This window comes from Oncorhynchus mykiss, chromosome 9, assembly GCF_013265735.2.
Source record: "Oncorhynchus mykiss isolate Arlee chromosome 9, USDA_OmykA_1.1, whole genome shotgun sequence".
In the NCBI taxonomy this organism is placed as follows: domain Eukaryota; kingdom Metazoa; phylum Chordata; class Actinopteri; order Salmoniformes; family Salmonidae; genus Oncorhynchus; species Oncorhynchus mykiss.
This window is the reverse complement of record NC_048573.1, coordinates 35,140,695-35,381,145: the sequence shown is the minus strand read 5'-3', so window position 1 is coordinate 35,381,145 and position 240,451 is coordinate 35,140,695. Positions and strand designations below refer to the sequence as shown.

Here is a 240,451-nt window from a genome sequence, read left to right as displayed (position 1 = left end):
TAGAACACAGCAAACATAGCTGAGGGCAATAGAGCAAAATGTCCACTCGATGACAGCAAAGGGACCTATCACAACCCTACAGGAAAGGTGAGAAATCCATATCTTCATTTAAACCAGGCATTTTTTTATATTATGTTGCTTTACAACCTCAAATTAAAATACATTTTTGGGGGGTTTGAATCATTTTATTTACACAACATGCCTACCACTTTCAAGATGCAAAATATTTTTTATTGTGAAATAAGACAAAAAAAACGGATAACTTGAACGTGCATAATTATTCACCCCCCCCCCCCCCCCCCCCCCAAGTCAATACTTTGTAGAGCCACCTTTGGCATCAATTACAGCTGCAAGTATCTTGGGCTATGTCTCTTTAATCTTGGCACATCTAGCCACTGGGATTTTTGCCCATTCTTCAAGGCAAAACTGCTCCAGCTCCTTCAAGTTGGATGGGTTCCGCTGGTGTACAGCAATCTTTAAGTCATACCACAGATTCTCAATTGGATTGAGGTCTGGGCTTTGACTAGGCCATTCCAAGACATTTAAATGTTTCCCCTTAAACCATTCGAGTGTTGCTTTAGCAGTATGCTCAGGGTCATTGTCCTGCTGGAAGGTGAACCTCTGTCCCAGTCTCAAATCTCTGGAAGACTGAAACAGGTTTCCCTCAAGAATTGCCCTGTATTTAGCGCCATCCATCATTCCTTCAATTCTGTCCAGTTTCCCAGTCCCTGCCGATGGAAAACATCCCCAAAGCATGATGCTGCCACCACCATGCTGGTGTTCTCGGGGTGATGAGAGGTATTGGGTTTGCGCCAGACATGTTGTTTCCCATATTGTTTTGCCAAAAAGCTTAATTTTAGTCTCATCTGACCAGAGTACCTTCTTCCATATGTTTGGTGAGTCTCCCATATGCCTTTTGGTGAACACCAAACGTGTTTGCTTATTTTTTTCTCTAAGCAATGGCTTTTTTTCTGGCCACTCTTCCGTAAAGCCCAGCTCTGTGGAGTGTACGGCTTAAAGTGGTCATATGGACAGATACTCCAATCTCTGCTGTGGAGCTTTGCACCTCCTTCAGGTCTCCTTCTGGTCTCTTTGTTTCCTCTCTGATTAATTGCCTGGTCTGTGAGTTTTGGTGGGCGGCCCTCTCTTGGCAGGTTTGTTGTTGGTGCCATATTCTTTCAATTTTTTCATAATGGATTTAATGATGCTCCGTGGGATGTTCAAAGTTTCTGATATTTTTTTATAACCCAACCCTGATCTGTACGTCTCCACAACTTTGTCCATGACCTGTTTGGAGAGCTCCTTGGTCTTCATAGTGCCGGTGCTTGGTGGTGCCCCTTGCTTAGTGGTGTTGCAGACTCTGGGGCCTTTCAGAACAGGTGTATGTATACTGAGATCATGTGACAGATCGTGTGACATTTAAATAAAGTCCACCTGTGTGCAAATCAAATAATTTTATTTGTCACATACACATGGTTAGCAGATGTTAATGCGAGTGTAGCGAAATGCTTGTAATAACCACCAAGTAATCTAACCTAACAATTCCACAACTACTACCTTATACACACAAGTGTAAAGGGATAAAGAATATGTACATAAAGATATATGAATGAGTGATGGTACAGAACGGCATAGGCAAGATGCAGTAGATGGGTACATATGAGATGAGTAATGTAGGGTATGTAAACAAAGTGGCATAGTTTAAAGTGGCTAGTGATACATGTATTACATAAAGATGCAGTAGATGATATAGAGTACAGTATATACAGTGGGGCAAAAAAATATTTAGTCAGCCACCAATTGTGCAAGTTCTCCAACTTAAAAAGATGAGAGAGGCCTGTCATTTACATCATAGGTACACTTCAACTATGACAGACAAAATGAGGAAGAAAATCCAGAAAATCACATTGTAGGATTTTTTATGAATTTATTTGCAAATTATGGTGGAAAATAAGTATTTGGTCACCTACAAACAAGCAAGATTACTGGCTCTCTTCTTTAAGAGGCTCCTCTGTCCTCCACTCGTTACCTGTATTAATGGCACCTGTTTGAACTTGTTATCAGTATAAAAGACACCCGTCCACAACCTCAAACAGTCACACTCCAAACTCCACTATGGCCAAGACCAAAGAGCTGTCAAAGGACACCAGAAACAAAATTGTAGACCTGCACCAGGCTGGGAAGACTGAATCTGCAATAGGTAAGCAGCTTGGTTTGAAGAAATCAACTGTGGGAGCAATTATTAGGAAATGGAAGACATACAAGACCACTGATAATCTCCCTCGATCTGGGGCTCCACGCAAGATCTCACTGCGTGGGGTCAAATTGATCACAAGAACGGTGCGCAAAAATCCCAGAACCACACGGGGGGACCTAGTGAATGACCTGCAGAGAGCTGGGACCAAAGTAACAAAGCTTACCATCAGTAACACACTACGCCGCTAGGGACTCAAATCCTGCAGTGCCAGACGTGTCCCCCTGCTTAAGCCAGTACATGTCCAGGCCCGTCTGAAGTTTGCTAGAGAGCATTTGAATGATCCAGAAGAAGATTGGGAGAATGTCATATGGTCAGATGAAACCAAAATATAACTTTTTGGTAAAAACTCAACTCGTCGTGTTTGAGGACAAAGAATGCTGAGTTGCATCCAAAGAACACCATACCTACTGTGAAGCATGGGGGTGGAAATATCATGCTTTGGGGCTGTTTTTCTGCAAAGGGACCAGGACGACTGATCCGTGTAAAGGAAAGAATGAATGGGGCCATGTATCGTGAGATTTTGAGTGAAAACCTCCTTCCATCAGCAAGGGGATTGAAGATGAAACGTGGCTGGGTCTTTCAGCAAGACAATGATCCCAAACACACCGCCCGGGTAACGAAGGAGTGGCTTCGTAAGAAGCATTTCAAGGTCCTGGAGTGGCCTAGCCAGTCTCCAAATCTCAACCCCATCGAAAATCTTTGGAGGGAGTTGAAAGTCCATGTTGCCCAGCAACAGCCCCAAAACATCACTGCTCTAGAGGAGATCTGCATGGAGGAATGGCCCAAAATACCAGCAACAGTGTGTGAAAACCTTGTGAAGACTTACAGAAAACGTTTGACCTCTGTCATTGCCAACAAATGGTAATAAACAAAGTATTGAGATAAACTTTTGTTATTGACCAAATACTTATTTTCCACCATCATTTGCAAATAAATTCATTAAAAATCCTACAATGTGAATTTCTGGATTTTTTTCCCTCATTTTGTCTGTCACAGTTGAAGTGTACCTATGATGAAAATGACAGGCCTCTCTCATCTTTTTAAGTTGGAGAACTTGCACAATTGGTGGCTGACTAAATACTTTTTTGCCCCACTGTACATATACATATAAGATGAGTAATGTAGGGTATGTAAACATTATATTAAGTGGCATTGTTTAAAGTGGCTAGTGATACATTTTTTACATCAATTTCCATTATTAAAGTGGCTGGAGTTGAGTCAGTGTGTTGGCAGCAGCCACTTAATGTTAGTGGTGGCTGTTTAACAGTCTGATGGCCTTGAGATAGAAGCTGTTTTTCAGTCTCGGTCCCTGCTTTGATGCACCTGTACTGACCTCGCCTTCTGGATGATAGCGGGGTGAACAGGCAGTGGCTCGGGTAGTTGTTGTCCTTGATGATCTTTATGGCCTTCCTGTGACATCGGGTGGTGTAGGTGTCCTGGAGGGCAGGTAGTTTGCCCCTGGTGATGCGTTATGCAGACCTACTACCCTCTGGAGAGCCTTACGGTTGTGGGCGGAGCAGTTGCCGTACCAGGCGGTGATACAGCCCGACAGGATGCTCTCGATTGTGCATCTGTAGAAGTTTGTGAGTGCTTTTGGTGACAAGCCGCATTTCTTCAGCCTCCTGAGGTTGAAGAGGCGCTGCTGCGCCTTCTTCACAATGCTGTCTGTGTGGGTGGACCAATTCAGTTTGTCCGTGATGTGTACGCCGAGGAACTTAAAACTTACTACCCTTTCCACTACTGTCCCGTCGATGTGGATAGGTGGGTGCTCTCTCTCTGCTGTTTCCTTAAGTCCACAATCATCTCCTTTGTTTGTTGACGTTGAGTGTGAGGTTATTTTCCTGACACCACACTCCTTGGGCCCTCACCTCCTCCCTGTAGGCCGTCTCGTCATTGTTGGTAATCAAGCCTCCCACTGTAGTGTCTCAGAACGCACCCTTGTGGGGCCCCAGTGTTGAGGATCAGCAGGGTGGAGATGTTGTTACCTACCCTCACCACCTGGAGGCGACCCGTCAGGAAGTCCAGTACCCAGTTGCACAGGGCGGTGGTCGAGACCCAGGGTCTCGAGCTTGATGACAAGTTTGGAGGGTACTATGGTGTTAAATGCTGATCTGTAGTCGATGAACAGCATTCTCACATAGGTATTCCTCTTGTCCAGATGGGTTAGGGCAGTGGGCAGTGTGCAGTGTGGTTGCGATTGTGTCGTCTGTGGACCTATTGGGGCGGTAAGCAAACTGGAGTGGATCTAGGGTGTCAGGTAGGGTGGAGGTGATATGGTCCTTGACTAGTCTCTCAAAGCACTTCATGATGACGGAAGTGAGTGCTACGGGGCGGTAGTCGTTTAGCTCAGTTACCTTAGCTTTCTTGGGAACAGGCACAATGGTGGCCCTCTTGAAGCATGTGGGAACAGCAGACTGGGATAAGGATTGATTGAGTATGTCCGTAAACACACCAGCCAGCTGGTCTGCGCATGCTCTGAGGACGTGGCTGTGGATACCGCCTGGGCCTGCAGCCTTGCGAGGGTTAACACGTTTCAATGTTTTACTCATGTTGACTGCAGTGAAGGAGAGTCCGCAGGTTATGTTAGCGGGCCGTGTCAGTGGCACTGTATTGTCCTCAAAGCGAGCAAAAAAGTTATTTAGTCTGTCTGGGAGCAAGACATCCTGGTCCGTGACGGGGCTGGTTTTCTTTTTGTAATCCGTGATTGACTGTAGACCCTGCCACATACCTCTTGTGTCTGAGCCGTTGAATTGCAACTCTACTTTGTCTCTATACTGACGCTTTTCTTGTTTGATTGCCATGCGGAGGGAATAGCTACACTGTTTTTATTCGGTCATGTTTCCGGTCAGTTTCGAGTGAATGCTGCCATCAATCCGCGGTTTCTAGTTTGGGAATGTTTTAATCGTTGCTGTGGGTATAACATCTCCGATGCACTTTCTAATGAACTCGCTCACCGAATCAGCATATTCGTCAATCTAACTAATTATGTGACTTCTGAAGGTAATTGGTTGCACCAGATCTTATTTAGGGACTTCATAGCAAAGGGGGTGAATACATATGCACTCACCGCTTTTCCTTTTAATTTTGTAATTTTTTTATAACAAGTTATTTTAACAAGTCCGTGGCTCGTGTTTCTTGGCCCAAGCAAATCTATTATTCTTATAGGTGTTCTTTTAGTAGTGTTTTTTTTTGCAGCAATGTGACAATGAAGGTCTGATACACAGTCTCCTCTGAACAGTAAATGTTGAGATGTGTCTGTTGCTTGAACTCTGTGATGTGATTTGCATTTATTTTATTTGCAATTTCTGAGGCTGATAACTCTAATAAACCTATTCTCTGCAGCAGAGGTAACTGGGTCTTCCTTTCCTCATGAGAGCCAGTTTCATTTTAGAGCTTGATGGTTTTTGCGACTACTTGAATAAACTTTCAAAGTTCCTGAAATTGTACACATTTACACAAGAAATTCCACAAATTAACTTTTAACACGGCACACCTGTTTATTGAAATGCATTTCAGGTGACTACCACATAAAGCTGGTTTGGAAAAAAAGCCAATGGGGGTGAATAATTTTGCAAAGCACTGTAGTGGCATGTAATTTGTAAATCCCAAAACTTTCCCTTTGGTTTAGCTGTTTAAGACGGTTCACTTTGGATGATTCCCTAATTATTTTTTATGATTATTTTAATGTTCTCTGCTTCAGTGCTGTATTTTGTAACAAAGTACACTCTCTCTGATGTATCACGAGGCACTCTCCTTCACAACAAGTTCTCTTTGTCAAGTCATTGGGCCCTTATATCTGCATCTTTCAGGACCTGAGTGCTGTAGCCCCGATTCAAGAAGCAATTCTCCAATTCAGCAGATTTGACACTGTAGTCTATTTCCTGATCGCAAATTCTGCGGACTCTTTGGAATTGGCCTTCATTTAACCAGGTAGGCCAGTTGAGAACAAGTTCTCATTGACAACTGCGACCTGGCCAAACAACACAGTTACGCATGGGATAAACAAACGTACAGTCAATAACACAATAGAAAAGTCTACATACAGTGTGTGCAAATGTAGTAAGATGTTGGAGGTAAGGCAATAAATAGGCCATAGTGGCGAAATAATTACAATTTAGCAATTAAACACTGGAGTGATAGGTGTCCAGAAGATGAATGTGCAAGTAGAGATACTGGGGTGCAAAGGAGCAAAAAAAGTATTTGTTCCAGTCATTGGCAGCAGAGAACTGGAAGGAAAGGCGGCCAAATGAGGACTTGGCTTTGGGGGTGACCCAGTGAAATATACCTGCTGGAGCACATGCTACGTGTGGTTGCTGCTATGGTGACCAGTGAGCTGAGATAAGGCAGGGCTTTACCTAGCAAAGACTTAAAGATGACCCGGAGCCAGCGGGTTTAGAGACGAATATGATGCGAGGGACAGCCAACGAGAGCATACAGGTCGCAGTGGTGTGTAGTATATGGGGCTTTGGTGACAAAACGGATGGCACTGTGATAGACTACATTCAATTTGCTGAGTAGAGTGTTGGAGGCTATTTTGTAAATTTACATCTCTGAAGTCGAGGATCGGTAGGATAGTTAGTTTTACGAGGGAATGTTTGGCAGCATCAGTGAAGGATGCTTTGTTGCGAAATAGGAAGCCAATTCTAGATTTAATTTAGGATTGGAGATGCTTAATGTGAGTCTGCAAACAACTTTTGACATTTTTACTGATGTCAAGGTCCGAAAAATGAATGTTATCCCTGCTGTACTCCATAGTTAGTTTGATATTAGGGTTAATACTGTTAAGGTATTGGTGGAAGGAAATACGTTTATCTTCTGAGCCGGACCAAAACAGGCAAACAACATCAATATAGCGTCCCCACCATATAATCCGGTCAAAGAAATGGTTATTAGAAGGATCCAAAATTAAGTCATTTTCCCATATACCCAAGTACAAACCAGCGTAGGAAGGGCTGTAAAGCAAACTCCCATGGCACACCCTTTGACCTGTTAAAAATACGGTCCTAAAAAATAAAGATGTTATGATTAAGAGTCCATTTGGTCAGTGAGACAATAAATTCTGTAGGAGGCATCTCAGTTTCAGGTCGGTTACTCAAGAAATGGTGCATAGCTGCCAAACCCTGTTCATGCTCAATGGTGTATAGAGACTCTCCACATCCATGGTGACTAAAAAGGAAGCTGTAGCTATATTGTTCAATTCCTTAATTTTGTTCAACACATCTGTAGTATCTTGAAGATAGGCTGGGAGTGATGTCAGAAAAGGCTTAATAAAGTAATCAATGTACTTAGAGATGGGTTCTGTCAGACTTCATTACCACTAATGACTGGTCTGTCTGGGGGGTTTTCAAGATTCTTGTGGACTTTTGGAAGAAGGTAAAAAAAAGCCATACGCGGACTGCCATTTAAAATAACTTTGAACTCCTTGTCTGAAATGTAGCCATTCTCCTTAGCTTCTGTGAGGATCCCTTTTGATTCAGTTTTTAGGTCCTCTGTAGGGTTGAAGGTAAGAGATTGGTAGAATTTGACGGTGGTAGGCTTCTGTCACATATTTGTCCTTACTCCACACTACTGTCTGCTTTTTTAACCACAATCCATCCATTTTTGAACAATGATTGAACTGCATCCCTTTCTGTCTTAAATTACGTTGTTTGGTTAGAGTCAATTTTACCGCTAAAACATCAAAATTCCACATCAAAATTCACCTTCTTGGCAAATGTATTTAGTGTGGCATTCTGGACGATGGGACAACTGAGCCCAATGTTAAGTGCCCTCTCTGCTTAGCAGCATACTCTGCTCAGTTTGGCACCCGCGCAAGTGGGAGATCTCCGTGTGCTTCAGTTTACCAGATATTTTTTTCTCAGTTAACTTGAAGATCACTCCACGACCCACATGCTGCAGTGCTGTTGTTCAGCAGCAGATGATGCGCTGTCAGCCACTGCCTTGTCATTCCCACTCGCCTTCACTCACCACTGTCATCAAATGGACTCAAGCTAGCCACAAGTTCTGGCTGGGCTCAATCGTCATGAAACGCAAACACAGCGATGAGTTTCTCTCTCTTGGTTTCACACAAATTTGAGAAGTAACGAGGAGCGCCCACAAAACAAATAATTTCTCATTTGGGTCACAGGCTGAAAAAGTTTAAGAACCCCATGCTCTAGATAATAATGGCATTTGTAGTTCTTTATGATAGACACATTATCAGCTAATTAGCGTTTCACTTTTTGGGGGGTAAATACAAGTGAACAGATTGATAAAAGTCACCTTGTCCTACCTGGAGAGATTTACACAGTTATCAAAACAACACACCAGGGTAAATCTAAGCCCTTATTTGAAGTGTTTCTAAAATCCCCTATGGGAAAAATGTATGATGGAAAAACGGTTGGAACCATTTCCCGTGTGACCGCTAGGTTTTATGGGTATTATGACAAAGATTAGCCGTCGAGCCAGCTCTATGATCCACTCTAATCAAACAAGTAGTTGAGAAGTCTAAATGTTATCTCAGCACGCCATCTTGTGGCAATAATCGGACAGTGTTTGTTGTAAAAGTCGCAGGTTTGGCAGGAACGCAAATCACAGGTGACAACTCCGAGTAGCACAATATGGCTAAACAAGCCTTCTTTATCCGCGTTTATTGGTTTTGCAAATTGTTTTTTAAGGAAACCTGGTGATAGGACAGATTCATTTGCACACAGTTTACGTTGAACGAAGTGTCCGATTAACTCCACCAACGGTTCATCGGGTTACCAGAAATTGACTTTACCATGTAGTTGAGTTTAGTCAGCTAATATTACCCACTCATTGGTGTGCTGTCTCTGGAAAGCTTACCTACACAGCCTTTTAAAACGAGAAGTTGAATGTCCACAAGGGACCACTAGGCTACACCTTCTGCATTGCTCGCGTAGAAATCGAAACCAAAATGAAGCCGTCTCGAAAGAAATGCTGTGAGGTGACAATTAAACGAATGTCATAGAGCAACACAAGACGACACTTAAACATCAAACGTGCGCTGCTGGAGACAACACAATTAAACTGGCTCCTCTAAACAAAATAAATGGATCAACGGCAGCAGGAATCTTCACAGGGCAAGGTAAATAAACTCGCTATTATTATGTCCTAATCATTCAAAGCCTCCTCTGGTTTGTCTCATTGAAGGAAACATCTGTCAAACGGTCAGTTCGTTTGTTATGTTATTAACCAAGTGTTTTACACAGGAAGTGAAGTGCACCCTAATTCTGTAATCCCTACCCAAAACTACATTTCATGATTGTTTCATTGTGAAGGAATTATAGTCCAGCCAATGCAATATCCTGTTCACAACTGAAACAAACATGCATTGTTTTGGGGGATCGGCTAAATTATTGTTGCAAGAATATTATTCAAGAATTGTGGTCATTCTAGCACAAGTAAACATTGCACATTTGGTTTGTACTGGCAGTCGCATCCCAGAAACAAATCAGCTAAAAACACTAGAGTAAAGTTCAACACCCCCCCATATTATTGATATGATTGTTACTTTCACTTTCAAGAGCTCCACCATGCCACACAAAGAACGCAGTGAAGAGTCACGTGACAAGAGGCCCAGCGACGTACCTATCAAACATAACACTGAGGTATATAATCCATACACCAATCAGTCATTCAATCAATTTAACTGTAGTTGTGTTTGAGTGATTGTGTGTAACGGACGCCTTAGCATGGTCCCAGACAGTCCCAGATCTGTATGTGCTTTTGCCAACTCTTCTGTCATATTCATTTTATTGTGTTTACTGCATAAAGATCTGGAAAAAAGGCTAGAGCATTGTGAAAATAGTTTCTCATCAGGAACAGTAATTAGCTTACTATGTGACATTTTCAGGAGGAGAAACAACCTTTCAGAAGAATGAGAAGTCCACCTAGACCCAGAATAACTGGTTCATTTAGACCAAGATTTGGAGGAAGATTCTACAGACCACGGTAAGATTAGAGGGCATTTCAGAGCAACCTTGGAAATGTTCAAGGGTTTGCTCTTGATAATTTCAACATTTCCTTATCTTCACCCACTTTCGTCCAATTCAGATTAGGTTGTAGAAATATTCACTCACTCACTCATCCATATACACTCCTTTTCAAAAGTTTGGGGTCACTTAGAAATGTCTTTGTTTTACATGAAAACATGCATCAAATGAGTTGCAAAATGAATAGGAAATATAGTCAAGATGATAAGGTTATAAATAATGATTTTTAATTTAAATAATAATTTTGTCCTTCAAACTTTGCTTTTGTCAAAGAATCCTCCATTTGCATTAATTACAGCCTTGCAGACCTTTGGCATTCTAGTTGTCAAGTTGTTGAGGTAATCTGAACAGATTTCACCCAATGCTTCCTGAAGCGCCACCCACAAATTGGATTGGCTTGATGGGCACTTCTTACGTACCATTCGGTCAAGCTCTCTCTCACAACAGCTCAATAGGGTTGAGATCCGGTGACTGTGCTGGCCACTCCATTATAGACAGAATACCAGCTGACTGCTGCATAGTTTGGGGTGGCAGGTTTGGGACAGCAGGTAGCCTAGTGGTTAGAGTGTTGGGCCAGTAACCGAAAGGTTGCTAGATCAAATCCCCGAGCTGACAAGGTAAAAGTTAACCCACTGTTCCTAGGCCGTCATTGTAAATAATAATTTGTTCTTAGCTGACTTGCCTAGTTAAATGAAGGTTAAATAAAAAATAATAATGATAGTTTGGAGCTGTGCTTTGGGTCATTGGAGGAAATTTGCTCCAATTAAGCGCCGTTGCAAAATGGAGATATAGCCTTCCTTCTTCAAGATCCCTTTTACCCTGTACAAATCTCCCACTTTACCACCACCAAAGCACCCCCAGACCTACACATTGCCTCCACCATGATTGACAGATGGCGTCAAGCACTCCTCCAGCATCTTTTCATTTTTTCTGCGTCTCACGAATGTTCTTTGTGATCCTTCATTTCTCAGAACAAGAATAGACTGACGAGTTTCAGAAGAAAGGTCTTTGTTTCTGGCCATTTTGAGCCTGTAATCACCCACAAATGCTGATGCTCCAGATACTCAACTAGTCTAAAGAAGGCCAGTTTTATTGCTTCTTTAATCAGAACAACAGTTTTCAGCTGTGCTAGCATAATTGCGAAAGGGTTTTCTAATGATCAATTAGCCTTTTCAAATGATAAACTTGAATTAGCTAACACAATGTGCCATTGGAACACAGGAGTGATGATTGCTGATAATGGGCCTCTGTACGTCTATGTAGATATTCCATTAAAAATCAGCCGTCTCCAGCTACAATAGTCATTTACAACATTAACAATTTCTACACTGTATTTCTGATCAATTTGATGTTATTTTAATGGACAAAATGTTTTGCTTTTCTTTCAAAAACAAGGACATTTCTAAGTGACCCCAAACTTTTGAACGGTAGTGTAAATATTTTTTCTACTGTTTTCCTTCCTGTATAGATTCATAAGGGACGATCATTCATTCCGGAAGCCCCGCTTCAGTTTTGGGTTCCAAAGGTACCACCCTTTCACCCCTCGCCCACGGTTCAACTGGAGGGACCAGTCCGGCCCACCACCGTGCCCTAACAACCAGTACAACGACCAGAGGAACATGGACAGGAGCGGTCCCGCCAGGGCCTCTACTCCTAAAGAACACAGCAGTAGGTTTATACTCATGTAGCAGTTTAGGGAGGGTTAGACCAAATGACTCGGTGGTTACAGGGTAAGAGCTCTACCATCTGTGCCATGAACCAAATATCTTAGCAGTTTAAAAGTACAGGCAATACATACTTAGATATATATCACTTTCCTCCTGTGAACACTAGAGAGCAGTGTGAGCAAGCAGTGGCCATGTTGACTCGGAATAATATTTGCATTCTGACATATAGGCTACGTTTGGAATGTGTTTTGCTCATCAGCATTCCCGGTGGTTGATATTCACCAAGCAACAACATAACAATGTTACATAATGCTGGCTGCACACGGCATTGGTAGATATTCATCAAATTATAGGTGCTATCTTTGCGTTTTGAATCAGTGGATAACTAATTGGTCTCTAGACTCTACCCACACACTCACACATACCATTTTGTTTGTGTTTCTATAATATTTGTCTTACTTTTGAACTCTGCATTGTCGCGAATGGGCACGTACTGTAAGTAAAGCCTTTCACAGTAAAGTCTACACCTGTTGTATTCGGAGCATGTGACCAATAACATTTGATTTGGTCACTATTAACCATTTGTATTTAGCCACTGTATATTCCTACATGTTTCTGATCATCAGATTTCTCCTCATCACGTTATTATCATGAAGAGTTTTGTAAGACCACAGTCGATGTGCTTGCAAGTCAACAATTAGCACTTATGGTTTAGCCCCATTCTCTATCACGTTTGAAAGTGTTTTCTTGAATAACTTTGCATTGCCTGAAGAATACCTTTGTCTTGTTACCTGCAATAGAAACCATACATGTCATCTTTACTCTCTTTGGTGTTGATAACATGAGCTGTATTGCTATTCTCAACCACAGTGGTGTTTCCTTCTCCTATTTAATTCAGCTGCTAAGTCTCTGCACAGACTGCAGTGCTGTGGAAGTGTGTGAGAGAGAGATTGTGTGAGGAACAGGTTGCTCTATGTGCCTGAGAGATATGCTATTATGGTGACTCATCTCTATAGTGTGTTACAGAAAGAGAGAGAAAATGAGAGCGAGAAAGCAAAAAAAAATGAGGAGAAAGAGGGAGTGAAGTACCGGGCAGACAGCCAGCTGTATATACTGAGCCCTAACAAAGCTATCGCCTCATATAGGCACACTGCAGTCAAACGTTGCTAGGCAGCTTTCTCAAATCACACCCATTGGATTGTGCTTAAAGAAACATTCATTTTAGCCCCTGCCTGTTGACAATAAACCTCCCGCTGCCCGCAGAGAGATGGCGATGGGGAAGCTTAGGCCTGAATTGTACCTGCAACTAGAGACACCAATGCGATGATAGTTGAGGAGGACACTGGGTAGATTGAGGAGTCCCAGCATCAATCAGAGATAGTTAATTTAGAGATACCACCTGTGCCAATCAAAGATTTTCGAGTTTATCACAGATGTCAGCTGCTGTAGTTTAGCTCTAACTTATCCCCCATCTGTTCCCGAGCTGGTAGAGTGTGTTGAATTGTTGTGAAGAAGTGGTTTGTCTGTGTTATGTTGCAGGTGCTCTCAGGTCTTCTGCAGGCCCCAGCAGAGAGAAGGAGAAGCAGCCTGTGTCGTTCATAGTAAGTCCACATTCCACCACTCCTCTCTGCCTCTTCTGGGATGGGGGGAGTCTGCGCTATACACAGTAGTGCACACATATTGTATCTGCTGTCCTAGTCCCGTAGTGTATGATGGTGGCCGAAAAAGTCTAATCATTCCCTTCATCTTCCAAAAAGTACAACATGCAGGCCTCTTTCATCATAAAAAACTTTTAGCCACTAATGTAGCTTCACACAAATGATCCCTCCCTGCTTGACTGCTGCTTCAATTTCTCAGAAGTGAGATGCGCCACACTGGGAGGTACGCATTGCAACACATTTCCTCATGTTAAATAGAAACCTGAGTGCATCTCTTTTCCCATGATGTTCGCGATCAAAAATATTTAGTACACACACAGTCTTTTCACAATCCTTCAAATCACAGAATGAAAAGAATCCTCAAACATTTCAGCAATCTTGGCTAGACTGCTCGGGAAGATTATTAACGTGTGTGTGTATGCATGTGTGTGTGTGTCCTCCACGCCCTTTGGTGTGATAGGAATTGGAAGGACAGAGAAAGCACAGACGCAGCATAAAGAATGAGAAAGTTGGAGTAATTGTGTGGTCTGACATGGAGAGGAGCACAAGGTTGTCGTCTTCAGTTTAAACATGCTCATTATTCAAATAGCCTGGCTGCCTGCTAACCTTAATGAGAGAGAGAGAGATGCACTTTTAGGGAACTCAACAACAGTCAGATGGGCTCTGAAAGGCAAACACAGGCAGACTAGCCACGTGCTGCCAGAGTACTGACGGTGTGTTAAGGTCTTAAGGAATGCTTATAACTGTCTCTCACCCCTGTGTTTCTGTAGGTGTCTCAAGAGAAGGAGAGATCCCACAGCAAAGAAAGAGAGAGGGGTAGAGAGCTCCCCTCCACCATAAGCAGGGCCACAGCACGAAACAGAGCCATCCAACAGAAGAGGAGAGAAATCGAGCAGGTATAGCACCATTCACAGTACAGTGAAACAGATCGAGAAAGAGAGGGGATGTACCACACTGCAGCAGCACCAAAAACAGAGCTTGAGAGGGTTAGAGAGGTAACATAGAGGAGAGAGAGATAAAGAGGGGGTTGGATTATGAGCGGGTTGGATGAGGATGGAGAGAAAGAGAGAGGGGGTTGTGGAGAAAGGCTTGGGAGATTTGATCACTGCGGTGCCAAAACTAATTGAGAAATGGCCAGCTGAAGCTGCCTCGAATTTATCATAATTTGTTTCTTCCTTTTAGCAGCTGAATCAGTTGAATAGGTAATCAGTCATGATCAGAGCCAATACATGGTGATGTTGTACATCCCTGGGTTGTTTACCTCCAATCACTCTTAAGCGCCTATCAGAGTCCAAAATGTGTACGCGTGCACACAGCAATGTTCTAGAATATTGGACCGTTGGCTTTCATACTTTTTGAATTATCTGTGCGGCTCAAGCAATTTCTCCAACCGTCAACACATTGAAATGGATAGAGGACGCGTACACGGAGCCACGTTGGATGGGAATTGTGAGGAGGTGTGCATTCGGGCTGTGCGGATTATGTTCTCAGAGCAGCTATGTCACAATGGGACCCCGGTCTATCACCTCTCTGCCTCTGTGGACTCTGAATTACGCCGAAGATGGAGCTCCTGTTATTGTCAGGTTGTTTGTCCAGGTTTTTTCATCATAAATCAGTCATCACATGGGCGTAGTTCGGTTGTCTTTCAATAGGTTTTTAAACACGCGCTGTGATTGATACGTCACAGTTAATGTGACAGAACATCACATGAAGCGTTGTCAGTGGGAGGTGTGTTGGGTGTTGTCTCTCCATCCACTCGACTGATGAGAAGTTCACTCTCGCTCTTCACATCTCCATGGTAACTGGAGAAGGTAGGCTCTGTGAGAGAGCAGTCTGGCAACAGGTAGCTGATATACTCGTCCTCCAAAGACACACACACAATAAATAGAACATTTTTGTTGTGGGGGATTAATTGCTTTGCTAAAGGGCAGAATGACAGATTTTTCCCGTTGTCGGTTCGGGGATTCGAACTAGCCACCTTTCGGTTACTGGCCCAACGCTCTAACCGCTAGGCTACGCATTCATGCACGCAGGCACCAACCAACCCTAATTGTAACACTAACCTTAAAATAGCCTTTGTCCTCATGAGATGTGGGAAATGTCCCCAAAAGGATCGAAGAACCAACCAACATACACCTTTGCATGGTGTGAACAGCTCTCTGTGCGTGAGTGCTGCTACCTTGGACTATTAATCCACTCCGTGGTAATGGCACACACATGACGGGACCTCTTGCCCCAAGCATCTCTCCCAGAACTCTCTCTCCCTCTTTCCCACTTTTACTTTCTAACCGCTCTCTTTCACCTTCTTTCTTTCACCCTCTCTTCACATCCGCTCTATCTCTAGTGATTATTCTCTCTTCACCCCCCCTCTCTTTCTCTATCTCTCCCTCACTCCTATTTCCCCCTCTCCAGTCTCTTTTTTTGCCTGCTCCTCTCCTGTGTCTGAATACTTCTGGTAATACTGTGAGCTGAGTTTCTTTAGACCATCTGTGCTAAGCTCCTCACTGGAACAGGAGCCACAAAACAACCTCTCACGTGCCATGAAAATATGTTTATATGTGTGTGTGTGTGTGTGTGTGTGTGTGTGTGTGTTTTATGTCACGCTGGTGTACAGTTAGGACTGTGCCATCGTTTGGTTGGGTTTAGAAGATATAGTTTAGATTAGAAGATGATGTGGTTTAGTAGATAGATTTAGTGTGTACAGTATGCGTTTTAGGACTGTGATGCACAGTTAAGTGTGGTGGTGAAAATGCTGACTGTCTGTTTTTTTTATGCAGGTGTACCGCCAGGACTGTGACACGTTTGGCGTGGTGGTGAAGATGCTGATAGCCAAGGACCCGTCTCTGGAGCGGCCCATCCAGCCATCTCTGAAGGAGAACCTCGGGGAGATCGGCCTGCGCTGTGTAGAGGCCATGCAACAGTTCATAGAGGAGTATGACACCAGGGAACCATCACCACAGTGACACACACTCCCCTTTGTCTTAACCTGTGTAAGTGGTGTGCTTGTATACCAAAACATACACACACAGTCATATCTCACAAAGCTCAGAAATGAAACTCAATATTGTATACGTGCTGATTGGATATGTGACATTACCGATGTTGAATAACACGAGTCTATGTCATGACTCATGAGCTGGCCTGTCCTAGTGTCCTTGGTCAGTCAGGCCAAAGTCACTCCTGGTGCTCAGCCTTCTGGAAGCTCTGTCTTGACCTGTGATCGTGACTGCTACTGAAACTCAATCATTTATGATGTGTTATCAACTTTCAATATTGCTCTTGACAATGTGATCGAAGATATAGCTATTGCCCTTGTGTTTCCTACTGAAGTATAGCTAATGAATTCTAAGCCCTGTGACATATATATAAAAAAATAAAAATACATTACATGATAATTGTACATAAATGAGCTATGTTGATATACAAGGATGATTATATCTAATACAGAGGAAGAATCTATTTACACACAACGTTTGAATGTTTTCACTCTAATAAAATAAATCTGCTCTTAAAAATGATATGGGTGTTTGATTCAGTGTTGTATTGTATAGTGCTATTCCCTAGACCCCCTGATCTGCAAATCACCCCGATCTACCAGTAACTGCAAATTCTCTGTACCTCAGTTGGTAGAACATGGCACATGCAATGCCAGGATACTGGGTTTGAATCCCGGTACCACCCGTATGCAAAATGTATGCATGCATGATTTAGCTTGCTAAATTTCATCAAATTATATTTACAGTATTAAAACAACCTGATCTACATATTTTCTCATTACTACCCAATAAAGGTGGTCAATGTGTGCAGCAGTCAGCTCAGGGCCATCGTATTGAACATGTAAATTCAGCAAAAAAAGAGACGTCCCTTTTTCAGGACCCTGTCTTTCAAAGATAAATTGTAAAAATCCAAATAACTTTACAGATCGTCATTGTAAAGTGTTTAAACACTGTTTCCCATGCTTGTTCAATAAACCATAAACAATTAATGAACATGCACCTGTAGAACGGTCGTTAAGGCACTAACAGCTTACAGACGGTAGGTAACTAAGGTCACAGTTATGAAAACTTAGGACACTAAAAGAGGCCTTTCTACTGACTGAAAAACACCAAAAGAAAGATGCCCAGGGTCCCTCATCTGCGTGAATGTGCCCTAGGCATGAGGAGGCATGAGGACTGCAGATGTGGCCAGGGCAATAAATTGCAATGTCCGTACTGTGAGACGCCTAAGACAATGCTACAGGGAGACAGGACAGACAGCTGATAATCCTCGCAGTGGCAGACTATGTGTAACAACACCTGCACAGGATCGGTACATCTGAACATCACACCTGCAGGACAGGTACAGGATGGCAACAACAACTGCCCGAGTTACACCAGGAACGCACAATCCCTCCATCAGTGCTCAGACTGTCCGCAATAGGCTGAGAGAGGCTGGACTGAGGGCTTGTAGACCTGTTGTAAGGCAGGACATCACCGGAAACAACTTCGCCTATGGGCACAAACCCACCGTCGCTGGATCAGGCAGGACTGTCAAAAAGTGCACTTCACTGACGAGTCGCGCCAGGGGTGATGGTCGGATTTGCGTTTATCGTCGAAGGAATGAGCATTACACAGAGGACTGTACTCGGGATCGATTTGGAGGTGGAGGGTCCATCATGGTCTGGGGCGGTGTGTCACAGCATCATCGGAGTGAGCTTGTTATCATTGCAGGCAATCGCAACGCTGTGCGTTACAGGGAAGCCTCCGTCTTGTGGTACCCTTCCTGCAGGCTCATCCTGACATGATAATGCCACCAGCCATACTGCTCGTTCTGTGCGGGATTTCCTGCAAGACAGGAATGTCAGTGTTCTACCATGGCCAGCGAAGAGCCCTGATCTCAATCCCATTGAGCACGTCTGGGATCTGTTGGATCGGAGGGTGAAGGCTAGGGCCATTCTCCCCAGAAATGTCCGGGAACTTGCAGGTGCCTTGGTGGAAGAGTGCGGTAACATCTCACAGCAAGAACTGGCAAATCTGGTGCATTCCATGAGGAGGAGATGCACTGCAGTACTTAATGCAACTGGTGGCCACACCAGAGGCTGACTGTTAATTTAGATTTTGATCCCCCCTTTCTGTTAGTCACGTCTGTGGAACTTGTTCAGTTTATGTCTCAGTTGTTGAATCTTATGTTCATACAAATATTTACACGTTAAGTTTGCTGAAAATAAACATAGTTGACAGTGAGAGGACGTTTCTTTTTTTGCTGCGTTTAGATTGATGTATGATCACTAAGCAACCAGCCAGTAAGGCAGTCTAATAACAGCAGACTGGTAATGAACAGATCGTATTTCCACACCAGTATTTGGAGCGGTGTCCGGAGGAACGGACTGTCAGTCAACCAAAACAACACGGGATTCCAGCTAGAACCAACCACAGAAACCTGGAACAAGCAGCATTACAGCATTCATATACACTTATAAACGTTTATAATGGCCTATTAAACATGGTTATTGTTATCGTGTCACCAAAAGATGTGACATTTCCATTGCTCATTGAAATCCACTTTAATTCCAATATGACACAACATCAACAAATAAACATGCAAGCCTTTTCTATCTCTACATCATGTTATACAAATAATGGTTCTGTAGTTACAAAATATATATAAATATTTAGGACCATTATGTACAGAACATTTACATTACTACATCCAAAACTTAAATAACATTTATTTTACTGTTATATACATTTAACAGGTATTATTATTGTTATTATTTGTTTTATCTAGTAGTAATATTATAACGTTGAAAAACAAAGCATGTTGCGGGAGAAAACAGGACTATACAGGACGTTACTGTGCCTGAATGGCCAAGGTGCGTAGGCTAGAGCTGTCCTTGGTAAGCGTGGAGAGCAGGGCAGTGTAGTTAGGTTCAACGGCTATTTATACAGGATGATAACACAATCTGCTAGCCAACTGTACTGTAGATCCAGCAGCTCTTGGTTTCCACTGAGGTAAACGACAACACTGTATGGCATCTACTAGCACACATCGTCCACAATCACACTTCCAGCTGACTGGTTTTGGAGGGCTGTGGTGTTTGCCAGACAGTTTTTGGTTCTCCTTAGTAAGTGATGGACTGATTATAAGTCATTGGTTGGTTAATGCTATGAGAGGGTCCACTCAGGTGGTTTTCCAAGGTCCAGTAGGTACATAAAATATGTGAGCACTTCAGCCATTAGTGCTCTTGGAGTTGTGTACCAATACTTATTTGAAACTGAGTCATTTAGGAGCATTCATTCAACTTTACAGACATGGTGAATTTATCCCTTGTCGGTTTCAAGATAGAAAAAATAATGCTAAAGAGTTGCTAAACTCCAGCATGAATTGCAATTATTTGCTGTATTATCTGTATGCCTTGTTGACGTACTGAACATTATGCATGCATAAATCCAATTTCTAGACATTGTTAAACTGGTTTTAAATAACAGCTGGTAAATTCACTACAGCAGTAAAATGTTATGAATAAGTCCCATATTTCTGTTATGTATCTGTGGAAGGCACACACACACACACACACACACACACACACACACACACACACACACACACACACACACACACACACACACACACACACACACACACACACACACACACACACACACACACACACACACACACACACACACACACACACACACACACACACACACACTCTGTTTATCAATCAAATGCCGTAACCTTTCTTGGGCTATATAATAATAAACGGTTAACAATACAAATGTGATGTTTTTGCCAATTGTTAGTCACCTGACTTCATTGCAGGCTTCTTGTCCTGATTAGCTCATACTGTGTAGGTGTATAGCCCCCCCCCCCCCCCCCCCCCCCCCCCCCCCCCGCATAGAGCTAGTTGTGTAACTCACACACATCAAATATATATAGGCCTCTCTTTGACACACACACGATCACTCTTTCATATACTCTCTCTCCCCCCTTTCTCTCTCCCCCTCCCACTCCCTCTCCTTCCTTCCTTTCTCACTTTCTTTTTCTCTGTCACCCTCCCACTCCCTCTCTCTCCATTCTCACCATCCCTAACTCTCTCTATGAGATGATGCAGTTCTTGCTCTTCCTCCTCTGGCGCATGTGGAGCTGTCCGTGCAGCTGCCCTTGGTTTCCTCCATGTAGGGGTCCATGTATGGGTCCATGGTGGCCCCCCATCCCTCCCATCCCTGTAGGGCTGTATCTGTGGCGCAGCTCCTCATTGTGGAGGTAGCGTAGCTGGACAGGTCTGGGGATGGGCTCCCCCAGGAAGTAACCCTCGTCTTCTTCAGACTCAGAGGATGAGGAGCAGCTGGAGCACCAGGGGTCCGCCCCCTCCCCGTATCCCTCCCCACCCAAGTGTGGTCCCCCAAGGCCCAGCGACTGCATCCCCCCACCCCCCGCTGCATTGTGCAGGGTGAGGTCTGAGGTGGTGCGGGGGCAGGGTCTGTAAGGCTGCTGTCTGTACCCGCCTATGCCCTCCACCACAAACAGGTCCCGGGCGGTACGGCCGGCGGGGAAACGGTCATAGTCCTCCTGAACACGACGGTGCGGGGGTTCCATCATATGACTTCCCCGGTCGGCCGTCAGGTGGAGGGCATTGTCAGAGCGTGAGCGCCGAGAACGCCGGTAGTGGCGACCGCTGCTGCGGTGGTTGCCGTTTCCATCATTACCATTGCCACGGTGTTTGCGTCGCCGTGATTGTGTTGGTTGTTGTTGCTGTATGGGCTCTGGCCCATTCGGCCGACGACGAGGGATCCTCTCACTCATGGGGGTCATGCGGAGGTTACCACTACTCCCTATTAGGCCCACGCGACCTGTACCCTTAAAGGCCAGGGGCTGGGGGGAATCCCAGTACCCCAGGGGGTACCCCACCTGCACAGGAGCATTCAGGTACCCGTAGGGCCGAGAGGTCAGGGACTCAGAGCTGCGGAACTGGACAGAGGAACCCAGTGTGCCAATGTTACTCTTCTCAGACACATTCATCCCAGAGTCCTTACTAAGGTCTGGCATGGAGTATCGGGACAGGTGCTCTTGACGCTTACTTACCCCATCCAGTGAGTTACCTGGGAAAGATACACACACAGGTTATTCATGTATATAGATACTGAAGGTATTAAATAATCATTCATGATCCCTATTATCATATTATCAAATATTTGTACTATTTTCACTGAGGGAATTATAAACTCAATAGCTGACAGTGGCTCAAAAGGGCTGGGTTTTGATGAATAAATAAATGATAGGTGTGACGAGTCCTTGACCCCTCACTGGTCAATACTGCATGCCGTTGTCTCAAGTTCTGTTGCTTATTGATGGTCTTTGCGTCATCATCAACTCCAATTCGGCTGTGGTCACCGAATATTATTTTCCTAGTCCATTGTGGATTGATACAGTTTATTAAATAGCATCGGCTACAGTAACGAGTAACATCAATATTAAAACAATCAAAAAAATATCAGTGTTTGCTCAATAAGTTTTGAGTGTTGACAGTCAACGTTGTTGTAATTGGCTTCAGTATAGTATAGGCCTTTACTCGTCGCACTTATCCTCAAATTATAAATACTAGGCTCCTGTAAATTGTATTGTATGTGTGAGGCACGTTATCAATAAGCAAGATATAACCTAGGCCTGCTGTTATAGGACTGAATCATTTGCATATGTTTGGAGGAGCCGCACATATGTTGGATAACCGGACAAGAGGCGGGGGTGGATACAAGCCAAAGGGAGTAGCCTATACACTGCAGGTAGGCCTATGTGAATAATGCCTCACAAGTAGACCATTTAGAAACAGGCTACATGATGAATGCATGGAAATACAAATACATTTAGCAGATGCTCTTATCCAGAGCAACTTACAGGAGGAGCATTAAGGTCTAAGTGCCTTGCTCAAGGGCACATCAACAGTTTTTTCACCAAGTCATCTCAGGAATTCAACCAGCGACCGTTTGGTTACTGGCCCAATGCTCTTAACCGCTAGGCTACCTGCCACCCTAGGCCAGGATAAGAAAGACACTAGACTCATTGCTGTTGAACCAGCTTTCAGTATACTGTAGTAGGGTAAGGGTGGCCTATTAGGCAGCATTTCCCAAACTAGGGGTCGCCTGATAAGAAAATGAGGTAGCGGGAGATTTTCCAAAATCCTGGTTATACATATACAGTACCAGTCAAAAGTTTGTACGCCTACTCATTCAAGGGTTTTTCTTTATTTTGTTACATATACAGTACCAGTCAAAAGTTTGTTCACCTACTCATTCAAGGTTTTTTCTTTCTTTCTTTCTTTTTCTACATTGTAGAATAATAGTGAAGACATCACAAATATGAAATAACACATATGGAATCATGTAGTAACCCAACAAGTGTTAAACAAATCTAAATATATTTTATATTTGAGATTCTTCAAAGTAGCCACCCTTTTGCCTTGATGACAGCTTTGCACACTCTTGGCACACTCTCACATCAACACCTTTGTCAGATTACACTGTACACTCTAAGAATTGATTCTATAGCTAGCAATCAAGAGGGCGACACAAAATGGGGCTCCATCTATCACAGGATGGCGGGCAGGCCTCTGCACTCTAGTTATGAATGTCTCCCTCTGCAATATGGACGCATTGTATTGTACACCCACTGTGCTATAATGAATACACTGAGAGCAACTGGCAGGCAAAAGAGCTGAGCGCCAAACTTGGAGATATGTAGCAGGTAACTCCAATTGTAAACTACATTGCGCATGCCTGTTTGTAAAACTGCAGTGCATTTGGAAAGTGTTCAGACCCTTTGACTTTTTCTACATTTTGTTACATTACAGCCTTATTCTAAAATGGATTTCCCCTCATCAATCTACACTCAATACCCCATGATGAAAAAGCACAACAGGCTTTTATAACATTTTGCAAAAAAGAAAATCACATCACAAGTATTCAGACCCTTTACTCAGTACTTTCTTGAAGTATCTTTGGCAGCGATTACATTCTTGAGTCTTCTTGGGTATGATGCTACAAGAGTGGCACACCTGTATTTCGGGATTTTCTCCCATTCTTCTCTGCAGATCCTCCCAATCTCTGTCAGGTTGGATGGGGAGTGTCGCTGCACAGCTATTTTCAGGTCTCTCGATTGAGTTCAAGTCCAGGCTCTGGCGGGGCCACTCAAGGACATTCAGAGACTTGTCCCGAAGCTACTCCTACGTTGTCTTGACTGTTTGTTTAGGGTGGATGTCCTGTTGGAAGGTGAACCTTCTCACCAGTCTGGGGTCCTGATCGCTCTGGAGCATGTTTTCGTCAGGGATCTCTCTGTACTTTGCTCCGTTCATCTTTCACTCGATCCTGACTAGTCTCCCAGTCCCTGCTGCTGAAAAATATCCCCACAGCATTATGCTGCCACCACCATGCTTCACCGTAGGGCCAGAGAATCTTGTTTCTCATGGTCAGAGAGTCTTTAGGTGCCTTTTGGCAAACTCCAAGCATGCTGTCATGTGCCTTTTACTGAAGAGTGGCTTCTGTCTGGCCACTCTACCATAAAAGCTTGATCGGTGAAGTGCTGCAGAGATGGATGTCCTTCTGGAAGGTTCTCCCATCTCCATAGAGGAAGTCTGAAGCTCTGTCAGAGTGACCATTGAGTTTTTGGTCACCTCCCTGACCAAGGCCCTTCTCCCCCGATTACTCAGTTTGGCTGGGCGGCCAGCGCTAAGAACAGTCTTGGTGATTCTAAACTTTTTCCATCTAAGAATGATGGAGGCCATGGTGTTCTTGGGGACCTTTGATGATGCAGAAATGTTTTGATACTCTACCCCCGATTTGTGCCTCGGCACAATCCTGTCTTAGAGCTCTACGGCCAATTCCTTCGACCTCATAGCTTGGTTTTTGCTCTAACATTCAATGTCAACAGTGGGACCTTATATAGGCAGGTATGTGCCTTTCCAAATCATGTCCAATCAATTGAATTTAATCAAGTTGTAGAAACATCTCAAGGATGATCAATGGAAACCGGATGAACCAGAGCTCAATTTCGAGTCATATAGCAAAGGGTCTGAATACTTATGTAAATAAGGTCGCCTGTTAAGGTCTTCCACTGCTCAAAAAAATTAAGGGAACACTAAAATAACACATCCTAGATCTGAATGGATGAAATATTCTTATTAAATACTTTTTTCTTTACATAGTTGAATGTGCTGCCAACAAAATCACACAAAAATGATCAATGGAAATCAAATTTATCAACCCATGGAGGTCTGGATTTGGAGTCACACTCAAAATTAAAGTGAAAACCACACTACAGGCTATGGATTCCTGAGGGATCATCTCCCAAACCTGGACTAAAGCATCTCCTGGACAGTCTGTGGTGCAACGTGGTGTTGGTGGATGGAGCGAGACATGATGTCCCAGATGTGCTCAATTGGATTCAGGTCTGGGGAACGGGCGGGCCAGTCCATAGCATCAATGCCTTCCTCTTGCAGGAAGTGCTGACACACTCCAGCCACATGAGGTCTAGCATTGTCTTGCATTAGGAGGAACCCAGGGCCAACCGCACCAGCATATGGTCTCACAAGGGGTCTGAGGATCTCATCTCGGTACCTAATGGCAGTCAGGCTACCTCTGGCGAGCAGATGGAGAGCTGTGCGAGTCCCTAAAGAAATGCCACCCCACACCATGACTGACCCACCGCCAAACCGGTCATACTGTAGGATGTTGCAGGCAGCAGAACGTTCTCCACGGCGTCTCCAGACTCTGTCACGTCTGTCACGTGCTCAGTGTGAACCTGCTTTCATCTGTGAAGAGCACAGGGCGCCAGTGACGAATTTGCCAATCTTGGTGTTCTCTGGCAAATGCCAAACGTCCTGCACGGTGTTGGGCTGTAAGCACAACCCCCACCTGTGGACGTCGGGCCCTCATACCACCCTCATGGAGTCTGTTTCTGACCATTTGAGCAGACACGTGCACATTTGTGGCCTGCTGGAGGTAATTTTGCAGGGCTCTGGCAGTGCTCCTCCTTGCACAAAGGCGGAGGTAGTGGTCCTGCTGCTGGGTTGTTGCCCTCCTACGGCCTCCTCCACGTCTCCTGATGTACTGGCCTGTCTCCTGGTAGCGCCTCCATGCTCTGGACACTACGCTGACAGACACAGAAAACCTGCTTGCCACAGCTCACATTGAAGTGCCATCCTGGATGAGCTGCACTACCTGAGACACTTGTGTGGGTTGTTGACTCCGTCTCATGCTACCACTAGAGTGAAAGCACCGACAGCATTTAAAAGTGACCGAAACATCAGCCAGGAAGCATAGGAACTGAGAAGTGGTCTGTGGTCTCCACCTGCAGAACCACTCCTTTATTGGGGGTGTCTTGCTAATTGCCTATAATTTCCACCTGTTGTCTATTCCATTTGCACAACAGCATGTGAAATGTATTGTCAATCAGTGTTGCTTCCTAAGTGGACAGTTTGATTTCACAGAAGTGTGATTGACTTGGAGTTACATTGTGTTGTTTAAGTGTTCCCTTTATTTTTTTGAGCAGTGTATATATACGGTGCCTTGCGAAAGTATTCGGCCCCCTTGAACTTTGCGACCTTTTGCCACATTTCAGGCTTCAAACATAAAGATATAAAACTGTATTTTTTGTGAAGAATCAACAACAAGTGGGACACAATCATGAAGTGGAACGACACTTATTGGATATTTCAAACTTTTTTAACAAATCAAAAACTGAAAAATTGGGCGTGCAAAATTATTCAGCCCCTTTACTTTCAGTGCAGCAAACTCTCTCCAGAAGTTCAGTGAGGATCTCTGAATGATCCAATGTTGACCTAAATGACTAATGATGATAAATACAATCCACCTGTGTGTAACCAAGTCTCCGTATAAATGCACCTGCACTGTGATAGTTTCAGAGGTCCGTTAAAAGCGCAGAGAGCATCATGAAGAACAAGGAACACACCAGGCAGGTCCGAGATACTGTTGTGAAGAAGTTTAAAGCCGGATTTGGATACAAAAATATTTCCCAAGCTTTAAACATCCCAAGGAGCACTGTGCAAGCGATAATATTGAATTGGAAGGAGTATCAGACCACTGCAAATCTACCAAGACCTGGCCGTCCCTCTAAACTTTCAGCTCATACAAGGAGGAGACTGATCAGAGATGCAGCCAAGAGGCCCATGATCACTCTGGATGAACTGCAGAGATCTACAGCTGAGGTGGGAGACTCTGTCCATAGGACAACAACAATATATATAAAAAAATATTTAAAAAAATAAAAAGAGTTCTTAACAGGGCGTGTTTTTTTTTACCCTCGCAGTCGTACACTGCACAAATCTGGCCTTTATGGAAGAGTGGCAAGAAGAAAGCCATTTCTTAAAGATATCCATAAAAAGTGTCGTTTAAAGTTTGCCACAAGCCACCTGGGAGACACACCAAACATGTGGAAGAAGGTGCTCTGGTCAGATGAAACCAAAATTGAACTTTTTGGCAACAATGCAAAACGTTATGTTTGGCGTAAAAGCAACACACCATCCCCACTGTCAAACATGGTGGTGGCAGCATCATGGTTTGGGCCTGCTTTTCTTCAGCAGGGACAGGGAAGATGGTTAAAATTGATGGGAAGATGGATGGAGCCAAATACAGGACCATTCTGGAAGAAAACCTGATGGAGTCTGCAAAAGACCTGAGACTGGGACGGAGATTTGTCTTCCAACAAGACAATGATCCAAAACATAAAGCAAAATCTACAATGAAATGGTTCAAAAATAAACATATCCAGGTGTTAGAATGGTCAAGTCAAAGTCCAGACCTGAATCCAATCGAGAATCTGTGGAAAGAACTGAAAACTGCTGTTCACAAATGCTCTCCATCCAACCTCACTGAGCTCGAGCTGTTTTGCAAGGAGGAATGGGAAAAAATGTCAGTCTCTCGATGTGCAAAACTGATAGAGACATACCCCAAGCGACTTACATCTGTAATCGCAGCAAAAGGTGGCGCTACAAAGTATTAACTTAAGGTGGCTGAATAATTTTGCACGCCCAATTTTTCAGTTTTTGATTTGTTAAAAAAGTTTGAAATATCCAATAAATGTCGTTCCACTTCATGATTGTGTCCCACTTGTTGTTGATTCTTCACAAAAAAATACAGTTTTATATCTTTATGTTTGAAGCCTGAAATGTGGCAAAAGGTTGCAAAGTTCAAGGGGGCCGAATACTTTCGCAAGGCACTGTATAACCACCGGCATCCAGAATAAAGAATGGGTACAAAACCCGTCGCGCCCAGAACAACAATGTGCACAAGCATTTACAACAAACAATACCACACAAAGACATGGGGGGAACAGAGGGTTAAATACACAACATGTAATGATGGAATGAAAACCAGGTGTGTGGGAAAACAAGAAAAAACAAATGGAAAATGAATCGGTGATGGCTAGGAGACTGGTGACGTTGACCGCCGAACACCGCCCGGACAAGGAGAGGAACCGACTTCGGTAGAAGTCGTGACAGACGAACTGTTGTCATTCACACTGAATATGTCTCCTTTCCTATGTAATAGACATATTTGGGCAAATGCAAAAACATTATACAGATGAGTGACCATATCAGCAAAATCCGTTTGACTGTGACCCTGGCTCATTTGACATGCCCTTAAGTGAAATCAATCAGCTGATCGCACTGTCATGTGCCTGAATTCTGCAGACAATGTATTCACGGGTCACTATGGAGGAGATTTGGTTCCTGACTCAAAGGGAATACTGTGCTGTTTCCCTCCGAGCATTGCATGTAAAGGCCGTTGTTGGTGGAAAAAGAGGAGGACCAATGCGCAGCGTAGTAAGTGTCCATAATGGTAATTTATTATCATGAACACAAAATAACGAGAACGAAACGAAACAGTCCTGAACGGTGAATACAAAAACACTGAACAGAAAAGAATCACCCAACACTCAAAGGTGGAACCAGGCTACCTAAGTATGGTTCTCAATCAGGGACAACGATTGACAGCTGCCTCTGATTGAGAACCATACCAGGCCAAACACAGAAATCCCAAATTATAGAAAAAATAACATAGACTGCCCACCCCAACTCATGCCCTGACCATACTAAAACAAAGACAAATCAAAGGAACTAAGGTCAGAACGTGACAGTACCCCCCCCCCCCCCCCCAAAGGTGCGGACTCCGCCCGCAAAACCTGAACTTAAAGGGGAGGGTCCCCCTCTAGTCTTTGTCCCCCTCTCAACCCGCCTCCGTGGCCTCTTTAGAGCGGCAAACCTCGCCGCCGACCTCGGACTGGGGACCCTAGCCACGGGTCCCGGATGGACGGGAGATTCCGGCAGCACTGGACAGGCGGGAGGCTCCGGCAGCTCCGGAGTGAAGGGCGTTTCCGGCAGCGCCGGAGAGACGGGCGATTCCGGCAGTTCCGGAGTGAAGGGCGATTCCGGCAGCACCGGAGTAACGGACGGCTCTGGCAGCTCCTGACTGACGGGAGTCTCTGGCAGCTCAGGACAGATGGGAGTACCTGTAGGGAAGAGGTGGAGAGACAGCCTGGTGCGGTGGGCTGCCACCGGAGGCCTGGTGTGTGGGGGAGGCACTGGATAGACCAGACCGTGGAGGCGCACTGGAGGTCTCGAGCACCGAGCCTGTACAATCCTACCTGAGTGGATGCTCCCCGTAGACAGGCCAGTGCGGTGAGGTGGAATAGACCACACTGGGCTGTGCTGGCGAACCGGGGACACCATGCGTAAGGCTGGTGCCATGTACACTGGCCCGAGGAGACGCACTGGAGACCAAATTCGCTGAGCCGGCTTCATGGCACCTGGCTCGATGCCCACTCTAGCCCGGCCGATACGAGGCGCTGCTATGTAGCGCACCGGGCTATGCCTGCACACTGGGGACACCGTGCGCCTCACGGCATAATACGGTGCCTGCCCGGTCCACCTCTCTCCACGGTAAGCACGGGGAGTTGGCTCAGGTCTCCTACCTGACTTAGCCACACTCCCCGTGTGCCCCCCCAAGACATTTTTGGGGCTGCCTCTCGTCCCAGCCGCCTCCTCATACCACCGCCTCTCGGCTTTCGCTGTCTCCAGCTCTGCCTTGGGGCGACGATATTCTCCCGGCTGTACCCAGGGTCCCTTACCATCTAAGATCTCCTCCCAAGTCCAGGAGTCTTGAACCCGCTGCTCCTGGGTACCACGCTGCTTGGTCCGGTTGTGGTGGGTGATTCTGTAACGGCCATTGTTGGTGGAAGAAGAGGAGGACCAATGCGCAGCGTGGTAAGTGTCCATATTGATAATTTATTATCATGAACACAAAATAACGAGAACGAAACGAAACAGTCCTGAACGGTGAATACAAAAAACACTGAACAGAAAATTATCACTCACCACTCAAAGGTGAAACCAGGCTACCTAAGTATGGTTCTCAATTAGGGACAACGATTGACAGCTGCCTCTGATTGAGAACCATACCAGGCCAAACACAGAAATCCCAAATTATAGAAAAAAGAACATAGACTGCACACCCCAACTCACGTCCTGACCATACTAAAACAAAGACAAAACAAAGGAACTAAGGTCAGAACGTGACATTGCAACTCATGGTACGCTGATTCAGTACTCTCGTCTGCATTAAAAACAAATATCGATCCAGGTAGGATGTGACAGGAGAGATGAGGTGTGCACTGTCAACCACGCCCCCTGACTTTGAGAAGCTCCGACGGGACATGCATTAAGCACACCCATCTCATTAGTGCTGGTGAGATAAGATAAATTATGTCAGACTAATTTGCAATTGACTGTCATAGCCCCACATTTAAAGTACATGACGGTGAGTTCAGAAATACTGTTAGAAGGTTTTGCAATTGACTGCGTAGCCCCAATTAAAAAAAGTAAACATAGGCTGTTAATTACATCATTTGTTTCACATGGTTCGGGTCACGAGAATTTTTAGATATCAAAATGGGGCCATGGGACAAAAACGTTTGGGAACCCCTGCAATAAGGGCTTGTTTTTTAATCTAAAAAAACAGAAAACAAGCTATTGTTACAGGATATTCACTTAAATGTTTTTAAATACGAGTGTCACCGGATCATTCTATCTCTCGTTCAATGATGGGCATGGAGGGGTTTTTACATACATGCAAATAATAACAGTAGCTGGATAAAATAATGTACAATAGCCCACATATATAAAAAATAGATGCCCCCGAACTTGATCTTTTAAGAAAGCTTTGGTAATTAAGATTTATTTCAAAGCAGTCACATGAGCCAAACCTTTTACCGGGAACATTCCCAGAACATTAGCTAAGATTCCCAATACGCGCAGTTGTTAGGGGCGCTGTACTGCAGCGCCAGCTGTGCCATGGGTTCGCGCCCAGGCTCTGTCGTAACCGGCCGCGACCGGGAGGTCCGTGTGGCGAAGCACAATTGGCCTAGCGTCGTCCGGGTTAGGGAGGGATTGGTCGGTAGGGATCTCCTTGTCTCATCGCGCACCAGCGTCTCCTGTGGCGGGCCGGGCGCAGTGCGCGCTAGCCAAGGTTGCCAGCCTCCGACACATTGGTGCGGCTGGCTTCCGGGTTGGATGCGCGCTGTGTTAAGAAGCAGTACGGCTGGTTGGGTTGTGTATCGGAGGACGCATGACATTCAACTTTCGTCTCACCCGAGCCCGTACGGGAGTTGTAGCAATGAGACAAGATAGTAGCTACTACAACAATTGGATACCACGAAATTGGGGAGAAAAAGGGAGTAAAATTCAAAAAAAAAAAAAAAAAAAGATTCCCAATACGTTCTAGTTCTAGTTTAATCTAACATTAGGATGATAACATCCTAAAAACATTTTTTTTAAGGAAATATCATTGGTATGTTCTCCTAACATTCACTAAAATGTTGTGCACAACATCTGTAACAACCCCCACAGAACATTCCCCAAACATTCTCAGTAGGTTTCCAGGTAATGTAATAACACTGTCACACCCTGACCATAGTTTGCTTTGTATGTTTCTATGTTTTGTTTGGTCAGGGTGTGATCTGAGTGGGCATTCTATGTTGTGTGTCTAGTTTGTCTGTTTCTGTGTTTGGCCTGATATGGTTCTCAATCAGAGGCAGGTGTTAGTCATTGTCTCTGATTGAGAACCATATTTAGGTAGCCTGTTTGGTGTTGGGTTTTGTGGGTGATTGTCTCCTGTGTCAGTGTTTGTGCCACACGGGACTGTTTCGGGTTTACACGTTTGTTGTTTTTGTAGTTTATTCATGTATAGTTTTCTTATTAAAAACAAACATGAATTTCAACAACGCTGCATTTTGGTCCTCCTCTCCTTCGACGGAAGAATCCCGTAACAGAATCACTCACCACAACAGGACCAAGCGGCGTGGTGACAGGCAGCGGCAGCAGGAGCAGCGAAGTCTGGACTATACGACTTGGGAAGAAATAGACAGGTGGGCGGTCGACCCAGGGAGAGTGCCGGAGCCCGCCTGGGATTCGCTGGAGCAGTGCGAGGAGGGTTATAGGAGAATGGAGTTGGAGAGACGAGCACGGCGACGCGGACGGAAGCCCGAGAGTCAGCCCCAAAAATGTCTTGGGGGGGTGGCACATAGGGAGTATGGCGAAGCCAGGTAGGAGACCTGCACCAACTTCCTGTGCTTACCGGGGGGCTAGAGAGACCGGGCAGGCACCGTGTTATGCTTTGGAGTGCACGGTGTCCCCAATGCGGGTGCATAGCCCGGTGCGGTGCATTCCAGCTCTGCGTATCGGCTGGGCTAGAGTGGACATTGAGCCAAGTGCCAAGAAGCCGGCTCTACGCATCTGGTCTCCAGCACGTTTCCTTGGGCCGGCTTACATGGCACCAGCCTTGCGCATGGTGTCCCCGGTTCGCCTGCATAGCCCAGTGCGGGCTATTCCACCTCGCCGCACTGGCAGGGCGACCGGGAGCATTCAACCAGGTAAGGTTGGGAAGGCTCGGTGCTCAAGAGCTCCAGTGCGCCTGCATGGTCCGGTCTATCCGGTACCACCTCCACGCACCAGCCCTCCGGTGGCAGCCCCCCGCACCAGGCTGTCTCTCCGTCTCATCCCTACAGCTGCTCCCGCCTGTCCAGTGCTGCCGGAGTCTCCCGCCTGTCCGGCGCTGCCGGAGTCTCCCGCCTGTCCGGCGCTGCCGGAGTCTCCCGCCTGTCCGGCGCTGCCGGAGTCTCCCGCCTGTCCGGCGCTGCCGGAGTCTCCCGCCTGTCCGGCGCTGCCGGAGTCTCCCGCCTGTCCGGCGCTGCCGGAGTCTGAGGCGCCAGAGCCCCTCAGCCCAGAGCTGCCAGAGCCCCTCAGCCCAGAGCTGCCAGAGCCCCTCAGCCCAGAGCTGCCAGAGCCCCTCAGCCCAGAGCTGCCAGAGCTTCCACCCCTCTGTCCCGAGCTGCCCCTCTGTCCTGAAGCTGCCCCTCTGTCCCGAGCTACCCCTCTGTCCCGAGCTGCCCCTCTGTCCAGTGGGGTCATTTAGAAGGGTCGCCGTGGTTAGGAGGCCACGGAAGCGGACAATGTGGCAGACTAAGACTATGGTGAAGTGGGGGCTACGTCCAGCACCAGAGCCGCCACCGAGGACAGATGCCCACCCAGACCCTCCCCAATAGGTTCAGGTTTTGCAGCCGGAGTCCGCACCTTGGGGGGGGGGGGGTACTGTCACACCCTGACCATAGAAACATACAAAGCAAACTATGTTTTGTTTGTTCAGGGTGTGATCTGAGTGGGCATTCTATGTTGTGTGTCTAGTTTGTCTGTTTCTGTGTTTGGCCTGATATGGTTCTCAATCAGAGGCAGGTGTTAGTCATTGTCTCTGATTGGGAACCATATTTAGGTAGCCTGTTTGGTGTTGGGTTTTGTGGGTGATTGCCTCCTGTGTCAGTGTTTGTGCCACACGGGACTGTTTCGGGTTTACACGTTTGTTGTTTTTGTAGTTTATTCATGTATAGTTTTCTTATTAAAAACAAACATGAATTTCAACAACGCTGCATTTTGGTCCTCCTCTCCTTCGACGGAAGAATCCCGTAACAAACACAATGTACCTGTAATGTTTTCCCAGCAAACCAGAATTGGTTCTGTGAAAGTTTCCAGAACATTTGATAGGTCGTGGCAAATGTTTTCATGACACACAAACTGTCCAGCCGTACTGATGATTATAGAATGTTTGCATAAAGCATTCGCCAGATGTTGCAAGAATGTTCCTAGAACACATTTAATTTGTAATTTTTTTACCTATATTTTCTCCCCAATATAGTGGTATCCAATTGTTAGTTACAGTCTCGTCTCATCCTTGCAACTCCCGTATGGAATCGTGAGAGGGGAAGGTCAAGAGCCGTGTGTTCTTCGAAACACAACCCACCCAAGCCGCCCTGCTTCTTCACACAATGTCCACTTAACCCAGAAGCCAGCCGCATCAATGTGTCGGAGGAAACACTGTACACCTGGCGACCGTGTCTGCGATGCAGTGCCTTAGACCACTGCGCCACTCGGGAGGCCCAATTTGTTCTTTAAACATTGCCAGAATGTTTCATTAGATCGTGGGGACCAGCGTTACCTGAAATGTGCACTTTGGCACAAGTTTTTAAGGATACACCCCAAATATTGCCAACCCTCCCACCTCAGCGCAAGCTAGGTCATTTACCAATCCTGATGCTAGGGTTTGAAAACAGAAGAGCGCCGGCTTTAACAGGTCAAAATTGCAAAACAAGCATACATTTGACAATTGTGCTGGCTTAACACCCGCCGAAAATAAAGCCCCTTGTCTACAATGTAGCTTCTAAACTCAGTTGAGAGGGTACAGTACCTGTAGCATTGGACAGGGCCAGAGACTCCATAGATCCTCGGGGGGTCTGTTCCAGAGGGGTGAGGGGCTCTGTGAAGCTCATACCATTGCTCATTGCTTTCCTGGTCCTGGTCAGGGGGGGCCTGCTGTCCCTCTGGAAGCCATGCATGCTGATGTTCCTCTTGTTCGAGAAGCCCTGGCCTTGGCTGGACACCTCGTTGAAGCTCATCTGGGTCCTCAGCTTGGGTGGGCGGAACTCGTCTTGGCTGTGGTGGATCCAGTTGTCCTGGAAGGATTGACCCCTCAGTGCCGCCATGGGCGTTCGCTTCGTGTTGCCCTGCACTTTAGCTCTGGACTCAGGCCTTTTTCCTGGGTTGACAGGGCTCTGGGCTGGGGGCAGGGGGTTGTGGGAGCTGGGGCTGTAGCCTTTCCTGGGGTTACACAGGCCCAGGAGCAGGGAATTGGGGGTTGGAGAGGCATCCTGCTGGGAGCCCTCGTTGGCTGTCTCATAGGCTGGGGGGTAAGGTTCATCCCGGCTCATCCACACTTGGTTGAGACTAGGGGTGCGGCTGGGGGCGTGACTGGGTGTGCGGCTGGGTGTTCGACTGGGTGTCTGGCTAGAGCCAAGGCTCAGATGGTCCATCTGGATAGACAGGGGGTCCACCTCAACAGATAGACGATCAGTCATGGGCGCTGGCTGGCGACGCTCCTGCTCTGCATTTCGGCGCTCCGGTTTTAGAATCTTGATGCTGTGGTGAGACTCACGGGAGCGGGCACTCTGGAAGGCCGAGTCAGATGAGTCTGACTCGTCTGGGTCCTGATTGATGGAATTTATAGAATTTATAACATATAATTGAAATACATATATAATGCACATACTATACAATGGTCAACTGAACATTCAGTCAAGTGGTGGTTGTTCACCTGTCCGGCGCTGCAGGAGCGTGAGCAGTAGATCTGTCCCTGTTTGGGCAGGAAGGGGCGCCCCAGGAGGGAACGCTTACAGCGGGCACAGCAGAAACACTCCTCTGTGGCGTGCCAATGCTGCCCGTCATATGTCATCTGGCCCTGGTCAATGCCTGGGGAAAGGATTAGATCCTGTCATTATGTAACAGTGTTGCTTCCATCCCTCTCCTTGCCCCTACCTGGGCTTGAACCAGGGACCCTCTGCACACGTCAACAACTGCGACCCACAAATCATCGTTACCTTTCGCTCCACAAAAGCCGCAGCCCTTGCAGAGCAAGGGATACAACTACTTCAAGGTCTCAGAGCGAGTGACTTCACCGATTGAAATGTTGCTAGTGTGCACCCCGCTAGCTAGCTAGCCATTTCACACCGGTTACAATTAGAATTTGAAATAATACTACTACTTACTACTAATAAGGTGTCAGTGTTGGGATATCACATACTGAGTCTAATAAACCCATTATCTACAGTGAGACTGTATCACTCCTCAGTAAGCCAACAGCTAATCTGTAAAATATGAGCCTGCAAAATATTTTAATGATATTTACTGGATGAAGAAATTAAGTACAGTACAAACTGATATTGTGATTTTACCCAAAACTGGGATTATGCGGTCTATATAATAATTTAAAAATACATTTATAGAAAGCCCTTCTCCTAAAACAAAATTTCACATGGTCCATCTGGACACAACATGGCATCCTCTGGATCTGAATGGCTCATAGCTTCCCCCTGTCTAACTGGATTCTGGGCAGCAGATAATAACCACCTTCATTTCCCTAGCCAGTCATGTCTTAGCACAGCTGAATGATGCACATGGCTCTGAGTGTTCTGTTCTGCTATCGAGTGACAGCTGCTTTCCAAATGACTTCTACTGTAAATTGGTATGTAATGTTTTCTATTATATGCTTTAGTCATGAATGCTTGAAGCTATGGATTTCTATCTCAGATTTTATGACTATTCTCTCTTAACGACTACAGGGTCCTTGAATGACGCCATTGTGTTTTGTCACACAAAAAAACATGTCAATAATGAAATGAGTTGTGACATGGAGAGATGGCGGTAATGACACAGAGAAAGACAAAGTGAGTTTTATAGTGTGTGGGAACAACACAGTCAAAGAGAGAGGCTGGAAGACAGGGGGTAAGATACATGTAAAGAGACACAGAGACAAAGAAAGGGTGAAAAACAGAGCAAGGGAAGAAATGCTATAAAGAAAAACGGGGATTGATATAAAGTTACCAAGAGAGAATAAGTGGGATGGCAGGAGATGAACAGCAATGGAGAGAGTGGCAGAGACAGAGGGAAAGACAGAAAAACAGGAAAAGGATGCAGGTGCGTTTTGAAGAAAATAATATTTGCATGATTTATCTATTTCCATGTCTAAACGTACAATCTGATAATAATCAATAGAAAGAAAGAGAAGAGTGCAGTAAGCATGTATAAATTGTGTTTAGGAAACATCTAGAACCATGTACCTATGTGTTCACCGCAGGCGTCACAGTACTCTGCATACAGGGACTCGAAGCAGTGGCAGCAGTGTGGACGTCCATCCTTCATGATGTAGCGCTGGCCGCCCAGCGGAGCCTCACACTCATAGCAGCAGAAGTGCTTCATGTGCCAGTGCCTGCCCTCTGCCTCTGTGCACTCATCAGCAAAAATAATCTAAAAAAGAGAGTGAGAGAGAGTGACAGGCAGACAGAGAGAGAGCAAAGATAATCATCAGCAAAATCATCTAAAGCTATTAGAGAGACACCAAGCTCATCAGTAAAGACAATGAAATATAATATGCAGGAGAGACAGAGAACAGCCTGTCAAACCATAGAACCCCAGAGGGGGAGAGAGATAGACACCAAGCGGTGACAGATTCTGGGCTTGCACGCATCTTAGCATTAGTAGAAATAAGACTCAGTCAAACTGAGCAAAACTTCTGCAGAGCTGGATAACTGATGTGGAAGGATGGATGAGATCCCTCAACACTCTTTACCCTGTAAAACCCAATCTCACCCTTCTGCGCTCCAGCTCCAGCTCCTTCCAACTTCCCACCACCTTAAACCCCATCTCAACCTTCTGAGCTTCAGCTAACCCAGCCAACCCTCCCACCACCCCAGCCCTCTAAGCCCAGCCGGGCTCACCTCATCGCAGGCACAGCAGCGGGGTTTGAGCATCTCTGAATGGTGCCGGCCGCAGTAGATCTTCCCTTCCTGGTGAAAGTAGATGAGGTCCACCAGGAGCTCCTCACACATGCTGCACACAAAGCAGTGAGGGTGCCACACCAGGCCGTGGCCTGCCCGTGACGCAAACACCACAATGTCCCCTCCATTTATCTGGCCCCCACACTGAGAGAGAGGGAGCGAGAAAGGGAGGGGAGGCAGGGGAGACAGGGAGAGGGAGTGAGAGATAAATAGATGAAAAGAGAGAGAAAGAGAGAGTCAAAGAAAGGAATTGACCAAGGGGGAGGGGGAGCAAGACGCCAGTTACATGATATAAATAATCCAATCTTTTTAAATGTGCATGACCTAATCACAAAAGGGCTTCTATGGCTAATCCTTTTGATTAGACATCAAACAGAATACCAAGGCAAGCTGATTATTTTCAAATATTTGATTTGCTGTGGCAAAGATTTTATCCCATTTGCACTGTCCCCTAGTGCAGTGGTTCCCAAACGTTTTATAGCCCTGTACCCCTTCAAACATTCATCCTCCAGCTGCGTACCCCCTCTAGCACCAGGGTCAGTACACTTTCAAATGTTGTTTTTTGCCATCTTAAGTCTGCCAAATAAATTCATTAAAAATTCTACAATGTGATTTTCTGGATTTTTTTTTCTCATTTTGTCTGTCATAGTTGAAGTGTACCTATGATGAAAATTACAGGCCTCTCATCTTTTTAAGTGGGAGAAATTGCACAATTACTTTTTTGCCCCACTGTACATGCAAACCTTATTTGTTCATCAAAAATTGTGAATAACTAACCACAGGTTTCTGAGAACGGTATGTTAGAAAGGATGCATATACAGTTGAAGTCGGAAGTTTACATACATCTTAGCCAGATACATTTGAATTCTTCACAATTCCTGACATTTAATCCTAGTAAATATTCCCTGTCTTAGGTCAATTAGGATCACCACTTTATTTTAAGAATGTGAAATGTCAGAATAACAGTAGAGAATGATTTATTTCACCTTTTATTTATTTCATCACATTCACAGTGGGTCAGAAGTTTACATACACTCAATTAGTATTTGGTAGCATTGCCTTAAAATTGTGTAACTTGGGTCAAACGTTTCAGGATGAACCAAATTTGCGGAGGTCTATAATTTTTTTCTGAGGTCTTGGCTGATTTTTGGGGATTTTCCCATGATGTCAAGCAAAGAGGCAATGAGTTTGAAGGCAGGCCTTGAAATACATCCACAGGTACACCTCCAATTTACAAAAATTATGTCAATTAGCCTATCAGAAGATTCTAAAGCCATGACATAATTGTCTGGAATTTTCCAAGCTGTTTAAAGGCACAGTCAACAGTATGTAAACTTCTGACTCACTGGAATTGTGATTTGCAAGAGTTTCTTTGCAACTCTGCCTAGTAGGCCAGCATCCAGGAGTCGCCTCTTCACTATTGACATTGAGACTGGTGTTTTGCAGATACTATTTAATGAAGCTGCCAGTTGAGGACTTGTGAGTCGTCTGTTTTGCAAACTAGACACTCTAATGTACTTGTCCTCTTGCTCAGTTGTGCACCGGGGTCTCCCACTCCTCTTTCTATTCACTCCTCTTTCTACACTGTATTTCTGATCAATATGATGTTATTTTGATGCACAAAAAAATGTGCCTTTCTTTAAAAAACAAGGACATTTCTAAGTGATCCCAAACTTTTGAACGGTAGTGTAAGTGAACCCCAAATCAATGTATTTCTCATCATATTTGTGCCTCTTCGATGGTCAAATGTCTCTGTCTGTTGTTCTGTGCTTTCCCGGGTATGGGGGCAGCAGTTCTTCGGCTGCATCAGAGTCACAACCGTCAGTGTCTATGCTAGCTGGGCTAACAACAAATGTAGAATTACTGATGCTAGCATTGGGTGTATTCGTGGAAGCAGAACAACTTTTATGATTGATCCATTTTCCAGCAAGCGGAATGAGCAGCAGCTGTGAGAGAGTAACGGTTAATGTGATTGGATGTTAATTATCTGAGTAAGCTACCTGTACTTGACATTGTGATGCTATTTCGCTGAACAGTAGATTATTTAATTTTATTTTTGGCAGTGAAACGAGGCTACTCAAGCGTGAAGAAAACCTCTCCCAAATGTATAGCCCCGTTGGCAAATATAAATGGACTGTTTGAAAATGTAAAGAATTCTTATTGTTATATACATTTTTTAATTGTTATTTTATATGTGAATCACATTTTTATTTGGCGTACCCCCGACAGCATTGCGCGTACCCCCGTACCCCAGTGTGGGAATACCTGACCTAGTGGAACCCCCTATGTGTCTGCTCTTTGTGCTGTAGGATTTCTGTGATGATTGTTTTGTGTCAGCAGTGTGTACCTGTTCACAGATGGCCCCACTGACGGACAGTGGGAAAGGGCGGACATTGCCTCGGCCCAGGTTGTCCCTTTTCCTCTGGTTACTGAAGAGCTTGAGCTCCCTCTTCTCCTCGTCGTCCAGCGCGTTACAGTAACGGACCTGACAACCAGATCAACATACTCCATCATCATCATAATCAAACACATCATCCATACCTGCGTGAATGTGTCAATAGTCACTAGACACAGAGTATCAGGTAAACTAGTGTGTCACCTCGTTGTCGTGCGGGGGCAGCTGGTGAATCAGCTGTTTGATGCGGTGCTTCTCTCCTGGGCTGTTCACATACGGCACCCTGTCCTCAGGTAGAGAACTGTAGTACTGATGCACCTGACAGGGACACAAACCATAGATGAGTGATTTGATTTGAGTGGCTAGTGTGGTCCTCCCTTCCTGAAGTAAGACATGTGCATCCCTGTCATTATCTCTGTCGCCGACCCCAACCGGCCCCATGAGAACAAGGTTGGATGGAAGAGAAAAACAGAATTGGTTTCTAATGGTCAAATGTCTGTCAATTGAAAGCATACCTTGAGTTTTAAAGAGCCCTCCCAGATTAACCTGAAAGCTGCTGTTTCTAATGAATTGATGATGGGCTTCATATTCTGCTGTGTTGGTTATTGGTCTGTCTTCCATCAGCCTTATTCTTGAGAACAATGGCTGGAACCATGAGTGTCTGGGACAAAGGATCCTGTGGCACTGCTGCAGATGCAGCCATGGAGAGCAATGCTCTCTTTCAATAGCTGACTGATCAAATCAAATGCGCCGAATACAACAAGTGTAGACTTTACCGTGAAATGCTTACTTGCAAAGCCCTTAACCAACAGTGCAGTTCAAGAACAGTTAAGAAAACATAATTTTTTAAAATGAAAAGTAACACAATAACATAACAATAGCGATGCTTGTGGGTACCGGTACCGAGTCAGTGTGCGGGGGTAGGTACAGGTTAGAGATAGCTGGTTGACAGAATGCCAAGCGTGTGCAAAGCTGTCATCAAGCCAAAGGGTGGCTACAGTGAAGAATCTAAATTCTAAAATATATTTTGATTTGTTTATTAATAGTTTTGGGGTTTTTACATGATTCCATATGTGTTATTTCATAGTTTTGATGTCTTCACTATTATTCTACAATGTAGAAAATAAAGAAAAATAATTAAAAACCATTTGACTGAGTAGGTGTGTCCAAACCTTTGGCTGGGACTGTATCTATGGTATCTATGACTTTACTGTAGGCGACAATCAAAGTAATTTCAGGCATTCAGTTAAACTTGTTGAGCTAAAGTCACTTGATGAAATGGAGGGGAAACACTTCAGGTAATTATTCTCCAAGAACAGAATGATCTGATCGTATTATTATAATGATTTGCAACATAATCCTTGACACATACAGAGCAGATTTAAACTAAAATCATCTTGTGGCTCACACCTCCCACAAGAAAAACATGCACAGTTTGCCATAGAATTCTTCAGTACTTACTATAGAATTATGTAGTAAACTGTATTATACTTAAGCAATAAGGCACAAGGGAGTGTGGTATATGGACAACATACCACAGCTAAGGGCGGTTCTTAGGCACTTCGCATCGCCGTGATATATTGGCCATATACCACAAACCTCCGTGGTGCCTTATTGCTAGTATAAACTGATTACCAATGTATTTAGAGCAGTAAAAATAAATGTTTTGTCATACCCGTGGTATACCATGGCTGTTAGCCAATCGAACTTCCCAATTTATAATGTAGAATGCTATACTCCACACTGTAGTATCCCTCGATCATGTGTAGTACTTACTATATCATTTTGTAGTATATTGTAAAATACTATACTACACACTGTAGTGTCCATCGATCATGTAGTTCTTAATATAGAACTGTGTAGTATACCGTAGAATACTTCCCCATATCCCAATTTGTGCCTACCATGAGTGAGAAACCTACATGCCAAGTATAGACCATATGTTATGTTCCCTACAGGTAATAGAGGGGCCCTCGATATGGATTGACAAGATAGTGGAAAGTGAAGTTTTGTTTGAAACTGCTAGCGAATTGGGTGAAGATAATTGCACAGAGTGAGAATGAGTAGGGTACAGAGGCGAGGAAGAAGGTTAATAAGAGATGTAGTTGTTGTGGTGGAAGCTTGCAAACCCCCTAGACTCGTTTTTAATAGGAGTGAGGGTATTGGACCAATGCTACCTGGGAAATCCATTTAACGTCTCAAGGAAAATCTGGAATGTGTTGGAGGAAAGTGTTGAGAGTCACAAGAAGTGGTTTTATTTAGATTTTTTTTTGTTTCTGCTTAGCAGAGGAAGCGTGTCTTAAGTCTCATAAAGATATCAGAGTAGAGTGTTTCCTGTATGGATTTTCAAAGCAAGGCGCCTATCAAGGGGGTCATTTCTGGGGTGGCGCGTGAGAAAAGGCAGAGGATACTGTAACTGAAGACATACTGTAGATGGAGTGCTTGGTGCCCGTTGACTGATCTGAGGGGTGGATGGAGAAAAAAACTACTGTTCTTTGATGAAGAGTCTCTCCCTTCTCATATAAAGATGGGATTCATGAGATATCCTCTAAGAGCTTTTGTGCACAAGCCCCTTCAGTGTCATAAATGCAGAAGATTTGGTCATCTGTCAAGTGTGTGCAGATTGGAAGAGTATAGTATGCCAGATTAAGTGAAATGCTGCAATTCTGGTGGCGAACATGCCCCCTAAATTCCTGGAGTACCCTGTTAGGCTGAAGGAGATCGAGGTGGCAAGAGTAAGGGGTGTCCAGCTTGTTCCCTATCTGGAGGCGTTAAGAAGACTGGAAGGAACGAGTGGCAAGCAAGAAACAAAGGTTCTAGAGCCACCACCACAAATGAAGGTTTCTCATAAAATGTTACATGTTAAAAAGGTGGACATTTGACTATTTATTACATTGGTCATAAACTGAACAGCACAAGCGAAGAAGAGAAAATTGAAATCATTGTGAATGCAGCTGATATTTCACTGCCGAGGCCTTGCAAGAAATCCTGTTGGTGAATGTTCTTGCATCACAGGCCCTTGAGCCTGTGTAGGGATGTATTTTGAATGGACTGTGATTGAAGAAGTGGGATTGGTTTTGTTTGTTGACGTGTCTATTTTTGATATTTGGTATGATGTCATTTTCCCCCTTTCCCACAATGTTTTTTTAAATTATATTTTTAGATTCCATTAAAAATAATGCACCATTAACGTTGGATGCAAACCGCCGTTAAACCCTATCGAAGAAGTAGAGCAGAAGCTCTGAACTATTCGTTCAGACGTCAGTCCTACCTACTTACAGGTTATGGAAATTGTGCTCTTAGTAATTATCCAGTTTCCTCAATGTGAAAGAACCAACTTCTATGTCAAACATAATAAAACAAAAACAGTATAGTAAATACAACAGTATAATACAGTGTCATGACATTGGCCTGTGGGTAAGGTTTATGACCCCCCCCATAAATACCTTTCTCCCTTCCTTTTCTCTTGACTCTACAGAGGGACTCTTGAATAGCCTTTGTTAAACAGGGATTCTGGGAGCATCAGAAGGTGAGGGGAAATGAACCATATTTTGGTAATCCAACCAGTTGAACACATGCGTTGGTACTTAATGAATATGATGTCAGTTCGGTTGTCATCTGAGACATTCTCATCAATGATAGGATGACATAAATGGTACAGTGGAAAGTCTACACATTATAGTTATCAGATTCACATGGAATTGTTGTGCAATTTTAATATGAAATTAATTTGGGAGGGGATGAAATTTGATTTTAGCTTCCAAAATGTGAGAATTGGGTTTTCATGAGTGAATTAGGCCCGACTCAGTGGCCCGCTCATGTGAAGAGACATTGGTTATAAACAATGAAACACGCCCTCCTCTCCCTTCCTATATAAAGCCTTTTCGACAATATAACTTTCTGTTCCGGGTACATTAGGATGACGATCCGATGTCAGAAGGGTTCAGATAATAACTACAGAACAATGCCAACCTCAGCGTGAGCTTTGGTTGCGAATGGCATGAACTTTGAACTCTTATTCACTACAGAAGTGATACATTCTACATTCTAGCCGTTGAGTTAGCAACAGCAGCTTTAAATGTGGGCTAGGAGAGGACAGACCGAGTATCCCGTCTACCACACAACAACGACACTACAACATTTCCCGTTCACCACCAGAGTCACTCTTCAAAGGACAAAGGACTGTTGGGCAACACGGCCTTCCATCTACCACCAACCTAACGAAGCGCAGCTCAGAGTAAATATTTATTGCATTTACCTTTTTCAAATGGGCGGTAATTTAGACTGCATAAGATTCTGTATTTACGATAGAGTAGCTGCCTACGGCCCGATACGGCTTCTCCCTTTGCTCTTCAGTCTTCCCCCTCTTTCACTCAAACCCAGCCCTCTTTTCTTTGTGTAACCAGCTGGTCCGTCTGCTAGGGACGTTTCCTTTATGACATAATTTGTAATCAATGTATGATTAATTCTGTGTATATGTAATTCTGTGTGATTAGTTAGGTATTTAGTAAATAAATAATTAAACCCAATTTTGTATTGCTGATTCAACTTGTTAGCCAGGGTTCGTGAAGATAACCAAGAATTTACAACTTTCAGATGAGACTGAAATAAGGTGACGATTGATATTGACTGCTATTGATGTAAAATATTACTAGGTCTTTAAGAGTTTATTCGGAGGATAACTGCTCCATAAATATTATTTCGTGGTGCCCCGACTTTCTAGTTAATTACATTTACATGATTAGCTCAATCAGGTAATATTAATTACAGAGAAAGGATTGTATAGAGTAGCATGTCATATCACTTAAGTGCAGACACGACAGCAGTCATGTCTGCGAAACCACTACCGTAAATACAACAGTTTAATACACTAATGTCCCCCAAAACACTGCAGTAAATACTACAGTATACTACAGTCATGTCCATAAAAACACTGTAAATACTACAGTAGTAGTAAACTGGAATCCATACATCCTGAGGCTGCATTCATTGTAGCTGGGGATTTTAACAAGGCTAATCTGAAAACAAGACTCCCTAAATTGTATCAACATATCGATTGCGCAACCAGGGCTGGAAAAACCTTGGATCATTGTTATTCTAACTTCCGCAACGCATATAAGGCCCTGCACCCCACTCCTTTCGGAAAAGCTGACCACGACTCCAATTTGCTGATCCCTGCCTACAGACAGAAACTAAAACAAGAAGCTCCCACGCTGAGGTCTGTCCAACGCTGGTCCGACCAAGCTGATTCCACACTCCAAGACTGCTTCCATCACGTGGACTGGGATATGTTTCGTATTGCGTCAGATAACAACATTGACGAATACGCTGATTCGGTGTGCGAGTTCATTAGAACGTGCGTTGAAGATGTCGTTCCCATAGCAACGATTACAACATTCCCTAACCAGAAACCGTGGATTGATGGCAGCATTCGCGTGAAACTGAAAGCGCGAACCACTGCTTTTAATCAAGGCAAGGTGACTGGTAACATGACCGAATAGAAACAGTGCAGCTATTCCCTCCGCAAGGCTATCAAACAAGCTAAGCGTCAGTATAGAGACAAAGTAGAATCTCAATTCAACGGCTCAGACACAAGAGGTATGTGGCAGGGTCTACAGTCAATCACGGACTACAAGAAGAAAACCAGCCCAGTCATGGACCAGGATGTCTTGCTCACAGGCAGACTAAATAACTTTTTTGCCCGCTTTGAGGACAATACAGTGCCACTGACACGGCCTGCAACGAAAACATGCGGACTCTCCTTCACTGCAGCCGAGGTGAGTAAAACATTTAAACGTGTTAACCCTCGCAAGGCTGCAGGCCCAGACGGCATCCCCAGCCGCGCCCTCAGAGCATGCGCAGACCAGCTGGCCGGTGTGTTTACGGACATATTCAATCAATCCCTATACCAGTCTGCTGTTCCCACATGCTTCAAGAGGGCCACCATTGTTCCTGTTCCCAAGAAAGCTAAAGTGCTTTGAGAGACTAGTCAAGGACCATATCACCTCCACCCTACCTGACACCCTAGACCCACTCCAATTTGCTTACCGCCCAAATAGGTCCACAGACGATGCAATCTCAACCACACTGCACACTGCCCTAACCCATCTGGACAAGAGGAATACCTATGTGAGAATGCTGTTCATCGACTACAGCTCGGCATTCAACACCATAGTACCTTCCAAGCTCGTCATCAAGTTCGAGACCCTGGGTCTCGACCCCGCCCTGTGCAACTGGGTACTGGACTTCCTGACGGGCCGCCCCCAGGTGGTGAGGGTAGGCAACAACATCTCCACCCCGCTGATCCTCAACACTGGGGCCCCACAAGGGTGCGTTCTGAGCCCTCTCCTGTACTCCCTGTTCACCCACGACTGCGTGGCCACGCACGCCTCCAACTCAATCATCAAGTTTGCGGACGACACAACAGTGGTAGGCTTGATTACCAACAACGACGAGACGGCCTACAGGGAGGAGGTGAGGGCCCTCGGAGTGTGGTGTCAGGAAAATAACCTCACACTCAACGTCAACAAAACTAAGGAGATGATTGTGGACTTCAGGGAACACCCCCCTATCCACATCGATGGAACAGTAGTGGAGAGGGTAGTAAATTTTAAGTTCCTCGGCATACACATCACAGACAAACTGAATTGGTCCACTCACACAGACAGCATCGTGAAGAAGGCGCAGCAGCTCCTCTTCAACCTCAGGAGGCTGAAGAAATTTGGCTTGTCACCAAAAGCACTCACAAACTTCTACAGATGCACAATCGAGAGCATCCTGGCGGGCTGTATCACCGCCTGGTACGGCAACTGCTCCGCCCACAACCGTAAGGCTCTCCAGAGGGTAGTGAGGTCTGCACAATGCATCACCGGGGGCAAACTACCTGCCCTCCAGGACACCTACACCACCCGATGTTACAGGAAGGCCATAAAGATCATCAAGGACAACAACCACCCGAGCCACTGCCTGTTCATAGTATATAAATATAGCAATACTAGAGTATTTATACCATAGAATACTATAGTGTTTTTCATGTGGGCTAGCATTGCACCAAAACACTAAGAATCTCCAATCCTGTAGAAAACAGTCACTTAGGCAACAGTAGACGCCAAACTAAGTTGTCTTGATTTCATTCATCTCCTGTCGGTTCAGAGAAAGGCCACAGCTTCCATCAGCATCCTGTCAAGATGGCTGACTAGAGAAAATAACTATCATCAGCAATACCTGTCATCTATTAACAGAGCCCCGGGAGCGAGCGAGGGAGAGAATGAGCAAGGGCGGGAGGTACAGCACTTTACTGTGGAGACAGGAGTTTTAACTTCAGCCTGATCGACCTGAGAACAAACACGGAACTAATTTCTCCATCATAAGGACAGCTCCCGTCCATGGAAAGTACAGTGCCTTGCAAAAGTATTCGGCCCCCTTGAACTTTGCGACCTTTTGCCACATTTCAGGCTTCAAACATAAAGATAAAAAACTGTATTTTTTTGTGAAGAATCAACAACAAGTGGGACACAATCATGAAGTGGAACGACATTTATTGGATAATTCAAACTTTTTCAACAAATCAAAAACTGAAAAATTGGGCGTGCAAAATTATTCAGCCGCTTTACTTTCAGTGCAGCAAACTCTCTCCAGAAGTTAAGTGAGGATCTTTGAATGATCCAATGTTGACCTAAATGACTAATGATGATAAGTACAATCCACCTGTGTGTAATCAAGTCTCCGTATAAATGCACCTGCACTGTGATAGTCTCAGAGGTCCGTTAAAAGCGCAGAGAGCATCATGAAGAACAAGGAACACACCAGGCAGGTCCGAGATACTGTTGTGAAGAGGTTTAAAGCCAGATTTGGATACAAAAATATTTCCCAAGCTTTAAACATCCCAAAGACCACTGCAAATCTACCAAGACCTGGCCGTCCCTCTAAACTTTCAGCTCATACAAGGAGAAGACTGATCAGAGATGCAGCCAAGAGGCCCATGATCACTCTGGATGAACTGCAGAGATCTACAGCTGAGGTGGGAGACTCTGTCCATAGGACAACAATCAGTCGTATATTGCACAAATCTGGCCTTTATGGAAGAGTGGCAAGAAGAAAGCCATTTCTTAAAGATATCCATAAAAAGTGTTGTTTAAAGTTTGCCACAAGCCACCTGGGAGACACACCAAACATGTGGAAGAAGGTGCTCTGGTCAGATTAAACCAAAACTGAACTTTTTGGCAACAATGCAAAACGTTATGTTTGGCGTAAAAGCAACACAGCTCATCACCCTGAACACACCATCCCCACTGTCAAACATGGTGTTGGCAGCATCATGGTTTGGGCCTGCTTATCTTCAGCAGGGACAGGGGAGATGGTTAAAATTGATGGAAAGATGGATGGAGCCAAATACAGGACCATTCTGGAAGAAAACCTGATGGAGTCTGCAAAAGACCTGAGACTGGGACGGAGATTTGTCTTCCAACAAGACAATGATCCAAAACATAAAGCAAAATCTACAATGGAATGGTTCAAAAATAAACATATCCAGGTGTTAGAATGGCCAAGTCAAAGCCCAGACCTGAATCCAATCGAGAATCTGTGGAAAGAACTGAAAACTGCTGTGGAAAGAACTGCTGAAAATGCTCTCCATCCAACCTCACTAAGCTCGAGCTGTTTTGCAAGGAGGAATGGGAAAAAATGTCAGTCTCTCGATGTGCAAAACTGATAGAGTATTAACTTCCAAGTATTAACTTAAGGTGGCTGAATAATTTTGCACGCCCAATTTTTCAGTTTTTGATTTGTTACAAAAGTTTGAAATATCCAATAAATGTCGTTCCACTTCATGATTGTGCCCCACTTGATGTCGATTCTTCACAAAAAAATACAGGTTTATATCTTTATGTTTGAAGCCTGAAATGTGTCAAAAGGTCGCAAAGTTCAAGGGGGCCGAATACTTTCGCAAGGCACTGTACAAGGAATGTTTATGTCTGTGCTATTTTCTCTCTGTGCTTGAAGTTTATGCTTTAGTTTGTTCCAATTTTGTTCCTGATCGAATAAAAACATTGCAATCCAACAAACAGCATAAACAGCATATTTGATTTAACCATTACATAGCCAGGGATCCATGCTGAGACCATGGTATCTTTTGCATATGAGCCCTGCATGAACACATCAATAATCAACAATTACACTTTACATAGCTACAGTATATACTGTACAGATCAATTACACAATACATGGAAAGCAAACACAAAACATGAAAAACAAAACACATTCTTCAGCCCTCTAACATCCACCTGAATTGCCCTAGAGCAGGGGTCTCCAACCGTTCCTAGAATGAGAGCTACTTAATAACCTCTTGCTCCTACCTGAGATGCAGATGTCTCATGTAGACACCTGGAAATGCAAATGCGCTACGCTAAATGCTAAATGTACTCGTTAAAACTCAAACGTTCATTAAAACACACATGCAGGGTATTGAATTAAAGCTACACTCGTTGTGAATCTAGCCAACAAGTCAGATTTTTAAAATGCTTTTCGGCGAAAGCATGAGAAGCTATTATCTGATAGCATGCAACACCCCAATATACCTGAAGGGGACGTAAACAAAATAATTAGCGTAGCCGGCGCTACACAAAACACAGAAATAAAATATAAAACATTCATTAGCTTTGATGATATTCTTTGTTGGCACTCCTATATGTTCCATAAACATCACAATTGGGTCTTTTTCCCGATTAAATCCGTCCATGTATGCCCAAAATATCCATTTGTATAGCCTGTCTGGTTCAGGAAAAAAGCTCCCTTCCAACAACACGCAACGTAATTTTTAAAAATTATATAAGTTGCCTATATTCTTTGACAAAACACTTCAACCTACTTTTGTAACCCAACTTTAGGTATTTGTAAACGTTAATAAGCGATCAAATTGATCACTGGGCGATCTGTATTCAATAGCAGCTACTCAAGAAAATGATGTCCTTTGTCTCTCTTCCAAAATCGATTGCTGTATGCTGGACGGAATGAAGGATCTACTTGTCATTACACAAAGGATTTTTGTCAATGAAAATGACATTTTTGGCGACATCGTGTGGAAGTTGTAGGAACTGCAAGCTCCCTGCTATATATTTTTGCTTGCAATAAACAATTCAGAGACTGGCGGATTAATACTTTTCTGTGGTTTTTGTGACCAGGTTTTTCTTGGGATTTCGCTTGCTGTTCACATTCTGGTTTAGTCACAGACGTTATTTAACCAGTTTTAGAAACTTCAGAGTGTTTTCTATCCACACATACATTTCTATGCATATACTATATTCCTGGCATGAGTAGCAGGACGCTGAAATGTTGCGCGATTTTTAACAGAATGTTCGAAAAAGGAGGGGGTAGACTGAAGAGGAAAATTACGAGCTAGTAATTGTTTTCTAACTTTCAAATAGGTACTTCCTTCTCTTCTCATCTCCACCCCGGGTCTTTAGTTTACAAGAGAAAGTAGTGTCGTGACGTTGTATTAGTTAATGTGACGACTGTTGCTCATCGAATGATTAAGCAGTGGTTCTTAACCTTGTTGGAGGTACTGAACCCCACCAGTTTCATATGCGCATTCACCGAACCCTTCTTAATTGGAAAAATAAAATGATTTTTTCAAATTCAAAACAGGTATATATTTGACTGGTGCACAAAATGAAGCGTGCATCAACATCACTGTGTTCAAAGAACAAAATCATCAAAATCTAAGTGCGTGGCAATTGCTTGCTTCAGTTCCGCGGGTACAGAAATGTCTCCGATTCCAGAAACATCTTCGATCTTACTTACACAGTCGTCCAGCAGGGGAAAGGTTGCGAAGTTATTGTTCTCTGTTCGTCGTTTCCATGACGGTAGCCTTTTTTGAAAAGCCTTCAGGTTTTCCTCCACTTCGATGATGTTGACTCCACCGCCCTGCATCTTTTGATTGAGATGATTGAGAGCTGCGAAGATATCAGCCATGTACGCTAAAATGAGAATGAACTCAGAATTTTTGAAGCAATCTGCATGGCAATGTTGGTGCTCTTGCAAAAACAGGGCTAATTCCACATGCACGGCAAAAACATGATTCAGCACCTGTCCCCGGGATAACCACCGAACGTTAGAATGGTACAGAAGTACCTCGAATTCAGAGCCCATTTCTTTACACAGCTCACTGAAGATGCAATGCCGCAGAGTACTAGTTCGCACATAGTTCACGCATTCCACTACAATTTTTAATACTTCTGCCAGTTTTGGAGGCAAGGTTTTTGTTGCCAACGCATGCCTGTGCAGAATACAATGCGTAACAATGATGTGTGGTGCATCGGCTTTCACTAGCGCACCAAAACCAGACTTTCTTCCCAGCATGACTGGAGCTCCGTCCGAACAAACTGCAGAAACCATATCCCACGAAAGATTGTTGTCTTTGAAGAAGTCATCCACAAGTTTCTTCACATCGGCTGCCTTAGTTGTTGTTGTAAGAGGCTTACAAAATAAAAAATCATCCTTTATCACATCGTCTTTCACATAGCGCACAAATACAGCAAGCTGGCTTAGATTGGAAACGTCTGTGGTCTCGTCCAGTTGAAGGCTGAATTTTGCCGGGCTTGAAATCAGATCTGCAACTACTTGAGCCAAGATGTCGTTGCTCATGTCCTCTATTCTGTCGCTGATGGTGTCATTTGAAAGAGGAATTTGGGATAACTTAACTTCAGCCTCTTTTCCCAGCATGATATTCGCCATCTTCAACACAGCTGTGTGTTTCACCAATTGTGTGTGGTTTGCCCTGCTTTGCGATCAGGTAAGCAACTTCGTACGATGCTGTGAGGATCGGTTTGTTGATGTGTACAAAGCCGAGAACAGGCAGAGTAGCCTTTTCATCGAATTTGGCTCTCTTCACCTTGAATTCAGCGAGCGTTGTGTTCTTGTATTTTCCATCTCCATGCAGCTTAAGGAAGTTTTCTCTTAGTTTTGCCAGTGCTAGACTAGAATTGCTCAACTTGGCATTGCAAATCATGCAGTTAGGACGCTAACTCCCATCACGTTCCGTTATACATGTGAATCCATATTGTACATATTCGTCCGACCACTTTCTTTTTTTGCTCGACATAGTAAGTATGAAGGGATTAAAATATTAAGAAAGAAATCACAAGACGTACCATCACGACAGTCACAAGTCGAGCGATGTAGCGTGATCACATGCAGCCAATGATGGCCAAGCGGAGCGTGTCATCACGAATCATATGAATTGGATGAGTGTCTTAACCTCCGCCGAACCCCTGAGACTGACTCACCGAACCCCTGGGGTTCGATCGAACCCGGGTTAAGAACCACTGGATTAAAGGTTTCTAATTCCGTGATTAACTGAACCAAGCAATTATTAAGTCATTAACTTGGGGCACCATGGGAAAATTAGTTTTATTGAGTTTATATTTCCCAAATTAACTCAAAGAATATCAGAATATCGATTTTTACAACCGACATTAATTAACCAGTTACCTCTACAGTCTTGTTCTGAACGTCTCATAATCCTGGAATCTGCACGGACCCGGGTTTCACCAATGAGTTCGTACCACACCAATCTTAGTTGAGTATTTATTTACTAGAAAGCTAAAATGATGATAAAAGATATACATACACAAAAACACATTCTAGGCTATTGATTAGAACTTAATATAATGGGCCAACACACTATGGCGCATGTTACCCAAAATGGGGATTTAAAAGAGAGAGAAAAAGAGAAAGTACACGAGAGAAATATACATTTGGGTGAATTTGTCAGCTACGCTTATTCTAACCCTTGCCCCAAACTGCCGCTCTTATGGTTCAGAATATAATGATGTAATTACGTGGGGAAGGTCTCAGTGGATTCTCCGCGTGGACCGTTCAGGCTGCTCAATGACTCTTTGGTTGTCCTCACGATGTCAGTGTCCTTTTGGCTTAGGAGTCTGTTCCCTCGCCCTTGCTCTGGAAGGGCTCTTCTGAGGACAAAAGAGCCACTCTAAAATGTGCAGTTTTGTCACACAACACAATACCACAGATTGGCATGCTGACTGCAGGAATGTCCACCAGAGATGTTGCCAGAGAATTTGGTACCATGTCCAACTAGCCTCAAAACCACGCCAGCCCAGGACCTCCACATCCAGCTTCTTTACCTTTGGGATTGTCTGAGACCAGCCACCTGGAAAGCTGATGAATGTGGGTTTTCACAACCCAATATTTTTTGCACAAACTGTCAGAAACCATCTCAGGGAAGCTCCTCTGCATGGTCGTCATCCTCACCAGGGTCTTGACCTGACTGCAGTTTGGCGTCCTAAACGACTTTAGTGGGCAAATGCTCACCTTCGATGGCAACTGGCATACTGGAGAAGTGTGCTCTACATGGATGAATCCTGGTTTCAACCTTACCTGGCAGATGGCAGACAGTGTGGCAGTATGGCGTTGTATGGGCAAGCGGCTTACTAATGTCAACATTGTGAACAGAGTTACCCATGGTGGCGGTGGGGTTATGGTATGGGCAGGCATAAGCTTCGGACAACAAACACAACTGCATTTTGAATGCACAGAGATACCTTGACGATATCCCGAGGCCCATTGTCGTGGAATATATCTGCCGCCATCACCTCATGTTTCAGTATGACATTGCACGGGCCCATGACGCAAGGATCTGTACACAATTCCTGCAAGCTGTAAATGTCCCAGTTCGTCTATGGGCTGCATTCTCACCCATTGAGCATGTTTGGGATGCTGTGGATCGACGTGTACTACTGCATGTTCCAGTTCCCGTCAACATCCAGCAACTTCGCACAGCTATTGAAGTGGAATGGGACAATATTCCATAGGCCACAATCAACAGTCTGATCAACTCTATGTGAAGGGGATGTGTCGCGCTGCATGAAGCACATGGTGGTCACAGCAGATACTGACTGATTTTCCTACCTTTTTTTTAAGGTATCTGTGAACAATAGATGCATTTCTGTATTCCCAGTCATGTGAAATTCATAGATTAGAGCCTAATGAACTTACTTTAATAGACTGATTTCCTATGAACGGTAAATCAGTAAAATATTTGAAATTGTTGCATAAAGCATTTATATTTTTGTTCAGTAGATACAAATTATATACTTACTCATGGTAAACTTGTCACGACTTCTACCGAAGTCGATGCCTCTCCTTTTTCAGGCGATATTCGGCGGTCGACTTCACCGGTCTTCTAGCCATCGCTGATCCATTTTTCATTTTCCATTTGTGTTGTCTTGTTTTCCCACACACCTAGTTTCATTTCCCTCACTATGTGTTGTGTATTTAGCCCTCTGTTTCCCCCATGTCTTTGTGCGTGAATGTTTGTTTTAAGTGCTTGTGCACATGTTGTCTGGAGCACGACGGGGTTTGTACCTATGTGTTGTTATTTTTGATGCCGTTGGTTTTGCCATTAAACTGCTCCGGCTATTATCTAGTTCTGCTCTCCTGCGTCTGACTTCGCTGCCACCAGTTACGCACCCCTTACAGCAAATGGGTCTTCCAAATGGACAATGTCGTGGAAATTTCCTCTATTTACCAAATCATGAGAGCAAACCACACACAAGTCAGAGTTAGTTATCACAAAATCCATCTTTAATTATATGAGCTCTATCATTACCCTGTGACTCTCAGATCAATTCAGTGTCTATCAATGAATTCTCTGAGTCCCTTACACATTTCAACTGAGATCCTTTATAGCAAAGACACACACATAGCCAGACAGCATAGGCATAATTTATCGTTCAGCTTTGTCTCCTAAACTATGTTATTTTCTCAAACTCAGAACCATAAACCAATCCTCCATATCAACAGGCATATATCAAATCCATCCTATCTTGACAAGATCACAGAGACACACTGACTGGCACACAGACATTGTGGAGCCAAGAGATACACGCCCTCTCTCCGGCCCCAGCAACTTAGTCTTGACATAGAACAGATACTGCAACCCCGCCACAGTATTATACAAAAATAACATTCTGATGAGAAGTAACTTACAAACATATGATGAATATAAAACATCGTACCTATGTTACCAACTAATTCTGATTATTCCCCAACAACAATGACCCCAAGCATACTTCCAAAGTTTTGGCAAAATGGCGTAAGGACAACAAAGTCAAGGTATTGGGGTGGCCATCATAAAGCCCTGACCTCAATCCTATAGAAAATGTGTGGGCAGAACTGAAAAAGCGTGTGTGAGCAAAAACTCCATTCAACCTAGTCATAGACTGATCTCTCTTTTACCGCAAGGCAAGCAGTACTGGAGCGCCAAGTATAGGTCCAAAAGGCTTCTTAACAGCTTCTACCCCCAAGCCATAGACTGCTGAACAGCTAATCTAATGGCTACCTGGGCTATTTGCATTGCCCCCCCCACCCCCATGTTTACGCTGTTGCTACTCTGTTTATTATTCATGCATTATTCTACCTATACTTTACTTAAATTTTTTTTTTACTTCAGTTTATTTTAGTAAATACTTTCTAAACACTTTTTTCTTAGAACTGCATTGTTGGTTTTAAGGGCTTGTAAGTAAACATTTCACTGTAAGGTACCTGTTGTATTCAGGGGTGACAAATACAAATTGATTTGATTACAACAGTGATTGTTGATTTCTGTTAATTAATCCCATAATGTTGCCAACTGGTGATTTCATTCATTCATTCATCAAGCATGTCACACATATTATCTAGATACTGACTGTTAGCACTTGGTGGCCTATAGCGACACTCCAAAAGAAAAGGCTTTACATTTCTCAACTAACAATGTGCCAAGTGAACCTGCAACCACAACACTTCAATAACACTTGACATAAGATCTTCTCTAAGCATTACAGGGATATGGCTCTGAATATTCACAGCAGCACCTCCCCCATAAGCACTTCGGTCTCTTCTATAGATGTTATATCCTTGTACTGCTACTGCTGTATCATCAAATTAATTATCTAAGTGAGTCTCATAAAGGGTAGTATATGAATGTTATCTGATGTTAGCAAGTTATTAATTTCATGAACCTTATTTCTAAGGCTACATACAGTATATTACTATGGGCTATTTTCAGACCTTTCCTTGGGTAGCTTATCAGAGATAGAGATAATATGGAAAAGTAAGAGAAAAATATATATATTCAGCAGTCCATTAATCAATTGGTGTATGTGTGTGTGTGCTGCGGGGTTGAAGCTATGAACCCATAGGTTTGGCTCTCATCCCTTCCAGGCTTCTGGGAGGGATCTAGACAGCCACAATCCCAGACAATCCGCGGTCCCAGCCACAATGAATAACCGCGTTGTGGGCTGCAGTCAGGGGCTGCTAGCATGATAGGTATCTAGCTAGCCTATCATTCTTCGCCAAATAGCTTTCCAATACACTTTCAAAACAACAAACTTTCCAAACAACAAACCAAGCTCTCCCTGGTTCCACGTTCAATGGGAAGGGATTTGAGACAATTACAATAAAGGCAGATTGAAGCTCTGACAGAGCCTGGTCAGCTGTGGGGGCAATAGCATACACCACGGTGTCATCTGCAAACAGATGAAAGTTTGAATTATTACAGATACAGTAAACCAATATTGTTTGAAATTTTGCTGGATAGAATCCCCGAGCTGACAAGGTAAACATCTGTTTTTCTGCCCATTAGCAAGGCAGTTAACCCACTGTTCCCGGGGCGCTGAAGACGTTGATGTCGATTAAGGCAGCCCACCGCACCTCTCTGATTCAGAGGGGTTGAATGTGGAAGACACATTTCAGTTGAAGGCATTCAGTTGTACAACTGACTAGGTAGCCCCCTTTCCCCTTTCATGTAAATAGTGAAAAGAACCGTACCAAGAACCGATCCCTGTGAAACACCCTTTGTTAGGTGTTCTGTCCTTAATTTACTTTTCAAACCATCTACATGTTGCCGGGTTCTGTAACGTTCTGACCTTAGTTCTTTTATTATGTCTTTGTATTAGTATGGTCAGGGCGTGAGTTGGGTGGGTTGTCTATGTTCCGTTTGCGTTTGGCCTGGTATGGTTCTCAATCAGAGGCAGGTGTCGTTAGTTGTCTCTGATTGAGAATCATACTTAGGTAGCCTTTTCCCACTTGTGTTTCGTGGGTGTTTATTTTCTGTGTCTGTGTGTTCCACACGGAACTGTTTCGGTTAGTTATTTCACGTGTCGTTTATTGTTTTGTTTCAGTGTTTGTTTGGTTTAATAAAGAGCATGAACACATTCCATGCTGCGCATTGGTCCTCCGATCCTTACTACTTCTCCTCGTCAGAGGAGAGGAGGAAGAGGAAGAAGACAGCCGTTACAGAATCACCCACCAACCAAGGAGCAGGTAGCGTGGTAACGGGCAGCGGCCGAAATCGCAAGACTCCTGGACATGGGAGGAGATTTTGGACGGCAAGGGACCCTGGGCACAGGCTGGGGAATATCGCCGCCCCAAGGCAGAGCTGGAGGCAGCGAAAGGCGAGAGGCGGTGGTATGAGGAAGCAGCATGGCAGCGCGGCTGGAAGCCCGAGAGGCAGCCCCAAAAATGTCTTGGGGGGGAGTACACGGGGAGTGTGGCTAAGTCAGGTAGGAGACCTGAGCCAACTCCCCGTGCTTACCGTGTAGAGAAGTGGACCGTGCGTCTCCTCGGGCCGGGGTACATGGCACCAGCCTTACGCATGGTGTCCCCGGTTCGCCAGCACAGCCCAGTGCGGGCCATTCCACCTCGCCAGAGTCTCCAGTCTGTCCTGAGCAGCCAGAGTCTCCCGTCTCTTCTGAGCTGCCAGAGTCTCCCGTCTGTCCTGAGCTGCCAGAGTCTTCCTTCCGTCCTGAGCTGACAGAGTCTCCCATCTGTCCAGAGCTGCCAGAATCGCCCATTTGTCCTGAGCTGCCAGAGCCGTCAGTCAACCAGGAGCTGCCAGAGCCGTCAGTCAGCCAGGAGCTGCCAGAGCCGTCAGTCAACCAGGAGCTGCCAGAGCCGTCAGTCAGCCAGGAGCTGCCAGATCCGTCAGTCAGCCAGGAGCTGCCAGAGCCGTCAGTCAGCCAGGAGCTGCCAGAGCCGTCAGTCAGCCAGGAGCTGCCAGAGCCGTCCGTCAGCCAGGAACTGCCAGAATCGCCCTTCACTCCGGAGCTGCCGGAGTCTCCCGCCTGTCCGGTGCTGCCCGAATCTCTCGTCCGTCCGGTGCTGCCGGAATCTCCCATCCATTGGGGACCCGTGGTTTGGGTCCCCAGTCCGAGGTCGGCGGCGAGGGTCGCCGCGTTAAAGAAGTCACAGAGGCGAGTAAAGAGGCGGAGAAGGACTATGGTGGAGTGGGGTCCACGTCCCGCGCCAGAGCCGCCACCGCGGACAGACACCCACCCAGACCCTCCCCTACAGGTTTAGGTTTTGCGGCTGGAGTCCGCACCTTTGGGGGGGGGGGGGGGGGGGTACTGTCACGTTCTGACCTTAGTTCTTTTATTATGTCTTTGTTTTAGTATGGTCAAGGCGTGAGTTGGGTGGGTTGTCTATGTTCCGTTTTCTATGTTGTGTTTGCGTTGTTTGTTGGTATGGTTCTCAATCAGAGGCAGGTGTCGTTAGTTGTCTCTGATTGAGAATCACACTTAGGTAGCCTTTTCCCACTTGTGTTTTGTGGGTGTTTATTTTCTGTGGTTGTGTGTTCCACATGGAACTGTTTCGGTTTGTTATTTCACGTGTCGTTTATTGTTTTGTTTCAGTGTTCGCTTGGTTTAATAAAGAGCATGAACACGTACCATGCTGCGCATTGGTCCTCCGATCCTTACTACTCCTCCTCGTCAGAGGAGACAGAGACAGCCGTTACAGGTTCAGACCAATTGATGAAAGCATCTAAATAAGTAATGAGGTATCTACTGTGTTGAATGCTTTAGACAGGTCCAAAAAATACATGTTATAGTTAAAAATTATCTAAGCGGACTATTTTCAATCAAATCAAATCAAATCAAATGTTATTTGTCACACTGCACAAAAACAACAGGTTACAGTGAAATGCTTACTTACAAGCACTTAACCAACAATGCGGTTTTAATTAAAAAACTTAAAATAAAACATATAAAAGTAACAAAGAATTATAGACCACTGAAATCTTTTTTTGACAGTTAAGAACAAATTCTTATTTACAATGAAGGCCTTATCGGGGAACAATGGGTTAACTGCCTTGTTCAGGAGCAGATCAACATATTTTTACCTTGTTAGCTTGTGGGTTTCGATCCAACAACCTTTCGGTTACTGGCCAAATGCTCAAACCACTAGGCTACCTGCCGCCCACAAAACACAAAATACAACCATAATTTCATTACTTTCATATTTCATATTTCATGTTCTTCAGACAATGCATTCCACAGATTATCCTCCAGCCCATCTTCAGTTTGGTCATTTTCTGTCTTTTTCTCCTCTATCCTTCTCTCCTCAAACCACTGGTGGCACTCAGCGCATGATCGAGGGGATTGAAAATGAATTAATCATCAGTTCTGCTGCTCGTTTACCAATCAATGAATCCAGCTACAAATAATTGGACTGTTGTGACAAATACAGTTCAATTTGTTTCAGCCAGGGTTCAGAAAACTGTGGTAGGACACAGGAGACTTGAAGAGGCATGTGCATGGCTAGATTAGTGGGTAGTTGGGATAAAGATGTAACAGAAAGTCAGAATTCGGTTGTGTACCTGTTCAGGGCTGAGACTGAGGGGTATAGTCAGCAGTGTAAGAGAATGGGAAAAAAGACAGGGGTACAAAAGACAGGGTAACAGAGAGGTGGGTAGTGTACCTGTTCAGGGCTGAGGCCAGGGGGCACCCAGGCGTATTCCTCCAGCGCGCAGCCTGAGTCGTCGTCAGAAGTAGAGTTCCTCTGGAAGTCGTACATCAACTTAGTGACACTCTTCTCCATCTCCAGAGACATGGCCCTCACCACATGCTCCTCACTGGGACTCTTAGAGTGGACACCAGTCTTCTTTTAGCAGAGAGTGCAAGAGAAAGGAGAGGGAGAGGGAGAGAAAGAGGGAGAGGGAGAGAGAGCGAAAGAGAGGGAGAGGGAGAGAGAGAGGGGAGAGAGAGTGAGAGAGAGAAAAGGGGAGCGTGCGAGAGAGAGAGCAAGAGAGAGAGAGGGAGAGGGAAAAAGAGAAAGTGAAGAGAGCGTGAGAGAAATAGAGAGATAGAATAATTAGTATTCTAGGGCTCAGATTTCCCAGTGGCATACATCAGGGCTATGGCAGATATATTAAAGCATTTTAAGTAATTTGTTACAAGCAATTACACATTAATATTGCACAGAGACACACACACAAACGCACACATTGGCTCAGTGTTACGGTGCGTGAATGAGGACCCAAAAGCGAATTAATGTAAACAGAGCTTCTTTAATAACCAAACATAGGTAGGCTCAGATGGACCGGCAGATTCCGACAGGACAGGACAAGGTTGCAGCAAACATGACGATAGTCTGGTTCAGGCATGACTAACACAAACAAGAATCCGACAAAGACAGGAGCAGAAAGAGAGAGAGATATAGAGACCTAATCAGACGGAAAAAGGGAACAGGTGGGAAAAGGGGTGAACGAGGTAGTCAGAGAAGACAAGGGACAGCTGGGGGAAAGAGGGGGAGAAAAGGTAACCTAACACGACCAGCAGAGGGAGACAGGGTGAAGAGAAAGGACAGAAACAAGACACAACATGACAGTACATGACAGTACCCCCCCACTCACCGAGCGCCTCCTGGCGCACTCGAGGAGGAAGCCTGGCGGCAACGGAGGAAATCATCGATCAGCGCACGGTCCAGCACGTCCCGAGAGGGAACCCAACTCCTCTCCTCAGGACCGTACCCCTCCCAATCTACTAGGTACTGATGACCACGGCCCCGAGGACGCATGTCCAAAATCCTACGGACCCTGTAGATGGGTGCGCCCTCGACAAGGATGGGGGGGGGGGGGGGGGGGGGGGGGGGAAGACGAGAGGGGGCGCGAAGAACGGGCTTGACACAGGAGACATGGAAGACCGGGTGGACGCGACGAAGATATCGCGGCAGAAGAAGTCGCACTGCGACAGGGTTAATGATTTGAGAAATACGGAACGGACCAATGAACCGCGGGGTCAACTTGCGAGAAGCGGTCTTAAGGGGAAGGTTCTGAGTGGAGAGCCAAACTCTCTGACCGCGACAATATCTTGGACTCTTAGTTCTACGCTTATTAGCAGCTCTCACAGTCTGCGCCCTATAACGGCAAAGTGCAGACCTGACCCTCTTCCAGGTGCGCTCGCAACGTTGGACAAAAGCCTGAGCGGAGGGGACGCTGGACTCGGCGAACTGAGATGAGAACAGCGGAGGCTGGTACCTGAGGCTACTCTGAAAAGGAGATAGCCCGGTCGCAGACGAAGGAAGCGAGTTGTGGGCGTATTCTGCCCAGGGGAGCTGTTCTGACCAAGACGCAGGGTTGCGAAAAGAAAGACTGCGTAAGATGCGACCAATAGTCTGATTGGCCCGTTCTGCTTGACCGTTAGACTGGGGGTGAAAGCCGGAAGAGAGACTGACGGAAGCCCCAATCAAACGGCAAAACTCCCTCCAAAATTGAGACGTGAATTGCGGACCTCTGTCCGAAACGACGTCTGACGGAAGGCCATGAATTCTGAAAACATTCTCGATGATGATTTGTGCCGTCTCTTTAGCAGAAGGAAGCTTAGCAAGGGGGATAAAATGAGCCGCCTTAGAGAACCTGTCGACAACCGTAAGAATAACAGTCTTCCCCGCTGACGAAGGCAGTCCGGTGACAAAATCTAAGGCGATGTGAGACCACGGTCGAGAGGGAATGGGAAGCGGCCTGAGACGGCCGGCAGGAGGGGAGTTACCGGACTTAGTCTGCGCGCAGACCGAACAAGCAGCCACGAAGCGACGCGTGTCATGCTCCCGGGTGGGCCACCAAAAACGCTGGCGAATGGAAGCAAGCGTACCCCGAACGCCAGGGTGGCCGGCTAACTTGGCAGAGTGAGCCCACTGAAGAACGGCCAGACGAGTAGGAACGGGAACGAAAAGAAGGTTCCTAGGACAGGCGCGCGGCGACGGAGTTTGAGTGAGTGCTTGCTTTACCTGCCTCTCAATTCCCCAGACAGTCAACCCGACAACACGCCCCTCAGGGAGAATCCCCTCGGGGTCAGTGGAGGCTACTGAAGAACTGAAGAGACGAGATAAAGCATCAGGCTTGGTGTTCTTAGAGCCCGGACGATAAGAAATCACGAACTCGAAACGAGCGAAAAACAGCGCCCAGCGCGCCTGACGCGCATTAAGTCGTTTGGCAGAACGGATGTACTCAAGGTTCCTATGGTCAGTCCAAACGACAAAAGGAACGGTCGCCCCCTCCAACCACTGTCGCCATTCGCCTAGGGCTAAGCGGATGGCGAGCAGTTCGCGGTTTCCCACATCATAGTTACGTTCCGACGGCGACAGGCGATGAGAAAAATACGCGCAAGGGTGGACCTTGTCGTCAGAGAGGGAGCGCTGAGAAAGAATGGCTCCCACGCCCACCTCTGACGCGTCAACCTCGACAACGAACTGTCTAGTGACGTCAGGTGTAACAAGGATAGGTGCGGATGTAAAACGATTCTTGAGGAGATCAAAAGCTCCCTGGGCGGAAACGGACCACCTAAAGCACGTCTTGACAGAAGTAAGGGCTGTGAGAGGAGCTGCCACCTGACCGAAATTACGGATGAAACGACGATAGAAGTTTGCGAAGCCGAGAAAGCGCTGCAGCTCGACGCGTGACTTAGGGACGGGCCAATCAATGACAGCTTGGACCTTAGCGGGATCCATCTTAATGCCTTCAGCGGAAATAACAGAACCGAGAAATGTGACGGAGGAGGCATGAAAAGAGCACTTCTCAGCCTTCACAAAAAGACAATTCTCTAAAAGGCGCTGGAGGACACGTCGAACGTGCTGAACATGAATCTGGAGTGACGGTGAAAAAATCAGGATATCGTCAAGGTAAACGAAAACAAAGATGTTCAGCATGTCTCTCAGGACATCATTGACTAATGCCTGAAAGACAGCTGGAGCGTTAGCGAGGCCGAAAGGAAGAACCCGGTATTCAAAGTGCCCTAACGGAGTGTTAAACGCCGTCTTCCACTCGTCCCCCTCCCTGATGCGCACGAGATGGTAAGCGTTACGAAGGTCCAACTTAGTGAAAAACCTGGCTCCCTGCAGGATCTCGAAGGCTGAAGACATAAGAGGAAGCGGATAACGATTCTTCACTGTTATGTCATTCAGCCCTCGATAATCTATGCAGGGGCGCAGGGACCCATCCTTCTTCTTAACAAAAAAAACCCCGCTCCGGCGGGAGAGGAGGAGGGGACTATGGTACCGGCGTCAAGAGCTACAGACAAATAATCTTCGAGAGCCTTACGTTCGGGAGCCGACAGAGAGTATAGTCTACCCCGGGGGGGAGTGGTTCCCGGAAGGAGATCAATACTACAATCATACGACCGGTGTGGAGGAAGAGAGGTGGCCCTGGACCGACTGAACACCGTGCGCAGATCGTGATATTCCTCCGGCACCCCTGTCAAATCACCAGGCTCCTCCTGTGAAGAAGAGACAGAGGAAACAGGAGGGATAGCAGACATTAAACATTTCACATGACAAGAGACGTTCCAGGAGAGGATAGAATTACTAGACCAATTAATAGAAGGATTATGACAAACTAGCCAGGGATGGCCCAAAACAACAGGTGTAAAAGGTGAACGAAAAATTAAAAAAGAAATGGTTTCGCTATGATTACCAGAAACAGTGAGGGTTAAAGGTAGCGTCTCACGCTGAATCCTGGGGAGAGGACTACCATCCAGGGCGAACAAGGCCGTGGACTCCCTTAACTGTCTGAGAGGAATGTCATGTTCCCGAGCCCAGGTCTCGTCCATAAAACAGCCCTCCGCCCCAGAGTCTATTAAGGCACTGCAGGAAGCTGACGAACCGGTCCAGCGTAGATGGACCGACAAGGTAGTGCAGGATCTTGAAGGAGAGACAGGAGTAGTAGCGCTCACCAGTAGCCCTCCGCTTACTGATGAGCTCTGGCTTTTACTGGACATGAAGTGACAAAATGACCAGCAGAACCGCAATAGAGACAGAGGCGGTTGGTGATTCTCCGTTCCCTCTCCTTAGTCGAGATGCGGATACCTCCCAGCTGCATAGGCTCAGCACCCGAGCCGGCAGAGGAAGATGGTAGTGATGCGGAGAGGGGGGCAACGGAGAACGCGAGCTCCTTTCCACGAGCTCGGTGACGAAGATCAACCCGTCGCTCAATGCGAATAGCGAGTTCAATCAAGGAATCCACGCTGGAAGGAACCTCCCGGGAGAGAATCTCATCCTTAACCTCTGCGCGGAGACCCTCCAGAAAACGAGCGAGCAAAGCCGGCTCGTTCCAGCCACTGGAGGCAGCAAGAGTGCGAAACTCAATAGAGTAGTCTGTTATGGATCGATTACCTTGACATTACCTTGACAGGGCCCTGGAAGCCTCCTCCCCAAAAACAGATCGATCAAAAACCCGTATCATCTCCTCCTTAAAGTCCTGATACTGGTTAGTACACTCAGCCCTTGCCTCCCAGATTGCCGTGCCCCACTCACGAGCCCGTCCAGTAAGGAGAGATATGACGTAGGCGACACGAGCAGTGCTCCTGGAGTAAGTGTTGGGCTGGAGAGAAAACACAATATCACACTGGGTGAGGAACGAGCGGCATTCAGTGGGCTCCCCAGAGTAACACGGCGGGTTATTGATTCTGGGCTCCGGAGATTCGAAAGCCCTGGAAGTGGCCGGTGGATCGAGGCGGAGATGGTGAACCTGTTCTGTGAGGTTGGAGACTTGGGTGGCCAGGGTCTCAACGGCATGTCGAGCAGCAGACAATTCCTGCTCGTGTCTGCCTAGCATCGCTCCCTGGATCTCGACGGCTGAGTGGAGAGGATCCGAAGTCGCTGGGTCCATTCTTGGTCGGATTCTTCTGTTACGGTGCGTGAATGAGGACCCAAAAGCGAATTAATGTAAACAGAGCTTCTTTAATAACCAAACATAGGTAGGCTCAGATGGACCGGCAGATTCCGACAGGACAGGACAAGGTTGCAGCAAACATGACGATAGTCTGGTTCAGGCATGACTAACACAAACAAGAATCCGACAAAGACAGGAGCAGAAAGAGAGAGAGATATAGAGACCTAATCAGAGGGAAAAAGGGAACAGGTGGGAAAAGGGGTGAACGAGGTAGTCAGAGAAGACAAGGGACAGCTGGGGGAAAGAGGGGGAGAAAAGGTAACCTAACACGACCAGCAGAGGGAGACAGGGTGAAGAGAAAGGACAGAAACAAGACACAACATGACAGTACATGACACTCAGACTTGATTAAAACAGTCAAAAGCACATTATGTTTATGCCATTATAGTTTTCAAAACTAATGTACAGTCCAAACACAAAAGACGAATCCAACCAACCTAAGTTAAGTGATCATTTATCAGGTTTGGAGAAAAGAGAGGGTCTCTGGCTGGAGAGTGAAACAGCTGAACACATTACTATTAACAGGACAAGGTATCTGATGCCTATCGCTGCCTACCGACACCAGAAACATGGCATTGAAAGGCAATAATTTAGGGAGAATATTGAAAAGCTAGCACCATGAGAGAGGCTTAATGGTTTGTGCATGCTAACATCACATGCCTTTTAAATTGTGTTTGTGTATTTTGGTTGAAAAACAACCTACATAAATCATCACATTCTTGTTTAATTTCTTGATTACATAAATCTATGGAATATCACGGCATCAATTTGGTATACAGGGTTCTTCTGCTAGCCATTCAAAGGTGTAAGTAGGGAATGGAGGGTGGGTGATAAGGGGACAGGCCCTTACAGTAAATTGGTTTATATGGAAAACAAGATCATGGGTTTACTGTAGCGAATTCAGTTCCAATAGAATCAGTCCCACCCCATCACATGCCACAGACCTGGCTCAAACATGATCAGTCCACATTAATCCAAAACATCATTCCCTCACCACAACCCTGTGGAACATTCAATACTTGTAATCTAGAAGATAACTAAAACAGCTTCTCAGAACCTATTACAAAACACACACAAAGCCACATGAGATAACTAAAGCCATGAAAGGACAATGACTTAACTAGTCTCCCTCTGTTCTTTGAGGGAGAGCCAGTGAGTGAGTCAGAGTGCATGAGGTACTGTGGTGTGTTGTTAATCTCTCTCTAAAATGGACGCTGCTGATTCCTCTAAGGGACAAGGTAAAGCTGGTGTAGCTGCTAGCCCCTGGCCTGGCCTGAGGAAGGCAGGCAGTGCACTACTTACATCGCCACTGTATGGAGGATGAGTGGAGAGAGAGGGAGAGGAGGCCTCATGGGAGACCAGGAGAGAGTGTTTATTGTTGTTGACGTAACACACTCTCACTATACCGAGTGGTTAGTCATCAACACACTCCTCTGATCTGCCTTGGCAACATATTAGGGAGTGGGGGTATTCAGGGGGAGGGAAGGTCTCTCGCTTTGCTCGCTGGCTTGTGTTAATTTCTGCTTTCTAGAGAAAAAACGATAGGCCTGTCTATCAGTCACAGTCAATCAAAGATAATATCCATTATGTGCAATGATAATGAAGATGAGCACATACAGTTGAAGTCGGAAGTTTACAAACACTTAGGTTGAGTCTTTAAAACTATTAACAAAATATACACTGCTCAAAAAAATAAAGGGAACACTTAAACAACAAAATGTAACTTCAAATCAATCACACTTCTGTGAAATCAAACTGTCCACTTAGGAAGCAACACTGATTGACAATAAATTTCACATGCTGTTGTGCAAATGGAATAGACAACAGGTGGAAATTATAAGCAATTAGGAAGACACCCCCAATAAAGGAGTCGTTCTGCAGGTGGTAACCACAGACCACTTCTCAGTTCCTATGCTTCCTGGCTGATGTTTTGGTCACTTTTGAATGCTAGTGATAGCATGAGATGGAGTCTACAACCCACACAAGTGTCTCAGGTATTGCAGTTCATCCAGGATGGCACATCAATGTGAGCTGTGGCAAGAAGGTTTGCTGTGTCTGAGACAGGCCAGTATATCAGGAGACGTGGAGGAGGCCATAGGAGGGCAACAAGCCAGCAGCAGGACCGCTACCTCCGCCTTTGTGCAAGGAGGAGCAGGAGGAGCACTGCCAGAGCCCTGCAAAAGGACCTCCAGCAGGCCACAAATGTGCATGTGTCTGCTCAAACGGTCAGAAACAGACTCCATGAGGGTGGTATGAGGGCCTGACATCCACAGGTGGGGGTTGTGCTTACAGCCCAACACCGTGCAGGACGTTTGGCATTTGCCAGAGAACACCAAGATTGGCAAATTCGCCACTGGCGCCCTGTGCTCTTCACAGATGAAAGCAGGTTCACACTGAGCATGTGACAGACGTGACAGAGTCTGGAGACACCATGGCGAACGTTCTGCTGCCTGCAACATCCTCCAGCATGACCGGTTTGGCGGTGGGTCAGTCATGGTGTGGGGTGGCATTTCTTTAAGGGGCCGCACAGCCCTCCATGTGCTCGCCAGAGGTAGCCTGACTGCCATTAGGTACCGAGATGAGATCCGCAGACCACTTGTGAGACCATATGCTGGTGCGGTTGGCCCTGGGTTCCTCCTAATGAAAGACAATGCTAGACCTCATGTGGCTGGAGTGTGTCAGCAGTTCCTGCAAGAGGAAGGCATTGATGCTATGGACTGGCCTGCCCGTTCCCCAGACCTGAATCCAATTGAGCACATCTGGGACATCATGTCTCGCTCCATTCACCAACGCCACGTTGCACCACAGACTGTCCAGGAGTTGGTGGATGCTTTAGTCCAGGTCTGGGAGGAGATCCCTCAGAAGACCATCCGCCACCTCATCAGGAGCATGCCCAGGCGTTGTAGGGAGGTCATACAGGCACGTGGAGGCCACACACACTACTGAGCCTCATTTTGACTTGTTTTAAGGACATTACATCAAAGTTGGATCAGCCTGTAGTGTGGTTTTCCATTTTAATTTTGAGTGTCACTCTAAATCCAGACCTTTTTGTGTGATTTTGTTGGCAGCACATTCAACTATGTAAAGAAAAAAGTATTTAATAAGAATATTTCATTCATTCAGATCTAGGATGTGATATTTTAGTGTTCCCTTTATTTTTTTGAGCAGTGTAGTTTTGGCAAGTTGGTTGGGCATCTACTTTGTGCATGACACAAGTAATTTTTCCAACAATTGTTTACTGACAGATTATTTCACTAATAATTCACTGTATCACAATTCCAGTGAGTCAGAAGTTTACATACACTAAGTTGACTGTGCCTTTAAACAGCTTGGAAAATTCCAGAAAAGTATGTCATGGCTTTAGAAGCTTCTGATAGGCTAATTGACATAATTTGAGCCAATTGGAGGTGTACCTGTGGATGTATTTCAAAGCCTACCTTCAAACTCAGTGCATCTTTGCTTGACATCATGGGAAAATCCAAAGAAATCAGCCAAGACCTCCACAAGTCTGGTTCATCTTTGGGAGCAATTTCCAAACACCTGAAGGTGCCACGTTCATCTGTACAAACAATAGTACTCAAGTACAAACACCATGGGACCACGCAGCCATCATACCACACAGGAAGGAGACGTGTTGTCTCCTAGAGATGAACGTACTTTGGTGCGAAAAGTTCAAATTAATCCCAGAACAACAGCAAAGGACATTGTGAAGATGCTGCAGGAAACAGGTACAAAAGTGTCTATATGCACAGTAAAATGAGTCCTATATCGATATAACCTGAAAGGCCGCTCAGCAAGGAAGAAGTCACTGCTCCAAAACTGCCATAGAAAAGCCAGACTACTACAGACTCACTCATACTTTTTTTTGTCCTCTGGTCTGATGAAACAAAAATAGAACTGTTTGGCCATAATGATACTTTGAACGATCGGCTATGAAAATCTAACTGACATTAACTCCTGAGGTGCAGACCTGTTGCACCCTCGACATCCACTGTGATTATTATTATTTGACCCTGCTGGTCATCTATGAACATTTGAACATCTTGGCCATGTTCTGTTATAATCTCCACCCGAAACAGCCAGAAGAGGACTGTCCACCCCTCATAGCCTGGTTCCTCTCTAGGTTTCTTTCTAGGTTCTGGCCTTTCTAGTGAGTTTTTCCTAGCCACCACGCTTCTTGCTGTTTGGGGTTTTAGGCTGGGTTTCTGTACAGCACTTTGAGATATCAGCTGATGTAAGAAGGGCTTTATAATTTGTTTTGATTTGATTTGGTCGTTATTTTTGGAGGAAAAAGGGGGAAGCTTGCAAGATGAAGAACACCATCCCAACCGTGAAGCACGGGGTTGGCAGCATCATGTTGTGGGGGTGCTTTGCTGCACTTCACAAAATAGATGCCATCATGAGGGAGGACAATTATGTGGACATATTGAAGCAACATCTCAAGACATCAGTCAAGAAGTTAAAGTTTGGTTGCAAATGGGTCTTCCAAATGGACAATGACCCCAAGCATACTTCCAAAGTTGTGGAAAAATGGCTTAAACAAAGTCAAGGTATTGGAGTGGCAATCACAAAGCCTCGACCTCAATCTCAAAGAAAATGCATAGGCAGAACTGAAAAAGCGTGTGAGCTAGGAGGCCTACAAACCTAACTCAGTTACACCAGCTCTGTCAGGAGGAATGGGCCAAAATTCACCCAACTTATTGTGGGACGCCTGTGGAAGGCTACCCAAAACTTTTGACCCAAGTTAAACAATTTAAAGGCAGTGCTACCAAATACTAATTGAGTGTATGTAAACTTCTGACCCACTGGGAATGTGATGAAAGAAATAAAAGCTGAAATTAAACATTCTCTCTACTATTATTCTGACATTTCAAATTCTTAAAATGAAGTGGTGATTCTAACTGACCTAAGACAGGGAATTTTTACTTGGATTAAATATCCGGAATTGTGAAAAACTGAGTTTAAATGTATTTGGCTAAGGTGTGTGTAAACTTCCGACTACAACTGTATCCTCTGAACCACACGAATGACAGCTCTGTTCAGGAGCATCATTTTTACCACTCTTGTTACATACTGGAAAGTTCAAGGAGGTTCAGTCAATAATCACCATGACATATCTTTGCCGTGGCTTCAGAAAAAGTTGATCAAGCAAATATCAATTGTCTGTTGGAGAAAAGACGGTAATTACTTCTGTCAATCAAATGACAGAAGTATTCTTTCAACTGTGTCCAAAACTACAAAGGGCTTCATCTTCAGAGAGAGAAAGTGAGAGAATAAGAGGTAAAGATACTGTAAATGGAAAGAGAGTGATTTAGTGAGAGAGAAAAGGAGTGATAAAGAGCTGTTAATGCAGTGCCGAAATAAATGTTTTTCCTTTTTCACATGTCATGCTTCACCTCCCTCCCAACTCCTCCTTCCATCCTTGTGTGGATCTGTGTGGGTGGGCATGAGAGTTAGAGAGTGAGTGAGAGGGAGTAATAGAGAAAGAGCCTTTTATTCATGTAAAAGCTGACATGAGAAGAGGTGCTCGTCTGAAGCACTGAAAACCCAATCTCTCATGGACAGATCTACGTTAACAACTGGTACCGTAGAATCCGTCACGAAGGAATGGGATGCTTGGGCTAACTAGCAGCAGTAGTTCCAGTGTTTTGTGTTTTTCGTCACTGGTTATTTGGACAAATCACAATTTCGCAGGTGTTAGCATCTTTAGAATTTCGGAATGGGAGGAAGGCCAGCAATTTGCAAAGAGAGATGGGCGGAGCTCCTCACTCCAGTTTCTTTCCCAGTTGTAGCATCTCTTAATCTCTTCTCTAAAAACACCTATGGACCCAGAACTGAATCGAGCAGCTGACTAATAACGTAAGACTTTAGTTCAGGACTGATAATGTTTTTTTTAATTGGCAAGAGTAGCAAACTGAGGCATGTGACATGCCAGCAACAAATGCCCGAACCTACACATCCAAGTACAACTGATCAAATTATGAAAGACAAGCATTGTAAAAAATTTAATCTGTAAAGTGAGCGTGGAAGAGGTGACATTTTTTGTTGTTGTCTATCAACAATGAAAAGCCATCTGGGTCTACCAAAATTGGATGGAAAATTAGTGTGTGCCGTTCTGCTTGGAGGGAAGCAAAAGTCATTCCGCTACCCAAGCATAGTAAAACACCCTTTACTAGCTCAAATAGCTGATTAATCAGCCTGTTACAAACCCTTGGTAAACTTTTGGAATAACTTGTATCTGACCAGATACAATGATATTTTGCAGTAAATAAATTAACAAAATACTTTCTGCACGCTTATAGGGAAGGGCATTCAACATGCACAGCACTTACACAAATCATGGATGATTTGCTGAGAGAAATTGTTCATAAAAACATTGTGGGGGCTGTTTTGTTAGACTTCAATGTGGCTTTTGACATTATCAATCATAGTGTGCTGCTGGAAAAACGAATTTGTTATGGCTTTACACCCCCGGCTATATTGAAGATTGAGAGTTACCTGTCTAACAGAACACAGAGGGTGTTCTTTAATGGTAGCCTCCCTGTAACGGCCGTTGTTGGTGGAAAAAGAGGAGGACCAATGCGCAGCGTGGTAAGTGTCCATATTGATAATTTATTATCATGAACACAAAACAAAATAACGAGAACGAAAAGAAACAGTCCTGAACGGTGAATACAAAAAACACTGAACAGAAAATAATCACCCACAACTCAAGGGTAAAAACTGGCTGCCTAAGTATGGTTCTCAATCAGGGACAATGATTGACAGCTGCCTCTGATTGAGAACCATACCAGGCCAAACACAGAAATACCAAATCATAGAAAAACGAACATAGACAACCCACCCGACTCACGCCCTCACCACAAAAGACATAACAAAATAACTAAGGTCAGAACGTGACAGTACCCCCCCCCCCCCCTCCCCCCCAAAGGTGCGGACTCCGGCCGCAAAACCTGAACCTATAGGGGAGGGTCTGCGTGGGTGTCTGTCCAAGGTGGCGGCTACGGCGCGGGACGTGGACCCCACTCCACCATAGTCTTTGCCTGCCTCTTTACCCACCTCTGTGGCCTCTTTAGAGCGGCGACACTCGCCGCCGACCTTGGACTGGGGACCCTAGCAATGGTTCTCGAATGAACAGGAGATTCCGGCAGCACCGGACAGGCGGGAGACTCCGGCAGCACAGGAGTGAAAGGCGACTCCGGCAGCACCGGACCGGCGGGAGACTCCGGCAGCGCCGGAGTGAAGGGCGATTCCGGCAGCTCTGGAGTAACGGACGGCTCTGGCAGCTCCAGACTGACAGGCGGCTCTGGCAGCTCGTGACTGACCGGCGGCTCTGGCAGCTCCTGACTGGCAGGCGGCTCTGGCAGCTCCTGACTGGCGGGCGGCTCTGGCGGGCGACTCTGGCAGCTCAGGACAGACGGGAGACTCTGGCAGCTCAGGACAGACGGGCGACTCTGGCAGCTCAGGACAGACGGGCGACTATGGCAGCTCAGGTCTGACAGGCGACTCTGGCAGCTCAGGACAGACGGGACACTGGCAGCTCAGGACAAACAGGAAACTCTGGCAGCTCAGGACAGACGGGAGACTCTGGCAGCTCAGGACAGACGGGAGACTCTGGCAGCTCAGGACAGACGGGAGACTCTGGCAGCTCAGGACAGACGGGAGACTCTGGCAGCTCAGGACAGGCGGGAGCACCTGCAGGAAGGAGACGGAGAGACAGCCTGGTGCGGGGGGCTGCCACCGGAGGCCTGGTGCATGGAGGAGGCACCAGATAAACCGGACCGTGGAGGCGCACTGGAGGTCTCGAGAACCGAGCCTGCACAACCCTACCTGGCTGGATACTCCCCGTAGGCAGGCCAGTGCGGCGAAGTGGAATAGACCGCACTGGGCTGTGCTGGCGAACCGGGGACACCATGCGTTGGGCTGATGCCCAATCTTGCCCGGCCGATAAGAGGCACTGCGATGTAATGCACCGGGCTATGCCTGCGCACCGGGGACACCGTGCGCCTCACGGCATAACACGGTGCCTGCCCGGTCCACCTCTCTCCACGGTAAGCACGGGGAGTTGGCTCAGGTCTCCTACCTGACTTAGCCACACTCCCCGTGTGCCCCTCCCTAAGACATTTTTGGGGCTGCCTTTCGTCCCAGCTGCGCTGCCGTGTTGCCTCCTCATACCACCGCCTCTCGGCTTTCGCTGACTCCAGCTCTGCCTTGGGGAGGCGATATTCCCCAGCCTGTGCCCAGGGTCCTTTGCTGTCCAAAATCTCCTCCCATGTCCAGGAGTCTTGAGATTTCAGCCGCTGCCCGTTACCACGCAGCTTGGTCCTTGGTTGGTGGGTGGTTCTGTAACGGCCGTTATTGGTGGAAGAAGAGGAGGACCAATGCGCAGCGTGGTAAGTGTCCATATTGATAATTTATTATCATGAACACAAAACAAAATAACGAGAACGAAACGAAACAGTCCTGAACCGTGAATACAAAAAACACGGAACAGAAAATAATCACCCACAACTCAAGGGTGAAAACAGGCTGCCTAAGTATGGTTCTCAATGAGGGACAACGATTGACAGCTGCCTCTGTTTGAGAACCATACCAGGCCAAACACAGAAATATCAAATCATAGAAAAATGAACATAGACAACCCACCCGACTCACGCCCTGACCATACTAAAGCAAAGACATAACAAAAGAACTAAGAACGTGACACTCCCCAACATAATCCCGGGAAGAATCAGGCATTCCCAAGGGCAGCTGTCTAGGCCCCTTACTTTCTTACATATTTAGTAATGACCTGCCACTGGATCTGAATAAACCTAATGTGTCTATGTATGCTATTGACAACACTATACACGTCAGTTACTACAGCAAGTGAACTCACTGCAACATTTATCAAAAAGCTGCAGTCAGTTGCAGAATGGGTGGCAGTAAATAAGTTAGTCCTAAATATTTCAAAAACATAAAGTATTGTATTTGGAACAAATCATTCACTAAACCCTAAACCTCAACTAAATATTCTAATGAATAATGTAGAAATTGAGAAAGTTGGGGAGACTGTTATGGTCAAAATATATTGATGCAACAGTAGGTAAGATGGTGAGAGGTCTGTCCATAATAAAGGGCTGCTCTGCTTGCTTAACAACAATATCAACTAGGCAGGTCGTACAGGCCCTAGTTGTGTCGTACCTGGACTACTGCCAGTTGTGTGGTCAGGTGCCACAAAGAAAGACTTGGGAAAATTACAACTGGCTCAGAACATGGCAGCACGGCTGGCCCTTAAATGTACACTTAGAGCTAACAATAATACTATGCGTGTCAATCTCTCATGGCTCAAACTAGAGGAGACATTGACTTCATCACTACTTGTTTTAAAAAAAAATATTGACATGTTGAATGCACCGAGCTGTCTGTTTAAACTACAGTGCCTTGCGAAAGTATTCAGCCCCCTTGAACTTTGCGACCTTTTGCCACATTTCAGGCTTCAAACATAAAGATATAAAACTGTATTTTTTTGTGAAGAATCAACAACAAGTGGGACACAATCATGAACTGGAACGACATTTATTGGATATTTCAAACTTTTTTAACAAATCAAAAACTGAAAAATTGGGCGTGCAAAATTATTCAGCCCCCTGAAGTTAATACTTTGTAACGCCACCTTTTGCTGCGATTACAGCTGTAAGTCGCTTGGGGTATGTCTCTATCAGTTTTGCACATCGAGAGACTGACATTTTTTCCCATTCCTCCTTGCAAAACAGCTCGAGCTCAGTGAGGTTGGATGGAGAGCATTTGTGAACAGCAGTTTTCAGTTCTTTCCACAGATTCTCGATTGGATTCAGGTCTGGACTTTGACTTGGCCATTCTAACACCTGGATATGTTTATTTTTGAACCATTCCATTGTAGATTTTTCTTTATGTTTTGGATCATTGTCTTGTTGGAAGACAAATCTCAGTCCCAGTCTCAGGTCTTTTGCAGACTCCATCAGGTTTTCTTCCAGAATGGTCCTGTATTTGGCTCCATCCATCTTCCCATCAATTTTAACCATCTTCCCTGTCCCTGCTGAAGAAAAGCAGGCCCAAACCATGATGCTGCCATCACCATGTTTGACAGTGGGGATGGTGTGTTCAGGGTGTTGCTTTTACGCCAAACATAACGTTTTGCATTGTTGCCAAAAGGTTCAATTTTGGTTTCATCTGACCAGAGCACCTTCTTCCACATGTTTGGTGTGTCTCCCAGGTGGCTTGTGGCAAACTTTAAACAACACTTTTTATGGATATCTTTAAGAAATGGCTTTCTTCTTGCCACTCTTCCATAAAGGCCAGATTTGTGCAATATACGACTGATTGTTGTCCTATGGACAGAGTCTCCCACCTCAGCTGTAGATCTCTGCAGTTCATCCAGAGTGATCATGGGCCTCTTGGCTGCATCTCTGATCAGTCTTCTCCTTGTATGAGCTGAAAGTTTAGAGGGACGGCCAGGTCTTGGTAGATTTGCAGTGGTCTGATACTCCTTCCATTTCAATATTATCGCTTGCACAGTGCTCCTTGGGATGTTTAAAGCTTGGGAAATCTTTTTGTATCCAAATCCGGCTTTAAACTTCTTCACAACAGTATCTCGGACCTGCCTGGTGTGTTCCTTGTTCTTCATGATGCTCTCTGCGCTTTTAACGGACCTCTGAGACTATCACAGTGCAGGTGCATTCATACGGAGACTTGATTACACACAGGTGGATTGTATTTATCATCATTAGTCATTTAGGTCAACATTGGATCATTCAGAGATCCTCACTGAACTTCTGGAGAGAGTTTGCTGCACTGAAAGTAAAGGGGCTGAATAATTTTGCACGCCCAATTTTTTCAGTTTTTGATTTGTTAAAAAAGTTTGAAATATCCAATAAATGTCGTTCCACTTCATGATTGTGTCCCACTTGTTGTTGATTCTTCACAAAAATCAAACACCCCAATCGTCATGGAGTCAGCAGGAACAGGTACCCTTGTTATTGGGGTTGAGGAGCACGTCCAGGAGCAAGCAGCGATGCGCCATCATCTCGGCGTCACCATGGATTGTGTCCTACAGACTATGGATCGCTTTCAGAGAAAGGGAGGTCCTCCAGCACCTCCACCAGCCCCACCAGTGGGATTTGTTTGGCCTTCCCTAGGGAGTATGATGGGACTGCTAAACAATGTCAGGGTATCCTTTTACAACTGGAGCTCTACCTAGCAACCGTTCGCCCGGCACCTTTGGACCGAGAGAGGGTGTCCGTCCACGTCTCATCCTTCTCAGGGAGAGCCCTGGAGTGGGCCAACACCATGTGGGAGGAAGGAGATGCGGCGCTGGACCACTTTGAAGATTTCACCCGCCGCTTCCGGGCAGTTTTTGACCATCCATCTGAGGGTAGAGCGGTGGGTGAACGTCTCGTACATCTGAGGCAGGGGACGAGGAGCGCCCAGCAGTTCGCTCTGGACTTCCGGACCCTGGCCGCTGGTGTGGGATGGAACGACAGGGCCCTGATCGATCACTATCATTGCAGTTTGCGTGAGGACATCCGTCGGGAGTTGGCCTGCAGGGCCACCACCCTCACTTTCGATCAGCTGGTGGACATGTCCATTCGGTTGGATCACCTGCTGGCTACCCTCGGATGTCCAGATCGTGGTCTTTCAGTTCCATCCCCCAGTACCACCCAGAGCTCTCTGTTGCCTGCATGTTTTTAAGCATTACTTTTCCTGAGTTTTCCCTGCATTCCCAGCATAAGGTGCTTGTCGATTCAGGCGCAGCTGGGAATGTCATTGACAGATCATTTGCCCATAAATTAAGGATCCCCATTGTTCCAGTGGATATGCCCTTCCCAGTTCGTGTCCTAGACAGTCGACCATTAGGGTCTGGGTTGGTTAGGGAGGTCACCGTGCCCCTGGGCATGGTGACGCATGAAGGTCATAAGGAGATAATCAGTCTCTTCTTTATTAATTCTCCTGCGTTTCCCGTGGTGCTAGGTCTACCCTGGTTAGTCTGTCATGATTCCACTGTTTTGTGGCAATGGAGTGCTCTCACGTGGTGGTTACGAGAGTGCTCGGGGAGGTGTTTAGGGGTGTCCGTTGGTGCTATTATGGTAGAAATTCCAGACCAGGTCTCCACCATGCGCATTCCCCCTGAATATGCCGATTTGACTCTCCTGGTAGATGCTGCACTTCCCAGGAGTCACGTGTATCCCCTGTCACAAGTGGAGACGTTGGCTATGTAGACATATATCTCCGAATCCCTGCGTCAGGGGTACATTTCGATCCTCCACTTCACCCGCCTCCTCAAGTTTATTTTTTGTGAAGAAGACGGAGGGAGGTCTGCAGCCGTGTATTGACTATCGAGGTCTAAATCAAATCACGGTGAGGTACAGTTACCTCTCATAGCCATGGCGATTGAATCGATGCCTCTCCTTGTTCAGGTGGTGTTCAGTGGTCGACGTCGACAGTTTTCTAGCCAATGCCGATCCATTTTTTATTTTCCATTTGTTTTGTCTCGTTTTCCCACACACCTGGTTTCCATTTCCCAATTACTGGTCATGTATTTAACCCTCTGTTTCCCCCATGTCTTTGTGTGTAATTTTTTATTGTTTAGGTCGGTACGTTTCCGGCTGTGTTTTTTCTTGCTGTGTTCATCCGTGTTTTGTGGCAACCGTTATTGTTCGCACATAAGTCTTGTTACTTTGTGCAATTTTTTCTTAAAACCTGTTAAGTCTACCCCCTCCTTTTTTGAACATTCTGTAAAAAATCGCGCAACATTTCAGCGTCCTGCTGCTCATGCCAGGAATATAGTATATGCATATGATTAGTATGTGTGGATAGAAAACACTCTGAAGTTTCTAAAACTGGTTAAATCACGGCTGTGACTATAGCAGAGCGTGTGTTTCATCGAAAAGCGCAAGAAAAACTGGTCACTGAAAACTGAAAAAAATATCCATGCGCCACTTGCATGTATTGTTTAAGGGGCACCAAATTAAATAGGGCCGAGATTGCAATTCCTACAGCTTCCACACGATGTAGCCAAAAACGTCATTTTCATTGACAAAAATCCTTTGTGTCATGACAAATAGATCCTTCATTCCGCCCAGCATACAGCAATCGATTTTGGAAAAGAGAAAAAGGGACATTGTTTTCTTGAGTAGCTGCTATTGAATACAGATCGCCCAGTGATCAATTTGATTGCTTATTAACGTTTACAAATACCTAAAGTTGGGTTACAAAAGTAGGTTGAAGTGTTTTGTCAAAGAATATAGGCAACTTATATAATTTTAAAAAATGACGTTGCGTGTTGGAAGAGAGCTTTTTTCCTGAACCAGACAGGCTATACAAATGGATATTTTGGGCATACATGGACGGATTTAATTGGGAAAAAGACCCAATTGTGATGTTTATGGAACATATAGGAGTGCCAACAAAGAATATCATCAAAGGTAATGAATGTTTTATATTTTATTTCTGCGTTTTGTGTAGCGCCGGCTACGCTAATTATTTTGTTTACGTCCCCTTCAGGTATATTGGGGTGTTGCATGCTATCAGATAATAGCTTCTCATGCTTTCGCCGAAAAGCATTTTAAAAATCTGACTTGTTGGCTAGATTCACAACGAGTGTAGCTTTAATTCAATACCCTGCATGTGTGTTTTAATGAACGTTTGAGTTTTAACGAGTACATTTAGCATTTAGCGTAGTGCATTTGCATTTCCAGGTGCCTAGTTGAGACGTTGTAGGATCAACAGGTTAACCTCTCTAAGGTATGTGGGACACTAGGGTCCCACCTGGCCAACATCCAGTGAGATTGCAGAGCACCAAATTCAAATACAGAAATAATTATAAAAATTCAGAAAATATACAATTATTTTACATAGGTTTAAAGTTGAACTTCTTGTGAATCCAACCACGGTGTCATATTTAAAAAAATGCTTTGCGGCGAAAGCATACCTTAAAATTATTTGAGAACATCGCCCAGCAGACAAATCATTACAAACAGTAACCAGCCAAGTAGAAGAGTTACACAAGTCAGAAAGAGATATAAAATTAATCACTTACCTTTGATGATCTTCATATGGTTGCACTCAGAAGACATTAATTTATTCAATAAATGTTCCTTTTGTTCTTCAAAGACTCTCTTTATATCCAAAATATCCAAAAATCTTGTTTTGTTCGCACGTTTTCTTCAGTAATCCACAGGCTCAAACACAGTCACAACAGGCGGACAAAAAAAATCCAAATTGTATCCGTAAAGTTCATAGAAACATGTCAAACAATGTTTCTATTCAATCATCAGTTTGTTTCACAATACTAAATAATAGATAATATTTCAACCGGACAATAACATTGTCAATATAAAAGGTAAACAAGAATGGCACTCTCTCGGATGCGCACATGAAAAATCTCTGTGACACTGCAGGGTCCACTCATTCAGACTGCTCTTACCCCCTAATTTTTCAGAATACGACCCCTGAAACAATTTCTAAACTGTTGACATCTAGTGGAAGGCATAGGAACTGCAATTTGAGTCCTAAGTCAATGGATACTGTAATGGCATTGAATAGAAAAAAATAAATAAAAACAATCCTTCTTCCTGAATGGATTTTTCTCAGGCTTTTGCCTGCCAAATCAGTTCTGTTATACTCACAGACACTATTTTAACAGTTTTGGAAACTTTAGAGTGTTTCCTATCCAAATCTAGTATTATATTCATATCCTATCTTCTGGGTCTGAGTAGAAATTCCAAATGCTGCCCCCTACCCTAGAGAAGTTTAAGTAAAGTACGTTGTTCCCTCATCTCTGCTCTCCTGCGCCTGACGTCAGGCAACAGCTACACCCACTGCCTGACAGAGGTGCACAGTACTACATAGAGCTATGGATACATGGTACTCATATCCACATTAAGTATCTCACACAAGCAGTAAAATCAGATTTAAAAAACAGATAAAAATACACCTTATGGAACAGCAAGGACTGTGAAGAGTCACAAACACAGGTACAAACACACACATACAAACGGACACAACATACACACTATACACACGCACATCTAGATTGTGTGTTGTTGTTGAGTAGTGGCCGGAAGGAACACACTTAATGTATTGTGAAATATGTTGTAAAATGTATTTGAATGTTTAAAAATGTTATTGTAATGTATATTACTGCCTTCTTTTTTGCAGGATACCAGGAAGAGCAGCTGATGTCTTGACAGCAGCCAATGGGGATTCAAAACAAACACAAATACAAACTGAGATGAATGAAAACCTATAACCAAGGTTTATTAGTTATTCACTGACATATCACACACTGTTGTGGGTTCTCCATGTCACTCCGTTGTTATTTAAAAACACATGTTTCTCTTACATCTTATACATGGCAGCTATACATAAACACATGCCAATCTTTTTATAGGCTACAAAACATTAATCTGCTTCAAGGTTATGAGAAAATACTCTCTATTCACTGGACAGTAGTTATTTTCTCATCTTATGCCCAACAATGAAAATCAACATCTAAATGGTGATTTATTCTATTTGCAGCCACAGGAATATCAGCAGTTGCATAACCTGCCCACGTACTCTATTATGATCTAGAATGGGAGAGATGATGTCAGCAAGTCGCTGTGCCAACGTTTACTAGATGTAGACCCTACATCATCAATGAAGACACCTGAAATCCATTCATTTGCATTTAGATGTAGGTCATGTTTATATAAGTGACCTGTCACTCACTCCTCTCCTGCACTGTACATCAATCAGTAACCAATATGTGGGACAGAGTGAGATGATAAATATTGTATGGTACACATTAGAATGGTTTCTTTTTGCTCTAACTGTATAGAATGTGGGTTATTGCACCATATATCAAGCTCTATAATGTATGTGATTTTAATGTACTATCCAATAAACCACTTCATGGGTTGTCTGAGTACAGCCATATATTAAATAAAGCCATATACTGTATTTCATATCCCTCTCACCTTTACAGTTCACGCATTGGCTATCATTTATGTAAGACAGGTTTGGTGAGAGAGCAGCGACAGAGCTGGATGTGGGTTACAGAAGCCTAAAGCCTGTCACACAAATGCTGGATCTAGCAGCCTAGGAATAATGGATATAACAGCCCAACTGTTGAGGCCAGGATGGACTAGGCTCCTCTGGCAGCTGTGTGACAATACAATGAAATATTGAAGAAAGAATATCTGTGAAGCCACTAAGCCATACACTTTACTAGATGAGAGGGTGTGTGTGTGTGTGTGTGTGTTTATTCCTCATGTTAAACAGTACTAGTGACTTAGTTCCACCCCTAGGCCTGCTGTGTCCTTCCTTTGCAATACTGTAAAACATCAAAAACTTCTATAATAGTGCATAAATTACCAACTCGCTTAAGGGACAATTATTGCAAAACTGAAAATCCGGTGTATAATAGGCTTAATTATCAGAGTTGAGGTAAATAAATGTAGAATGTATGTTGAAAAGTGCTCTTCTCTAATGACATACGTATCTGCAGATGTCAGCAGTGCATGGATTAAACCTTCATGAATATTAATTTGGCTGATAAGACCATTGTTCAATAATAACCTTGGACTGAAAGGCCATTTTCTCTTGTGTGGAGAGTTGATTTGGTGGTTTACTAAAAGGTTGTCTCCCTTTGAGACATATTCTTGGTCTAACATAGCCAACACAGAGACAGAAAATGATGATGGGGTAAACAGATAGATGCTACCGTACCTAACACCAACTGACTCTAATGAGGTTCCTGATGTAGAAGGCCACCCAAACTACCCAAGGATTGGTGGAAATCACACTACAGACAATTGAGACCACACTGTTATTTTTGTCGTTGTTTAACAGCAAATATTGTGCAGCATTCTCTTGTGGCCCATGTTATTCAATGTGAGTCACTATCCACATTCTGACTGACTATATATAAATGGAAACAATATGAAATGTCACTAAAACATTTTAGTCTGACAAACAGGTGCAAATGTGACCTTAGAGCAGGCACGGTCTCTACATCTTTCACAAAGGCAGCGTTGAAATAATGCACAATGACCGATCTGTTGTTTTACTGTTGGGCTTTGCTAGAATGTAACCTCGTCCCGTGACACTGTGCTACAATAAGAAGTAGAACACTTATGACATTTTCACAGAGTCACGGTGACTGGAGAAAGCAGCGGTGACGTTGTGAGAGAGGGAGTGCACTTACAGCAGCAGTCCAAATGTCCTCCTCTCTCTCCATTTGAACAAACAGCCATCCCCGATTAATAATGAAGTGTGATAGAGGGATGGGAGTGAGGGAGAGAGGGAGGGCAAGAGCATTCCCAACCCCCCCTTCCCTTATTTAAATTTAATTTAGGAAGAAAGCATTCCAGAACCCAGTGGTATCCTCCCGCTTCCCTCCTTACATCCTAACACCTTTTACATTTAGCAAGAAACCAGTGTTCCAGAAGACAGCCGTGTCACCCCTCTTCTCTTCCTCTCTCCTTCCCCCTCTCTGTATGCCAATGGAGCTGGTTTCCATGGAGTCAGTTCATGCGAGTAGCCACGGTAACCCCAGTCCAGCCCTCCCTGGTACACCAGAGAGAAAAAACTCAATTACACAGTGGCAAATATGGAGGAATCGCACAGAATGTCTGTCATCTGTTTATCTGAGTGTGGGGAAAAAGAGATTCAGATGGAGATAAAGTAATAGAAGGGAGAGACTTTCCATACTGATGTGATGAAACTTAAGAGCATGTGTGGTCAAAGACTTTCACGCTCGTTGAATACCATTAAAGGTCAAATGCATTTTTATCTCAATATCAAATCATTTTTGGGTAACAATTAGATAGCTTACTGTGGTTGCTGTCAATTGAATTGGTCAAAAAGAAGCAAAAATAGCTTCTTAGCAAAGAGCAATTTCTCAAGCAAGAATTTTGCTAGGACTGTCTGAGAGAGGGGGGAGAATGTCATGTACTGTCATGTTGTGTCTTGTCTCTGTCCTTTCCCTTCACCCTGTCTCCCTCTGCTGGTCGTTGTTAGGTTACCTTTTCTCCCCCGCTTTCCCCCAGCTGTTCCTTGTCTCCTCAAACTACCCATTCACCCCGTTTCCCACCTGTTCCCTTTTTCCCTCTGATTAGGTCCCTATATCTCTCTCTGTTTCTGTTCCTGTCCTTGTCGGATTCTTGTTTGTTGTGTTTCATGCCTGAACCAGACTGTCGTCATGTTTGCTGTAACCTTGTCTTGTCCTGTCGGAATCTGCCGGTCCGTCTGAGCCTACCTATGTTTGGTAATTAAAGAAGCTCTGTTTAAGTTAATTCGCTTTTGGGTCCTCATTCACGCACCGTAACAGAAGAATCCGACCAAGAATGGACCCAGCGACTTCGGATCCTCTCCACTCAGCCGTCGGGATCCAGGGAGCGATGCTAGGCAGACACGAGCAGGAAGTGTCTGCTGCTCGACATGCCGTTGAGACCCTGGCCACCCAAGTCTCCAACCTCACAGAACAGGTTCACCATCTCCGCCTCGATCCACCGGCCACTTCCAGGGCTTTCGAATCTCCGGAGCCCAGAATCAATAACCCGCCGTGTTACTCTGGGGAGCCCACTGAATGCCGCTCGTTCCTCACCCAGTGTGATATTGTGTTTTCTCTCCAGCCCAACACTTACTCCAGGAGCACTGCTCGTGTCGCCTACGTCATATCTCTCCTTATTGGACGGGCTCGTGAGTGGGGCACGGCAATCTGGGAGGCAAGGGCTGAGTGTACTAACCAGTATCAAGACTTTAAGGAGGAGATGATACGGGTTTTTGATCGATCTGTTTTTGGGGAGGAGGCTTCCAGGGCCCTGTCTTCCCTATGTCAAGGCAATCGATCCATAACAGACTACTCTATTGAGTTTCGCACTCTTGCTGTCTCCAGTGGCTGGAACGAGCCGGCCTTGCTCGCTCGTCTTCTGGAGGGTTTCCGCGCAGAGGTAAAGGATGAGATTCTCTCCCGGGAGGTTCCTTCCAGCGTGGATTCCTTGATTGAACTCGCTATTCGCATTGAGCGACGGGTTGATCTTCGTCACCGAGCTCGTGGAAAGGAGCTCGCGCTCTCCGTCGCCTCCCTCTCCGCATCACTACCATCTTCCTCTGCCGGCTCGGGTGCTGAGCCCATGCAGCTGGGAGGTATCCGCATCTCGACTAAGGAGAGGGAACGGAGAATCACCAACCGCCTCTGTCTCTATTGCGGTTCCGCTGGTCATTTTGTCACTTCATGTCCAGTAAAAGGCCAGAGCTCGTCAGTAAGCGGAGGGCTACTGGTGAGCGCTACTACTCCTGTCTCTCCTTCAAGATCCTGCACTACCTTGTCGGTCCATCTACGCTGGACCGGTTCGTCAGCTTCCTGCAGTGCCTTAATAGACTCTGGGGCGGAGGGCTGTTTTATGGACGAGACCTGGGCTCGGGAACATGACATTCCTCTCAGACAGTTAAAGGAGCCCACGGCCTTGTTCGCCCTGGATGGTAGTCCTCTCCCCAGGATTCAGCGTGAGACGCTACCTTTAACCCTCACTGTTTCTGGTAATCATAGTGAAACCATTTATTTTTTAATTTTTCGTTCACCTTTTACACCTGTTGTTTTGGGCCATCCCTGGCTAGTTTGTCATAATCCTTCCATTAATTGGTCTAGTAATTCTATCCTCTCCTGGAACGTCTCTTGTCATGTGAAATGTTTAATGTCTGCTATCCCTCCTGTTTCCTCTGTCTCTTCTTCACAGGAGGAGCCTGGTGATTTGACAGGGGTGCCGGAGGAATATCACGATCTGCGCACGGTGTTCAGTCGGTCCAGGGCCACCTCTCTTCCTCCACACCGGTCGTATGATTGTAGTTTTGATCTCCTTCCGGGAACCACCCCCCCCCCGGGGGAGACTATACTCTCTGTCGGCTCCCGAACGTAAGGCTCTCGAAGATTATTTGTCTGTAGCTCTTGACGCCGGTACCATAGTCCCCTCCTCCTCTCCCGCCGGAGCGGGGTTTTTTTTTGTCAAGAAGAAGGACGGGTCTCTGCGCCCCTGCATAGATTATCGAGGGCTGAATTACATAACAGTGAAGAATCGTTATCCGCTTCCTCTTATGTCTTCAGCCTTCGAGATCCTGCAGGGAGCCAGGTTTTTCACTAAGTTGGACCTTCGTAACGCTTACCATCTCGTGCGCATCAGGGAGGGGGACGAGTGGAAGACGGCGTTTAACACTCCGTTAGGGCACTTTGAATACCGGGTTCTTCCTTTCGGCCTCGCTAACGCTCCAGCTGTCTTTCAGGCATTAGTCAATGATGTCCTGAGAGACATGCTGAACATCTTTGTTTTCGTTTACCTTGACGATATCCTGATTTTTTCACCGTCACTCCAGATTCATGTTCAGCACGTTCGACGTGTCCTCCAGCGCCTTTTAGAGAATTGTCTTTTTGTGAAGGCTGAGAAGTGCACTTTTCATGCCTCCTCCGTCACATTTCTCGGTTCTGTTATTTCCGCTGAAGGCATTAAGATGGATCCCGCTAAGGTCCAAGCTGTCATTGATTGGCCCGTCCCTAAGTCACGCGTCGAGCTGCAGCGCTTTCTCGGCTTCGCGAACTTCTATCGTCGTTTCATCCGTAATTTCGGTCAGGTGGCAGCTCCTCTCACAGCCCTTACTTCTGTCAAGACGTGCTTTAAGTGGTCCGTTTCCGCCCAGGGAGCTTTTGATCTCCTCAAGAATCGTTTTACATCCGCTCCTATCCTTGTTACACCTGACGTCTCTAGACAGTTCGTTGTCGAGGTTGACGCGTCAGAGGTGGGCGTGGGAGCCATCCTTTCTCAGCGCTCCCTCTCTGACGACAAGGTCCACCCATGCGCGTATTTTTCTCATCGCCTGTCGCTGTCGGAACGTAACTATGATGTGGGTAACCGCGAACTTGTTACGGTGCGTGAATGAGGACCCAAAAGCGAATTAACGTAAACAGAGCTTCTTTAATGACAAAACATAGGTAGGCTCAGATGGACCGGCAGATTCCGACAGGACAGGACAAGGTTGCAGCAAACATGACGATAGTCTGGTTCAGGCATGAATAACACAAACAAGAATCCGACAAAGACAGGAGCAAAAACAGAGAGAGATATAGAGGACTAATCAGAGGGAAAAAGGGAACAGGTGGGAAAAGGGGTGACGAGGTAGTTAGGAGGAGACAAGGAACAGCTGGGGGAAAGAGGGGGAGAAAAGGTAACCTAATAACGACCAGCAGAGGGAGACAGGGTGAAGGGAAAGGACAGAAACAAGACACAACATGACAATACATGACAGTACCCCCCCACTCACCGAGCGCCTCCTGGCGCACTCTAGGAGGAAACCTGGCGGCAACGGAGGAAATCCTCGATCAGCGCACGGTCCAGCACGTCCCGAGAGGGAACCCAACTCCTCTCCTCAGGACCGTACCCCTCCCAATCTACTAGGTACTGATGACCACGGCCCCGAGGACGCATGTCCAAAATCCTACGGACCCTGTAGATGGGTGCGCCCTCGACAAGGATGGGGGGGGGGGGGAAGACGAGCGGGGGCGCGAAGAACGGGCTTGATACAGGAGACATGGAAGACCGGGTGGACGCGACGAAGATATCGCGGAAGAAGAAGTCGAACTGCGACAGGATTAATGATCTGAGAAATACGGAACGGACCAATGAACCGCGGGGTCAACTTGCGAGAAGCGGTCTTAAGGGGAAGGTTCTGAGTGGAGAGCCAAACTCTCTGACCGCGACAATATCTAGGACTCTTAGTTCTACGCTTATTAGCAGCTCTCACAGTCTGCGCCCTATAACGGCAAAGTGCAGACCTGACCCTCTTCCAGGTGCGCTCGCAACGTTGGACAAAAGCCTGAGCGGAGGGGACGCTGGACTCGGCGAACTGAGATGAGAACAGCGGAGGCTGGTACCCGAGGCTACTCTGAAAAGGAGATAGCCCGGTCGCAGACGAAGGAAGCGAGTTGTGGGCGTATTCTGCCCAGGGGAGCTGTTCTGACCAAGACGCAGGGTTGCGAAAAGAAAGACTGCGTAAGATGCGACCAATAGTCTGATTGGCCCGTTCTGCTTGACCGTTAGACTGGGGGTGAAAGCCGGAAGAGAGACTGACGGAAGCCCCAATCAAACGGCAAAACTCCCTCCAAAATTGAGACGTGAATTGCGGACCTCTGTCCGAAACGACGTCTGACGGAAGGCCATGAATTCTGAAAACATTCTCGATGATGATTTGTGCCGTCTCTTTAGCAGAAGGAAGCTTAGCAAGGGGAATAAAATGAGCCGCCTTAGAGAACCTGTCGACAACCGTAAGAATAACAGTCTTCCCCGCTGACGAAGGCAGTCCGGTGACAAAATCTAAGGCGATGTGAGACCACGGTCGAGAGGGAATGGGAAGCGGCCTGAGACGGCCGGCAGGAGGGGAGTTACCGGACTTAGTCTGCGCGCAGACCGAACAAGCAGCCACGAAGCGACGCGTGTCATGCTCCCGGGTGGGCCACCAAAAACGCTGGCGAATGGAAGCAAGCGTACCCCGAACGCCAGGGTGGCCGGCTAACTTGGCAGAGTGAGCCCACTGAAGAACGGCCAGACGAGTAGGAACGGGAACGAAAAGAAGGTTCCTAGGACAAGCGCGCGGCGACGGAGTTTGAGTGAGTGCTTGCTTCACCTGCCTCTCAATTCCCCAGACAGTCAACCCGACAACACGCCCCTCAGGGAGAATCCCCTCGGGGTCAGTGGAGGCTACTGAAGAACTGAAGAGACGAGATAAAGCATCAGGCTTGGTGTTCTTAGAGCCCGGACGATAAGAAATCACGAACTCGAAACGAGCGAAAAACAGCGCCCAGCGCGCCTGACGCGCATTAAGTCGTTTGGCAGAACGGATGTACTCAAGGTTCCTATGGTCAGTCCAAACGACAAAAGGAACGGTCGCCCCCTCCAACCACTGTCGCCATTCGCCTAGGGCTAAGCGGATGGCGAGCAGTTCGCGGTTTCCCACATCATAGTTACGTTCCGACGGCGACAGGCGATGAGAAAAATACGCGCAAGGGTGGACCTTGTCGTCAGAGAGGGAGCGCTGAGAAAGAATGGCTCCCACGCCCACCTCTGACGCGTCAACCTCGACAACGAACTGTCTAGTGACGTCAGGTGTAACAAGGATGGGTGCGGATGTAAAACGATTCTTGAGGAGATCAAAAGCTCCCTGGGCGGAAACGGACCACTTAAAGCACGTCTTGACAGAAGTAAGGGCTGTGAGAGGAGCTGCCACCTGACCGAAATTACGGATGAAACGACGATAGAAGTTCGCGAAGCCGAGAAAGCGCTGCAGCTCGACGCGTGACTTAGGGACGGGCCAATCAATGACAGCTTGGACCTTAGCGGGATCCATCTTAATGCCTTCAGCGGAAATAACAGAACCGAGAAATGTGACGGAGGAGGCATGAAAAGAGCACTTCTCAGCCTTCACAAAAAGACAATTCTCTAAAAGGCGCTGGAGGACACGTCGAACGTGCTGAACATGAATCTGGAGTGACGGTGAAAAAATCAGGATATCGTCAAGGTAAACGAAAACAAAGGTGTTCAGCATGTCTCTCAGGACATCATTGACTAATGCCTGAAAGACAGCTGGAGCGTTAGCGAGGCCGAAAGGAAGAACCCGGTATTCAAAGTGCCCTAACGGAGTGTTAAACGCCGTCTTCCACTCGTCCCCCTCCCTGATGCGCACGAGATGGTAAGCGTTACGAAGGTCCAACTTAGTGAAAAACCTGGCTCCCTGCAGGATCTCGAAGGCTGAAGACATAAGAGGAAGCGGATAACGATTCTTCACTGTTATGTCATTCAGCCCTCGATAATCTATGCAGGGGCGCAGGGACCCGTCCTTCTTCTTAACAAAAAAAAACCCCGCTCCGGCGGGAGAGGAGGAGGGGACTATGGTGCCGGCGGCAAGAGCTACAGACAAATAATCTTCGAGAGCCTTACGTTCGGGAGCCGACAGAGAGTATAGTCTACCCCGGGGGGGAGTGGTTCCCGGAAGGAGATCAATACTACAATCATACGACCGGTGTGGAGGAAGAGAGGTGGCCCTGGACCGACTGAACACCGTGCGCAGATCGTGATATTCCTCCGGCACCCCTGTCAAATCACCAGGCTCCTCCTGTGAAGAAGAGACAGAGGAAACAGGAGGGATGGCAGACATTAAACATTTCACATGACAAGAGACGTTCCAGGAGAGGATAGAATTACTAGACCAATTAATGGAAGGATTATGACAAACTAGCCAGGGATGGCCCAAAACAACAGGTGTAAAAGGTGAACGAAAAATTAAAAAAGAAATGGTTTCGCTATGATTACCAGAAACAGTGAGGGTTAAAGGTAGCGTCTCACGCTGAATCCTGGGGAGAGGACTACCATCCAGGGCGAACAAGGCCGTGGACTCCCTTAACTGTCTGAGAGGAATGTCATGTTCCCGAGCCCAGGTCTCGTCCATAAAACAGCCCTCCGCCCCAGAGTCTATTAAGGCACTGCAGGAAGCTGACGAACCGGTCCAGCGTAGATGGACCGACAAGGTAGTGCAGGATCTTGAAGGAGAGACAGGAGTAGTAGCGCTCACCAGTAGCCCTCCGCTTACTGATGAGCTCTGGCTTTTACTGGACATGAAGTGACAAAATGACCAGCAGAACCGCAATAGAGACAGAGGCGGTTGGTGATTCTCCGTTCCCTCTCCTTAGTCGAGATGCGGATACCTCCCAGCTGCATAGGCTCAGCACCCGAGCCAGCAGAGGAAGATGGTAGTGATGCGGAGAGGGGGGCAACGGAGAACGCGAGCTCCTTTTGTCATGTACTGTCATGTTGTGTCTTGTCTCTGTCCTTTCCCTTCACCCTGTCTCCCTCTGCTGGTCGTTGTTAGGTTACCTTTTCTCCCCCGCTTTCCCCCAGCTGTTCCTTGTCTCCTCTAACTACCCATTCACCCCGTTTCCCACCTGTTCCCTTTTTCCCTCTGATTAGGTCCCTATATCTCTCTCTGTTTCTGTTCCTGTCCTTGTCGGATTCTTGTTTGTTGTGTTTCATGCCTGAGCCAGACTATCGTCATGTTTGCTGTAACCTTGTCCTGTCCTGTCGGAATCTGCCGGTCTATCTGAGCCTACCTATGTTTGGTTATTAAAGAAGCTCTGTTTAAGTTAGTTCGCTTTTGGGTCCTCATTCACTCACCATAACAGAAGAATCCGACCAAGAATGGACCCAGCGACTTCGGATCCTCTCCACTCAGCCGTCGGGATCCAGGGAGCGATGCTAGGCAGACACGAGCAGGAAGTGTCTGCTGCTCGACATGCCGTTGAGACCCTGGCCACCCAAGTCTCCAACCTCACAGAACAGGTTCACCATCTCCGCCTCGATCCACCGGCCACTTCCAGGGCTTTCGAATCTCCGGAGCCCAGAATCAATAACCCGCCGTGTTACTCTGGGGAGCCCACTGAATGCCGCTCGTTCCTCACCCAGTGTGATATTGTGTTTTCTCTCCAGCCCAACACTTACTCCAGGAGCACTGCTCGTGTCGCCTACGTCATATCTCTCCTTATTGGACGGGCTCGTGAGTGGGGCACGGCAATCTGGGAGGCAAGGGCTGAGTGTACTAACCAGTATCAAGACTTTAAGGAGGAGATGATACGGGTTTTTGATCGATCTGTTTTTGGGGAGGAGGCTTCCAGGGCCCTGTCTTCCCTACGTCAAGGCAATCGATCCATAACAGACTACTCTATTGAGTTTCGCACTCTTGCTGTCTCCAGTGGCTGGAACGAGCCGGCCTTGCTCGCTCGTCTTCTGGAGGGTTTCCGCGCAGAGGTAAAGGATGAGATTCTCTCCCGGGAGGTTCCTTCCAGCGTGGATTCCTTGATTGAACTCGCTATTCGCATTGAGCGACGGGTTGATCTTCGTCACCGAGCTCGTGGAGAGGAGCTCGCGCTCTCCTTCGCCTCCCTCTCCGCATCACTACCATCTTCCTCTGCCGGCTCGGGTGCTGAGCCCATGCAGCTGGGAGGTATCCGCATCTCGACTAAGGAGAGGGAACGGAGAATCACCAACCGCCTCTGTCTCTATTGCGGTTCCGCTGGTCATTTTGTCATTTCATGTCCAGTAAAAGGCCAGAGCTCGTCAGTAAGCGGAGGGCTACTGGTGAGCGCTACTACTCCTGTCTCTCCTTCAAGATCCTGCACTACCTTGTCGGTCCATCTACGCTGGACCGGTTCGTCAGCTTCCTGCAGTGCCTTAATAGACTCTGGGGCGGAGGGCTGTTTTATGGACGAGACCTGGGCTCGGGAACATGACATTCCTCTCAGACAGTTAAAGGAGCCCACGGCCTTGTTCGCCCTGGATGGTAGTCCTCTCCCCAGGATTCAGCGTGAGACGCTACCTTTAACCCTCACTGTTTCTGGTAATCATAGTGAAACCATTTCTTTTTTAATTTTTCGTTCACCTTTTACACCTGTTGTTTTGGGCCATCCCTGGCTAGTTTGTCATAATCCTTCCATTAATTGGTCTAGTAATTCTATCCTCTCCTGGAACGTCTCTTGTCATGTGAAATGTTTAATGTCTGCTATCCCTCCTGTTTCCTCTGTCTCTTCTTCACAGGAGGAGCCTGGTGATTTGACAGGGGTGCCGGAGGAATATCACGATCTGCGCACGGTGTTCAGTCGGTCCAGGGCCACCTCTCTTCCTCCACACCGGTCGTATGATTGTAGTATTGATCTCCTTCCGGGAACCACCCCCCCCCGGGGTAGACTATACTCTCTGTCGGCTCCCGAACGTAAGGCTCTCGAAGATTATTTGTCTGTAGCTCTTGACGCCGGTACCATAGTCCCCTCCTCCTCTCCCGCCGGAGCGGGGTTTTTTTTTGTCAAGAAGAAGGACGGGTCTCTGCGCCCCTGCATAGATTATCGAGGGCTGAATGACATAACAGTGAAGAATCGTTATCCGCTTCCTCTTATGTCTTCAGCCTTCGAGATCCTGCAGGGAGCCAGGTTTTTCACTAAGTTGGACCTTCGTAACGCTTACCATCTCGTGCGCATCAGGGAGGGGGACGAGTGGAAGACGGCGTTTAACACTCCGTTAGGGCACTTTGAATACCGGGTTCTTCCTTTCGGCCTCGCTAACGCTCCAGCTGTCTTTCAGGCATTAGTCAATGATGTCCTGAGAGACATGCTGAACATCTTTGTTTTCGTTTACCTTGACGATATCCTGATTTTTTCACCGTCACTCCAGATTCATGTTCAGCACGTTCGACGTGTCCTCCAGCGCCTTTTAGAGAATTGTCTTTTTGTGAAGGCTGAGAAGTGCACTTTTCATGCCTCCTCCGTCACATTTCTCGGTTCTGTTATTTCCGCTGAAGGCATTAAGATGGATCCCGCTAAGGTCCAAGCTGTCATTGATTGGCCCGTCCCTAAGTCACGCGTCGAGCTGCAGCGCTTTCTCGGCTTCGCGAACTTCTATCGTCGTTTCATCCGTAATTTCGGTCAGGTGGCAGCTCCTCTCACAGCCCTTACTTCTGTCAAGACGTGCTTTAAGTGGTCCGTTTCCGCCCAGGGAGCTTTTGATCTCCTCAAGAATCGTTTTACATCCGCTCCTATCCTTGTTACACCTGACGTCTCTAGACAGTTCGTTGTCGAGGTTGACGCGTCAGAGGTGGGCGTGGGAGCCATCCTTTCTCAGCGCTCCCTCTCTGACGACAAGGTCCACCCATGCGCGTATTTTTCTCATCGCCTGTCGCCGTCGGAACGTAACTATGATGTGGGTAACCGCGAACTGCTCGCCATCCGGTTAGCCCTAGGCGAATGGCGACAGTGGTTGGAGGGGGCGACCGTTCCTTTTGTCGTTTGGACTGACCATAGGAACCTTGAGTACATCCGTTCTGCCAAACGACTTAATGCGCGTCAGGCGCGTTGGGCGCTGTTTTTCGCTCGTTTCGAGTTCGTGATTTCTTATCGTCCGGGCTCTAAGAACACCAAGCCTGATGCTTTGTCTCGTCTCTTCAGTTCTTCAGTAGCCTCCACTGACCCCGAGGGGATTCTCCCTGAGGGGCGTGTTGTCGGGTTGACTGTCTGGGGAATTGAGAGGCAGGTAAAACAAGCGCTCACTCACACTCCGTCGCCGCGCGCTTGTCCTAGGAACCTTCTTTTCGTTCCCGTTCCTACTCGTCTGGCCGTTCTTCAGTGGGCTCACTCTGCCAAGTTAGCCGGCCACCCTGGCGTTCGGGGTACGCTTGCTTCCATTCGCCAGCGTTTTTGGTGGCCCACCCGGGAGCATGACACGCGTCGTTTCGTGGCTGCTTGTTCGGTCTGCGCGCAGACTAAGTCCGGTAACTCTCCTCCTGCCGGCCGTCTCAGGCCGCTTCCTATTCCCTCTCGACCGTGGTCTCACATCGCCTTAGATTTTGTCACCGGACTGCCTTCGTCAGCGGGGAAGACTGTTATTCTTACGGTTGTCGATAGGGTCTCTAAGGCGGCTCATTTCATTCCCCTTGCTAAGCTTCCTTCTGCTAAAGAGACGGCACAAATCATCATCGAGAATGTTTTCAGAATTCATGGCCTTCCGTCAGACGTCGTTTCGGACAGAGGTCCGCAATTCACGTCTCAATTTTGGAGGGAGTTTTGCCGTTTGATTGGGGCTTCCGTCAGTCTCTCTTCCGGCTTTCACCCCCAGTCTAACGGTCAAGCAGAACGGGCCAATCAGACTATTGGTCGCATCTTACGCAGTCTTTCTTTTCGTAACCCTGCGTCTTGGTCAGAACAGCTCCCCTGGGCAGAATACGCCCACAACTCGCTTCCTTCGTCTGCGACCGGGCTATCTCCTTTTCAGAGTAGCCTCGGGTACCAGCCTCCGCTGTTCTCATCTCAGTTCGCCGAGTCCAGCGTCCCCTCCGCTCAGGCTTTTGTCCAACGTTGCGAGCGCACCTGGAAGAGGGTCAGGTCTGCACTTTGCCGTTATAGGACGCAGACTGTGAGGGCTGCTAATAAGCGTAGAACTAAGAGTCCTAGATATTGTCGCGGTCAGAGAGTTTGGCTCTCCACTCAGAACCTTCCCCTTAAGACGGCTTCTCGCAAGTTGACCCCGCGGTTCATTGGTCCGTTCCGTATTTCTCGGGTCATTAATCCTGTCGCAGTTCGACTTCTTCTTCCGCGATACCTTCGTCGCGTCCACCCGGTCTTCCATGTCTCCTGCATCAAGCCCGTCCTTCGCGCCCCCGCTCGTCTCCCCCCCCCCCCCCCATCCTTGTCGAGGGCGCACCCATCTACAGGGTCCGTAGAATTTTGGACATGCGTCCTCGGGGCCGTGGTCACCAGTACCTCGTAGATTGGGAGGGGTACGGTCCTGAGGAGAGGAGTTGGGTTCCCTCTCGGGACGTGCTGGACCGTGCGCTGATCGAGGATTTCCTCCGTTGCCGCCAGGTTTCCTCCTCGAGTGCGCCAGGAGGCGCTCGGTGAGTGGGGGGGTACTGTCATGTACTGTCATGTTGTGTCTTGTCTCTGTCCTTTCCCTTCACCCTGTCTCCCTCTGCTGGTCGTTGTTAGGTTACCTTTTCTCCCCCGCTTTCCCCCAGCTGTTCCTTGTCTCCTCAAACTACCCATTCACCCCGTTTCCCACCTGTTCCCTTTTTCCCTCTGATTAGGTCCCTATATCTCTCTCTGTTTCTGTTCCTGTCCTTGTCGGATTCTTGTTTGTTGTGTTTCATGCCTGAACCAGACTGTCGTCATGTTTGCTGTAACCTTGTCTTGTCCTGTCGGAATCTGCCGGTCCGTCTGAGCCTACCTATGTTTGGTAATTAAAGAAGCTCTGTTTAAGTTAATTCGCTTTTGGGTCCTCATTCACGCACCGTAACAGAGAAACTGAAAACAACCTGTTATTCTTATTGATCTATCACCAGGCAGGCCAAAACTCCCTCCCACCAAAACTTGGCTCAAACACCTCTTACACTAAAAGGGCATTATCATCCTGTTCACATTTTCACAGTACTATTCCAACCTCATATACACCTTTCAAACCACTACGTTTCGTTGTCCTGTTGGAAGGAGAACCTTCGCCCCAGTCTGAGGACCTGAGCGCTTTGGAGCAGGTTTTCATCAAGGATCTCTCTGTACTTTGCTCTGTTCATCTTTGCCTCGATCCTGACTAGTCTCCCAGTCCCTGCCGCACGCTGAAAAACATCCCCACAGCATGATGCTGTCACCACCGTGCTTCACCGTAGGGATGGTGCCAGGTTTACTCCAGATGGGATGCTTGGCATTCAGGCCAAAGAGTTCAATCTTGGTTTCATAAGACCAGAGAGTCTTGTTTCTCATGGTCTGAGGGTTTTTAGGTGCCTTGTGACAAACTCCAAGTGGGCTGTCATGTGCCTTTTACTGAGGAGTGGCTTCTGTCTGGCAACTCTACCATAAAGGCCTAATTGGTGGAGTGCTGCAGAGATGGTTGTCCTTCTGGAAGGTTCTCCCATCACCACAGAGGAAATCTAGAGCTCTGTCAGAGTTCTTGGTCACCTCCAGGATGGGCCAAACTGAGGGTTGGACCAAACATTTAAGAATGATAGAGGCCACTGTGTTCTTGTGGACCTTCAATGCTGCAGAAATGTTTTGGTACCCTAACCCAGACCTGTGACTACACAATCCTGTCTTGGAGCTCTATGGACAATTCGTACAACCTCATGGCTTGGTTTTTGCTCTGACAAACACAGTCAACTTTGGGACCATGTATAGACGGGTGTGTGCCTTTCCAAATTATGTCCAATCAATTGGATTTACCACAGGTGGATTCCAATCAAGTTGTAGAAACATCTCAAGGGTGATTCATGAGAACAGGATGCCCCTGAGCTCAATTTTAGGTCTCATAGCAAAGGGTCTGAATACTATACAGAAATATAAGGTATTTCAGATTTTAATTTTGAATACATGTGCAAACATTTGTAAAAACATGTTTTTGCTTTTCATTATAGGGTATTGTGTGTAGATTGCTGAGGATTATTTGTTGTTTTAAATCCATTTTAGAATAAGGCTGTAACATAACAAAATGTGGAAAAAGTCAAGGGGTCTGAACACTTTCCGAAGGCACTGTACGTCTGTATATTTCATTTATTCTCTGGCTGGGAAAATAAGTGGAGGTGGTAGAGCTTATCTCTTCGCTTGCTCATCTTTCACTAATCAGAAACTTTTAATCAAGTGTAGTCCGATTATTTTGCTCGATCATGTAAATGCAACTCAAAAAGCCAGTGACTCACAAGACACACATGCTTTTGAAAATATAGATTGATATTATTTTCTACTGGTGTCATGATGAATATACTCTCAATACTCTAGGCTTGCTCCCTAACAAAGTGGAGTCAGGGTAGAAAATACAGTTGAAGTCGGAAGTTTACATACACTTAGGTTGGAATTATTACAACTTTTTTTTTACAACCGCTCCACAAATTTCTTGTTATTAACAAACTATAGTTTTGGCAAGTCGGTTAGGACATCTACTTTGTGCATGACAAAAGTAGATTATTTCATTTATAAATCACTGTATCACAATTCCAGTGGGTCAGAAGCACCCTGGTTTTGCAGTGGACGTGAGCTTCGACTGGAAGCTAGTGGAGTGTTCGGAGGAGTGGGGTGACACGGGAGAACTTTGGAAGGTTAAAAACCAGGGGGGCTGCAGCGTTCTAGATAAGTTGCAGGAGTTTGAAGGCACAAGCGGGGAGCCCAGCTTTTATGTTTGCAGAGAACTACAGGGTGTTGTCCAGGGTTTGACAAAGGTACTTTGCACTCTGGGAGGGCGACACTGTGAAGTTGTCAACCGTGATGAAGAATTATTTGAGCGGGCAGGCTTTTCCAGGAAGAAAAGCATCTCCATCTTGTTGATCTGCCAGGCACACAGAGATGCGAGTCACCACCTGGGTGTCAAAAAGGGGGAAGAAGAAAAGTATAGTAGTTGAGTGTCATCCGCATAGCAATGATAGGGGAGACCATGTGAGGATATGATGGATCCGAGTGACTTGGTGTATAGAGAGAAGAGGGCCTAGAATCGAGCCCTGGGGGACACCAGTAGTGAGAGTATGTGGTGCAGACACAGATCCTCTCCACGTCACCTGGTAGAAACGGCCTGCCAGATAGGATGCAATCCAAGAGTGTGCAAAGCATGAGGTGCCTCAGCCCTGAGAGGGTGGAGAGGAGGATGGTTCACGGTGTCAAAAGCAACGGATAGATCTAGGAGGATGAGAACAAAGGAGAGATAGTCAACTTTGTTGAGTGGATTCAATAGGCTGAGTTAATGAGGAGCGGATGTCTTCAACCTTCTTTTCTTTGACACAGTGGTTGACAGAGAGGGAGGAGAAGGTGGAAAAGAGTTCCGAGCTGACCGGGAGGAAAGGGGACAGTGTGAGTCATAGGATGCGGAAAGGGAGGAGAGTAGGGTCAAAGGGAAAGATGATATGATAGAAGAGGAAAGAGTAGTGGGAGAGAGAGCAAAGACTGAGGCGGCACATGATTCTTCACGTCTTCATCTCAACCAAGAATCCAAGTAAAGAATAAGACTAAGTCAAATCAAACTTTATTTAAAGTGCATTTAAAGTTTAATTTGACTTAATTTAGACCCAAATCCAACATATGAATTGTGAATTTGTACACAAACTTGAATTAAACCCAGACTAAGTCAGTGGCACAGACGGAACTATCCAAGCAGAGGATCTCCTTCAAATGTTGAAATTTTGTTGTGTTGACAACCAAACACAATTTAATATCCAGTTTGTCTGCAAATGTATAGTTGATTTGTTAGATTCATGTCTCTGTCAACCAAAAATCAAAGTTAAAGAATAGGACTAAAACTAATCTAATCAAACTTTAAATGTACTTTAAATATAGTTATTTATTTTGGTCCTATTCTTTAACTGAGATTTTTGATTGAGATGGAGACATGAATCTAACATATTAATGATTAACTTGAAGATTTGAAATCAACCAAAGCTTGAAACCAGAGTCCTATGTATTGTCTATTTTTTGTAGAACCCTGGGTTGAATTGAAATAATAGCTGCTGATGACTTTGCAAATGTTGTACAGGTCTAAATAGTATCATTGATAATTGTTTATTTTTTTTATTTAACCAGGCAAGTCAGTTAAGAACAAATTCTTATTTACAATGACGGACTACCAAAAGATAAAGGCCTCCTGGGGGGACTGGGCCTGAGATAAAAATAAAAAAAGTAATTAAAATACAGAACAAAACACATCATTACAAGAGAGACATCACAACACTACATAAAGAGAGACTTAAGACAAGATAGCATGGCAACAACACATGAAAACACAGCATGGTAGCAACACAACATGACAACATGGTAGCAACACAACATGACAACAGCACAAAACATGGTACAAAGATTATTGAGCACAGACAACAGCACAAGGGCAAGAAGGTAGAGACAATACATCACGCGAAGCAGTGTCAGTAGATATAAAATATTACTTTTTTTTATAAGATATTACTTTTTAAGTATGGTTACATTTAATTTGTTCTTTAAAACCTACCATTTGGAATGACTTCGATAGCAACTGTGAAAATGTTATTCTCACGAAGTAAGAGTGACAGTAGCCAGTGACAAATATAAAAACTAAGCAGGGCTGGGTTTGTTTAAAACCCTGGATGCGACACTAAATTAATAATTGTAGATCAACGCTCCAGTAGAAAGGTGCTGCCCAGCCTAATGTTTATTTTTTCTGATAATGGATATAACATTGAAGATCTGACAATGTTTTAAAGGTACAAATTCAACATAATTTATACAAGGTATGTTTCTGTTGAAAATAGGTTATAACGATGACAGAATCCTGTGGTTGAAATTTCACCCTCAAAACAACTGTTGATTACTTTTTTCAAATCCAATATATTTTCTATGTACATCCCACGTCACAGTACAGTTGACAAATTGTAACAAGTGCACTGAGAGTCGGGAAGCAAGTTCAGGGAGTGAGTGTTTAAAAAAAACGAATGAAACAATAAACACGTAACACATGAAAACAGAGTCAATAACACCTGAGGAAAGAACCAAGGGGAGTGACAGATATAGGGAAGATAATCAAGGAGGTGATGGAGTCCAGGTGAGTGTCATGAGGCGCTGGTGTGCTTGACGATGGTGACAGGTGTGCGGGATAATCAGCAGCCTGATTACCTAGAGGCCAGAGAGGGAGTATACGTGACACAAATTATGGTGAAACAATGTTGATTCCACCAGTTTGTGCCCAGTGGGAGAGGATATCCACACTGCACTGTCCTCGCAAACATCAGGAAAAATATAGCCCTATGTGCCTTTACATCACATTATGCGAACAAAGCGAACTGCCCCATCGTTCTGAAATCTGTACCTTCTGGCTTCTGAATAACAGATTTTTAAGGTAAGAATGGAATCAGTGCATAATACATATAATAAAAAATTATATTAATGATTAATACGACAACAAAAGGCTTAAAATACATCCAGAAACAAGGGATTCAATTTGACCAACTACAGAAAAAAGTGGATGGGACCATTAAAGGTAGACTGGTCATGTTAATGTGTACCGTATGTAACTGTTTATCAGAACTATACACAGCTCAATTACAGTACAATTCGCATAATCCAAATGTAAGGATTTAACACTTTATACATTTTATCTGGATAAAACCTAAGCACATGAGAGTAAACCACACCTCCATGGTTAGACAGACTGATATCAGCATGGAATAAATGGATAGAGTGGGAGGAGAAAACAATAGACAAAGAAATGCATACAGCATCAAATAGAGAACTCACAGATAGCAACAGCTATTTACTTTACATCCAAATCTTATTTGGTTGCAGTGACGACAATAAGGAAAATGTTAAGAATCCTTTTGAAAACTGCAGGCTCAACCGTCACACGAACGCATGCTCACACACACACACACACACACACACACACACACACACACACACACACACACACACACACACACACACACACACACACACACACACACACACACACACTAACAGCACAACTCCTTGAAGTGATGCACAATCCACAGCATCCTGTTGGGGTGTATCACCGCCTGGTACGGCAACTGCTCCACCCACAACCGCAAGGCTCTCCAGAGGGTAGTGAGGTCTGCACAACCCATCACCGGGGGAAAACTACCTGCCCTCCAGGACACCTACACCACCCGATGTCACAGGAAGGCCAAAAAAGATCATCAAGTACAACAACCACCTGAGCCACTGCCTGTTCACCCCGCTATCATCCAGAAGGCGAGGTCAGTACAGGTGCATCAAAGCTGGGACAGAGAGACTGAAAAACTGCTTCTATCTCAAGGCCATCAGACTGTTAAACAGCCATCACTAACATTGAGTGGCTGCTGCCAACACACTGACTCAAATCTTTCTAGCCTGCCCCGGTCTACTAACTGCTAGCTTGTTTAGCCCCGGTCTGCTAACTGCTAGCTTGTTTAGAGCCCCGGCCTACTAACTGTTAGCTTGTTAGCACAGGCCTGCTAACTGTCTGAATCGCTGGGGACAACCACTCACCAGACCCATATTTATTTTCAATCTCTTTTCGATTTTTAATTTGATTATAACTTCCGGTAACCTGCCGCACCCAATGTGATACGGAATCTCTATTTTTAATTTTTAGAACACATTCAAGAACCTCCAGAAGCTAACCAGCTAACTAGCTACAAGCTATTTAGTCATTGTTAGCCACTGCTAGCGGCTTTTACCTTCTGCACAGCCAGACAGTTTTTTTTTAGCCTGGATAACTGTCTCTCCACAACAACGCCGGATTCCTGCCGTAATCCCCGGACCACTACTTCTGATCTTCACAGCTAGCTTGCATGCAGTACCGAAGCTATCCCTGAGGCCCACTTCCCGGCCTACTCAGCTGTTCACCCGAACCACACTCATACACGGCTAGAGCCCAATACTCCACCGGATCCTTGCTGTAAACTTGGCTACATAGCTGATGCCTGCTGGACACTGTGATCACTTGGCTACATAGCTGATGCCTGCTGGACTGTCCATTAATCACTGTACTCCATTCTGTTTGTTTATGTTTTTATCTGTCGGCCCCAGCCGCACTCAGGCTCTGTGTGTAGTTAATCTGACCCTCTCTGCCTAGTCAAAGCCATTTTACCTGCTGTTGTTGTGCTAGGTGATTAGCTGTTGTTGTCTCACCTGCTGTTTTAGCTAGCTCTCCCAATCAACACCTGCGATTACTGTATGCCTCGCTGTATGTCTCTCTCAAATGTCAATATGCCTTGTATACTGTTGTTCAGGTTAGTTATCATTGTTTTAGTTTACAATGGAGCCCCTAGTTCCACTCTTCATACCTCTGATACCTCCCCACCTCCCACACATGCAGTCACCTCACCCATTACAACCAGCATGTCCAGAGATACAACCTCTCTTATCATCACCCAGTGCCTGGGCTTACCTCCGCTGTACCCGCACCCCACCATACCCCTGTCTGCACATTATGCCCTGAATATATTCTGCCATGCCCAGAAATCTGCTCCTTTTATTCTTTGTCCCCAACGCTCTAGGCGACCAGTTTTGATAGCCTTTAGCCGCACCCTCATACTACTCCTCCTCTGTTCCGCGGGTGATGTGGAGGTAAACCCAGGCCCTGCATATCCCCAGGCACCCTCATTCGTTGACTTCTGTGATCGAAAAAGCCTTGGTTTCATGCATGTCAACATCAGAAGCCTCCTCCCTAAGTTTGTTTTACTCACTGCTTTAGCACACTCTGCTAACCCTGATATCCTTGCCGTGTCTGAATCCTGGCTTAGGAAGGCCACCAAAAATTCTGAGATTTCCATATCCAACTATAACATTTTCGATCAAGATAGAACTGCCAAAGGGGGAGGAGTTGAAGTCTACTGCAGAGATAGCCTGCAAAGTAATGTCATACTTTCCATACCCATATCCATACCCAAACAGTTCGAACTACAAATTTAAAAAATTACTCTCTCCAGAAATAAGTCTCTCACTGTTGCCGCCTGCTACCGACCCCCCTCAGCTCCCAGCTGTGCCCTGGACACCATTTGTGAATTGATCGCCCCCCATCTAGCTTCAGAGTTTGTTCTGTTAGGTGACCTAAACTGGGATATGCTTAACACCCCGGCAGTCCTACAATCTAAGCTAGATGCCCTCAATCTCACACAAATCGTCAAGGAACCCACCAGGTACGACCCTAAATCTGTAAACAAGGGCACCCTCATAGACGTCATCCTGACCAACTGGCCCTCCAAATACACCTCCGCTGTCTTCAACCAGGATCTCAGCGATCACTGCCTCATTGCCTGTATCTGCTATGGATCCACAGTCAAACGACCACCCCTCATCACTGTCAAACGCTCCCTAAAACACTTCTGCGAGCAGGCCTTTCTTATCGACCTGGCCCGGGTATCCTGGAAGGATATTATCCCGTCAGTTGAGGATGCCTGGTCATTCTTTAAAAGTAACTTCCTCACCATTTTAGATAAGCATGCTCCGTTCAAAAAATGCAGAACTAAGAACAGATATAGCCCTTGGTTCACTCCAGACCTGACTGCCCTCGACCAGCACAAAAACATCCTGTGGCGGACTGCAATAGTATCGAATAGTCCCCGCGATATGCAACTGTTCAGGGAAGTCAGGAACCAATACACACAGTCAGTCAGGAAAGCCAAGGCCAGCTTCTTCAGGCAGAAATTTGCATTCTATAGCTCTAACTCCAAAAAGTTCTGGGACACTGTAAAGTCCATGGAGAACAAGAGCACCTCCTCCCAGCTGCCCACTGCACTGATGCTAGGTAACACGGTCACCACCGATAAATCCATGATTATCGAAAACTTCAACAAGCATTTCTCAACTGCTGGCCATGCCTTCCTCCTGGCTACTCCAACCTCGCAGCTACTCGCCCAAGCCTTTTCAAGTTCTCCTTTACCCAAATCCAGATAGCAGATGTTCTGAAAGAGCTGCAAAACCTGGAACCGTACAAATCAGCTGGGCTTGACAATCTGGACCCTCTATTTCTGAAACTATCCGCCGCCATTGTCGCAACCCCTATTACCAGCCTGTTCAACCTCACTTTCATATCGTCTGAGATCCCCAAGGTTTGGAAAGCTGCCGCAGTCATCCCCCTCTTCAAAGGGGGAGACACTCTGGACCCAAACTGTTACAGACCTACAGTGCCTTGCGAAAGTATTCGGCCGCCTTGAACTTTGCGACCTTTTGCCACATTTCAGGCTTCAAACATAAAGATATAAAACTGTATTTTTTTGTGAAGAATCAACAACAAGTGGGACACAATCATGAAGTGGAACGACATTTATTGGATATTTCAAACTTTTTTAACAAATCAAAAACTGAAAACTGACAAATGCTCTCCATCCAACCTCACTGAGCTCGAGCTGTTTTGCAAGGAGGAATGGGAAAAAATTTCAGTCTCTCGATGTGCAAAACTGATAGAGACATACCCCAAGCGACTTACAGCTGTAATCGCAGCAAAAGGTGGCGCTACAAAGTATTAACTTAAGGGGGCTGAATAATTTTGCACGCCCAATTTTTCAGTTTTTGATTTGTTAAAAAAGTTTGAAATATCCAATAAATGTCGTTCCACTTCATGATTGTGTCCCACTTGTTGTTGATTCTTCACAAAAAAATACAGTTTTATATCTTTATGTTTGAAGCCTGAAATGTGGCAAAAGGTCGCAAAGTTCAAGGGGGCCGAATACTTTCGCAAGGCACTGTATATCCATCCTGCCCAGCCTATCTAAGGTCTTCGAAAGCAAAGTCAACAAACAGGTCACTGACCATCTTCGAATCCCACCGTACCTTCTCCGCTGTGCAATCTGGTTTCCGAGCCGGTCACGGGTGCACCTCAGCCACGCTCAAGCTACTAAACGATATCATAACAGCCATCGATAAAAGTCAGTACTGTGCAGCCGTCGTCATCAACCTGGCCAAGGCTTTCGACTCTGTCAATCACCATATTCTTATCGGCAGACTCAGTAGCCTCGGTTTTTCTAATGACTGCCTTGCCTGGTTCACCAACTACTTTGCAGACAGAGTTCAGTGTGTCAAATCGGAGGGCATGTTGTCCGGTCCTCTGGCAGTCTCTATGGGGGTGCCACAGGGTTAAATTCTTGGGCCGACTATTTTCTCTGTATATATCAATGATGTTGCTCTTGCTGCGGGCGAATCCCTGATCCACCTCTACGCAGACGACACCATTCTGTATACTTCCGGCCCTTCTTTGGACACTGTGCTATCTAACCTCCAAACGAGCTTCAACGCCATACAACACTCCTTCCGTGGCCTCCAACTGCTCTTAAACGCTAGTAAAACCAAATGTATGCTTTTCAACCGTTCGCTGCCTGCACCCGCACGCCCGACTAGCATCACCACCCTGGATGGTTCCGACCTAGAATATGTGGACATCTATAAGTACCTAGGTGTCTGGCTAGACTGTAAACTCTCCTTCCAGACTCATATTAAACATCTCCAATCTAAAATCAAATCTAGAGTCGGCTTTCTATTCCGCAACAAAGCCTCCTTCACTCACGCCGCCAAACTTACCCTAGTAAAACTGACTATCCTACCAATCCTCCACTTCGGCGATGTCATCTACAAAATAGCTTCCAATACTCTACTCAGCAAACTGGATGCAGTTTATCACAGTGCCATCCGTTTTGTTACTAAAGCACCTCATACCACCCACCACTGCGACCTGTATGCTCTAGTCGGCTGGCCCTCGCTACATATTCGTCGCCAGACCCACTGGCTCCAGGTCATCTACAAGTCCATGCTAGGTAAAGCTCTGCCTTATCTCAGTTCACCGTTCACGATGGCAACACCCACCCGTAGCACGCGCTCCAGCAGGTGTATCTCACTGATCATCCCTAAAGCCAACACCTCATTTGGCCGCCTTTCGTTCCAGTTCTCTGCTGCCTGTGACTGGAACGAATTGCAAAAATCGCTGAAGTTGGAGACTTTTATCTCCCTCACCAACTTCAAACATCTGCTATCTGAGCAGCTAACCGATCGCTGCAGCTGTACATATTCAATCGGTAAATAGCCCACCCAATTTACCTACCTCATCCCCATACTGTTTATATTTATTTACTTTTCTGCTCTTTTGCACACCAGTATCTCTACCTGTACATGACCATCTGATCATTTATCACTCCAGTGTTAATCTGCAAAATTATAATTATTCGCCTACCTCCTCATGCCTTTTGCACACAATGCATATAGACTCTCTTTTTTTTATTTTATTTTGTTTTTCTACTGTGTTATTGACTTGTTAATTGTTTACTACATGTGTAACTCTGTGTTGTCTGTTCACACTGCTATGCTTTATCTTGGCCAGGTCGCAGTTGTAAATGAGAACTTGTTCTCAACTAGCCTACCTGGTTAAATAAAGTTTTTTTTTTTTTATTATTTTTTTTTTTTAATGTGACCAATAAAAATGGATTTGATTTGATTTGAAGTGATAATTGCCAGAGGCCTATTGGTTACTGAAATGTTAAGTAGGACTCTCTTACCTACAGTCTACAGAGGCACAACATTACTTCTCAGTAAGTAAAAAAGCTGTAGTTAACGGTTCACAAATTTGGGTTTCTCTCCCACAGTGTGTGGGATGACCTAAAATAGAATCCCTGGGTGCCACCAACCAGGCAGGCAAATCACACTCAAGTACTGTACATACCACGCCACAGAACAGTCAGGAATCAATGTTGGAATAATAGGACTCAGCGAGAAACTGTGAGAAGTGAATACTCTACTCCTTCTACTTCTGCACATCTCTCCATCCCCATCCTCCCTGTAGGTATTGTGCCATATTGATATGTATTACAGGGAGAGAAGCATGATAAGGTAATATGACAGGAGGGGAGGCACAGTGGGATGGGAGTGGATGCAATAACAGGAGAATGATGGTGAGAGTGACGGTGAGTAAGCATTTCACTGTTAGTCTACACCTGTTTTTTTACAAAGCACGTGACAAATACATTTGATTTGAGTGTAATGCAAGTACAAAGCCAACTGTCACTAGTTCCATTGTTAAGACTGGGAGAATGGATCCAGCAGGGAGAGCGGAGACACATATCCTCTGTATCCTGCTGATGATTCACGACCTGACTTTAAGCTCTGCTTTAAAATGATACTTACACCATTTCACTTGAATCTTTCATCTGGGCCCGTGTGTGTGTGTGTGCGTGTGTGCGTGCGTGTGTGTGTGTGAAAGAGAGAGAGGGAGAGGAGAAAGTCTGTTGCTATGCATTTTTACACGTCCCTGCCTCCCACCAGCCTCTTCACATAAACCATCAGTGAGCTGAGCTGAGTGCACATAATGTAATGCGTCACCACTAAGGGCTCTGAGGATTAGTAAACTGTATATACAGCATGGACATTCTCAAAGAACTATCTCTCTATATACTGTACAGAAAAAGGGCTTTATCCCCCTTCAGAATGTTAGCGGTGTTAAAGTTTTCTAAACCTTCCAAATGCCAGTATTCTAGATAATCTGGATAACCCTGCAGTTATGCAAGACAATGAGGCTGTATTCTGACAGTACAATGTTGAGAAAGTGCCTGGACAGTCATTTTCACACACAAAGAAACCTCTTCACTAAATCGAAAAATAACATCCCAATTCTACCTTTGAGACTTTCAACGATCAGATTCTTTTTCGCTTCTATATAACTGTGAATGTTCTCAGAAGCAGCAAGAAGTCATAAATACTCCTCTCCTGTTTGAGTGATAACGTTTTGGATTGAACCAACCTGGTCTCAGAGCATTTCGTATTATTCTGTACGTAAATCAGTTACACTCCATTTAGTATGATATTTTACGAATTACAATCCGTATTATATGTTGTCAATGTGCAAAACATACAATATGTTATGACTTTTCTAAATGTACAGTATGTCACATTTTCAAAATGTATGATATGTTACAAATTCTAGTTGGATAAATTCTAGTTGGTGGCTAGGTGGATAACATTAGCTAGCTGGCTAACGTTAGCTAGACTAGGGGTTAGGGGTTAGGGTTAAGGTTAAGTTTAGGGTTAAGTTTAGGAGTTAGGTTAAAGGGTTAAGGTTAGGGTGAGAGGAAGGGTTAGCTAAAATGGTTAGGGTTATGGGAAGGGTTAGCTAACAAGTAGTTGCGAAGTAAATAAAAGTAGTAAGTAGTTGAAAAGTTGCTAATGAACTAAAATTGTAAAGTTGTCCGTGATGAGATTTGAACACGGAACCTTTGGGTTGCTAGACATTTGTCAACTACCCTACTTTCATTTGTGCCTTAAGTAACTACCTGTCTATGCCACGTTAATGATATCTGAGTGAGAGTGACTATCAGAATCAAATGGGGGCCCCCTGGAGTGCCCTGTTGGTATTTGGCCATGATTACTACAAGTTTAGCTAACTGGCTAGACTAACTTACCAATCTAAAAATTGTTAGCTGACATGAGTATTTGTGTGACAGTCAGTGACTGTCAGTAAATATTTTTGGTCGGGGGACCCCTAGCAACCTGGGCCCTAAGCAAATGCTTATTTCGCTTATGCCTGGAGCCGGCCCCGATGAGATTTATATGTAAAACATTTACATTTAACATCTTAGTAATTTAGCAGATGCTCTTATCCAGAGCAATTTAAAATCATCTTTAAGATAGCTACAGTGCCTTCAGAAAGCATTCATACCCCTTGACTCATTCCACATTTGTTGTGATACAGCCTGAATTCAAAATGTAATTTGTATTTTTTTTATTATTATGTATTACCCACCTGCACACAAAACCCCATAATGACGAAATTAAAACATGTTTAAGATTTTTTATTTTTTATTTATTGAAAATGAAATACAGAAATGTCTAATTTACATAATTATTCACAACCCTGAGCCAATAAATCTTGGAATCACCTTTGGCTGAGATTACGCTGGGTAAGTCTCTAAGAGCTTTGCACAACTTGGTTGTACAATATTTGCCCATAATTTTTTTAAGCTTTGTCAAGCTGGTAGCCATTTTCAAGATTTCAAGATGCCATAGATTTTTTAAGCAGATTTAAGTCAACACTATAACTAGACCACTCGGGAACATTCAATGTCATCTTGGTAAGTAACTCCAGTGTATATTTTGCCTTGTGTTTTAGTTTATTGTCCTGCTGAAACGTGAATTTGTCTCCCAATGTCTGTTGGAAAGCAGACTGAACCAGGTTTTTCTCTAGGATTTTGCCTGTGCTTAACTCTATTCCGTTTACTTTTATTATTTTTTAAACTCCCTAGTCCTTGCTGATGACAACCATACCCATAACGTTACATGATGCAGCCATCATCGTGCTTGAAAATATAATGAGTGGTACTCAGTGATGTGTTGTGTTGGATTTGCCCCAAACATAACGCTTTGTATTCAGGACATAAAGTTAATTTCGTTGTCATATTTTTTAAGCAGTTTTACTTTAGTGTCTTATTGCAAACAGGATGCATGTTTTGGAATATTGGTGTTCTGTACAGGCTTCCTTCTTTTCGCTCTGTCAATTAGGTTAGTATTGCGGAGTAACTACAATGATGCTGATCCATCCTCAGTTTTCTCCTATCACAGTCATTAAAATCTGGTTCTGTTTTAAAGTCACAATTGCCTCATTGTGAAATCCCTCACCAGTTTCCTTCATCTCCGGCAACTGAGCTATCAAATCAAACTTTATTTGTCACATGCGCCGAATACAACAAGTGTAGACCTTACCATGAAATGCTTACTTACAAGCCCTTAAACAACAGTGCAGTTCAAGAAGAGTTAAATAATAAACTAAAGTAAAAAAGTAGCACAACAAAACATCAATAACGAGGCTATATACAGGGTGTACCGGTACAGAGCCAATGTGCGGGGGTACAGGTTAGTTGAGGTAATTTGTACATGTAGGTAGGGTTGAAGTGACTATATATAGATAATAAACAGCGAGTAGCAGCAGTGCACGAAACAAAAGGAGGGGGAGGGTGTCAATGTAAATCGTCCGGTGACCATTTGATTAATTGTTCAGCAGTCTTATGGCTTGGGGGTAGAAGCTGTTATGGAGCCTTTTGGTCCTAGACTTGACGCACCGGTACCGCTTGCTGTGCAGTAGCAAAAAGAACAGTCTATGACTTGGGTGACTGGAGTCTCTGACAATTTTATGGGCTTTCCTCTGACATGCCTATTATATTGGCCCTGGATGGCAGGAAGCTTGGCCCCGGTGATGTGATGGGCCTTACGCACTACCCTCTTTAGCGCCTTACGGTCAGATGCCGAGCATTTGCCATACCAGGCTGAGATCCAACCTGTCAGGATGCTCTGATGATGCAGCTGTAGAACGTTTTGAGGATCTGGGGATCCATGCCAAATCTTTTCAGTCTCCTGAGGGGGAAAAGGTTTTATTGTGCCCTCTTCAAGACTGTCTTGGTGTGTTTGGACCATGTTAGTTTGTTGGTGATGTGGACACCAAGGAACTTGAAACTCTCGACACGCTCCATTACAGCCCCGTTGATGTTAATAGGGGCTTGTTCGGCCCGCCTTTTCCTGTAGTCCAGGACGTGTAAATAGTTTTCTTAAACAGAGCAGAGTGTAAACTCTGCCATATGGGAAGCATTTACTTCACTCCATGTATGTGCAAAGTGTTATGCATGTGAAAGAGACTCTCTTTAAGATGTGTTGAATCAGGAAATGTGTTTTTTATGGATCAGGCGGGTTTATTTGTTAGAGCTAATGCGCAGACTAAGCATATGTGGAGTGATGTGTGTGTGCTGCTTTAATAATTTTTGCACCAATGAGGTCATCAATATTAATAAGAATTTGCTCTTAATTTACTTTATTGTATAAATAAAGATGAAATAAAAACCACCTTTATCATGATTAGGGCATATTGTCACCTGTATTTCCATCTGCTAATGTTTGACACAAGAATGATAGTCTATGTAGAGTAAAAATGATCTGGTTAATGTCATTGACCTGGGAATAATTGCTTTGAGTAAGATATATTTCACATAAGCCCGACCATGTAAAAGGCAGGAGGTTGTCTTGTAGTTTAATGTCTGGGGAATCTCATGCAACAGTTTGTGCTTGCCTACCAATCCATCCAAACAACAAAAGTAACACTCATTCAAGGCATGATTCATTTAACACCCTATCCCATTGTTACTGCTTTTATTGAAAACTAGCACCATTGTGTAGCCATGTCATCCACAATGGGCATGTAATGGCTCACGTCAGTTTCTTTCTAGTACTCACAAAGAGACCCGATTTGGCTTTGACAGTCCACCATTTAAAAAGAAGGCAGACAATGAAACAAGACAAATTGTTGAGATCTCCATAGACCAAGTCTAACTCACAAAAGCCCCTTGAAGTAGAACAAAAATGTGTTTACGTAACACACCATTCCAGGTGTTGCCATAGTTTTAGGTTCTTCAACTACTACATATGTAGGATCTTAGCCAGTTTCTTACAGCAGGAAAAGAATCCTGCAGTAGCAAGAAATGCGAATTATTATGCGGACTATAATAAATGTTTGTAGGGGTTGATATTTTTTTCTTAAGGGAAAATCAAGTCTTAAAATATCAAAGTGGAAGTACACGACACATTTTAAGTTCACCGGCAACATCGTAATCAATTTAAGATCCTACATCTGTAGGTGTTTTCTGAACAACCTGCTATGTGGTGTTTGATGTTACAGCTGATTATTTGATCTTGAGGAGAAAGACTAACAGGGACGCATGGTGTCTAGGATAGAAGAGACAGGACCAGAATAGAACCAGAGGGTGATTACAAATGGATATTGGGCATTGTAAGCTTTTAGTAGTGTCACGCCTGCTCCCTCTCGAGGCGCTCGAGGGCGCCAGGAGGCCCATCATTACGCACACCTGTCACCATCTTTACGCTGTCATAATCGTTGTAAGAAGCGGACCAAAGCGCAGCGTGGTGTGAACGCATCATTTTAATGGATGACGAAAACACGAAGTAAACTGAACAAAACAATAAATGAACAACGACTGTGAAGCTATATACGAAATGTGCTTACACAAGCAACTAACATAGACAATCACCCACCATGACAAAACAAGCTACCTAAATATGGTTCCCAATCAGAGACAATGACTAACACCTGCCTCTGATTGAGAACCATATCAGGCCAAACACAGAAACAGACAAACTAGACATATAACCTAGAATGCCCACTCAGATCACACCCTGACCAAACAAAACCTATAAACATACAAAGCAAACTATGGTCAGGGCGTGACATATGCTCATCGGCGCTTCATGGGACTCACCTGGACTTTAACTTTATTGATTGACTCCCCTATATCTGTCACTTCCTCAGTTTCTTCCCCGTGTCTGCATTAATGCCATTTTGTTTACCCTGTCCTTGGTTTGTTTCCTGTCTGTCATTTATTAAATATTCCCCCCAATACTTGCTTCTCGTACCCCAGCGTCTGTCCTCACAGAATGCAGACACTAATATTGGAAGCATCAGGGAGTTTTAAGGGGGGATTGGTAACGTCGGGTCTGGGTGCCATTGCCAAAGAAACCGGGGGTGCCACAGATGGCTCGTCGAGCTTCCATGCCTTAGCTGGCTTGAGAGGTTTTCTTGCCTCGGTTGGCTCGGCAAGCTCCCATCCCATGTCATGCCTCAGACGGCTCGTCAGGCTCCCATCCCATATCATGCCTCAGCCAGCTCATCGGGCTCCCACTCCTCAGCCGGCTCATCAGGCTACCATCCCACTCATGGCCCAGCTGCCTCGTCGGGTTCCCACGCCTCAGCTGGCTCATCAGGCTCCCATCCCACTCATGGCCCAGCCGCCTCATCGGGCTCCCATGCCTCAGCCGGCTCATCAGGCTCCCATCCCACTCATGGCCCAGCCACCTCGTCGGGCTCCCACGCCTCAGCCGGCTCATCAGGCTCCCATCCCATGTCATGCCTCAGCCAGCTCGTCGGGCTCCCACTCCTCAGCCGGCTCATCAGGCTCCCATCCCACTCATGGCCCAGCTGCCTCGTCGGGCTCCCACGCCTCAGCTGGCTCATCAGGCTCCCATCCCACTCATGGCCCAGCCGCCTCATCGGGCTCCCATGCCTCAGCCGGCTCATCAGGTTTCCATCCCACTCATGGCCCAGCCACCTCGTCGGGCTCCCATGCCCCGGCCGGCTCGTCGGGCTCCCACGTCTTGGCCGGGCCCGTCAGGCTCGCCCAGGTGTGTCGCCGGGTTGTGCCCCTAGAGGGGGGGGGGGGGGGGGTACTGTCACTCTTGCTCCTGCTCCCTCTCTCTGGTGCTCAAGGGCGCAAGGTGGCCCATCATTACGCACACTGGTCACCATCGTTACATGCATCAGCGCTTCATGGGACTCACCTGAACTCTTACTGATTGCCTCCCATGTATCTGTTCCTCAGTTTCTTCCCAGTGTCTGCATTAATGTTGTTTTGTTTCCTGTCTGTCATTTATTAAATATTCACTCCCTGTACTTGATTCTCGTCTCCCAGCGTCTGTCCTCACAAATAGAGATCTTTTAACCAGTTGAAGCTAGGGGGGCGCTATTTCATTATTGGATAAAAAAACGTGCCCGTTTTAAGCGCAATATTTTGTCACAAAAAGATGCTCGACTATGCATGGAATTACCAGCTTTGGAAAGAAAACACTCTGACGTTTTCAAAGCTGCAAAGAGTGCCCCAGAACTGATCTTACAGCGAAACCAAGATGCAACTTCAACCAGGAAATGAGCAGGATTTTTGAGGCTCTGTTTCCCGTTGTCTCCTTATATGGCTGTGAATATGCTGTGAACAAGCTTATGCGCTCTGCCGTTCCTCCAAGATGTCTGCAGCATTGTGATGTATTTGTAGGCATATCATTGGAAGATTGGCCATAAGAGACTACATTTGCCAGGGGCCCGTCCGGTGTCCTTTGTCTACGTTGGTGCGTAACTCTCAGCGGCAAAAATTTTACCATGCGATACAGACAGCGAAGTATCGTTCCTGGAAGTGTGCATCATTGAAGAGATATGTGAAAAACACCTTGAGGATTGGTTCTAAACAACGTTTGCCATGTTTCAGTCGATATTATGGAGTTAATTTGGAAAAAAGTTCGGCGTTTGGATAACTGAATTTTCGTTTTTTTTTGGTAGCCAAACGTGACGCCCCAAACGGACCGATTTCTCCTGCACAAAAAATCTTTCAGGAAAAACTGAACATTGCTATCTAACTGAGAGTCTCCTCATTGAAAACATCCGAAGTTCTTCAAAGGTAAAAGATTTATTTGAATGTTTTTGCTGGTTTTTGTGAAAATGTTTCCTGCTGATGCTAATGCTAAATGCTACGCTAGTTATCAGTACTGTTACACAAATGCTAGTTTGCTATGCTTGAGAAGCATATTTTTGAAAATCTGAGATGACAGTGTTGTTAACAAAAGGCTAAGCTTGAAAGTTAGTATATTAATTTCATTTCATTTGCGATTTTCATGAATAGTTAATGTTGCGTTATGGTATTGAGCTTGAGGCTATGATTACGCTACCGGATCCGGCATGGCTCAGCGCAAGAGGTTAAATGACTTCTAACCTGCATCATACTACATTGAATACCATCCCAAAGTTCACTAGGGTTCATCAAAATAGAATTCCTGACAAACTGTGGGATAAGGGGATACTGGGGATGATTAATGGATTCATGTCTCATGGGTTGTTTGTCACAGTGCTTATTACACCCAATCTAGAGGGTGCTGTCTAATAATTTTAAAGATTAAAATGTGTTAATTCTTCATCCACCTTGTCAATTCATGTCAGCATGACAAAACATTAACCTGTAGTGACACCCCATCCCGTGAACGGGACCGTTGTCATCATCTGACACTAATTAGCATAACGCAACAGACATAAATCTTCCTAGAAAATCTTCCTATTCATGAAAATCACAAGTGAAATATAATGGAACACAGCTTAGCCTTTTGTTAATCACCCTGTCATCTCAGATTTTCAAAATATGCTTTACAGCCAATGCTAGACAAGCATTTGTGTAAGTTTATCATAGCCTAGCATAGCATTATGCCTTGCTAGCAGCAGGCAACCTTGTCACGGAAATCAGAAAAGCAATCAAATTAAATCGTTTACCTTTGAACTTCGGATGTTTTCACTCACGAGACTCCCAGGTAGACAGCCAAAGTTCATTTTTTCCCAAAAGATGATTTTTGTAGGCGAAATAGCACCATTTGTTCTTCACGTTTGGCTGAGAAATCGCCCGGAAATTCCAAGTTATCGACAGAAACATGGCAAACGTTTAGGGTCAGAGCTAGGGTTAGTAGATTGAAATGTTACTGATAGTCTGTAGAGCATCTAGAGATGGACTATCCAAATGTTATTCTCGATAAAATTATGAATTTGGTTAGGAATATTGTTAGGGCTCCCGAGTGACGCAGCGGTCTAAGACACTGCATCTCAATGCTAGAGGCGTCACTATTGACCCTGGTTCGATTCTAGGCTGTATCACAAACGACCGTGATTGGGAGTGCCAAAGGCGGCGCACATTTGTCCCAGCGTCGTCCGGGTTTGGCCGGGGTAAGCCATCATTGTAAATAATAATTTGTTCTTAACTGACTTGCTGAGTTAAATAAAGGTCAAGTAAAATAAAATAAGATCAAAGAAAGGCTATTTCTAAGATTCTGTATGCTATATTGCTTCATTTCCTGTTACAAAAGGAAAAGCTACTTGCAAACATTGTAACAATCAACCCCATACTGTGTGACAACCAACCCTGTGATGTTTGTTTGATGGGTTATAACTGTATGTTGGAATAGGATATGAGGATAAAATAGGTCGCTATTTCAACTCAAGATCTTGGTCTTGTCCTAATATTAAAAGGAGTCTTGTAGGACACACTGGTGCTGAGACATATCCATGAGAGTAAAAAACAACCAACCCCAGTCTCCCCTATGGATATCCAACATGAACAAGAGTGTGAAAATGTGCCTAATTTTGTGGTTTTCAGAGGCAATCTGTCAGCATTAGTGTAAATGACAGTGTGCTGTTAGTTGCAGTGTGCAGATGCAGACCTTTACACAACACACAGTTAACTAATGATCTGGTAGCTTTTAGCGAAGTGTTTCTGTTTTTGTGGGGCCTGGGAGGCATACATTGATGTGGGGAGTCAACTCAGCATGGAGGACATCACCACTATAGTAGGAGGGACCGTCACGCTAACAACTGGCAGAAAGAAAGAAAAAAAGGAGAGAAAGAGAAAAGGAAGTACCAGTAGAGAGTTTCAATATACGCTAGTATATTAGTGTGCAATGGTAGTAGGGTTCAAGACGAGTTACTGAATTACAGTAACACCACTTCCTCCACAAGGAAGGTGTTGTTCTTTTACTCCAAATGGGCCTTCTGACAAATCTGCTCTTGTAGGCTTGTGGTCATTCTAAGGACAGTTCATTGGTTAATGGTAAACATTCAGAAATGCTGTTTCTGTGACAATTAGCTGCAACAAACTCAACAAACTCGTTTAAGAGTCAACAAGAGAGTCCTCAGTTGGTTCTTTACTGTTCTAAATGAACCTTCTCTTTCCTAAGCAGATAACCTAGGTCAAATGGGGTCTTAATGGGACCCAGTCATTCCAAGGACAGGCCATTGGTTATTGTACATGCTTAATGATGTTTCCTTAGCTATTAAGGCATGACAAAGTCAACAAGCTGATTGAGGACATTGTGTAAAATGGTCTAATAGTGCCTCAGTCACGCTCTTTCAGGGTTAAAGGCTCAACAACCTCTGATTGGCTTTTTAACAAGGAGACCCTGCTCTTATAACAATGAATGTAGTTGTATGACAGCTCAGAGTAGCCCATATATGTGTAGACATATACAGTACGTCATATTAACGAGTTTCGTTACATCAGAGTTTGTAAAAAGAATATGAGGTGCTTAGTATTTCTATAGCGAGTCTGGGTGCTGGGGCTATGGATAGCCAAAGCTTCTCTCTCAGACGACCACTAAATCACCCAGACTCGCTATAGAAATACTAAGCACCTCATATTCTTTTTACAAACTCTGATGTAACGAAACTCGTTAATATGACGTACTGTATATGTCTACACAATTTGAACATAAGTACTGAAGGCAAACACACTCACACACACACACACTGTAATCGTGCACTGCATTTATAGGACTGGGGGAATGTCTGTCAGAAAAATCATTATCCATAGCCTCAAATTAAATTACCTGGCCGTTACAGTGAGGACTTGTTGTGGCATTTATAAATAAGATGTTTTATTCATTTTATAGCATGCTTATGTGGGCAAAGTTACGTGGGCCCAGAGAGGGGAGAGGTCTGGTTAGTCTTATCTGTGAATGTGTCATGTGTAAACGTATCTTTTAAACCATGTGAAGGGATGATTGAGGGGGAACCAATTATCTCTTGGCTCCACAATGTCTGTGTGCCAGTCACTGTCTCTCTATGATCTTGTCCAGGAGGGGGTGTATTTGATATATGCCATTGGGTAAGGTAATGGTGTTGGTCCTGAGTGGTACCAAGAGCGAGATAAGAACATAGTTTAGGAAACAAAGCTGAATGATAATTTATAGCCAATGCTGTCTGGCTATGTGTGTCTTTGCTATAAAGGATATCAGTTGCAATGTGTAAGCACTCTCAGAGAATTCATTTATAGAGACTGAATTGATCTGAGAGTCACAGGGTTGTGATGGAACTCATAATAATTAAAGATGGACTTTATGATAACTCTGACTTGTGTGGTGGTTTGCTCTCATGATTTGGTAAATACAGGAAATTTCCACAACAGATTACACGGGTAAAATAACTCCCAGCACCCCCCACACATTACGCATCCCCCCTATGACAGGACTGATCTCACCTCGTCAGTCAACGAAAACAGCAGCCCAGTGCCAGTAGATCAGCACAATCAGAAAGACTCAGCAGAGGGTGGTTGGGCGGGTTTGGGATGGTAGCTGGGAGTGGGAGAAAAATAGCTAGTTGATGCCTCTATTAGTTAGTTCCACATGTTAGATTGACGGTTAGAGAGCTTCCCATGAGGTAGATAGGACACTCAGTCACAGAGAATTGTAAGTGATATTTCTAATCAGACCCAGAGACCCTGCAGTGTTCTGCTAGTCTCTTTCTGAGGTCCACTTCCACTGCACACACAGAAGATATAGAGAGAGAGATACAGTAGGGAGAAAGAGTGCGAGAAAAACGGCAAAATAGCCAGAGACAATTATAAATAAATGTACATACTGTAGCGCTTCACTTTTCACTTGACGTCCCGAATTCCCTGAGGGAAAAACCCAATACAGCCCATTCCTGAAGTGGGAAAGCTGTAGGAAGGCTGTAGGGAGGCTGCGGGTCGAGACAATTGTATTAGCAGTGATCTTATTCTGCTTGATGAAGGGGTGGATGAGAGGCAGGTGGTACAGCACTGTAGCAGCTCTGTTGATTTGAAGTTTGTGTGAATGTGTGTGTTTGTGTGTGCCCCAGGATGTGTATGTGCTCGTGCATGTGTGTGTGTGCATGCTTTCATTTGTAGGAGTGCGTATGGATGCTTACGGTTTTTACAGAGGAGGTGTAATAGTTAGCAGCTTCGCTGCATTTCTCTCCCCCATCTCATCAAACCCATTAAGGGGTTGGGGAGAAATCATTAGCAGAAAACCACATATCTGGTATTTTTCTGGTCTGCTGGATCCAGGCTCTAAAGGAATTCCAAACAGAGAACTCAAAAAGGGATTTAATACGCAGATCTGCAATCTGGAGACAAAGAGTTTAGATTTGGGATTTGGAAGTGTTTAAGCATTTATATGGCGGTCTCGACGCAAAACTAAGACCGGGTCTTTACAGATGCTTTACAGACGCTTTACAGATGCTTACCACCCCTTGTTTGCAACCCTTTTAATTTAGTGTACACAACCTATGTGGAATTCCTAGTCTCTGGTAGTATTTGGAAAAGCCGATCTGTGGTCAAGAATGCCAAGTTCATCTTAGCCTATGCTGCCCTTCAGTCCCTTTACTTTTTGGCCCTGATGGAGAGATGGATCACTCCAGAGAACACTGCTACTCCAGCTGCTCTCTGATCACATTTTCTCTCATAGTCTGAGAGTATCTGGTCATCGTGGTGGTGGCACAGGGCTACTCATTTCTCCTCTTTTCTCCCTCACTCACCTGTCCATCTCCTCATTTTGGTTGTCACTGTTACTTGTCTACTTAAGCTTAACATTGTTGTCGTCTATCTATCTGACTTCAACCTCCCGACGTCTGCACTCGATTAATTTCTTTCCAACTCTTTCTTTCCCCTCCTTGCCTCATTTGACCTAACCCTTTTCTATTCCCCTCCCACTCACAAGGCAGGCAATATTCCTAACCTTATCAATGTAAGAGGCTGTTCATCTACTAATCTCATGGCAACCCCCCTCCAGGTCTCTGATCACTACTTTGTTTTCCAACCCTAGCCACTCAGCCCCTACCCCAATTGTCATGCGCCGTCGCAATCTTCACTGTATTTCTCCCACTACTCTCTCCTCTTCTATCCTATAATCCCTTCATTCTATTAGTCCTTCTCCCGCATGTCTTCTCATTCTGCCTCTTTGAATCCTACTCTGCTCCCTTTCCGCATCCGATAACTCGCACAGTCCCCTTTCTTCTCAGATTTCTGGGCCCCCCTCTCCTAATTCGTGGCTGAGTGATGTTTCATCCTTTCACTCCCTCCTTTCTACCTTCTCTTCCTCGTTATCCGCCGCTAAAGCCACTTTCTATCACTCTAAATTTCCAGTTTTAGGAAACTCTTTTCCACCTTGTCCTCCCTCCCTCCTTAAGGGGGCCTTCCTCTAACACCGCCTGGTATTGAGGTCCTGGATGGCAGGAAGCTTGGCCCCGGTGATGTACTGGGCCGTACGCACTATCCTCTGTAGTGCCTTACGTCGGAGACTGAGCAGTTGCCCTACCAGGCAGTGATGCAACCTGTCAGGATGCTCTCGATGGTGCAGCTGTAGAACCTTTTGAGGATCTGAGGACCCATGCCAAATCTTTTCAGTCTCCTGAGGGGGAATAGGTTTTGTTGTGCCCTCTTCACGACTGTCTTGGTGTGCTTGGACCATTTTAGTTTGTTGTTGAGGAACTTGAAGCTCTCAACCTGCTCCACTACAGCCCCTTCGATCATTTTCCTGTAGTGCACAATCATGTCCTTTGTCTTGCTCACGTTGAGGGATAGGTTGTTGTCCTTGCACCACATGGCCAGGTCTCTGACCTCCTCCCTATAGGCTGTCTCGTCATTGTCGGTGATCAGGCCTACCAATGTTGTGTCACTGGCAAACTTAATGATGGTGTTGTAGTCGTGTCTTGCCGTGCAGTCATGAGTGAACAGGGAGTACAGAAAGGACTGAACACGCACCACTGAGGGGCCACCGTTTCGAGGATCAGCATGGCAGATGTGTTGTTATCTACCCTTACCACCTGGGGACGGATCTAGGATCCAGTTGCAGAGGGAGGTGTATAGTCCCAGGGTCCTTAGCTTAGTGATGAGCTTTGAGGGCACAATGGTGTTGAACGCTGAGCTGTAGTCAATGAATAGCATTATCACATAGGTGTTCCTTTTGTCCAGGTGTGAAGGGCAGTGTGGAGTGCAATAGAGATTGCATCATCTGTGGATCTGTTGGGGCGGTATGCAAATTGGAGTGGGTCTAGGGTTTCTGGGATAATGGCATTGATGTGAGGCATAACCAGCCTTTCACAGCACTTCATGGTTACAAATGTGAGTAGTAGTAGTCATTTAGGCATGTTACCTTAGTGTTCTTGGGCACAGGGACTAGGGTGGTCTGCTTGAAACATGGTTGGAATTACAGACTCAGGCAGGGAGAGGTTGAAAATGTCAGTGAAGACCCTTGCAGTTGGTCAGAGCATGCTCGGAGTACACGTCCTGGTAATCCGTCTGGCCCTGCGGCCTTGTGAATGTTAACCTGTTTAAAGGTCTTACTCACATCGGCTGCGGAGAGCGGGATCACACAGTCGTCCGGAACAGCTGATGCTCTCATGTATGTTTCAGTGTTACTTGCCTCGAAGCTACCATAGAAGTTATTTAGCTCGTCTGGTAGGTTTGTGTCACTGGGCAGCTCCAGGCTGTTCTTCCCTTTGTAGTCTCTAATAGTTTGCAAGCCCTGCCACATCGGAACCAGTGCAGTATGATTCGATCTTAGTCCTGTATTGACACTTTGCCTGTTTGATGGTTCATCGGAGGGCATAGCGGGATTTCTTATAAGCTTCCCGGTTAGAGTTCCCGCTCCTTGAAAGCGGCAGCTCTACCCTTTAGCTCAGTGTGGATGTTGCCTGTAATCCATGGCTTCTGGTTGGGTTATGTACGTACAGTCACTGTGGGGATGACGTCATCATTGCACTTATTGACGAAGCCAGTGACTACTCAATTTCATTGGAAGAATCCCGGAACATATTCCAGTCTGTGCTAGAAAAACAGTCCTGTAGCTTAGCATGTGCTTCATCTGACCACTTTTTTATTGACAGAGTAACTGGTGCTTCCTGCTTTAATTTTTTCTTGTAAGCAGGAATCAGGAGGATAGGATTATGGTCAGATTTGCCAAATGGAGGGCGAGAGAGAGCTTGTCCGCGTCGCTGTGTGTGAAGTAAAGGTGGTCTAGAGTTTTTTTCTCTCTGGTTGCAATTTAACATACTGGTAGAAATTAGGCAAAATAGATTTAAGTTTCCCTGCATTAAAATCCCCGGCCACTAGAGGCGCCACCTCTGGATGAGCGTTTTTCCTGTTTGCTAATGGCCGTGTACACCTCAATGAGTGTGGTCTTAGTGCCAGCATCGGTTTGTGGGGGTAAATAGACAGCTAGAAAGAATACAGATGAAAACTCTCTTGTTAGATAGCGTGGTCTACAGCTTATCATGAGATACTCTACCTCAGGTGAGCAAAACCTTGAGACTTCCTTAGATATTGTGCACCAGCTGATGTTTACAAATATACATAGACCTCCACCCCTTGTCTTACCAGAAGTTGCCGTTCCATCCTGCCGACAGTGTATAACCTGTCGTCGTTCAGCCACGACTCGGTGAAACATAAGATATTACAGTTTTTAACATCCCATTGGTAGGATATACGTGCTTGTAGTTCGTCCACTTCATTATCCAGCGATAGTACGTTGGCCAATAGTACCGATGTCAAAGACAGTTTAGCCACTTGTCGCCGGATCCTCACAAGGCACCCCCATCTCTTTCCGCAAAACCTCTTTCTCTTTCATGCGAATGACGAGGATGAGGGCCTGTTCGGGTGTCTGGAGTAAATTTTCTCATCCGACCTGCGAAGGTGAACCGCAAGGCACTGGAGTCACAAACCACCCTTGTTGTCTGCCTGGCCGGCTCCCCTCTCTCCACTGGGATTCTTTGCCTCTGACCCTATGTCAGATTCACTATGTCAGATTCTGATACATGGTGGCACTCTTTGACACAATGAATCCAGGTGCTTATATACATCCTTATACATATGGCACATTGTGTCTGACAGTTTACAGTAGTGTCAGTATTCCCTCCAAGTAACATCATTGGCTGTTAGTGAGAATGTGTGGAGGCTTCGCTGGAAGGAGACTGAAATATAACAAAACTGTTTAACATAGAATCACCAGATTTTCGACGGGTTTTTGGAAATAATGTTTATTACTTTATATAAAATATTAATAACATTCCACCCATGAGGCCTCTAGGCCATTTGACTGCAGGAAAGGGGTAGGTTCTAAGTTTAACTCTTTGCCTTACAAAGAAACCTTGTCTTCCAAAAAGGGTTCTTCAGATCAAAATGATTCATGGCTCATATACTGAGATAGAGTGACAAAAATAAAACTGATTGGAGATCTCACAACTGGACAAAAAGGTAATGTTCATTTGAGAAAGCAATGCTGAAACACAGAAAAATAAGAGACATCCCATTCACACTTTTTTATTGCAGAATTGGGATCTGTGATGAATGAACACCAGTTCATTGTGAATAATGAATCAACATTGAATTAATGAAAATATATTTTTTAAATATTTTAAAATACGTATTTTTTAATGTTAGACATCTTAGTAAGTAGGCTATTATTATTAAAGCATAATTTCAGGTGAACAAAAAAGTCCATACCAGAGGTGGCCTACCTCACTCCTCTCCCAGATATACTGGGTGAGCAGGCTTCTATTCCAGCCCAGCAATAATACACATTATTATCACGTCATTAGGTTTGATAAGTTGAGCAGACTTCTATTCCAGCCCAGCAATAATACGCATTACTATTAACTCAGTAGGTTTGATAAGTTGAACCAGGTGTGTTAGGGCTGGCACAGATGCCTGCACACCCAGCATACCTCCAGGAGAAGGATTGGCTACAGTTGTAATAAGTTTGTAGCTTACATTGCATGTGACTTTAAACTGTATTGTTGTAAACAACATTTACTAACATAAGTACACATTCAACGCATGATATACAAGGATGTGCCAGCATGGCTTGGGACATTCTCTGGGAATTCTTCATCTGCAGACAGGCTTTCACAGATCTCCATATCTGAGGACAGACATCACAAAGAACCAGGCTTCATTTATTACTATTAGGCAGCCCTGACTAGTATCTCTCTGTCTGTCTTCATAGTTTTCATAATGTCATTACACAACGTGCCCTAACTAGTACACCTACTCCTTTTATGACAGCTGGAGCAGAAAATACTTTCACCCTCTTCTATTGCTGTTATCTACAAATGCATTTGCAGCATGAGTTTTTAATTTGCATGTCACGCCCTGGCCATAGAGAGGCTTTTTATTCTCTATTTTGGTTAGGCCAAGGTGTGACTAGGGTGGGCATTCTATGTCCTTTTTTCTATGTTTTGTATTTCTATGTCTTGGCCTGGTATGGTTCTCAATCAGGGACAGCTGTCTATCATTGTCTCTGAATGAGAACCATACTTAGGTACCCTTTTCCCCCACCTGTTTTGTGGGAAGTTAACTTTGTACTTGTTCAGGGCACATAGCCCAAAGCTTCACGGTTGTTTTTTTGTTCTTTGTTTTGTCGGCGTCATTTTAAAATAAAGTTAAAATGTACGCTTACCATGCTGCACCTTGGTCCAGTCCTTCAGCCAGCCGTGACATTGCAATGATAAATAGGCCGACATCAAGGATCTGATGAAATTTCAGTTATAGTATGTAAAGTTGGCTAGCTAACTCGCTAGCTAACAAGAAGCTCATTAGCCTACACACAGTGATCTGCTGTAGCTAGTTAGCTAGCTAATAATACCTCAATACATACAGTTGAAGTTGGAAGTTTACTGTTACGGTGCGTGAATGAGGACCCAAAAGCGAATTAACGTAAACAGAGCTTCTTTAATGACAAAACATAGGTAGGCTCAGATGGACCGGCAGATTCCGACAGGACAGGACAAGGTTGCAGCAAACATGACGATAGTCTGGTTCAGGCATGAATAACACAAACAAGAATCCAACAAAGACAGGAGCAAAAACAGAGAGAGATATAGAGGACTAATCAGAGGGAAAAAGGGAACAGGTGGGAAAAGGGGTGACGAGGTAGTTAGGAGGAGACAAGGAACAGCTGGGGGAAAGAGGGGGAGAAAAGGTAACCTAATAACGACCAGCAGAGGGAGACAGGGTGAAGGGAAAGGACAGAAACAAGACACAACATGACAATACATGACAGTACCCCCCCACTCACCGAGCGCCTCCTGGCGCACTCGAGGAGGAAACCTGGCGGCAACGGAGGAAATCCTCGATCAGCGCACGGTCCAGCACGTCCCGAGAGGGAACCCAACTCCTCTCCTCAGGACCGTACCCCTCCCAATCTACTAGGTACTGATGACCACGGCCCCGAGGACGCATGTCCAAAATCCTACGGACCCTGTAGATGGGTGCGCCCTCGACAAGGATGGGGGGGGGGGGGGAAGACGAGCGGGGGCGCGAAGAACGGGCTTGATACAGGAGACATGGAAGACCGGGTGGACGCGACGAAGATATCGCGGAAGAAGAAGTCGAACTGCGACAGGATTAATGATCTGAGAAATACGGAACGGACCAATGAACCGCGGGGTCAGCTTGCGAGAAGCGGTCTTAAGGGGAAGGTTCTGAGTGGAGAGCCAAACTCTCTGACCGCGACAATATCTAGGACTCTTAGTTCTACGCTTATTAGCAGCTCTCACAGTCTGCGCCCTATAACGGCAAAGTGCAGACCTGACCCTCTTCCAGGTGCGCTCGCAACGTTGGACAAAAGCCTGAGCGGAGGGGACGCTGGACTCGGCGAACTGAGATGAGAACAGCGGAGGCTGGTACCCGAGGCTACTCTGAAAAGGAGATAGCCCGGTCGCAGACGAAGGAAGCGAGTTGTGGGCGTATTCTGCCCAGGGGAGCTGTTCTGACCAAGACGCAGGGTTGCGAAAAGAAAGACTGCGTAAGATGCGACCAATAGTCTGATTGGCCCGTTCTGCTTGACCGTTAGACTGGGGGTGAAAGCCGGAAGAGAGACTGACGGAAGCCCCAATCAAACGGCAAAACTCCCTCCAAAATTGAGACGTGAATTGCGGACCTCTGTCCGAAACGACGTCTGACGGAAGGCCATGAATTCTGAAAACATTCTCGATGATGATTTGTGCCGTCTCTTTAGCAGAAGGAAGCTTAGCAAGGGGAATAAAATGAGCCGCCTTAGAGAACCTGTCGACAACCGTAAGAATAACAGTCTTCCCCGCTGACGAAGGCAGTCCGGTGACAAACTCTAAGGCGATGTGAGACCACGGTCGAGAGGGAATGGGAAGCGGCCTGAGACGGCCGGCAGGAGGGGAGTTACCGGACTTAGTCTGCGCGCAGACCGAACAAGCAGCCACGAAGCGACGCGTGTCATGCTCCCGGGTGGGCCACCAAAAACGCTGGCGAATGGAAGCAAGCGTACCCCGAACGCCAGGGTGGCCGGCTAACTTGGCAGAGTGAGCCCACTGAAGAACGGCCAGACGAGTAGGAACGGGAACGAAAAGAAGGTTCCTAGGACAAGCGCGCGGCGACGGAGTTTGAGTGAGTGCTTGCTTTACCTGCCTCTCAATTCCCCAGACAGTCAACCCGACAACACGCCCCTCAGGGAGAATCCCCTCGGGGTCAGTGGAGGCTACTGAAGAACTGAAGAGACGAGATAAAGCATCAGGCTTGGTGTTCTTAGAGCCCGGACGATAAGAAATCACGAACTCGAAACGAGCGAAAAACAGCGCCCAGCGCGCCTGACGCGCATTAAGTCGTTTGGCAGAACGGATGTACTCAAGGTTCCTATGGTCAGTCCAAACGACAAAAGGAACGGTCGCCCCCTCCAACCACTGTCGCCATTCGCCTAGGGCTAAGCGGATGGCGAGCAGTTCGCGGTTTCCCACATCATAGTTACGTTCCGACGGCGACAGGCGATGAGAAAAATACGCGCAAGGGTGGACCTTGTCGTCAGAGAGGGAGCGCTGAGAAAGAATGGCTCCCACGCCCACCTCTGACGCGTCAACCTCGACAACGAACTGTCTAGTGACGTCAGGTGTAACAAGGATAGGTGCGGATGTAAAACGATTCTTGAGGAGATCAAAAGCTCCCTGGGCGGAAACGGACCACTTAAAGCACGTCTTGACAGAAGTAAGGGCTGTGAGAGGAGCTGCCACCTGACCGAAATTATGGATGAAACGACGATAGAAGTTCGCGAAGCCGAGAAAGCGCTGCAGCTCGACGCGTGACTTAGGGACGGGCCAATCAATGACAGCTTGGACCTTAGCGGGATCCATCTTAATGCCTTCAGCGGAAATAACAGAACCGAGAAATGTGACGGAGGAGGCATGAAAAGAGCACTTCTCAGCCTTCACAAAAAGACAATTCTCTAAAAGGCGCTGGAGGACACGTCGAACGTGCTGAACATGAATCTGGAGTGACGGTGAAAAAATCAGGATATCGTCAAGGTAAACGAAAACAAAGATGTTCAGCATGTCTCTCAGGACATCATTGACTAATGCCTGAAAGACAGCTGGAGCGTTAGCGAGGCCGAAAGGAAGAACCCGGTATTCAAAGTGCCCTAACGGAGTGTTAAACGCCGTCTTCCACTCGTCCCCCTCCCTGATGCGCACGAGATGGTAAGCGTTACGAAGGTCCAACTTAGTGAAAAACCTGGCTCCCTGCAGGATCTCGAAGGCTGAAGACATAAGAGGAAGCGGATAACGATTCTTCACTGTTATGTCATTCAGCCCTCGATAATCTATGCAGGGGCGCAGGGACCCGTCCTTCTTCTTAACTAAAAAAAACCCCGCTCCGGCGGGAGAGGAGGAGGGGACTATGGTACCGGCGGCAAGAGCTACAGACAAATAATCTTCGAGAGCCTTACGTTCGGGAGCCGACAGAGAGTATAGTCTACCCCGGGGGGGAGTGGTTCCCGGAAGGAGATCAATACTACAATCATACGACCGGTGTGGAGGAAGAGAGGTGGCCCTGGACCGACTGAACACCGTGCGCAGATCGTGATATTCCTCCGGCACCCCTGTCAAATCACCAGGCTCCTCCTGTGAAGAAGAGACAGAGGAAACAGGAGGGATAGCAGACATTAAACATTTCACATGACAAGAGACGTTCCAGGAGAGGATAGAATTACTAGACCAATTAATGGAAGGATTATGACAAACTAGCCAGGGATGGCCCAAAACAACAGGTGTAAAAGGTGAACGAAAAATTAAAAAAGAAATGTTTTCGCTATGATTACCAGAAACAGTGAGGGTTAAAGGTAGCGTCTCACGCTGAATCCTGGGGAGAGGACTACCATCCAGGGCGAACAAGGCCGTGGACTCCCTTAACTGTCTGAGAGGAATGTCATGTTCCCGAGCCCAGGTCTCGTCCGTAAAACAGCCCTCCGCCCCAGAGTCTATTAAGGCACTGCAGGAAGCTGACGAACCGGTCCAGCGTAGATGGACCGACAAGGTAGTGCAGGATCTTGAAGGAGAGACAGGAGTAGTAGCGCTCACCAGTAGCCCTCCGCTTACTGATGAGCTCTGGCTTTTACTGGACATGAAGTGACAAAATGACCAGCAGAACCGCAATAGAGACAGAGGCGGTTGGTGATTCTCCGTTCCCTCTCCTTAGTCGAGATGCGGATACCTCCCAGCTGCATAGGCTCAGCACCCGAGCCGGCAGAGGAAGATGGTAGTGATGCGGAGAGGGGGGCAACGGAGAACGCGAGCTCCTTTCCACGAGCTCGGTGACGAAGATCAACCCGTCGCTCAATGCGAATAGCGAGTTCAATCAAGGAATCCACGCTGGAAGGAACCTCCCGGGAGAGAATCTCATCCTTTACCTCTGCGCGGAGACCCTCCAGAAAACGAGCGAGCAAAGCCGGCTCGTTCCAGCCACTGGAGGCAGCAAGAGTGCGAAACTCAATAGAGTAGTCTGTTATGGATCGATTACCTTGACATAGGGAAGACAGGGCCCTGGAAGCCTCCTCCCCAAAAACAGATCGATCAAAAACCCGTATCATCTCCTCCTTAAAGTCCTGATACTGGTTAGTACACTCAGCCCTTGCCTCCCAGATTGCCGTGCCCCACTCACGAGCCCGTCCAGTAAGGAGAGATATGACGTAGGCGACACGAGCAGTGCTCCTGGAGTAAGTGTTGGGCTGGAGAGAAAACACAATATCACACTGGGTGAGGAACGAGCGGCATTCAGTGGGCTCCCCAGAGTAACACGGCGGGTTATTGATTCTGGGCTCCGGAGATTCGAAAGCCCTGGAAGTGGCCGGTGGATCGAGGCGGAGATGGTGAACCTGTTCTGTGAGGTTGGAGACTTGGGTGGCCAGGGTCTCAACGGCATGTCGAGCAGCAGACAATTCCTGCTCGTGTCTGCCTAGCATCGCTCCCTGGATCTCGACGGCTGAGTGGAGAGGATCCGAAGTCGCTGGGTCCATTCTTGGTCGGATTCTTCTGTTACGGTGCGTGAATGAGGACCCAAAAGCGAATTAACGTAAACAGAGCTTCTTTAATGACAAAACATAGGTAGGCTCAGATGGACCGGCAGATTCCGACAGGACAGGACAAGGTTGCAGCAAACATGACGATAGTCTGGTTCAGGCATGAATAACACAAACAAGAATCCGACAAAGACAGGAGCAAAAACAGAGAGAGATATAGAGGACTAATCAGAGGGAAAAAGGGAACAGGTGGGAAAAGGGGTGACGAGGTAGTTAGGAGGAGACAAGGAACAGCTGGGGGAAAGAGGGGGAGAAAAGGTAACCTAATAACGACCAGCAGAGGGAGACAGGGTGAAGGGAAAGGACAGAAACAAGACACAACATGACAATACATGACATTTACATATACCTTAACCAAATACATTTAAACTCAGTTTTTCACAATTCCTAACATTTAATGCCAGTAAACATTCCCTGTCTTAGGTCAGTTAGGATCACCATTTTATTTAAAGAATGTGAAATGTCAGAATAATAGTAGAGAGAACAATTTATTTCAACTTTTATTTCTTTCATCACATTCCCAGTGGGTCAGAAGTTTACATACACTCAATTAGTATTTGGTAGTGTTGCCTTTAAATTGTTTAACTTGGGTCAAACGTTTCGGGTAGCCTTCCACAATCTTCCCACAATAAGTTGGGTGAATTTTGGCCCATTCTTCCTGACATAGCCGTTGTAACTGAATCAGGTTTGTAGGCCTCCTTGCTCGCACATGCTTTTTTAGTTCTGACCACAAATGTTCTATAGGATTGAGGTTAGGGCTTTGTGATGGCCACTCCAATACCTTGACTTCGTTGTCCTTAAGCCATTTTGCCACAACTTTGGAAGTATGCTTGGGGTCATTGTCCATTTGGAATACCCATTTGCGACCACGCTTTAACTGACTGATGTCTTGAGATGTTGCTTCAATATATCCACATCATTTTCAACCCTCATGATGCCATCTATTTTGTGAAGTGCACGAGTCCCTCCTGCAGCAAAGCATCCCCACAACATGATGCTGCCACCCCCATGCTTCATGGTTGGGATGATGTTCTTCGGCTTGCAAGCCTCCCCCTTTTTCATCCAAACATAACGATGGTCATTATGGCCAAACAGTTCTATTTTTGTTTCATCAGACCAGAGGATATTTCTCCAAAAAGTACAATCTTTGATCCCATGTGCAGTTGCAAACCGTAGTCTAGCTTTTTTATGGCAATTTTGGAGCAGTGGCTTCTTCCTTGCTGAGCGGCAGTTCAGGTTATGTCGATATATAGCTTGTTTTAATATGGATATAGATACTTTTGTACCTGTTTCCTGCAGCATCTTCACAAGGTCTTTTGCTGTTGTTCTGGGATTGATTTGTACTTTTCGCACCAAAGTACGTTCATCTCTAGGAGACAGAACACGTCTCCTTCCTGAGTGGTATGATGGGTGCGTGGTCCTATGGTGTTTATACTTGCATACTATTGTTTGTACAGATGAACGTGGTACCTTCAGGTGTTTCGAAGTTGTGGAGATCTTCAATTTATTTTCTGAGGTCCTCGCTGATTTATTTGGATTTTCCCATGATGTCAAGCAAAGAGGCACTGGGTTTGAAGGTAGGCCTTGAAATCCAGCCACAGGTACACCTCCAATTGACTCAAATGATGTCAATTAGCCTATCAAAAGCTTCTAAAGCCATGGCATAATTCTCTGGAATTTTCCAAGCTGTTTAAAGGCACAGTCAACTTAGTGTATGCAAACTTTTTCAAAATGTATTTACTTACTTGCTGACTTACTTGAATTGGTTGACACCTACGCCCATGCCAACCAAGTGGCCAATCTTTTGGAGCGAACAGTTGTCAAATGGAGGCACTTCTTCTGGTCGAAATGTACCATTAGCGGAAGGCGGCGTGTCACTAGCACACGGTGTCGCTCCTACCTGCTGTATACCAGAGAAAGCCATGCCCGACAGGCAGGATGAAGGACACTGTCTACCGGTCACCCCCTCCTAACTAGCTAGCTTGCTCATTAGGGACACCATGTGCTAGCTAGGTAACATGCTTGTTAGCTAGCTAGCACACAGTGTTGCCCCTCTTCCTGGCTGGTGTTTAACAGACTGGCTGACTAAGCTAGCACACAGTGTCCTACGTGCCTTTCTGTCGAACAAGTCATTAACAGAACTGCGGGAAAACAGTGCCCAACAGGGTTTATCAGCGGCTTAACGCCACCTACTGTACATGAGCGCTCCCGCCTACCTCCTATCCTAGCTTCAACATTTAACAATAGAATTGTCGTAAGGCTTTTGTTGCATACCATCATCACTAGCACACATTCAAAGAATCATGGTCTTAGGTCTGGTCTGTGATTTAGCTGAATCAAGAGTGTTATTGCAGGGCTGGAAAAACAACCTACACATCAAGTTGCTTTCCAAGATAGTAGGATACCCCTGGCCTACTCCCTGTTAACACTGTACGTGAATGAAGTAAACAATTTCAGCTTTTAAAGAGCATAATGTGAATCCCCAGGGCTTATAGGCTACTGCTCTACATGTGAACTTTTTATTCATGCTTTTTAGACCTGTTTATAAATGTAATTAATAAAAATCCTGGTCTGTAACTCAGTGGGCTACAGTAGAGTAGAGTTCCAAGATGGCGTAGCAGTAGGACGTGTTGTCGTGTTCCTTGTATATATCGTTTGTTTTCGTTTCGTTTTTCGTTTTTCGTTTTCTTCACATATCTTTAAAACTTTTTGCTGAACCTCAACTTCTTCTAAATACTCTCCTGCAACCCGCCTCACCCAACGTAGCTTTTTTTCCTAAAGTATTTATATTTACTTCGGATCTGGAACCCCTCAACTGAAGCTAGCCAACTAGCAAACTAACTACCAGCTTCAGCAAAACATTGCTAGCGGTCTTCAGCTAACCGGTCAGCTAACCGGTCATCAGCTAACCTTTAGCTCGGAAAGCTCTCGCCAGTTCGAACAACGCGACTCTAACCAGAGCATAACGGACCTATCTATTATTTTATTTTTATTTTTCACCCCCGGATTCCCATCGCAAACGGAACATTTTGAGCTCCTGGGCTACAATATCCAGACCCACGACCGGTCCATTGATGTCACCGCATGAAGAGGAATAAACAGACTCCCCCCATCGCGACGTCCCCAAAGGCTAACTCTCTAGCCCTTGCTATCTCCTTGCTTGCAAATTCGGCCTGCTAACTGCTAGCTTGTTTAGCCCGGTCCGCTAACTGCTACCGTGTTTAGCACCGTCTACTAACTGTTAGCTTGTTAGCACAGGCCTGCTAACCATCTGAATCGCCGCGTCCCAAACACTCACTGAACCCATATTTACTTTCTATCCCTTTTCGATTTTTTATTTGTTTATACCTTCCGGTAACCTGCCTCACCCAATGTGATACGGAACCGCTATTATCTTTACACTTTTAGAACACACTCAAGAACCTTCAGAAGCTAACCAGCTAACTGGCTACAAGCTATTTAGTCATTGTTAGTTTTCTAACCTGGATAACACTCGCCAGTCCAGCTTCCCTGCCCCATCCACCGCTGCCCCTTGGACACTGATCACTTGGCTACATAGCTGATGCATGCTGGACTGTCCATTAATTCACGGTAATCCATTCTGCTTGTTTATGTTTTATCTGTCGGCCCCAGCCGCATTTAGGCTCTGTGTGTAGTTAATCCGACCCTCTCTGCCTAATCAATCGCCATTCTACCTGCTGTTGTTGTGCTAGCTGATTTGCTGTTGTTGTCTCACCTACTGTTTTAGCTAGCTCTCCCAATTCAACACCTGTGATTACTGTATGCCTTGCTGTATGTCTCTCTCAAATGTCAATATGCCTTGTATACTGTTGTGCAGGTTAGTTATCATTGTTTTAGTTTACAATGGAGCCCCTAGTTCCACTCTTTATACCCCTGATACCTCCTTTGTCCCACCCCCCACACATGCGGTGACCTCACCCATTACAACCAGCATGTCCAGAGATACAACCTCTCTCATCATCACCCAGTGCCTGGGCTTACCTCCGCTGTACCCGCACCCCACCATACCCCTGTCTGCGCATTATGCCCTGAATATATTCTACCATGCCCAGAAACCTGCTCCTCTTATTCTCTGTCCCCAACGCCCTAGGCGACCAGTTTTGATAGCCTTCAGCCGCACCCTCATACTACTCCTTCTCTGTTCCGCGGGTGATGTGGAGGTAAACCCAGGCCCTGCATGTCCCCAGGCACCCTCATTTGTTGACTTCTGTGATCGAAAAAGCCTTGGTTTCATGCATGTCAACATCAGAAGCCTCCTCCCTAAGTGTGTCTTACTCACTGCTCTAGCACACTCTGCTAACCCTGATGTCCTTGCCGTGTCTGAATCCTGGCTCAGGAAGGCCACCAAAAATTCTGAGATTTCCATACCCAACTATAACATCTTCCGTCAAGATAGAACTGCCAAAGGGGGAGGAGTTGCAGTCTACTGCAGAGATAGCCTGCAAAGTAATGTCATACTCTCCAGGTCCATACCCAAACAGTTCGAACTACTAATTTTGAAAATTACTCTCTCCAGAAATAAGTCTCTCACTGTTGCCGCCTGCTACCGACCCCCCTCAGCTCCCAGCTGTGCCCTGGACACCATTTGTGAATTGATCGCCCCCCATCTAGCTTCAGAGTTTGTTCTGTTAGGTGACCTAAACTGGGATATGCTTAACACCCCGGCAGTCCTACAATCTAAGCTAGATGCCCTCAATCTCACTCAAATCATCAAGGAACCCACCAGGTACAACCCTAACTCTGTAAACAAGGGCACCCTCATTGACGTCATCCTGACCAACTGGCCCTCCAAATACACCTCCGCTGTCTACAACCAGGATCTCAGCGATCACTGCCTCATTGCCTGTATCCGCTACGGAGCCGCAGTCAAACGACCACCCCTCATCACTGTCAAACGCTCCCTAAAACACTTCTGTGAGCAGGCCTTTCTAATCGACCTGGCCCGGGTATCCTGGAAGGACATTGACCTCATCCCGTCAGTTGAGGATGCCTGGTCTTTCTTTAAAAGTAACTTCCTCACCATTTTAGATAAGCATGCTCCGTTCAAAAAATGCAGAACTAAGAACAGATATAGCCCCTGGTTCACTCCAGACCTGACTGCCCTCGACCAGCACAAAAACATCCTGTGGCGGACTGCGCTAACATCGAATAGTCCCCGCGATATGCAACTGTTCAGGGAAGTCAGGAACCAATACACACAGTCAGTCAGGAAAGCTAAAGCCAACTTCTTCAGGCAGAAGTTTGCATCCTGTAGCTCCAACTCCAAAAAGTTCTGGGACACTGTGAAGTCCATGGAGAACAAGAGCACCTCCTCCCAGCTGCCCACTGCACTGAGACTAGGTAACATGGTCACCACCGATAAATCCATGATTATCGAAAACTTCAACAAGCATTTCTCAACGGCTGGCCATGCCTTCCGCCTGGCTACTCCAACCTCGGACAACAGCTCCCCCCCCCCCGCAGCTACTCGCCCAAGCCTCTCCAGGTTCTCCTTTACCCAAATCCAGATAGCAGATGTCCTGAAAGAGCTGCAAAACCTGGACCCGTACAAATCAGCTGGGCTGGACAATCTGGACCCTCTATTCCTGAAACTATCCGCCGCCATTGTCGCAACCCCTATTACCAGCCTGTTCAACCTCTCTTTCATATCGTCTGAGATCCCCAAGGATTGGAAAGCTGCCGCAGTCATCCCCCTCTTCAAAGGGGGCGACACCCTGGACCCAAACTGTTACAGACCTATATCCATCCTGCCCTGCCTATCTAAGGTCTTCGAAAGCAAAGTCAACAAACAGGTCACTGACCATCTTGAATCCCACCGTACCTTCTCCGCTGTGCAATCTGGTTTCCGAGCCGGTCACGGGTGTACCTCAGCCACGCTCAAGGTACTAAACGATATCATAACCGCCATCGATAAAAGACAGTACTGTGCAGCCGTCTTCATAGACCTTGCCAAGGCTTTCGACTCTGTCAATCACCGTATTCTTATCGGCAGACTCAGTAGCCTCGGTTTTTCGGATGACTGCCTTGCCTGGTTCACCAATTACTTTGCAGACAGAGTTCAGTGTGTCAAATCGGAGGGCATGCTGTCCGGTCCTCTGGCAGTCTCTATGGGGGTGCCACAGGGTTCAATTCTCGGGCCGACTCTTTTCTCTGTATATATCAATGATGTTTCTCATGCTGCGGGCGATTCCCTGATCCACCTCTACGCAGACGACACCATTCTATATACTTCCGGCCCGTCCTTGGACACTGTGCTATCTAACCTCCAAACGAGCTTCAATGCCATACAGCACTCCTTCCGTGGCCTCCAACTGCTCTTAAACGCTAGTAAAACCAAATGCATGCTTTTCAACCGTTCGCTGCCTGCACCCGCACGCCTGACCAGCATCACCACCCTGGATGGTTCCGACCTTGAATATGTGGACATCTATAAGTACCTAGGTGTCTGGCTAGACTCTAAACTCTCCTTCCAGACCCATATCAAACATCTCCAATCGAAAATCAAATCAAGAGTAGGCTTTCTATTCCGCAACAAAGCCTCCTTCACTCACGCCGCCAAACTTACCCTAGTAAAACTGACTATCCTACCGATCCTCGACTTCGGCGACGTCATCTACAAAATTGCTTCCAACACTCTACTCAGCAAACTGGATGCAGTTTATCACAGTGCCATCCGTTTTGTCACTAAAGCACCTTATACCACCCACCACTGCGACTTGTATGCTCTAGTCGGCTGGCCCTCGCTACATATTCGTCGCCAGACCCACTGGCTCCAGGTCATCTACAAGTCCATGCTAGGTAAAGCTCCGCCTTATCTCAGTTCACTGGTTACGATGGCAACACCCATCCGTAGCACGCGCTCCAGCAGGTGTATCTCACTGATCATCCCTAAAGCCAACACCTCAATTGGCCGCCTTTCGTTCCAGTTCTCTGCTGCCTGTGACTGGAACGAATTGCAAAAATCGCTGAAGTTGGAGACTTTTATCTCCCTCACCAACTTCAAACATCTGCTATCTGAGCAGCTAACCGATCGCTGCAGCTGTACATAGTCTATTGGTAAATAGCCCACCCATTTTCACCTACCTCATCCCCATACTGTTTTTATTTATTTATTTTTATTTTTCTGCTCTTTTGCACACCAATATCTCTACCTGTACATAACCATCTGATCATTTATCACTCCAGTGTTAATCTGCATAATTGTAATTATTTGCCTACCTTCTCATGCCTTTTGCACACAATGTATATATAGACTCCCCTTTTTTCTACTGTGTTATTGACTTGTTAATTGTTTACTCCATGTGTAACTCTGTGTTGTCTGTTCACACTGCTATGCCTTATCTTGGCCAGGTCGCAGTTGCAAATGAGAACTTGTTCTCAACTAGCCTACCTGGTTAAATAAAGGTGAAATAAAAAAATAAAAAAAAAGAACCTAGACCTTCAGTTACATTTTCTCACAGGGGGTGGAACATAAACTATTTTGATGTTTACAGCAATGAGCACACTTATTTTAAAGATACACTATAATACAATTATTCAATAAGGGATCAAATACTTACTTTTGAAATGTCAGGATGTGTCAACAAATATGAAACTTTGAGTGACGGGCTCTATCAAGGTGGGTCAAAGCTTTTCACAGCATGTATCCCAGATGTCTCTGAATGTTTTCATTGAGTCTGATTCACACAGTTCCTCAGTGTGTTCAATTGTGTGTTGAAGTGTTAAAATGGTCCGTATCAGACCTGGACACATTTGGATGCTCAAGGACTTATGCTGTGTTGGAATGTGTGTTTAGACCTGTCAGATGTTGATACAGGGGTATTCTGCACAGGGAAGAGGACTGGCTATCCCTCTGAGCCTCGTTCCTCTCTATGTTTCTTCCTAGGATTCTGCCTTTCTAGGGAGTTTTTTCCTAGTCACTGTGCTTCTACATCTGTATTGCTTGTACTTTGAAGTTTTAGGCTGGGTATCTGTATAAGCACTTTGTGACAACTGCTGATGTAAAAGGGGCTTTATAAAATACATTTGATTCGATTGATCAGTGTTAAATAGGGTTAAAGCATTTCAGAGAACCAGTGATAATACCATTAGTAGTCTCAGCTCTGTCAACTCAGCTCTGTCTCAGCTCAGGCATGGTGTCCACTGCAGTCTATTTTAGCCCCTTTTCTCTCCCTTTCCAAACTGTTTGGCAGTAGGGCATTTTTTTGTTAGTTGAGGAAACAGCCTAGGTCAGACTAGGCACAAACTCTGTATTGTTCTCTAAGTAATCTTCCTCCTAAAACAGTCAGCACATTAACTTTATATTGTGACAGATTGGAAAGTTCTGCTGAGACATACTGTGTGCAGAAGCATAAAGCGACAGGGACTTAATCAATTAAGAAGCCATAACCAAATCCTGGCGAACACCGTAAAGCTTTATGTTGCCCTTCAGTCATCTTTCATCTCACCTCAGTCTCTCCATTCATCCATGTTACACAGAGGCCATTTTGAAACAATGACTCATGAGGTGATTGCCCAATTAAAGCAGAGAGAGGACCAGATGGTAGGAAAAGCAGGCCCAGATGGGACTCCTTGGTCAGAGCTCTGAGGTTAGCACCCAGACACCCTGACACTAAGCTCAGTGACACCTCAGAAGGACCAAAGTGACTCATAACCTCTCTGTGAAGATTCCGACAAGTAGAATCTGTTAGATTGATAGACGAGGAGGATGGAGGAGCAGTCATGGTGAAACGATGGTACAATCGCTCTTGAAGGTTAGATTAAATACTAATGAGTGGGTTAATGATAGGCTCATTGGAGCCAATAAAAGCGGTGTAATATCGAGTGTATGCGGGGAGGGAATTAGTAAAAGTCTAAAAGTATTTGGTTTTAAATATACTTAAGTATCAAAAGTTAAAGTAGGTACTTTCACATTTTTTATATCAAGCAAACCAGATGGCAGAATGTTCTTGTTTTTTAAATTTATTTACTGATAGCCAGGTGCACACTCCAACACATAATTTACAAACGAAGCATTTGTGTTTAGCTAGGAATATGAACGAGCCTATTAGAAAATCAAACATCAACAAGTACTGATAGGAGTCACTCAGCTTGGCCCAGGGCAAGCCTCAATTGGGGCTACTGTGTTGCTGTAGTGTTGGTGGTTGAGGGGTTCATGGGATCTAGTTTGCCTTGCCGAAAACATCTAAGGACATGTGTGTTGTGGTTTCGCCAAGTAGCTCTGGTCCCTCTCCAAGCGGCTCTGTAATTCTTGAGAAAGCCACACTGGTTTGCTGTTTTGCAGGCCATCCTCCTCATCACTGATATATGAGTGAAATAGTTTTCCTTCCCAAAAATGGTAATGAAGTATGATAAAAATCAGCTTTTCTGTGTTGGAATGGTGTGGGTGTACCGGTCATTAAAAACATTCACGCTGATTGGCCAGCTCAGGAAATTACCTTTCTGAAATGGTCTGTTTGAGACACAATTTTAAGGTTTTTGAAGGTTTTTTTCTCTTCAATTTATGCTTTGGAAAATCTGAGTCAGCAATATTATTTGGGTATGAGCTAAAATATGAACTTTTAAAAGTGATATTTCACTGGACGTTTACTTTAAATGCATCAGTCTGAAATCATGCATATTCATACAATTCAAGTCTGAACTAAACCTAAAAGCCTACAACCCCACATTGAGAGCAGAAGGGGAATTCGAACCTTTGACATTTATCAGTCTTACTTTGATTGTAGTTCACCCAAAACAGATTTCGATATCTTCGGAAATGACTGAGCTTATTGGTATTATTGGACTATTGTGAAAATCTGTGGGTTTAAAAGATCATGCAAAAGTAGGGGAGACTGGGGAACAAATTAACACGGGGCACAAAGTTACAACTAAATAACAAAAACTAGAAATAACTAAGAAAGCTGTTTTTCAATGTGCTTACTGCTTGATTAGTGTATGTACAATGCCTTCAGAAAGTGTACATACTATTTGACTTATTCAACATTGTGTTATGTTAGCTCTTTATTTAAAAATGGACGAAATACTCTATAATGAGAAAGTGAAAACATGCTTTCAGAAATGTGTGCAAATATATTCAAAATATAAAATACATAAATATTTCATTTACAGAAGTGTTCAAAGCCCTGAGTCAATACATGTTAGAATCACCTTTGGCAGCAATTACAGCTGAGAGTGTTTCTGGGTAAATCTCTATGAGCTTTGCACACCTGGATTATGAAATATTTGCACATTATTCTTTTTCAAATTCTTCCAGCTCTGTCAAGGTGGTTGTTAATCATTGCTAGACAGCCATTTTCAGGTCTTGCCATAGATGTTAATGCCAATTTAAGTCAAAACTGTAACTAGGCCACTCAGGAACATTCAGTGTCATCTTGGTAAGCAACTCCAGTGTATATTTGGCCTTGTGTTTTAGGTTATTGTCCCACTGAAACCTGAATTTGTCTCCCAGTGTCTTTTGGAAAGGAGACTGACTAAGATTTTCTTCTAGGATTTTGCCTGTGTTTAGCTCCATTCCATGTATTTTTATCCTTAAAAAAGTCCCTTGTCCTTGTCGATGATAAGCATACCCATAACATAATGCTTTGCATTCAGAATATAGAGTTAATTTCTTTGCACATTGCTTGCCATTTGACTTTAGTGCCTTGTTGTTTTCACCCTGGCATTTACAGTGCCTTGCGAAAGTATTCGGCCCCCTTGAACTTTACGACCTTTTGCCACATTTCAGGCTTCAAACATAAAGATATAAAACTGTATTTTTTTGTGAAGAATCAACAACAAGTGGGACACAATCATGAAGTGGAACGACATTTATTGGATATTTCAAACTTTTTTAACAAATCAAAAACTGAAAAATTGGGCGTGCAAAATTATTCAGCCCCCTTAAGTTAATACTTTGTAGCGCCACCTTTTGCTGCGATTACAGCTGTAAGTCGCTTGGGGTATGTCTCTATCAGTTTTTCACATCGAGAGAATGAATTTTTTTCCCATTCCTCCTTGCAAAACAGCTCGAGCTCAGTGAGGTTGGATGGAGAGCATTTGTGAACAGCAGTTTTCAGTTCTTTCCACAGATTCTCGATTGGATTCAGGTCTGGACTTTGACTTGGCCATTCTAACACCTGGATATGTTTATTTTTGAACCATTCCATTGTAGATTTTGCTTTATGTTTTGGATCATTGTCTTGTTGGAAGACAAATCTCCGTCCCAGTCTCAGGTCTTTTGCAGACTCCATCAGGTTTTCTTCCAGAATGGTCCTGTATTTGGCTCCATCCATCTTCCCATCAATTTTAACCATCTTCCCTGTCCCTGCTGAAGAAAAGCAGGCCCAAACCATGATGCTGCCACCACCATGTTTTGACAGTGGGGATGGTGTGTTCAGCTGTGTTGCTTTTACGCCAAACATAACGTTTTGCATTGTTGCCAAAAAGTTCAATTTTGGTTTCATCTGACCAGAGCACCTTCTTCCACATGTTTGGTGTGTCTCCCAGGTGGCTTGTGGCAAACTTTAAACAACACTTTTTATGGATATCTTTAAGAAATGGCTTTCTTCTTGCCACTCTTCCATAAAGGCCAGATTTGTGAAATATATATATGGACAGAGTCTCCCACCCCAGCTGTAGATCTCTGCAGTTCATCCAGAGTGATCATGGGCCTCTTGGTTGCATCTCTGATCAGTCTTCTCCTTGTATGAGCTGAAAGTTTAGAGGGACGGCCAGGTCTTGGTAGATTTGCAGTGGTCTGATACTCCTTCCATTTCAATATTATCACTTGCACAGTGCTCCTTGGGATGTTTAAAGCTTGGGAAATATTTTTGTATCCAAATCCGGCTTTAAACTTCTTCACAACAGTATCTCGGACCTGCCTGGTGTGTTCCTTGTTCTTCATGATGCTCTCTGCGCTTTTAACGGACCTCTGAGACTATCACAGTGCAGGTGCATTTATACGGAGACTTGATTACACACAGGTGGATTGTATTTATCATCATTAGTCATTTAGGTCAACATTGGATCATTCAGAGATCCTCACTGAACTTCTGGAGAGAGTTTGCTGCACTGAAAGTAAAGGGGCTGAATAATTTTGCACGCCCAATTTTTCAGTTTTTGATTTGTTAAAAAAGTTTGAAATATCCAATAAATGTCGTTCCACTTCATGATTCTGTCCCACTTGTTGTTGATTCTTCACAAAAAAATACAGTTTTATATCTTTATGTTTGAAGCCTGAAATGTGGCAAAAGGTCGCAAAGTTCAATGGGGCCGAATACTTTCGCACTGTAGGTTAGTATTGTGGAGTAACTACAATGTTGTTGATCCATCCTCAGTTTTCTCCTATCAATGTCCTTCAACTCTGTAACTGTTTAAAGTCACCATTAGCCTAATGGTGAAATCCCTGAGCTGTTTCCTTCCTCTCCGGCAACTGAGTTAGGACAAACGCCTGTATCTTTGTAGTCACTTGGTGTATTGATACACCATCCAAAGTGTAGCTAATAACTTCACCATGCTCAAAGGGATTTTTAATGTATTTTTATTCATTATATGACTTAATCAAGTTTTTACTCCTGAACTTATTTTGGCTTGCCAAAAGAAAGGGTTTGAATACTTATTGACTCAATATGTTTCAGCATTTAATTTTTTATTAATTTGTAAACATTTCTAAAAACATAATTCCACTTTGACACAGTGAAACACAATCTCAATTAAAATCAGGCTATTAGGCTGTAACAACAAAATGTGTAAATTCTTTCTGAAGGCATGCCTAGAAAGTTTGACTTAAATCCATAAATATTTGTTCATTTTTTTGACCCCCCAAAAGAAATTCAGGCCGAATTAAAAACATTCTTGCCGCCTCTATTTCTTGATTAATGACCTCTGGAACATTCCCCATGTTATCTAATCATATATAATTTTTTACAAGTAAACGAGGTCTTTTGATTGGTATGATGACAATTTTTGGTGTATTTTCTCACAAGAGTCAGATTAGATTTGTAACAATTATCCCCTTTCCTAAAAATCTATGGTGTTTTATATGGTATATTTAGACACATTCACAAAATGATATAAAATGTCACTTCTTTACATTAAGTCTGCCAGTACAACTAAGATAATCGTTAGAAAAAAATGTAATTCATACTTTTGAATGCTAAAAGTGTAAAATGTATAAATGTTGGCTACTCCGTTTTTGGTCAATATATAATTTAATTTTAATTTTTACTTTATTTCTTTCACCTTTATTTAACCAGGTAGGCCAGTTGAGAACAAGTTCTCATTGACAACTGCGACCTGGCCAAGATAAAGCAAAGCAGTGCGACAAAAACAACAACACAGAGTTACACATGAGAGAAACAAATGTACAGTCAATAACACGATAGAAAAATCTATATATAGTGTGCGCAAAAGTAGTAAGACTAGGGAGGTAAGGCAAAAAAATAGGCCATAGTGGCGAAATAATTACAAATTAGCAATTAAACACTGGTGATAGTAGAGAAGATGAATGTGCAAGTAAAGATGCTGCAAAGGAGAAAAAAAATAACAAAATGGGGATGAGGTAGTTGGGTGGCCTATTTACAGATGGGCTGTGTACAGGTGCAATGATTGGTAAGCTCCTCTGACAGCTGATGATTAAAGTTAGTGAGGGAGATATAAGACTCCAGCTTCAGTGATTTTTGCAATTCGTTCAAGTGATTTGGCAGTAGAGAACTGGAAGGAAAGTTGGCCAAACGAGATGTTGGCTTTAGGGATGACCAGTGAAATATACCTGCTGGCGCACGTGCTATGGGTGGGTGATGCTATGGTGACCAGTGAGCTAAGATAAGGCGGAGCTTTACCTAGCAAAGGCTGATAGATGACCTGGAGCCAGTGGGTTTGGCGACAAATATGAAGCGAGGGCCAGCCAACGAGAGCATACAGGTCACAGTGGTGGGTAGTATATGGGGCTTTGGTGACAAAACGGATGGCACTGTGATAGACTTCATTCAATTTGCTGATTAAAGTGTTCGAGGCTATTTAGTAAATGACATCGCTCAAGGATCGGTAGAATAGTCATATGTTTGGCAGCATGAGTATGCTGAGGGTATGTTTGGCAGCATGAGTGAAGGATGCTTTGTTTTGCGAAATAGGAAGTTCATTCTAGATTTAATTTTGTATTGGAGGTGGAAGAAGAGTTTACAGTCAAACCAAACACCTAGGTATTTGTAGTCCACATATTCTAAGTCAGAACCATCCAGAGTAATGATGCTAGACGGGCGGGCGTGTGTGGGCAGCGATCAGCTGAAGAGCATGCATTTAGTTTTTACTTGCATTTAAGAGCAGTTGGAGGCCACGGAAGGAGTGTCGTATGGCATTGAAGCTCGTCTGGATGTTTGTTAACACAGTGTCCAAAGAAGGGCTAGAAGTATACAGAATGGTGTCTTCTGCGCAGAGGTGGATCAGAAAATCACCAGCAGCAAGAACGACATCATTGATGTATACAGAGAAAAGAGTCGGCCTGAGAATTGAACCCTCTGGCACCCCCATAGAGACTGCCAGAGGTCCGGACAACAGGCCCTCCGATTTGACACACTGAACTCTATCTGAGAAGTAGTTGGTGAACCAGGCCAGGCAGTCATTTGAGAAACCAAGGCTATTGAGTCTGCCAATAAGAATGTGGTGATTGACAGAGACGAAAGCCTTGGCCAGGTTGATGAAGATGGCTGCACAGTATTGTCTTTTATCGATGGCGGTTATGATATCATTTTGGACCTTGAGCGTGGCTGAGGTGCACATTGAAACCACATTGAATAGCTGAGAACGTACGGTGGGATTCAAAATGGTCAGTGATCTGTTTGTTAACTTGGATTTCTAAGACTTTAGAAATGCAGGGTAGGATAGAGATAGGTCTGTAGAAGTTTGGGTCTACAGTGTCTCCCCCTATGAAGAGGGGGATGGATGACTGCGGCAGCTTTCCAATTTTTAGGTACGAAAGAGAGGTCGAACAGGCTAGTTACAGGTGTTGCAACAATTTCGGCGGATCATTTTAGAAAGAGAGGGTCCAGATTGTCTGGGCCAGCTGATTTGTAGGGGTCCAGAGTTTGCAGTTCTTTCAGAACATCAGCTATCTGGATTTGGGTGAAGGAGAAATGGGGGAGGCTTGGGAAAGTTGCTGTGGGGGGTGCAGAGCTGTTGACCCATGTAGGGGTAGCCAGGTGGAAAGCATGGCCAGTCGTAGAGAAATGCTTATTGAAATTCTCTTATCGTAGATTTTCGGTGTTGACAGTGTTTCCTAGCCTCAGTGCAGTGGGCAGCTGGGAGGAGGTGCTCTTATTCTCCATGGACTTTAGTGTCCCAGAACTTTTGGGGGTTTGTGCTACAGGATGCACATTTGTGTGAAAAAGCTAGCCTTTGCTTTCCTAACTGCCTGTGTAACTTCTCTGAAAAGTTGCACATTCAACGTTAATGCAGAACGCCAGAGGATGTTTTTGTGCTGTTCAAGGGCAGTCAAGTCTGGAGTGAACCAAGGCATGCTTATTTAAGATGGTGAGGAAAGCACTTTTAAAGAATAACCAGACATCCTCTACTGACGGAATGAGGTCAATATCCTTCCAGGATACCCCTTGCCAGGTCGATTAGAAATGCCTGCTTGCTGAAGTGTTTTAGGGATCGTTTGACAGTGATGAGGTGTGGTCATTTGACCGCGGACCCATTATGGACGCAGGCAAGGAGGCAGTGATCGATGAGATCCTGGTTGAAGGCAGCAGAGGTGTATTTAGAGGGAAGGTTGGTCAGGATGATATCTATGAGGGTTTCCGTGTTTACGGATTTAGGGTTGTATCTGGTAGGTTCTTTGATAATTTGTGTGAGATTGAGGGCATCTAGCTTAGATTGTAGGACGGCCAGCGTGTTAAGCATATCCCATTTTAGGTCACCTAATAGTACAAACTCTGAAGATAAATGGGGGAAAATTAATTCACATATGGTGTCCAGGGCACAGCTGGGGGCTGAGGGGGGGTCTATAACAGGCAGCAACAGTGAGAGACTTATTTCTGTAAAGGTGGATTTTTCAAAATAGAAGCTCGAACTGTTTTGGCACAGACCTGGATAGCATGACAGAACTCTGCAGGCTATCTCTGCAGTAGATTGCAACTCCAACCCCTTTGGCAGTTCTGTCTTGACTGAAAGTGTTGTAGTTGGGGAAGGAAATTTCAGAATTTTTGCTGGCCTTCCTAAGCCAGAATTCAGACACGGCTAAGACATCAGGGTTGGCAGAGTGTGCTAAAGCAGTGAATAAATCAAACTTAGGGAGGAGGCTTCTGGTGTTAACAAGCATGAAAACAAGGCTTTTACGGTTACAGAAGTCAACAAAATATAGCGCCTGGGTAATATGAGTAGCACTGGGAGCTACATGGCCTGGGTTAACCTCTACATCACCAGAGGAACAGAGGAGTAGGATAAGGGTACGGTAAAGGCTATAAGAACTGGTCTAGTGCGTTGGGGACAGAGAATAAAAGGAGCAGATTTCTAGCCGTGGTAGAATAGATTCAGGGCATAATGTTTGGATTTGAGTACAGTGGAGATAAACCTAGACGTTGAGTGACGATGCGATAGGTTTCATCGCTTGAGGCACCAGTTAAGCCAGGTGAGGTCTGCACATTTGTGTGGGGTGGGACAAAAGAGCTATCTAAGGCAGTTTGAGCGGGACTGAGGGCTCTACAGTGAAATAAAACAGGAAGAACTAGCCAAGACAGCAGTAGACAAGGCATATTGACATAGAGGCATAAAGCAAACACAGGTGTTGATCAGAAGAGCTAAGACAACAATGGGTAAATGACAATGAATGGGCAGAGCAGGTTAGTTAGGTACATACAGGACCTGAGTTTGAGGCTGGGTCCGACAGGTAAACCAAATTAGGTTCCGTGTTATTGAAACAGTCCATGAGGAATCAGCTGTGTAGCCGAGTGATCATAGGGTCAAAAGAGCAGCAATAGGTGAGTCAGGATGCTGTTCGGTAGTCACCACTACGCTGGGCGAGCAGGGGACACAGCGTTCAGAAAAGCTATCGGGCCGGGGCTAGTAGATGGTTCTTTGGTGACATCGTAACAGAATAGCCTGTTGAGACCACCCCCCTGGACAGTTACGTTGGTAGACCAGTCATGATGGATCGGCGGGGCTCCGTGTCGGCAGTAAAAGGGTCCAGGCCAATTGGCAAAATTGATATTGTAGCCCAAGAATTGGCTGAAGGACCTCTCCGGCTAGCCGGGAGTTGGGCCTAGCTCGAGGCTAGCTCCAGGCTAACTGGTGCTTGCTTCGGGACAGAGATGCTAAACAGGAATAGCCACTCGGAGAGCAGCTAGCTAGCTGCAATCATCTGGTGTAAAGGTTCAGAGCTTGTGGTAGGAATCCGGAGATGTGGTTGAAAAAGCAATCCGATATGCTCTCGGTTGATATCGCTCTGTCCAGACTGGCAAGAAGTGACCGGGCTGAGGCTGACTGATATCCGAGTTAACGGTGATGACCGCTAGCAGTGGCTTTCTGACTACTAGCTAGTAGCTAGTTAGCTGGCTAGCTTCTGATGGGGGTTCCGGTTCTAAAGTGTAAAGAATAGCAGATCTGTACCACATTTTGTGAGGCAGATTGCAGGAGAGTGTGTTCAATCCGTAGATGGAAATTGAGATTAAAAATCAAAAAAATATATACGAAATACATATGAAGAAACAATATGTACATGGGATGGGACAGGACAAGATGAATAGACGTCCGACTGCTATGGCATCTTGGAAACCAAATGTAACAAGCCTAAATGCTAAAATAAAAACATATTTTTGTTAATTTAGTGTATTTTCATCCAAATATCAGTTTCAAATCATATAGATTTTTTAGTACCCCTCATTTCTACCATTGAAGACAGGGTTACAATTAACCCTGCAGCCTTTTACAATTAACCCCGTGAGAAATACACAAGCGACATTTCACGTCCACCACTTTTGGATGAATTGTAAACAACTGGTATGTCCTAGAACTTTGCTACAGTGTGTAAAAAGATATGTACAGTGCCTTCGGAAAGTATTCAGACCCTTTTCCTTTTTTACGTTATGCTACGTTACAGCCTTATTCTAAAATGGGTAAAAAAATATATATATTTAATTGATTGGAAGGCGAAAGAAATGCACATCTGTTTAGGTGAGGCGCTTGCTGGTGGAGGAGAACGCTTGAAATAGAAAAGGAGATCCACACACTCAGATGCAATAATTGAATAACCTAATAAACAACGTTTCGACAGACAAGCTGTCTTCATCAGGGTATAATGACAAACACTGAAGGTCACTTTAGTGTCAAAGGTGTCTGTAATCATGGCCAGGTGTGGCTTGATATCATTGGTTAATTTACAGATATAAATAGAACATATAAAAACTGAGTTTAAATAATTTTTTGCACACTAATTGATACTCACCAGACAGCTTGCTTGTTTTTGTAAATTATTTTTTGGAATTATTGTAAGGTCCGGAAAGATATATCCATTCTTTTTTTTATCTTGTGTTTTGACATCTCCTTTTGTTTGTTTATTCAGCCCAGCTGGGAAGCTTCAATTGCTGGAGAACACTGAATCCAGCTAATATCTATTTGAGGATCAACCATCCATCAATTCTTAACTAAGAAGTATCCTCACTGTATAATGCTGAATACTTTTATTGATATATTTCAATGTTAAACAAATTACTTGAATCACTAACATTACAATTAAAATGGCTGCTGTAGTTGTGGCTATTTCCAGCGATGCAAAAACTGATTTCAAGGAAAATGAGACCTGGAGCAATGTTGTAGGTTGAAATACCCCAAAGGAGACTGTTTTACCTATTTTTATCATGGAGAGAGAAATCTTGACAAAGGAGGAGGCCATAACCAACCCCATTAAGGAGGAGGAGCTCTACCACAGTCTTATACAGGAAATTCATCCAAACCACTTAAGGTCAGAACAGAGAGTATGTGCACTCTGGCGTATATACAGTGCCTTGCGAAAGTATTCGGCCCCCTTGAACTTTGCGACCTTTTGCCACATTTCAGGCTTCAAACATAAAGATATAAAACTGTATTTTTTTGTGAAGAATCAACAACAAGTGGGACACAATCATGAAAGAGAACAACATTTATTGGATATTTCAAACTTTTTTAACAAATCAAAAACTGAAAAATTGGGCGTGCAAAATTATTCAGCCCCTTTACTTTCAGTGTAGCAAACTCTCTCCAGAAGTTCAGTGAGGATCTCTGAATGATCCAATGTTGACCTAAATGACTAATGATGATAAATACAATCCACCTGTGTGTAATCAAGTCTCCGTATAAATGCACCTGCACTGTGATAGTCTCAGAGGTCCGTTAAAAGCGCAGAGAGCATCATGAAGAACAAGGAACACACCAGGCAGGTCCGACATACTGTTGTGAAGAAGTTTAAAGCCGGATTTGGATACAAAAAGATTTCCCAAGCTTTAAACATCCCAAGGAGCACTGTGCAAGCGATACTATTGAAATGGAAGGAGTATCAGACCACTGCAAATCTACCAAGACCTGGCCGTCCCTCTAAACTTTCAGCTCATACAAGGAGAAGACTGATCAGAGATGCAGCCAAGAGGCCCATGATCACTCTGGATGAACTGCAGAGATCTACAGCTGAGGTGGGAGACTCTGTCCATAGGACAACAATCATTCGTATATTGCACAAATCTGGCCTTTATGGAAGAGTGGCAAGAAGAAAGCCATTTCTTAAAGATATCCATAAAAAGTGTTGTTTAAAGTTTGCCACAAGACACCTAGGAGACTCACCAAACATGTGGAAGAAGGTGCTCTGGTCAGATGAAACCAAAATTGAACTTTTTGGCAACAATGCAAAACGTTATGTTTGGCGTAAAAGCAACACAGCTGAACACACCATCCCCACTGTCAAACATGGTGGTGGCAGCATCATGGTTTGGGCCTGCTTTTCTTCAGCAGGGACAGGGAAGATGGTTAAAATTGATGGGAAGATGGATGGAGCCAAATACAGGACCATTCTGGAAGAAAACCTGATGGAGTCTGCAAAAGACCTGAGACTGGGACGGAGATTTGTCTTCCAACAAGACAATGATCCAAAACATAAAGCAAAATCTACAATGGAATGGTTCAAAAATAAACATATCCAGGTGTTAGAATGGCCAAGTCAAAGTCCAGACCTGAATCCAATCGAGAATCTGTGGAAAGAACTGAAAACTGCTGTTCACAAATGCTCTCCATCCAACCTCACTGAGCTCGAGCTGTTTTGCAAGGAGGAATGGGAAAATATTTCAGTCTCTCGATGTGCAAAACTGATAGACATACCCCAAGCGACTTACAGCTGTAATCGCAGCAAAAGGTGGCGCTACAAAGTATTAACTTAAGGGGGCTGAATAATTTTGCACGCCCAATTTTTCAGTTTTTGATTTGTTAAAAAAGTTTGAAATATCCAATAAATGTCGTTCCACTTCATGATTGTGTCCCACTTGTTGTTGATTCTTCACAAAGAAATACAGTTTTATATCTTTATGTCTGAAGCCTGAAATGTGGCAAAAGGTCGCAAAGTTCAAGGGGGCCGAATACTTTCGCAAGGCACTGTATATATTCTCAGTAAGGATGCAAGGGCAAAGCTTCTGATCAGAGAAATAACAGTCAGAGGAAAACATGTTGTGTTCGAAGAGAATAATCCGTTCAGTTTGAAGTTGCGCATGGCTGACCAGAAATCAATTCAAGTTACAATTAAAGAACTACCTGAATCAGCAGATGATAGTGTTGTGACTGAGTTTCTGGCTAAAGCTGGATGTAAATTGGTGGGGAAAGTGATGAGGGTTAACTTACAAACGGCTGCAATGGATATCATTTTGTATATGTTGAGGCAGCACCCATCATTCCTATAACATCGTCTGTAAAGATGGGCCCTCACTGGATCAAAGTATTTTATGATGGTCTGCACATAGACAGGACTGGCTGACACAATCCCACACTAGAGGAGATTTTAGAGTACAGTCCTACTACACTGGACAACATAAGGTGCACAAAGGAATATTTTTCACACTATTTGCAGGACAACAATCCTGTCCCCATGAGTAGGGCAGACATATCACATATCTCAGCTGAAATGACTGAATGTGAGACTGAGGTTGAAGAGGATAATTCATTCGCTCCCAAGGACAAAGACGGAGGGAATTAAACATTGGAGTTCGTACCTGGTGAGCCAGGGTCTGCAACAGTGACCTCTCATTCCAAGAAATGAAGAAGAATAAGAGGAAAAATGCTAGAAATGAAGCTGGGAAAGTGGCTACTGAGACCAGTGACAATCATAACCCAATAGAAAACCTTGAGGATAATAAGAGACCCTGAAGGCGGTGCAAAAGAAGTCAGCCAAACATCAATGCTGACGTTCATTCAAACAATCCGGAATCAACATACCCTCAAGCGGCCCAGGGTACCAAGCTCCCCATCAGAGTCTGGAGTTAGGTCACCTGCACAAAAAAAGGCTGATATGGAATTCTAATTCTGGGAGAATTCTGGAGTAATTCTGGGAAAAGTGGAGAAAAGTCCACTTAATTAGCCATCCAGACCGAAATCATCGATGAAGGATTGAAAAATCTATATTTGAGTAACCTATAGTATCTGGTTCAGAGAAGGACATACTGTGCATGTGAGCATAACTTGTTATGGCTGCAATCCCGATATCGGGGTCGATATGACAACTACCAGTGAAAATAGAGGGAGCCATATTCAAACCACAGAAATCTCATACTTACAATTCCTAAAACATTCATGTGTCTTATATCATTTTAAAGCTATTCTCGTTGTTAATCCCACCAAAGTATCCGATTTCAAATAGGAGATCATCTTCATGGGCGATTTCAATATAAACTGGGAAAATAAAACTTGCAGGAAAAAAACTCAGATCACAGATTATTTCAACCTGACTCAAAAAATACAAGGTCCAACCAGAATATCACAGTCATCCCACACTCAAATTGATCTGGTGTTTACTAACAGACGTGATCGAATTATTAAGTCCAGTAACTTACTAACTGCCGTATCTGACCACAATGTTACATTGGTGGTTAGAAAGCTCACGAAAAAGAGATTTAAGAACTATATTAATGTGCAACAATATGATAAAAAAATACCGAAAAGTGAGCAGAGTAACTACGATGCAGCTATAAGTCAAACTGACTGGTCTGATCTGTTAACCATTGAAGAACCTAGAGTCTGGATACAGAACATTTCTGTCAGCAATTGACAAAGTGGATACCTCTTTTACTAGGAGATTTCACCATAAGCCAAGACGGAAACCTCTCTACCATGGTTCAATGAGGACCCCTGGAGGCAGTTGAGAGAACGGGATTTTTCATTGAAAAAAACACTGAAATCTGGTAAGAATGATGACAGACGTATATTTGCATCACTAAGAAATACGGTGGTTAAGAATATAATATAATATTCTTAGAGTGATCAATGAAGCAAAAGGTAATGGCAAAGTGATTTGGGAAAATCTCAACAAACTAACAGGGAGAGGAGCTGAAAAGTCTTCAATTTCATATCCACCACCTTTAACAATTTTGTTGTTGACTGTCAGGGAACTGGCTCAAAGATTTCAACCAACACCACAGTTCTCACTCCCATAGATAATAATAAACCAATATTCAGAACTCCTGAAATCGCAGCGTCAGCAGTGGACAGTATTATTAGCTTCTTCAGGAGCTCTAGAACCAAATATGTATTTGGTCTAGACACTGTATTCCTGAAGACACACAAATATTCTCTGATTGCCCCTATTGTACCTCTAGTTAATCTGTCCATCAAATATGGGTTCTTCCCCAATACTTGGAAGTCTGCTGCAGTGATACCTGTTTTAAAATCTGGTGACCCAACACTGGTGGAAAATAACCGACCTATAAGCATTCTTCCAGTGCTATCAAAAGTAGCTGAAAGATGGGTGGCTGATCATCTGACTGATCACCTCATTCAGGGCATCTCCATACATCAAAAGCAATTTGGATTCAGAACTAACCATTCTACCGAAAAAGCCAATTGCTATTTTCTGGAGTGCATTAAATCTAAACTGGACATAGGTAGTGAAGTCGGCGCAGTCTTTTTTGATCTTTTAAAGTCCTTTCATACTGTGAATCATGAGGTCCTCCTATTCAAACTATCCTCCATTAATGTGTCCACTGAAGTTATTAGTTGGATGAATTCCTATCTAACGAACAGAAGTCAAAGGGTTAGTTTGGGAGACACTCAGTTGGACTCTCTTTACTATAACAATGGGGTCCCACAAGGGTCTATATTAGGCCCCCTCCTGTTTACAATCTATACAAATGATCTCGCACTTGCTTGCCCACAAGTTATGTATGCAGACGATACAGTTCTGTATCCACACTCAAAGTTTTTACAATTGGTTGTTAAGATCCTGCATGGTCTTGCCCCTCCACCCCTATGCCGGCATATCATGCTCAAGGAAAGCACCTCCAGGATAACAAGGGTAGTAACTAGAGGGGCTTGTGTTGTCCCTTTTCGACACAGTAAAATCAGTCAATCGGCCTTCTCTGTTAGAGCTATAATATACTGGAATGCAATGCCCATGGACTAGAGATGCTGCACTGATTATTGTACTTTTACATTTTTTTATTGAAAACATGGCTAAAATCTATCCAAACCTGTACACATGCATTATCTTTTGTTCCTCATATGTAAGTCGACAGTTGATGATAGTGTTGTTGTTGTCGTTAGAATTATATATTATTTTTGGATGTAATGTATTTGTATTTTGTGTTGTTTTAGTGAGTATTTCTATTGAGGCTGTGTAATTGTCCTTAGCTGCCCAGGGACTACGGGTGCATATTATCTTTTGGCTAACTCCGGCACATTTACATGGATGTTGCATTATTGTAATATTGATGTTGATTAATGTGCATTGTCCCCTATAAATAATTAAATAAATGGATAGCATATGATCATTGATACAATTTGCCTAGTATAGGCCTACAAACATTTACAATGAATAGCAAAATCACATTAATTACAAAAATGGCTTCAAATCTACATTGAGATCGAAAGGAGTAAGGTTGTTTAAATTAAAGATCCAGGCAGCCTCGTTTTAACAATAATTTGCTGAGGTCACCCCGTCTCCTAGGCAGGGTGACGTGTTTGATGCCAATATAATTTAAGTACGAAATCGAATGGTTCGCTTCCAAAAACTGGGCCGCAACTGGGTACTTAGAGTTTTTTCACCTATTGGTGCTACGATGCTCAGAGATTTATGCTTTTAATTTGCGCTTAATTTTACACACATAACTATAAACACCATAAATACCAATTTATAAATATAAATAACTGCCTTAGTGGAGCACATGGTAACACCTTTGATTGGGATCTGTTTCCCTGTTTGGAGGTGTTTGAAGGATCTGTATTTGTAGGTGCCATTGCACTGAGCGCAGCCATCACACTTGTACTTTCCATCCGGTACAGGCGCAAATAGATGTTGTGTATGTGTATTTTTGGGTGGTAAATCAGAGTTTACCAATTGAGAATATAGCCAAGGGAGGGTCCGAAAACACATTACCAATACTGTCATCGGATCTTAGAATATGCAAACTTTTGTGAACAATTCCCTTAATTTTTTCAGAGTACTTTGATTAAGATTTTTTTTTTTACTTTGTAAGAACACAAGCATACTTATTTTTGTGAGACTGTACTTGAAAGAGATCATATCTCGATTTGTTTTGGATTTTCTCAATGGCAGTATTAATCTGACCATTTTTGTACCCGCTCCCTGAATTTTATTTGCGTCTCAACCATATTTTTGTCGAAATCTGATAGATTTTTGCTAATTATTTCGATTTGACAGAATTGGCTGTAGGGAAAACTTTTTTCAGGGGAAGAGGGTGTTTGCCATTATACAGCTTGTCTGTCGAAACATTGATTATTAGGTTATTCAATTATTGCATCTGAGCTCCTAGAGTGTGTGGCTCTCCTTTTCAAATTCAATTGATTGGACATGATTTGGAAAAGTACACACCTGTCTATATATGGTCCCACAGTTGACAGTGCATGTGAGAGCAAAAACCAAGCATTGAGGTCGAAGAAATTGTCCATAGAGATCCGAGACCGGATTTTGACGAGGCACAGATCTGGGGAAGGGTAAATGGAAGAATTGGCCGCCTGGCCAAACTGAGCAAAAGGGGGAGAAGGGCCTTGGTCAGGTGATCAAGAACCTGATGATTACTCTGACAGAGCTCTAGAGTTCCTCTGTGGAGTGAAAATAGGGCAAACCTTTCAGAAGGACAACCATCTCTGCAGCACTCCAACAATCAGGCCATTATGGTAGAGTGACCAGACAGAAGCCACTCCTCAGTAAAAGGCACATGACAGCCCGCTTGGAGTTTGCCAAAATGCACCTAAAGACTCTCAGACCATGAGAAACAAGATTCTCTGGTCTGATTAAACCATGATGGAACTCTTTGGCCTCAATGCTAAGCGTCCCGTCTGGAGGAAACCAGACACCATCCCTACGGTGAAGCATGGTCATGGTAGCATCATTCTGTGGGGATGTTTTTCAGTGGCTGGGACTGGGAGATTAGTCAGGATCGAGGGAAAGAGCAAAGTACAGAGTAATCCTAGATGAAAACTTGCTCCAGAGCGCTCAGGATTTCAGACTGGGGCGAAGGTTTAGCTTCAGGACAAGTCTCTGAATGTCCTTGAGTGGCCCAGCCAGAGCCCGGACTTGAACCCTGTGCAGCAATGCTCCCCATCCAACCTGACAGGACTTGATAGGATCTGCAGAGGAGAAGGGGAGAAACTCCCCAAATGCAGGTGTGCCAACCTTGTAGCATCATACTCAAGAAGACTCGAAGCTGTAATGGCTGCCAAAGGTGCTTCAACAAAGTACTGAGTAAAGGGTCTGAATACTTATGTAAATGTCCTACATAAGTTTTTTTTATTTGTAATAAATTTGCTAAAATGTCTAAAAACCTGTTTTTGCTTTGTCATGATGGGCTATTGTGTGTAGATTGATGAGGGACAACAATATTTAATCCATTTTAGAATAAGGCTGTAATTTAACAAAATGTGGAAAAAGTCAAGGGGCCTGAATACTTTCAGAATGCACTGTATATGCCATCGTTTGTAAAAAGATAAAAAAATAAAAAACTTGTAAGAGCCAAAACGTTTATATATAACAGAAGTAAAAGTCTTCTGACACGCCATCTTGTTCTCATTAACTTACGTACAAAGTTATTTCGCTCAGATTGACTTCGTTCATATGAATGGTGAAAACTCACTTGTTTCTCACTCTGTCAAAACACTTAAATTACACATCAAAATCACCAGAAAACTCATCCCAGTTTAGACAAACATGTTATCGCTCAGTTTTGAAAATAAAATCATGCTTTTAAATGTTACAAATCTGAAAAAAATATTAATTAAGAAACGTGGAGAGTTGGCTTATTCCACTGGGCTTCTCATCCAACACATGAAATAGAGGCATGTCTTGCAACGGTTGAAGGTTTACGTGACGTGCACAGCCTGGATATTTCCAGAAACTTATTCATGCATAATTGGATATTTACTATCCCAGATATTCCTGTATCATTCAAGTGTTCAGGGATGCATGGGTGTGCGCAGTAATCCACACACTCGCATGGGAAATTCCCACCCACACCGTGTACCTCAAATTTCACCGGAGAATAGCCGATCCGATTTCACCAAGAAACTCTGGTTTTCTCTCTTCTTTTTTACCCCAGTCCATAAGGTAAAGTTTGAATTTTGTGAGAGAATTTACAAGATTATGTTATAATACTTGTATTGCATCAAATGATAGTTTTATGCAACAGAATAGAAGGCTCTTCTGTTCTAGCTCTATTGTGTCTGTGTGAACTGAAAGTGGTCCTCTGGGAGATGTAACACTGACAGGAGATTTACGATGTCTGTTGGGTGATAAAACCTATAGAGACTACATTCCATAGCATAGTTAATAATGTTTGTGTTCTATAAGGTACCAGGGATAGATGATTCCAGGGCCAGTCATTGGTCTCTACACAATGAGAACTGTTTTTACAGCAGATACTGTCTGCTGTGAATTGTAAGTATCTTTCATACAAATATTAACCCTGTGACCCATTCCATACATCTGTTGTTTGTCATGTAGACTGAAAAGGGTGTGTCTTTGCTATTAAAGATCTTTGTATCTTTGTATCTCGGCGCTCTTAATGAATCATCTGAGGGTGATTCGTTGACCAGCCATCATTAACGTAGAGCAGTCAATAGATTCACTTTATTTGTGTGTGTTGTTTTGACCTGCTCCCTTATTAATAAGTGAATAAAGATTTAGTTTAAGCATAATTCTGACTTGTGTGATAAGTTTGTCTCTCCTCATTTGATAGTAAAGAAATTAACCACCACAGTTTTCAGCAGTATTTCATTCCACAGACCACACAGTTTAAACTTACTGACAACTCAGCAATATTAACATTCTTCAGACCAGACATTTAGAAACATTTCCCAATTTATCATCAGAACAATTCATTTAAAACTAAAGGCCCAAACATATTGAGCAAATCAATCTAGATGCCAGCTGGGGATCGTTGAGAGAGAAAAGTCAATAACCGAAGCCCATTCCATAATCATTCATTTGATCAGCTAAGTGAGGAATGCATCCCTTTACATGAGTGGTGAGTATCGCTGCTAATGTCCTCCCCCTCTTCGTTTAACTTAAATAAATGTATTACCCAGTCAGGATGGATCAGTCTTTCACACTGCTTTACTCTATTTGAGGAGCGCCTCTGCCAGGGCTGGGATGTTTTGGCAGAGAGAGGGCAGGGGAAAGGTAGGGGAGAAAGGAAGGGGAGTGGGAAGTGAGGAAGGAGAGAAACCTTTATTACACCCTCATTTATCACCAGCGGGGTACCTAGGCAACACTCTCACTCTCTCTCTCTTTTCCAAACACACCCTCTCATTTTCTCTTCACAAACCACCTCTTTTTTTCCTCATTCTCATCCCATCAAATCTTACATTTTGCCTTCTACGGTTTGGGTTGGTAAAACTGGCTTACCCCTACAGTTATCACCCGCTCCACCACCACACCTCACTGGTCTAGCCACCTGGGCAGACAGATGAAGAAAGGGCTATATTTAAGGTCCTACCTGACCAAGATTGCTGGGATTGATCAGGGAGGTGCTACCGTGACATAGCCAGGAATGTAGCATCTGGGTGATGCCACAGCTGCTGAAAAGCTCATGAAAAGCCACCACATCTTAGCAGTGGTTGGGAACATGCTCTGAACGGTTCCTGAACTTCCCTTGCCACCTCTGGACACAGAATGCAGTCTTTGGTGTGATACTTCCAAACAGATAAAACAAAAAGCTAGCTAGCTAGCAAGCCTTCGTCCCTATCCTGCAACTCTGAGTCAAGATCACATGATTTAGTGACCAAACCCTAGAACAACCTGTTATTTTTATTTTGAAATGCAAAAAAAACCCAAATATGTACAATATTTACAGAGCTCTCCCAGGATCATACATATACGTCAGCTGAGTACACGGCTGGGATGTGTACCAGAAGTCACATGGCACACTAAATAAGCTGAAGGGCATGCTTGCACGCACACTTTTCCTAAAACTGAACGAATAAGCTAAAAGAGTTGTACTTGAAAGAAAGAGCAGCTGTGTTCCACCTGAGGACCACAACCGCCCACACATATCCCCTCAGGTAGAGAGGGGGGGCCAGTGTCCTCAAACCATGATTGGGTGACTGATCAGGACATACTGTAGCGCCGCACTCCAGGGCTCCGACTGAGGGTAACAGCATAGTTTTACATTGTTACATATGGATATCTGCTTTGAATGGTATTCTAATGACATGAATAGAGAAAGAATTCGGAAAGCGAGAAACATGAGTCAAGTAGGATTCAAAATAATATGCGCAGGAGCAATATCCTCTTTTTTCTATCCTTCTTCATCTTCTCTTCTATCTTCAGATATTCTTCCTATCATAGCACCACTAAGGGATTGTGAAGAAGTCACACTCAACCTATTCTCTCAAATGACTCTGCTCAGTGCTGTGACTGTAACTTGTGATATGTCTGCAGTATTACTGTGTGAGTCTGGAGTCTGGTGCTGGTTGCCGTCACACAGCTGACTGTAATGACTGCACACTGCGGGGTGGATACCACTGCAACCCACATATTATCCCATCTTCTATTCCTTTTGTTATCGGAATAACATAAATACAATTGATTCTATTCAATTCGTTGTTAGTTATATCTTCAGTGCAAAGAATAGCCCCAAATATACTGTACATTGGGTAGGCATTATACCGTAGCAACTAGAAATGTCCTTGCATGAGTGTAGTCTATATATCGATATACAGTACCAGTCAAAAGTTTGGACACACCGACTCTTTCAAGGGTTTTTCTTTATTTTCTCAATTGTAGAATAATAGTGAAGATATAACTATGAAATAACACATATGGAATCATGTAGTAACCAAAAAAGTGTTAAACAAATCAAAATATATTTTATATTTTAAATTCTTCAAAGAAGCCACCCTTTGCCTTGATGACATCTTTGCACACTGTTGGCATTCAGCTTCATGATGTAGTCACCTGGAATGCATTTCAATAAACAGGTGTGCCTTGTTAAAAGTTAATTTGTGGAATGTATTTCCTTCTTAATGCGTTTGAGCCAATCTGTTATGTTGTGACAAGGTAGGGGTGGTATACAGAAGATAGCCCTATTTGGTAAAAGACCAAGTCCATATTATTGCAAGAACAGTTTCTTTGTGCATTTGCAAAAATCATCAAGCGCTATGATGGACCGCCACAGAAAAGGAAGACCCAGAGTTACTTCTGCTGCAGAGGATAAGTGCATTAGAGTTTCCAGCCTCCGGAGTTGCAGCCCAAATAAATGCTTCACAGAGTTCAAGTAACAGACACATCTCAACATCAACTGTTCAGAGGAGACTGCGTGAAGCAGACCTTCAGGGTCTAATTGCTGCAAAGAAACCACTACTAAAGGACACCAATAATAAGAAGAGACTTGCTTGGGCCAAGAAACATGAGCAGTGGACATTAGACCAGTGGAAATCTGTCCTTTGGTCTGATGTGTCCAAATTTTAGATTTTTGGTCTCAATAGCCATGTCTTTGTAAGAAGCATGTGTAGGTGAACTGATGATCTCCGCATGTGTGGTTCGCACCTTGAAACATTCAGGAGGAGCTGTGATGGTGTGGGGGTGCTTTGCTGGTGACACTGTCAATTATTTATTTAGAATTTAAGGCACACTCAACCAGCATGGCTACCACAGCATTCTGCAACATTACGCCATCCCATCCGGTTTGCGCTTAGTGGGACTATCATTTGTTTTTCAACAGGTCAATGATGCAACACACCTCCAGGCTGTGTAAGGTCTATTTGAGCCAAGAAGGAGAGTGATGGAGAGGTGGTCCTCAGAGGACCTGGCCTCCACAATCACCCTACCTCAACCCAGTTGAGATGGTTTGGGATGAGATGGACCACAGAGTGAAGTAAAAGCAGCCAACAAGTGCTCAGCATACGTGGGAACTCCTTCAAGACTGTTGGAAAAGCATTCCAGCTGAAGCTGGCTGAGAAAATGCCAAGAGTGTGCACAGTTGTCATCAAGGCAAAGGGTGGCGACTTTGAAGAATCTCAATTTTAAAATAGATTTTGGTTTGTTTAACACTTTTTTGGTTACTGCATATACTACTATATAGTGTTGATTTCTTCACTATTATTCTACAATGTAGAAAATAGTACAAATAAAGAAAAACCCTTGAATAAGTAGGTGTGTCCAAACTTTAGACTGTGTCTAGTTTATTTCCACTCCCCTTCTCTGGCGCTCGATGTCGACAGTTGTCTCATCATTACACCTGCCACCATCGTTACACGCACCTGCATCTCAAGACACTCACCTGGATTCCATCACCTTCCTGATTACCTCCCCTATATCTGTCTCTCCCGTTGGTTCTTTCCTCAGGCGTTATAGACTTTGTTTCTTTTTCATGTTGTGCTATTTTCTAATTATTATTACATTTGCACTCCCTGGACTTGCTTCCCGACTCCCAGCGTAAACATTACAGAATAATGCCTCACCAAGGGGAAGAAACAGGGAATATGTACATTTCATGATTTTTTTTACTGGTGACGTCGGGTGCAAGTGCCGCTGCCAAAGCAACCAGGGGTGCCTCAGCTGGCTCGACAGGTTCTCAATCCTTGGTTGGTTCGGCAGGCTCCCCATGCCCTCAGCCGGCTCGTCAGGTTCCCGCGCCTCAGCCGGCTCTACAGGTTCCCGCACCTCAGCAAAAGCGACCGGCCCACTCGTGGTCCTCGGGATGTTAAAAAATGTTTGACTTTAAACTTCAAATTTTACCTGTGTATTTTTGGTAAGAGGAATCATTCTGAATTGAATTGCGCTGCTCTATCGATTGCTCCATATATTGTCCCAAACTATCATCATAGAAGTTGTTGCTGCTAACGTCAAATTGAGGGGCGTTGGACAAAACAAATTAATCAGCAATTGGATCATCTTTAACAAATCAGAGTATCAAGGCCAATTACAAGATTCATGATTTATGTAGGCTGGCTCTGGCACAACCTATCGGTTGCTAGGACCAATCAGAATGGTTAGAATGAGTTTGCGTTCTATTAGACGTCGGGGAGGAAAACAAATCCAGACTCATCGGGAGAAGAAATGCTAGTGAGCGTGGCATTTGGCCTGAGAAATGTGGATGGACAGTCAGGCTACATGTTCTTACCCATGTTATGTAAAGTGGGCCACTGAATGAATAGAAAGACTCCAGTCTACACAGAGTATAGTTCTAATAATATTGCTGGCCAGATATAAAAGGAAATCACACATTGGGGGATCAATGACGTAATACCTCACAGCAGGCAGGGATCCAAAATGTATTTTCCAAGGAGGAAAATAACCTAGATGGGTGTGGATCTCCCACAGTATCTCCTGCCTTAGTGTACATTTCCATCCTAATTTAATCAGACACTCTCTAAAGGCAATCTCATGGGGTCCTGTGTGACGCTGACCGTGTTGCGGTTCAGTGACAGTGACAGCACTCAGTGAGCAGATGTTTCCATGGGGCCACAAACTCATTCCAGATCGTTTCATGACGTTCGTTTAAGAAGGGTTTATATTGACCTAAAGCCATAGGGATGAGTCACTGTCAGCACTAGCAGCAGTGTGACCATGTGATTCATCATTATAAAAAGATGAATACCCACACTCACATAGATATTACTTTGGGAGTTCTGTATGCAGACAGTGTGTTGGCATCCTTCTTATTTAATGTATTGTGCACCTGCAAATGTTTGACGGATGTTCATGTTTTGAATTATGATGAATCAATATCACAACACACTTCTTGCTCAAACCATCTGGAGAACCTACGTATGTATATATGGCAAAAACAGTGTGTGTATGTGACTTAACTCTGACAGTGTTATTTAGCATGTGTGTGGTCCAGACAGTACTTTCAGAAAGTATTCACACCCCTTGACTTTTTCCACATTTTCTGTGTCACAGCCTGAATTTCAAATTGATTAAATAAAAAAAATGTGTCACTGGCCTACACACAATACCCCATAACGCCAAAGTGGAATAATGTTTTTTAGAAATGTTTACAAATAAATGAAAGCTGAAAAGCTGAAATGTCTTGAGTCAAAAAGTATTCAACTCCTTTGTGATGTCGAGCTTAAATACGTTCAGGAGTAAAAATGAGCTTTTCAAGTCACATAATAAGTTGCATGGACTCACTTTGTTTGCAATAATGGTGTTTGAACATAATTGTTTAATGACTGCATCATCTCTGTAGCCCACACATAAAATTATCTGTAAGGTCCCTTAGTCGAGTAGTGAATTTCAATCACAGATTCAACCACAAAGACCAGGGAGGATTTCCAATTCCTCGAAAAGGGTACCTATTGTAAGATGTATAAAAAAAAGCAGAAATTGAATATCCCTTTGAGCATGGTGAAGTTATTAATTACACTTTGGATGGTATACTCTTATCAACACACCCAGTCACTTCAAAGATACAGGCGTCCTTCCTAACTCAGTTACCGGAGAGGAAGCAAACTGTTCAGGGATTTCACCATGAGGCCAATGATGACTTTAAAACAGTCACAGAGTTTAATGGCTGTGATAGGAGAAAACTGAGGATGGATCAACAACATTGTAGTTACTCCACAATACAAACCTCATTGACATAGTAAAAAGAAGGAAGCCCGTACAGAATAAAAATTTTACAAAACATGCATCCTGTTTGCAACAAGGCTCTAAAGTAATACTGTAAAAAATATGGCAAAGCAATTAACTGACTTTTTGTCATGAGTACAAAGTGTTATGCTTTGGGCAAATCCAATACAACACATCACTGAGTACCACTCTCCATATTGTCAAGCATAGTGGTGGATGCATCATGTTATGGGTGTGATTGTAATTGTTAAGGACTGGGGAGTTTTTCAGGATAAAAAATTTACAGAATGGAGCTAAGCACAGGCTAAATACTAGAGGAAAACCTGTTTCAGTCTACTTTCCACCAGACACTGGGAGATTAATCACACCTTGCAGCTGGACAATAACCTAAAACAGGCCAAATCTACACTGGAGTGGCCGAGTTACTGTTTTGACTTAAATCTACTTGAAAATATTTTGAAGACCTGAAAATGGTCGTCTAGCAATGATCAACAACCAATTTGACAGAGATGGAAGAATTTTGAAAAAAATTATTGGAAAATGTTGAGCAATCCAGGTGTGGAAACCTCTTAGAGATGTACCCATTACACCATGTACACATTAGCATGGCATAGCTTCTCACATAGCTTCACAACATCTGCATTATGGTCTCTGTGATAACTTGATCCACATCTCCCGAGTGGCGCAGGGGTCTAAGGCACTGCCCCTCAGTGCTAGAGGGGTCACTTACTGACCCTGGTTTGATTCCAGGCTGAATCATAAGCGACCGTGATTGGGAGTCCCATAGGGCGGCGCACAATTGGCCCAGCGTCGTCTGGGTTTGGCCAAGGTAGGCCATCATTGTAAATAAGAATTTGTTCTGATCTGACTTGCCTAGTTAATAAAGGCTAAATAAGTTTAAAATATCATTCGCACTGAGGATCCTATCGAACGCAGGAGAGAAAGATTGAGCAACATCCATTATTAACTGGCTCAGTAATGCCACATTACATTATTAATGAGCTCCACACACACACAGCGTATCCTTTGTATGTGTGTTTAAGCATAAACAAGCCTGTAACCCTCCAGCTCCAATGTTAAATTAGCCACATCACCATACCAGTCATGCCCTGGTCATCCAAGGCACACAGTGAACACACAGATTCAGTAACCAACAGTGACCCCATGCAGGAAATGAATCCACAACCTTGGTGTTGCCAGCACCAATCACTAACCTACGGAACCATCTGAGCCTCGGGCAACTCAGATTCACACAGGCAATACAGATAACTAGAGCACAGTGCTGCATGAGGCAGAGCATTCAGGAGCTCTGTTTCTTTTCCCACCCACCACCCTTCCAGAATCGTCTGTTTCTGTGGCGACAGAGCTGGCGGGAGAAGAGGGGGGGAGGGGTCGGTTCTGTAAAAGTGGAGAGACAGCACTTCAGTCTCACAGTTGGAGAGAGATGGAGAGATGGAGGGACGGAGGGAGGAGGGGTAAAGGGATGTGAAAGGGTCAGTAGGGAGCTTACGCATCTCTCTGTATATCACATAGACTGACTGACTAACTGACTGACTGACTGACTGACTGACTGACTGACTGACTGACTGACTGACAACATTGGAAGAGACTGAGGCAGCAGTAGAATCCATAAGTGTTAGAAAACCAACATGGAGAATATTCTCACCATAACAACTTAGAAATCAATACGTTGTCATGGATTCCCGACATATTATCCAGACCTCTGCCATATGAAGCTGCAGTTGTCCAGGAAGGCATGCTTTGAAGCTGCAGTTGTCCAGGAAGGCATGCTTTGAGGCTGCAGTTGTCCAGGAAGGCATGCTTTGAAGCTGCAGTTGTCCAGGAAGGCATGCTTTGAAGCTGCAGTTGTCCAGGAAGGCATGCTTTGAAGCTACAGTTGTCCAGGAAGGCATGCTTTGAAACTGCAGTTGTCCAGGAAGGCATACTTTGAGGCTGCAGTTGTCCAGGAAGGCATGCTTTGAAGCTGCAGTTGTCCAGGAAGGCATGCTTTGAAGCTGCAGTTGTCCAGGAAGGCATGCTTTGAGGCTGCAGTTGTCCAGGAAGGCATGCTTTGAAACTGCAGTTGTCCTTGTTCTATACACCATTTCTGTCCAACAGTCTTTTCCTCTGTTATTTTACAGTAACTGACGTAGGAAATAGAAATGGCCTCTGTGTTTACACACTAACATGGAGGTATTTTAAACTGACTAGATTATCTATTACATATTGAAAAACAATCAGAGCCTGTCAATAGCAAAAGACACTACCTAACAGAAAAAGCTGCAACTGGAACCCCCCCCCCCCAGAAGCATCTACAAGTGGTTAGTACTAAAACAGTAGAGATCACTGTTACTGAACCCTTTCCCCATGCTGGCTTGGAATGTCATTTTTATAGCTTAGATAACAGTCTGGAGCTGCCAATAGGAAAAGGAGGCAGTTATCAACTCTGTCACGGGCAATAAGATTACTGTAGTGTAGCTCTCCCTGCTCTACCCTTGCCCAAAGAGCTCAGTCCGTAGGGATGGATCAGTCTTCATAAAGTACAGAGGAGACAATATACCCACAGTCACACTGAGAACCAGGGGGGCAGCTATACAGATACTGAGTTATAAAATCAGATCATAGGCTGGCTGGACAGCTGTAAGATACAGTAGCCTAATCAGAGCAGCTGAAAAGACACTGGCATTTTCATGTTTCATGGCTCCCGAGCTAAGACAGAAAACAGTAATGTTGCTGCTGTGTTCCTCCACCCACTCTCCCACTCGCTCTTTCTCACTACCTCTTTCTTTCTCTCTCACTGGAACGCACAGGCACAAGCACACAGACATGTGCGTTCGCACGCACACACACGCGCACACACAAACACACAGACACGTGCGTTCGCACACACACACGCGCGCACACACAAACACACAGACACGTGCATTCGCACACACACACAAATCCAGGTTGTAAAAGGGATACAGCTCGCTACATAACAAACCTGTCTCAAATCCCAGCAGTCTTTTTCACTTGCCAGTCAAAAAGTGAATAGGATACACAAAAAAAGCGGCAAAAAAGCCGCTGACACACACACACACACACTTGCACACACATACTTGCACACACACACTTGCACACACATACTTACACACACACACACACACGCACACACACACACACACACACACACACACACCCACACACACACACACACACACACACACACACACACACACACACACACACACACACACACACAGTCTGTGCCAGTTCATAACACACCTAAAAATTGCTATGGGAGCTCATAACACTTCACACATATTATTTTGGTAATATCATCTGTCTTATTATAAACCCATCAGCGTTACATCTTTCTGTGTCATCTAACACACCAAGCAAACCATGCATCACATTCTCTCACCCAAGACTAATGAAAACAACCAAAACAGATCAATAGGGACCCAAATATCAATACCAGAGATTGATTATTCAAGTTAATGAGTATATTAAGCTGTGAACCAAAACACGCCAGGTATTTCCCTCTCTTTCTTTAATTCTCTCTCAATTCAATGGACATGTTTTTTTGACATAACTATAAAACAATTATTCAAAAGACAGTTCATTACTGCATATTCAAATCTCTCTCTTTCTCGCTCTCTGTTTCTCTCACTCTCTCTTCTAAATGACAACAGAAAAGCAGACGAACTCACCTCTGTAGCTGTAGCCGTAGAGAGGTGGTGGACAGGGGGAACTCTCTCTTCTGACTCACGTCAGTAGAGTCATGGCAGTGGTGTGACAGAAGTACTGTACTGTTCACAACTCACTGCTCTGTCTATCTGTAGTTAACTGAGAAACACCAGCTCAGCCTCTGGCTCTGGCTGAAATGAAGCAGCAGCAGCAGGAGCAGCAGCACACAGAGGAGAGGCAAGACTGGAGGCTGAAAGCTCTCTCTCCCTCACTCTGTTATTCTCTCTCCTTCTCTCTACCTCTCTCTTTCATTTCCCTCCAGGCTCTGTGTCTCTCATCAAGGCTGCTCAGAGGCAAAGGTAGCACGGGAGCACCACAACAGACCAGTACCTTCAAGTTGGGTTGGCATCCTCTACATAAATGGCATGTGTGTGTGTAATGAGATTTCTTTGAGCACTACTGAGAGCTAGGCAAGCAGGCTCTCACAGAGAGAGAGAGAGAGAGAGAGAGAGAGAGAGAGAGAGAGAGAGAGAGAGAGAGAGAGAGAGAGAGAGAGAGAGCTACTCCCACCTCTTCTCCCCTTCCTCTCACCCCTTCTCCTCCCCAGCCTGGTGAAGAGTGAATCATCAGCTCTGAGCCAATCACAACGCCGCGGACTGGCTATGATTAAAATTACAAGAGCATTTACCAGGGCTCCAACACTGCTATCCTTAGGAGAGGGGGATGAAGGAGGGAGGGAGAGGGGGATGAAAGAACGAGTGAGAAAGGGAATGTCTGGGAACACGTTTACATACTAAGATTTTATAGTATACATTCTGGATGGGGAGGTAGTGGAATATGGTGAGGTCTCAGTGAATGACAGCTGCATTCCTTTTTGAAAATGTGTGACAGTAGTGTGTTAAGGCAAGGTTGTCTCCTCTGATGCATAATTATATCTGGCACAGAAAGTAAAGGGGAATGCAGGGTCCACTGGTGGAGTTTCTATTCACTCAACATTCTCCTGTTTTGTCCTGCTAGGTTATGCCTGATTTCATAGGGGGAATATAGAAACCTGCAGGGCAGACTCAGGGCAATCTAGGGCTGATTCTTGTTCTCCTTCTGAATCACTGCTGCTGATTGCAAAACCTGTACAAATGACCAGTGCTGTTGGATTATGATGACATTCATTCAACCAACCATCTACTCTACACTATATTTTTCTCCTCATGACCCTCCAGCACTGTTCCTCCCTCTGTGATGCTGATTTTCTCCATAAATCATGCCTGGGACATCTCTCCATAATGAGGGGGGCAGAGAGGAGGTTGAGGAGGAGAGGGGAACAGAGAGAGTGGGAGAGAGGAAAGGCCCAGTCTTTATACACTCTCAGTCCTTCCATCATTCACTTTCTGCTCTTCTAAATACCAAACCTTTATTTCCCCTGCAATAATCATCTTTAAAAATGTACTCTCAATGTTAAACCTGCATTCATTATCATGGCCCCAGCACCACAAAATATAAATGTTTTCATATAAATTGGGGTTGAGTCTGTAAATGCGAATAAAACAAATGTGTTATTTTAAGGGTAATTATAAATCAAGCATCTACAGTATCTGTGACTGAACCAGAGTTGAATTTGATTCCATATTTATGGAAAATCTGATCAAATGTGGGACATCTGTGGAACGTGCAGCACATAGTGCAGTAACAGTAACTCAACAACAGATGTCTCAAACTGTTAAAGATGGGAGCTGTGATTTAGCCATGGAGCCAATACTCAGGTGGTCTGTTGCCAAGCACGCTGATCCAAATCAATTTACTCTCCCCTGTTTCTCAGAATGATGGATAGAGTCAGAGGAAGAGAGACTCAGAGGAATTAAGAAAGAAAAGGCCTGATAGTAAAGTGGCAATTTTGATATAAAAATATACATGTTTTGAGGCTATATAATGTTTGTTTACATTTACTTTGTTTACAAACTTTGGAGAGAAACAAGCAGTGTTGGGGAGTTGTGAACTATTGTACATGTAGTAATTTAACTACATTTTGCAGTAGCTTGGTGGAAGTTGAACTAAATTCAAATCTAGGAAGTGTTTTCAGTAGTTAAAACCTCTTATTAAGCTGTTGTTTTGATCTGTCCTCTCACAAAGTTATGGAGATAGTGACTACCAATGGTATGTATATGCATGAAAGGAATAATACGACGAGAACAGTGTGAGCTTCACCCATCCTAAACGGCTGAAGTAATGGAGAAAATGGCGTTCATTACAGCTCTGTCCTGCACCACTTCTACTGAGACCTGAGTCCGAGCCAGCAACCTGTGTGTGAGTGGCAGGAGTGCGGCATGGGTCCTGAGACCGTGCACGTGGAGTGAGAATGGAGAGTGATCACGTTCAAACTCTTCTCATGCTGCTGGTGCACTGGTGGGAAAATGGACCAGACAGAATGGACTGTACAGAATGGTGGTGGCGGCTCAGGTGAGAGATTCGTCTGCTTGAGAAAATCTGATTATTCCCCAGATATTCAAATCGGGACATTGTCAAGGGTCATCAACTGTGACAGGCATGAGTTGCACATGGGACCTTGGGAAGATAAACTGTAACGCTATCTGAAGAAGAAAAGGAAAATACGCCAGAAGATGAGTGCCGGGAAGGAGGAGGGTGGTCAACTGTGCCCGTAAATTGATTTAGGGTTGCCGTAAACTGTTTATTTGAAGTATCAGGTTTATTGGGTAGGTCTGCACACTGGGAAATGTATGGCAGTTTAGGTTAAAAATGCACTGAAAGACCGATCTGTCATTAACATGCCACTTGCGACAGTGGAAGACAGGGATAAACGGGGGCCGTAATGAGAAAAGTTAATCCTGGTCATTTAAGTAGTACATACTGTCTATATATTTTCCTTGTCTGTAAATGTACATACTAACCGTGTCGGTGTGTGCTAAGATGAGGGTCTCGAATTCAAACGATGGACTCAATGTGACGCACTAAGGACTGTCTTTATAAATTTGGGTTGGATAATGTATCAAGTGTTTCAATTATGATTCGGAAAGGAGAGAAAGAGAGAGAGAGCGCTGCCCCTAAGCTCTGAGGAGAGCACAAAGTGAGGGGAGGGTGCACTGCCTGAATCTATTGAGTCTAGGGCGGGTTACCTCCCAGGAAACCTTATCTTTGAATGTCCTCCAAGAGGCAGGCTATTAGAGAACCCACTAGATGGTAGCTTGGGCTAACCATGATGGGGTATTTGATAGTAGGGGTTTCGTTTTACCATGTCATCAGAATTCTAATGTTAAAATGCATCAATACATATGGCTTGCTGGATGATACAGTGCAATTAATTACGTAGTCTGAGTCTCACCCGAGGCTGAGGAAGAAGGAGACTGGCCTGGAGACTAGCATCCCATTGACATAGAACAGAAAAGATGGACGGTTCTTGCCCAAATCTCATTCTCATCAAGTGTGGTGTGAGATTATTAAACATGCATTTTCTTTCTTCCCTGTTCCAGTCAATATGTTTCCTAGGTGTCATGGAACATGTGAGGGATCATTGTTCCAGAGGAGGAATTGTTGGTAATTGACAAATTTACTTGAGCATGTTCTAGTATGTTTATAAATGTATACGTGTACTAGCAGTAGTGACTAACGTGTTATGGGTTAGACGGAATGATCCACAGCATGTGCAAACGTATTTGTGCATACATTCATACGGGGCATTTGTTTAAAACAGAATGTTTGCATAAGGGTGTTAATTTTAGAGTCTGGAGGACCGTCATCAGTGTATTCTGAGTCCCAAAATATACCACGGCTGCGTGGTCCCATGGTGTTTATACTTGCGTACTATTGTTTGTACAGATGAACCTGGTACCTTCAGGCATTTGGAAATTGCTCCCAAGGATGAACCAGACTTGTGGAGGTCTACAATTTTTTTTTCTGAGGTCTTGGCTGATTTCTTTTGACTTTCCCATGATGTCAAGCGAAGAGGCACTTAGTTTGAAGGTAGGCCTTGGAAAACATCCACAGGTGCACCTCAAATTGACTCAAATGATGTCCATGGGACCACACAGCCATCATACCACTCAGGAAGGAGACGCGTTCTGTCTCCTAGAGATGAACGTACTTTGGTGCGAAAAGTGCAAATCAATCCCAGAACAACAGCAAAAGACCTTGTGAAGATGCTGGAGGAAACAGGTACACAAGTATCTATATCTACAGTAAAACAAGTCCTATATCGATATAACCTGTAAGGTCGCTCAGCAAGGAAGAAGCCACTGCTACTAAACCACCATAAAAAGCCAGACTACGATTTGCAACTGCATATGGGGACAAAGATCGTACATTTTGGAGAAATGTCCTCTGGTCTGATGAAACAAAAATAGAACTGTTTGGCCATAATGACCATCGATATGTTTGGAGGAAAGAGGGAGGCTTGCAAGCCGAAGAACATCATCCCAACCGTGAAGCACAGGGGTGACAGCGTCATGTTGTCTTGCTGCAGGAGGGACTGGTGCACTTTACAAAAAAGATGGCAGCATGAGGATTGAAGCAACATCTCAAGACATCAGTCAGGAAGTTAAAGCTTGGTCGCAAATGAGTCTTCCAAATGGACAATGACACCAAGCATACTTCAAAAGTTGTGGCAAAATGGCTTAAGGACAACAAAGTCAAGTTATTGGAGTGGCCCATCATAAAAAAAAGAAGAATGTTACTAAGTAAGGGAAAAGGCAATGACATGGTTGCGGTCACGGATAAGGGTGGAGAGCTGTGGATTAGTGAGGAATGTGGGCCAAGGTCAGGTCACATGTAGGGAGAAGGAACAGTTTATTACCCACATCACTTAACTTCCTGCATGGCAACAAAGATGTAGTGTTTAGAGAAAAGGAGGTGACTCCGCACAGTGGAGGTGATAAATCTGTGTACTTGTGGAAACATGTTTTAGCCACGTGGTTTTAGGTTTGAATATTTGTCCATTCATTTATACTCTGTTAATTTAGAACATAACAGTAGTAAGCTGTTACTAGCCCATGTGCCTCACCCTAATCATTTGTGACCCTTTTCAGGAAACAAGGTGTCTGTCGATAGTCACTACTTCACAGGAGAGCCATTTGAACTTAAACTGTTTATTTATTTATCCAAATGCATTTTTCGGGGGGCAGAAATCCTTCTGGAACATGTGAACTTTCATGTGCCTTAATAACAAACGTGTATGCAATCTGTAAATATGAATAAATTGTTAAATTACGAGCCTAGTTGGTTTAGCCACGGTAAAGGAGAGAGGAACCTTTCCGCTAGCCATGACTGGCTGAGATAATGGGTGGGCTGGACATGCTGAAAGATGAGTTTGGATTGTTCTGTCATGTAGCACGCTCCTGTCAATAATATGAGCTGATCAGTATATGTAGGTAATTCTTTCTAACGTGGCTTTTTTGAAAGATATCACGTAGTAGAACAGCATAAGGGTTGCTCTCCACTTTTTGGAGAACCGTGTTTTGAAATCAGTGGAATACCAGTGGAATTAGAATATGATAGCAAAGGAGATGGAGAATATTCTGGCATTTGATTTCAAATATGCAGAGGGAGTAAAAAAGAGAACACAAAGTAGGCTATTGTAGGCTACCTGTCCCCCAGATTACATCTTCAAACTAAGGGCAACCACGGCATCCGTAAAAGAGAGGGAGAAGTTTCCAACCATGTATACAGGTAAAATAGTCTACCTAACTACATTTTCAGATATTACATGTTTCTAATTTTGTCAAAGTAATTTTGATTTCAAGTTAAAGAGTACTGTTAGCTATATAGCTAATGTTAACATTAGCTGGCTGGCTCGCTAGTGTACGATCTGTGTAGTATCTCAGAGCCATTTGCATTGCTAGTTATAGCCTAATGTTAGCTAGCTAACATTGAACCGGGTTGATTAGCTACCTGCAGATTCATGCAGATTCATGTAACGTTATGAGTTGGGGTTATGGTTCATTGTACTCTTGTAATCTCCGACCGGCACAGCCAGAAGAGGACTGGCCTAGTTTCTCTCTAGGTTTCTTCCTAGGTTCCTGCCTTTCTAAGGAGTTTATCTTAGCCACTGTGATTCTACATCTGCATTGCTTGCTGTTTGGGTTTTAGGGTGGGTTTATGATTAGCACTTTGTGACATCTGCTGATGTAAAAAGGGCATTAGAAATACATTTGATTGAATTCAATTGGAAGGTTTTTATACATGCACAAAACGGGACCTGCATGACTAAAATAATGTGGGCCTACCTACAATCCATATGGAAAAGTAGTACAAACCATATATGGCTTATATATAAAAATGTGACATACATTTTAAAGTATATGGTCATATGTTGTCAGCTTCATTAAATAGTACCCAAAAAACACCAGTCTCAACATCAACAGTGAAGAGGCGACTCCGGGATGCTGGCCTTCTAGGCAGAGTTCCTCTGTTCGGTTTCTTAATGTTAATCTTTTCTTTTTGTTGGCCAGTCTGAGATATGGCTTTTTCTCTGCCTAGAAGGCCAGCATCCTGGATTTGCCTCTTCACTGTTGACGTTAAGACTGGTGTTTTGCGCATACTATTTAATGAAGCTGCCAGTTAAGGCCTTGTGAGGCGTCTCTTTCTCAAACTAGACACTCCAATGTAACTGTCCTCTTGCTCAGTTTTGCACGGGGCCTCCCACTCCTCTTTCTATTCTGGTTAGGGCCAGTTTGCGCTGTTCTGTGAAGGTAGTAGTACACAGCATTATACTGGATCTTCAGTTTCTTGGCAATTTCTCACATGGAATAGCTTTCATTTCTCAGAACAAGAATAGACTGACAAGTTTCAGAAGAAAGTGTGTTGTTTCTGGCCATTTTGAGCCTGTAATTGAACCCACAAATGCTGATGCTCCAGATACTCAACCAGTCAAAAGAAGGCCAGTTGTATTGCTTCTTTAATTAGTACAACAGTTTTCAGCTGTGCTAGCATAATTGTAAAAGGGTTTTCTAATGATCAATCAGCCTTCTAAAATGATAAACTTGGATTAGCTAACACAACGTTGTAAGGGTTTTCTCTTACGAAGAGGAGTAGTATGAAGGATCAGAGGACCAAAACGCAGCGTGGTAAATGTCCATAATGTTTTTTAATAAAGACAATTCAACACTCGAACAAAACAACAAACTATGACGTGAATATACAAAACTGAAAACAGTACCGTGTGGACCAAACACTCACATGGAAAACAAACACCCACAACCCAAAATAAAAACCCAGGCTACCTAAGTATGGGGACAACAATTGACAGCTGCCTCTGATTGAGAACCATACTAGGCCGAACAAAAACAAACATAGAAAAACAAACATAGACTGCCCACCCAACTCACGCCCTGACCATACTAAAACAAAGATATAATAACAGAACGTGACAAACGTGCCATTGGAACATAGGAGTGATGGTTGCTGATAATGGGCCTCTTTACGCCTATGTAGATATTCCATTAAAAAAAATCAGCTGTTTCCAGCCACAATAGTCATTTACAACATTAACAATGTCTACACTGTATTTCTGATCAATTTGATGTGATTTTAATGGACAAAAAATGTGATTTCTGTCAAAAACAAACATTTCTAAGTGACCCCAAACTTTTGAACAGTAGTGTATATGAATCTCATCCACGATACAAAACATAAGATGGATATGTGTTTTCATCATGAAAAATGTACTCAGATGCATTTATTAATATGAAATGTGTTCCAGAAACCTTTTTTTTACATGATAAATATTTAAAAACAATACATAAACCTCACGTGTGGGGATTCAATATTTTCTAATTGCATTTAGTGTTAGGCAACCGTATGACTACTTGGTCATATCTTTGTATCTACTGTAGTGTAACGGTTTTCTTGACTTGAAGGAGAGGCGGACCAAAACGCAGGGTGGTGGTTATTCATGGTTCTTTAATATAGACACTATACATGAATAAACTAACATAACAAGAAATGTGAAAAACCCAAAACAGCCCTATCTGGTGCAAACAGAGACAGGAACAATCACCCACAAAACCCAACACCAAACATTCGACCTAAATATGGTTCCCAATCAGAGACAATGACTAACACCTGCCTCTGATTGAGAACCATATCAGGCCAAACATAGAAATAGACAAACTAGACATGTAACATAGAATGCCCACTCAGATCACACCCTGACCAAACAAAACATAGAAACATACAAAGCAAACTATGGTCAGGGTGTGACAGTACCTCCCCCCCCAAGGTGCAGACTCCGGCCGCAAAACCTGAACCTATTGGGGAGGGTCTGGGTGGGCATCTGTCCGCGGTGACGGCTCTGGTGCTGGACGTGGACCCCACTTCACCATAGTCTTAGTCCACCACCTTGTCCGCTTCCGTGGCCTCCTAACCATGGCGACCCTACTAAATGACCCCACTGGACTGAGGGGCAGCAGCTCGGGACAGAGGGGAGGCGGCTCGGGACAGAGGGGCGGCGGCTCGGGACAGAGGGGCGGCGGCTCGGGACAGAGGGGCGGCGGCTCGGGACAGAGGGGCGCCTCTGGGCTGAGGGGCTCTGGCGCCTCTGGGCTGAGGGGCTCTGGCGCCTCTGGGCTGAGGGGCTCTGGCGCCTCTGGGCTGAGGGGCTCTGGCGCCTCTGGGCTGACTGGCGGCACTGGCGGCTCCCGGCTGACTGGCGGCACTGGCGGCTCCCGGCTGACTGGCAGCACTGGCGGCTCCCGGCTGACTGGCGGCTCCCGGCTGACTGGCGGCACTAGCGGCTCCCTGCAGACTGGCGGCACTGGCGGCGCTGGGCAGACTGGCGGCACTGGCGGCGCTGGGCAGACTGGCGGCGCTGGGCAGACTGGCGGCACTGGCGGCGCTGGGCAGACTGGCGGCACTGGCGGCGCTGGGCAGACTGGCGGCACTGGCGGCGCTGGGCAGACGGGTGGCTCAGATGGCGCTGGGCAGACGGGAAGCTCCGCCAACGCTGGAGAGGAAGGCTCTGGCAACGCTGGACTGAGGAGCTCTGGCGCCTCTGGACTGAGGGGCGGGAGCTCTGGCAGTGCCGAACAGGCGGGAGACTCCAGCAGCGCTGGAGAGGCGAGGCGCACTGTAGGCCTGATGCGTGGTGCTGGCACTGGTGGTACTGGGCCGAGGACACGCACAGGAAGCCTGGTGCGGGGAGCTGCCCCCGGAGGGCTGGTGTGTGGAGGTGGCACTGGATGGACCGGACCGTGAAGGCGTACTGGAGATCTTGAGAGCAGGGCTGGCACCAACCGCCCTGGCTGGATCTTCACCCTAGCCCAGCAGATGTGGGAAGCTGGGATGTAGCGCACCGGGCTAAGCACGCGTACTGGGGACACCGTGCGAACCACCGCATAACACGGTGCCTGACCAGCACCACGCCCGCCACGGTTAGCACTGCTAGGAGCACTGTAGTGCTGAGATGGCACAGGACGTGCAAGGCTAGGGAGATGCACAGGAGGCCTGGTGCGTGAGGCTGGCACAGTCTTCACCAGACAACTAGCACGCACCTCAGGATGAGTATGGAGAGCTGACCCAGGTGCCATTAAATCCCTGACACGCTCTGTCGGGCGAATGTTGTGCCTCATGCACCAAATCAGCAACTCCCTCATATCTCTCTCCTCCAATTTCCCCATTAACTCCTTCACAGTCTCTGCTTCGCTCACGCTCTTTCTACTTGCACACAATATACCTGGGTCACACCGTCCTGCTGCTAGGGGTCCATGGTCCTGTAGAGCCCCTTAAACTGCAGTAATTTATGTCTGAGATGATAAAAACATGACTGGGCATTCTAACAAATCTGTATCCATTCATCATCATCAATAGCGTCTCCCAGGTCTTCCTCAAATTTTTGTTTGACATGTTTTGTGTCATCGGAAAAAGCCTTTATCAACCCTTGATACAACGTTTGAGGTTTGTAGACTGCCTTAAAAAAGCATTTGGCTTGTCCAGTGTTTGCTGGACAGAAAGGATAAAGTGTTGTATCTGCAAAAATTCACCTCACCTCTTTTACAGATTGGTCTTCCCTGGCTGCGTGACCCTGCTGATACACCTGTCACCATCTGATCCTCCATAAATGAGGCATGACAAAGAATTACCTTGGTGTACATTTATACATTATATTATCCAAGAATATAATCAATGGTTCAATAATTGAAATTACCAATGTTCCCAGATCCCAGACTGTAGTTTTAAGGTTATTAAGCTGCTGTCCTGAGGCTATTGTGTCTACACATCAATTCTAGATGGAACTTTGTATCATTCACGGAAACTACTGCAAAATTCACCTGAGCTCTGTAGACTGGTCTTTCCTGGCTGTCTGAGTCTGCTGAAACCCCTGGCGCTATTGTCGTGACTTTACTTCCATTAATCTGATGACTGTTCTTTATCGAATCAATTAACTACGTTAAATTGTTACCCGATTAAATTAATAATGTAACAATTAACTACTTAGGAACTTGAGGCACCACGAGAGCGGTTGTTTAAAAACCTCTCTAGGACACACGTTCCGCTAGTGGAACCCCTCAACAACATTCCACTGAAAAGGCAGTGAGCAAAATTCAAAACTTTTTTTTTGAAATATGTAACTTTCACACATTAACAAGTCCAATACCTCTTGGTGTTAGGGGGCAGTATTTTCATTTTTGGGAAAAAACGTTCCCGTTTTAAACGGGATATTTTGTCAGGAAAAGATGCTAGAATATGCATATAATTGACAGATTTGGATAGAAAACACTCGAACGTTTCCAAAACTGTAAAGATATTGTCTGTGAGTATAACAGAACTGATGCTGCAGGCGAAAGCCTGAGAAAAATCCAATCCGGAAGTGCCCCAGGTTTTGAAAGCGCTGCGTTCCAATGACTCCCTATTCAGTTGTGAATGTACCATCAACGAGCTTACTCTTTCTACGTATTCCCCAAGGTGTCTACAGCATTGTGACGTAGTTTTACGCATTTCTGTTGAAGAATAGCCATAGGCGGCCACATTGCGTAAGTGGTCACATGGTGGCTCCGAGAGAGATTCTCGCGTAAAATATAGAGGTAGCCATTATTTCAATCGGTCCTGGTGAAAAACGAATTGTCCCGACGAATATATTATCGAATAGATATTAGAAAAACACCTTGAGGATGGATTCTAAATAACGTTTGCCATGTTTCTGTCGATATTATGGAGCTAATTTGGAATATTTTTCGGCGTTGTGGTGACCGCAATTTCCGGGCGATTTCTCAGCCAAACGTGAAGAACAAACGGAGCTATTTTGCCTACAAAAACAATCTTTTGGGAAAAAATGAACTTTGGATGTCTACCTGAGAGTCTCGTGAGTGAAGGTTGCCTGCTGCTAGCAAGGCATAATGCTATGCTAGGCTATGATAAATTTACACAAATGCCTGTCTAGCGCTGGCTGTAAAGCATATTTTGAAAATCTGAGATGACAGGGTGATTAACAAAAGGCTTAGCTGTGTTCCAATATATTTCACTTGTGATTTTCATGAATAGGAATATTTTCTAGGAAGATTTATGTCCGTTGCGTTATGCTAATTAGTGTCAGATGATGACAACGGTCCCGTTCACAGGATGGGGTGTCACTACAGGTTAATCTACCCATGGTGTCACACAGCCATTTTCCCAGCCAAAGATAGGAGTCACAAAAAACAGAAATGGAGATAAAATTAATCACTAACCTTCGATGATCTTCATCATATGACACTCGTAGGACATCATGTTACACATATTGTGCATATTTATATTCAAAAATCTCAGTTTACATTGGCGCCATGTTCAGAAATGCCTCCAAAATATCAGGAGAAATTTCAGAGAGCCACATCAAATAACAGAAATACTCATCATATTTATTTTATGAAAGATACATGTTTTACATAGAATTAAAGATATACTTGTTCTTAATGCAACCGCTGTGTCAGATTTCAAAAAAACTTTCAGGAAAAAGCAAACCATGCAATAATCTGAGACGTCTCTCAGATAGAAACAACATTTCTCTGCCACGTTGGAGTCAACAGAAATACGAAATTACATTAGAAATATTCCCTTACCTTTGATGATCTTCATCAGGATGCACTCCCAGGAATCCTAGTTCCACAATAAATTGTTCTTTTGTTCGATAATGTCCATTATTTATGTCCAAGTAGCTACTTGAGTTAGCACGTTTAGTACACATATCCAAACGCTCGTGCAGGTCCAGGCGAACGTCGGACGAAAACCTCAAAAAGTTATATTACAGGTTGAATAAATTGTCAAACTAAGTTTCGAATCAATCATTAGGATGTTTTTATCATAAATATTCAGTAATGGAACGCAAGTCGATATCATGTGGAATGCAAATGACCAGGACCTGGCTCTCTGCCAGACCACTGACTCATTCCCCTCTCATCCGGCTCCACATCAGAGTAGAAGCTTCATTCAAGGTTCTACAGACTGTTGACATCTAGTGGATCCGTAGGAAGTGCAAACAGATCCATATCCCACTGGGATTGCAATAGGCGATGAGTTGAAAATCGACCAACCTCAGATATCCCATTTCCTGGTTGGATTTTTCTCAGGTTTTCGCCTGCCATATGAGTTCTGTTATACTCACAGACATCACTCAAACAGTTTTAGAAACTGCAGAGTGTTTTCTATCCAATAATAATAATAATAATATGCATATATTAGCATCTGGGACAGAGTAGGAGGCAGTTCACTCTAGAAGGCAGTTCATTTGATATTCAGGGTTCAGGATTCAGACCAACTTACACACGCAGCTGCAACCTGGCAATGTTCTGGTCTACAATGTTAATTCTTAACCAGTCCTTTTATGCACTCTGGTCGAAAAGGATGGTTCCATCAGGCTGACACGCTCTCTGACCTCACCTGGGGCGTGGCTACTTTCTGACTCCTTTAGTCACGTTCCTATCTTAACAACACTATTTTCATCATTGCTCACATTATATACAACGTAGTGCATGGAAACTTGACGGATAAAGAGGATATACAGTGGTTCCTCCTTTAAAAGTTGCAAGCTTACACCGCGGACTTATACGTACCCAGTGTCCCGGCTTCATTGCTCCAGACCACCACAAGGGGGAGGTAGAGCACTCATTATGCATTTGGGTCCCAATATTTTTATATGACCAATTTTTATATGACTTTCTTCAGCAAAGATGGCTGACAAAACATTATGGTGAAAGCAAATGTAAGTCATTCTAACGTCATAACGAGTCAAGCAAAAAAAATTACAATTGAGAGGAATATCTTAGTTAATGTAGAGACAAACAATTGTGCATACTTTTTTGTCATAAAGTAAATGTATGAAAATCACTATTTAGCAAGTTAGCTGACTAGCTAACATTAGCCAGCTAGCTAGCTGGGCTTATGACATGAGTATGACATTGTAATTCGTGTTGTTTAATATTTTAGGGACTCCTGAGAAAACCAGCAAACCAGGCTGTCGTCTTGGGAAACAGTGGATGTAAAGAATCTAGCTAGCTAAAGCATTTACTGCAAATTTAATGTACAATTGTGTAAGCTTGCCTTGCAAGTAACATAGCTAGTTAACTAGTTACTTGCTTATTGTGTAGTGGAGGATAAAAATAACTATATGCCTATGGACGTGTAGTTAGCTACAGTATGTAACCGATCTGTGTATGGACCCTAAAACGTTAGGTTCTGAACTAATATTCATACCAATCTATGAACCTAAGCTATCATAGTTGTTGTATCAACTTCAAGTCTGAATGGCATTACTGAAGCCTATGGATAGAGTAGAATATAATAACTTTACTGTGCCAAGGATGCAAGTCCTATATCCATGTACGGTACTGTAGTTATTACCACACATGAGATCCCCACATTGTAGCCTGTACATTGAATATACTCACTGATCATGTACTCTTCCTTGGCAAATAAAGGTGCGCTTCAGGTATGAATCTCTGTGAGACATTCTATTTCAGTCATATCCAATACATATCCAATACCAGGTGTGTTAAACTCCATTCTTTGAATGATGCTGTGTCTGCATGTATGTATTACAATTATACACGCCTGCTCCTGGGAAATCAATGATTACACATTGTAACTATGCAATAGACTAGAAACATGATTTAAGTAAAGGCTGTAAGTAAAACCTATGCATATCTACATACATCTGCATTAATCTGAGGACACAGGATAGTATTTCAATGAGATTGTCACGACGTCCACCGAAGTTGGTACCTCTCCTTGTTCGGGCGACGTTTGCCGGTCAAAGTCACCCACCTTCTAGCTATCGCTGATCCTCTTTTCATTTTCCTTTGGTTTTGTCTTGTCTTCCATCACACCTGGTTCCAATCCCATCGATTACATGTTGTGTATTTAACCCTCTGTTCCCCCTGATGTCCTTGTCGGTCTTTGTTTATTGTAAGTGCTTGTGCACGTCTGTCCCGGTGTGCGTTGGGTTATGTACCCATTTATGTTATTATTCTGTTTTGTTAATAAACTGCGCAGTTGGAAACACAGTTATTTCTCTCCTGCTTCTGACTTCTCTGCCGCCAGTTCACACCCCTTACAGAGATACTTAATTTCAAGCAGTGGAGAATGTGAAACGCTTTAATGAAAGAAGTAATTATCCAGGTGTTATAAATACATGCAATATAATTATGATAATTGTAATATTATATTATAAATACGGGTTCAGTCTGTACTTCAATGCATATATGGTATGCATTATAAAATGAGGAAGAAAGATGAGGTGGGGAGAGAGGTGTAGAAGAGCAGAGGCAGACAGCATATGATTCATGAACTACAGTTTTACCCTAATATTCTCTCAGTTCATCACAATTAGTGTCTTTAGCAATGTCTCCTAACCAGCCTTGGGCCCCCAGTTGGCCCGAAGGTTATATTAAGAACGGGTGAGGTGGCGATGACAGTACTGGCATCCTCTCTCATGTCAAAACATACCTGCAGACGAGAGACATATTCGAATATCCCGTGTGCGCTCCGAGATGAAAAGGTCTGAAATTTTATGTTTTTTCATTTTTCATGGAATAGAAACACCATAATATTAATCAAATTAATTAAGCAAGTACCAGTCAAAAGTTGACACAGCTACTCATTCCAGTAATTTTCTTTATTTTTACTGTTTTCTACATTGTATAACAATAGTGAAGACATCACAACTATGAAATAACACATATGCAATCATTTAAGAACAAATTCTTATTTACAAGGACAGCGTACTCCTTCGTCCCCATCGGGAGATCGAACCCCGGCCTCCTGTCTGCACGACACAGGGACTCTTTATCTAAGTATCCCGGTACTGTATTGCCGATCGTCACGTTGTAAAGAGGCATATTTTCTGTTCTATCCTCACAGATAATATGGAAGACTATCGAATGATTCTTAAAGATGCCCTCTGGAGGTCAAACTAGCACTAACTTGCATTAACAGAAAAAAATGGCTGACAATGAAATTACGTGCCACAGAATGCTGCGGTAGCCCGCAAGGTGCAACTTTTAAAGGAGGAAACACTCTACTTTCCAAGTTACAGTATTTCCTTTATACCAGTTTTATGACATCACAAAATAAAAACCAATATGACATTAGTTTTCTATAGTCCCCCCTCTGACCATTCACCAAATTCTTATGTTAGGGATATTGTTCTAGTATTCACTTTTGAACGTGTTAGAGTTTTGGCGAGAAAAGCATGTTGACAAAGACATTCCTTTTGTTCATACTGGAGGGGAAGAAAGAGTCTTCTTCTGCTGTTATTTACAACAGGGTGTGAATTGTCAACCATCTGGCATCTCCCTCCAAACTCCGTGGTGACTGGTTACTGTCATTCCCCACCAAACTGATCTGACCCATTCTGAACCTCACAGGACAGTCATGACACCATCTGATCCTCATAAGACACAATAAGCATTGTGTACTGATTGCACTAGAGGTTCCCCTGGGACCTGCGGGTCCCGACAGAGATCATTGTGGCGAGGTCTGCATTTTTCATGTTGCAGGTGGGCGGGGCGGTCAGACAGACGACTTTAGGATCAAAATATTTGTCTTGTCCCACAGATTATTTTCAAACGGTTTCCGCTTTGTACAGTGAATTCAAAAAATATTTAGACCCCTTGGCTTTTTCCGCATTTTGTTACATTACAGACTTATTCTAAAATGGATTACACACAATACCCCACAATGACAAAGCAAAAACAGGGTTTTAGAAATGTGTGCAAATGTATAAAGAAGAAAAATTAAATCACATTTACGTAAGTATTCAGACCCTTTACTCAGTACTTTGTTGAAGCACCTTTGGCAGCGATTGCAACCTTGATTCATCTTGGGTGTGACGCTACAAACTTGGCACACCTGTATTTGAGGAATTTCTCCCATTCTTCTCTGTGGATCCTCTCAAGCTCTGTCAGGTTGGATGGGGAACATCGCTGCACAGCTATTTTCAGGTCTCTCCAGAGATGTTCGATCGATCGGGTTCAATTCCGGGCTTTGGCTGGGCCACTCAAGGACATTCAGAGACTTGTCGCAAAGCCACTCCTGTGTTGTCTTGGCTGTGTGCTTAGGGTCGTTGTCCTGTTGAAAGGTGAACCTTCACCCCAGTCTGAGGTCCTGAGCATTCTGGAGCAGGTATCATCAACGATCCACTGTACTTTACTCCGTTCATCTTTGCCTCAATCCTGACAAATCTCATAGTCCCTGCAGCTGAAAAAAATCCCCACAGCGTGATGCTGCCACCATCATGTTTCACCGTAGGGATGGTGCCCAGGTTTCCTCCAGACGTGACGCTTGGCATTCAGTTCAAAGAGCAATCTTGGTTTCATCAGACCAGAGAATCTTATTTCTCATGGTCTGAGAGTCCTTTAGGTGCCTTTTGACAAACTCCAAGTGGACTGTCATGTGCCTTTTACTGAGTTGTGGCTTCCGTCTGGCCACTCTACCATAAAGGCCTAATTGGTGGAGTGCAGCAGAGATGGTTGTCCTTCTGGAGGGATCTCCCATCTTCCCAGAGGAACTGTCAGTGTGACCATTGGGTCATTTGTCATCTCCCTGACCAAGGCCCTTTTCCTCTGATTGCTCAATTTGGCCGGGCAGCCAGCTCTCGAGAAGAGTTTTGGTTGGTTCTGATCTTCTTCCATTTAAGAATGATGGAGGCCACTGTGTTCTTGGGGACCTTCAATGCTGCAGAAATTGTTTGGTACCCTTCCCCCAAATCTTTGCCTGGACACAATACTGTCTTGGAGCTCCACAGACATTTCCTTTGACCTCATGGCTTAGTTTTTGCTCTGGCATGCAGTGTCAACTGTGGGACCTTATATAGATAGGTGTGAGCCTTTCCAAATTATGTCCAATCAATTGAATTTACCGCAGGTGGACTCCAATAAAGTTGTAGAAACATCTCAAGGATGATCAATGGGAACAGGATGCACCTGAGCTCAATTTCGAGTCTCATAGCAAAGGGTCTGAATACTGATATAGCCAAGTAATACAATGTAAGGGCCATGTGAGAATCTCTGGCAAATTAACATATTCTTATTTTTGCGTATTTGAGATTGCCTATAGGGCGAAAAATAGCTGGGACCATGGCTGGCAAGTGAGCTGCGTAACATAAGGCTAAAATAATATTGAGGAACTGCAGTTGGGTTTGAGACCAGTTCTTGCGGTAGGGGGTGGGAGTCGGACAGAAAGCTAGTAGAAAGCTAGAAGGTGTGGGAGTGAGCAGAATGAAGAAATCAGTCATGCACAGACGTCTACATTGACATACTGACTAATACAACTCAGATTACATTGAAACAATTTCAGAATATCAATCTTCAATCCTTTGGTCGATGGATTAATTGGTTTTATTCAGGTCTAGTTTGAGGCAAAAATAATAGCTAACGTTAGCCAACTTTTGGCCAGCTCTCTCTCTAATGGTATATCAAGTAGGGAATGCTTGCCAAGTTCATTTGCTTCTGAACATGACAAAACTAAGACTACAAAAAATGTCCATACAAACAACTGCTGTTAAATAGTAATAATAGCCATAGTCATTTTCTGTTAATTAAAAAGTAGTTACCTTGCCAGCTACATCAATCAACTAAAGAGTAGCCAGTTTCGGTTCTGCTTCCTTTTACAACTTGGTGAAAGAGCACAACACACGCACTGAAATAAGCTCAACTCTCCCATGCTGGTCCAGCCAGCCTCACCAGAAGCTTTGCCTTCACACAGCCTGTCAGACTGCTCTGTGGTGTCCGGGTGGTCCTAAAATCAGTAGGATAAACACTCCAAACAGCCTACCCGACCGTTCGGAGGTGTCCACGTGGTCATAAAGCACACCGATTTTATATCACATTCCAATGATAAAACTGAAGGGACACAAATGCAATTTCAGAATGTGGGGTGAAAAGTTGAAAGTTGCGTCCCTGGTATTTAGAGTGCCTTGCTGAATATATTACTGATTAATAAAGGTTGTGACTGGTGAGCAATTCATACAATACATTGCAATGCTAATATCTGTGTGAATGCTAATCAAAAGAAAATAGTTACAGAAGGTGTTATTGTTGTTGTTGTTCTGCACTAAATGCTGAAACCTAGATGTTGATCATCTGTGCCCCTCTACACACTTTCCAAATGTAGACCTTCCATCCACAAGGGACTTCTGTTCCACTCCTCCCGCCCTATGACCCAACCACTCAGCTGATACCAGCTGTCCGTTGTGTGTAGAACCTCACTCCCCTGTATCAACTCCGGATACCCCTCTCTTCCCATGAAATGTAATGACAACACTCTGGCCCCAGGCCTAGGGCTCCACCAGTAACATATTGTGTGTGTTTGTGTGTGTGAGAGCAAGTAAGCCTGTCTTTAAGGGTTTTAAAGAGCATACAGGCTGAGACTACACACATAGCGATGGGAACGAAGCAATTTCCCTAACTGTGATCCAGCCAGTCAGGCAGGAAATAACCGATGCTGTAAACCACTAATGAGCCAATGGTAGCCAAAATATAATTTTGCTATTGAGTCAATCAGGCAGCTAGAGTGAGGAGATAAAGTGACTGCTTGTGATGTGTTGAGTTAATTAGAGTCGGTGGTAGTTGTCTGACCATTGATTTAATCACACAACAGTAAAGAGAGATAACCATCCCTCCCATCCCTCACTGTCAAGGAAACACTTCTAATTTTCCTTTCTCAAATCATGATGCCACACAACACAACAGTACTACTTCAGTTCAAAGCTACACAAATACAGTGTTATTGAGTAACACCTCTTAAGGATCGGACACTTTTTTTCAATTTTCACCTAAAATTACATACCTAAATCTAACTGCCTGTAGTTCAGGACCCGAAGTAAGGATATGCATATTCTTGATACCATTTGAAAGGAAACACTGAAGTTTGTTGAAATGTGAAATTAATGTAGGAGAATATAACACATTAGATCTGGTAAAAGATAATACAAAGAAAAAAAAAATGTTTTTGTTTTTGTTGTTCCATCATCTTTGAATTGCAAGAGAAAGGCCAATATATGACTTAGGAATCTAGGCACAATTTAGATATTGGCCACTAGATGGCAGCAGAGTATGTCTAACGTTTTAGACTGATCCAATGAAACATTGAATTTCTGATTAAAACGTGTATCAAGACAGCTCAAATGTGCCTAATTGGTTTATTAATACATTTTCAAGTTCATAACTGTGCACTCTCCTACAACAATAGCATGGTATTCTTCTGTAATAGCTACTGTAAATTGGACAGTGCAGTTAGATTAACAAGAATTTAAGCTTTTAGATCATATCAGATATGTCAATGTCCTGGGAAAAGTTCTTGTTACTTAAAACGTCATGCTAATCACATTAGCACATGTTAGCTCAACCACCCTGGGGCGGAGACACACTGATCGCGTAAAAGTTATTAACAACAATAGATACCGTAAATCTCACATGATCAAGAATAGATTTTGTCACAGAGAGGCAAAAAAATATATATGATAGGCAGGAATGTTGTGAAGATGTCCTATCCCTGCACTTACTGTCTGGTTTGTTTGTTTTGTTTGTGTTTTTGCATTGCGTTGACACATGAGAACATGGATTGTATTCTTTCCAATCCTGCACAAAAAAAACAAGGTTGTTAGTAGCAGAATTTTGGCTAATTGTTCTTTACAATATCAAGTCCATATGTATAAAAACTCTCATAAACTAACATACTGTATACTACTACTACAGACTAAATCCTTTAACCATGAAAGAAAGAGAACCCTGAAGCAGCTTATGTTCCTTAGAGACAAGAAACAATTCACACGTTTGTACTGAACTATAAAAATATTAATAATTCCAAAGCAACACATTGCATTTTTACAAAACAACATAAAACATGAAAAACATGTTTTGGTTGCTGAGGTGTAGACTGAGTCATGCTCTTACCGCACTGAAAATAAGGCCCTTCACATAACTGACCCCTAACTGACTTCATGTAAAACTGTATCATTTCATGAAACACTGTTTTACGCCTCCTAACAGTGGCTGTTTACAGGGCATACCACTACTATTACTGGGTTATTGGATACAGTACTATGTTTGTCTCTGCTCTAAAATGATGAAAGTACTTGTAATTGGGTGTTCATTACATTTGTATAGAATGCATTGTCTGTATGACTATATTAAAGCATGCATGCATCCCATGTAATCGTCAACGTAGGCTATTCCAAACTCCTTTGGATTAAGTAGCCCACCATACCATCTATTGGAAATTTGTAGATTATGATCTTCACTAATCTGGACGTGCAGGTATTTATTTGTAGGACGAATCATTGGTCGAAACTACAGAACAGTACAAAACAAGAGAACACACATGGTTAATTTCCTAACCACATCTGGATGGATCCATAATGATTTACTATGTGAATAAATATCACTGAATTACATAAATACTGGAATAAATTAGGCTAATGAAGGCAACAAATTGTTGCTCACTGGAACACCCAAAGTCATCCAATTGTTATAATAGGATTTGAAGCAATAGCCTAACCCCTTGTGGTGAACTATTTCAGCACCATTTCGCGCTGCTCTGAGACAAGCATGGGGACTGGTCTTGATAAATCAATTCAATTTTTATTTTCACTGAATCTCAGTTTGGGTGTTGTTTGGCCTACAATTAGGATGTGGAAATGTTAGGATTATTTTGCTCTTCACTCACAGTCACTTAGTAACCTACTCCCGACCGGTCATGTTGTACAGTGCCATATTTTCCTAACGGAAACCCTGAGGGTTTCGTTTTTTAGTTTTTCTTTCAGCTAATTTTCTTAAAATCAATCCCATATACTATTTTCTTTAAAAAAAGGTTAAATTCTCTAGTACAGCGAATATTAAAAACAATCAAATGCTTCTCAACGATGCCCTCAGATGGTCAAACTAGTACTAAATAGCATTAATGGCAACAATGGCTGACACTTAAATAACGTGTCAAATAATTCTGCGGCAGCCCGCAAGCTGTGCTGCAGTACGACGCAACCTTTAAAGGAAGCACCAATGTTTGCAGTGTGCATCTTTGCCAGTCATGTTGGTTTGTTGGAGTGGAAGGTGCCGTACAGTACGATGGACCTGGAGGAGACACGGAATTGGTGGTTATTGGGTTAACTCGGGTCAAAGTGGCTCACGCTCTGACCACTCAGAGCTTTCAGGAGATGAGGCCATTGACTCCGATGTGGCTGAGCGAGCGCACAAGCGAGCAGCGAGAATGTAGCTTAGAGAGGGAGAAAAATCACTCAGAAAAGATAATCCACTTTCACAGCCCAGAAAAAGCATTTGGATCATACATACAAATAAAGAATCAGGTTTGTGTAAAATGTTATTTCTTTCCCACGCTGAAACCCATGACTTTAAGACATGCAGTACACAGCAAGAGAAAGAAAACACTAAGAACAGACTGAAAAAAAGAACGTTGGAAACATATAAGGAAAAATAAGCCAGGCTGTCATATTGTGAGTTTTCTAGTTCTTAGCCTCTCTTGTTGCCTCCTTATCTCTCTCCACTTTCACCCACTTAAAGTTTCTTTATCTCTCTCTCTCGCTCTTTCTCTCTCTCTTGCTCTCTTTTCCTCTCTATCTTGCTCTCTAATCCTTTCTCTATCTTCCATCCTGCCCATTTCAGTTCCTCACAGCACCTGTAAATAGACCTGGTCTGTGGGGACGCTATGCTCCTCTGTGGAGGATGACAGAATGTCAACAGACAGACATCGTCATATCTTATCAGTCTTTATCACAATTCCCTGGGAAACCAGCTGTCATAGGCCTTCCCTACGGACTCCTCAAGGCCTAACGAAAGGAGGCCCAAGCCAAAACACACATTATCCACACACGCACGTCCATACAATCACCCGTGGTCACACACAGGCACACGAGCAGAGGCACACGAGCACAGGCACACGAGTACAGGCACAGGCACACGAGCACAGCGCACACGAGCACAGGCACACAGGCACACACACACACACACACACACACACACACACACACACACACACACACAGTCTACTGTCTTATCTCACGCTTGAGATGCTAGGCATTTCCTATTGCTAGTCTCTGACTTTTCTTCTGGAGTGAAATACAGTTCTCTTTTTCACGAAGACGAAATGAAAATAAGCAGCAGAGAAATGATAAGCATGGTGTGGGGTGTGAAGCTGTTTTTCATCTGAGCATCTCTGTTTCTCACTCTCTCTCGCTCTCTCTCGCTCTCTCTACATATTCAGAGATGGATGAGTTCAAAACTTTTCAAAGGCACAATCTCTGTATAACATATTTTGAAGAAAAAAACATGTTATTCAGATAAAAATTCTGCGCAAATCACATTGTAAAAGTTTTACATAAACTTGTCTCTCTAACTCATTTTAACACACACTTGTGGTATCACATGAATAACAGAATGTATTTTAAGTAGAGTCTATCACTATCAAATGTAACTGTCTTGTCAGTATAAAGTTTGAAGTTCACCAGTTGTCTCGAAATGTCAGGCTACAGCTTCCTGAACTGAATATTCTTCCCAATAATATGTCAATGGACGCCTTGGTACAGAATGACATTTCAAAATTATATTTAAGGCAGTAAAAGAAGGATTAGATTTTCCCTCCCTGTTGTAGTGGAGGTTTTACTCATTGTCGTGACTTTACTTTCATTATTCTGATGACTGTTACTTATCGAATCAACTAACTATGTTTAATTGTGACCCGATTAAATTAATAATGTAACAATTAACTCATTAGGATCTGGGGCACCACGAGAGCGTTTCTTTAAAGAGTTACCATCTCCCAAATTAAACTCTAACGTCTTTACCTATCACATCCATAAACAATCAACCTATTAATCATAACCTCGTATCATATCATCATTCTGAACAGTCGTAACCTCCATGCATCTGCAAAAACCCAGGCCGTACTTATGATTCAGTACTGCACAAATTGGTTTAATTATTTATTTACAAGCTAACTAAAATGGTAACACGGATTACACACATAATATATTCAAAACAGGTCCCTAGCAGACTGACACAACATGGCGGTTTGTCACAAAAGACAGGGAGAGGGTGAGAGAGAGAGAGAAGGACAGACTTTGGTACATTACTCTCACAGTAATCATATAATTTGCACATGAACCGCCTCTCTTTTGGAGTAAAAAGTCATGAATGTATTCACGTGTAAAGACTTGGTTCTTTGTGTATTTCTGACAAGAACCAGATCTTCTTGGAAAGGGTGTTGGGCCTTCTTGCGACACACTTGTAAGGCTCTGATTGTCCTACAGGTTCCCCACCCATCTTCTACTGTTGTTCTCCTCTGCTGTCGTTTGGTATCCAGTGACTTGCGTGTAGTCCTGAACAGAACTACAGAGTTTATTCTCCTTCCATTCTCTCTGGAAGATGCTTCTTGGAAGACAGACTAGCCAGTCATGCCGATGATTTCAATTGGGGTGATGAGAGTAGTAGAATACGATGGTTTGAAGAGAGTAGTAGAATGGTCCCACTTAAATTAGCTTAGCGAGATATTTTACTTAGGACAGCTAATCAGCCGTACCACTGATTGTCCAGGAGGCAACTTAATTGTTTTTACCTCGTGTTGAGATTCAAAGTTTAAACCACTTTAAATGTGAGCTGCAGCTCGACGTCTTTCTGGTCTGATATGTTCATTCTTTACCCATCATTTTATACAGTTCATTTAGAAGGGCGGTTCCACCAGGCTGACACGCTCTCAGACCTCACTCAGGGGGCGGTGACAACTTACTTGTACAAAGTTACAGAAACAATTTCCTCTTTTAATTTCTAAAATCACACCCCTCTCTTTAAAAAAAGACACGTTCATCCTTTTTCATACTTCAAGCACAACTCATCGGTTGGACACTTCACACATATAGTGTGTATACATTTCAAGTTACAGTATATCCTTTATAACATGTTTTATGACATCACAAAATAACAACCAAACTGACATCAGTGTTCTTTTAGGTCACCTCTGCCCATTCCCCACATTCTATGTTAGAAATAATGTTCCAGTATTCGCTTTAGAACGTGTTAGAGTTTAGGCGGGAAAAGGTCTGTGTAGACAAAGGCACATTCCTTGGGTGAATTTGGAGAGGGAGATAGCTGAATGTTCTGTCCTTGATTTACACCAGGGCGTGAGTTGTCAACCCTCCACCAGTTCCCTTCTCCCGCCCTCTGCGGATCAGAGTGAGTCTGGTTGAAGCTATTCATTGCAATGCTGATCTGACTCATACTGATCTGATCATGCCACCATGTGTAGCTCACTGTGAGACTGTTTCCCTGGATGTCACACCAGTGGAGGCTCCTAAAATGAGGCAGGGGAGGGCTTTCCTACTCAGTGAATTTCATAAAAATAATAATCATTTTTGGATAAAACTATACTAAATATATTCACGTCACCAAATAACTGACTGGAATTTAGTAGCCTCAACAGCACCCTATACGGATAGCACCAAGGTGTAGCCGGAGGTCAGCTATTTTACTCCTCTGGGTACATTGACTTCATTACAAAACCTAAGAGGCTCATGATTCTTACCCCTTCTGTAGACTTACACATCAATTATGACTACCTCGGGAGGACGTCCTCCAACCTATCAGAGCTCTTGCAGTATGAAGTAACACATTGTTCATTCAATCAAAGGATCAGAGCATGAACCTAGTACTGAAAGCATTTAAGCTACAGCTAGCTGGCACTGCAGTAAATAAAGTGTAAGGAGCTCAAAGAGAGAGAAAGATAATAGTAGAACAGTTTTGAACAAAATCATTTATTAAAAAAATTAAGGAGAAGCAGAGATAGAGGAACAGAGAGCTTGCTTTATTTTCTTGTATTTATATTTTTTCTTAGTTTTCTTACTTAGCTAATGCAGTTAATTTAGCCTACTCAACAGCCTGACTCAAATAGAGAGGAACGCTGTATGTGTTACCTAGCTGGCTAAGGCTATCCAACACAGCATCTCTTTCAAATCAAGGTAAGCTTTAGATTTTATTAATGTATTGCCACCGGGGCCCGCTGTTGTAACTGCTAAACAAATTGCTCAAATCAAATCAAAGTGTATTGGTCGTGTACACAGTTTAGCAGATGTTATAGCGGGTGCAGAGAAATGATTATGTTACTAGCTCCTAACAATGTAGTAAAATGTCAAACAAGTGTAATGCGAATTCTTATGTTTGTGCTTTTCTTATAACTAATTTCTGTGTTCTATTTATGTGCTGTTCTATAACCAAGCTCTGTGTTCATGTAAGTGGCTGACTGAACAAATCCTCACTTATCAGTCGCTGCAATTTGGCAGTACGCCCAGACCTTGTTTTGAGAATAAACTATAGATATCTCAGTTTCAAGGTCTCAGCTTAAAGAGGAGAAGCCTCGTGAGGTGGTGGTCTGTCACATGTTATGAAACAGTATTGATCGGTCACATGGATGAAACAAAACGGTAATGATTAATTCATTATACTAAATCATGCAAATATAACTATAACAGAACTCCTGATTGACATGTGTACTATGGTGCATTGAGTTGGTTGGAACCTCTCCAGTGAGCTAACAATAAACAATGATTAATTTAAGATAGACTTCGAGTGTCCCTGTGTAAGAGTTTTCATGACACAAGTATACAAATACACTGTACTGCATGATTGTACGCATGGATTGGATTGTGGGTTTACTAGCGCCTTAGTTCTAGTTTGCTGACTCTAATGTTAATATGGTGACAACGATGTAGGCTGTGTAGCTTGGAGAAGTTTTTATGCCTGGTCACAGACAGCTGTTTTGTTGTGCACTGAAGTCCACAAACGAAAGGGAAAAGGTGAGAGTAGGAGAGCGCGTAGATGCAAGAAGGAATTATACAGCGAGTAAAGTGAGGATGCTGTATGTGGTGGAAAAAGTTCTCAATTGTCATACATGAGGGAAATGGTGATTCTGCAACTTCGGGCACTTCTATGTCCTCGGGCTAATGTTATGTTCACACTACAATCACCCCAACTTTTTTTAACACCTCTCTATCAAGTATTTGAGCTACTTTTCAGATACATGGTGTACATGTTTTGCCCTTGTCCTTGTCCCTGACCCAGACTTTTGAGCTCTTGCTATGTTTTTCTATGACTAAACATAAATAATGACACATTATTTAATGTTATCGACTTGCAAAAGAGTCAATGAAATACAATCTATATCAATACTTTTTGTGAGTATGCTCTTTACCCAGTTTTTTACACAAACTATACCTGTCCTTTGGTTGTGGTGTCATTTCCACCACTGAGGACAAATTTCTGGGCTCCCGAGTGGCGCAGAGGTCTAAGGCACTACATCTCAGTGCTTGAGGCGTCACTACAGACACCCTGGTTTGAATCCAGCCTGTATCACAACCGGCCGTGATTGGGAGTCCCATAGAGTGGCGCACAATTGGCCAGGTTAGGCCGTCATTGTAAATAAGAATTTGTTGACTTGCCTAGTTAAATAAAGTTTTTTCAAGAGAATGTTAGTTACTTAGCTACCATGGAAACATATTGTGACACTGAAGCACATGGCTGATCCCGATGTGATGTCCAGAAGTTGAAGAAAGCTCTATGTAAGTATTGCTTGTGTAGAGAACATTTTTATTGTCAGTGATATCCAAACAGGCTACAATTTCTTTAATTTGTGGTAGAATGTTTCATGTTTTGGTGTAAACTATATGCTAGCTGTAATACTAGCGAAAGCATACTAAGCAGACTGTCATTTTTCTCCAGAAACTTTCCATCAGTCATTTCCATCACAAACTTAACTGTGGTGGAAATGACAGAACATGGTGGAAATTACAAAAATCTTATTTGTTTTTGCTCTCTTTTTATTTAGGCTTTTTAAATTATGTTTTAAATTAATTACATCTACAAAATGTTCCAAGGGGTGCACAAGTTGAAAACGAAGTAGTATTTCTCTTTGTTTTTAGAAGATGCCACATAAAACAGACATAAAGAAACAAAATAAACAACTATCCTATACAATACCAGGAACATCTACAAAAAGACAGCGAGAGATCCTGGAAGAAAAAAGAGAAGGGAGAAGTGAAATCTATATCTGAGGTTACAAAGAGAGAACAAAGAGAGAGGCAATGGAACTGCAACCCAGATGGAAAAGAAGACAGACTTTAAAGAGAACAGTTGCAATGGAGACCTACCTATCAGGTAACACACCACCTCAGTCACCAGATGACTTGCAGCCAGAACATGAGGCCAACATAACTGCCCCTGATGCACACCCTGATACCCCTTCCTCATCGTCTGCAACAGGAATGAAAAGTTGAATACTTGCTGGAAGGAAAAAGGTTGGAAGAGGTTGCTCAAAAACATACAGAGATCTTTGCATGAAAAATGTCAGACTTGACAATACTTTACGGAAAGCTGAGAAATAGAAAAAAAGGTGTAAGAACAGTTGAAGACAATGGAGAGACAAGATTCCCCAAAGACAACGACAAAACAGCAGATGACGGGAACTCCAGAAAACTTGAAAATAATTGTATTGTTTCAAAATGTCATCATTTCAGAGTTAAAGTATAAAATATGCACAGTGCCAAGGACAAACAAGTGGCTTCAAAAATGCTCAGAGTTAACATCCTGAGAAAGTATGGCCTGGTCAAAGCCGCAATTAGAATTAGGATTAGGATTTTCAGCAAAAGCAACGACTGCAAATGAAAACAGGCCATCAACTCTTCAATACTCCAGGAAAAATCAGTGTTACAGAATTAGCACAGCCACAGAATAGAAAATCACTTGATTCTATAAACGTGATGACAACAGTAGAGCAACAACAGGAAAAAGGACATACTAATGAGGAAGAAGAAGAAAAAGTAGAAGCTTTTCTTGAATTTCACAATTCAGCAGTGGTGGAAAAAGTACCCATTTGTTATACTTGTCATACATCGAAAATTACTCAAGTAAAAGTGAAAGTCACCCAGTAAAATACTACTTGAGTAAAAGTCTACAAGTATTTGGTTTTAAATATACTTAAGTATCAAAGGTAAAAGTAAAAACATAAATATTTTCAAATTCCTTATAGAAAGCAAACCAGCAAACCATTTTTTACGGATAGCCAGGGGCACGCTCCAAAACTCAGACATAATTTACAAATTAAGCATGTGTTTAGTGAGTCCGCCAGATCAGAGGCAGTAGGGATGACTAGGAATGTTCTCTTGAGAAGTGTGTGAATTAGACAATTGTTCTGTCCTGCTAACAATTCAAAATGTAATGAGTACTTTTGGTTGTCAGGGAAAATGTATGAAGTAAAAAGTACATAATTTTAGTTAGGAATGTCATGAAGTAAAAGTACTAAAAAATATAAATAGCAATTTAAAGTACAGATACCCCCCAAAAATACTTAAGCAGTACTTTCAAGTATTTTTACTTAAGTACTTTACACCTCTGCAATTAAGAACATGTATCATAAGTTTAAGAGAGAATATTCAGAGATTAACATGTCCTACTATGAATTCTGCAAAATACATATTTTTTGGGTTGTCAAGCCAGCAGTCCAGGACATGCCTCTGCAAAACCCACGTTAACCTTATTGAGTCTTTGTGCTGTGAGAACCTGAAGAAAGAGTGCATATACAGAGAGTACTTCCTTTGCCAAGCAAAAGAGCTTAAAACATCTGACTTTGATGCTGGTGAGCAGACAATGGTAATTTGAGTGGAAAAACAAAGCTGGAGAGAGAGAAGGAAAAACAAAGAGGGAAACAGTTCACTGTACATTTGACAGTAAAAGTAAAGGTGTTTGACACACTGCAGATTCTACTGGAGGACTTCTCCAAAGGATTGATATAGAAGTTGCGGAAACATGTGTAAAACATTGACAACAATACTCCAAACTGAGAGAATTAAGAGAATCTGGGGAAAGAGAAGATCATCGTGTATATTGACTTTGCAGAGAACTGCCTGTGTAAATACAGCAGTGAAATCCAGGCAGTTCATTTTGGTGATTCTCACAAGCAGGTGAGCCTCCACACCAGTGTTGGATATATCACAAATTATACAGTTTCACTTTGCTCACCGAGCTCTTCTATGTGGCATGACCCCTCTGCTATCTGGGCCCATGTCTCAAAACAACTGGCCTACTTCCTTGAGCTCAGCCCATCAGCTACTGCTTTGTGAGTGATGGGCCTACAATCCAGTATAGCTCTAAAAATAATTTGGACGATCTCTCCACCCTTCCCTTTGAAATGGGCTTCCAGAGATTCACACAGAATTTCTTAGAAGCTGACATGGAAAAGGCCCAGCTGATGGTTTAGGATCAGCTGTGAAACGAAGAGCAGATGGAATTGTGGCACAAGGAAATTACCTCCCAAATGGAAGAACTGTATTTGTGGAACTGTCAAAGATCCGTCAGCTATCAAACTCTTATATATCAGAGCAATAGATAGAGAACATGAAGGCCCGCCTACTGGATCACCTGAAGACAATCCGGGACAATGAAGATACACTAGGCAATAGTTGTGGGTTATTTTACGTTGAATCTCACATTTGTTATACAAAAATATTATCACTACGCTATGCATCACTAGATTATGCTATCATTACATAATTCTAATGTGCATAATTAGAATTTCCTGTGCTTCCAGATCATCACTGATAGTCCAGGAGAGATAGTCCACTGTACTCGCACCCTACCATGCCCTTGTCTGTGCATTATGTCCTGAATCTATCCTACCACGCCCAGAAGTCTGCTTCTTTTACTCTCTGTTCCGAAAACAATAGACGACCAGTTCTTATAACTTTTAGCCGTGCCCTTATCCTACTCCTCCTCTGTTCCTCTGGTGATGAGAGGTTAACCCAGGCCCTGTGTGTCCCCAGGTGCTCTCTTTGTTTACTTCTGTAATTACTAAAGGGGGCTGAGCAGCAATCTACTGTAAAGATAGTCTGCAGAGTTCTGTCTTTCTATCCGGGTCCATGCCCAAACAGTTTGAGCTACTACTTTTAAAAATCCATCTCTCCAGAAATAAGTCTCTCACTGTTGTCGCTTGTTATAGACCCCCATCAGCTCCCAGCTGTGCTCTGGACACCATATGTGAATTGATTGCCCCCCATCTATCGTCAGAGTTCGTACTGTTAGGTTATCTAAACTGGGATATGCTCAACACCCCGGCCATCCTACCATCTAAGCTAGATGCCCTCAATCTCACACAAACTATCAAGGAACCTACCAGGTAAACCACAAATCCGTAAACATTGGCACCCTCATAGATATCATCCTGACCAACTTGCCCTCTAAATACACCTCTGCTGTTATCAACCAGGATCTCAGTGATCACTGCCTCATTGGCTGCGTCCGTTATGGGTCAAACGACCACCCCTCATCACTGTCAAACACTCCCTAAAACACTTCTGCGAGTAGGCCTTTCTAATCGACCTGGCCCAGGTATACTGAAAGGATATTGACCTCATCCCATCAGTAGAGGATGCCTAGTTGTTCTTCAAAAGTGCCTTCCTCACCATCTTAAATAATCATGCCCCTTTAAAAAAATGTTGAACTAAGAACAGATATAGCCTTCGGTTCACCCCAGACTTGACCGCTCTTGACCAGCACAAAAACATCCAGTGGCGTTCTGCATTAGCATCAAATAGCCCCTACGATATGCAACTTTTCAGGGAAGTCAGGAACCAATATACACAGTCAGTTAGGAAAGCTAAGGCTAGCTTTTTCAAACAGAAATTTGCATCCTGCAGCACTAATTCCGAAAAGTTTTGGGACACTGTAAAAGTTTTGCACACCAGTATTTCTACTTGCACATCCTCCCTCTGCACATCTATCACTCCAGTGTCAATTGCTAAATTGTAATTACTTCGCCACTATGGCCTATTTATTGCCTTACCTCCTTACTTCATTTGCACACACTGTATACAGATTTTCTATTGTGTTATTGACTGTACGTTTGTTTATCCCATGTGTAACTCTGTGTTGTTGTTTTGTCGCACTGCTTTGCTCTATCTTGGCCAGGTTGCAGTTGTAAATGAGAACTTGTTCTCAACTGGCCTACCTGGTTAATTAAAAGGTGATTTTTTTTTTATTATAACAAAAAAAATTACTTGTAGGATACCCAGTTGCTTCTGTTCCTGTGACTCATTGATCGGAAAGTGGTGTGTGGTGGAGTATGATCAGGATGTTTACCCTGGCATCGTGCAAACACTATCACAGAGAGTTGTGCTCTTGTGATAACCAAGAGTTGCGCTGGCCTCAAATGTGTTTTTTATAGTCAATGAGAGACGGAAAAAACATTGTCCAAACCACAGCATGTGCTTGGACTGGTCCACATGGAGATGGATGCCTTGTTCTGGGAGGAACTTAGCTCTATTTATAAACCTTAGATACCCTTGGAAACTGACTATACAGTACATGCAAAGCAGGACATAAAATCATACATTAAATAAAAAATGTGCAGCTCTCAATTAACTCTTCCTTCAATATACAGTGCATTCGGAAAGTATTCAGACCCATTGACTTTTTCAATATTTTGTTACGTTACAGCCTTATTCTAAAATGGATTGAATTGTTTTTTTTTGAACACTCATAAAGCTACATACAGTACCACATAATGACAAATAAAAACAGGATAAAATAAATGAAATATGACATTTACATAAGTATTCAGACCCTTTACTCAGTGCTTTGTTGAAGCACCTTTGGCAGCGATTACAGCCTTCTAGGGTACAAAGCTTGGCACACCTGTATTTGGGAAGTTTCTCCCATTCTTCTCTGCAGAGCCTCTCAAGCTCTGTCAGATTTAATGTGGAGAGTCGCTGCACAGCTAATTTCAGGTCTCTCTAGAGATGTTAGATCGGGATCAAGTCCATGCTCTGGCTGGGCCACTCAAGGACATTCCGAGACTTGTCCTGAAGCCACTCCTGCATTGTCTTGGCTGTGTTCTTAGGGTCGCTGTCCTGTTGGAAGGGGAACCTTCACCCCAGTCTGAAGTCCTGAGTGCCCCGGAGCAGGATCTCTCTGTACTTTGCTCCTGACTAGTCTCCTAGTCTCTGCAGCTGAAAAACATCCCCACAGCATGATGCTGCACCACCATGGTTCACGTAAGGATGGTACCAGGTTTCCTCTAGATGTAAAACTTCAGGCTAAATAGTTCAATCTTGATTTCATCAGACCAAATAATATTTTTTCTCATGGTCTGAGTGTCCTTTAGGTGTCATGTGCCTTTTACAGAGAGGTGGCTTCTGTCTGGCCACTCTACCATAACAACCTGATTGGTGAAGTGCTGCAGAGATGGTTGCTCTGGAGCTCTGTCAGAGTGACCATCGGGTTCTGTTTTCGCTTTGTCACTGTGGGGTATTAATGAGGATTTAAAAAATATATATATTTTAGAATAAGGCTGTAACGTAACAAAATGTGGGAATAGTTACGGGTGCTAGAAGGTGCTAGAAGGTTCTGTATAGGTGCTAGAAGTTCTAGTTGTTGCATTTAAGTGTAGTCAATGATAAAACATTATTATCATTATGAAAAGAGGCTAGTTCCAGTGTTCTGGATTCTTAATTTGTCTTACTTTAATTAAATGTTTTACAAGACTAACACCACATCCATAGAACCTGGTGTTCAGTAAGACGCCTGAGCCTGACCCAGATGAGCACATTGTCTGTCCATGTTGAGTCTGACTTCAACACAGCCCACTACAAACATAAGAATTATGAGCCTTTGACTGTCAGCACAAAAAAAGCTTTTGAGAAGTGGCATGTGAATTGAATCAACAAATGTACAAACACAAAACAGATAGGACTGAGAGATGAGATTGTTGTAGCCATTGGGGCGGCAGGGTAGCCTAGTGGTTAGAGCGTTGGACTAGAAACTGGAAGGTTGCAAGTTCAACCCCCCGAGCTGACAAGCTACAAATCTGTTGTTCTTCCCCTGAACCCACTGTTCCTAGGCTGTCATTGAAAATATTATTTTTTTCTTTATCTGACTTGCCTGGTTAAATAAAGGTAAAATAAAAATTCAGTAAACTAAAGCTCTGTGTATTTATTGGGCCTAATGCAGGGCAGCAGTGAAAAGGCAGTGATTAGATAGCATAAACACTTACTGTTATGCAACACCATGTTAACATTTAGTTTATTATGATTCTATTTCAAGCTCGAGGGATTTTTAATATATTTTTGGCAACATCATTTCAGAGGAATTATCTAATACAAGTGAGGAGTGAGAGTAGTGCTGTTAAGTGAGTGAGTGGGCTGAGAGAGCACTGAGTGTGTGTGTGTGTGTGTGTGTGTGTGTGTGTGTGTGTGTGTGTGTGTGTGTGTGTGTGTGCGCGTGTGCGTGTGTGAAAACAAAAGGCTAAATCCACTAAGCACATTTTGTTCCTTGGGTGTTGTCGGAACATATATTTTTGGTTTCACATTGGTTGAAGGAACAAGGCCGTACTTTTCCTAATCAGTAAAACTGAAAATGTTGGCCTGATCAACAAACATTTATTTTTAGGTTGCGGTGAGGTTCTGAAAATGTTTTACTTTGTTTCCTTGAAAGTTGTCCTGGGAGGTTTTATTAACGCTCTGATGAGTTATTTTTAAGTTTTTTAAATAAAGACTTTATAGCACTACTAAGTTATTTTGGGTTACATTTTTTGTTTTACTGCAAGCACAGATACAGTAGGACACATTGAAATGTACTTCCTTAATTGAGTCTATGGGGGCGCTATTTCATTATTGGATAAAAAAACGTGCCCGTTTTAAGCGCAATATTTTGTCACATGCTCGACTATGCATATAATTGACAGCTTTGGAAAGAAAACAGTCTGACGTTTCCAAAACTGCAAATATATTATATGTGAGTGCCACAGAACTCATGCTACAGGTGAAACCAAGATGAAACTTCAAACAGGAAATGAGTAGAATTTCTGAGGCTCTGTTTTCCATTGTCTCCTTATATGGCTGTGAATGCACCAGGAACGAGCCTGCCCTTTCTGTCGTTCCTTCAAGATGTCTGCAGCATTGTGACGTATTTGTAGGCATATCATTGGAAGATTGGCCATAAGAGACTACATTTTCCAGGGGTCCGCCCGGTGTCCTATGTCTAAATTGGTGCGTAATCTTCAGCGGCGGGCATTTTCTCCTGGGATTCAGAACAGAAAGCACACTTCCACGAACGATATATCATCGAAGAGATATGTGAAAAACACCTTGAGGATTGGTTCTAAACAACGTTTGCCAAGTTTCAGTCGATATCATGGAGTTAATTTGGAAAAAAGTTTGGCGTTTTGATGACTGGATTTTCGGGTTTTTTTGGTAGCCAAACGTGACGCACCAAACGGAGCGATTTCTCCTAAACAAATAATCTTTCAGGAAAAACTGAACATTTGCTATCTTAACAGAGTCTCCTCATTGAAAACATCTGAAGTTCTTCAAAGGTAAATTATATTATTTCAATGCTTTTCTGTTTTTTGTGAAAATGTTGCCTGCTGAATGCTAACGCTAACGCTAACGCTAAATGCTACGCTAGCTAGCTACTGTTACACAAATTATTGTTTTCCTATGGTTGAGAAGCATATTTTGAAAATCTGAGATGACAGTGTTGTTAACAAAAGGCTAAGCTTGAGAGCTAGCATATTTATTTCATTTCATTTGCGATTTTCATGAATAGTTAACGTTGCGTTATGGTAATGAGCTTGAGGCTGTATTCACGATCCCGGATCCGGGATGGCTAAGTGCTAGAGGTTAAGCATTAAACATGCAAACACATGTATTTCTTTATTGTGAAACAGAATCAGTGAGATTCAAACCTATAATCTTCTGTTCTCTACCCATGGAATTAGTCCACTGTGACACCAGGTGGCCAACACACCTGAACACACTGATGGGTGTGGCCAACACACCAGAACACACATAACAAGAAAGAAGATAAGAGTTTTGTTGATGCTGAGAACGAAATGCATGTTTTTATGTAACATTCTTTTAATATTCTCTGAATGTTACACAACAAGTTTTGTTGTGGTTTTATGGAAAGTTTTCTTCACTTTCTGAGAAAGGAATGTTAAAGTGATAATGCCTGAGAAGCTGGTATTTGGAGGATTAGCATGGGTGTTGGCACGGGAGTTGTTAGGCCCGAGACAAAGTCAATCCATGCCAATATATCCTCCAAACACCGGCTTCGAAGGCATTATAACTTTTATACAATGGGTGGTCAACATATTAAAAAATGTATTTAGATATTTTTATAAAAAACTTTATTCTGATGAATTTATGCACACTATTTAATCTTTCCACAAGATATAGTCCCGACACAAATCTAGGGTTGCTACCCAAGCCAGCTGGTCTTTCGTTCTATCTGTTCTGTTGCCAGAGACGCAACCCATTTGTTAAGTCTTTTAGTTTTGGGCTCCCAGTCGTTCATTCTAAATGTTCTATTGCCATACTGGCTGGCAACGTTCTTATCCCTTGCTTGCCAGCTTGCCAGCTAGCCAACTATGGTTAACGTACAGTCACATCAAATAGTGCAACCAAAATAACAATAATGCAGCTGCGTTTGCATTTCTTTAAGCTGTTTTCTAGTGACATTTATTTGGACACATCCATAACGATGAGCTAATGAGACGCAATTTCACCTGGCATAGAACATGTGCTCTCTCGTCAGGACACTGTTTTTCAGAGGAGCTACAGTAGCCAACAACAGCTAACAAAATCACTTCAACCTGAAGCTGGAAATACTGCAAAATAGCTGCACTTCAATTAGTTTCACCTGTTTTCTTTTGCATTTTCTTTGTATATATCCACAAAAGTTATGTTGATTCAAGCATTTCGCTACACTCGCATTAACATCTGCTAACCGTGTGTATGTGGCAAATAAAATTTGATTTGATTTTGATTTCGACTGGCTGAGAAAAGCTGCCTGTCTGTTTGTCTCATTCGGACTCCCCACTCCCGACACGTTGATTACTATGCGACAGCTGGAGATCGAATTGGAATATTAAAACCATGTTGTAAATGTCGGAGAGACAGACAGCAAGGTTTATAAAAATCTCAGCTAAAGGAAATCTGTAATGGAATGTATTTCAATTAACATGTGTGCCTTGTTAAAAGTTCATTTGTGGAATTTCCTTCTTAATGCTTTTGAGACAATCAGTTGTGTTGTGACAAGGTAGGGGTGGTATACAGAAGATAGCCTTATTTGGTAAAAGACCAAGTCCATATTATGGCAAGAACAGCTCAAATAAGCAAAGAGAAACTACAGCCAATCATTACTTTAAGACATGAAGGTCATTCAATTTTGAAAATTTCAAGATCTTTGAAAGTTTCCTCGAGTGCAGTCACAAAATCATCAAGCGCTATGAGGAAACTGGCTCTCATGAGGACCGACACATACTTACCTCTGCTACAGAGGATAAAGTCATTAGAGTTACCAACCTCAGAAATTGTAGGCCAAATAAATGCTTTTCTGAGTTCAAGTAACAGACACAACTCAACATTAACTGTTCAGAAGAAATTGCTTGAATCAGGCCTTCATGGTTGAATTTCTGCAAAAAAGCCACTACTAAAGGGGCGGCAGGTAGCCTAGTGGTTAGAGCGTTGGACCAGTAACTGAAAGGTGTCTAGATTGAATCCCCAAGCTGACAAGGTAAAAATCTGTCGTTCTGCCCCTGAACAAGGCAGTTAACCCACTGTTCCTAGGCTGTCATTGTAAATAAGATTTTTTTCTTAACTGACAAGCCTAGTTAAATAAAGGTATAAAAAATAAAGGACACCAAAAAGAAGAGACTTGCCTGGGCCAAGAAACATGAGCAACAGACATTAGACCGGTGGAAATCTTTCCTTTGGTCTGATGAGTGCAAATTTGCGATTTTTGGTTCAAACCGCCGTGTCTTTGTGAGACAGAGTAGGTGAATGGATGATGTCTGCATGTGTTGTTCCCACTGTGAATCATGGAGGAGAGTGTGTGATGTTGTGGGGCTGCTTTGCTGGTGACGCTGTCAGTGATTTATTTAGAATTCAATGCCCATTAACCCAACATGGCTACAATGTATAAAATAGTACAAATGAAGAAAAACTTGAATGAGTAGGTGACTGGTACTGTATCTACAAGTCAAAATCCATGTGTACGTGTGTGTATAGTGCGTGTTATCATGTGTGTGTATGCATGTGTCTGTGCCTATGTTTGTGTTGCTTCACAGTCTCTGCAGTCCCTGCTGTGTTACATAGTTAGATAGGAGACATGGGTACTCTGTAGGTAGTTTTGCACATTTGGATAGACGTAAGAGAATCTATACCACAGTAATCGCAGTATGCGATATCCCCCTGTTTTGGGACCACTAATTAGGGAATATTTTGATAAAGGAATGGGTTTCCCTATTCATATAGACAGGGTTTGAAATCTAAAAACAGCGCTAACTGTTTTTTCCTCTTGTCTGTCTCATTCTGTGTGTCCTGTGTTTGTGAATGTGATATGAGCGTTGTGTGAGTGTGAAAATAAGGGTAAATCTGAAGTTTGGACAATAAGATAGAGAAATGTGTTTAATAAGCTGATTCAAATTTGGATATTAAGTTTCGATATGTAGCGTTATCTTGGTGTTCAGTCCATCACTGTTAGGGTGAGTGAATGAGAACTAACTTAAACAGAGCTTCTTTAATAACCAAACATAGGTAGGCTCAGATAGACCGGCAGATTCCGACAGGACAGGACAAGGTTACAGCAAACATGACGATAGTCTGGCTCAGGCATGAAACACAACAAACAAGAATCTGACAAGGACAGGAACAGAAACAGAGAGAGATATAGGGACCTAATCAGAGGGAAAAAGGGAACAGGTGGGAAACGGGGTGAATGGGTAGTTAGAGGAGACAAGGAACAGCTGGGGGAAAGCGGGGGAGAAAAGGTAACCTAACAACGACCAGCAGAGGGAGACAGGGTGAAGGGAAAGGACAGAGACAAGACACAACATGACAGTACATGACAGTACCCCCCCACTCACCGAGCGCCTCCTGGCGCACTCGAGGAGGAAACCTGGCGGCAACGGAGGAAATCCTCGATCAGCGCACGGTCCAGCACGTCCCGAGAGGGAACCCAACTCCTCTCCTCAGGACCGTACCCCTCCCAATCTACGAGGTACTGGTGACCACGGCCCCGAGGACGCATGTCCAAAATTCTACGGACCCTGTAGATGGGTGCGCCCTCGACAAGGATGGGGGGGGGGGGGGGGAAGACGAGCGGGGGCGCGAAGGACGGGCTTGATGCAGGAGACATGGAAGACCGGGTGGACGCGACGAAGGTATCGCGGAAGAAGAAGTCGAACTGCGACAGGATTAATGACCCGAGAAATACGGAACGGACCAATGAACCGCGGGGTCAACTTGCGAGAAGCCGTCTTAAGGGGAAGGTTCTGAGTGGAGAGCCAAACTCTCTGACCGCGACAATATCTAGGACTCTTAGTTCTACGCTTATTAGCAGCCCTCACAGTCTGCGTCCTATAACGGCAAAGTGCAGACCTGACCCTCTTCCAGGTGCGCTCGCAACGTTGGACAAAAGCCTGAGCGGAGGGGACGCTGGACTCGGCGAACTGAGATGAGAACAGCGGAGGCTGGTACCCGAGGCTACTCTGAAAAGGAGATAGCCCGGTCGCAGACGAAGGAAGCGAGTTGTGGGCGTATTCTGCCCAGGGGAGCTGTTCTGACCAAGACGCAGGGTTACGAAAAGAAAGACTGCGTAAGATGCGACCAATAGTCTGATTGGCCCGTTCTGCTTGACCGTTAGACTGGGGGTGAAAGCCGGAAGAGAGACTGACGGAAGCCCCAATCAAACGGCAAAACTCCCTCCAAAATTGAGACGTGAATTGCGGACCTCTGTCCGAAACGACGTCTGACGGAAGGCCATGAATTCTGAAAACATTCTCGATGATGATTTGTGCCGTCTCTTTAGCAGAAGGAAGCTTAGCAAGGGGAATGAAATGAGCCGCCTTAGAGAACCTATCGACAACCGTAAGAATAACAGTCTTCCCCGCTGACGAAGGCAGTCCGGTGACAAAATCTAAGGCGATGTGAGACCACGGTCGAGAGGGAATAGGAAGCGGCCTGAGACGGCCGGCAGGAGGAGAGTTACCGGACTTAGTCTGCGCGCAGACCGAACAAGCAGCCACGAAACGACGCGTGTCATGCTCCCGGGTGGGCCACCAAAAACGCTGGCGAATGGAAGCAAGCGTACCCCGAACGCCAGGGTGGCCGGCTAACTTGGCAGAGTGAGCCCACTGAAGAACGGCCAGACGAGTAGGAACGGGAACGAAAAGAAGGTTCCTAGGACAAGCGCGCGGCGACGGAGTGTGAGTGAGCGCTTGTTTTACCTGCCTCTCAATTCCCCAGACAGTCAACCCGACAACACGCCCCTCAGGGAGAATCCCCTCGGGGTCAGTGGAGGCTACTGAAGAACTGAAGAGACGAGACAAAGCATCAGGCTTGGTGTTCTTAGAGCCCGGACGATAAGAAATCACGAACTCGAAACGAGCGAAAAACAGCGCCCAACGCGCCTGACGCGCATTAAGTCGTTTGGCAGAACGGATGTACTCAAGGTTCCTATGGTCAGTCCAAACGACAAAAGGAACGGTCGCCCCCACCAACCACTGTCGCCATTCGCCTAGGGCTAACCGGATGGCGAGCAGTTCGCGGTTACCCACATCATAGTTACGTTCCGACGGCGACAGGCGATGAGAAAAATACGCGCATGGGTGGACCTTGTCGTCAGAGAGGGAGCGCTGAGAAAGGATGGCTCCCACGCCCACCTCTGACGCGTCAACCAAGGATAGGAGCGGATGTAAAACGATTCTTGAGGAGATCAAAAGCTCCCTGGGCGGAAACGGACCACTTAAAGCACGTCTTGACAGAAGTAAGGGCTGTGAGAGGAGCTGCCACCTGACCGAAATTACGGATGAAACGACGATAGAAGTTTGCGAAGCCGAGAAAGCGCTGCAGCTCGACGCGTGACTTAGGGACGGGCCAATCAATGACAGCTTGGACCTTAGCGGGATCCATCTTAATGCCTTCAGCGGAAATAACAGAACCGAGAAATGTGACGGAGGAGGCATGAAAAGTGCACTTCTCAGCCTTCACAAAAAGACAATTCTCTAAAAGGCGCTGGAGGACACGTCGAACGTGCTGAACATGAATCTGGAGTGACGGTGAAAAAATCAGGATATCGTCAAGGTAAACGAAAACAAAGATGTTCAGCATGTCTCTCAGGACATCATTGACTAATGCCTGAAAGACAGCTGGAGCGTTAGCGAGGCCGAAAGGAAGAACCCGGTATTCAAAGTGCCCTAACGGAGTGTTAAACGCCGTCTTCCACTCGTCCCCCTCCCTGATGCGCACGAGATGGTAAGCGTTACGAAGGTCCAACTTAGTGAAAAACCTGGCTCCCTGCAGGATCTCGAAGGCTGAAGACATAAGAGGAAGCGGATAACGATTCTTCACTGTTATGTCATTCAGCCCTCGATAATCTATGCAGGGGCGCAGAGACCCGTCCTTCTTCTTGACAAAAAAAAACCCCGCTCCGGCGGGAGAGGAGGAGGGGACTATGGTACCGGCGTCAAGAGCTACAGACAAATAATCTTTGAGAGCCTTACGTTCGGGAGCCGACAGAGAGTATAGTCTACCCGGGGGGGGGGTGGTTCCCGGAAGGAGATCAATACTACAATCATACGACCGGTGTGGAGGAAGAGAGGTGGCCCTGGACCGACTGAACACCGTGCGCAGATCGTGATATTCCTCCGGCACCCCTGTCAAATCACCAGGCTCCTCCTGTGAAGAAGAGACAGAGGAAACAGGAGGGATAGCAGACATTAAACATTTCACATGACAAGAGACGTTCCAGGAGAGGATAGAATTACTAGACCAATTAATGGAAGGATTATGACAAACTAGCCAGGGATGGCCCAAAACAACAGGTGTAAAAGGTGAACGAAAAATTAAAAAAGAAATGGTTTCACTATGATTACCAGAAACAGTGAGGGTTAAAGGTAGCGTCTCACGCTGAATCCTGGGGAGAGGACTACCATCCAGGGCGAACAAGGCCGTGGGCTCCTTTAACTGTCTGAGAGGAATGTCATGTTCCCGAGCCCAGGTCTCGTCCATAAAACAGCCCTCCGCCCCAGAGTCTATTAAGGCACTGCAGGAAGCTGACGAACCGGTCCAGCGTAGATGGACCGACAAGGTAGTGCAGGATCTTGAAGGAGAGACAGGAGTAGTAGCGCTCACCAGTAGCCCTCCGCTTACTGACGAGCTCTGGCCTTTTACTGGACATGAAGTGACAAAATGACCAGCGGAACCGCAATAGAGACAGAGGCGGTTGGTGATTCTCCGTTCCCTCTCCTTAGTCGAGATGCGGATACCTCCCAGCTGCATGGGCTCAGCACCCGAGCCGGCAGAGGAAGATGGTAGTGATGCGGAGAGGGAGGCGACGGAGAGCGCGAGCTCCTTTCCACGAGCTCGGTGACGAAGATCAACCCGTCGCTCAATGCGAATAGCGAGTTCAATCAAGGAATCCACGCTGGAAGGAACCTCCCGGGAGAGAATCTCATCCTTTACCTCTGCGCGGAAACCCTCCAGAAGACGAGCGAGCAAGGCCGGCTCGTTCCAGCCACTGGAGACAGCAAGAGTGCGAAACTCAATAGAGTAGTCTGTTATGGATCGATTGCCTTGACATAGGGAAGACAGGGCCCTGGAAGCCTCCTCCCCAAAAACAGATCGATCAAAAACCCGTATCATCTCCTCCTTAAAGTCTTGATACTGGTTAGTACACTCAGCCCTTGCCTCCCAGATTGCCGTGCCCCACTCACGAGCCCGTCCAATAAGGAGAGATATGACGTAGGCGACACGAGCAGTGCTCCTGGAGTAAGTGTTGGGCTGGAGAGAAAACACAATATCACACTGGGTGAGGAACGAGCGGCATTCAGTGGGCTCCCCAGAGTAACACGGCGGGTTATTGATTCTGGGCTCCGGAGATTCGAAAGCCCTGGAAGTGGCCGGTGGATCGAGGCGGAGATGGTGAACCTGTTCTGTGAGGTTGGAGACTTGGGTGGCCAGGGTCTCAACGGCATGTCGAGCAGCAGACACTTCCTGCTCGTGTCTGCCTAGCATCGCTCCCTGGATCCCGACGGCTGAGTGGAGAGGATCCGAAGTCGCTGGGTCCATTCTTGGTCGGATTCTTCTGTTAGGGTGAGTGAATGAGGACCCAAAAGCGAACTAACTTAAACAGAGCTTCTTTAATAACCAAACATAGGTAGGCTCAGATAGACCGGCAGATTCCGACAGGACAGGACAAGGTTACAGCAAACATGACGATAGTCTGGCTCAGGCATGAAACACAACAAACAAGAATCCGACAAGGACAGGAACAGAAACAGAGAGAGATATAGGGACCTAATCAGAGGGAAAAAGGGAACAGGTGGGAAACGGGGTGAATGGGTAGTTAGAGGAGACAAGGAACAGCTGGGGGAAAGCGGGGGAGAAAAGGTAACCTAACAACGACCAGCAGAGGGAGACAGGGTGAAGGGAAAGGACAGAGACAAGACACAACATGACAGTACATGACAATCACTGCCACACATAGAATATCACGTTATGGTATTGAGTACAGGACGTTCTTTTAGAAAATAATCAGCAAGTCTATAGTTTCTGGAAGTCTAGAGAACCGTTGAGGATACGTGTGGAGCATTATTCCCATGACCGGCCGGGTAGTGTCTGGGAAACTAACGTTTTTGGGTTCTGCTGGGAGTATGGCAATGGAGAGTCGTTGAAAATGCACATGGAATGGTTAACGTGAGTACCTAAGATTTCCTACGTTATACGTGGATTCTGTACCATAACCAATGAAACTATAAACGCTTTTGGGATTTCCTCAATCCGGATAATACATTTAAATAAAATAGGCCATTACGGCTTGAAATGTTAATTTTAGGGACAATTTTAACGCAGAATGTAGATGTAATTTGTGTCGACGTAAAAAACAAACAAGATTTTCCATCAAATTCAAAATCATTGCGGAGGAAATGTGATGTAATAAAGGACTTTTATTATGTCGCACAAGAAAATATAATCCGTTTTTATTGACCTCGCCAGATCTATGTCCAAATCAATGCATGTCGATTCAACTAGTTGACTGCTAAATCAAATCAAATTATATTTGTCACATGCACCGAATACAACAGGTGTAGACCGTGAAATGCTTACTTACAAGCCCTTAACCAACAATGCAGTTTTAAGAAAATACCTTTAAAAAGTAAGAGAGCAGCAGCAAATAACTATAGCGGGGCTATATAAAGGGGATACTGGTGTCGAGGTAATTGAGTTAATATTTAGATGTAGGTAGAGTTATGACTATGCGTAGATAATAACAGAGAGTAGCAGCAGTGTAGAAGAGGGGGGTGCAAATATTCTGGGTAGCCATTTGATTAGATGTTCTGGAGTCTCAGGTGGCTCAGGTGGCTGGAGCCTTTGACCATTTTTAGAGCCTTCCTCTGACACCGCCTGGTATAGAGGTCCTGGATGGCAGAAAGCTTGGCACCTGTGATGTACTGGGCCGTACGCATTACCCTCTGTAGTGCCTTGCTGTCTGAGGCCGAGGAGTTGCCATACCAGGCAGTGATGCAGCCCGTCAGGATGCTCTCGAATGGTGCAGCTGTAAAACCTTATGAGGATCTGAGGACCCATGTCAAATCTTTGCACATGTGAGAATCTATGCGGAGGAACACTTTGTGTCGTTTTTGTGTGACAGATGAAAAGACTACAAACCATTATAATTGAGATATTTGCGGGTTACTTGTCATTTCAATAGGCATAGGTTCTATATTACTGGCTAATCTGAGTTTCTGATTGTATTCAGCTATTGCCATGTTTTTCTTAGATAGCAGCCAGTGTTTGTTTTAAGATGTAAACTGAACGTTTTAGCAGCTTGTTTAGTTCAAATTGAAAGACAAATTTATTCAACATGAATAGCAGGGCGATTTTGAGGTAATAACGTTTTGTGTTCCCTAAAGGTTTGCTGGAGTAGCCTACTGAGAATGGGATCGTATTTGAATCACTGAATCATGAACTGAGTATGTGCTTGTCAACAATTGCAAGTGTTTGTTTTATGATACAGTGCCTTGCGAAAGTATTCGGCCCCCTTGAACTTTGCGACGTTTTGCCACATTTCAGGCTTCAAACATAAAGATATAAAACTGTATTTTTTTGTGAAGAATCAACAACAAGTGGGACACAATCATGAAGTGGAACGACATTTATTGGATATTTCAAACTTTATTAACAAATCAAAAGCTGAAAAATTGGGCGTGCAAAATTATTCAGCCCCCTTAAGTTAATACTTTGTAGCGCCACCTTTTGCTGCGATTACAGCTGTAAGTCGCTTGGGGTATGTCTCTATCAGTTTTGCACATCGAGAGACTGAAATATTTTCCCATTCCTCCTTGCAAAACAGCTCGAGCTCAGTGAGGTTGGATGGAGAGCATTTGTGAACAGCAGTTTTCAGTTCTTTCCACAGATTCTCGATTGGATTCAGGTCTGGACTTTGACTTGGCCATTCTAACACCTGGATATGTTTATTTTTGAACCATTCCATCCGCTTTATGTTTTGGATCATTGTCTTGTTGGAAGACAAATCTCCGTCCCAGTCTCAGGTCTTTTGCAGACTCCATCAGGTTTTCTTCCAGAATGGTCCTGTATTTGGCTCCATCCATCTTCCCATCAATTTTAACCATCTTCCCTGTCCCTGCTGAAGAAAAGCAGGCCCAAACCATGATGCTGCCACCACCATGTTTGACAGTGGGGATGGTGTGTTCAGGGTGATGAGCTGTGTTGCTTTTACGCCAAACATAACGTTTTGCATTGTTGCCAAAAAGTTCAATTTTGGTTTAATCTGACCAGAGCACCTTCTTCCACATGTTTGGTGTGTCTCCCAGGTGGCTTGTGGCAAACTTTAAACAACACTTTTTATGGATATCTTTAAGAAATGGCTTTCTTCTTGCCACTCTTCCATAAAGGCCAGATTTGTGCAATATATGACAGATTTTTGTCTTATGGACAGAGTCTCCCACCTCAGCTGTAGATCTCTGCAGTTCATCCAGAGTGATCATGGGCCTCTTGGCTGCATCTCTGATCAGTCTTCTCCTTGTATGAGCTGAAAGTTTAGAGGGACGGCCAGGTCTTGGTAGATTTGCATTGGTCTGATACTCCTTCCATTTCAATATTATCACTTGCAGAGTGCTCCTTGGGATGTTTAAAGCTTGGGAAATCTTTTTGTATCCAAATCCGGCTTTAAACTTCTTCACAACAGTATCTCGGACCTGCCTGGTGTGTTCCTTGTTCTTCATGATGCTCTCTGCGCTTTTAACGGACCTCTGAGACTATCACAGTGCAGGTGCATTTATACGGAGACTTGATTACACACAGGTTGATTGTATTTATCATCATTAGTCATTTAGGTCAACATTGGATCATTCAGAGATCCTCACTGAACTTCTGGAGAGATGCTGCACTGAAAGTAAAGGGGCTGAATAATTTTGCACGCCCAATTTTTCAGTTTTTGATTTGTTAAAAAAGTTTGAAATATCCAATAAATGTCGTTCCACTTCATGATTGTGTCCCACTTGTTGTTGATTCTTCACAAAAAAATACAGTTTTATATCTTTATGTTTGAAGCCTGAAATGTGGCAAAAGGTCGCAAAGTTCAAGGGGGCCGAATACTTTCGCAAGGCACTGTATGTAGTCTAATCAGAAGAGACTTATCTAAATCTAATGCATTCTGATAACCGCTGATAGGCAATTGAGATTGAGCTGTGACCATGATCATGATAAAACAAGGCTCCAATAACAATGAATTGAAGTTTTGGGCAGAAAGAGGCTCAAGTATTGTGAACTATTTTATATTTTCCCTTAGCAATTGGCTGATGTATTTTGGGGATTTGGCGCATTACAAATATAGAGTAATATTGTTAGGGTAGACTACAATGAAAACATTGCCTTCTAGTAAGGAGAGCATAATCATTTTTGGTTTCTTTTATTTTCTAAACCCTAAGATGGGTTGACAGTATGTGAATGGTAATGTGTTTTTGGTGTTGTTTTGGATAGCACTCTAATAATGCCATGTTTTAGTAAATTGAAGAAGCTCAGGTTTCCATACGAGGTTAAATGATGAGTAGAGAGATTGAGACTTGAGATTAGCTGCTGGTGAAAGCGAAAGGACACATTGGGACATTTGGAGCAGAGGTATGAGAAACGTTCTTTGACAGTTTCTGAATTATTGTTGCTCGGTTTTGTAGTTTAGGTGACACTAGTCAATTTGAACGATAATCTGCTTCCATTCTGTGGAACATTGTCAAGTATTTAAAGTGATTTTTTTAGTATTACATATCGAGCTGATGGATGTTGAGCTGACTTTTTGACAGGTTTTACATTTTGACTGAATTAATGCAACAGGTTAAATTTATAAGATTACCAGAAAGGGGCTCTGGGATTGTTTTCTTTAGAAGGTGTCTATTCCTGGTAATGGGACACTGTATTATCTGATGTGTTTTGAGTAGGATTCTTTCTTCCAGGACTGATGGAAGTCCACTACACTTTGTCTGTTAAGAGAGCTCCCACATTAAATAAGCCCTGGCATTTTGACATGCCATGACATGCCATGTCTGATTTATTGTGAGTGGTCTATTTAATTTGGTTTTAGTGGGTTTTTCACGAGTTAGAGCTGAGGTATCTTAAAACTTCTCTAGGGTAGAGGGCAGCATTTGGAATTTTGGATGAAAAGCATGCCCAAATTAAACGGCCTGCTACTCGGGCCCAGAAGATATGATATGCATATAACTGGTACATTTGGATAGAAAACACTCTACAGTTTACAAAAAACAGTGTCTGTGAGTATAACAGAACTGATTTGGCAGGTGAAAACCTGAGAAAAATCAATTCAGGAAGTAGTTTATTTTTTCATTTTGTAGTTTTCTATTCAATGCCATTACAGTATCCATTGACGTTGAACTCAAACTGCAGTTCCTATGCCTTCCACTAGATGTCAACAGTCTTTAGAAATCGTTTCAGGCTTGTTTTATGAAAAATGAGGGAGTAAGAGCAGTCGGAATGAGTGGACCCTGATGTGTCACAGAGCTTTTTCATGCGCAATCCCGAGAGAGTGCATTTCTTGTTTACCTTTTATATTGACAACGTTTTTGTCCGGTTTAAATATTATAGATCATTTAGGCTAAAAACAACCTGAGGATTGAATATAAACATCGTTTGCCATGTTTCTATGAACTTTACAGATGCAATTTAGATTTTTTGTCTGCCTGTTTTGACTGCGTTTTAGACTGTGGATTACTGAAGAAAACGCGCAAACAAAACTGAGGTTTTTGGATATAAAGAGACAAAAGGAACGTTTATTGAGTAAGTGAATGTCTTCTGAGTGCAACCATATGAAGATCATCAAAGGTAAGGGATTCATTTTATCTCTATTTCTGAGTTTTGTAACTCTTCTGCTTGGCTGGTTACTGTTTGTAATGATTTGTCTACTGGGATATGTTCTCAAATAATCGTAAGATATGCTTTCGCCGTAAAGCATTTTTTCAATCTGACACCGTGGTTGGATTCACAAGAAGTTAATCTTTAAACCTATGTGATATATGTTTTGTTTTCTGAATTTTTATAATGAAGATTTCTGTATTTGAATTTGGAGCTTTGCAATCTCACTGTATGTTTGCCAGGTTTGCTATGTTTGTTTTTCTATGTTTGGTTTCTGTTTCGGCCTAGTATGGTTTCTCAATCAGAGGCAGGTGTCGTTAGTTGTCTCTGATTGAGAATCATACTTAGGTATCCTGGGTTTCACTGTTGGTTTGTGGGTGTTTGTTTCAGTGTGTGTGTTTGTCGCCACACGGTACTGTTTCGGTTGTTAAAGATTTCACGTTATCGTTTATTGTTTTTGTTCAAGTGTTCATTTGTCTGTATTAAAAACATTATGGACACTTACCACGCTGCATCTTGGTCCGATCCTTACTCCTCTTCAGACGAAAAGGAGATCTGCCGTTACAATGTTTGACTGATTTTAAGTAATTCATTCAACAGGGAAAGAAACACTAATTTGAAGGGTTTGAATGATCTCTGACCTCTATCCTTACTTTCTATTGTGGTTTGATCACCCTCACTGGAAAGCTCAGAGACATTGGATGATGATTTAAATGTCATATGCAATACGGATTTGAAGGTCATTTGTAATACTGCTAATTCTGAAGAAGTTTATAGTTCTTGGCCATATTTGTGGTTCGGACCACAAGAAGGATAGACCTGTCTCTAATCTATTCCTTGAATGACATTATGGGTAAAAAAAAATCTTTATGGAGTTATTAAGGATAGTCATTCTAATTTGATTTACGGTGTTGTTGATTGATGTCAAAATGGGGGAATTACCCGTCCAGGTTTCTGGATTGAAGTTCACCTCGAGTGATATGTAGAAGTGTATCAGGTGATATTTGAAGGAGTATATTGTTGTGTTCTTTCTTCTGTTTTGTTTTGATACAAATCTCACCAGATTTGGTCTGCTGAAAGATTAAGATTTCTCCCTAAGGATTAGCCCTCTAACTTCCTGAACCTGTGACTCTGTTATGAGGTCAACAGTCTGATAGAGGAGTATAAGCCAATTTGAAGACATTGTTCCAACAGTGTGTTGTAGTGTGTTGTTTCAACTTTTGTGCCCGTAGTTGATTTTTTTAGACTTGTCTAAAATGGTTTATTTATCAGGTTGATTGTGGAGGTCTACACACTGCTACATTTATAGTAGTTTAGGCTAAGGATGCATTGAGATACTGATCTGTAATTATAATCGAGATGAGAAAGATTAATACTAGAATTATAAGATTAATATATTGTATGTTAATATAAATATACATTCTGCTGGTGTTGATGTGTGTTAAGTTGAGGGTTTAACTTTGAGTTATGAGAATCACTGAGGAATGTAATTCAAATTTGAGTTGCATCATTTATTAGGTTTTGTTTATGATTTGGAAACTGAATGATTTTTAAAACTGAGAAATTGATTTGAGTAAAGTTAGTAAATTGTTAGTATGTTAATGAGTGAAGCAATTAATGCATTATGCATTATGAATTTATTGTTTGGATAGTTGTTATGCTAATGATGACATTGGGTACTAAAGATGTTGAGACTATTCTCAGCATGCCCTGGTGAATGGAGATCGTGAACTCTGATCCTGAGAGTTAATCTGATCCTAATCTATTTTTTTTTATATCCGTTACCAAATTGCAATTTTTATGATAATGATAATACTAAGGATCTATGGCAGGTTTGTGCTAATGGCACATAGAGTCCATATGTGATATGCCCTTATAAATAGTGGAATTGTGATGCTTGTCCTGGGTCATGTTCATTAGGCACCAAAAGGAAGACATTTTACTTAAATCCAGAGTCACTACCTGGATTTGTCCAACAAGATATGCTAATTTTAGTTTCTACAGATGGTGCAATAGTGATGGAAATGGCTATTTCCACCATGCAGACCAATGCTCAGTATGCTCAGTATCAACATGATGATTTTGTTGAAAAATGTACTTTGACTTAGATTGCTGAGAATTTCTTATTAACTTCTTATGGCTGCAGGGGCAGTATTGAGTAGCTTGGATGAAAAGGTGCCCGCTATGTCTGCACAGCCCAGTGCGTCCTGTGCCAGAGCCCCGCATTTGCAGGGCGAAGACAACCACCCAGCCAGGTTGGGTTTTGCAGGCTCTAAGCTCGAGACCTCCAGTGCTCCTCCACGGCCCAGTGTATCTGGTGCCTCGGCCAAGGACAAAGCCTGCTGTATGTCTCCCCAGCCTGGTGAGTCCTGTGCCTGCACCAATAACTAATCCTCCTGTATCTCCCCAACCTGGTGAGTGCTGTGCCTGCTCCCAGACCCAGGCCTCCTGTGTGTCTCTCCACTCCATTGATGATCCATGGCAAGAAGCCTCCAGTGATGATCCATGGCAAGAAGCCTCCAGTGATGATCAATGGCAAGAAGCCTCCAGTGATGATCAATGGCAAGAAGCCTCCAGTGATGAGCCATGGCATGAAGCCTCCAGTGATGATCCATGGCAAGAAGCCTCCAGTGATGATCCATGGCAAGAAGCCTCCAGTGATGATCCATGGCAAGAAGCCTCCAGTGATGATCCATGGCACAAAGCCTCCAGTGATGATCCATGGCAAGAAGCCTCCAGTGAGGATCAATGGCACAAAGCCTCCAGTGATGATCCATGGCACGAAGCCTCCAGTGATGATCCATGGCAAGAAGCCTCCAGTGGTGATACATGGCACGAAGCCTCCAGTCCGGGGTCGGCAGCGGGGGTCCCCAATCCGGGGTCAGCGATGAGGGTCCCCGCACCAGAGGTGCCACCAAAGTGGGGTGAGCCAGTGGTGGAGCGGGGTCTGCGTCCCGCACCTGAGACGCCACCGCGGATAGATGCACACCCAGACCCTTCCTTATAGGTTCAGCTTTTGCGGCCGGAGTCCGCACCTTTGGGGGGTGGGGTGGTACTGTCACTGACCTTAGAGAGCCTTAGAGAGTCTCTATTTTGGTTTGGTCAGGGTGTGATTTGGATGGGCATTCTATGTTCCATTATCTATGTTTTTGTATTTCTTTGTTTTGTCCGGGTATGGTTCTCAATCAGGGACAGCTGTCGTTGTGTCTGATTGGGAACCATACTTAGGCAGCCCTTTTTCCCACCTGTGTTTGTGGGTAGTTAACTTTTTTGAGGCATTGTGCCCTGTAAGCTTCACGGTTGTTTTGTTGTTTTGTTGGCGTCATTTTTATAATAAAAAGGAAAATGTATTCTCACCACGCTGCACCTTGGACACCTTTAGCTTTTTGTGGTTCTTCTGATGAAGATGCACATGGGCCTATTTATATAATGAATATGAATTCGAGGGCAGAATTAAATGTTAAAAATTACAACCGCTCACTTTCGGTTATTTGAAAACTAAATAATCTTCTTGTTTATCCAGTATAGCCTTCTGGCCTAATCTAGGTGAGTTATGGTGGAAGTGGTGGGATGGAGCACCGGAAATCAGATATACCTCTTAACTCTTTGGAACCACCCATCCCGGATCCGGGATAATTGTCATCAACTACGCTAAATAGCATAGCGCAACGTTCAAATATTCTTACTAGAAAATATTCATATTCATGAAATCACAAGTGAAATATAACGAAACACAGCTCAGCCTTTTGTTAATCACCCTGTCATCTCAGATTCGGAGATCAGTGGACAAAGGGCTGGACAATGGAGCGTACCGAAAAAACGCATGGTTCCACATAATACCAACTGGGATTGGATCCCGAGGAAAATGTGGCTTCTTCATCAACATCTTTATGATTTAATTAATAAAATAATGCTAAATAGTTTTGCCAGCTTTGATCCATCCCTCGGCCTGTAGGGCACAAAGTACTTTGTTTGGGTCGAAACTACAGAATTGGCCCAGCGTCATCTGAGTTTTCCTGGGGCAGGCCGTCATTGTAATTAAGAATTTGTTGTTAACTGACTTGCCTACTTAAACAGTATATACAATGTCTGACAGAGCATTTCCATAAGTCCACTCAGGTATCTTCAACTGTCTCCTGACTGTGACTAGAGCGATGTTTATGTTGTGCTGTGATGCCAGCAGATTCCAGACTTAATATGGTGCTACATCATATTGACTGATCCCTGTCTTTTCGTACTGTGCTACATTGTTTTGTATTGTCTCTTTCAGGGAGTCATGGCACTAGAAGTAGATGCAGTGCATCAAGAGCTAATATATGTGTATGAGGCAGGCTTCAACCTTGCAAAAACAAGGGGTCTTGGCAGAAATATCATCGGACACTGTGCCATCATCAAAGTCCCAGGACAACGTGGTGGCAACATAACAATGTGTGCGGCTATTAGTCAAAACGGCATTCTTCACCATCATGCAATCCTAGGCCCAAATAACACTGCTTACATTATCACATTTCTGGACACCCTCCACAACAGACTAATCCCTAACGACCAGGGGCCAGAGCAGTCCAGGGACATTATGATCTGGGATAATGTTAGTTCAAATCAAATCAAATCAAATGTATTTATATAGTCCTTCGTACATCAGCTGATATCTCAAAGTGCTGTACAGAAACCCAGCCTAAAACCCCAAACAGCAAGCAATGCAGGTGTAGAAGCACGGTGGCTAGGAAAAACTCCCTAGAAAGGCCAAAACCTAGGAAGAAACCTAGAGAGGAACCAGGCTATGTGGGGTGGCCAGTCCTCTTCTGGTTGTGCCGGGTGGAGATTATAACAGAACATGGCTAAGATGTTCAAATGTTCATTAATGACCAGCATGGTCCAATAATAATAATGCAGAACAGTTGAAACTGGAGCAGCAGCATGGACAGGTGGACTGGGGACAGCAAGGAGTCATCATGTCAGGTAGTCCTGAGGCATGGTCCTAGGGCTCAGGTCCTCCGAGAGAGAGAAAGAAAGAGAGAAAGAGAGAATTAGAGAGAGCACACTTAAATTCACACAGGACACCAAATAGGACAGGGGAAGTACTCCAGATATAACAAACTGACCCTAGCCCCCCGACACATAAACTACTGCAGCATAAATACTAGAGGCTGAGACAGGAGGGGTCCACCGGGCTGCTGTGGTTGCACTCAATCTCCACCCATACTCTCCCTTCTTGAATCCTATTGAAGAATTCTTCTCTGCATGGCGTTGGAAGGTGTATGATCGCCAGCCCCACCAACGCATTCCCCTTCTACAGGCAATGGCGGAGGCATGTGGAGACATCGATCAGGGGTCATGCCAGGCCTGGATACGGCACTCCAGGCAATACTTTCGACACAGCCTAGCTCAAGACAACATCGTATGTGATGTGGGTGAAGTCTTTTTGGCCGGACCCTCAAAGAAGGTGAGATGTTGCCTACTTTTTTTCTGTTCTTTTTTTTCTAGCACAAATGTTTTTGTTTTCTTCTACTGCGCTTTTGTTGTTTGAGGAGTGCTAGAACCTTTTGAGAAAAATAAATGTTCCCCATATTTGTATTGATAGTGTGTTCGGAATACACATCCATACTTTACACATTTGGATACCTGTGTGTATGTGTGATTACTACATGTATGATAAAACTGTATTGCAAACTGCTATGCCCTGCACACAGAAAAAGCAAAAGCCGCAAGTGTTTTTCATTTATACTATCAGTGCGTAGTTGGTGCTTCGTGTGCTTATTCAAATGATGGTTTGAGTCTACTGTATTGATGCAAAAACACACTTTTTAAAAAGAGTTTGAAGAGTGTTGAAAGAATTGATTGTTTTTGCAAGAGATGTATAATGTTTTGCTGGTTTGGTTTAAGGTTCTGTGGTTAAAGTGGAGTTTATTGCAAAAATAGCCTAGGCAATCAGAAAAAAACTCTAATGAAAGGAATTTGAAAGTATTTTTACTTTTAACCTCTTGAACCTCTGTGGGCAGTGTTTCATTTTTGGATGAAAAACGTTCCCGTTTTAAACAAGATATTTTGTCACGAAATGATGCTAGACTATGCATATAATTGACAGCTTTGGAAAGAAAACACTCTGACGTTTCCAAAACTGCAAAGATATTGTCTGCGAGTGCAATAGAACTAATGCTACAGGCGAAACCAAGATGAAATTTCATACAGGAAGTGAGCCAGATTTCGAATGCGCTGTGTTCCAATGTCTCCTTATATGGCTGTGATTGCGCAAGGAATGAGCCTACACTTTCTGTCATTTCCCCAACGTGTTTGCAGCATTGTGACATATTTGTAGGCATATCATTGGAAAATTGACCATAAGAGACTACATTTACCAGTTGTCCGCTCGGTGTCCTCCGTCGAAACTATTGCGTAATCTCCAGGTGCGTGCATTTTTCCATTTTGAACAGAGGAGAAACAAAACTGCCACGAGTGATTTATCATCGAATAGATATGTGAAAAACACCTTGAGGGTTGATTCTAAACAACGTTTGCCATGTTTCTGTCGATATTATGGAGTTAATTTGGAAAAAAGTTACGCGTTGTAATGACTGAATTTTCGTTTTTTTTCTTAGCCAAACGTGATGAACAAAACGGAGCGATTTCTCCTACACAAATAATATTTTTGGAAAAACTGAACATTTGCTATCTAACAGAGTCTCCTCATTGAAAACATCCGAAGTTCTTCAAAGGTAAATTATTTTATTTGAATGCTTTTCTTGTTTTTGTGAAAATGTTGCCTGCTGAATGCTAGGCTTAATGCTATGCTAGCTATCAATACTCTTACACAAATGCTTGTGTAGCTATGGTTGAAAAGCATTTTTTGAAAATCTGAGATGACAGTGTTGTTAATACTTAAATATATTTTAGCTATTGCATTCACTTTTGATTCTTACAGTGCCTAGGGAAAGTATTCAGATCCACATTTTTTTTAATGTTACAGCCTTATTCTAAAATGGATAAAAAAAAATTACAAAGACTCCTCAGCAATCTACCCATAATACCTCGTAATGACAAAGGAAAAACAGTTTTTTAGCCATTTTTGCAAATGTATTAATTACGTACATAATTATTCAGACCCTTTACTATGAGACTCGAAATTGAGCTCATGTGCATCCTGTTGCCATTGATCATCCTTGAGATGTTTCTACAACTTGATTGGAGTCCACCTGAGGTAAATTCAATTTATTGGACATTATTTGGAAAGGTACACACCTGTCTATATAAGGTCCAGCAGTTGACATCGCATGTCAGAGCAAAATCAAAGCCACGAGGTCGAAGGAATTGTCCGCAGAGCTCCGAGACAGGATTGTGTCGAGGCCAGATGGAAGACACTCCTAAATAAAAGGTACATGACAGCCCACTTGGAGTTTGCCAAATGGCACCTAAAGACTCTCAGACCGTGAGAATCAAGATTGTCTGGTCTGATGAAACCAAGGGTAAACTCTTTGGCCTAAATGCCAAGCATCACGTCTGGAGGAAATCTGGCACCATCCCTATAGCACGGTGGTGGAAGCGTCATGCTGTGGGGGTGTTTTTCAGCTGCAGGGACTGGGAGACTTGTCAGGTTCAAGGGAAAGATGAATGGAGCCCCGTACAAAGAGATCCCTGATGAAGACCTGTTCCAGAGCGCTCAGGACCACAGACTGGAGCGAAGATACACCTTCCAACTGGACAATGACCATAAGCACACAACCAAGACAACACAGGAGTGGCTTCGGGACAAGTCTCTGAATATCCTTGAGTTATCCTTGAGTGGCCCAACCAGAGCCCGGACTTGAACCCGATTGAAAAAATCTGGAGAGACCTGAAAATACCTCTGCAGCAATGCTCCCCATCCAACCTGACAGAGCTTGAGAGGCTCTTTCGAGAAGAATGGGAGAAACTCCGCAAATACAGATGTGCCAAGCTTGTAGCGTCATACCCAAGAAGACTCGTGACTGTAATTGCTGCCAAAGGTGCTTGAACAAAGTACTGACTAAAGGGTCTGAATGCTTATGTAAATGTGATATTTCTGTTTTTTTATTTGCAATAAATTAGCTAAAATGTCTAAAAAACTGTTTTTGCTTTGTCATTGTGGGGTATTTTGTGTACAAAAAGTGGAAAAGTTAAAGGGTCTGAATAGTTTCTGAAGGCACTGTCAGTGTATTTATAACCAAATACTTTTAGACGTTTACTTAAGTAATATTTATTTGTAAAACAGACGGAAACAGGTTTTCCTCTAGGATTTTGCAAGTGCTTAACTCCATCCCTTTTCTTTTTACCCTGAAAAACTTCCCAGTATTTGTCAATGTCAATCATACCCATACCATGATGCAGCCACCACCATGATTTAAAATAAGGAGGCAGATTCTCAGTGTGTTGTATTCGCCCCAAACATAACGCTTTGCATTTAGGCCAAAAAGTCGATTCCTGTGCTGTGCTTTTTTCCTCAGTATTACTTTACAAGATGCATGTTTTGGACTGCTTGGATTCTGTACTTTTGTATTCTTCTGTTCACTCTGTAATTTCTGGTAATTATTGTAGAGGCAATACAATGTGGGCGATCCATCCATTTACCCCCATCAGAGCCATTGAACTCTATAGCTGTTTTAAATCACCAATGGCATCATTGTAACATCCCTGAGCAGTTTCATTCCTGTCCTGCAACTCAGTTCAGAAGGACGACTGCATATTTGATGTGTCTGTGTCGTTTAATGCATCATTATTAACTTGACCATGCTTAATGAGATGTTCAATGTCTGATTTGTTATTGTTTACCAATCACTGACCTTGTAGTTGAATCTGTGCTTGACATTCAATACTTGACTGAGGGGCCTTAAAGATGTTGCATGTATGGGGGTCAGAAGACAGGGTAGTCATGTCAATCCCTATTATTTCACACGGTGTGAGTCCATGTATTTTAGGTGATTTGTTAAGCCACATTTTTATCCTGAACTTATTTAGGCTTACCTAAACAAAGGGGCTGAATACTTATGCAATGGCTGTATCTTTATTTTATTTGTATTTTCATGTATTTATTGTTATCCAGGCCCCCATCCCCGCAGGAGAACTTTTGCCTTTTGGTAGGCCGTCATTGTAAATAAGAATTTGTTCTTAACTGACTTGCCATGTTAAATAAAAATAAAAAAATAAAAAAAATTGTTATAAATGTGAAACATTTTTTAAACCATTAAATCAGTGTTAATCCCACTTTGTAACAAAATACATTGTGAAGAAATCCAAGGTGTCTGAATACTTTTGCAAGGTACTGTATATTCCAACAAGCATTTGTTGAAATATACATTTCTCTATCTGAAAAATAATAATATTTTGTCTCTTTCTCTGAACATTTCCTCCAGTCTGTTGATGTGTGAACAGAGGGCACTACAGGGGTCACTACTCTCCGTACTTGTCTGTGTGAGTTTGTCAGTGACGAGTTTACATGTCTCCAATTATTAATCACATCCAATCAAATTCTGGCCGTGTTCATCGGGGCCCTGGAACCCGCCCTGGCCCTCTTATGTCCCAGACACATTGCTGTGCCCCTGCCACCCTCCCTCTGCCCTCCAGCCAGGCAGGTTGATGGGCTGTTTGCACTGTGCCCCTGTGGTTAACCCAATAACAGGGTCTGGGGCTTGCTGAGCCCTGCACCTGGAAACCCATGCTCAGAGACAGAGAGCTAAATCAACACCCAAGGCAGGCACAAAGTTATTTTTGTGTTCTCCCCACCTTTCATTAATTTAGCTACAGTATTGTCAGTCTGGTCCCGGTCTTTCAGAGACCTATAAGCCAGGGGCCTGCCACAGATGGGGCTAAACACACCCCTACCCTTACCCCTACCAACCTCTTACTGCCTCTGAACCCTATCCATCATCTGCTAAACTCACAAGGCCATGGACACCAGCCTCCCCAATGATGCCCATAACACATAACACAATAGAACAATTATATATACAGTGTGTGCAAATGAGGTAAGATCAGGGAGGTAGTCAAATAAATAGGCCGTAGTGGCGAAGTAATTACAATTTAGCAATTAAACAGTGGAGTGATAGATGTGCAGAAGATGAATGTGCAAGTAGAGATACTGGTGTGCAAAGGAGCAAAAAAATCAATAACAATATGGGGATGAGGTAGTTGGATGGGCTATTTACAGATGGGCTATGTACAGGTGCAATGATCTGTGAGCTGCTCTGATGTTTAAAGTTAGAGAGGGAGATATGAGTCTCCAGCTTCAGTGATTTTTACAATTCTTTCCTGTCATTTGTAGCAGAGAACTGGAAGGAAAGACGGACAAAGAAGGTGTTGGCTATGGGGATGACCAATGAGATATACCTGCTGGAGCGTGTGCTACGGGTGGGTGTTGCCATGGTGACTAGTGAGCTGAGATGAGGAGAAGCTTTACCTAGTGTGGCGTACAGCAGGTAAGCCACCAGGGGGAGACTCGTCGAGGCCTGGTAACAGATGGAGTATACATCACAAGGCGGTAGCACACACGAAGAGGACTAGTGAAAGTGAGGTGACTTCCATGTGGTTAGATACGGTTACCCGAGCTAAGTCAAGGGAGTTGAGTTTGCGTGCCCGACAGGATACAGAAAGACCCGGAGCACAGGAGAAGGTACCCCAGAGAAGGTCTCACGGGGGAGTCCTGTTCTTTTCTTTTTTATTTATTATTTAATAAACACACTTGAAACCGAGCTAATCGTACTCTGTCCGTGTCTGATCTAGGTAAACGTCTTCACCAAACCCCCATGCTCTGCCACAAGTGGTGGAGAATGCAGGCACTCTGATAATGTGGTCAGATCAGGGTTGATGTTTGCACAGTATCAGCATGGCTAGGTTCGTCCGGACCCAACAAGCACAACAATCAGTTCAGGAACAAACTTTGGAGGAACAGCGACTACAAAACGTCTGCCTTGTTGAGGAAGTTAGGAAGCTGCCAGGAGGAGCGTCTGGATCACATCCCAACCAGTTTTTAATCAAGCTAATGGAAGACAATGACCTCGAAATATATCTCTATACATTTGAACGAACAGCACTATGGGAAGGATGGCCAAGGCCACAGTGGGCATGTGTGCTGGCCCCGTTCCTCTCTGGGAATGCCCAAAAGGCGTAGTGGGACCTGAACGACGAACAGGCGGATAACTACGACGGATTCAAACAGAAGATGCTCAGACGTTACCAGTACAGCCTGGGCCATCGGGATCAACGGTTCCACGACTATAGGTTCGTACCTGACGCCTCCCCCCGAGCACAGATGAGCGACCTACTGCTCATCACCAGGGCATGGCTCCTCACCAATGTATCCACCCTATCCATCCTCGACAAAGTGGTCCTGCATCGCTTCTTATGGGTGACATGAAGAGGGCAGTGAGTTTATGTGCACCCCAGACCTTGGAGGGCCTCCTGAAGGCAGTGGAGACGCAGAATAACACTCAGGCACTGCTGAGTGGGAGCCAGGACGAGTCGGCGACCCGTCCGAAGGGACGGAAGGACAGCCCCACCTCAGTGTACCCCGAACCAACAGTCGGCAGGGCCATAGGACCGCAAACACGTGGAGAGACGGTGGGGGTAGGGCCGACCCGACACCGACAACCCCAGATAGAGGGAGACCAAAGGGGATGTTTTCAGTGTGGCCCCCGGGGATACATTGCCTGGAATTGCCCGGCTCGAGAGGAGTCGATGCCATCAACTAGACCCGGAGGTGAGGTGGGTCACGCCGTGAACTATGTCACCTCCTGTTAGGCGCACCACGAGTCAACTGCACCCATGGTCCCGGTGAAGGGACACAGAAGCGTTACTAGACTCCGGAAGCATGGTTACGCTCGTAACCACAAGCCTGCTGAACCAGGGGTTCGAACGGTGTAGGGAGATGTATCCCACCGTATGGACCAACATCGTGACGCAACAAGGGAGCTGTCAGATGATGGTGGGTGCAGAACCAGAGCTGCCGGTACCTTTCCTAGTGGGATGGGATTGTCCGCTGTTCGCGGCCCTATGGGGGCACAAGTGGAGGAAGAAAGTACGAGCCGGCCAAGAAGAGAGCGGGGACGACCCATTGCATGTGCGGCCCGGAAGCCATCGGTTACACAACCTGACGGGTCTGGAGTCGGAGGGGGAGCCGGAACCTGAACCCCCTGGGGAACCACCTGAAGAGGATCCCAGCCTTCCCCTCCTCGATTTCAAGGGGCCAGTCGAGGGGACAATTCGGGACGGTCCAGTGGGAGGATCCGAATTTGAAAGCTGCCGCCACACAAGGGATAGCGGTGGATGGACAGCTACTTCCGGGGGTGAGTGACTCGCGATACCCCCATTTCCAAATTAAGAATAACCTTTTGTATCAAGTGTCGCGCCAACAGGGGGAACTTCAAGAGTTATTGTTGCTGCCCCGACAGTACGTAGGAACCGTTCTTCACCTGGCCCACACCCACCTGTTGGGGGAGCACCAGGGAATGGAGAAGACCTGGGAACGGATCGCAGCCCGGTTCCACTGGCCCGGGATGAGGAGGGCTAGTGGGACCCCTAGTAAAGACTGCATGAGGACACAGGTACGTCTTGGTAATAGTGGACTATGCCACCCGGTATCCCGAGGCCATTCCCCTATGGGTGGCGGTGTCCAAGGGAATCGCCCGGGAGCTGTTTCACCTATTTAACCGGTTGGGCATCCCGAACGAGATCCTGACAGACCAAGGTACGGAGTTTATGTCCTGCCTCATGAAAGAGTTGTGTGCCCTCCTGCAGATCAAGCAGATCCAGACCTCCGTATTTCATCCGCAGACGGATGGGCTTGTCAGGCGCTTTAATAAAACGCTCAAACGGATGCTGTGGAAGGTCATCGAGCAGGACGGGAAGAACTGGGACCAGCTACTACCCCACCTAATGTTCTCAATCCGAGATGTACCTCAATCCTCCCACTGGGTTTTCCCTGTTTGAACTCCTCTATGGGAGGAGGCCACGCGGCCTACTGGACCACGCCAAGGAGGTGTGGGAAGCCCAACCTACCCCCTTGCACGTGGAGACGATGCTAGTGCAAATGACAGCCATATGGCCAGTCGTGAGGGAACATATGGAGATGGCCCAACGAGCCCAAGCCCCGGTCTACAATCGGGGAACCCAGCCCTGAGAATTCCAGGTGGGAGACAGGGTGTTCGTCTTGATCCCCACGGTCAAAAGTAAGTTCCTGGCAACATGGCATGGAGCATATGAGGTGATTGAGAAGCTGGAACCTGTCAATTACCGCGTACGGCAACCGGGGATACGGAAACCCCGACAGATTTTCCACGTGAACCTGTTGAAGAAGTTGCACGAGAGGACAGCCTTGGCCGTGTTACGGTCAGGACCCAGGACGCCAATGGTACGAGTGAAGGTCCTGGTACCTGGGGTATTTGATCGGACGGGGGAACATCAAGCCCCAGGAGAGGAAGGTTCACGCGGTGCATGAATGGCCCGATCCACGCACCACAACACAGGTCAAGTCCTTCATTAGACTGGCAGGATACTATAGCCGGTTTGTCCCCAACTTTGCGGGTATTCCTTCCACCCTCACCTATCTAACCAGGGCCTGCCTCCCGAAAACAATGAAATGGACGGACTAGACAGAAGCGGCATTCAACAGTCTGAAGGATACGCTGTGCTCCCATCAGATTCTCGTAACGCCAGATTGAAGCTAAGCTGATGCCTAGGGAAAAGAAATACTCTATCATAGAGAAAGAGTGTCTAGCGGTGAAGTGGGTGCTAGACACTCTCAAGTATTACCTGCTAGGTACCCACTTCACCCTGGTCACGGACCATGCTCCCCTTGTCTGGATGGCCAGGGGAAAGGACACAAACGACCGGCTGGTTCTTCAGGTGGTTCTTGTCCCGTCAACGCTTCTCTTTTTCTGTTGTGCACAGGTCAGGGGCGAAGCATGGAAAACTTGGATGCCATATCGAGAAGGGAGACAGACGTTGCACTGATGACCGTCCCCTCCACGACAGAGCTAGGGAGGGGGTGGCATACAGCAGGTCAGCCACCAGTGTGAGACTCGTCGAGGCCTGGTAACAGATGGAGTATACAACACTAGGCGGTGGCTCCATCTCCTGAATGTGCCAGGTCTCGACGGGCTCTCCGGCCAGGACTAATTGGGGCTTATTGGGAGCTGATTAGATATCAAGGGCAGATTGCTCACCAGCTGTGTGAGCCCCATAAAGCTGCCAGAAGGGCAGCACACACGAAGAGGGCTAGGGGAAGTGAGGTGAGGTGACTTCCATGTGGTTGGATACCTGAGCTAAGTCAAGGGAGTTGAGTTTGTGTGCCCGACAGGATACAGAAAGACCCGGGGGACGGGAGAAGGTATCCCGGAGAAGGTCTCATGAGGGAGACCTGTTCTTTTCTTTTTGATTTATTATTTAATAATCATCCTTGAAACCGAGCTAACACTCTGTCCGTGTCTGATCTAGGTAAACGTCTTCACGTTTTTGTAATTTTTCTAGGTATTTGTAATTTGTAATTGTCCACATATTCTAAGTCAGAACCGTCCAGAGTAGTGATGCTGCGATCGGTTGAAGAGCATGCATTTAGTTTTACTTGCATTTAAGAGCAGTTGGAGGCCATGGAAGGAGAGTTGTATGGCAAATGAATCAAATAGAAATGTATAAGTAAAAATGAACAGTTGCGAAGCATGCTTAGCATTATTCTAATGAGCTTATCCCCAAAACAAGCCCAATCATAATACCCAGTGTGCTTTGCAGTTCATTTTGGTATGTCCATTTTCACACATACATTTACATTTAGGTCATTTAGCAGATGCTCTTATCCAGAGTGACTTACAGTCAGTGCATTCAACTAAGAAAGATAAACAACAACATATCACAGCAAGTAAAACATTTCTCTAACCGTTACTGACAATGTTGTTGCTGTTTAGGCCGGCTACTTGCAAATGTATTTCTGTATTTTAAAATACAAAATACATGTATTGTAATGTAATACATTTCGAAAATACAAGTGTTTTGTAGTTTATTTTGATACATTGATCTTTATGGTATTTTATAATTGTAATGCGTAATTTACCATTACTGTGTCCATCCCCTACTCAGAGGATTGGCACACTAATGCATGGATGTGTGTCAGTGTGTGTTTCACTTTAACACAAAGACTGCAGTCAAGTCCATTTTAAGTCCTAAAATCTAAAGGTCACACAATAAGCATCAACTATAATATTGTAACATAAGCACACAGAAGCACCTCTAGCCTTTTCAGGGCCCTAAGCGAGATTTGGTTGGCCCCCCTCCTCCATACTTTTAAATTCAATGTCCTGCTTTTCTGCACATTTTGCCATGGGATATAGAGAAAATGCTACAGTTTTTAAACTAGTTTTAAATATAGTAATCTTGACACTGCCTGAGATGACACACATTTGCAGTGGGATCTACAATTAAAATAGGGGAGCCAGACAGCGTGTGAGGTGTGGTGTTTCTCTAGCCCTTGCCACAGACATGCATGAATTAACACAGAGACACACAGACTTCAAAGTGTCACACAAAGAGAGGAGAGAGAAGTACCCCCATCTGCTCAGAGTATGAAAACAGCAAGGCCTCAACACAAAGAGATACAGTTGGGAGAGTGATCTATAGATAAACTACACATACTGTAGTCTATTAATGGCTCATCAATTTAACTGATTATAACATTTTGCTGCAATGATCATGGTTGTCATTTGGAGTTTGAGTAGTCTCTAGATCTATGTCAGTCATGTAGGGGTCTCAAACTAGAGAAATTCAAGAGACTGGGTGAAATAAACTGTCAGGATGTACTACAGTATATGCCATTGAGCAGACACTTTTATCCAAAGCAACTTATAGTCATGTGTATATACATATTTTTGCATGGGTGTCTCAAGCAGGGACTATCCACTTAATAGATCATTGAATCTGCATTACATGCATTTTTTCACTTTAAATAAACATTGATTTGCACAGTTACACTTAAAACATTTTGGATTGTTTGGATGGCCAAACTGCTGAGTTACAGGCATTGTGTCACTTAGTTGTGTTGTTTTCTTCTAAAAATAGTAATGTTGGGTTGTTGATGTTGGGTTATTGATGCTGGGTTATTAAGCTATGACCCAGCGAATCAAATTAGAAGACTGGATGCATGGCTTAGTAGGGGCGTGGCTTTCAGGTAGTTCTTGTTAGACACCCATGAGAGTAAATGTCATTCAGGTTAATCTGTTCTGTTGTATTGTTATCACATGTTAAGGTTGAAAACGGACACTTTTGTAGCTTTAATGAGTCTTCCCCATTTCTATGAGTTATTAAAGATCCTATCCTAGTGATGGGATAGTTACCAATTTGCTATAATATGTAAATAATTATGTTATTTATTTTATATTCAAATATTTAATGTGAGAGAATAAGTCTAGGAAAAATGTGCAGTGTACATACCTAAAAATAGCAGGAATGCCATTTCCTCTCACAGGTGACCCTTGTTTATTTTCAAGATGAGGTAAAGACATCTGAGTCTTCCTGTTCCCTCTCTGTGTGACTGACTGACTGAGCTGTTCATACCGAGTAACAGGGAGACACAAAATAAAGTGGGTGTTTTTACTTGCCCTAATTCACACAGAGTTCTGTTCAAAGACACATCAGAGGCTCAGGGATTCAAACTTGCAACCTTTCGGTTATTTACCCAACGCTCTAACCGCTAGGCTACCTGCCACCCCAGGGTAGAAGAGAGAGACTCAGCCAAGCCTCACAATACAAAGAATAAACTGTCAGAGGGTAAGGAAGGACTTGGGTAGTGGCTAACTGGCTGACAACTAGCTGACATACGCCAGCAAACAGGACCCAAATCTGGGCATCTGCTTAGCATATGAATAGATTACAGTGGGATGACGAATATGTGGGGCTATTCCACGCCAGCAGGAGCAGAAAATATTTTTTGTATCTCAGATTGTTCTATCAATTCTCACATAAGGGCACTACACAGTCTACGCAATAACGGAAGCTCCGTAGCTCCGTTTGTGTAGACAGTGAAATAACCGTTGAGAGCCCTATACAGACTTCATTGGGAGGAAGGATGTTTGAAATGCTTTTTGCATTTGTATTACAAACTATTTTTTGGAAAATCATGATGAAAAGTGGTCATTTTAGGCGTCTTCTAAGACCTTATGACCTCTGCACCGTACATGATACAGACAACATCGTGGTGTCATTATTCTCCTTATAGTGTCCTCTAACATATGGAGTTTGTCTAGATTCTGAAATACACGTTTTCACACATTCATTTATTCAACAATTAAACTATTAATACTAATATTTTAAAACTAGCCTTTTTGATGTGCCTCATTTTTAAACATTGTTTGGAACAATGTATCCTTCAAACACATAACATTTCCTGAGAGGGCTCTCTAGTACTTTTAATGATATGACCCATTTTATACATAGACATTGACATTATAGATCATTAACCAATCACTGCTTTCCTTTAGGATTGCACATTCAGCATATCACCAGCAAAGGGAGTTCAATTTGAAACCATTTACTATTCAGTGTGTTGGTGTTGCTCATAAAATGTATCAGAACCTCAGAATTAGCAGAGTCCACTCTGGCAATGTGATGTACTTGAAGAGTATACCAAACAATATGTCTTAAAAAGGGTCGTTTTGAGATATCCATATTATTATTTTTTATGTTGAATAAATGAATGTGAAAATGTGTATTTCAGAATCTAGACAAACTCCATATGTTAGAGGACACTATAAGGAGAATAATGACACCACGATGTTGTGAGAATTGCCAGAAAAATCTGAGATACCAAAAATATGTTCCACTCCCGCTGGTGTGCAATCGCCCTGTGTTGCTTTGATGCTGTCATTAAGTGAGAGTGGGCGGATGAGCTCGTGGGAGGGCGGCTTGCGGTGCGTGTGCGCACGTGTGTGTGTGTCTGTCTGTGTGATGGGCGGACATTTGGGTTCACAGTAAGGGGTCTAACCAGCGCCGCATCTGGGTCTGCTCCGTCGCTCCAAAACCCCAACATCACTCTGAAGACGTAAGCACCTAGCACAGCCCACGGCTACATTTGACTCATTCAACACAGTAACTGAGCAGAAGAAAAGGGACTGCTAGTGGGGTGCCAGGAAGCAGAACATTCACTTATGACGACCTTTCATAGTTGCATATCATTTGGTCTGAATAATGTGCATGTGTGTGTGCGTGTCCATGACCTACCGTGGACATTGTTCTACACAGTCCTCAGGGACAAAAAACATGACTAAATGGAAACCGATCAATTGAGAAGAGAATAAATCCCAGCCAAGGTAATTGACTGCTGGAACGGCTCCAAAATCAAACATGGAGGAAACATTAAGTGGAGAGGCAATCACAAAGGTGCAATCAATGTATTATTTCTACACTGGTTGAAAAAAAATACATTTGATTGTAGTTCCCAAATTGAAGGATAAATGTCAATGTGGTAAGTGAAATGTGCAATATTTTCTATGACAACAACATCACCAAGCCAAGGAGGTAGGTTGCAGAACAGTACAAACACACAAACAAACAGAGGGTGAGAAAGAATGAGAGAGAAAGCGAGAGATATTACAAGAAAGCAATTAGGGTCAGTATATTTCTCCCTGGTCCTATCTAGTCGGGGGAAATTGGCTCCAGTCCAGTTTCTAACAGTTAATTTCCTGTGCATGTTTCTCACACCATAATTGGGTCTGCTATGCTCAGTGGAAAGGTGCTGTGGTGCCATCCTTATTCTCAGGAGGACAGTCAACTCTGTCTTGAAATCCAAATCATACACAAATTCACATTTGCATACTGTACCTACATACTGTACACACACAGAGCCTCAAACGCACCCACACACACACACACACACACACACACACACACACACACACACACACACACACACACACACACACACACACACACACATACAACACTACCACCACCAAATGTAACACACAATTCGATTTTCCCCTCTATTTCATCAGTGTGATTCATACGCTAGGAACCACTCCAATCTGAGAAACACGCCATCTCCAAAGGCATTAACAAGGCTGAAAAGAGAGGGTTTTGATTGCTATTCCTGACACACAGTGTCTCGTGAAAACCCCAGACAAGGGCCACAAAGAGTCATGACCCTCACCAGGTGACTCATACCAGGTGACTCATACCTGATACTATCAAAATACCTTTTCTTGCTTAATATTTCCACATTCCACTGTGACCATTAACCTAAAACTACTGGGACTGCACTCAGGACTGCAGCCTTAGCCCTCTCCAACAGAACAGCCTTAAGAAAGTATCCCGTGCTTGGCAGTTCCACAACAGAGAGAGGTGAAGGTTTTTCACGTTGTCGGCACAGGGACTCGAATATATCAGCATACATTGGGATAGTGTTCCATGCAAAGCATCCCCGCCAATGCAAAGCTTAGAGAACAAGGGCACCTTCAGCTGATTTAGCTTCAAGACGGGAACTTGGGTTAAACTAAAAACATCTTAAGCAAACATTTAATCATTTGAATATCCAAATGCTACGTGTGTGTGCATTTGTGTGCGGTTATGTGTGTGTGAGAGGGAGGCGTAGCTCCATTGTATATTGCATGACAACAGCTCTCTCTGTCGGCAGTGATCTTCTTGTGTTCTCACTACAGGAGTATGAGAGCTGGATCTCCAGTCTACAAAATGTATGCAACTTTTACACTACTTTGTAATTGGTTTAGTCAAGTTCTAACTTAGATACATGCATACACTCTTAGAAAAAAAAGGTGCTAAGTAGAACCATATAGGGTTCTTCTGTTTGCCGCCATAGGGGAACCCTTTTTGGTGCTGGGTAGCAATCCTTGCAGGGTTCCATCTAGAACCCTTTATGTGTGGTTCTTCAAAGAACCTCCTGTATATGGTTCTACCTAGAACCCTGTATGAAGAGTTCTACCAACAACCATTTTATTATCTAAAGGTTATTCCTAGAACTTTATATGAAAGGGTTCTACCAAGAACCCTTTTATCTTTGGAGGGTTCTTCCTAGAACCTTTTTTGAATCTCCTGATTTACAGGCCACATCAGGCCTACAAGTCACCTTATTCTGGCTTGCAAAGTGATGTGTAATTTCTATTGGAACTCAGCCAGAGTTAGGATTTCCAACATGTGGAATTGTTAATCACCAGCAACCAGCATTCAGAATGACAGCCAGGGTACGGATGATTGAATCCTGAGACTTCTTCAATCATATAAACTGTAACAACCATCTCAGTAACTGGTTCAATAAATCTAACAAATTGGATTAGTTTAGAAATCTGTGTGTTATTTATCTTGGTGTAGCATAATATTTATCAACCAATCAACGTACATGCACAAACACATATTACAGTGGAGCAAACAATTTGGAAAATCTCCCTGCAATAGAGCATGCTGGGAAATATTATAGAATGATTCTATTTATAGCCCTTCTTTGCCTTACAAAGAATCATCAAAGTACCCTTTATCCAAAAATGGTTCTTAGGATGTTAAAGGTTCTAGGTAGAACCCTTTGGCTTACAAAGGACCATTATCTTCCAAAAAGGGTTTCTCTGATCAAAACGGTTCTTGGTAGAACCCTATCCCTTCGCAAATAACTATTTTGGAACACTTTTTCAAAGAGTCGACTACTCTGGAAATGTGGAAAATAGCTGCCTCAAACATCTCTGAACTGCTGGAGAGGGTGTACATGTGGGATAAAATTGCTTTATTGATGATGCTATGTTGGTAATCAATCTTTTTATTTTACTTTTTATTTGTAGTGCTGGTTTGTTGTTGTTCTATATTTGTATGTTTTTAAAAATGTAGCCTTCATTTAACTAGGCAAGTCAGTTAAGAACAAATTCCTATTTACAATGACAGCCTACCCCGGCCAAACCCTAACAGGGACGATGCTGGGCCAATTGTGCGCCGCCCTATGGGACACCCAATCACGGCCGGTTGTGATACAGCCTGGAACTGAACCAGGTCTGTAGTGACCCTAGTACTGATATGCAGTGCCTTAGACCGCTGCACCACCCGGGATCCTGTGTTGACTGAGGTTGGGGATTGGGTGGGGCCTCCAGGGGTATGTTAGGGATGGGGGATGGAGGCTAAACCTATGTCTTGACTTGTACTAGTTTCATCTACAGACGGTCTATCACAAAAACTATACCAGTGTTCATATAACTCAATTCAGGCTTGTATATGTCCGACAGTGTGACATACAGAGATGTGGCAGCCTGTGTTCTGGAATGTGCCATATGTTGTATGTACTTGTCACAGTGATCCTTCCTCGTTAGCGTCCACTCAGTGAGAGAGTTCTTGCGGGCAGGCTGAGAGAGCATCACACCTTGCCCACTGATCTGTCCTCTGGCACATAATCATCCCGATATGCAAATGAGGCAGACTGTCTGCCAGCATAGCAGTTCTGTATGAAGGGAAAAAATATACATATAGTCCAAAGATCAGGTAGTTTTTACAGCATTCAGCATGATCCATGAAAGTACGGTTCAATAAAAGGAAACAATAATGCATTACTGTAACAGCTTATTTGAATTGATTTAACCTTTATTTAACTAGGCAAGTCAGTTAAGAACAAATTCTCATTTACAATGGTGGCCTAAACGGCCAAAACTGGAAGAAGCTTGGCCAATTGCGTGCCACCCAATGGGACTCTCAATCACAGCCGGATGTGATACAGCCTGGATTCAAACCAGGGACTGTAGTAACACCTCTTGCACTGAGATGTAGTGCCTTACACCGCTGCTGAACTCGGGAGCCATGATAAGCATCTGTTATAAACCAGGATGACACTGCATTTTAGAACACACAGGCTGGATGAACTTTCATCACATCTATCGGTCACAGTTCACTGTCCGATGCACTGACCTTAATACATCATTATTATCTTATGTTTAGTGCAAAAATACATGTTGATACATTGTGCAAAACAGCTTCCTTCCCTATCAACTTTTTTCTCTTTATTACTTATTCTCCTTCTCCTGTTCACCATCAAAAACTGAGGATGACCTTAATATCCAGTGATCTCCACCCTCAGCAGGCCCACTGTTCTTTCCCTTCACTGCACACAGCTACATTGCCACACTGAGCCAGTCAGTGTCAGAGCACTAAAGCCCAGCGTGACGCCAGTGAATCACCATTCAGGGAGAGGACAGTGTGTCTCTTATGCCCTGGACTGATGACAGACGATCCCCATTGAGCAGAGTTATGGTCCTTGGTTTAGTCTAATACCTTTTCAAGACGGTATTCATGGAGCCCTCTCAAAAGGGTAATCTATGGTTTGAATTCAATCAAAGACGGTTCTCAAGAGAAAAACATATCAAAAGTGTGATTGAGGCTCAGAAGAAAAATCTAATTTTCTCCAGACAAAGATGGTGAAGATGTAATTTTCTAATAAGGAGAATTGCATGTATATTAAAGGCATGGACACAATATCACAGTATTCATGAGATATTGTCATAAAGACAAGATAAGTCAAGAACAGGTTTTCAATTGCTCCCTGTTGCTTGGTCTGTCACAAAGTCAGTTTCCGGCAAATAAACCAGTTAACAAGTTATGAATACAGTTGTAAATACTCAAGAGCGAAATGGATCAAACCTGATGAGATATGAGATCATCATAAATGCCTCATGAAGTGAACATCAACAACAGCTGTTTGTCAAAGAACTGTACCTATGTGATGGAACAATAGATTCTCTTTTCCCATCACATAGGCAAAGCAAATACATATTTTGACACAGTTGCAGAGGAGACATTGAACCCTGACAATCCCTTGAGTCATTGAATCATTAATGACAATTATAAGGACTCTTATTTTATACAGATCAACAAACATTGTTTCCATATGGCCATAGCCTTCAGTCTATTGAGGCCAGCAGCTCCAAGCCAGTGAAGTGGTAGACTGTGGGGCTTTGTAGGACAAGGCCACCATGCCACCCTGCTCTGTCCTATTAAAGCAGCCTCTCCATACAAAATACCTGGTTTAAAGGCCTGTTCAAACAGCATGTCTCTCTGAGGGTTTGTCTCTCTCAGCTGCTGGTTAACAAAATGAATGGCCCCCAAAAAGTGTGTGTGCATGCAAGTGTGTCATATGCACTTCTGATTGTGTGTGTGTGTGTGTGTGTGGCCATTATTTCCACTGCTGTGAGCTTAGTTCCCAGGACTTCCCAGGACCCTCCTCACTTAGACCCTTATTTAATCCAGCTTAAGTTTACTACAGCATGACCACATTACAACATAGCCACACAGCTTACACACAGCCTACACACACAGCCTACACACACAGCCTACACACACAGGCGACACACAGCCGACACACAGCCTACACACACAGCCCACACACACAGCCCGCACACACAGCCCACACACACAGCCTACACACACACCCTACACACACAGCCTACACACACAGCCCACACACACAGCCTACACACACAGCCTACACACACAGCCTACACACAGCCCACACACACAGCCTACACACACAGCCTACACACAGCCTACACACACATGAAAAAGAGCATGCTGAGATATCTCAAAGCATCGGTAGTCTACTCTATATACTACAGATGTCTACACAGTGGAGAAGGTGAAAAGCTTCAAGTTCACTGGCGTACACATCACTGACAGTCTGAAACGGTCCACACGCACTGAGAGTGTGCTGAAGAAATTTGCCTTGGCCACTAAGACCTTCGCAAACTTTTATAGATGCACCGTTTAGAGCATCCTGTCGGGCTGTATCACTGCCTGATACGGCAACTCACCGTCCGCAACCGCAGGGGTCTCCAGCAGGTGGTGCGGTCTGCCATCACCGGGGGAACACTGCCTGCCCTCCAGGACATGTACAACACCCGGTGTCACACCAAGAAGATCATCAATAACCTCAGCCACCCGAGCCACGACCTGTTCACCCCGCTATCATTCAGAAGGTGAGGTCAGTACAGGTGCTTCAAAGCAGGGGCCGAGAGACTGAAAAACAGCTTCTATCTCATGGCCATCAGATTGTTAAATATCCATCACTAGTTGGCCTCAACCCAGTACGCTGCTCTGAACTTAGTCACTGTCACTAGCCGGCTACAACCCAGTTACTCAACCTTGCACCTTAGAGGCTGCTGCCCTATGTACATAGACATGGAACACGTGACTTGAATAATTGAACACTGGGCACTTTAATAATGTTTACATACCATTACCATGTATATATATATAGACTGTATTCTAGTCAAGGCCATCCTATTCAACTATTTCTGTACATATACTAGTCTATCCTACATATTCTTCAGATATACTACATAGTGTATCCACATAATGTCCATAATGTCTATACACCCCATCACATCATTGTCATTATGGGGTATTGTGTGTAGATTGTTGAGGATTTTTTGATTCAATTCATGCTATAACACAACAAAATGTGGAATAAATCGAGGGGTATGAATACTTTCCGAATGCACTGTATATACACTACAGTTAAATAGATTTGGGTTACTAAGAAATGTCTTTGTTTTTGAATGAAACGTCAATTTTTTGTCCATTAAAAAACATCAAACAACAGCACAAACTGGCTCTAACCAGAATAGAAAGAGGAGTGGGAGGCCCCAGTGCACAACTGAGCAAGAGGACAAGTACATTAGAGTGTCTAGTTTGAGAAACAGACACCTCACAAGTCCTCAACTGGAAGCTTCCTTAAATAGTACCCGCAAAACACCAGTCTCAATACCAACAGTGAAGAGGCGACCTTCCAGGGTCTGTGTTCTTTTGCCCATCTTAATCTTTTATTTTTATTGGCCAGTCTGAGATATGGCTTTTTCTTTGCAACTCTGACTAGAAGGCCAGTTACCATATAATAAACCCTGTCTATTTCTACAAATGTTCTTCTTAAAATGTGATTTTGAACCTAAGCCTAACCTGAACCCTAACCTTAACATCGCTGCGAATCTTAAAACTTGTTGAGGATAGGGGGCAGTATTTTCACTTTGGATGAATTGTGTGCCCATAGTGAACTGCATCCTACTCCGTCCTAGATTGCTAATATATGCATATTATTATTACTATTGGATAGAAAACACTCTGAAGTTTCTAAAACTGTTTGAATTATGTCTATGAGTATTACAGAACTCATAGGGCAGGCAATCTTCCAAACAAGAAGTGAAATTCTGAATGTGGGTCAACTTTGACGCCATCGCCCCCTCCTTTCCCAACAAGATATGGATCTGGTAGCACTTCCTACGCCTTCCACTAGATGTCCTCATTCAGTAGAAAGTGGAATGGAGCATTTGCTGTGAATTTAGATCGAATGGGAGGGGAAATAGTCACTGTCCAGACAGAATGCCATTTTCCTGTGGCGCATTTCTCTGTGGGTGCCACCTCCGTTCCATTTGGCTGCAGCTGAAAACATATGATCCGGTTGGAAAATTGTGGGATATATATGAAAATAACATCCTGAAGATTGATTCTCTACTTAGTTTGACCAGTTTATTCGACCTGGAATATATCTTTTTGAAGTTTCGTGCGAGTTGTCCTGGACCAGCAGTCAGTTTTTGGGCACGTGAGCTGAAAGTGGTAGCAAATGCAGCTAATTGGACACTAGTATTGGACATTATGGAACAAAACAACGATTTATTGTGGAACTAGGACTCCTTGCACTACATTCTGATGAAAGATCATCAAAGGTAAGGGAATATTTATGATGTAATTTCATATTTCTGTTGACTCCAACATGGCGGAGAAATACTTTTACGTCTGAGCGCTGTCTCAGATTATTGCATGGTAGGCTTTTTCTGTAACGTTTAAAAAAAATCTGACACAGCGGTTGCATTAAGAACCAGTGTATCTTTAATTATATGTAGAACATGTATCTTTAGTCAAAGTTTATGATGAGTATTTCTGTTATCTGGCGTAGCATTCTATAATTCCTAAGAACTACTTGCCATGTTACATAACATTTTTGTTGTCATTCATTTTTACGATATAGTAATTCTGACTTTGCGGCTGTGAAAACTAGTGGAAAGCCAGAATGGGTGTGGAACCAGCTTAATTAACAATAACGAGGCTATATACAGGGGGTACCGGTAACATGTCAATGTGCGGTGCAGATTTCTCGAGGTAAATTTTACATGTAGTTAGGAGTAAAGTGACTATGCATACATAATAAATAGTGAGTAGCATTAGTGTAAAATCAAACGGGGGGTGGTTGTCAATGTAAATAGTTCTGGTGGCAATTTGATTATATGTTCAGCAGTCTTATGGCTTGGGGGTAGAAGCTGTTAAGGAGCCTTTTGGCATTCCGGTACCACTTGCCTTGCGGTAGCAAAGAGAACAGTCTATGACTTGGGTGACTGGAGTCTTTGACAATTTTTTGGGCCTTCCTCTGACACTGCTTAGTATATAGGTCCTGGATGGCAGGATGCTTGGCCCCCCGTGATGTACTGGGCCGTACGCACTACCCTCTGTAGCGCATTACGGTCGGATGCTGAGTAGTTTCCATTGCAGGCGGTGTTTCAACCAGTCAGGATGCTGTCGATGGTGCAGCTGTAGAACAATTTGAGGATCTGGGGACCCATGCCAAAGCAAACTTAATGATGGTCTTGGAGTCGTGTTTGGCCACGCAGTCGTGGGTGAACAGGGAGTACAGGACGGGACTAAGCATGAACCCCTGAGGGAACCGTGTTGTGGATCAGCGTGGCAGATGTGTTGTTGCCTACCCTTACCACCTGGGGGCGGCCCGTCAGGAAGTCCAGGATCCATTTGCAAAGGGAGGTGTTTAGTCCCAGGGTACTTAGCTTAGTGATGAGCTTTGTAGGCACTATGGTGTTGAACGCTGAGCTGTAGTCAATGAACAGCATTCTCACTTAGGTGCTCCTTTAGTTCAGGTGGGAAAGGGCAGTGTGGAGTGTGATTGAGATTGCGTCATTTAGGCAGGTTACCTTCACTCTCTTGGGCACAGGGACTATCCTGATCTGCTTGAAACATGTAGGTATTACAGACTCTGTCAGGGTGGGGTTGAAAATCTCACTGAAGACACTTGGTCCGCGCATGCTCTAAGTACACATCCTGGTAATCCGTCTGGCCTTGGGAATGTTGTCTTGCTCACATTGGCTACGGAGAACGTTACCACACAGTCGTTTTGAAAGCATAAAAGGCATTTAGCTCATCTGGTAGGCTCGTGTCACTGGGCAGCTCGTGGCTGAGTTTCCTTTTGTAGTCTGTAATAGTTTACAAGCCCTGCCACATCCGACGAGCGTCAGAGGTGGTGTAGTAGGATTCAACCTTAGTCCTGTATTGACACTTTGCCTGATTGATGGTTCGTCTGAGGGCATAGCGGGATTTCATATAAGCATCCGGATTAGTGTCTCGCTACTTCAATCCGGCAGCACTAACCTTTAGCTCGGTGAGGATTTTGCATGTAATCCATGGCTTCTGGTTGGGATATGTACATACGGTCACTGTGGGTACGACGTCGCTGATGCACTTCTTGATGAAGCCGATGACTGAAGTGGTAATGCCATTGAATTAATCCCAGAACATTTTCCAGTCTGTGCTAGCAAAACAGTCCTGTAGTTTAGCATCCACTTCCATATTGAACGAGTCACTGGTACTTCCAGCTTTAGTTTATGCTTGTAAGCAGGAATCAGGAGGATAGAATTATGGTCACATTTGGCAAATGGAGGGTGAGGGAGAGCTTTGTATGTGTCTCTGTGTGAGGAGTAAAGGT

The 240,451-nt window shown here is 44.2% G+C and overlaps 2 protein-coding genes across 2 annotated transcripts; one reads left to right on the top strand and one right to left on the bottom strand.

The window, feature by feature from the left end:
* The first annotated feature begins 8,686 nt into the window (after nt 1–8,686).
* Nucleotides 8,687–17,094, top strand: LOC110531965. Its single transcript, XM_021615510.2, has 7 exons — nt 8,687–9,344; nt 9,784–9,867; nt 10,113–10,210; nt 11,720–11,919; nt 13,458–13,519; nt 14,347–14,472; nt 16,354–17,094. The coding sequence occupies exons 1-7, from the start codon at nt 9,309–9,311 to the stop codon at nt 16,537–16,539; spliced, it is 792 nt and encodes a 263-aa protein (XP_021471185.2). The 5' UTR covers nt 8,687–9,308; the 3' UTR covers nt 16,540–17,094.
* A 3,373-nt stretch (nt 17,095–20,467) lies between these two features.
* LOC110531964 (prickle-like protein 2) lies at nt 20,468–165,275 on the bottom strand. The gene is made up of 9 exons (XM_036987863.1): nt 164,855–165,275; nt 59,655–59,837; nt 40,104–40,217; nt 39,852–39,989; nt 37,445–37,648; nt 36,788–36,974; nt 35,266–35,420; nt 34,363–35,158; nt 20,468–21,660 (listed from the first exon to the last, which is right to left on the bottom strand). The coding sequence occupies exons 2-9, from the start codon at nt 59,784–59,786 to the stop codon at nt 20,657–20,659; spliced, it is 2,730 nt and encodes a 909-aa protein (XP_036843758.1). The 5' UTR covers nt 59,787–59,837; nt 164,855–165,275; the 3' UTR covers nt 20,468–20,656.
* Between the last annotated feature and the right edge of the window lie 75,176 nt (nt 165,276–240,451).

What these genes read in the sequence shown, in the direction of transcription:
- LOC110531965 (XM_021615510.2), top strand. Translation starts at nt 9,309, where the DNA reads ATGGATCAACGGCAGCAGGAATCTTCACAGGGCAAG. An exon ending in CTATCAAACATAACACTGAG is followed by an intron (nt 9,868 to 10,112) that starts GTATATAATCCA and finishes TGACATTTTCAG; the next exon opens with GAGGAGAAACAACCTTTCAG. An exon ending in AGCAGCCTGTGTCGTTCATA is followed by an intron (nt 13,520 to 14,346) that starts GTAAGTCCACAT and finishes GTGTTTCTGTAG; the next exon opens with GTGTCTCAAGAGAAGGAGAG.
- LOC110531964 (XM_036987863.1), bottom strand. Translation starts at nt 59,786, where the DNA reads ATGTCTCTGGAGATGGAGAAGAGTGTCACTAAGTTGATGTACGACTTC. An exon ending in TGCCCCCGCACGACAACGAG is followed by an intron (nt 39,990 to 40,103) that starts GTGACACACTAG and finishes TCTGGTTGTCAG; the next exon opens with GTCCGTTACTGTAACGCGCT. An exon ending in GCTCCTGCAGCGCCGGACAG is followed by an intron (nt 35,159 to 35,265) that starts GTGAACAACCAC and finishes TCCATCAATCAG; the next exon opens with GACCCAGACGAGTCAGACTC.